At 43.1% G+C, this 288,358-nt stretch overlaps 3 protein-coding genes across 5 annotated transcripts; 2 read left to right on the top strand and 1 right to left on the bottom strand.

Moving 5' to 3' along the window:
• Positions 1-72,125: 72,125 nt before the first annotated feature.
• On the bottom strand, positions 72,126-214,748 carry XYLB (xylulokinase). Its single transcript, XM_077809500.1, has 19 exons — positions 214,632-214,748; positions 209,624-209,706; positions 204,586-204,655; positions 203,094-203,174; positions 201,489-201,575; positions 199,124-199,252; positions 197,232-197,297; positions 195,086-195,158; positions 185,640-185,758; positions 184,243-184,324; positions 180,645-180,685; positions 180,093-180,208; positions 179,164-179,279; positions 178,507-178,580; positions 156,021-156,117; positions 91,191-91,249; positions 83,955-84,042; positions 81,609-81,703; positions 72,126-72,350 (listed from the first exon to the last, which is right to left on the bottom strand). The coding sequence occupies exons 1-19, from the start codon at positions 214,683-214,685 to the stop codon at positions 72,267-72,269; spliced, it is 1,614 nt and encodes a 537-aa protein (XP_077665626.1). The 5' UTR covers positions 214,686-214,748; the 3' UTR covers positions 72,126-72,266.
• Positions 214,749-239,867: 25,119 nt separating this feature from the next.
• On the top strand, positions 239,868-247,509 carry C2H9orf152 (chromosome 2 C9orf152 homolog). The gene is given in 3 exon segments (XM_077809499.1): positions 239,868-240,093; positions 246,377-246,894; positions 246,896-247,509. Coding segments are annotated over 3 exon segments (831 nt in total). The 3' UTR covers positions 246,983-247,509.
• Positions 247,510-252,647: 5,138 nt separating this feature from the next.
• On the top strand, positions 252,648-287,972 carry NUB1 (negative regulator of ubiquitin like proteins 1). 3 transcript variants are annotated; one of them, XM_077808404.1, is made up of 16 exons: positions 252,648-252,748; positions 254,475-254,667; positions 258,769-258,886; positions 258,999-259,166; positions 262,017-262,075; positions 265,427-265,497; positions 269,677-269,871; positions 273,353-273,441; positions 274,916-275,022; positions 276,442-276,628; positions 279,914-280,021; positions 280,224-280,376; positions 281,956-282,102; positions 284,414-284,515; positions 285,169-285,361; positions 287,235-287,972. In XM_077808404.1, the coding sequence occupies exons 2-16, from the start codon at positions 254,660-254,662 to the stop codon at positions 287,396-287,398; spliced, it is 1,869 nt and encodes a 622-aa protein (XP_077664530.1). In that variant the 5' UTR covers positions 252,648-252,748; positions 254,475-254,659; the 3' UTR covers positions 287,399-287,972. The 3 variants fall into 3 exon arrangements, with proteins under 3 accessions (XP_077664530.1, XP_077664531.1, XP_077664532.1); XM_077808405.1 differs by lacking the exon at positions 254,475-254,667 and having other exon boundaries at positions 252,666-252,748; XM_077808406.1 differs by lacking the exons at positions 252,648-252,748; positions 254,475-254,667 and adding an exon at positions 256,289-256,306.
• The last annotated feature ends 386 nt before the right edge of the window (positions 287,973-288,358 follow it).

Here is a 288,358-nt window from a genome sequence, read left to right as displayed (position 1 = left end):
GCCGAAAGGCAGGGTCAGGAACTCATAGAGCCCCAGAGGGGTGATAAAGGCCGATTTCAGCCTGGCATCTGCATCCAGAGGCACTTGCCTGTAGCCCTTTGTAAGATCCGTGGTGGTAAGGTATCAGGCTCCTCCCAATTTGTCTAGGAGCTCATCAGGCCTGGGCATGGGGTAGGCATCAGATACAGTGATGGCACTGAGCTTCCGATAGTCCACACAGAACCGGATCAACCCGTCCCTTTTGGGGACCAGCACCACCGGCGAGACCCAAGGGCTGGCAGATGGCTGGATCACCCCCAAAGTCAGCATGTCCCTGACCTCTTTTTCCAGGTCCTGAGCAGTTTTCCCTGTGACTCGGAAGGGGGAGCATCTTATTGGCAGGTCTGAGCCTGTCTGCACCCGGTAGACAGTCAGATTAGTGCATCCAGGCTGGTTGGAAAACAGCTGTCGGTACAGATGCAGCACCCCCCCTGCTCTCAGCTTGCTGGGCAGGGGTTAGCTGATCTGAGAGGGGAATTGTTTCCAGGGGGGAGCCAGCCGTGGTCTCAGGGAATATATTTACCAAAGGGTCTCTCCCTGCTCCTCCCAATGTCCACACACGGCCAACACCACATTCCCCCTGGCATAATATGGCTTCATCATATTCACATGGTACACCCGGTGGTGGTGCACCCAGTTAGACAGCTCCACCACATAGTTTACCTCATTTAGCTGCTTGACAACCTTGAAAGGGCCCTCCCAGGTGACCTGTAGTTTGTTTTTTTTCAAGGGGATGAGAACCATCACCTGTTCTCCGGTGGCATAGGCGCGGGCCCACACCGTGCCGTTATACCAGACTTTCTGCTTCTTCTGGGCTCTGGCCAGATTCTCCCTGGCCAGGCCCATGAGTTCAGCAAGATCAGGACATACTCCACCACTGACTCTCCATTGGGAGTGGCCTTCCCCTCCCATTCGTTTCTCATCAGGTCCAGGGGGCCCCTTACCCTCCTTCCATATAATAGTTCGAAAGGCAAAAATCCGGTAGACTCCTGGGGTACCTCCCTGTACCCGAACAGCAGGTGAGGTAAGTACTAGTCCCAATCCTGCGGGTGCTGGTTCATAAAGGTTTTCAGCATCATCTTTAGCGTCCCATTGAACCTCTCCACCAGCCCGTTGGACTGGGGGTGATAAGCTGAGACCCAGTTGTGCTGGACCCCACATTTTTCCCACAAGCACCAGAGCAGGGCCGACATGAAGTTGGACCCTTGCTCTGTCAAGACTTCCTTGGGGAACCCCACTCGGCTGAAAATGGTCAGCAGCGCATCTGCCACGGTGTCTGCTTCAATGGAAGCTAAGGGCACTGCCTCAGGGTAGCAGGTGGCGAAATCTACCACCACCAGAATGTATTTCTTCCCTGACCGGGTTGTCTTTCTGAGAGGTCCCACTATGACCATGGCCACCTTCTGGAAAGGCTCCTTTATGATGGGCAAAGGTTTCAAAGCCGCTTTCCCCGTGTCCCAGGCCTTTCCCACCCTCTGACAGGGGTCACAGGATCGGCAATACTGCCGGACAGTGGTAAAGACCCCGGGCCAGTAAAAGTTCTGTAGCAGCCTCTGCCGGGTGCGCCGGATTCCCTGATGCCCTGAGAGGGGGATGTCATGGGCCAGGTACAGTAGCTTGCAGCGATACTTCTGGGGGACCACCAGCTGCCTCCGGATCCCACAGGACTCCACTTCCCCTTGGGGAGTCCATTCTCGGTACAGAAACCCCTTTTCCCACAGGAGCCTCTCCTTGCAACCTCTCCTCATAGTCTGTACCGCACTGAGGTCGGCCAGGTCCCTCAGCTTCCGCAAGGGGGGATCTTTCTGCAACTCGGCCTGGAACTCAGCGGCTGGGGAAGGGATGGGGACCGGTTCCCTCTCGTTGGCTGGGTCTGAGGTCACAGCCTCTCTGAGCCGTGCCCCTCGGTGCTCCCTCCCTACCAGGGTAGGGTCCTGTGCCTCCAGTGTGGTATCCTCCCCAAGGTCGGGGCACAGTGTCCCTCGCCAGCTCTGGCTACGGATCACAACCAGGGCATTCTGGGAGTTGCTTGGCCAGTCCTCTAGATCCCCCCCATCAAAGCTCAGTGGGCAAATGGTGGTGCATCCCCACATCCTTGGGGCCCTCCTTGGTGTACCCTTGCCACGGGCACCTTGAATGGGGTCCCGCCCACCCCCATCAGGGTCAGGTAGGTGTCGGGCACCACCCAATCTGGGGCCACCACCTCGGGCCGTGCCAGCGTCACCTCCGCACCCGTATCCCAGTATCCATTGACCTTCCTCCCATCCACCTCCAGGGGAACAAGGCACTCTCTCCGGAGGGACAGCCCTGCGCCCACCCCGTAAACTGAGAACCCTGAGTCCAGAGCATCCAGCCCTCCGGAGGAGCTGGCCTGGGGTACTCTTCCCTCCTGAGCAGGTGGTAAGCTGGCAGCCCCCCTTGCCTGGGCTGTCAGCCCCTCGTCCAGCTGGGTCCCTACTCAGTTAACCCTGGGTAAGTTGGGTCTGCTCAGTCTGTCCCTGAGCCTGGGGCACTGGGTCCGTAGGTGGCCTCTCTGGCCACAGTGATAGCAGCTCGTGTCATGTTGGTCCCCTCGAGCTGGTCAGATGGTCCTGACGCCAGGCGTTCCCCTTGGGAGGGGGTTCTCCATATTTCCCTGCTGGGAGGTCCCATGGTGACTCTCTCTCTGCATCGTGGGGGGTCTGTTCTTTTGGGACTCCTCCCTGCTACCCCCTGACCAACTGTTCACAAACTCATTGGCCAGTTGCCCTGCATGCTGTGGGTTCTCTAGCTTTTTGTCCACCAACCATAGCCTCAGGTCAGAAGGGCACTGTTCATACAGTTGCTCCAGTACGATTAGGTCAAGCAGGTCCTCTTTAGCTTGGGCCCCAGCTGTCCACTTGCGGGCACATCCCTGCATTCGGTTGACCAGTTGTAGGTATGTGACCTCAGGCGTTTTACGCTGACTCCGGAACCTTTTCCAGTACATCTCGGGGGTCAGCCCAAACTCATGGAGCAGGGCCTTTTTGAACAGTTCATAGTCCCCTGCCTCAGCCACTTTCATTCTGCTGTACACCTCCACGGCTTTGGGGTCCAGTAAGGGGGTGAGAACCTGGAGCCTGTCTGCAGGGTCAACCCTGTGCATCTCGCAGGTATTCTCAAAGGCCATCAGGAAGCTATCTAGGTCCTCCCCCTCCTTACGCTAGGCCAGGAAGCACTTATCAAAGCTCCTTGCAGTCTTGGGTCCCCCTCACTCACCCCAGCCGGGGCCCCACTGCTCCTCAGCCTGGCCAGCTCCAGCTCATGCTGACGTTGCTTCTTCTTCTCCTCCCACTCATGCTGACGTTGCTTTTCATGATCCTCCATCTCCCTCATTTTCATCTCCCTCTCCCATTCCAGCCGCCTCTGCTCCAGGGATGGGGAGCTCCGCCGGGAGGATCCCCTGCTGGCTGCCGGGGTCAGGGTGCCCTCGGTATTCGCTGGGCTTCCCCCAACCCCTCCCCTAGGCATAGGTAGGAAGGGTCTCAGGATGTCCTCGTCAGCAGTCTGACCCCTCCCAGCCTGGTCAGGCCCCAGGGCCCATGCTGCGTCCAGCGGGCGGCTTCCCTCAGGGACAGGGATCGGGTCATCCAAGCGATCCTTCTCCTCCAACTGGGCAATCAGCTGTGCCTTGGTGGACCTCCCAACATGCAGCCCTCTCTGCCTGCACAGCTCCACCAGGTCAATAGGAACACAGTCTAAAACAGAGCTTGTAGGTACAACCACAACCCCTCAGTCAAGTCCTTCTGGGGGGGCAAGGAGCTTAGACCCCAGCCTTGGGGTTCCCTGCGTTCCACCACCCAGCACAAAACTGAAATCAAAACCGCTCCAGCAGGCTCTCTCCTGCAGCCTTTAACCAGTTTCCCGGGCAGAGGTATTACCTCCCCCTTCCCCATCCTGGCTCAGGTTACAGGCTCTCAGGTATCCCATCCCCAAATAAACTCCCCTGCCACATTCCCAGGCCAACACTCCCCCTTCCCTGCTGTGTCATCCCCCCCCCCGCACATGTGGCTCTGCCTGGAGCCCCCCTCTCACATCCCCAAGTGGCCCTGTGACCCCCCCAGCAGCCCTATGTGGCCTGCTCTGCTCCTAACCTGGCTCCAAGAAGGCTGCTTGGACTTTTCACTTGAGGAAAGAAAACACCCGCCTGCAGGCTGTTTGCTGCCACCCGCCAGACCAGTCAGCTTCAGCCGGCTCAGGCTGTTCTGGCAACACAGCAGCCTCTGGTGGGCAAAAGGCAGAACTGCAATACATTTTCTGCAGGGAAAAAAAATTCTGCCTCCCTCAAACAAGAATTCTGCGCATGCTGCAAATGTCATCGAAGGGGAGGGGGCATGACGTAAAACAAGTGGCATGTGGCGTGTCTCCGCAGGGGACAGGGCAGATGAGAAGGCTCCCTCCCAAGAACTCCGGAGCAGGGCAGCCAGCGGCAGTAGGGTAGCAAAATAGCCCAAAATACCACAAGTCACAACTGCTAAAAAATCCCAGCAACTGACAGCTAAAAATAGCCCAGTTGGGCTAGAAAAACCATATACCTGGGAAACTTTGCACCCTTGCAAGTGCCGGTGCCCCTAGCATATGCTTACTGTGCCTAATTAGAAATCCAGCCCTGTCCCTTTCTGCTGTTTCCATTGGCTTCTTCCTAGTTTTAATGGAAACTGATGGCCATTTTTACCCTTAAAAATTGGGGAAAATTGCTCACGTTCTTTAATAAAGGGCCTGATTCTGAACTGGTTTTCCCTAGTTGTACTCTGCTATAAACTCCCTGCTAACATCAGTAGGCATGCTCCTGATTTTACACCGGTGTAACTGAAATCAGAAGTAGGCCTGAAGTTTTTGCAAAAAGTATTTGATTTGATTTTTTTTTCCCCTCTCAGTGGCTGTGGCACATTGTGAAGGACTGTCAGTCACAGGGCCCACAGTGAAGCACACTACAACTCAAAGCACTTTTTCATCATAGTGTTTGGAGCAATGCAGTAATTCTGGGAATAGTTTTCCTAGCAGAAACAAACATAAACCCCACCGGGGTACAGGCTGTCTGCATGGGCTTTGTATTTTTCTGGCCAGAAATCTGGAGCCAGGTATCCAGATTTGTTTATGCATTTGCAAATGTTTTAAGGCAGGGGGACATCCTCACTTTATGCAAATAAAAAGCAAGGGCCTGATTTTCAGGCACATCTACTGCCTTATGTAGCTGAATATGCACATTCAATCCTCAGTTTATATGCATGCATAGTTGTGGCATATGGATATATAGCCACATGAGCACTGTGTACGTGTGTGCAAAATAGATGTGCATTTACATGCATGCAAATGATCTACTGTTGTGATGGGGTATCCACCCCACATAGGATTAGAAGGGGTTAAGATGGCCAATTAACTCCCCAGGCTGCACCTGGAGGAGAAGCCAGGGAGCAGGGAACTAATTGATTGCATGCAGGATCACCTGTGCAGGAACGGCGGGGGGGCGGGGAATAAAGACAGGAAGCTGGCTCTATGATGGCATGTCATGTGCCAACAATGTACATTGGCCAAACCGGACATGCCATCATGTGCCAGCAATGCCCCTCTGCCATATACATTGGCCAAACCGGACAGTCTCTACGTAAAAGAATAAATGGACACAAATCTGACATCAGGAATCATAACATTCAAAAACCAGTAGGAGAACACTTCAACCTCTCTGGCCACTCAGTAAAAGATTTAAGGGTGGCAATTTTGCAACAGAAAAGCTTCCAAAACAGACTCCAACGAGAAACTGCTGAGCTTGAATTAATATGCAAACTAGATACCGTTAACTTGGGTTTGAATAGAGACTGGGAGTGGCTGCATCATTACACATATTGAATCTATTTCCCTAAGTTAAGTATCCTCACACCTTCTTGTCAACTGTCTAAATGGGCCATCTTGATTATCACTACAAAAGTTTTTTTTTTCTCCTGCTGGTAATAGCTCATCTTAACTAATTAGCCTCTCACAGTTTGTATGGTAACTTCCAATTTATCTGTATGTATGGATAGATAGATAGATAGATAGATAGATAGATAGATAGATAGATAGATAGATAGATAGATAGATAGATAGATGTTCCATTCTATGTATCCAATGAAGTGAGCTGTAGCCCAAGAAAGCTTATGCTCTAATAAATTTGTTAGTCTCTAAGGGGAAACCTACTGACCGCTATTCCTACCTGCATGCCTCCAGCTTTCACCCTGACCACACCACACGATCCATCGTCTACAGCCAAGCTCTGCGATACAACCGCATTTGCTCCAACCCCTCAGACAGAGACAAACACCTACAAGATCTCTGTCAAGCTTTCTTACAACTACAATACCCACCTGCGGAAGTAAAGAAACAGATTGATAGAGCCAGAAGAGTTCCCAGAAGTTACCTACTACAGGACAGGCCTAACAAAGAAAATAACAGAACTCCACTAGCCGTCACCTTCAGCCCCCAACTAAAACCCCTCCAAAGCATTATTAAGGATCTACAACCTATCCTAAAGGATGACCCAACACTCTCAGAAATCTTGGGAGACAGGCCAGTCCTTGCCTACAGACAGCCCCGCAACCTGAAGCAAATACTCACCAACAACCACATACCACACAACAGAACCACTAACCCAGGAACTTATCCTTGCAACAAAGCCCGTTGCCAATTGTGCCCACATATCTATTCAGGGGACACCATCACAGGGCCTAATAACATCAGCCACACTATCAGAGGCTCGTTCACCTGCACATCCACCAATGTGATTTATGCCATCATGTGCCAGCAATGCCCCTCTGCCATGTACATTGGTCAAACTGGACAGTCTCTACGTAAAAGAATAAATGGACACAAATCAGATGTCAAGAATTATAACATTCATAAACCAGTCGGAGAACACTTCAATCTCTCTGGTCACGCAATCACAGACATGAAGGTCGCTATCTTAAAACAAAGAAACTTCAAATCCAGACTCCAGCGAGAAACTGCTGAATTGGAATTCATTTGCAAATTGGATACTATTAATTTAGGCTTAAATAGAGACTGGGAGTGGCTAAGTCATTAGGCAAGGTAGCCTATTTCCTCTTGTTTTTTCCTACCCCTCCCCCCCCCAGATGTTCTGGTTTAACTTGGTTTTAAACTTGGAGAGTGGTCAGTTTGGATGAGCTATTACCAGCAGGAGAGTGAGTCTGTGTGTGTATGGGGGTGGGTTTTTGGAGGGGGGTGAGGGAGTGAGAGAACCTGCATTTGTGCAGGAAATGGCCTAACTTCATTATCATGCACATTGTGTAAAGAGTTGTCACTTGGGATGGGCTATCACCAGCAGGAGAGTGAATTTGTGTGGGGGGGTGGAGGGTGAGAAAACCTGGATTTGTGCTGGAAATGGCCTAACCTGATGCTCACTTTAGATAAGCTATTACCAGCAGGACAGTGGGGTGGGAGGAGGTATTGTTTCATATTCTCTGTGTATATATAAAGTCTGCTGCAGTTTCCACGGTATGCATCTGATGAAGTGAGCTGTAGCTCACGAAAGCTCATGCTCAAATAAATTGGTTAGTCTCTAAGGTGCCACAAGGACTCCTTTTCTTTTTGCGAATACAGACTAACACGGCTGTTACTCTGAAACAAGTATTCCTGTTCTTAATGAGATTGATAATCTGGTAAAAGTATTTACCATGATTATTAATGAGAATCAGAGGGCACTAGAACGAATTTGGTTTCTTGACTGAACCCACCCCAAAAAATTACCAGCAATAATAAAACCTTTTCACCTGAATGTTGAACAGACTACCATCAACAGAAGATATGACCAATATGCAATGGATTATGCTACCCTGAATAGTTCTATAAGCAAAGGACCACTTTTAATGGCAGTACAGTAAAGTTTGCATTTCCTAATTCATGTACACACACACACACACAAAATCTATATAAGGAGTCAGGTTTCAGCCCAGGACACTCCCCCAGATCCAAATTACATTAAAAAGCAGGAATGTGCCATGCAACCCCAGTTAGTTTCTTGGCCGGGCTCAGGGCTAAGGAAGCCTGCAGTTAATCAGCTTTCTTTCTCCACTAACTGTCACTGCAAACAAAGGAATTAGCAGTGAGGTCTGCAGGGAACACTGAGATAATTTGGCTCAAAAGCGAGGTGGGGGAAGAAAGCAAAACAAAATTACCAACAAATTTACTCACACTGACCGCACCATAAATATTTAGATATAATCATCATTATCTTAGAGTAAATTAAGTTATAAACAGGCTTACATGACAAATGCCTGTCAGCACAGGAAAGCACTTTATTGCAAGTTAATGTGGAAATGGAGCACTTCAATCAATCAGGAGGCAGAAGTGCTGTCTGACGATATCAGCCCATAGAAACCTATTCCTATTGGACAGCATATGCTCATACCCACCCTGTACTTATTATACTGAACAGTGATAGATAGGAACAGGTATGGGTGTGTATGAAACTGAAATAATGAATCAAGTACTTACACCCCCTTAGGAGTTATTACTGTGTATTACACTAGCACCCACAGGCCCTGAGATCAGGGGCCCATTGTGCTAGGTGCTGTACAGACACACAGTCAGAGACAGTCACTCCCGTAAAGAGCTTACACTCGAAACGGAGACCAACAAATGGTGGTAGTAAGGAATAAGTATCATTCAACCCTGTTTTATAGATGGGGAGCCCTTCCAGCATGTCCCAAAGTCACCAAATTCAGGCTATTTCACACCAGGGGAGGGTGAAATTCTATGGCTCATGCAATAAAGGAGGTCAGACTGGAGGATCTAATGATCCCTTTTGACCTTAAAATATATGAAAGCCTTTGCCTTAGAATCAGCCCTCATTTAGCTCGCCATGCTTATAGGCCCCGATTCAACAAGCTCCTTAAGCACATGCACAGTCCCACTGAAGTCATTAGAATCACGGACAAGTTTCAGGGCCTTGCTGAATCAGGCCTTCATAAAGAGTTGAAAATGCTCCTTGCCAGAGATAGTTTCTATTGTCATCGCTATTAGCCTCAGAATAAGGCAAACTCCCCTTGTCTTCAAGATGAGCCTTTGTTTCCTTTGAGTATTTTGTATGTTGTGTCAGAGTAGGTCTGCTCCACTGTTGCAGTAGCTGCTGTTACTTTCTCTGATTTGTGGGTGGGAGGGAAGGGAAGTTTATACTTTGCAACTGAAATTATTTAGCCAACTCCCAATGTCTGTCCTTACACCGGCCACAGTGCTGTGGAGTTCACGGTGTAACCCATTCTGCCTGGGCCAGCAGCAGGGTTTGAACTGGTACCGTGGAGCCGAAAGTTTGAGTCTCCTCAGTTTGGGCTAAAGGAGTAATTCTATTAGCTTGCAGCTGTAGCCGGCTCCTATTATTAGTAACTATTGCCTGCGGGACCCTGGTAGGACTGGGGCTGGGGCTGCTGTTCAGTGGCTTTGTTCTTTTCAATCAGAGATCTTAATGCGTAGTCGTGGGACTTTGCTCCTCTTCCCAAAGCGCTCCCCGGGGTGGGGTGCTGCAGGTTGCCATGGTGTCATCCCCTTTGTTCAACATCTATATGGGCCCTTATGAGGGTTAATAAGGAGCCGGGATATTCGGTGTTTCCAGCGTGCTGATGACACCCAGCTGTTTGTCTGATTTGGACGATGAGGTTCCATGCCTTACCCAGTGTAAGGTTGATACTGGGCCATGGATGAGAGTGAGGTGGCTGAAGCTTGAAGTCCCAGACAAGACTGAGGTGGTGATGATGGGTTGGGGGAAGCAGCCAGAAGAGATGGTGGAGGTAATATCAAGGAGTATGTTTGCTATTAATTATTAGTATTCACAATTTTATGGTTGTTTTAGGCTCCCAGCTGCTGTTTGAGGATCATATTACAGCAGTGACCCAGTCAGCTTTCTATCATCTGCGCCTGGCCAGGCAGTTGCAACCTTTCCTTGCAGACCTTGCCACTGTTATCCCTGCTTTTGTCCCCTCAAGACCAGATTATTGCAATGCTCTTCACATGGGGCCACACCTTAAAACCATGCGGAGACGAAAGCTGGTGCAGAATGAATGCAGCAGCTCCCTTACTGATCACATGACCCCAGTGCTCCAGGATCTGCATTGGCTGCCCATTGGTAGGTGTTGATCTTGACTTACAAAGCCCTAAGTAGCCTGGGACCAGACTCCCTGAGAGATTATTTCTCTCCCCACACCATACTGCCACAACTGTGGTCAGTGGGGCGCGTGAGCTGGATCCCTCTCATCAGAATGGAGAGAGGGGCTGGCACAGCATTCTCCGTGAGGGGTCCAAGATTCTGGACCTTGCTCTGCCTCCTTCCCTTCCCCCAGTGTGAAACAGCCCTAATTTGTTTTGTTTTCCCCCTGTTTTGAACCCACTAACTTGTGCTTGGCTAAAGAATTTCTTCCAGAAAGGCACCCAGTCTTCATCTGAAGATTCAACAGATGGAGAATCCACCACTTCCCTTGGTGGTTTGTTCCAATGCTTGATCACCCTCACTGTGAAAAATTTGTGTCTTATTTCTAATTTGAATTTGTCTGATTTTAACTTCCAGCCATTGCTTCTTGTTACGTTTTTCTCTGCTAGTTTAAAGAGCCTTTTAGTACCTGGTATTTTTTTCCCCAGAAAGGGGAGAATTTCCATCCCCCAGGGACCATTGCAGCGTTTCCTCAGTCGCCCAGGATGGTAAATCTCCTAGCTGCCCATGAACATTAGTTCTGCTGCTAGATCTTCAATCTATTCTTTCATTTGGGTGAATATCACTCTCTCCTGTGGCTCGTATCTCCTCCCATATAAAACTCACAACATCAGTTTCTACAGAATAGCTGTAAATCTCTTTGTGAATTCGTCATTGGAAAGAAAAAAAAAGAATCAACAGATGAAGTGACAGAGAAAATAATTAAGATAAATAAGATTCTTCTCAGAAGCGTATGTTTATAGAGAGAGGTGGAACCTAGACAACTCTGTGCTGTCTGCCCTTTGCCCCCCTATGAAGTGAAAACTGAATACTCCTTTTCTTCTTTCTCCCCATGAGATGTCCTGCAACTGGCCTGCTAATCACTAGCCAAAGCAATGGAACCTTCTAAAAAGAAAGAGACATCTTTGGATGTTTTTTCATCTCTGAAATATTCCATGTGCCACATGAACCAGACAGTTTCTTTTAACAAAATGCTGTTTCTCCCCCCAACCCTATCCTTAGAGCAATAATGCACCTTGCACCACAATAATCCAGCCCACTAAATTATTGCAATTAAACTCCAATTCCTGTCACACACCAAGGACAGAATCCCAACAGGGTTTGTAATGCATTCATGTGGATGGGCAAGCAGAAGGCCAAGGTACATTTTGTTAAATGGTGTCTCACTCCCACTGAGCTTCTGTGTGGCTGAGAGGGGAGGGAGGAAATAAATTCACTAAATCTTTTGACTCAAAATAAAGATTTCTATAAGATACCAAAAATCTGTTGACTGGCTCAAATAGAGAGCTTTGTAATTGAGTGAACAATGTTAACTACTGACTTCTACTAAATCCTGCAAGACCAAGAGGGTTTCAGATTTCAGGTATTTAGCTAAAATCCAGTCCTCAAAGTACGCCACCCTAAACAGCAAATATTCTAGCAGTTAGTTTGGGGTTATTAGACTGATGGGGCCAGTCAGGTGGCTTTATGGGAATCAGGCATTGCTCCTCTTTCTTTCAGGGAAATCCTAAGGGAATTATAAGTGGCTTTTTTATTTTAAAGGTGTGGAAAGGTAAAAAAAGAACAAGGTGTTTCTAGAAAATAAAAAGACCAAAGCAAAAGCGTTTGGATGGATAAAAGGTTGTAGAGATTATTACATTTTAACATATAAATTACTCAAATCGCCCCCATATGTCTGTACTCTGCTGCCGCATGAAAAAAGGAGACTGAGTGCTTAGTTCCCAATACATTAAATCCTAATAAATCCACCTCTGTTTTAAGTTATAATACATGAAACACTTTTCTCTGAAAATTCATCTGTGGTGCCATGGAAGTAGAGGCTGGAGCTGTAAAACGTGTTTGTTATGGAATCAGAAAACAAGGGATAACACTGCAAGGCAAAGGAACATATCAACAGCGAGAGATTGCTACAAAGGCAGAAACTAAGAAAGTAATAATGGTGTGATATGAAGACAGGAGGAAGCAGTTTACCTAAGGGAGCAGCCTTGCTGGGGAAAATACAGCACAGACTATGGTCACGCAGTTTATTAGACGAGTAAGTTGGCGGAGTTTTCTGGGGAGAAAAAAAGGAGTTTGAGTCTTGTAATTGTTTTGAGCCAGATCCTCAGGTGACGTAAATTGTCACAGTCAATGAGAGTTATTGAAATCAATGGAGCTGCACCGATTTTCACTTGCTGAAGATCTGACCTTTATTTTTAATGTTCACTGATGTTTTTCTATTGGGAGATGCTAAATCTTTTCTGAAATGTTGATCACATTTCTCTTATGCCAAGCTGCATCCTACTATCCAACTAGTCAATAAGCATCGGTTGAGACGCCCTTCAGAGACATTCAGCAATGTTCCAGTCAGCCTCAGGTTTCATGGGTCCAGCTCTCATTCATGTTAATGGGAACATCTTCACTGACGTTTGTGGGAGCTGGTTGGGACCTAAGATGAGCCACGAGAAACTCCCCAACAATTCATAGAAATCATAGAAATGTAGGACTGAAAGGGACCTTGATAGTCGCCTAGTCCAGTCCCCTGCACTGAGGCAGGACTAAGTATTATCCAGACCAACCCTGATAGGCATTTGTCGAAGCTGTTCTTAAAACCCACCAATGACAGAGATTCTACAACCTCCCTCGGTAATTTGTTCCACTGCTGAACTACCCTGACATTTAGGAAGTTTTTCCTAATGTCTGACCTAAACCTCCTTTGCTGCAAAAAGCCTGTTATTTCTTGACCTGTCTTCCATGGTTAAGAAGAACAATTTATCACCCTCCTCTTTATAACAATCTTTTATGTACTTGAATACTGTTATCATGTCTCTCCTCAGTCTTCTCTTCTCCAAACTAAACAAAACCAGTTTTTTCAATCTTTCCAATAGGTCAGGTTTTCTAGACATTTAATCATTTCTGTTGCTCTTCTCTGAAATTTCTCCAATTTGTCCACATCTTTCCTGAAGTGTGATGCCCAGAACTGGACACAAAACTCCAGTTGATGCCTTACAAGTGCTGAGTACAGTGGAAGAATTACATCTCATGTCTTGCTTACAACACTCCTGCTAATACATACTGGAATGATGTTTGGTTTTTTTGCAACAGTATTACACTGTTGACCCATATTTGGTTTGTGATCCACTATGCCCCCCCAGATCCTTTTCTGCAGTACTCCTTCCTAGGAAGTAATTTCTCATTTTGTATTTGTGCATTGGTTATTCCTTTCTGGGTGTAGAACTTTGCATTTGTCCTTATTTAATTTCATCCTATTTAATTCAGACCATTTTTCCAGTTTGTCAAGATCATTTTGAGTTCTAATCCTGTCTTCCAAAGTGCTTGCAACCCCTCCCAGCTTGGTATTCTCCACAGATGTCATAAGTGTACTTTCTATGCCATTATCCAAATCATTTATGAAGATATTGAACACAACTAGACTCAGAACAGATCCCTGCTGGACCCCACTTGATATACCCTTCCAGCTCAACTGTGAACCATTGATAACTACTCTCTGGGAATGAAGAAAAGGAGTACTTGTGGCACCTTAGAGACTAACCAATTTATTTGAGCATAATTGTACACTATAGGTACACTTATCTAGTACCTTTCATCCAAAGAATGCACACTTTGGTCTGAATCATGGCTGTCCATATGTGGGCGTACTAGAAGGGAGAAAAAGTGCAGAGAGTCCTTCCCCACAGTTCACCTACTCAGGGGGCAACTGTAATTTGGCTCTCAGGGATCAGGTGTGCGAAGAGGGAGTTGGCCGGTAACTCTGGTAACATGAGCAGCCCAGAGAAATTGTGTGTCTGGATGGAGGCACAATTACACACACACACACACACACACACACACACACAGATGATTGCTCTGGGAGAAACATTAGCTACACCTTTGTATAGGTTACCAAACACATATAGACAAAGAAGGAAAAATAAAGCCTCACTCACCACTGCTAGGCAGCCACCTCCAGGGTGCAACATGGCAGCTAATTAACAGCACTCACAGCAACTCTGTGTAACAGTTAAGGATGGAGGGGAAGGAGCGAGGTAGGTGGGCAGAATGTCATGACCTCCATCAGACTCTGGCCAGGCTTAACACCCCTGCTACGTGAGAGATGGCTTAGTATCGCTAATTACTTCCAACATTCAGTGCATCCATAGGACGACACATTACAGCAGCACAGCACCCCCTAATGGCACACAGGGGAATTGATTTGGTACAGTCCTCAAGGATGCGCTCCACCAACTGATCAACTAATACAGTAATACAAGTGCAACACAAAGGTGGAGTAGAGCCCTGGTAAGAAAATCAGCTTTATTTCCTGGCACTGGTACAAAAGCTAATACCCCTATCCCTAGGGGATCAATATTCACTAACTCCAGTGGACACTCTTACAAACACCATTGTGATAAGTGCCTTAGATGTGTTTCTTGTAGCACTTGAAAAGGTCCTATCCAAGCACTAACCAGAGCCCATTTATCAACTCTCACAAACAGTGTAAAGATCATGGCCTGAGATGGCATGGCTACATGCCATGGATACACAGAGCCTGCTTTATTGGAATCCTTCCTATTAATCTGCTTGTTATTCTTGACCATAACAAGAGAAAGCATTTATTCAGGGTCACCTGAATGTGACATACCAAAAGATCCTTGCTAGGCAGTCCAGCTTAATATAGAGTTAAAAATGCAAGGGCAGCATTCCCTACACTGATTCTCAGTCTTGAATCTTACTTTACATCTTGAATGGTGTATGAGACATCTGCACAGCATGCTGGGAGAACAAATCCGCCAGTAAAATGACCACCCGGGGATAAATCCGTCCCTGTTATAACAGCAATGGAGTTACACTCGGGCATGATTTTGGCCTGTTGCTTCCCAGAGGGAGAAAGTGGATTCAAAGCAAGTAAGCCTTGATCATCTACCAAGGAGACAAGTGAATGACTAAAACAGCATAGTTGTTGTAACTGTATGGTTTCATCTCTCTCACCAATAGAAGTAGGCCCAAAAAAAAATATTACCTCACCCACCTTGTTTTTAAAATAGTGTAAGTAGAAACAGAAGTGCCTATTCAGTATGCTAAGATGCATTGGCCAGACCACGGCTGTGGTCGTCACACCGTGTTTGGATTCAAATTACCACTGATCAGTTATGCCCTATCCAAATCCTTCCCCCATAAAAAAAAAAAAAAATCTTAAAACCTATCTTGTGTTATGCCTTCTGGGCAAATTTGCTTTTATAAGCATGAATAATTCATGCATGTTCATTTATTATTAATTAATATGCCATGAACATGCATGGTTTATTCACCCAAACAAAAGCAGCACACCCTTCACACTCTCTGGCAGCATTAGATTAACCATTAGTAGCCAGTCTGACCAAAGCACGTGGATCTATTTCATTTTTCACCCCTTTTTCTCTGTGTGTAAGTGAAATTGTTCTCTGTCCTTCTCCCTTGTCAATGGCTTTCTCCATTCCATAGTGATTCCTGGAGTGGGGCCATTCAACTTATCAGAGCTTAAGCCTTTAGGATCATTTGAAAATAATACATTGTTGTTGCTACAAGGAGGAAAGAATGGTAATTATTAATTTGCAATATACTGTACACTTAAATACCATGTTATGTACAATTTCACACACAAGAATGATGAAGACAACTCTGGAAACAGCTGACTTGGCTACCTCATAAGTAGGCTTACTGTTCAGCAGCATTGCGGAGGGGGATTTATGCCTGAAACTGTATAAAAGCTACTATCACTTATGGCAGCATTTTCCAGATGGAAATATCTCCCGGCACTGTTGAAATGCCCCCAAAAGCTTCTGCAAATCACAGCCTCACACTTATTATAATTACTGTAATAATTTGTACCATGGTAACCAATTGATATCAGGACCCATTGTGCTAGGCACTGTACAAACACGCAGTAAGAGACAGTCCCTGCCCTGAGGAGCTTACAATCAAAACAGACAAGGAAGTATTCTTTCCTTCTTTTAGGTAGATAAAGAATAGAGGCAAGGAGAGATGCTGAGTTACACTAAACCCCTTAACACTGCAGTAAAATGACCCTAGTCTTCAAGCCGAAGTGACTTGCCTAAGATCACACAGGAAGTCTGTGGCCAAGCCAAGATTTGAACCCAGACCTCCTGAGTCCCTGAGCCTTACCTGCAAGATCATCCTTCTTCCATTGCCAGATACCAGTGTCAGTCCATACCATGGACAAGATGTAGTAGTCTTCTCTTATCAGTATTGCCCAAGAAGTACAAACTTGGTTAATTTGTTTTCCCTCTATGTCTGTGGCTCTAGTACTACAAAATGGCATCTCAGTTTAGGAAATTATAAACTAATTCCAATTCAATAAAGCCACCTGGTTTGAGACCTGCGATCCCGAACTTACAGTACTAACTATCCTAGTTTAAGGGATAGCTCAGCAGCAAAGCTCCGTTCATTATATGCTTAACTTGAATCCCTATAAGAAAGGCAAAGTCTGCCAATCAGCTACTCTATACCAGCGGTTCTCAAGCTGTGGGCTGCATGCAGCCCAATGAGCACACAGTTGCAGTCCAGCTGTGTGCTAAAGGCTTTGCGGCAGGGTCCAGGTTCCCAGCTGCCCAGCCCAGCACAGCAGGGTCAGGGTCGCCGGTCTGGGGCTGCTGGCCAGCCCCACAGGGTCAGGGTCTGGGCTGCTGCCTGGCTGCCCTGCCACTTGGCCCCATGTGACCAGGTCCAGGGTCATGCTGCTGCCCAGCCCACCCCCACTCAGGGCTCCATTCCTGACCCCACTCTGTGGAGGGGTCTCTGGGCAGGAGGCACTAGGCATAGGGCTCTGTGGGGGGGAGGGCACTGTGGTTCTCAACCTGCAGCCCAGATAACACATTGTGGGCCGCATATGCTGCCCACAATGATAAATAGGTTGAGAACCACTGCTCTATGCTGTAATAAACACACACACAGGGTAACTGTCTTTGGTCATTCCCATTGCCAAGGACCAAGCAGACACAGACCCATGCTGAATCCCTGAATGAACCAACTCTGCTAGACTTCGGGGAAGTCTGGATCCAGACTGGTGCCCTGATATGACATGCACCAGCCTCACTTGGCACTAGTGTCCATGCAAAACCCCATGCAAAACTGTGGTCAGGGTGGGTTGGTGGCCATAGAGACTAAATCTGCAGCCTGGCCCATCTCCAGCTCCGAGGAAATAAGCAACTGGTGAAGTACAAAGTGGTGAAACAAACTCATTTGGTTCAATATTTTCAATGTCCCCAACAATTCTGACTGTCATTTTAAATACTCCTTGCATTGTATAAATGGCCCATTGTTTTAGACAGAGCTTTGATCTTCACTTTTTAGGGGTGACCTGTTGCAAGACACTCAGGTCTGTGCCACTCACATACAGCATTATGATTTCCCTAACTCGCAGAGACAATCCCATGTAAGACACAGTGCAGAGATGTGGAGAGACCTATATATTTTAAGGTCATACTCCCTTATACAATCCCTTATTTCAAGCATGAGGACAACAAAAAGGGATCATACAAAAATTCCAGTGACAAATACACTACAGCTGCAAATCAGGCTTCAGTAAAAGCAATCGGAGGAGGCGCAGAGCTGGTCACTGACCGAGGCCATGTCTATACAGAGTTAGGTCACAGCAAGCTGGAGTGTAAGTCTACAGTGCTCCAGCCTGCCATGCACTAGCTGGCCACATGGACCCTGCTTTTGCACATTAAAAGTTCCATTGTGTGCTTTGACCTACTGCTAGTTCACAAACGTTTCAATAGCACTATGTCAAAACACATTACAGAGCATTTAATGTACAACAGCACAGTCCACATGGCCAGCTAGTGCATGGCAGGCTAAAGCACTGTAGATTTACACTCCAGCTTGCCATGTTCTAATTCTCCATGTATACAATCCCTGAGAATGGACAAAAAAGGCTTTTGGAGAGAGAGAGTGTGCAAGCAAGGACTGTCATTTAGGATATTTGTACAGCACCCAACACCACGTGGCCCCAGAAACCCCTGGACTTGGTTGAGGCTCTAGATGTTACCTACGGCAACATTAATGGAGACGAGTGAATGGAGAGGAAGAGGGAGACAAAAAAATAACACAAGAACTAAACTGTTCAGTCCTCTTAAATAGTGATGTATCCAAAGCACAACTCAATATCCAAACCTCCCTCCTCTGTTGAAGAGGGAGGGCAGGGGGAAGGGAATGATTTGGAACCCGACTCAGATCCGGGCACAAATTGTACGGTTTCCTATGTAATGATCCAAACCAAGACCCCAAGTCCATACTCCCCAGCCATTGGTGTATTCCAAAACCATATCCAAAACAGAATGGCGTGTCTCCCACCTTAAATGCTTCAAACATCCTCCCATTAGGTCAGATTGCTTTACAAACAGAGAGATGTTCTGGAACACGAACACTTGGAGAGTTACAGCCAATTTAACACACAGGGACTGCTCTGGGAAAACTTAACACTGTCATAATTCATCCTTCCCCTCCCCCCAAGTCCAGAGATGAAAGATTAAACCTCAGAAGATTTATTAAACTGTCACTTTAATAGAATTTTTAGACTTTCTCTGTTAATAGTTTAAATTTAATTGAATTCCATCAAATGTGGGGGAGGGGGAAAGGTTGATGTTTCTCCCCAGCCGAAGAACGTTCTGAAACAGAAGCAGAGCTCCAATGCATCTTTTAGGGTTATTTGCATGGCATAGAACTGGATTGGACAAACAACTCACATCTCACTAACAGTGACAGAAATGCCTCCACAACCAAACTTCAGCACTGGCTCAGTTACCATGCCACAAACTGCCCCGAGTTCCAAACACGAGACAGACGACGCAAAGGAGAAAGAATAAAACATGTCACCCCTCGCTTCTCAAGGAGAGGGAAAGAAAGAGAAACAGAAGGACTAGGATGAATAACTCTAGCACTTGACACGGCAACAATTAACTTGCTGAGGGCAGAATAATTCTTATGGTACGTCTCCGGCCTTGGCAAGTTCCCAACTTGGGTAAGGGAGAGATGTAATGAGCACAACGGACTGCCAAAGAATTTTCATAAATCCCAGCTGACGTCAGTTTTGATTTATGAGATTTGTGTGAAAAAATGGAAAATCCAGGTTTCTCCAAATGCATATGTCATCAGCTGCCACAGCCCTGCTGGTCTCCAGAGGTAACTCATCACACAGACAGCAGTAATCTAGTGCTAAATCACACCGAGCTTCTGTACTGCATTCTTAAAGGTTAGACGTTCATTCCTAATCAATACCCGAAGTAGCAGACTCCCCCCATCCAACTACATTGTCTTACATTATTTACAACTCATCAGCTTTGTCCAGTAATTACTTTCAATCCCATCACTTGGGGACACAAAGCAGAGTCTCTTCAGACATTGAAAAGAAGCGGGCACCAGGCTGGCACAGCCAGTCACTTTGTTCTTCACCTAAGGAACAGTCACAAGCCAGGCTGCAATATTCTGAGATTCAAATGTATCTTGTTTTCCCATTCAAAAGAAAGGTGCTATCAAGGGATTTAAAACCCAAGTTCCCACCCCAGTGAGCTCTATTTGGGAGCGTGGAGGAACAGGCATTAGGAACACAGAGGCGATCTGCAAGCTGCGCTGAAGGCTGAGTTAAGAGCTTTATGTTAATGTGAATGGGTGCAGTTTAATATCACAGCAGCTGGAGGACATTCTAGCGCCGAGCTTTCACCCTCCCTCGCGTTCTGATGCACACAGGGTGATCAGATGTTCCGATTTTATAGGGACAGTCCCTACATTCAGGGCTTTTTCATATATAGGCGCCTATTACCTTCCACCCCCATCCCGACTTTTCACACTTGCTCTCTGGTCACCCTAAAGACACACCATGCTCAAAGGGGAAGCAGCAGCAGCTGGTATTACCCTGTTTATGATTTTAACACCACTGCTGCTGCAATATAGAACATGCAGGAGTTTGCCCCTGGAATACACCACTACAAACAAATGCACCCTCCACTTCCATGCACAATGGCACCATGGGTAACCCATGCCTGCTTGATATGGCACCTTCTATCCCCTTCGATGGGGCACCTAGACCAGCGTGATGAGTCTACCACAGCCTTAGTTAGGAGAGATGCATCTTTTAGCTCATGGAATAGAGGCTTACGGATTAAGCACCAGAGGTCCCAGGTTTGATCCTGGTTGATGATAATTGGGGTCTATCAGCATTATACATGCACCCTACCCCACTCCTGAGACTACCCCAGCACACGCACAGACCCAGCCTTTGTATTTTTTTTGTTTTGTTTTAAGCTTCGCAGTGTGTCTTTAAATGAGGGCATGTACCCCCCCTTACCTACCTCACAGGGGTTTTGGGAGGCTTAATTAATTAGGGCTAGGCCAGAACAGGTGCTGCAGGTGGGGAAAAGGGCACCTGTGCAGTGCTCCTGTGCAAGAGGCAGCCCTAATACCGTTGCAAAGTGTTTGGGAGCTCAAGGGGTAGGCCAGCCTGTAGTGTTCAGTGATAACTCAGTACTTAAGGTGCATGCAAGAGCTGTGCTGTACTCTGTTACAGGTTCCCCTGGGCTGTGCACAACAAGAGCTTCTCAGGGCCTCACTCAGCCTCTCCATCTGGGAAGCTTAGCCCTTAAAGGCAATCAAATTCCACCGCTTCCAAGCCAACCTTACTATAGCAGACATTTACAAACAGTGATAACCAGCCTAATAACCAGTGGTGAGCTGGAGTCAGTTCGCACGAACCAGTTGTTAAATTTGGAAGCTGGTTTAGAACCAGTTGTTAAAGGAGTGGGCTAACTCCCCATGTGGGCCGCGGGACCGTCCCGTCCGTCCCACCTGAGCTTTCAGCTGTGGAAGCTCCCCTGAGAATTTTTACACACCCGGTGGTACTTTGGCCCTTCTAAATGTTTATCAGTGTTCAGTTAGGCTCTGAGGTGCCCTGTGCTGTTGCTTGGACCTGCAGGACTCCCTGGAACATTAGCACTACTGCTAATCCTCTTCTTCTGGTTGTGCCCTATCCTGGGGCTCTGTTGTCTCAACCTGCTGTTGCCTGTCTGAGACCATCCCAGGTAAACGACAGAGTCAAGGCCCCTTATCTCCCTTCCATTTGGGATTTGGAGAAGGTGTCACTTATTCCTCTGTGGCATGTGTCCATCTGGTTGACAACCTCATATGATCATAGGGCAACTTCTTGTGATACCACAGCTGTTTGCGACCACTGTTGCCCATCATAGAGACACATGGCATCATTTTCATGGAGTGGTGGCAGCTCCCAGACCCCAAACCGTATTGATTTTTTGTTTTGCCTTCTCTCTCTCTCTTTATATACCTTCAAGAGAACTCCTCCTTAAGGCGATAATCAGGGCGGGGAAGATGCTGTTTCAGCCACTTTGGGCTAAAAGCTTTAATTACTTTCTGGAGGTGTCATCCTGAGCAGTAGCTCTGGCAATGACAGTCCACATTTCATCTGAGACTGGACAGATTTTTTTTAATCTTATTTACCTATTCAAAATCTAGCTCTAGACTTTGCTCCTCTGCACTTTTGTCAAATGCTCTAAGGAGTGTGTTTGCAATCACCACATCTCTCCCAGGTTTTCATTCAATTTACAAATCACAAAGCTGAAACTATAATCTCTGTATTCTTGTGGGGGGGTATTGCCAGGCCTCTTTTGGCAATGGCAATAAGTGTTTTATGATCAGTTTCAACTAATGCAGACCTCCCATAAATAAAGACGTGAAACTGTGTACAAGCATGGACTAAGGCCAAAGCCTTTTCCTCCTCCATTTGAGCATATTGACACTCAGTTTTTGTTAGTGCCCATGACACATAAGCCCCAGTCTCCAGTTTTGGCCATGCTGCTGTAAGAGAAATGTGCTAACACCCTCCTTGGAGGTGTCCGAGGACAACTTAGTTTTGTATTACTGTCATAGTACCTTAGGACAGGGGCCTCTTCAACTCCTTTACTTTCTCAATTTGCATCCCATGTCCATTTGGACATCTGTGCACAGTAGTGCTCTCGGGTTCCTGGTTTGAACAGCTGGCATGGGCACAAATTTCTCTACATAGGAAATCTTTGTACTCCCTTCCTCTCCTGTCTTTTGGGGAAGGCATATTGGTGATGGCCTCAGCCTCATTGTGATCTGCTTCTACACCTTGCTGTGTTAACTCCTCTCCCGGGTCTGTTATTTCCATCACACAGAATTTACATTTTTGTTTGTTCAGTTTTAGCCCAGCTGCTCTGGTTCTTTCCAGAGCCACCCATAGCCTCTGCTCATGCCCTTCTACTGGTTTTTCCCCAGATCAAAATATAATCTATGTGAATCTGAGTGGCCTGTAGACCATCAGACATGTGCTGTATTTTCTGGTGGAACACCTCAGGAGCCAAACACAACCCAAATGGCAGCCTGAGGATACTGTCTCCCCCAAAGAGGGCATTGAATGTGCATGTGACAGACTGTAGCCTGTATTAACTCCTTGCACACTATTGTAATAATCTTTGTACAAAATATACCTTGTGAGAAATAATTTGAAAACTCATAATTTTCTGGTCATTATTGTCCTGGTAAAATATGTGTAGCAGCATTGTATGTAAAGTTATACATTTCTACTCTATGGTCTTACTAAAATTTGTTCGAAGTCTGGGGATTGGACAAACCAGAGACAAAGGGCAAGCTGACACCGCAGCCAGGTGTAAACCAGGCCAATGGTCACCATGATCCCAGCTGGAGATGTTTATCAAAGCGGGGAGAGGACTATAACAGGAAAGGGGAAACACCTCAAGGGACTCCTTCTTCCTCTCTCTCTGTCCATCTATTCATGGCACCAGAAGAACAAAGGAGGCAGCCGTTATATAAAAAATGGGTCCTGGCCTAAGAAATCTGGCAGTAATAATGTTGTGAGCATGTGCTGAGAAAAACTTGACTTTGAATTTGACACAGTTTGTTAAATTAGGCATTAGTTGCATTTTTTTCTTTATTTTTCTTGTAACCACTTCTGACTTTTAGGTCTCATCACTTGCATTCACTTAAAATCCATCTCTTTGTAGTTATTACTGTTTTATCTAAACCAGTGTGTTTGAATTGAAGTGTTTAGGAAACTCCATTTGGGATAACAAGATTTGTACATATAATTTCTATTAATAAAATGACAGACTTTAAATGATCATGTATTGCCCAGGAAAGGGCTAGGCAGTATAAGACATACATTTCTGGGGGGGAAATCTGGAACTGGGAGTGGGCTGGCGTCACCCTGCATTATGCTTCGGGCTGGTTAAAGCCTGGTTGAGACTGGCAGGTTGCAAGTGCACACAGACATCGCTGGGAGTGACTTTTCCTAGGAGCTGTTTGTGAGCACTCCAGGACCAGTGGCAACCAGAGCAAAGCAGTGTAAAGGGCACCCCAGGTGCAGGGGTGATACAATTACTCAGTAGCCTAGATTGTACCCTGGGTATGTCACCATGCACAAACATGTGCTCTGTTTGTCTAAGAACTCTGCTCAAGCATCCAACATAGAAAAATATTTGGCATCAGCCATCTTCCCAAAAAATTGCCCCTGGGTAGGAAGCGGAAAATTTTCCCTTTTTACATTTTTATTTAATTCTTTCGAGTCTACACACAAGTGAAGGGCGCTGTCTTTTTCTCCTCCAGTGACTAAGGAGTGTCTCCACTCTGTAGCCTATTTCCCCTTTTTTTTTCCTACCCCCCCAAGACGTTCTGGTTAAACTTGGATTTATGCTGGAAATGGCCCACCTTGATTATCATACACATTGTAAGGAGAGTGCTCAGTTTGGATGAGCTATTACCAGCAGGAGAGTGAGTTTGTGTGTGTGTGTGGCGGGGAGGGGGGGAAGGGTGACAAAACCTGGATTTGTGCTGGAAATGGCCCACCTTGATTATCATGCACATTGTAGGGAGAGTGGTCACTTTGGATGAACTATTACCAGCAGGAGAGTGAGTTTGTGTGTGTGTGTTTTGGGGGGTGGGGGGTGAGAAAACCTGGATTTGTGCTGGAAATGGCCCACCTTGATTTTCATACACATTGTAGAGTGGTCACTTTGGATGGGCTATTACCAGCAGGAGAGTGAGTTTGTGGGGGGGGGGGGCGGGCGGAGGGTGAGAAAACCTGGATTTGTGCTGGAAATGGCCCACCTTGATTTTCATACACATTGTAAGGAGAGTGGTCACTTTGGATAAGCTATTACCAGCAGGAGAGTGAGTTTGTGTGTGTGGTTTTTGGAAATGGGGGGGGGGTGAGAAAACCTGGATTTGTGCTGGAAATGGCCCACCTTGATTATCATACACATTGTAAAGAGAGTGGTCACTTTGGATGGGCTATTACCAGCAGGAGAGTGAATTTGGGGGCGGGGGGGGGCGCGGAGGGTGAGAAAACCTGGATTTGTGCTGGAAATGGCCCAACTTGATTATCATACACATTGTAAGGAGAGTGATCACTTTAGATAAGCTATTACCAGCAGGAGAGTGGGGTAGGAGGAGGTATTGTTTCATGGTCTCTGTGTATATAATGTCTTCTGCAGTTTCCACAGTATGCATCCGATGAAGTGAGCTGTAGCTCACGAAAGCTTATGCTCAAATAAATTGGTTAGTCTCTAAGGTGCCACAAGTACTCCTTTTCTTTTTGCGAATACCGACTAACACAGCTGTTACTCTGAAACCTGAATCCACTCTGTTGGTTCTTCTACTCACTCTGTGATTCCCAGACCAATGAGACTATCTAGCTCCTCCTCTTGCCTCTGCTTTAGGGTGAGGGGAGCTTTCATAGGGGCATGAACTGTGGGGTGATTGGGCTTTTTCAGCTGTATGCTGTTGAGAGCTTCCCTGGAAGACATCCTCAAACCCTTCCTCAATTGTTTTGGTCACCTGCCCCTCCAATGAGTGCACTCTCTTCATGAGACCAAGGGTGTGACGCTTTTAACCCAATAAAGGGTTTGTTTCCCTGGTACTATTACAAATTGTGTCTTTTCCAGGTTGTTATTTGCTCCATATATTTAATTTGAATATTGTGTTAGTGGGTGGATAAGCTCACCACTGTAAGCCCTGAGTTTATTTTTCACTATCTATGGCTTTTTAAAAAAATGTTCATACTATTATTTCTGGCAACATATTAGCTTGTACACCAGTGTCCAACTTTAAATTAATAGATGTCCCATTTGCTTTCCATTGCTCCTATGACAAATTCATCTGAGCTAGTTGCGCTGTTGTAGTCCTCTTTGTTCATGCTGTGCACACGCACACTCTGCTGGTGCTTACAAACTCTTGCAAAGTGATGTGACTCATTGCATTTCTTGCAACTTTTCCCATGTGCTGGGCATTGTGCCAGTTGTCATGGCATGTGCAGCTCCATGTTCTTGCTTGATTCTGACTGTGATCTCCACATGCTTTTCTGCCTTAGGTCTTTTTTCTTGTGATATTTTGGATTCTCAATCATGTCTATAGTGTCAGAGCACTGTCCACCTTCCATAAACTTCATTACGGACTGAGTGACTTCTGTTGGTGGGCAAATTCTAATTGTTTTGACAAGGATTAATTCTGGGTCTTCCACCACTCACTCTCTCTCTCTCTCTGAGTTTTTGGTTCCAGATTCCAACCATGATCTGGTATTTTATCAGGGACTCAATTAGTCCCCTAAAACTGCAGGGCTGACCTTCAGTCTCAGATCAGTCACAAACTCTTGTATAGTTTCATCTTGCTTGTACCTGGTGATTCTTCATATGTTCCATTTTTACCTGGAGTGCAGTACTCCTCAAATTTCTGTACCAGGTTCACAATTAGCCTCCTCTGCCTGAGTTAACTGAAAACTGTTGAACACAAAGTATTCCTGAACGAGCCACTGTCGAAAATAAAGCTAGCTTCTGAATTCCTTCCTTTTTACTAGCACGCATTGCTTGCAGATAAGCAGTGAAGCACTGTATGAACTTCCTCTAGTTGTTCTCCACATTTACAGAGAGTTTCAGCTTTGATGGAGCTGAATTACTCCATTCTTCGACCCAGGGCATTTTCTTAGGCTATGTCTACACTGAGCCTCCATGAGGACTATGGAGTGTGAATTGCAAATCACACCCCAAAGTGTTCTGTGCTAACTGCCCCAGTTGGATGCTGCTAGTGTGAACTAAAAGGTTCCTAGTCTGTGTTAACACAGTCCTCTGTCAAACAGGACTATGTAAATGCCAACTAGGTACCTCTTAGGTCGCCCCAGCAGTGTCCACACCCAGGGGCAATGGCAGCATTACCAGTGCCCAACCACCTTTCACAGAGACAGTTACCTAATTACCTAGTTATCTAATTACCCTGTAAGGTATTTACCACCCTGATTTTACAGAGGTGATTCTTTTTACCTTTTGTTATATTAAAATTCTTCTTGTAAGAAACTGAATGCTTCTTTTCATTGTTCTTAAGATCCAAGGGTTTGGGTTTGTGGTCACCTATGCAAATTGGTGAGGATTTTTATCAAACCTTCCCCAGGAAGGTGGGGTGCAAGGTTTTGGTGAGGATTTTGGAGGGAAAAAAAGTTTCCAAACGGCTCTTTCCCAATAATAAACCCGGTTAGACGTTTGGTGGTGGCAGCGGAAGTCCAAGGGCAAAAGGTAAAATAGTTTGTACCTTAGGGAAGTTTTAACCTAAGCTGGTAAAAGTAAGCTTAGGAGGTTTTCATGCAGGTCACCACATCTGTACCCTAGAGTTCAGAGTGGGGAAGGAACCTTTCCCCATGTTTATTCCACACACACACCCCCCACTGTTCCTCAGACGTTCTTGTCACCTGCTGGAAATGGCCCACCTTGATTATCACTACAAAAGGTTTTCTCCCCCTCCCCCCCCCCACCCACTCTCCTGCTGGTATTAGCTCATCTTAAGTGATCACTCTCCTTACAGTGTGTATGATAACACCCATTGTTTCATGTTCTGTGTGTATATAAATCTCCCCACTGTATTTTCCACTGAATGCATTCGATGAAGTGAGCTGTAGCTCATGAAAGCTTATGCTCAAATAAATTTGTTAGTCTCTAAGGTGCCACAAGTCCTCCTTTTCTTTTTAGAGACAGTACAATTATTCAGCACAAGAGCATTACATAAAACAAAGCATCATAAAACTACAGTCTACACACACGCGAGCTTACCACCCTCTGCCTGGGAGCCTGCTACGTCCATACACAAGTTTGTCAGTTCATTTTTCAAGAGTGCGTCACTCCTGGGTCAGCTCAGGCTGGCCCTTTGTACAGCTTGAGGTCTTTGTTTGCTAGCTGTCGTGACCCTGTTCAAAACCAGTACGTGCATCCCCCTGCCTCCCTCAGAGGGTGGTACTTCTATAGCTACGAGTAAGCGCAATCAAGAAGTGCTGGGATGTAATTACCAGAAGTGCCATGAGATGCTGTTCCAGCTGCTTCAAAAAATGCCAGAACAGCATCCCAGCAGGACTCCAGTAAGGTTCTACAGACCTGTTCACCAGCTAGGGATTTACAGTAATTTCCCCCCAGTGATTCCAGATTCCACAGGAAACCCACCCAGCAAGTCAGCAATACAAAGATAGATATACCACTTATTGATATAATCATTGAAGTTTCCAAATTTCCAAGATCTCACGTCAATCAGACTGCTTATCTCATCATCACCCTCACTGGCACTCAGCAGCCATTCTGCCTTACACAGCACTTGGGGATGGACTGTATAATGAAATGCTAAACTGTATTATACATTCAGCCACTAGGTGGTGTTGTGTATAATATGCCTTATTTAAGCTAGTCTCAACCATACCTGGCAGTACACTAAAGGACCTTATAGTGAACATTTCTGGTGTATCTCTCTGGGAAGGAAGCTCTGTAGACAGTCCATATTTGGTACAGGAGCTTGACCTGCTAGTAGCAGCCCTGCAACCTACCGTGTACAAGATGCACATGACATGGTGTCAGGAGTAAACTAGTGCCAGAGGAGAGCAAAACTTAAGGAAAGCGCAACCAAGGTTGTAAACAGAAGGAACAAAGCTTGCAGGATTGATCTTATCATCATGCCATTCTTCAATGCCCCAGAGAACTTCATTTTTGATAGACCTACAGAATGGACAAACTGGAAACAACATTTTCCAAGTTTTTGCATTACAACCAAAGTCCACAAGGAAGCTGGAGACATTCAGATATGCTCTTTAATTTATGTTCTGGGGAAGCAGGCAGAGCATATCTTTAAATATTTTACCTTTACTGAAGAGAGTCACAAAGATTAAAGGGGTCTGGTGATGTTTGATGCATACTGTATACCTCAGAGAAATGTGGTTTATGAAATGTCATGTTTTCACCTGAGAATTCAAGGACAAGGGGGAAATGTTGAATTTTGTACAAGAGCTCTACATACGTTGGATAAAAACTGTGATTTTTGAGACTGCAAAACATTAAAATACCAGAGACAAGCTCGTTATTGGGATAACAGATAAAAATATTTCACAGTAGCTACAATTAAAAACAGACTTAGCCCTAAACACAGCTATCCAGATAGCAAAATAGACAGAATTAGTGAAACAGCAGAACAAAAAAAGACAGGAAGCAGTAAAGAAACTCAGCATGACTGCTAGAAGTTATTATCATAAGACCCCTGAAGCTAAGAGGGACAAATTTCAAGCAAACACCAAAGCCTTTCAGCCTAAGTGTACAAGGTGTGGAAAATTTCATTTCTGTCCAGCTAAAGGTGAAAAATGTAATAAATGCACAAAATGTAGACATATTTCAGCTGTTTGCTGCACCAAAGCAGTCAGCGAGTTGACTAATATTTCAGACAATCAAGAGCTATCGTTTCTGGGCTCTATCCCATGTGATGACACCGAGTCTCCCCGGAGAGCAAAACTGAATATTCATGAAAGGACTATTGACTTTAAAATTGACTCAGGAGCAGATGTCACAGTCATCTCAGAAAGGACTTGCAATCACCTTCAACTCCTCCCTGAGCTGAAGTCAACAGACACAGCTCTGACTAGCCCTGTAGGTACTCTGAATTGCATGGGCCAGTTCACCACAGAAAACGACATACAAAGACAAAAGCTATGCATTCAGCACGCATGTGATCAGAGGATCAAAGACTGATAACCTTCTTAGCTATAGCGGGGCAACCATGATGAGCCTACTGAGAAAGGGAGGAAAACTCAGAGGCTTTGATAATATTGGACTTTTAAAAGGAGATCCAGTACAAATAACCTTATGAGACAATGCTCAGACTTTGGAAGAGTCTAGCTGCAGATTTATGCAAATTCAAAGGGCATCATTACCGGGTCATATTCCATTTTCCAGGTATATAGAAATAATGTACTTGAAAGACATAACATAAGATGTCACAGAGTTATCGAGAAACTGAAGTGCACTTTTGCTCACTTCGGTAATCCAGAACAAATAGTGACTGACAAAGGATCACATTTCACTGCAGCAGAATTTAAGTCATTCAGAACAAAATATGATTTTGATCATATTCCTAGTAGCCCACTTTACCCACAAGTGAATGGAAAGGCTGAGAGAGCTGGACAGACAGTCAAGAAAATCCTACCACAGAAAGATCCATTCCTTGCTCTTCTGTGTTACAGATCAACACCAACAGCAACTTCTGGATATAGTCCAGCACAGTTCCTGATGGGAAGACAACTCAGAACTACTGTTCTTACTTTGGAAAAGAATCTATCTCCAAAGTGGCCAGATGTGAACAGAGTAGCCAAATCAGATAAAAGGAGGGGAAAAAAAGCTTACAACACTTGTGTAACAGAGATCATGGAGTTAGAGAACTTCCAGGTCTAGAACCTGGTGACCATGTTTGTGTCAAACTGAATGGAGAAATAAGATGGACAACTTCAGCTATCATAAAGAAAAAGAATTCAGAGCCCAGATCATATATGACCGAGACTGACAATGGAGAGTTTAAGAGAAACAGTCGACATCTACAGTTTGTTCCTCAGAAAGAAAAAATCAACAGAGCAAATTCTATAGGTGGCAGATGCAGATCAAGAAGAAGACGACCCAAAGATTGCAGACTGACCACAGCCATTTGTTGCAACTAATGGACAGCCAGATAGCCAAGCTGTTACCTATTTGGGCTGTGTAATTAAAAAAACAGTATGATTCAGACACACTTAACAGACTGATATGTACTGAACTTCAAATATAGCATAATAGCGTAAATTTTGTAAATGGTAGGAATGTAAAAAACTTAAAAGGGGAGATGCAATGCAATACGAAACCTCATTATACTGTTCAGCCACTAGGTGGCAATGTGTGTAACATACAGTACCTTATTTAAGCTATACCTGGCAACACATTAAAGACTCTTTCAGTGAATACATCCGGTGAATCTCTCTGGGAAGGATGTTCTGTAGTCAGTCCATATCTGATATGCTAGTAGCTGCGCTGCAACCTACCGTGTACAAGGTGTACATGACGGACTGTGCATCCTGCCCCAGGAATGTAGTGGGTATATGGTGTTTGACGATCCCCAGAGAGATGTATAAATGCTTATAGTATTGTTATCTTCCCAGTCTCCACTTGTGAAGGTTCTGTGCTACAGTCCTGCTTGCTCCTCACTGGATGGAACTTTGTCACCAACTCTCCATGACCGTTTGCTATAGGCCTTTCAGAGCTTTTCAGGTCATTTTCTAAAGTTCCTTTGTATTGGAATGCTTCAGTTTTGGAGTCCTCAGCTTTAGAGACACAGCATGTTCAGAGATGCTGAGGTGTGTGTTCCCCCTGACTTGGAGTTATAGGTACTCCAGACTGCTGGTAATCAGCCTTTAGCGAACCAGTTGGGTGCCCAGAAATAGAGGCCACGTGAATATTTGTCATCCAAAATCAGGTGCCACTTTTGAAAAATCTGTTTTTCTCCTCCCTGTGCAATGCAGCATACCCTGAGTTCAGCTGACTATGCTGGGTCCGCTGTGTATTGACATACCAGCTTTCATCGATCTACAAATCAGGATTCTTCAGCCCTTAGAGTAAACTCATACAGCCCAAGAATAAAATCCTCCTCACCCAGGTAACCAGTCCTTTCAGGGATCCACTTTACCAGAGGATTCTCCAAAGGCTCCTCCAGAGACGAAGTAACTTGCTTCTCCAGTCCCCACCACTGGTAAAGCAAGACTTACACGCATTTGTGGTGTCATACCAATTCATTGGCAAAGGGAAGCTGATGAATATCCACTTCTGCTGAGTTAGAGGGTCCCCTGACAGTTATAGAGCATGAATAACATTTTATGCAAATGAGTGGCTGCGTAGGGAATTGTGGAACTCAACTAAAGTTGAATATGAAAGAGGTTATTCCTAAGGCACATTTGAAACATCTGTTGATTGTCTCTAGTTTAATGCTGATGGCAGGTGGGAGGGGGGGTGAATAGCTGTGTCAAAGCCCAGTGAGCTCATCAGTCAGCATAGGGCGATGTGTCACTCTTCCGATCTCCAGTCTGATCTTGCTGTGATAAAAGGGAACGGGGGTTGGGGGGAGGAGATAGTTGTGTCTCTGCATACAATAAGGGCTGCAAGATTCACATCATAAGCTGCTCGGTTTGTCCAGCAGTTTCTTTTTGTTATGGTACCTATGCAAGTAGATCTGGCTGGGGGTGGTTTCTCATAGAGGAATGCTTTCCCCACGTATGGCCAGTCTGTTCAATAAGACTTTCTATTACTGTTTACGGTAGTGCCCAAGGTGTGGTAGGTGCTTCCCAGACATTCAGGAAGGGATGGTCCCTGTCATGAGGACCACATACTCTTAGTGAAGAGCAGACAAGTAGACACTGGTTAAAGGAAAGGCAGAAACAAATAGGAAACATTTATACAGACCAACTGATTTTCACTGTAAGCAGCATGAGAGAAGCAGGTCTTTAAGAGGACTTAAATGCAGGCCAGATATATATATGCTTTGTCTGCTGCGTGCCTTATTCTACTTGTGCATTTCTTATGGCACTGGGTGTTTCTTTACAGCTACCAATAAGGAGTGGAATGTGCTCGTGGTTAGAGCAGAAGACTGGGACCCTGGAACTCATGGCTCTGATGCTTATGGATCTTGGCCACATCTTGTGACCTCGCTGCCTTGATTTCCCCATCTGTCAAATGGGGTGGGCTAGCAATCAGTTTGCAGCCTCCCAAAAGTGGGGGTGAGGACTGGCTGACTAATGGTTTTTAAAGGGCTTTGAGAAGGAAGGTTATTGTTGTTTGAGAAGGTTATTGTTACAATGTAACATCGGCTGTCAGGATAACCGGGACCAGCATCATATGAGAAACAAGCAATACTCAGATACACACAACTCTCACCGCAGAAGTTGTCCCACCAGGCCAGGGCTGAGACACATTGTCAGGTCAGCATGTAGGAGCGTTTGCCCAACTGTAGTCCATCCCGTGTCTGTTCTTGGGATAAATAGAAGGCATCAATCTCCAGCCGGGTTGCACAGCCAGCCCTTCATTCACTTTTAACAGTTATAAAAAACCAAAGCAAAGCAAGTGCCTTGGCAACAGGTCATGTCAGATGGTACAAATGCCACATCAAGAGAGTGATGCTGGTTCTGTGCTTATCATCTCAATAGCGCTGGGGGTAGCCGTGCATGTTTCGTTACCAAGGCTTGTTACAAATGCACCAGCGACAATGTACAACCTTCTGTTTGCCCAGGCAAAAAAACCAAAAGACAAATTAGTCACTATAGATGCTGATCATTTCAGGTAAAGGAAAATAAAGAGGGGAGAAACAGGGACTCAACCTGCAGCCTTCATCGAAACTGAATCAAAATGTCAGCTGCCTCACAGCAGCCAGGAAGCCGCTCTCACATTTACAGGTGCAATCAGAAGGAAACAGAATCACCTCTCATTTCAGTTACATGGCTACATACACCACAACCAGCCTCCTTAGCAGGTGTTTTCATTTTCCTCTTAAGGATCAGGGCTTAGCTCTCTGCCAGATGTAGGGTTCCAGACTCAGTGGGCTGGGCACAAGACGGATCTAGAGTGCCTTGTATCCTATATTCTTAAATTGACATGGATGACAAAACATACCACCTACCAAAGCCTGCCATGAGTATGACAGGGGTGGGGGACAAGACTCAGGGAACTGCTGTAATAATGGAGATTGGCCCCGACAGCGGAGTTCAAAAATTCAGGGTCACGGTTTCGGAACCAATGTTCCATTTCAGATCCATCTCAATAAAGAAGAGACAAGAAGAGACGGTGAAGGGAGGGTTCCCAGTTAATCCCTGGGTAGTGTAAATGCTCTAGAGCTAAACTCAGTGCTGGCATGAGTGGGTGCAAGTCCATCAGTGTGGCCCTGTACTTTTATTCTTTCTATGTTTGTAAATTTTTGGAGAGACAAGGTGGGTGAGGTCACCCACCTCGTCTCCCCAATACAGCTACAACTCTGTAAGCTTTGGGGTTGTCCCATGGTCCTGTGTCCTGGGAATTGACTTTGGCTGACCTCTCTCAGCAGCCTTACTCTGATCAGCCAGACACTGAGCTGGGCTACTGTATGTTTATTTTCCCACAACAATTAAACATCTCTGATCAGCTCAATTAATTAACTGTACACTAGCAGTTACTCACTGACAGCACCTTCGGCACCTTTACCACCTGTTACCAGACAATCAAACAAAAACAACTGAGCAAACAATGGCTCCATGTCTAGTTGGCAGCCGGTATCAAGCGGAGTGCCCCAGGAGTCTGTCCTGGGGCCGGTTTTGTTCAATATCTTCATTAATGATCTGGAGGATGGCATGGATTGCACCCTCAGCAACTTTGACACTAAACTGGGAGGAGAGGTAGATATGCTGGAGGGTAGGGATAGGATACAGAGGGACCTAGACAAATTAGAGGATTGGGCCAAAGGAAATCTGATGAGGACAAGTGCAGAGTCCTGCACTTAGGATGGTAGAATCCCATGCACTGCTACAGACTAGGGACCAAGTGGCTAGGCAGCAGTTCTGCAGAAAAGGATGTAGGGGTTACAGTGGACGAGAAGCTGGATATGAGTCAACACTGTGCCCTTGTTGCCAAGAAGGCTAACGGCATTTTGGGCTGTATAAGTAGGAGCATTGTCTGCAGATTGAGGGACGTGATCATTCCCCTCTATTTGGCATTGGTGAGGTCTCATCTGAAGTACTGTGTCCAGTTTTGGGCCCCACACTACAAGAAGGGTGTGGAAAAATTGGAAGGAGTCCATCGGAGGGCAACAAAAATGATTAGGGGACTGGAGCACATGGCTTAAGAGGAGAGGCTGAGGGAACTGGGATTATTTAGTCAGCAGAAGAGAAGAATGAGGGGGGATTTGAGAGCTGCTTTCAACTACCTGAAAGGGGGTTCCAAAGAGGATGGAGCTAGGCTGTTCTCAGTGGTACCAGATGATAGAACAAGGAGTAATGGTCTCAAGTTGCAGTGGGGGAGGTTTAAGTTGGATTTTAGGAAACACTATTTCACTAGGAGGGTGGTGAAGCACTGGAATGGGTTACCTAGGGAGGTGGTGGAATCTCCCTCCTTAGAGGTTTTTAAGGTCAGGCTTGACAAAGCCCTGGCTGGGATGATTTGGTTGGGGACTAGGACCTGCTTTGAGCAGGGGATTGGACTAGATGACTTCCTGAGGTCTCTTCCAACCCTAATATTCTATGATTCTATGAACTTTCTGGGAAAGATACAAAGAACTAAGAAATCTCACAACAATTATACCCACCTTGAGGGCTAAAATGCACATAAAGAACTAAAAATTAGACAACCTACCTGGTTACCTTTGCCCCAGTCTATTCTACAAAAACTTAGCTAGAATCCTGCAGCCAGTGAGACATTCCCTGGTGTGCTATAGGAGAGCTTTAGCTTTTGCAGAGAGAGGAATTTAAAATACATTTAAATAACGTAGGGATGAGCCTGGAGGCAAACATCCTGGTTTAGCTAGAGAATAGTATACTTCTGACTCCAGATCCAAACATAGCTAAACATGGGATGAACTCAAGCCCTCAACCTTCCCCATCTCCTCCCACCCCCCACCTCCCACACACACACACCAACAAGTTCCAGCACACCCAGGTTTGGGGAAAGTTTGGCTCCAGATCTCAACTTTTGGGCTTAGGTCCATCTCTAGAGAGAGAGAGAGAGAGGTGCGTAAAGCCTGACAGGTGCATAATTGCAAACATGGGCACTAAGACTTTCACTGGCACCTTTTCCTGCAATCCCTGCGAAGGGGCCCAGAACTGGAGAACCCCTGGACTCCGAATTGTCTTCTCAGCCTTCCAGGCCCACGTTCACTCCTGCCAGCAAGGCAATGACGAGAAGCTCGCTCCCCGGCCTCTCATGCTGTACCATCCCTCTGGGTCAGGGAAGTGCTACATTCTCCAGGGCACTCAATCCAGGAGCATCATGGCCAGGACTTTCAGACGTGCCAGTTGGTTTGGGAGCCTCCATTCTCGAGGGCCCATACAATGTAAAGGCCTGTCTTTCAGAAAACGCTATGCACTCACTCTCTGAAAATCATTTCCTCTCATGGTGTCTCAAGTTGGGCTTCCAAAGTCAACAACCACTTTGGAAAATCTCAGCCTAAACGTACACACACAAAAAACCAAATACTGCAGAGGGTATAAATTGCAGGTCACATACAAATCAACAAGCCAAACCAAAAATGCCCCCAGATATACAGGATGGAAGAAGGGATGGTATTAATTCCTCTGAAAGCAGGCTGAACAAAGAGGAGCTCCCAGTATGTGCGGGAGAGCCCTGAAGTGCTGATGTAAAGTATCGTGCAGGTTCTTTCATTTTTGCAAGAAAAGAAAAAATCCTAAATTGTACCATAAAAACCTTGTGTTACAAAGAACTGATTAACATTTGACTCTGCTATAGAACCTGAACAATGGCCAAGGCTGTGAAGTGGCTGCCCAAAAAGGCTAAGCGAAACAATACAATAATACAAAGAGCCCTTGTGCATGGCAGGAAGCGTGATATACTATCTACCCTCCTGGTCACTGAGAGTGCTTTAGTGTTCATCTTGACTAACCAAGCCACAAGAATTCTCATGCTACATATTTTGTTAAAAAATCCCTGGGTAAAGAGGGTGCACAACAAAGTCATATTGCACATCCTAAGTGTCATAAGTGTTTCCTTAATTACAATAGACAGTTAGCACTGTGGAACCAAGCTGTTCCTATGTTCCTTCTTCCCATCTTCAAAGCACTTCACATCCATCAACTAGTTCTCACAACGTTTCATGAAGTCAGCCAATAATATTATCCCCATGTTACTGGGAAACTGAGGCAGAGAAAAGATGGACTCAGAGGGACCACAATTTGAACTCAGGAGTTTTTGGTCCTTAGTCACTTTCTATGGTTAACAAAATGTTAGACAATTAGACCCAAATACTCAACTGATCTAAATCAGCCTAGCCTCATTGACTTCAATAGAGATGTGCCAGCTTATAACGTCTGAGAATCTGGCCCTTGATCTGTCTCCTGGGGACAAACTGAAATTTTACTAATAGCTCCTTTTGTCCCCATTTATGCAGGTCTGCTTAAAATACTTCACGCCATCTATGCTAGAGTGTGATTTTTACTTTGATGTAGGCAGACCCGAGGAGGAGATGATCCTGTGAACTGGATGCAGTGAGATTTAGTTTTAACTCACATACTTTTGTAAATAAATTCAAGGCTGAAATCCATCTGAGTACAAAGTAGTTGTATGTGATTTACTCCATCATCTGTATGTCCATCAAAAGCAAATTTTATATACAGACATTTTTGGAAGGGGGGTGTCATCTTCAATCATCATCATCATCATCTTCCCTTTCATTTGCTTATTTTGAATATCAGAACTATCAGCTCCTCAATCCCGCCCTGGGTTTGCTGGAATACTTTGACAAGTTTTTAGAAGACCTCAAGAGGAATGTCACATGAAACTGTAACCTCGGATGCACATTCCCTTCCCCTCCAGCTGAGCTCTTCGGTAGAAGCAGCAGAGTTGTAGACTACCTCTGACAGCTGGGGTGGGAAAAGAAAGCTGCAGTTTAGGATGTAGCCTTGTGCACCATCACTATTCTAATCCTCCAAAAATATGGGTTAGGCCAAAGTAGAGCAAATTGCAATAATCATTCTCAAGGCAGCAAAGTTCCAACTTCAAGGAGCAGCCCTAGGCCCACATCTGACAGCAAGAAGAGTAGAGTCTTGGCCAGATGAAGGTGGAAGAAGGCATTCTCGTAGCTGTTTCTGCCTGAAAATCCATGTGAGGTGAAGAGTCTGGCAGGCCTCAAAGTTTCAGGCCACCTTGACAATCAAAGGGTAAATACTGCCGATATCTGGGGAGACCTTCTTTGCCCATTAGGGTAATTTGTTTTACCTGGATTAATTAAACGTCTGTTTTGAATAGCTGGTCCAGCACCAACCTCTGCAATCAGTCGGCTAGGCGGTAGTGAAATCAGTTTAATGCATCCAGCATTAAACTGCAGCCTGCCACATTCGGTCCCACAAATGGAGCAGCAGCAACCTGTAATCCACTGCTTTGACAGATCAAACAGCACTAGCATGGACATCCTCCATCATGGCTAGAGCAAACTGAAAGAGCTAACAAACAGGAGTGGTTAACAGAGGAGTTTTCTGAGGCAGTTTAGAGGGAGAGTGTGAATGGGAGCTAGATATATTTAACATTAAAACTTAAAGCCAAAAACACCCCCAATAAAAGCAAAACATCAATAAAGAAATGAGCTGCAGGAGTAATAAGAGAATGCAGGCAGAAGTCCAGTGGCAGAGTGGGGGCTACCCAGTTTATTGCACACAATGCAGCATGTCTGATTACCTGCCCTACGGGCAGGTGGCATATGTGTGCATTTGGTGCAAGGAGCTCCTGGCCCTCAGAGACCATGCAGGGGCTTTGGAGACCAGAGTGGCTGAACTGGAGGAGCTAAGGGAGACAGAGAGGTACATAGATGAGACTTTCTGGGTCACAGTAGGACAGTCCCACCCTTGGTCTGACAGCCCCTGTGCTGCTGAGGAGGATAAAAGTCTCAGGGAAGGAGACCATCCAACTGGAGCAGAGAGAAACAATCCCATAGTTGGGACCCTCCTTCCAGAAGATGTTGTGGTATCCTCTTGCACTGAGGAAAACTCTCTGGGGCAGGGAACTCCAGTTATTAGGAAGAGACAGGTAATAGTTATGGGGGATTGGATCATTAGAAACATAGATAGCTGGGTTTGCAATGACCGGGAGAGCCGCATGGTGACTTGCCTTCCTGGTGTGAAGGTTGTGGATTTCTCAAGACATCTAGATAGACGTATGTGTAGTGCTGGGGAGGAGCCGATGGTTGTGGTACATGTGGGTACCGATGACATAGGGAAGGATAAGAGAGGTCCTGGGGGCCAAATTTAGGCTGCTAGGTAAGAGAGCGAAATCCAGGACCTCCATGGTAGCATTCTCTGAAGGGCTTCCAGTTCCACACTCAGGGCCAGTTAGACAGCCAGAACTGCAGGGTCTCATTGTGTGGATGAGACGATGGTGTAGGGAGGAGGGGGTTAGATTTATTAGGAACTGGGGAAACGTTTGGGAAAGGGGGAGCCTATACAGGAAGGATGGGCTCCACCTAAACCAAAATGGAACCAGATTGCTGGCACTTAAAATTAAAAAGGTCATAGAGCAGCTTTTAAACTAAGGGCTGGGGGAAAGCCAGCAGGTGCGGAGGATCATGTGGTTCGGACAGAGGCATCCCTTAGGGGAGGATCTATTAATGGAAAGGAGTAAAGAGGAGAGAATGGAAGATGATCAAATACAGGTAGGATCTGATTAGAAACAGTCAAGTGACAAGTTTTTAAAGTGCTTATATACAAATGCTGTAAGTCTAAATAATAAGATGGGTGAACTAGAGTGCCTCGTATTAAATGAGGATATTGATATAATAGGCATCACAGAAACTTGGTAAAAATCTTAAATGAAGCAAACTGTACCATAGAATCTCTATGGATAGAAATTCCATGCTTGAATAATAAGAATACAGCAGTAGGGATGTATTACAGACCATCTGACCAGGATGGCGATAGTGACTGTGAAATGCTTAGGGAGATTAGAGAGGCTATAAAAATAAAAATCTCAATAATAATGGGGGATTTCAACTATCCCCATATTGACTGGGTACATGTGACCTCAGGACGGGATGCAGAGATAAAGTTTCTTGACACCTTAAATGACTGCCTTTTGGAGCAGCTAGTCCTGGACCCACAAAAGGAAAGGGAGGCAATTCTTGATTTAGTCCTAAATGGAGCACAGGATCTGGTCCAAGAGGTGAATATAGCTGAACCACTTGGTAATAGGGACCGTAATATAATTAAATGTAACATCCCTGTAGCAGGGAAAACACCACAGCAGCCCAAACTGTAGCATTTAATTTCAGAAAGGGGAACTACACAAAAATGAGTTACTTACACAGAAATTAAAAGGTACAGTACCAAAAGTGAAATCCCTGTAAGCTGCATGGAAACTTTTTAAAGACACCATAACAGAGGATCAACTTAAATGTATACCGCAAATTAAAAAACATAGTAAGAGAACCAAAAAAGTGCCACTGTGGCTAAACAAGAAAGTAAAAGAAGCAGTGAAAGACAAACAGACATCCTTTAACAGGTGGAAGTTAAATCCTAGTAAGGAAAATAGAAAGGAGCATAAACTCTGGCAAATGAAATGTAAAAATATCATTAGGAAGGCCAAAAAAGAATTTGCAGAACAGCTAGCCAAAGACTCAAAAAGTAATAGCAAAATTTGTTTTAACTACATCACAAGCAGAAGCACTGCTAAACAACCAGTGGGGCCACTGGACTGTCAAGATGCTAAAGGAGCACTCAAGGACGATAAGGCCATTGCAGAGAAATTAAATGAATTCTTTATATCGGTTTTCATGGCTGAGGATGTGAGGAAGATTTCCAAACCTGAGCCATTCTTTTTAGGTGACAAATCTGAGGAACTGTCCCAGATTGAGGTGTCATTACAGGAAGTTTTGGAATAAACTGATCAACTAAATAGTAATAAGTCACCAGGACCAGATAGAATTCACCCAAGAGTTCTGAAGGACTCAAATGTGAAATTGCAGAACTGTTAACTGTAGTTTGTAACCTATCATTTAAATCAGCTTCAGTACCAAATGACTGGAGGATAGCTAATGTAATGCCAATTTTTAAAAAGGGCTCCAGAGGTGATCCTGGCAATTACAGGCTGGTTAACCTGACTTCAGTACCAGGCAAACTGGTTGAAACTATAGTAAAGAACATAATTATCAGATACATAGATGAAAATAATTTGTTGCAGAAGAGTCAACATGTTTTTTGTAAAGGGAAATCATGCCTCACCAATCTGCTAGAATTCTTTGAGGGGGTCAACAAGTATGTGGACAAGGAGGATCAAGTGGATATGGTGTACTTAGATTTTCAGAAAGCTTTTGACAAGGTCCCTCATCAAATGCTCTTAAGCAAAGTAAACTGTCATGGGATAAGAGGGAAGGTCCTCTCATGGACTGGTAACTGGTTAAAAGATAGGAAACAAAGAGTAGGAATAAATGGTCATTTTTCAGAATGGAGAGAGGTAAATAGTGGTGTCCCCCAGGGGCCTGTACTGGGACCAGTCCTATTTAACATCTTCAGAAATGATCTCAAAAAAGGGGTAAATAGTGAGGTGGCAAAATCTGCAGATGATACAAAACTACTCAAGATTGTTAAGACCCAAGCAGACTGCAAAGATCTACAAAAGGATCTCACAAAACTGGATGACTGGGCAACAAAATGGCAGATGAAATTCAATGTTAATAAATGCAAAGTAATGTACATTGGAAAACATAATCCCAACTATACATATAAAATGATGGGGTCTAAAATAACTGTTACCACTCAAGAAAGATCTTGGAGTCATTGTTGGTAGTTCTCTGAAAACATCCACTTAATGTGCAGTGGCAGTCAAAAAAGCGAACAGAATGTTGGGAATCATTAAGAAAGGGATAGATAATAAGACATAAGATATCATATTGCCTCTATATAAATCCATGGTATGCCCATATCTTGAATACTGCATGCAGATGTGGTTGCCCCATCTCAAAAAAGATATATTGGAATTGGAAAAGGTTCAGAAAAGGTCAACAAAAATGATTAGGGGTATAGAACGGTTTCCATATGAGGAGAGATTAATGAGACTGGGACTTTTCAGCTTGGAACGGAGATGACTAAGGGATCTATAGAGGTCTATAAAATCATGACTGGTGTGAAGAAAGCAAATACAGAAGTGTACTTACTCCTTCCCATAACACAAGAACTAGGGGTCACCAAATGAAATTAATAGACAGCAGGTTTAAAACAAACAAAAGGAAGTATTTTTTCACACAAAGCAGAGTCAACCTGTGGAACTCCTTGCCAGAAGATGTGATAAAGAACAACACTATAACAGGGTTAAAAAAAGAACTAGATAAGTTAATGAAGGATAGGTCCATCAATGGCTATTAGCCAGGATGGGAAGGGATGGTGTCCCTAGCCTCTGTTTTCCAGAAGCTGGGACTGGGCGACAGGGGATGGATCACTTGATGATTATCTGCTCTGTTCATTCTCTCTGAAGCACCTGGCATTGGCCACTGTCAGAAGACAGGATACTGGGCTAGATGGATCTTTGGTCTGACCCATTGTTGCCGTTCTTATCAGAATGTTGTAGTAGGAGAGGTGCTGCCTCCTGCCAGTGATCATATTCAGGAAGGAGAACTTCACGACTAGGCAGAAGCTGGTGAGACTGTTTCCAGGAAGTGCTGGCTTTTGAGCATAGGTTGTGAGTGTTCAAGGACTGTGTGTTCAAGGGCTGCTGGGAGTGCGCCTTGTCTGAGTGACACACTGGCAATCTCTGCCAACAGCAGTCCTTGGAATTCTGTGTTGGCTTCCACTAGCCACGAGCAACATGTGTCTGTTAGGACACTGCCGGGAGCTCAGCCAGGGAAGGTGGTAACACAAGGAAGGGAATGGAACAAACAGACATTAGCATATTTATTTTTCTGCACCAAGCTGAAATGGAGTTGAGGCCACTGGCCTTTGTGACTTCCATGCACCAGATCATAGCGTGGGCTGAAAATGTAACATGCTGTTTTGTCTCTGTGTGTGATATTTGGCTTTTCACTTCCTGAGTGTGTCTCCTATGCAGTGTTTTTCTTTTGCTGATAAATATTTATGTTGTATGATTTTGATTTATATTTTGGGGGTTAAATACTGTGGAGCTGGAAACATCCAAAGTAAAACAACATAAAACAGAAAGAGAATAAAAGGGAACGACTCTTTGCCAAGGGTTCTGCTTCCTCCAATGGCGGAATTTTTCCATAGAAATGACCCCCAAAAGAGGCACAAAACTCATCCCCCCGGTCTATGCTTTATGATCATGACTCCAAAAACGTGTGCAGCAAATAGGAAAGGTGTTTGCAGAATCACCAAGGTTACTAGAGTGAAAACATCGCAAACAGCATTTGCATGATTGTCCTTCCAAATCTCAACTTGTAGCAACAGTGCATTTTAAATGAAGGTGATTTATAACTCAAACCAGCGTGCTAATCATATTCTGGATAATAGGATTTATGAGATAAAAAACAACAACCTATCTTTGGAGACAATGAGCTGTGTCTCTAGAAAGGGAGGCAGCTGAGCTTCAACCCCACCCCCACAAACATTTTGGACGGATTCAGAAATATACAGGAAGGTTATCCGTTTTCAGTATGATTCACAGTCTAGCAGGCATTAGCCCCTTCCCTGCTGAGGGACGAAGGGTATATCTTTTCTGCAGTCATGGGGCAGCTCGAGTAGACATACCTGAGCTAGCTTTAATGGAGCTAGAGCGGGGCCCAGAGTGGTGAAGCCACAGCAGCGTGCACTTAAGCGTCAGCTAGCCACTCAAGTAAATTACCCAGGGCTCCGGGCAGGCTTGTAAAGCCTTCACTGAAGCGAATGCTGCCGCACCTTCACTGCTCTGGGGCTGAGTTAGATTACAGCTAGCTATAGTACGCCTACTTGAGCTGTAACCCCACCCCATAAGTAGGGTTGCCAGGCATCCAGTTTTCGACCAGAACGCCCAGTCAAAAAGGGACCCTGGTGGCTTTGGTCAGCACCGCTGACCGGGCCGCTAAAAGTCCGATTGGCGGCGCAGCAGGGCTAAGGCAGGCTCCCTGCCCACCCTGGCTCTGCGTAGCTCTCAGAAGCAGCCAGCATGTCTAGCTCCTAGGCATAGGGGTGGCCACGGGGGCTCTGCACGTTGCCCTAGCCCCGAGCGCTGGCTCCACAGCTCCCATTGCCTGCTAACCGCAGCATGGACAGCGCACAGAGCCCCCTGGCCCCTCCGCCTAGGAGCCGGACATGCCAGCTGCTTCCAGGAGCCACCTGAAGTAAGTGCTGCCCAGCTGGAGCCTGCACCCCACACCCCCCCCTGCAACTCAATCCCCTGTCCCAGCCCTGAGCACCCTCATGCACCCTAAACCCCTCATTTCTGGCCCAGAGCCCAGACCCCGCACCCCCAGCCGGAGCCCTCACCCCCTCCCACACCCCAGCCCCCTGCCCCAGCCCAGAGGCCCTCACACACCCTGAACCTCTCATTTCTGGCCCGGAGCCCGGAGCTCGCACCCCCAGCCAGAGCCCTCACCCCCTCCCACACCCCAGCCCTCTGTACTACCCCAGTGAAAGTGAGTGAGGGTGGGGGAGAGCGAGCGACAGAGGCGGGGGGATGGAGTGAGCGGGGGCAGAGCTTAGGGAAAGGGTTTCAGTTTTGTGCAGTTAGAAAGTTGGCAACCCTACCCAGGACTGCAGTACAGACATACCTTAAATCGAACACCCCAGCCCACTGAGCGAGTTCAAACAACTGTCATTTTTTAAAAATTAACCTGTCACAAAAAAGGCCAATTGTAGATCTCTACAACCTGCCCTCTTTACAACAACTGTAGAATTCCCAGCCCCCAAATACGCTGCATGAGATGTGAGACAGACAATGTTCATTCCTGCACCAAGGATAGGGTTTAAGGTCCAATATCTTGCACCGAAGCAGAACTGGAAATGAGAGCTTTATGCCATTTGAAAGCAGATGCCCATGTTCCCAATGAGCTCAATAGTCCTGGATGCTCCTAAGATAGCTAACTTTACAGCCACGACACATTTACGTGGCGAAAAGCTCATTGAGATCACACTTTTGAAGGTGTATTGGCCCAAATCCTCAACAGGTATAACTTGAAATATGCTGATTTACATCAGCTGAAGATCTTGACCCTCAGTTTTAATTTCTCTCTATGAGCCTCATACAATTGGACTCATAATAACTAATCACCAGGCTTGACAGGTGGAAGGATACAAGAAATTGTTCTGAGAACCAAACTCTCTAAAACATTTGTAAAATAGATTTTCTGTGCAAGATGCGGTTTACAAGGAGCACACGATGGTATGGAGTGGTAGAAATGTCCTAATTGACGCTTGTATGGGACAGTCAGGCTGATTCACTCAGGGATGTGCCCGAACTCATCTCAACAAAATTATGTCACACCACCTTATGTATTATATATATATATATATATATATATATATATATATACACACACACACACATATATACACACAATAAACATTCATATAAAATATGTCACCCTGTAATCTGTCAAATAAATCTGACATAATAAATATGTCAATTTATTTAACAACTGGTGCTGAAGAGAAATAGGCAGAGTGAAAGAAATAAAGACAGGGCTTAGTAAAAACACTGAGGAAGGCAGAAATTAAAGCAATCAATCAAATCCTCATGGAATGCCTACATCACTTGAAATAATATTTTATTGTCAGCTATTGATTGGCTCCCACTGAACGAAATTGCAAACAATGAATCTGGGGTTATAAACAAGAGTCACAATAAGAATAACTTATTTCAAAATCTTGGTCGCACATCAATTTGTGCTTTGCAGAATGAGATGTGCAGAGAGAGTCACCGGTAGCCCTTGGGCATTTGGCTGCCTTGCCATTTTAACCTCGGAAGCCATCACCATTCAGTAACAATGGAAATGTTTTTATGAAGCACCAGTAAAAATAAAAACCCACTCTCCCCCCTCCCAGGTTTAAACTTTAATTTGTCAAGTGTCCAAACGTCTCTAGGATTAGCGCTAAGGCATGGGATGAAAAAGAAAAGTAGCATTTGTTTCAGCTGGTGAGATTCCCTTTCGGAGGAGGGCGGGGGGGGGGAGATCTTGACATTCAGTCTCATGGCACCACCAGTGGGATTGACATTTTGCCCAAAGCAAAATAAAATAAATCAGAGGTGCAAAGAATGCTTTAGGAGCGATTTGAGCAGCTGGTGCACATTCCAGGCCCAGATCATTAATGATCTGGAGGATGGTGTGGATTGCACCTTCAGCAAGTATGCAGATGACACTAAACTGGGAGGAGAGGTAGATACGCTGGAGGGTAGGGATAGGATACAGAGGGCCCTAGATAAATTAGAGGATTGGGCCAAAAGAAATCCGATGAGGTTCAACAAGGACAAGTGCAGAGTCCTGCACTTAGGACAGAAGAATCCCATACACTGCTACAGACTAGGGACCAAATGGCTAGGCAGCAGTTCTGCAGAAAAGGTCTAGGGGTTACAGTGGACGAGAAGCTGGATATGAATCAACAGTGTGCCCTTGTTGCCAAGAAGGCTAATGGCATTTTGGGCTGTATAAGTAGGAGCATTGTCTGCAGATTGAGGGACGTGATCGTTCCCCTCTATTCGACATTGGTGAGGCTTCATCTGGAGTATTGTGTCCAGTTTTGGGCCCCACGCTACAAGAAGGGTGTGGAAAAATTGGAAAGCATCCAGCGAAGGGCAACAAAAATGATTAGGGGACTGGAACACATGACTTATGAGGAGAGGCTGGGGAAACTTGGATTATTTAGTCAGCAGAAGAGAAGAATGAGGGGGGATTTGATAGCTGCTTTCAACTACCTGAAAGTGGTAGCAGATGACAGAACAAGGAGTAATGGTCTCAAGTTGCAGTGGGGCAGGTTTAGGTTGGATATCAGGAAAACCTTTTTCACTAGGAGGGTGGTGAAGCACTGGAATTAATTACCTAGGGAGGTGGTAGAATCTCCTTCCTTCGAGGTTTTTAAGGTCAGGCTTGACAAAGCCCTGGCTGGGATAATTTAGTTGGGCATTGATCCTGCTTGGAGCAGGGGGTTGGACTAGATGACCTCCTGAGGTCCCTTCCAACCTTGATATTCTATGATTCTATAATCTTTGTACAGAAAGGGGAAACAGTTTCCATTGCCCCTTGACTAGCCCCTTGGCCCCAACTCTCCTCTCTCTTGCATTATTCTTACCCGGGTGTAATTCCATTGACTGCTGGTTTACACCAGTGGAAGAGAGAGGAGAATCAGGCCCTGAATTTTCCCTTCCCTGCTAGAAAATGATGTGTGCGATTAGCCTTGAGTTAAACTCTTTCTGACCTGGATTCTGTTATCCTTCGTCATTCCTTCCTTCCCCAGTCGCCCCACTGAAATGAATCAGACTGCTGGAGTAGCTGGGTCTTGTGAAGGAGCAGAGAGACTGCAGCTGGGCACTGCACGGGTTAAAGAAAACCTGTGGGCTTAGCTAGCACCGCCCCATTCTACCTGCAGCCAATGCCAGGCCTGGAGGGAGTAGAAAAGAAGGGAGCCTGGCTCGGTCAGGGGCTGAGTGGTGAAGAGGCAGGAGCTCTCTGTAGGCCTGCCTGAAGAGACAGACCAGCAACCTGCCTGCCAGCGCAGCCACTGGAGGCAAGTAAGTCTCCCCTTGCCAAGGGGAACCTGCAGACAAGTCCCAAATGCGGGGAAACTGCCCCAAATGAAAAGGTCTGGCATAGAGAGCAGCCGAGGAAAACAGGTCCTGAACCCCCTCTCACGGCTGGGAGACAGGTCCACCTCCCCAGTTTAGGGGTGAGCGACAGGATCCTGGGCCCGGACCTGAGGGAGAAGGAGATGTCAGGTCCCCTTTCAGTCCCCCCTAACCACCAATCTAGCCACGAGGCTGCCCAGCCACTGAAGGCCCTATCACAGGTCTACTCAGAATGAGTGAGGGTAACCGAATCCGGCCCCATCAGATTGAACTGAAAAGAGGAGCATTAACTAATTATCACTTATTACCAGAATTGCAGTAGCGCTTACAGGCCATAACCACATAAGGACTCCACTGGGCTAGGTAGTGAATGGCTGTTTTAAGGAGATATACATTTTTGGCAGGCTTTGGGAGAAAAAATCCACTTCTTTCATTCTCCTTCGGCTTGCTGACTAGGAAGGTTTGACTCCAAGGGTGTTTATCAAGTTAAAATTAAAGGATTTAGAACCAACCACACTGGTCCCTTTTCTAGCTCTCCCTCACACTTACTCATACTCCCCACCTCCAAGGAGAGCTCCAGGCATAGGCACCCACTCCGTGGGTGCTCCAAAAATGGTGGGTGCTTAGCATCTCTCCCTCCCCCCACTGCCTCCTGCCCACTGGCTACATGATAGGTCTCAACATGTCATTGTAAATTGGGAATCATCATCGAGTGGGTGTGTTTCTAATGGGGTCCCGCAAAGATCAGTTCTTGACCCCATGCTATTGAATATTTTATTAATGACTTGGATGAAAACATAAAATCATCACCAATAAAGTTTGCAGATGACACAAAAATTGGAGGACTGGTAAATAATGAAGAGGACAGGTAGCTGATAAAGAGCAAACTGGATTCCTTGGTAAGCTGGGTGCAAGCAAATATTGTGTGTTTGAATATGGCTAAATGTAAATATATACACCTAGGAACAAAGAATGTAGGCCATTTCTACAGGATGGGAGAACTCTGCCCTGGGAACCAGTGACTCTGAAACAGATTTGGGGTCATGGTGGATAATCAGCTGAACATGAGCACATGAATGTGAACATGAGCACCCAGTACAATGCTGTGGCCAGAAGAGCTAATGTGAAACTTGGATGCATAAACAGCATAATCGCAAGTAGGAGCAGAAAGGATATTTTACCTTTGTATTTGGCACTGGTGTGACTGCTGTTGGAATACTGTGTCTAGTTCTGGGGTCCTCAATTCAAGAAGAACGTTGAAAAAATGGAGAGGGTTCAAAGAAGAGCCATGAGAATGATTAACAATTAGAAGACATGCCTTCTAGTAATAGACTGAGCTTGAGCCTATTTAGCCTAAGAAAGAGAAGGTTAAGGCCTGACTTAATTATAGTCTATAAGTACCTGCATGGGTAACAAATGTTTGACAATGGTTTCTTTAGTCTAGCAAAGAAAGGTATAACATGATCCATAGGCTGGGAGTTGAAACTAGATAAATTCAGACTGGAAATAAGGTGTACATTTTTAACAGTGAGAGTAACCACCATTGTAACAATTTACCAAGGGTCATGTTGGATTCTTCATCACTGGAATTTTTAAAATCAAGATTGGATGTTGTTCTAAAAGATCTACACTAGGAATTATTTTTGGAAAGTTCTATGGCCTGTGTTTTTCAGGAGATAAGGCCAAATGTATCCATAGTGTAAATTCATTGATTTCCAATGGAGCAGTATTAGGGGCTAATGTAGCTTTAACAGAGTTCTAATTTACATTTCTGACGGTGCTTAGCATCACTTCTAAGCTATCTATAAGTTACCTTGCCAGGGGAGAGAGCTAATGTACACACTAAGGTCTGGTGCAAGAACGACAGCAGTAACGTATTGCCCAAGACTAAAAGTAATTCCTGCACCTGTAGAATCTAGTCGATCTAGCCTGAAGCAAAGCTTCAAGCAATATTCCCCCCATCAAGGACATTTTCCCCCGCTACTGCTCTTGGAGTCAGTTAGTATTTGTTTTACCATCAGGTAGATCTCTCTCTCTTTGTCTTAGCATTTTATACTGCTACCTGTCATCTGTGCACCTTCCCCATAAAATCAAGAGCATAGTCCCCAGTGAGTTTCATGGAGTTTCTGGCACTTCTCTGTCTGTGGGGTAAAATCCCTGCTTGGGGAAGGGGGCGGTTGGTTTTGATTTTTTTAGATCTGTATTCGCTAGATAAATGATCCCCTCTCCTACATTCCCCCACCGCCAAACCCCTTCACATGTTGTAAGGTCTCCTTCCCCGCACTAGGTTAGCAGTATCAACCTTCAGGTCCTCTATTCAGCAAAACAGAAGCAATTTTTGGTGTGGTCATCGGCCCACAGAAACCAACCAATGCTGGTCTCTAACCAGGACATTTTGCACTACCTGCTGTACCTCCAGCCGTTGGGGCTTGCTTTTAGTTCACTGCAAGTGCATCTGGCAGTAATATCGACATTACAACCCCTCATTCAGGGAAGATCAGTTTTCTCCAATGCCATGGTTGCAAGATTCCTAGAAAGGCTCCTTCATCTACATCCTATGGTCCAAGAGCTGGTTTCTCTGTGGGACCTTAACGGGACCTCCGTTCAAGCCCGTGGCATCTCATCCCTTTCCGCTTTTGTGTCACAAAAAACCTGCGTTCCTTGTAGCAATAACATGCACAAGGAGAGTGTGAGAGTTGCAGGCTTTGATGGCGGAGCCTCCTTAAACACAGTTCTCCAAAGACAACATGATTTTATGACTGCATTCAACATTTTTGTTGAAAGTGATTGCTCGGTTTCATTTGAATCAGGCGGTATTTTTACCTGTGTGCTTTCCCAGGCCACATTCATCTCCGGAGAAGCAGCATCTCCATACATTAGATGTCAGGCGATGTCCAGCCTTTCAATCTGGACAGGATTAAATCATTTTGTGCTTCACCTCATTTAATTGTGTCATATGCGGATCACAGGAAAGGTTAAGAGGTCTCTTTGCAGCCGATCGCCAACTGGATAACATCCTGCATCAGGACTGCATATGAAACATCTTCTGCTATGCCTTGTGAGAGAGCATGAGCTCATTCTACGAGGGTGCAAGCTACGGCCACAGCGTTCTTTATTGACATTTCCACATTTGCAGGGCTGCTGCATAGTCGTCAATACATACGTTCACAAACCATGACACCATAACTGCCTCTTCCAGGGTGGATGCAAACTTCGGGAGACTAGTCATGCAGTCCTTGTTTGGGTAGACTGCGAGCCCCGCCTCCTGGGGTGGGTCCTGCTTGTGAGTCACCTAAGTGGAATACACAGCTGCATCTACTCGAAGAAAAAGAAACGGTGATTTACTATAACTGTGGTTCTTTGAGATGTGATGGAGACTTGTATTCCATGGCCCACCCCCCGTCCCCTCTGCACTGACGTCTCATTTCCATGCGTTTGGGCTGAAGGAACTGAGGGAGGGTTAGGGCAGTGCCACCTCATATAGCCAGGGAAGGGGCTACGACCACTAGGCCTGAATGCTGCCCCTCTATGGGTACTGCTAGTCAAATTGCTCTGGCTCCAGTGCACTAGGCACACCCCAGTGGAACACACAGCTGCATCTACTCAAAGAAGAACTAACCGATCACAGGGCTCAAAACAGTTAAAAGTGACCTATTCTCGGGACAGCAGGGTGATCAAAAGGACCAAGCTGCTTTTAAAGGGGACTCTCACTAAAGCAGGGGAAAAGAACTGGTTTGGGAGTTGAGGGAACGGACTCGGCCAACCAGACACTAGAGGTCTCATGGAGGGGTGGGGGTGATATGAAGGTTAGCGCTCCGAGGATTGCCATGGAGAAGATGTCTAGACACCTAGTAAGCCAGACATGTGTACAGACTGTTTTTTTTGTTGTTGTTGTTTTAAGACCCATTTTCATTCTAACAAATACTTTGCTTTAAAAAGGCTGTTTGGTTACTGCTCCAAGAGGGAACAGACTTGCAGGTGCTGGATTAAAGTCAGCCCTGCTGAAGTAATCACAGCTGATACACAGGGGACTTCAGCCAGGGCCCAGTCGGAGTAGGAGACTCATATGATTCCCCCACAAGCCAGGTGACAGCTAGGGGCCTGATCCCGGAGAGGGGGTGCAGTTAGCTCAGTAACTCACAGAATGCGCCAGCATTTCTTCCCCTCCCATCACACTTGCCAAGGCCCCTCACATCAACAGCCCATCTCTACTTCTGACCAGGAGGCTGCTATATTTGGAGCCCATCAATGCTTCTCTGAGTGCAAAGTCTGGGCTGGAGGGGTGCTTTCCTAAATGTATAATTTTCCTACTGATTTCTGCTTTGGCTAAGAAAACAAAGCACATCTCTGCTGCAAGGAGGAGCTCTTAGGGTGGATGTGTCATGGAGTTCTGGGCATTCACCGCCCTGCTGAAGACCAATTAGCAGTGGGTGATTAAACAGTAATGCAGCATACATAATGAACCATTCAGAGGAGAGCAGAATGAGTGATCAAGATGTACAGAGCAGATCCCTTCAAACACAGAAGTGAGCCCTGCAGAGAAAGGGGAACAGCAGCTGCTGCATGCTGAAGGGAAGAAAAGAATCCTTGGAACAAAGCAATTGGGTACCCTCTAGTGGCACAAGCTGGGAAGCAGTCTTCCCTTTGTCCTGACCCCTTCATTGTATCTCATCCGATTATATTTTACTATACAGTTACAAACTCGTAGGCTTTACATGCCCCCAGGCTCTCTCTCTTTAACCCACTTTAATCACCATCTTCTCTATCAACACATCAGATCCATTAGCGTGAGCAGTAACGAGTCACCCTGAGCTTGTCAGATGTTTTTATCATGAGATCATACCATATGCCAGGCCCAGAGCTTAGCAGACGCACACGGAGGCATGGAGGGACCATGAGAACCTTAAAAAAATCACAGTAACTTTGGGGGATCATACACAGTGAAGACTAAACAAATGCTGAACCTCCTGACACTGCTGCCTAGAAGCAGCAGATTAATCTCTGTCACATGCAGTGACATTTATATTGAGGAAAAAAGAAACCAGAGGTGGTTAGGTGCCAGTTTAGGGGTGCAGTGTGAGCGATGGCAGGGCTGACAATAGTTTCTCTATTGAGCTTTGGTGATATTGCTGTCCTTTCTTACAGAAAATAATCTGACGGTATTAGCTGAGTTAGAATGCACGATGGCCACCATCTTGGTGGGCACACTGGGGACTGAACTGGGGGACTTCCAGAGCTAAAAGCACAAGCTGCTACAGCTTGAATTAAAGAGCCAAACAACCTTTGGACTCATATCCTCCATGGAAAAGGCACAGAGGGCTCCTATAACACACTCATCAGCAGGTTACATAGGCACCCTTTATTAATATTTGAATTATAGCAGGGCCTTCATGCCCCCACAAAATTGAGGCCTTGCTATAAGAGGCTGTGTATAACAGTGAAGTCCCTGTTCTGAAGAGATGGAGAAGACCAAGAAAAGGCCGGAGAAAAGCAGCATCACCATCTCTGTTTGACAGATGGGGAGCCGGAGGAAGGAGAAAAAGAGTGAAAATTTAGTCAAAACTCTTCTACTTACTTTTTCCTCCATCTAAAAATAGAAATTTGGAAAATTTCAAGCAGCTCTAGCTTTAAAGCTGGTCTGGGTGAGATGGTGACTGGGTTCTCATTGACATTTTTAATATACAAAATCTTGTTTTCAAAGGTAAATCATTCAGAGCCCAGTACTGTGTTGGACTATTGGTCTGAGAACAGAGGGTCCCATCCTCTGCTTGGTTGTGCCCCTTCAGTATTTGTGTTCCGCTCTTTCAGGGATCTTGCTCCCCAGCAAATACACTGCATATAGCAAACAACAGGGGTCCCAGCAACAGCAGGAGGAGAGAGAACAACACAGGGCCAAAATTCTCTGCTGGTATTGCCCAAGCCCCTGTGGAAATTTACTGCCGTGCCTTTCTCAACAGAGCTGGATGAAGACTGCCCTTCAGAGAAATCAGAACACAGCTGTAAAAGAATCTCTCTCCTTTTATTACTTGGCTCTCAATCTGTTCAAAGAAAAACAACTTTTTTTCCTTCTTAATCACCTTCATCAAACTCCACTGAACTTTGGGATAATGTATGCTGTGTCATTGGTGCAGCACTGCTCAGAGAATGGTAAATAGGCTCCCATGTATTTCTTAGGATGACAGTTCACATTATCATTGAGAGCGAGGAAGCACTGTGCCGCACTGAACAAAAGGAAATCAGAATACCTGCACCCCGAGTGTGCCTTCCCCCCCGAGCCTCACAACATGGCTGTGGGCTAAGGAAGGAAGATTATGTCCCTGTTTCAATTAGGGGTAAACTGAGGCACAGACTTACTCAAGGTCAGACTGTGGTAGAGGCAGAAATAAAACCCTGGAGTACTGACTACCAGTCCCCTGCTCGAATGACTAGCCCCTTCTCCCTGCCTCTTACTTGCTGCTCTACTGCAGTTAAGGTGCTCACATGGTATGTGCCTCTGGCCTTTATAAGGAATGACAAAGGAGAACAGGCTCCAGCCCAAGAAAGCAAAGAATAAAAATTCTCATTGGAAGCAATGTTTTTACCTATACAAGGGAAATTAACAAAGCCCCAACGGGAGTTAGACACCTAAGGGAATTAGGCATCTAATTGTCATTTGTTTTTGAAAATCTCCCCTCTAATGGTTATTCCTTTGGTTCCTGAATCTTTAAAGCCCTGAGGGCTCTGCTGTTTGCGGAGAGAGGCAACCATTTTGTGTTCAGTTAAGAGCAGACTGTCACACAAAGTCATGCTGTGCTCTTTCATGATGACTTCAATTGTGTTCTTTCTTGTCACCTTAGTCTAAAATAAAGGTAACTGTGCGCAACTTCTTCAGGGAATCTACTTTCAATTTATCTCCTCGTCCCTTCTTTTGTCCCCAGTTAGCTCCCTTCTGAATGTGTTGCTGCAGCTTTCTTCATCTGACAGAAATTTTCAGTTAAAGGAAGAAGGTGTCAGTAATGTAAACCACGACTCGTGTCCCTTCTCCAGTTCTGGTTAGATCTTCATTCTCTTTATAAAACCCATCTAGCAAGGAAGTTCACCATCCTTAGATAAATACAAGAGGCCATGACACTTTCCAGGTGTGTGAAAGGACAGGAACTTAGTTACACAGATTCACTTGTTGCCTCAAGTTAGTGCTGATGACAGAGAGGAGCACAGAGGACTAGCTAGACCCTGGATGATGTAAGCAGGTGCTATGCAAGCTTCTCCCCACCCCCAGATCAGCCACTGGAACCCCTTTGTGACCTTTAAGCAGAGACTGCCTGTCATAGTAAATTGCGTGGTCATTTTGTAATGTATATACATGTCCACAAGCGACTAGGACAAGACCATCACAGTGACAGATTATAGCTCACGTCTCCTAGAGACTTGAAGTTCAATAGGACATGCAGTTTATACTTTCAAATACAGAAAATGGATAAACTGAATGTCTTGGGCTAACGTTTTTGGAAATGGCCAATCAATTTGTGCCTTGAATATTGTGTTTACAAATAAACGCCCCAACTAGGCCAATTAGGGGAAATGTCTCATGCCCTTTGGGAAGTGAATGTCTAAACTGCGGAATTGCACACACACATAGGCAGGGTTTTCTGATGCAGCTTCCAGCTTTCCTTGTGGGTACAAAATAGGCGTCTTTCTGAGCGAGCACATAATTGCAGTAATCTCTTATTTACCATCCAGCTCATCACATAAGGAGCTCTTGTCAGGATGCAGCTTAAAAAGGGGTCTGAGCACATGATTGTCACCTAAATTAAGGACCAGGACCGTACTGTTCTAGGCTCTGTACGAACTCAGAACAGAGTCCCTGAAACCCTCTCCTATTTTCCCTCTACTCCTTCTTAATTTTACTCTATAACAAATGTGCAGCTAAAATTAATCACCCCAGAGTTGAACTGTCCAGAACCCCAGAGTTGAAATTGTTCTGTTTCTCATTGTCTAAGCTTTTCAGCAGGAAAAAATAAAAAGCAACCAAACATCATCCAGGGCCAGATTTCCCATTAGGCACAGTAGGCATGTGCCTTGGGGCACCAGCCTTCTAGGGGTGCGTTACCTCTCTAAAACTGTGTGCAACATGAAGGTCAGCTGTAGGCAGGGGGAGCGCTGAAGATGCTGGGCCTAAGAGCACATAAGGTGTAAATCTGGCCCTGATATTATCATAAATGTAATAAAAAGTAAACTTTAAAATTAAATCATTTATTTTAAAATTTTATTAGTAACAGGCAAAGTTTTAAAAAATATTTTATATTTATGACGTGTTTTTACTAATTTGTTATTTAACCATCAATTAATTCAGGCTCTGAGCCAGAAAAGCACAGAAGACCATGCTTAGTTTTAAACATATGCTTAAACCCATCTCTCTTCAGCAAAGCAATTAAGCACAGGCTTAACTTTAAGCCTGTGCTTAAATCCCATTTAATGAGAACCACCATCTTAAGTGTTTTGCTGAATAGGGCCCCTCAATCATTTTGAATGTTGTAGCTCTTTTCAGTATAAGAAAACTGCAACAGCATAATTGAGCAACCATGGTAAATCAGTGGGTCTGTCTGGCACTCAGCAACCAGCAAGGAAAAAACCAACAGAAGTGCAAAAAAGCATTCTTCCCCCAACTGTGCCCCCTTCCTTTAAAAACAGCCAACAGGAAAAAGATGTATAATTTAGTGGAATGGTTTTATTTGTGCACTGGATTATTTTAAACATCATCTGAAGTTATGTTCTCGTCTTCAGAGCTACTGGGTGTTGCTTCAAAGTCATTCTGAGTCACTGCTCTCAGTCTTCATCTGCTGATGGGCCCGCAGGTAGTGATGGAAATATAACTTCCCTTGACACAGATAACCTCCAACAAATGAGCAAGTTCCCTTTTGACAGGGTGATTATAATAAATGGGGTGGGGGTGGGGGTGGGGGAAAGAGATCACACAGCTCTTTAAAAGGTAAGAAAATGGGCCATATTCTGCTCTCAGCTTCCACCGGGTCATATGGGTTTAACTCAAAGCAGGATTTACTCCAACATGTTTGCAAAGCAGCAGAAATCTCATTAGTCTGTTTCTAAGACCACTGATGGAAAAGCAGTTTTTTACCTGCAATTGCTTATTCTACAGCAAATGGATAACACATTGGTACATGCCAGTAAACCGTAGGCCTTGGAGACCTGTGTATCTAGGAGTCTGACTAACTGAGGTACCTGGCCTTTCTCAGAGCCCAGTCAAAAGCCAACGCTTCTGATAATCCGGAGATTAAATACTGGCCCCAATTCTGATCTCAAAGGTTTTACATTAGTGTGACTCCACTGACTTTAGTGGAGATACTACAGGTTTGCAGAGGTGAGAGATCAGAATCAGCCCCTAAGTTCACAAGATATCCTTCAACCTGCTTTGCACAAAAAAGGCTTTGTACACCCAAAAGTTGAAGTGAGTATAAAGGGCCTGATCCAAAGCCTGCTGAAGTGAATGGAAAGATTTAGTTACTTCAGTGAGTCAGAATGCAGCCTGGACTTCCAGGAAGTATTGTCTTTGTTTTCCAAAGGGTTCTTAATGCCAGCCAACCCCTACACTCTGAGCACTGCCCTCTTATACCATTCTGGGGTGACTTGATTTACCGCAGTTCACCCTGCCCTGCTACACTGATGGTGCCTCTCCTTAGGGCATGTGGCCCTGGTCTTTCCTTTCCCACGAGAGAGCATTGATTAACCCTCTCTCTGCTAGCCCCTGTATGAAGTCTGTGCTCATCACATGTATTTTTCAGATAGCACCAAACATGATCATTAACACACACAAAAAGCTGAATTCAGCACTCTTTCCGTAAAACGGATGGTGAATCCTTAACAATGCTAGTCTCTCCTGGGAATAATAAATTATGAGGACAAATGGCAGAATCATTATCAGTTTCAATAGCCAGTCATAAATAGTCTTATAAGAACACTGAAATGATGGGGTTTTATTGAACTAGGTATCACTTGCCATTAATTACAGCAAGAAACTTTTGTACTTTGATGAAAGGCATTTTAGCCAGCTGAGTTATAAACTGAAATAATCTTAAAACAAAAGTCACCTCAAGTATTTCCCCCTCCCCCAGACCTGAATGCAAAATGGCTTTTTAAGCCCATAATGACATAAAGTTTTCTAAAAGCTTTCTTATTGCACTCTGCTTCGGTGCTTACAAGAGACATTGAGTACAGATGGCTATTTTATTTTTCCTATTTACAATGTTTTGTAGTTCTGCTTCAAATATTTTATCTTTTGGCTTGGTCATTTATGCTACAGCAGCCCATAGCATCTAGAACAGAAAAACCCACCGCACTAATTTAAAGTCAATGGGAGCTGTTGGAGCTCAGGACCCGTGAAAGGTAAGGACACTAATTGAGCCGCACTCCAGCAACTTCGTACACATGTGCACTTAACCTGAGTCCAGCTGCCTTCAGTGGGAATGGACCATATGAGCATGTGTGTGTCTGTAAGCAAACAAGTATTTGCAGGATCAGGGCTTTGGATGCCAAAGGCTCTGATCCTTCACACACTTCTGCACCTGAGTGGCTTTATGCCTGGGAAGCACTATTGAGTCCAATGGAATTACTCTGATATGTATTGGCAGGACAGGGGCTGAATAGTTAACTTCTGGCACCCAGGTTTGAAGATGTTGACCTTTGTCTTTATATTTGACTGCAAAGCACACCTATTATTCTCATCATCATTGTTATTTATTATGTGTATTATAGAGCCTAGGAACCGCACTCATGCACTAGAGGCTCAGTCCTGCAAGATGCAGCATGCTCTCGGCTCCTGTTGAGGTCAGTGGGAGCTGAGAGCAAGTGACATCATAGGACTGCTCAGCACCTTGCAGGATCAAGCCCTAGATAAACAATAGGAGAATGGTCCTGTGGTATTACCATTTGCTTCTTGTTGCCTTAAATGACCTGTTTATATTTTTCCTTGTGCAGGCATCATGGTTTTTTCCTACTGCCTATCCAGTTAAGACCTTATTTGGCAATCTGAGAGTTTAGCTCCCCAGTGCACTTGCTTAAAATTTAACAGATGGCCTCTAATAAGTAAATTGAAAAGAGCAAATAAGGTTAAAACAATTTTTCTTTATTGAATATCATTAACTTCACGGCTGCTCACTCCAAAATGCTAATTAAACTTCAATTCCTTTTGTAGGGTCCTAGTGAAGAAAAATTGCTGTGGGGTAAATTAATCTTGGTTGCAGAGGCCTGGACCAGAAGGTCTGATGCACAGATGTTTGTATTGCATAACCTTGCAGAGACTATTTGAAACTTTCCACTGATCATACTTTGTCAGACTAGATCCTTTCCCAAAATAATATAATCAAGAGGGGAGTTCTGGAGGGTCTGATAAGAAACTTTGGTCCTTTCCACAGTATAGTAAGGAACTGGACAAAACGACAGGGTCTATAAACAATGGTGCTGCTAGGTCGCCTCTAACAGATTGTTTGACTAGTGTGGATGAGGATTTCTAAGAACCATGTTATAACCTTGTAAAAATCGTGCTTCAAACCAAAGGTACTTGGCTGCTGTCTCTAGAACCACATACAGCTCTTGACTAGAAGAATGCCTTAACCCACAACAGCAGTGGACTCATGAGCTGTGGGTTCAGTTCTCTCTCTTTCAGTACTTACATAATTCTCCTAACTGGAGTATCTGAGAACCTCACAATCATTAAAGGACTTTATCCTCACAACACCCCTAATATGTCAGTAGGTCTTACTCCATTTTACAGACAGGGACGTGAGACACAAGGGGTTAAGAGACTTGCCTAAGGTCACAGGAAATCTGTGGCAGAGCAGGGAACGGAGCCGCAGTCTCCTGACCCTCACTCCAGTCCCTGTTCACTTAGGCCAAACTTCCTATGCTCCTTGTCACAGATTGGTCCCCTGAGAATCCTTTCAGGTCTTAATCACAGACCACAACCACTCCAGGTCTCCTTCACCACCATCACCACGTTTTATTGTATTCTTCCAGCAGGCCGCAGCCCGTAGTGTTGTTTACATGTATTTACAGCCCCTCGCCAGCTTCCCCACTTGTGCCTGGAGAAGGGAACAGTACTAGGCAGCATCTAGTCCTGCCTACTTCAGCCTTCCTTCAGGCTCCCAACTCTTCCAACACTTCCTTCCTATCAATGTATATACCCCCAACAGGCTGGGGTTGCTTCTCCCTCAACCTGTAGCTCTTCTCAGTTAATTAAAACCCTCCCTCAACTACCTATTTTCCAGTTAGGTCCCAATTACTATATACTGGTGGGTGCTAAAGTGAGACGGTGCTGAATTAGCTCCGATGCAGCACACCCTGTTACACTCCCTGGGCAAGTCACTTAATCTCGGTGTGCTTCAGTTTCCCAACTGTAAAATGGGAATAGCATGACATTCTCAGACTGTCCTATCTATTTAAAGCTGTTTAGGGCAGGGATTTCTCTTATTATATTTGTGTAATGCCTAGTACAAATGGGGCTCTGATCCCGAATGAGACCCGCAGTTGCAGCTGTAATGCAATAATGCTAATAGTGATATATATGGACCTGAATCAAGTTCCACACACTCTGCTTAGTTTCTAACAGGGTGAGCCGAGTGCTGCCCCCAGGCACACTGCCAGATTGACACAATGAGGCCAGAGCTAGAGCAACGAACACGAGTCACCAAGGTCCTATCCCATTCCTGGGTGCAAAGGGTAGAGAAGAGAGAATCTCTTGCTCTCAGCAGCCAGGAAAGGTGGGATTGTGATGAGGGAGAGAGAAAACATACAGAATGCCAACAGGAATCATGGCAGGGCATTCTCAGGAGTATTAAGGCTTTTAGAATGGCACCTCAATACCACAGAGAATGGTGCCTATAGTTAAAATTGTTAGAAGCAATTGCAGCCAGAGTTAGTTGGAGACTAAACCAAAGAATGAAGTGGACTGACTGCAATTTATAACAAGGACCTGTTTCATTGTTGCTGTCATTTTCATCCACTCAGCATCATTGTGGTTCGAAGGCAGGAGTGGTTTATTTGGTTCTGAAGCCGTAACAGTATAGTGTCAACTACAACAGGGACAGAGCCTCAGACTTTCCATACTGCAAAGATATTGCAGAGGAGCTCTCTTCTCCTTTAAATACACGATTCCACTAATCTGAAAAGTTGGATTTGCTTCTACACTTAAAGATTCGGAGTATAAATTGTAAACTTTAAAAAATGGGGAATTTGACGTCAATTATCTGGCCAGTCTCACCATAGTCATTTCTAGTCTAGACAACCAGACTGAATATCAACATCTTGGCATCTGCCTCTCAGCCCAGAATATTCATTGCAGGGAGCACCCACTGTCCAACACACCAATTGCAAAATCATTCTAACTCCAAGACCAGCCATTGCATCCATGATGGTTAGAGAGAGTGGAAGTTGTGTTGTGACTTTCATTCCAGTCTTTAGATGAAGTAATCAGAACAGTAGCAGATTTTTCTTTTAACTATGGAAGCTACTGAATCAAATTCCTAGGCCAGCTTGTAGCCATCCCTATCCCCACCCCTGTTGGGTTCAAGCTGGCTGAGGAAGTTGTTAGCAATAGTTGTTTTAAGAATAACTGGTCCACTTATAAGTGGATCTAAAATGCCCACAAAACAAATCAAAGTGAGACTCTATTCACTGGGCAAATGGCAAAATGGATCTAGTCAGAAAGCAATTCTGCTTGTGACTCAAGTGTGCTGTTAAGGCAGTGAGATGGAATCAAGAGAAACAGTGTACCATGTTTCCTGAGTCAGCCATTCCCAGAAGAAATTGGTTAAACATCAAAGAGGGGTCTTGAAGTGCAGCATATTTGCTAATTCATTTGGCTGAACTGTCTGACTAAATTGCATATTGGATTAAGTACCACTGATGGCAGGAATCATAATAATTAGGTCAAGAAAGGGAAAACATATTGTCATCTTTCAAGGATATCTTTCTTGATCAAAGGGGCATTTCTGCTATAAGCTACTATCCTCAGACTGAGTCAGTTAGGACGGGAATCTAATGAAAGGAATGAAACCGTGAGTGACATGGAGAATGTCCCACTCTGACCTAACAAGCTACAGCAGCAGTATCAAGAGATGCTCTCAGGAGACATAAGCAGTGACATCAAGGTTTTGCGAGAACTCTTTGCTTATTTGTTTTCTGTAACTTGTATTTCATTCTAAGATGAAAGCCTAAGGTAGGAAGTCATCTTGCGGTGACTGTATAAGCCCTTTCATAGCATGGTTTATATTTTTAAGAGTATTCCATCTGCAAATAAAGCAACATTTACCAGCTATAGAATGTCTGGAGTTCCAGACTGCCTCTCACTCCCTGTCCATATGAGGAAGTGTTAGGAGAGTCCCCAACAGCTGGTAAAGCGGTGCACATTATATTATGCAACACCTGTCAAAATCTCAAGGGAGTCTTGTTTTACCTAACCCCAGGAACTGGGCTTGCAGGCACAATATGAATGTCTGGAAGAGTACAGCTGAGCTGCAGTGGTAAGCACAGACAAGGGCACACAGCAGAGAGAGAGAGAGAGGGCAAGATGATGTAATAACAAAGTAACCTGTCTGTATCTGCAGGATATCCCTGTACAAATGGATTAAGAGGATTTTCTGATGGGAGTTTGTGACATGCCAGGTGAGCCTAAGGAAGGTAGGAAGCAAATCCCACCTAGTTAGGAGGAAAAATAAAGGAGTATTGGACCAAACAGGAATTAAATGAAGTCTTCTGGAGCTTCTGTACAGCTAGCTACAGAAGAATATCCAAGTACCTCATGGGTGGCTTCCTTCAGCCCAAGGCCCTCCTCTTCCTGAAACACATGGATCAAACATAAACCAGGCAGGAGGTTTCTGCTAGCCAGGGCATTGGTATTCTCCAGTTATTATTAACAACATTACAGAAGTACCTAGAAGCCCCAACCAAGATCAGAGCCCTTTGAACAGCACCTAGCACCAAAACACAGTAAAACAGACCCTGCCCTGAGGAGCTTGCAATCTAAACAAATAAGACAGACAAGGGAATCATCATCATCTCCATTTCACATGGGGAAGCAAAGCACAGAGAGATTAAATAACTTGCCCAAGGTCACTCAGGGAGTCCTGGGAAGTAAACCCATAGTTCCTGAATCCTAGTCCAACATTTAATCCACAAGACTTTCCTTTCTCTCTAAAGAGATGCTCTGACTTCTAGGACAACCTCACATGCTTGGGGTCTAACGGACTAGCATATTTGGGGTCAGGAAGGAATTTCCCTCCAGGTCAGACTGGCAATAACCAAGGGGGGGAGGGGCTTCTATCTTCATGTGGGTGTGGGTCACTTGCCACATGAAGATAGGTGTATCTCATATCATCATCTCCCTACCATTGCAGGGGCCTCAAGCATTGGTGCACCTGGGTCTTCCTATTCTCTTGCCCAGTGCCCTGGTCTCCTGTGGGCTGTAAATCTTTGGTCTAAGTTTGTTTGTTGGGCTTAGTGTGCGGGTGCTGGGTGGTGTTGGTGGCCTTTGGTAGATGGCAGGTCAGACGAGATGATCTAATGGTCCCTTCTGGCCTCAAGCTCTGACTCTCAAGTTATAGCCAATTCCCCAGATCATACAGCTCCTGTGGTTTTCTGGAGAATTTTTTAATTCACCCCCAGTTGGGCCCAGCTAAACTTTCCTCATGACCCAGAAGCTGGTGTTAACCTATACACCCTGTAATAGAGCTGTATGCAAGAATAAGGTGGTCAAGCCAGTTATAACATTTTTACCCAGAGTTAAAGTGAATTCAGTCAGAATTTTTCACTTGCCCCCAACAAACAGAGCATGTGCTGCAAGGGAAAGGCAACAACGATAAAGCTTTGAGATACTCAAGCAAGAAATAGTTGATAATAATGACTGAATAATAAGGATAATGTACTTCAAATAATACCAGTCAACCAAGGATCTAAAAGCGATATGCAAACATTAAACAAGCTTCATAATTGGTATGTAGTTGGCATTATCTCCATTGTACTAACGTGTAACTGAGGCACACAGAGGGTAAGGCACTTGGTCAAAGGTCACAACAAACCAATAGCAGAAAAACAAACAATCTAGACAGAATGACACTTTATCCCCTGTCCTAACCTCTGAGCCACAGGCTTCACAGGCCCTGAACAAAATGAACTAGCATGCACAGTGGTCAAGAAAGAGCCAGCATTTCTTAAAGAACAATTGCAAAAGTTTCATTATATTTGTCAAGGACTTGTTTAAGATACTACAGAACGGCAGAAAGACAAGGCAAGTAAAAGCAATATCAAGAATGGGTCTTAACCAGAGGAAGGTTCACGCAATGAAACGTCAAACAGAAAGAGGCGTCTTTGTGCCTATGAAGAAGTGGGAGCAGCAGCCCATTTCCAGCAAACTCCAAAGGTGAAAACAGCAGCAGAACATGCTTAAGTCCCGGGCAGACTGCGAAAAGCTACAAGCGTCTCTCAAAAGTGGGTGACTGGGCAACAAAATGGCCGATGAAATTCAATGTGGATAAATGCAAAGTAACGCACATTGCAAAGCATCATCCCAACTCTACATATAAAATGATGGGGTCTAAAGTAGCTGTTACCACTCAAGAAAGAGATCTTTGAGTCATTGTGGCTAGTTCTCTGAAAACATCCATTCAATGTGCAGCGTCAGTCAAAAAAACAAATGGGATGTTGGGAATCATTAAAAATGGGATAAATAAGAAGACAGAAAATGTCATATTGCCTCTATATAAATCCATGGTATGCCCACATCTTGAATACTGCGTGCAGATGTGGTCGCCCCACCTCAAAGAAGATATATTGGAATTGGAAAAGATTCAGAAAAGGGTAACAAAAAATATTACAGGTATGGAACGTCTTCCATATGAGGAGAGATTAAGACTGGGACTTTTCAGCTTGGAAAAGAGACTACTAAAGGGGATATGACTGAGGTCTATAAAGTCAGGACTGGTGTGGAGAAAGTAAATATGGAAGTATTATTTATTCCTTCTCATAACACAAGAACTAGGGGCCACCAAATGAAATTAATAGGCAGCAGGTTTAAAACAAATAAAAGGAAGTATTTTTTCACACAACGCACAGTCAACCTGTGGAACTCCTTGTCAGAGGATGTTATGAAGGCCAAGACTATAACAGTGTTCAAAAAAGAACTAGATAAATTCTTGGAGGATAGGTCCATTAATGGCTATTAGCTAGGTTGGACAGGGATGGTGTCCCTAGCCTTTGTTTGCCAGAAGCTGGGATTGAACAAGAGGGAATGGATCACTTGATTACCTGTTCTGTTCATTCCCTATGGGGCACCTGGCATTGGCCACTGTCAGAAGACAGGATACTGGCCTAGATGGACTGGTCTGACCCAGTATGGACATCCTTATGTAACATATTTACTCTCAGAGGCAGAAGTTGTGGAACTCTTGATAGACAAAAGAGATCAAGTCTCTGGAAAGAAATCTTAAATTCTGATAGGATCACTCAAAGCGAAACCACTGTGGAATACATGGGTCAAAAAGCCCTGACTTAAGGAGTGCTGAAAGCATGCAGAGTGGATACAGGCTGTAATTATTACTATCCTAAGCCAAGAGAGGTACATTACATAGATGCATCGGAAAAGATGTGTTTAGCTATAAGCTTATTACAGAAATACTTGGCCTGATTCTCCACTGCCTGGCACATTGTGTTGTCATTTATGCTTATGCAATACAAAGCAATAGGGACTACCATTCGGATTTGATAGCATTTTATGCCCACTTTACACAGGTGTAAATCACTATGCTAGGGGCCTGGCTGTGCAAAAATCAGGCCCACTGTCTATGGGTATCTTTCTTTAAATGGATTTTGGCCCTTCATAATGTGGATGTAAAATCTTAACCACAGTTTCTGTTAAGAACTTTTCATATAGGCCCAGAGTCCACAGCTTGGCCTGGGGCATGAGGGCTAGCTAACAAAGAACAATACATGGCTAAAAGAAAGCTGGGGTAGACAGACAACCTTGTGTGTTTCAAGTCGATGAGCGGAGTCAGCATAACTCCGGATGGTGAGCCATAATTGGGTGTCCTTATCGCGTGTTACAGACACACGAAGCGCTGAGAAGGTCCTCCAGGTGAACTCCCTGGTGAAGGAAGAAGATAGTGGTACAATACCCCTCAGATGCCAGACAAAGGCACAGCATGATTGACATGAGTTATGACATCCTCCCCTCACAGATGTATGCCAGTCCTAGTTCACAGAAATGCAAGGGTAAAACTATAAACAATTGTTATTGTTAAATACTAATTACTGCTTCTTTGCTTTAAATCTCCAGGAATGTACCCGTTGGTCAACCAGGAGAGCTGCCACCTCATTCCCCGGGACCCCAAAATTAGGATTTAACCTATACACTTTAATAGGAATAGTTTGAGAGTAATTCCCTGTGTATTAGCAATATGTTAACCTGAGTCACGGGTTGAGCCATTATGTAATCTTTTAGACTATTGGCTTCTTGTGCTTATCTTGTCTTGCTGCTAGAACCTATCCAGAGGCTCGGGAACTCCCACCCTGTCGCTTCTCTCCGCCCAAGGAGCACCCTATATAATCTATTGTAATTAATTGTTCTGCAGTGTCTCTGAGCCTAATAAGCAAAGTGACACTCCAGCAGCGCTGTGCATAATAAACCCTTGTGCTTGACTCTACACCAGGGATTGGCAACCTTTGGCATGCAGCATGCCAGTGTAAGCCGCCTGGCAGGCCAGGCCGGTTTGTTTACCTGCCGCATCCGCAGGTTCGGCTGATTGCAACTCCCACTGGCCGCGGTTCGCTGCTCCAGGCCAGTGGGGGCTGCGGGAAGGGCAGCCAGCACATCCCTCAGCCTGTGCCGCTTCCCGCAGCCCCCATTGGCCTGGAATGGTGAACTGCGGCCAGTGGCAGCCACGGTCGGCTGAACCTGCGGACATGGTAGGTAAACAAACCTGCCAGACCAGGGGGCTTACCCTGGCGGGCCGAACGTTGCCGATCCCTGCTCTACATGGTGTCCATTTCTATTCCTTCAGTTTTTATATCATATCATTATTGTGAGACTTTACTGACTGGTTTCTTTATTTGTATTTTGAATCTTTCAAATGTTATACATTGCTTCCATTCCCCAGCCAACTGGGGCGCAAATGGAAATAAAGGCAAAGCATGTGCGTGAAGTGCACTTTTGGCTTTTCTGCTGCTTTAGACACGTATCCTGCACTGTGTTACTGTTTAATTTGGTGAATTTGCCGCAATTAAAAATGAAAAGTAAAAAGGATTCCACAGGGGTCAAAAAAGGCGGTATTTGGGTCAACTACTACTTAAACCATGGACAGAAAGTAGATGTTTTCAGTGTATTATTTATTCAGTCAGAGCTCTACCTCTTTGAAACTGAACCTTTCAGCAAACCCAAACATCTTTTCTTGTTCTTTTCCACTTGCACCATAAAGTGCTTTTTCATTGGATCACTTTATTGGAGAGTCATACCTTTCTCAGATGGATTGAGACTACAGTTAGGGGGCCATTCTATTAAAGGGCATGGCTGAAGCCTCGGTCTTTCCTTGTACTCCATGACCCATAAGGCTCCAACCTAGAGGGTCTTTGGCATGGGAGTGAGAAGTAATGCAAGTCAAACAGCAGCAAACCCGTTCCCCACAGCTAGCAAACTTCACTGCTGTTCCAATGGCTGGGATCAGTCTTCTGTGCAGTCTCACTGGGTTTGTCTAGATTAATAAAAAGGTTGTGGATTGGTCGGGGTTATTTAATACAATAGCTAACCCTGACCTTTCCTTAGTTTAGCTGCAGGTTAACATTTTGCCTGTATTTAGCTAGTCAAGGTCACTGTAGCGAAGGAACCTAGGGTCAACCTCAACCAAATAAATCCAGGTAGAAGGTGTCAACCTGCAGCTAAACTAGGGGAAAGATTGTGGGTCGGCTGGGATTAGCTAGTGTGTTAACTAACTCTGACCTCTTTCCTAATCTGGACAAATCCACTGTGATAAACAAGGAGCCTGAACAATGTGAAATAGGAAATCTGGTTGGAAATTCAAATGCAAGACACATTAAATTTGAAGAAAAGGGCCCCACATTCCTGCATCAGTGGGTTTTTGGGAAGGGATGTGTACGTATGAGACCTGCGAGTCCTTGCCAGACTAGCCTGTATGCCTGGAAAAGAGAAAACAAAAGGGAGGACTGAGTCTTACAACAGCATTTCTTTACAGGACTTTCTTGATTTACTGAGTCTTATTCCATCTGACACTAGTCAGTGAATAGTTGTGACTTTGGTGAGTTGGAAAAAAAAGAGCTTGTCTATAAATTCTTATACACCAGACACCAATCCCTAGAGGTCACCCCTAATAAACCCATCACCACAGCAATACTGTAACTCAGTGGTGCTCAATCTGCAGGCCCTCACAGCCTTACATGCTTCTCTCATCTCAAGGTTGCGTAAGGCTTCCTGCAGCAACCTGACAACGCAACAGTCGCCTTGAGGAAAATGACAATTTGAAACAAACACCAAACGGCAGACATACACACACATGTTGGAGCCAGGATTGGTACAACCAGACTTTTTATCCCAGGTGACATACATCAAATGCCAGGTCTCTCACTCACCCAAAGGGATATTGCACAAAATGTTCCCTTTCATTACCGACTTTGAGTTATTAATGTACAAGAAATTTTCTCCATACACTTCTGAATTCCAAACATACGAATGCTTTGCAGTTCCACAGCACTTTCCATCACAGAATCTCAAAGCACCATCTCATAAATGAACTGAACTTCACAGCACCAGTGTGAGATAAAGCAAGTATTACCCATACACACAGAAAAGGAGGCACAGGGTGGTTAAGTGACTTGCCCCATGTGACACAGCATGTCTAAGGACAGGTTTCAGAGTAACAGCCGTGTTAGTCTGTATTCTCAAAAAGAAAAGGAGTACTTGTGGCACCTTAGAGACTAACCAATTTATCTGAGCATAAGCTTTCATGAGCTACTGATGCATCCGACGAAGTGAGCTGTAGCTCACGAAAGCTTATGCTCAAATAAATTGGTTAGTTTCTAAGGTGCCACAAGTACTCCTTTTCTTTTTGAGAATGTCTAAGGTAGAGCTGGGAACAAAACTAAGAATTCCTGATTCCAAGTTCTGTGTTTTAACTACAAGACATTGCTTCCCCTCATGTATAATTAATATTTTTAATTCTTCTGCAGCTCTGTTGGACAACAAGATGGCTGTTAAAGGTGGAGGGCTATTGCTATAATAAGTGGTTCATGTTATAGCATTGTACTTGGGGACACAGACTAATGAGCACATAAAAAGAGAGGAAGGAATGCACAGAGATAAACGTGTACTTATGCCACTTTTGAAAGCAATTGCTCAAAACCCCCCTTTTAAAAACATGAACATGTAATCCCGAGCTTGTTAATATCAAGAACAGTTCTAATGGTTCAATCATGAACAAAAATGGCATTGTTCATATTCACAGATGAAGTATTTAAAACACAAAATGAATAAAACAAACATTCCTTTATAATGCACAATGGACAATATTTTGTTGAAGCTGCTCTTTACACAAAGTCAGATGCTTGCGTCATCTTCTAGTAACGTTCTTGTATTGAAATTTACTAATATGGGGCCCAAGTCAGGAAAACATCCTGAATTCACTTAGGCATGTGCTGAACAAAATGGGATGTAAATACATACCCAAAGATAAATACATGCTAAAGAAATGTCATAATATGGACGGTGTCATGGGATTGCTGGCCCCGCTAAGGGGAGTCCAAGCCAATGCCACCTGTGAAGAGCTATCTTAATCATAGAATCATAGAATATCTGGGTTGGAAGGGACCTCAGCAGGTCATCTAGTCCAATCCCCTGCTCAAAGCAGAACCAATCCCCAACTAAATCAACCCAGCCAAGGCTTTGTCAAGCCTGATCTTAAAAATATCTAAGGAAGGAGATTCCACCACCTCCCTAGGTAACGCATTCCAGTGTTTCACCATCCTCCTAGTGAAAAAGTTTTTCCTAATATTCAACCTAAACCTCCCGCACTGCAACTTGAGACCATTACTCCTTGTTCTGTCAACAGCTACCACTGAGAACAGTCTAGATCCATCCTCTTTGGAACCCCCTTTCAGGTAGTTGAAAGCAGCTACCAAATCCCCCCTCATTCTTCTCTTCCACAGACTAAACTATCCCAGTTCCCTCAGCCTCTCCTCATAAGTCATGTGTTCCAGCCCCTAATCATCTTTGTTGCCCTCCGCTGGACTCTTTCCAATTTTTCCACATCCTTCTTGTAGTGTGGGGCCCAAAACTGGACACAGTACTCCAGATGAGGCCTCACCAATGTCGAATAGAGGGGAACGATCACGTCCCTCGATCTGCTGGCAATGCCCTTACGTATACATCCCAAAATGCCATTGGCCTTTTTGGCAACAAGGGCACACTGTTGACGCATATCCAGCTTCTTGTCCACTGTAACCCCTACGTCCTTTTCCGCAGAACTGCTGCCGAGCCATTCGGTCCCTAGTCTGTAGCGGTGCATGGGGTTCTTCCGTCCTAAGTGCAGGACTCTAAGGAGCCACCTAGGCAGTTAAATTGTATAACAAGCACCAGGGCCTGATGAAAGGCTTCCAGGGCTCACTTACTTGGGGTGCTCATCTTGAAAGAAACTCTCCCAAGGGAGAGGAGCTCCCAGGATTGAGACCCATAGGCCCCAAGGATGAGGGCTGTGCAACCTCTGAGCCAAAGGAAGAGTTAATTCAAGTGTATTTTGAATTTAATAGAGTAGAATCCCAGCAAGGATATTATGTCTTGCATCAGTTTGGAGTGTGAAGTTCTTAAAGGGTCCTGAGAAAAGGGAAACAGAGGCAGGGGGTGCCTGCGGCACCGCACCAGCTCAGCAGGGGACGCTACCGGCAGGCATGTCCTATGCTAGATGGATTTAACCATGTGCGTGAGTGCTTTCCTGACTCACACATGGCCTTAGATACTAGGAATGGCTTTGAAGCACAATGTTTGGAAAGGTTCCAGTTCTGGGTCTGAAGTACAATGTGTTCAGTTTAACTGGTCCACGGCAAGGATCTGGATCGCTATTATTTAGTTATAGGCGCGATTGGTAGCACTATCTTTTATTAAACTTGCCTGACACTTCCCTTTTTAAGTTAGGCCCTATATAAATCTCAGGGTGTTTTTAAAAAAACAAAACAAAAAACCTCACCACGTCACAGCCAGAGCCCAGGCATTGGACTTTCACAGGATAGCCACAGCCACCAAGACCCCACTCCCACCCCTCACTACTGCAACCTTTTCCAGTAGCTGGGAGGTGAAACCAGGCATATCAGCTCGCGCCTCCCTGCTGAGGCCATGGCTGCTTGTGGGGGGTTAGTGGGCTGCTCCAATCTCAGAGGGGACCAGGTAGGTAGCAGGCCAGTCCTGTCCCAGGGAGAGGGCGGGGCAAGTGGGGTGCATCTCACCGTCAGCCAGGCTGCTGCGGCTTCCTGGTCCGACCAGCCAGTGGGGAAAGGGGGTTGGTGCTGACAACACGCAGCCATTAGGAGCCCAGGCCTGGACCACCGCACAGTGGCCCCCGAGGGCCCTGCAGGAAAATCGGGGTTTTCCAGGTTCCAGCCCCCAACCCTAATCCCCCCACCCTAATTCCCACACCAGGGCAGGGCCCCTCTCACCCATGCTCATGCTCCAAGCCACAGATCCTCATCTCAGCTCCTGCAATGTCTCCCCTGGGCCTCCTGTGGGGTGGGCTGGGCTGGGCCTCCGAATTGCAGCACATTGTCAGCACTGCCCCCCTCTCCCTGCCAGTTGGCTGGACAGCAGTGGCAGCAGCCTGGGCTGGATGGTTGGTGCCATGTGGTGAGACATCCTCACCCCCCGGAGCAGCAGAATTAGCCCAATACTGTGATTTTTCCAACAGCGGGGAGGCAGAAACAGACATTCCTACTTCCACCTCCCCACTATTGCAAACATCACAGTATTGGACCAATTTCACAACTCCTGCGCAGTCTGTGAAATCATTATTTACACAGGGCCTTATTTATAAGATCCTGTTTCCAGTTGCTGCTAACTTTGCCAAACTTTAACCACTTGGGCTGAAATTTTCCATGCTGGCGTCTGCCTAAGTGTAACAGGGTTCACTGACCATTCTGGCACCTCCTGCTGGCTGTCTTGGGGATTAGCTCTGCATGTTAATACGCCCTCTTCATGTGGTGCCTCGCTGCTGTCAGTCCTGCTCTAGGACCCACATCTCTCCAAGGACCGTGGTGTCCTCTTCAGTGACACAGTCTTCTGGCCGGGCCACACACTGTGCTCCCCCACTGTCAGGGACCTGTAGTCTGCTATTCAGCCACTTCGCCTAGTGCCAACTACAGCAAATTGTCTGGCCACTTCCTTGTGGCCCCAGCATCCTCTTTACCCTTGCCTCAGGCCCTCAGCCTGAAAACCCCAGCAGCCAGCCAGGATGGTCTCTTGCTCCCCGGGTCACAGCACTGCTCTGTCCAGGGTGCGGGCAGAACATCACTGGGACTGAAGAAGGGAAAATTAAGAAGTACTCTCTTTAATATTAATAACTGCTTTCAGAGGAACATAATTCCCTGGATATTCATACACCACCTTCTGTTTTAGAATAATCTAGCAGCTTCATAAAATACCTGTATGTTAAGGAAAGAGAATCCAAAATCAATGGTGCTTAGATTTTTGTGGACTTTACGTAATTTCTGTAAGGCAGCACCATAATAAACATGGTATAACATGGTATAAAAAACAGACAGATTAGAGACTTATAGAAAGATAGTTATGACAGATAAATGGATATAACAGACAGATATAATAGATACGATACAGACAGACAGACAGACATGGTAGACATATAGATAGAGACAGACACGTAGACAGAGAAAGACATGGGTAAATGGATAGATAGAATTAACCTGACTATTGTTACCCAGCTATTACAAAATACCAATTACAATGCTGAAAAGGATCTGAGAAAAAAAATGATGCTGTGGACACAAAAAAACACTTGAGTGGTTTAAGTAAGATTTCAATCTTTCAACAACTTTTCCAGAAACACCTTTTTAAAAAAACATTTTAATATGTATTAGACCTTGTTTTGGGCACAAAATACGAAGAATGCCTTAAACAACTGCAGTAAATTCTGTCAACTTTCTTCTGATCTTCACCCTGGCAGTCAATTCCTTGGGCTAGTGTTAGATTTTTCTTTTTCTTGCTATTTAGCCAGATGAGAGGAGACTGGACTGTAGAGAACCTTTTGTTCAAGCTCTGCATATCTTTTCAGAAGGGGCTGGTAGAGCTAAAAGAAAGGGAAAGTTACATGTGTATGTTTAAAACATGGATTTTAAAATTTTGCATTTCAAACCACCCCCAGAACCAACCAGAGTGTTAGGAGTCTTTTAGAAATGTCCTCAAGAACATGCACTGCTATTCTTCATTCTGTTTTTAATAGCCCTTGCTAACAGTTCTTTTACAGCTTTAATTTTGACACTCTCAGACAGTGTACGTTAGTTCAGTGTTCTTGTGATGAGCATAATTCATTACGTCAAGGGGAAGTAAGCAGTCATCTCTATTAAAATCACTGTTTTCTCGCAATTTGACACATCCTTCTCTGTAACATTTCTAAAACCCAGCCTGGTCTTCCTAGCCACACAGCCAAAACTCTTGTCCCGGCCTTCCTCATCTCCCCCAGTATTAATAATAACTGCATCATCCTCAACCTCTCCGGCCTACATGCTCCCTGCACTGATGCTATTCACCAGCAGGGCGGTGTTATGCCTGCCTGCTGGCACTAAGGGAGAATACCATAAAGCCATAATAAATCAGGCCCAATAACTGGAAACCCTTATCCGTAGTAACCAGTAAGTAAGACCCAGTATTTAAGTGAATGTCAGTGTTTCCCAAATAAGGACTCCAGTCTGCAATCCTTACTCAGACAAAATTCTAAATGGCTTCACCCTGAGTTTTTCATGAGTAGAAGTATAGGCTTTGTGAGAGTACAGAAAAGCAGAACTGCCCTTTATTCAGTTAAAAGTACAGTACCTCATGGCATAGGTGTTTAATACACACTCAACTGGAATAAAATACAATCTCCCAATATAATCACATCTTCTCACAAGAGAACACATTTATAGTTTTTGTAGGATGTTATCACCTAACATCCTACAAAAAAAAGTGATGGTGTTCTGACCTTGTGTTTCCATTCATTTCAAAATCTTCAGTTTCTGAATCCCCTTCTCCCTGAATAATTGTTTCAAATTGAAATTCTCTTTTTGTTCCTGGAATTTAGTCAAGAATTGTTGACTAAAGAATGGAATTATTGGACAAATTCAGCAACAGAGGAGTATGCTTTGATTAATTCTACCCATCACTAATAAGCTGTTAACAGCAGTTAAAACAAATTTCTATACTAAATTAAAAATATCAGGTGAAAGTCTAAGGAATATACAAGGTAAGTATACAATATATCTATGGTATGTGAGAATATACATTGTACACTTCACTGAAGCCCTGTCAAGTACATGAAAATAGGTGTTTTAATACATGGTAGCTAATAAATTTTAACGTTTTTAAACACTCTCTTCCAGTGATAGAGCTCAGACTAGGAGACAGGAGACCTAAGTTATACTCCTACCTCTACTCTGACTGACTGTATGACCTTGGACAACTTGTTTAATCTTTGTGCCTCAATTTCTTCTGTCTGTAAAATGGAGATAGAGATCTACTGACAAAAAGGACATGAAACTGCAGAGTACTGTTATGATGAGAGTCATTCAGAAAGCATCTAGCCTGACCTATTTAATTATACAGTAGGGCCCAATATATTTCACAGACCAAAGTACTGATATTTTGTGTTTCTTTGTTAGCAGACATTTTTCCCCATGCAGAACTTGTACAAGGATGTGTTGAAGTGAGTAAGCACCGAAGATTTGAAAAATGGAGAAGAATGAAGTCACAGAGGTGATCAAGTACCTCTATAAGGCTTGAGTCCAAAGAAAATCCCTGAGGACATGATTGCAACACTGGGGAATGATGCTCATATGCCACAGTAAAAAAGCTAGGCTGATGAATTGTTGAATTTAAGCAAGAGGGAATCAGCACTGAGGATGAGCCAAGGTCAGGATGCCCTAGAGAGGCCAGAATACCAGAAAAAGTTGATGCAGTCCACAGGATGATGATGAATGACATAAGATGAACAGTCAGGCACATAGCTGAGACACTGGGCATCTGTAGTGGGTCAGTGCATGCCAGCCACCGTGAAGACTTGGGCCTGAGAAAGGTTTCAGTAAAATGGGTGCCCAGAATATTCAGCACTGATCAGAAAAGAGTGTGATACATTTCCAGGAAACTTTTTGCTTCTCCAGGACAGTGCATCACCGCACACATCCCAGACCGTAATGACCACAGCAGCCAAATGTGGCTTTCAGCTGCTTCCCCGTCCAGCCTATTCAACATATTTGGCTCCTTCAGATTTCTGCCTGTTCCCCAAGTTGAAGGAAGACCTTTGGAGAAAGAGTTGCAGTGATAATAATGAGGTGATCATAGAAACTGAGGAGTTTCTGGGCATGCAAGACAAGGACTTCTATTAGACAAGCATAGCCAAACTGCAGCTGTCTATTCTACAGCTGCACTGGACCAAGTGCATTGATGTCATGGGGGACTATACTGAAAAATAAACAAATGCAAATTATGACTCTCTTTGCCAGGCTAGAAACTTTCTGAACACTCCCCATAGCACATCACAGAGCATATGATTTTAACTAACTACATGAATGCCTTAGGTGTGTTGTGTGCCAAAGTGCTGTCAGTACCTGTGAAATACCGGAATTGCCATTACACATCCTGAAGAATGCTATTGCTCCTATTTTTCTTAAATATATATATAGAAGAGTAAACAAAATACTGAGCAAACACTCATGGGCTGTATTAGGAGCATCAATATGTCAGACAAAAATAGATCCTTCATTTACTGAAACATCTATAGTTATGCCTCACTAATTCTTGCCTTGCTAACCTGTAAACTTGATAAACCCTGGCTGCTTTACCAGACTCCTCAGCAAAGATTTAATAGCAGAGCGCTATATTGCTAAGACTGCTGTATTTCTAAGATAACGTTCTCATATTACTACATGACATTTTTACAATATATACTACTGCACGTTTACTAGCACAATATGAAGTAGTATTGTGAATACATCACTCTAAATTAAAAAGCGTCAAAATCAATGAACAGCCACGTCAACTGATAAGTGTCCTTGACTATTTTATTAGCCTTGAACACTTAACTTGCCAATTTGCAAAATCCAGGCACCTGCAGTGGGTCTCCCAGCCATCAGTGTGAATGAGTGCTGTAATATATACTGCATGCACATGGGAAAAATCAAGACCATCCCTCCTACTTTATTTCCGTACAACTTGGGTGAAATTCACCCCCCTGTGCAGAGGCCCAGCACAAAGTCTGTGAACTATATATGTTCTTCTTACCCCCTTTTTTGACTTCATTGGGGAGTTCTGTTTAAATACTAGTGGCACAGCATGGCCCCCTATTACTGCAGGCTGTAGTGATTGGTATTTTATATGCAAACACACACACGGTGAATCAGAACTTCAAATGGTGTAAGAAACAGTTACTTATTGTAACTGTGGTTCTTCAAGATGTGATGCAGATGTGTATTCCACTTGGGTGTGTGTGTGTGCCCAGCACACCAGAGCCAGAGAATTTTGCTTAGCAGTATCCGTAGGAGGCGGAAATGGCACTTTGTTCTCATGGCCCCTCTCCAGCAATACGAGGCAGCACTACCCAACACCCCTCAGCTCCTTCACCCAGAACACCTGGAAACGAGACTCCAATGCAGAGGGGACAGAGGGTGGGTTGTGGAATACACAGCTGCAACTCAAAGAACCACAGTGACAATAAGTAACCATTTCTTCTACTTCAAGTAGACGCAGCCATGTATTCCACTTAGGTAACTCACAAGCAGTACCCACCCCAGGAGGCGGGGCTTGGAGTCTATCTAAACAAAGATTGCAGGACTGCACTACCTACATTTGCATCCGCTCTGGAAAATGCAGTAATGGCATCATGGTTCGTAAACATATGTATCAACAACCAGGTGGCAGGCCTGCAAATGTCCAATATTGAGATGACACTGAGGAACCCTACTGACATAGCTTGCACTCTTGTAGAATGAGTTTGCACCCACTGAGGAGGCATGGTTGAAGCTCTTTCATATGCAGTCTTGATACAAGATGTTATCCACCCAGGGAACAGACTGCTTGTCCGTTCATACATCTGCATATAACACACACAGACAAGTCGATGCATGAAAAGGTTCAGTTCTATCCAGGTAGAAGTTTAGACAATGTCTCACATCTAAAATATGGAGATGCTGCTCCTCCAGAGATGAATGTGATTTAGGAAAGAACACAGCTAAATATATTGCCTGGTTCAAATGAAAACTGAGAAACCACTACAGACAAAAAATCATAGTAGCTGGTTTCCATTGACATTACCTTGGATAACTCCTCCTTAGAGATTTCAGGAGTATTTTTCCAGAGGCAATTATATGGATTTATTTTTATAATTGATGTCCACATGGAATAAAGAACACTCAATGATGCACAAAAGCTCAGGAACATAAATTTCCTCTTTGTAATACCCTCAAAAAGTAACGTATCAAAGAGTGATATTTTAAAAAAGTAATTATGTGTGTTATAATATGAAGCTTGTAATTGCCTATAACGTAACTGTCATCAATATATTACTGACCAATCTCACACATTACCAGGGCTCAGCACGTAAATAAGAAAACAAAAGATAACAAATTGTTAAAACAAAATACAATCTAACCTAGACTGAGACTACTACCTTCCATGCAAGAAGTGCTCACATCAGTATTACCTTGTCCTTCGTTTCCATCCGTCTGTTGTATCCTGTTACAAACCTAGATTGTGAACTCTCTAGGGCAGGGACTATCGTCTTATCAATTGTTTGTACAGTGGAGCCCTGACCCAGTCCCTGGGTACTACTTAGGGTGACCAGTTGTCCCGATTTTATAGGGACAGTCCTGATATTTGGGGCTTTTTCTTATATGGGCACCTATTACTCCCCACACTCTGCCCCAATTTTTCATACTTGCTGTCTGAATACTACTAACTAGACTACTACTAACATTAATAAAGTCAACAATACAAACAGCCCCCTTGTCACACACCTCTCATGTATTATATAAGCCAATGCTGACTATATCAATGCAAAATTTATGAATTAAATAGATGTAATTAAAACCTATGCACTTAAGGATGCATAGGCACTTCCCTGCACCTTCCCTACACAAAATCCTATATAACAGCACTAAACCAAATCTTATACCATTGCATAGGTACATGCCTTGTAACACGAGAGATGGGATTATCTCCAGATAATCATATTCTTTCTCATGCCTTTTTGCTTAATTAGCCAATAAGCCAAGCATCTCTGTTTTTAATAGACTTCTAAAACTGAGCTGCATTTTAATGCTGTAATAATGGTTTCTTACTGTCAGTTAGCATATACATATTGTTATAAGGTCTCCCAGTTATTTCTGTCATGCCTAGTGGTTCTGTCAGGCTGCAGTCTAGGAAACTTCAGTGTCTGGAGCTCTATTGTGCCTTTCCTGCACAATCCCAGTTCCTTGCCCCAACAGGAACTATGGAAGGCATCATGTTCCCCAATGTGAAGGGGGGCACAGCTATTGCTCTCAGTATGGCTGCAAGTCATTGCTGAGGGATAGGCAAGTTGAGGGCCCATGCTCGTCCCTGCCCCTCCCCCTCTTTGGGACGGCTGGCAAGTGAGTGCAAGGACTGGTGATGGTCCTAAGCCCCTGCACGGAAGCACAAAAGGAAAGTGGTTCCATGCACCCTCCCCACATCCTTCACATCCACATGGGGCACTAGGCCAAATCTGACCCTACAATAATAAAGAACATATTAGGAAAAAAGTTGTACTTTTGATTCTTGAAATTCTATTGTACTTATAGACCTTCATATTCAGGATTCAAATATAGCAAGCTGTAATGTTTTATTGCAGTCAGAAACAGGCTTTCCCCCCTCTAGTGATCTGGTCCTTGTTGCTTCCAACCTATACTGGCAAAAGAAGGAAACCAGAGTAGATTCCCTAGCTATGACCCGCTTTCCCTACACTGCGAAGATCTGGCTCTTGCAGTCCAAAAGTGATATGGGCAACTTCACATTGGTTAGCAAAGCTGCTCTACAAGAGCTCCTCAGCAAGACAGAGCTTAACCTCAGGATGACTTTGAAGTTTATAAAAAGAACCATCATTTAAGCGAAAGCCACTAAACACAACAGAATGAAACTGGATCAACAGGGAGATGCAGCCCTGTAAAAAACAGAACCAAACTGACTCATCACATTATGAATTTTCAATGCACTGTTCATGCTAACCCACTGTATTACTGACAGGCCCTCTGGCTTTCTGCAGTTTCACAGCCATGAAACTAGCCAAGGAATCCACTATCAACTGTAGAATTATAGAACAGGAGATAAAAAATTGAGTGGAATTTATAATGGAAAGAAACTGCTTTTAATGGGATGCAGCTGGCATGCTAAATGGGGGTGCAGAAATGGTCATTCCTCAGCTTGTTGTTTAGCTGCTATGGTCTCTTTAATGACTCCGTTTCAACAGGAGCAATAATTCACTGCCTCGATATCATTTAAGACCAATAAAAAGATGTGCAATGATAGCCAGGTCTAACCAAGTGAGAAAGGAGGAGAAAAGTATGGAGACAGAGACAATTATTCTTTTAGTTGTCAGACATTGTATGCCAGTAAAACGTAAAAGACAAAAGAATTCACTGTTGATACTTTGAGCCAGGCAGTGTCTACCCCTGCACGGAAACAAGGATCTCACCCTCCCTTGCACACCTTTGCAAGCGGAAACTAGAAGAGCACTAGACAGCCCAAAAGAAGTGAACCAGTGGTTCACCATTCCACAGAAGCCAGCAGAGACAAACTCCACAGGGAGCACATATTACACACTTTCAAAGGGTGTCGCAACTCCGACTGGTACCATGTCCCTCACTCCTTCCAGAGACATTGTGGCTGAGTCAGATGTCACTGTGGACTGCTACTGGGGCAGAGTGTTTCTCCACCCTTCCCATATCTCCTGGCAGCTCGGATTATAAAAACCAGAACACAGATCTTTTAAAACAAGGGGAAACAGGTATCACAAAGTTGAGCAAATGAGATCAGATCATCTGATTTTAAATTGACTGGCTTAATATTTCTGATCAGGACTTGTTTGATCACTAAGATTTTCCAGTTCTGTAATAATTAAATAATATGCTGGTATGTAGTGTGCCACTATGTAGCATAATCATTTCCATTATTACTGTTGCTGATGTCTGGTCCTCCAATACCCTTTTAGCTGGAAGCTAGTAATTTTGGCAGTTTCCAAGAGTTTACATAAAAGCTTAAAAGCCTTTATGTCTGCAGTTATGGTGTGTGATGTTCTATGACTGAAGTATGACCATTCATAAACTTGATATTGCCACTGCAACAAATCTTGTACACAGTATGTCATGTAAGGTGTCAATGGAAAAGTTATGATTTGCTAAGTCTGATTATCCAATTATATGCATGTATCTTTTTTTCTGAAGTTATAAATATTGACTATGTACTGGCATACATATATGCTGTATTCCTGGGTAAAACCCACCAGGTAAAATCTACAATGAAGCCAGACAGCTTTGCATTGATGACCCATTAAAGACACTTAACTGTTGCAATGGGCCACAGAAAAAACTCATTCCACCAAGATATCTCTTCCTACAGATGCCTCAGCCTCAGCTACCATCTGTAAATCAGCAAGCCATGAAAGGACATGAGATCTGCTCATGTGAACCTTGACTCCATCTTGTGCCAGTAACTTTCCACAAACTGGGCTATGAACTTTGATTGAAATAGAAAATTTTCAGGCCCATGGTCAAGGGTATAAAACATCCATTTTGTCTCTTTCCTGCTCTGATTCTCTGGACTGTGCATTTACAACTAAAAGGAGCATACTGAACTATGGACTGAGGACCTTCCAATACTTTGGAAGTTACCAGGGAGACTTTACAAGCCAGCAATCTGTAATATCACTGCTACAAACCAGATATAAAAACATTGCCACTATTGTATGTATATGATCTATTCACCATTATAACGCTCTTTTTTAATTAATAAAGCTTTATATTTTAGTTACTAGAAGACTGGCAGCAGCATGATGATTATTGGATAAAATCTGAGTTATGTATTGACCTCACTAAGTGGCTGATCTCTTGAGATTAGAAGGACCTTATATGTGATGAAATTGGTTTTCAATAACCACTCCTCAGAGTCCAGTGTCTGGGAGGTGAGATAAGGGCTGGGATGCCGAAGGAGACTGCATTTCTTACTTCCTGTTAACCAGTGTGGTGAGACAGAAGTTTACTTTTGTTACTGGCTTGGTATAATCTAATGATAGAATAACCATCAATTTGGAGTGAGTCTGCCCTATTTCTCAACAGCTTGTCCTGAATATGGCATTCTCAGCTGTGACCCACTGAGGCAGTGACATGCTGCATCCAACGTATTATGCAACATGCCAACAGACTAAATTAATGTAGAAGAAATCTGTACATAATTAAAGTTAGTGGAAGTAGAAGGTATTTAGATCCTAGACAGCTACAACTAAGTTACTATTGCACAGTATTCTTGCTGCATTATACTGTTCATTTATTGCATGATATTAAGTTATATGTAAAAAGCTGTAATAGAGCTACAGTCTTATGGAACTCCAAATGGTAACAAATTGCCTTTAATGGGAAATTGGAAGTCCCAAGACAAGTTCTTTCCTTGGTTTACATGAACTATGTGGCTCTGTCGCCTAATTGGTTGTTTAGCCACGTGGTCCCACAAAACACAAGTTTCTTGTTTTGGGAGAATTGTAGAACTTTAGAGGATGTGTATGTATGTAGTGAAAACTGGTTCTAGTAAGCATTATTTCTAATTAGCGACCATTTGGCTGTTCAGACTGGAAGTTATCAGTGAAGATGTGTGTGCCTTTCATAAATGATTGCTGATCAATATTAAGAATCAGGCAGGCAGGGATATTTCTGATGTTTTCTAAACAGAGAAAATAACTTCATTAACATTTTTCCAACTAGCACTTTGCTGGAAGTAAAGACTACTTTGTCAATATTACCAGTCAGAACCCAAATGACCAGCACAGGCATTAAACCCAAGTTATAACACTTTCTATCCTTGAAAGATGACAGTTTTTCATCTCTGCATGTATCTGATTGGGGAAATTTACTCTTTTATGGGTCTGAATATTGTGATCACTCAGATATTGTATCATTACAAGAACAGAGATTTCCTCAAATCAATCCTAGTGCCTCCCAAGTTACAAATACATCCATTTTATTTGCAAAAAACAAACAAACAAACAAACAAACCAACAAACAAACCATTTTTAAAACATACAGAAAATAAAATGAAATAAAATTGAAAATGCTGAAATTCCAAAGCTACTCACCTGGTCTGCCCCAGTGGTTGGTGTAACAACTAATCTAGGTTCTGGTGCTAATTTCACTACATCTACCAAGGACACACTTGTTTCTGCCACAAGCCCTGCAGAGAGAATCACAATACTGATCAAAGCTCAAAAACAAGATGAGGGATGTGCCTCGACTCACTGGCAAATTAATACATTATATTGATCCTCCATCACCAGGTCAGCATTCAAAAGTGAAGGATAAATGGCAAAGGTCTTAGATTCCAATGCACTAATCTGGAAAGTGGGGACTCTGAGATTGAGTTTTTGTCAATCATTCAATTTGTACCTTATGGTGGAATAGCAGCAGAAATGCAGTTTCAAAAAATATCAGTAATCATTTATAGACACCAATAATACAGTAAGCCGCAGTGAAAATTTGCAGAAGCAAGAAATCCAAGGACAAAGTGTAACCAAAATAAAAAGCACAGCAAGAAAGATAAGGATGAGATGTGAAAACCGTATTAAGAAAATATGTACTACAAATACTCATTAAACTATGATGATATATAAGGCAGCTGAACAGTCAGAGGGAATCCCATTACTACAGCATTCTCCCTTGCACAATAAGCTACAGCGTTTCAGGTATTCTTTGTTATTCCTGCCAAACAACCTAGACTAACCATGGAATACTGTATTTGTAGATTATAAATTGTAATGTTGTTAAGGGGCCCTTATCATCAATATTTCATTTATATTAGCAAGTCTTCATTTTTACACAATTCCTCTGCTCAGCCAGAGGAGTGAGCCAGCTGAACAGCATCAATCAAAAATGCCACTGAAAAAAAACACACAGCATGCCCGGGGGGGGGTTGGGCAGCAGCATACCTGAGCAAAGATTTCATATACCATACTGACAGAGGGAATCCCCATCTTCTGGCCATATGAAATATCTGCATAAATCTTAATGGAAGTTGTCACCTCAAGCTATATTCAAGGGCAGAGAATCCAGCATGTACGGGAAAAGTTCAGGATGATTTTGAAGTATAAGGCACATTCTGAGTAAAACAGAGGAAGGATTTGGTCCCTAAAAAGTGTAAAAATGTTCTCAGCATACTTCACTCCTACTGATAGTCTGGTGCTGCTATTTCCACTCTCCTAAATGCTTTGCTGATGGCAACATTGCATCTTCTTTGGAAACAAAGTAGTGGAAGCATATTTTGTGTGTTAAAATTACTGACTCCGGTTCTCTGCTGCACAGAGTTTCTGCTTTGTCTTCAGACCTGTGAGTGCAGTCAATGTGGGTGTACCATGTAGCTGAACGCAGAATTTTCTTCTGAAAATGAAACCTGGATGCTTTTGTGATGATCAGCACTGTCTTCACCATGCTTCTGTCTCAATGTTATGACCCTGCATGAACCTGGACAGAGGCTGTCCATTGCTAAAATGTCTAATTGAGGCCTATGGGAATTTTGCCTGAGTAAGGACTTGGCCCACAGCTTTGAACTTGTTTAACAGTAAAATAGCCAGGAAATGATGCTATTAAAGCATTCCAAAATACGTGAAGACCACCTTCCTGGGATTCAACATCATTTAACCTCTGAGAACCTGTCATTAACATACAAGTTTTTGCATCAATACGCAAATTAATTAACACCTTTACTTCTGGGACTTTGGCTGTTGCATTACAACTGGTGATGTACTGCAATAAATGAAATGACTGAGCAAGAGATTTATGCATTCACAACATGAAGCATACACAGCTTGAACGTGGAGCACAGCACAGCTTGCATATGCTGATAGATGGTTTGTCATTTAAAAATGCCAAGATTTACACAGAAGATTTATTTTAATGTCACCCGTTTGGGCAGTATTTATTACTAGGCTGGTTTTCTCTAACTCCTTCTCTCTTCCTCTGTGGGTTCAGTCAGGAGAGGGGAGCTTTAATTAACAAATGGGTATCTGTTGGTGGAGGATCAGCGCATCAAAGCTGCACACCCTTCCCAGCAAACCTCATCCACTTCTAGAGATGTACCTGCCATCTGTCCAGGTCCCACTCCTGTCTGAGAGGAGTTTGCTGTAGATTGTGCTGCTGTACCCTACGTTACCCTCTAGGCAGACAATCTGCCACTGGGAGCCCAAGCCTAAATTCTGCTGCAAGAAGTGAGAGTGAGTGAAACCCTAAAAATTCACTTTTATTCTTATTGGGCATGATCCAAAACCCACTGATGTCAGTGGAAATACTCCCTTTAACTTCAGTGGGCTATGGATCTGGTCCACTATGCTTTATATACCCTGCACTTTTTTTCAGAAACTTTAATCATGGGTATTGGGTGCATGAAAATTAAATGTTCAGGTAGACCAAAGGACTTTTCTTTACAGCCTTACCATGAATTGCTCTGTAAGCACATCCTAAACAAGCAGAGTTGGCAGTGTCAATAGTATACACTGGTGCGCTAAACACATCAGACAGGACCTGGGAAGTATAAAAGCATCTGTTACATATGACTGTGAAACACAGGGCAAATAAGTAATTCCTTATAATTGCTGAGGCAAGCAAATGGTTCCTGCACATGATAGCAAAATGTTTGTGCAGGCTTTGTACCAGTTACCTCAGGGGTCAGTGTGTACTGACCCTTTTCATGTGACACAGTACTAACCTTTGGCAAACTTGACTCAAGTCAGGTGACCGGGGCCAGGAAATAAAGATACATTTCTTACAGTGTTGTCACTCCTTTATTACAAAGGTTCTGTATGCGGTTATTATCTCTCCAGCAAGTTCTCAGAGTCATCCCCCAAGACTTGTAAGGGGCAGATCTGTTCACTCCTGAACCAAGAAATGGGGGCCAGATTCTCTGCTTCACCGAGTTTATGCTCAGCAAAGTAGAAGGAAGGAGGGGAGAAGTGAGGGAGTCAGCTGCAACTCCCCAATTCTCTGCTCAGACATGACCACGGTTAGAGCAGCCTGGAGGCCCAGAGCATTCCAGCTACTTCTCCTCTCTCTCCCCAACATAGTCCTTGTTCTGGGGTCTACAGGGAGGGTGGTATAGGAGTCATGTGATCCTAACAGTATCCCAATGCAAGAGGACAGAGGGCTAAGTGGTATCTTGTAGTGAGTTTCAGCTGGCCAGATCAGTTCAGTGTACATCAATTCACTTTAAAAAGGTATAATGTAAGACATCAATAGTAAGCTAATAACATACTGATCATTAATAGTATTGTGTGGTGTATGCACAGATGACAAATTCAAAATTACAAACATATTGTGAATTATGTTTTTAAAGTGTGTCTGCTGGGCAGGGCTGAAGTTACCCCACTCTAGACAAAGGAATGTGGTTCTGCCACCTTGAAGGTACTTCCAAGGTGCATTAAGAGACAATGGAAATGCAATTTACAAAAAAGAAACAGAACTATCAAGGCAACAAGGGGAGGAGATAATCACTCAGCATCACGGCACGGGGAGGAGACTGCAGAAAAACAGATTAATTGGCATTTTAGCAAACACCAGCAGAGGAAACCAGCATGAAGCTTCCTTCACCGCAAGACTATGTCCCTTCCTCACAGCTTGACTGAGCTTTGCTTTAGGATAACCTTCAGAAGAATCGATTGCAAAGGTTCACTGCACTATAAAAGAGAGGGGGAAAAAGCCCCAAGTTATCTTCCACCTAACAAGATAAAGGAACCAAGCACTTTGGACTTTGTGGAAGATCCTGACCTGAATGGTGGTCAGCCATCTTGCTGGAAGGTAGATTGGTAAGGAAACTACCTTGAATAAAGGCTGTAGCTTGTTGGTGTTAAGCCTCAGCCACTTGAAAGTGTTTTTCACTTTTATTTGCTTGTACCCATATTTAACTCTATCCCTTACTTGAACTCACCTAAAATCCTATCTTCTGTTGTTAATAAACTTGTTTTACATTTAATCTAAACCAAACCAGTGCCGTGCTCCCTTCAGGTAGCATTGTGAAGTAAGCATCTCTAAGTATCCATCTATATCAAGCATCACGTGAAACTCTATTTTAGGGGACAAATGGAAAATTGATCAAGACATCCTTTGCTTGGTAATCAAATTTAAGCTTATTCATAAATTCATATATATAACAAATCATTTAGAATATGTGATTTCTTCCTCATGAGTGACTTCAAAAGTAACCGATAGAACTTTTCAATGTCAAAAATAAAGAACAAATATATCACCACATGTTTCATGCAGTCATTCATCAAGAGCCAAAGATGTAAAAGGAAAAACTCCCTAGTTTAGACATTAAGGATTATATTTTGAAACAAGAAAATAGAAAGGGGCATAAATTCTAGCAAATCAAGTGTCAAAGTATAATTAGGCAGGCCTAAGCCACCAGATGGTATTCACCCAAGAGTTCTGATGGAACTCAAATATGAAATTTCAGACCTGTGGTTTGTAACCTATCACTTAAATCAGCTTCTGTACCAGATGACTGGAGGACAGCTAATGTGACATCAATTTTTAAAAAAGGTTCCAGAGGTGATCTTGGCAACTACAGGCTGATCTAAGTCTAACTTCAGTACCAGGCAAATTGGTTGAAACTATAGTAATGACCAGAATTATTAGACACATAGATGAACATGATTTATCAGGGAAGAGTCAACACAGCTTCTATAAAGGGAAATCATGTCCCACCAATCTATTAGAATTCTTTGAGGGGGTCAAAACATGTAGACAAGAGTGATCCAGTGGATATAGTGTACTTATCATAGAATCATAGAATATCAGGGTTAGAAGGGACCTCAGGAGGTCATCTAGTCGAACTCCCTGCTCAAAGCAGGACCAATCCCCAATTTTTGCCCCAGATCCCAAACGGCCCCCTCAAGGATTGAACTCACAACCCTGGGGTTAGCAGGCCAATGCTCAAACCACTGAGCTATCCCTCCCCCTTTAAAAAAATTTTAATGGCTGGGGGAGGTTTGGAGCTGTGTGTTCTGCGGTGAGCCCTCTCCATGCTCCCGGGTTGCCGGGCTTTCTTTGGACTTTAAGAAAGCCTTTGACAAGGTCTCTCACCAATGGCTCTTATGCAAAGTAAGCAGTCATAGAATAAGACAGAAGGGCCCCTCATGGATCAGTAACTGGTTAAAAGGCAGGAAACAATGGGTAGGAATAAATGGTCCATTTTCAGAATGGAGAAAGATAAATAGCAGTGTCCCCCAGGGATCTGTATTGGGACCACTGCTGTTCAGCATATTCATAAATGATCTACAAAATGGGATAGACAGTGAGAATGCAAATTTTGCAGATGATATTAAATTACTACAGATAGTTTAAGTCCAAAGCAGACTGTGAAGAGCTAGCAAATCTAAGGGGAAAAACAACTGAAGACAGTTGGCAGTTTTTCAAAGAGACATTATTAAGGGCAGAAGAGTGAACTATCCCATTGTGTAGAAAAGATAGGAAGTATGGAAAGAGACCATCCTGGCTTAACCAGGAGATCTTCAATGATCTAAAAATCAAAAAAGAGTCCTACTAAAAGTGGAAACTAGGTCAAATTACAAAGGATGAATATAAACAAATAACACAAGTATGTAGGGACAAAATTAGAAAGGCCAAGGCACAAAACAAGATCAAACTAGCTAGAGATATAAAGGGTAACAAGAAAACATTCAAATACATTAGAAGCAACAAGACTACCAAGGACAAGGTAGGCCTGTTACTCAATGAGGAGGGAAAAATAATAACAGAAAATGTGGAAATGGCAGAGGTGCTTAGTGACTTCTTTATTTCAGTTTTCACCAAGAAGGTTGGTGGTGATTGGACGTCTAACATAGTGAATGCCAGTGAAAATGAGATAGGATCAGAGGCTAAAATAGGAAAAGAACAAGTTAAAAACTACTTAGACAAGTTAGATGTCTTTAAGTCACCAGGGCCTGATGAAATGCATCCTAGAATACTCAAGGAGCTGATTGAGAAGATTTCAAAGATAATCATGAATGGCTCAGATAAGTCATGGAAGACAGGAAAGAGTCCAGAAGACTGGAAAAGGGCAAATATAGTGCCAATCTATACAAAGGGAAATAAGGACAACCCAGGAAATTACAGACCAGTCAGCTTAACTTCTGTACCCAGAAAGATAATGGAACAAATTAAGCAATCAATTTGCAAACATCTAGAAGACAAAGTGGTAAGTAACAGTCAGCATGGATTTGTCAAGAACAAATCGTGTCAAACCAACCTGAAAGCTTTCTTTGACAGGGTAACAAGCAGTGTGGATTGGAGAGGGGGAGGGGGCGGCAGACATGGTGAATCTTGACTTTAATAAGGATTTTGATACTGTCTCACATGACCTTCTCATAACAAACTAGGGAAATGCAACCTAGATGAAGCTACTATAAGGTAGGTGCATAACTGGGTGGAAAACCATTCCCAGAGAGTAGTTATCTGTGGTTCACAGTCATGCTGGAAGGGCATAATGAATGGGGTCCCTCAATAAGGGCAAATGCAAAGTACCCCACTTAAGAAGGAACAATCAGTTGCACACATACATAATGAAAAATGACTGTCTAGGAAGGAGTACTACGGAAAGTGATTTGGGGTCATAATGGATCACAAGCTGAATGTGAGTCAGAGTAACACTGTTGCAAAAAAAAAAAAAAAAGTTACAGAAAAAGGGCAACAGAAATTATTAGGGGTATGGAACAGCTTCCATATGAAGAGAGATTAAAAAACTAAGACTATTCAGTTTGTAAAAGAGATAACAAAGGGGGGATATGATAGAGGTTATTATACCATGAATGGTGTGCAGAAAGTGAATAAGGAAATGTTAATTTATTCCTTCACATAACACAAGAACCAGGGGGTCACCCAATGAAATTAATAGGCAGCAGGCTTAAAACAAAACGAACAGTCAATCCGTGGAAGGTGACCAGATTTTCCTATTTTACAGGGACAGTCCCGATATTTGGGGCTTTTTCTTATATAGGTGCCTATTACCCCCACCCCCGTCCCGATTTTTCACACTTGCTGTCTGGTCACCCTACATGGAACTCATTGCCAGGGGATGTTGTGAAGCCCAAAATTGTTTCTGAATTCAAAAAAGAATTAGGTAAATTCATGGAGGATAGGTCCATCAATGGCTATTAGCCAAGATGGTCAGGGATGCAATCCCATGCTCTGTCCCTAGACCTCTAACTTCCAGATGGTGGGACTGGACGACAAGGGATGGATCACTTGAGGATTGCCTGGTTCTGTTCATTCTCTTTGAAGCATCTGGCATTGGCCACTGCCAGAAGACAGGATACTGGGATAGATAAATCCCTGGTGTGACCCAGTATGGCCATTCTGATGTTCTTCACAGATATTCCTGAGTGTTTAAAATAACCTTTGGTATGTACAAAATGAGGGATTGTGAATACAGTTTATTAAGTGGCAGCTTTCTATAGCCCCAGAATGAATTATCCAAAAGCGATGACAATAACTTGAAAACACTTTGTTTCCTGAGGTTTTGATTAAATTTTAAAGAATCCAATTAACCAGTGATTAAATTAAAGTAATGGCACTATATTGATCATATTATTTTAAAACACTTCTAAAAAGTTTTAACAGCAGCTTTATTATACTTAAACAGCAAGTTCTGTAACTTTATTTCCCCCTCTCTAAGTTTGTTTCACTGTGTATAAATGTATTGTGAAAAACATCCAGCTCCTTGCCTAGATATAACAGTGAGGAGGTTCTACAAATGGCTCTAGGGTATATATATAGCTTTAGAAATTAAGGTTTCACTCCCACTAAATGTACTGGCCCAAGTTCAACCCTGGTGTTGCCTTAGTGGAATTACACAAGCACGGATCAATCTGGCCTAGTTTTTAATCTTCCTTATGTCAAGTTATCGACTAGAATAACCAGAGCAGATACAACAGACAAAGAGAAATAACAGCAACAAGCAACATGTGTCAATTTTTTCTCTTGTCCCAATCCACTTTAAACACTATTGTCATACAAAACTGAGAAAAGGGATTCTGGATGACTTGGGAAATATAGAGCCTTTCACTTCTAAGTCATGAGCTCAAATCTGGATCAATTCTGTAATGACCAAGTCTGTGATGGGGTGTACAAACACCACACCAGGCAAAACTGCCTATACAACAACTTTGGGATCAGGCAGCCTTGCCTAACCACCCCTGAGAAGCATGCTCGTCTTGCAGGAGCCCAGTTCAGAAGGTCCCAGCCCTGGGAGGTAGAGAGACCTCTCTTCACTGGCTCCCAGGAAGGGAGGATGAAGCTGGCAGAGGCTTCCTGCAAACACTGTGCAATAGCTCTGAGGACACTGAAAAGAGGGAGGCCAGGGACACGTTTGGACTGTTGCTGTATTGTGCTTTTCCTTTGTTACCTTTCCTCTGAGGCCTGGAAGGGGTTGGGGAAGAAGGCCTAGAGGCAGACTGCAGTAGGTAGAAGCCCAGGGAAGAAGCAGGAGGTCTGAAGAAGCAGATCTCAATAGCCTGGTACAGGGGCCCTAGGCTGAAACCCAGGATAGAAGGATGGACTTGGTTGTCCTATAGGCCACCAGCGAAAGGACTGGTGAAAGGCCTATAGGCCACCAGCGAAAGGACTGGTGACCAGACAAGGGTCAAAAGGTCTAGTGGGCCTAGAGTCAGGCTGGAGCCTTGGCACAAGGTTGCCAGACTATATCTGGACAGGACTCTCACTTACCTCGAAAGTGGTGAGACTAAACCATGGCCTGGCCAGAGAGTTGAGTCACAAGACAAAAGTGGCACCCAGCAAACCCCAATGGTGTGTCACCGAGACGACAGTGAGGAAAACCCTAACACTGTCGCACCAAACCACAAGGTGGCACATTGGCTGGTAAGTCATTTTGTCAAAGACCTTTGTACTCTCAAAGCTGTTCTGGTGTTAGTGTGAAATAAATTAGCAAGATCAGTCCACTTCCTACTGGACAACTGTCCTTGTCACAAATACTACCACCACAACTAGCACTAATGATCAATCTCAGGAGAGAGGTTGATGACTAAATGGGCCAGGGAGACTAAACTACTTTATCACCTAGAGGTTGTCCCTTCACAATGCGACTGAGGTATATTGGTGGGGCAGTATGCTGTAGATTGCACTGATACTGCCTATGCTGTATGTGTCCTGTGCGTGAATAGAGGACTTCCGCCTCCAGCACTTCCATAGGCATTACAGCTGAGATTTTCAAAAGTGTTCAGCATTGGCCTAACTTTGCTCTCATTGACATAAATGGTCCAACGTTGAACATTTTTTAAAATCTCACTTTAAATGCACTCTTACCAACAACTCTTTGGTTTGGTTGCTGAAATGATGCGACTTAAGTTATGAGACTTGGAGATCATCACCATTTCAGATACTTTCACAAAACTAGTAAGTTGTAAATACTCTTCAGAGAACTCAACTTGAAATTAGCATTGGATTAACCTGTAAAACGTGGAGAAATTATTATAATTTTGTTAATATACTCCACACAATATCTCAAAATTTGAACAATTCTTAAAATCTCAAATACTCTCAATCTTATGTGCAGCTATAGAGGCGGCAGATTCGGCACACGAATATAAAACTCTACTGCCAAAGCTGTTAATATCCAGTGCAATGTAATTTTCTTAACAAACTCAGCAGTCTGCACTTACCTGTAAGATCTCTTTATTATATGATGCTCCACCAGTGGCCAAAATCCTTGTTCTTGGCACTACAACACAATAGAAAGGTCAGTTAAATAAGTATCATCAAGATATATGCTATTTAATTGGGCAATTAGAGCACGCAAGTGGGAATAAGATTACATGGTTTCTATCACTGACTTTACCACTGGCTTACTGTGTGACTCTGGGCAAATCCATAACCTACCTCTCCCTCAATTTTGCCAGCAGTAAAACGGAGGATAGCGCTGCTTAGCCACTGTTATAAAGCATGTTACAATCCATGGATAAAAAAGGCAATATAAGTAATGTAACTCTAATATTGTGGTACCAAAATCAGTAAGCTCTACTGAAGAGTGATACAGTAACAACGGCAAGATGATATTATGCTATAGTTCCGATTTGAGGTCAGCCTCAGTTTGGATCTCAGTTATGTACGTGCAAACTGACGGACAGCTTACAAAATCAGCAAAATTCTCAAAACACATCTCTTTGTGATGTTCACAGTCACTAATCAGAGAAATTAGTGGCAAACTCCCTCTGCCTGAATGATAAGAATGTGTTTCAAAGAATAATAATAAGGGAGTTACTAATAGATTCTGATAAAATAGTCTTTCTGAACCTTCACCCAAAAAAGGAAAGAACGGTTACTTACCTTGCAATAACTGTGACTCTCCATACATATTTCGCTTTGGTGCACATGTGCCCCATGCATTCAACACAGCAGTGTCTGTGGAGGCCGTGCCTGCCCTGGAGTTCCCTCTCACTTCCCATAGATGAGAGCATAAAGGGCAGGGCAGCCAGAACCTGCACTCAGGTCCTTTGCTAATAAGAATCCCCCACGAGCAGGACACCTATCAGTGGGGATGAAAGGCAAGATTCAGAATCTCTGTGGAAAACCCATCTGGAAGAATCATAGTTACTGCAAGGTAAATAATTCTTTCTTCTTTGAGAGGATTGTCCACACAGTTTCTACTCTTGGTGACTAACAAGCTGTTAAACCAGTGCTAGGAGGCTGGTAAGCAGAGGCCCATTTCAAGAGTGACTGTAGGATACCTAACTGAACTAGCAACTGCTCTGAGAATAATGAGTAGTACTAGAGAATAATGAGTAGTAAAGGCCTGGATAAAACTTCACATTGCTGATCTACATATCTCTGCTGTGGGGATGCTACCCAAGCAGGCTGTGGAGGCCAGTCACCTGAACTCTGGTGGAATGAATTCTAATCTGTCCAGGTGGCTCTTTCCTAGCCATAACAGAGCAACTCCTGACACAGTCCAAGACCCACTTCATCTCTATGAAGACACAGACTGCCCCTTATCCCTTCCAGCAAATATAATGAAGTGTCCAGGTGTACACCTGAATGGATTGGTCCTATTCAAGTAAAAGGATAATGCTCTCACAGCATCCAACATGTGAAGTCTCATTTCACTTGCTGTGGAATGTGGTTAAGGGCTTCAGGGCTCCACCTTGCAGCCATGGGAGGTAAGAAGGAACTGAGTGAAGATTATGGCTGCCCTGTTCTTTATGCGCACTGTTATGTGGAGCAAGACGACACTGAGAGCACAGGCATAGCCCCCAACAGACACTGCTGTTGAAAATAATCCAATCTTATGCTCATGTGCACCAAGAGCAGAATCTGTGTGGACAATATCTTGAAGAACTGAGCCCATACCTTTTGGGATATTAAAAATGGCACCCTATTCATCTTTGAATCAACATTTCAAGAAATACCTCCTTCTCTTCATTAATAATTCCCTCACTGTCCTGTGTCTTGTCATTTGTTTTAATGCTTGTCAAAGCACACAATCTGTCTTTATGTCCATAACCCCAATTCAGCAAAGTACTTAAGTATATTAGTAGTAGAGCTGGTTGCAAATTTCACAATGAGATAGTGTTTCATAGAAAAATGCAAATTTCTCTAAACCAAAACTTTTTTTGGAACGTTTCAACAAAAGTATTGTTGGGAAGCTCTCTCAGGTTTAGGATGATATTTCTGGGCAAAATGAGAGCAAGAGACTAGCCCACCTCAGACAGCCTGATGGTCAGGGCACTCACCTGGAATGTGGGTGACCCAGGTTTAAGTCCCTTGTCCTCAACAGGCAGAGCAAGGACTCAAATCCAGGTCTCCCACTTCCAGGTGAGTGCCCTGCCCATGGGGCTATTCTGGGCATGCTCTATGGTTTTTCACATAAAATTTCATAAGGTCTTAGTTTCACCCCAATGCGGAATGGGAACATTTTTGAAACCTTGAAAATTTTCAATGGATAGGAAAACCATTTCCTGCCCAGATGTTGTGGGTAGTCCCATTGACTTCAAAAAGACTATTCATATGCTTAAAACAGGCAAATATTTAAATACCATTGCTGAAGTGGGGTTCACGTTTGTAATGTGCAGCATGAATTTATAGAATTAGATGTTTTGTAATAATCAATAGTAACTACTATAGTGTTTGGTACTGTTAAATGCTATAATGCTGAAGATCCCTCCCAAAGAGATATTTCACTGATTACATCTATATATCAGCCTCAATTTGGCCTGAGCTGAAGACAAAACACAATGGAAAAGGTGGTCAAACAGCTCTGGAGGCTACAAACCACTCTTTATATTCTACCTTTTAGAGAATCTGTAGTCAAAGCCCTGAACATAAAAAACAACAACAAAATGAAGATGTAGATTGCATAGGGTTCTCATACAATTCCTGAGCCTACAGTGACTTGCTCAGGTAGAGACTTTATGACACAGCCAAAGCACTGCAAAGAGAACCTCACTTTACCAATACATTAATCTTATTTTCCTTTTGGTGCATATTCAGTGATGCACAAATTGAGTTTTAAAAGCCATTAAGATCTCTGTCAATGTCAGTAAACAAATCAACCAAATGGCAGAGTGATTCCTCAGGGGAAACAAGTTTCAATTATACCTACATAGAGTGACAGATCCCTGCCAAGATTATCAAAACAATATAATGCTGAAACAAATGAAAAATAACCAATAAATCACTGTGCCTGGAAACAAATCTGAACTCTTTATGGTTTGCCTATTAGTTAAATTTCTCTTTTGCTACACCTTCAGCATGATATTCTCAAAAAAACATCACATCCAAGATAAAAACACCACATTTGAAAGTCATCCTGCAAAACAGACAGAAGTGAAAAACAGAAATAAGTTTACCTCACTTTGCCGCATGACAGTGACCAATTCAAAGAATGAGACTGGCTTCTGCCTCCAGCCACATGGGGAATGCATCATACAATGCCACTATACCAAGATCATGGAAGAACAAGTAGAAAATAAAGGTGATAAGGGCAAATAGGAGTCCAAATGAAAATTACAACCACTTCTTGGGTAAATTGCTTCTTTCAGCTACTTCTACCCATGCACACTCCAGCCCTTTGTCCTTTTCTATGCTTTTGTTATGCAAGCATCCAGCTTTGGATCACTGTAATAATATAAGAATATGTTGCTGTATATTTTAATTGACCAAGGTAAACATTGGACTACAAATTGCTTGTTTTGTGCATTATCCAGATTTGTATTAAGTGACGTCAGTATCTATACAGAAGACAATTCTTCTGTGTTGGCTCAGGGTCTCATGGCCATCATGACTCATCGCTGAGTTACCTCTGAGCCTGAGCCTTCTCAATGAGTCATCAATTACCTGCAGGGTTCAGCCAATCCACAGGTGAGGTTCCATCCTTGTGATCCCAAGGCAGGTATACACGCTCCTGAGGGACACAGTCTCTCCAGTATGCTCGTCACTAACTGGCCAGGAACACTCCCCCTGCCAGTAGTTTCAACAGACTACCTTTGCTCCTGCCCATGTCTGTTCCCACTCCAGCCAGACCCTATTCCAGCTTTCATCTGCTTCTGCCTCACCTGGCCACTCTGACCATTTCACCAAACTGCCCTTTTCATGCTTGCTGAGATGGAAGCCTCTGTCACACCTGCTACTGAAATGTTGGAGTTAATTCAGTGCCTCCAGAGTCAACACCCTCTCTGCTCACAGATCCCGACAACCTCAGTACCCCCAGTGCAGCCAGATGCAGTACCTTTAGAACAAGGCCTGAAGGTCCTGCCACCAGGGAAGTTGGATGGGAACCACCAGAAGTTCTGCAGGTTCCTCAACCAATGCCATCTGTTTTTCCTGATGTGCACTGAGATGTAACCCACTGATCAGGGCAAAGTGGGGCTTGTTATCAGTTTATTGACTGGTGAAGGGGAGGGGGCAAGGGTAGCTCAGTGGTTTGAGCATTGGCCTGCTAAAACCAGGGTTGTGAGTTCAATCCTTGAGGGGGCCATTTAGGGATCTGGGGCAAAAATTGGGGATTGGTCCTGCTTTGAGCAGGGGGTTGGACTAGATGACCTCCTGAGGTCCATTCCAACCCTGATATTCTATGATTCTATGAAGCTCTAGACTGCACCTTGCCTCTCCTAGAACAGTCAAGCCAGGTCCTTGGCAATTTTGACAAGTTCCTCCATGCCTTCTCACTTATATTTGACGGCCCTAATCATGCTCATACCGCCAAAGCTGCCTTGCAGTTTCTTAAACAAGGTGTTGATCCATCTTGGCATATGCCACCCATATTCAACGTTTGCTCACTGACATGCAATAAACAAGGAGGCACAGATCTATCATTCCTGTCAGGGTCTAATAGATGACATAAAAATGAGTTGGGCTGAGTAGACCGCCCCCCCTCCCCCCCAGACCCCTATGGTGCTGAACTCAGATACTGAACTATGCATACAGATTGAGAACCAACTGTTCAAATAGTGCCAAAGGAAAAAAATAGTGCCATGTTCTACCCCAGTGTAGTCTGGTCCCATTCCAGCCACTACCACAGCCAGTCCCAGTGTGACAGCCTGTGAAGATCAAAGTGATGCAAAGACACCTCATGGACTGGGAAAAGGAGTATCAGCAACATAACAGCCTTTACCTATACTGTGGTGGGCAAGGCTATTTTGCCACCAAATGCTCCCTCAAATCCAGACCTGCGGCAGATCAGAGTAACAACCACAAATCTCTACTGCAGAGGTGACAGCCCAACTATTTTTAATCACATCTTCAAGCTCCATGGTTTACCACTGGACATTACATCTAACCAAGAATCGCAGTTCATTTCCCATTGTTGGCAGGAACTGTTCAAGCTCTTGGATGTTAATTTATAAGACTCCTCAGCCTATGGGAAGACAGAACAAGTAAACCAAATTCTGGAGCATCATCTCTGCTGTTTTATCAGTTACCATCAGAATGATTGGGTGCCACTTCTTCACTTTGCCAAGTTTACATATAATAATTCTGACCACAAATCAATCCACCAAAGTCCTTTTTACACCAACTATGGTTTCCAGCCTTGGTTTCACCTGTCCATACTACCAGTTTCTCACATTCTGACAGCCTCTAAGCACCCACACCACAACCATGAAGAATTAAAAACCCACTCAGACTCCACCATGACTCCACCAATGTACAAACAATACACGGACCTCAGTTGTCAGAATACCCCTCACATTGTGGTCTGGGATAAGGCATGGCTCTCAAAACAAAAACACCTTGTACCCAGCCCTCAAGGAAGTTAGGACACCAATATCTCAGCCCATTCCAGGTCATCCAATAGATTAAGCAGGTGGCTTTCAAATTCCAGCTACCCAAGATGACAAAGGCTCATATAAGTTCCATATTCCCGTGCTGAAAAAGTGCAACTCCTTTTCTGGATGGATGAACCCACCTCCTCCCCCTGTCATGATCCAGTGGCAGGAAGAATGCCTGGTGAATCAGATCCTGAACTCCAATATTCTCCAAGGGAAGCTCCTATTCCTCACTGATTGGGAGGTCTATGATTCAGTTGATTGCTCCAGAAAGCCAGCCAACAACATACATGCTCAACCTGCTTTTGGAATTCCATTGGTCACACCCCAACAAACTGGGCCCCACAATGCCTGGTATGTATCTTTTGAGGGTGTGTGATGGGATGACTCATCCCTAAATTATCTCTGAGCCTGCTTAAGTGCAATGAGACATCATTTACCTGCGGGCTTCAATTAATACACAGGGAAGGTCCCACTCAGGTGTTCCCAAGTCACCTATATAGGCTCCTAAGTGAAGCAGCCTCTCCAGATGACTCAGGATCACCAACTGGCCAGGAACAATCCCCATGACAGTAGTTTCAACAGACTACCCTTGCTTCTGTTCCAGCCTGCTCCAGCCTTTGACTGTTTCTATTCCAGCCAGCCCCTGTTGCAGCCTGCATCTGCTCCTGCCTTAGCCAGCCACCCAGTGACTCTGACACTCTGTATAGAGAGCTGGTGACTCAGAGTGAAGATTACACCTTTGCATTACCTCTTGCAGTATGAAGTTAACGGAAACTTCTACTCCTTTTGGATCAGAGGACGTATTTCATTTGTAGAGACTATTAGATCTGACTGGGATTCAGCCATTAAAGGAAAATACACTTCCAATGGTAATCCATTCGATCAGTGACTTGGTAGAACATAAGGACCTTTGGTTCTTGAATAATTCAGTAGTTCAGAAGTACAAGCAGGTTGACATATTTCCAATTAAATGTTTTTAAAATAACAAATGGTCTTTCAAAAATATTTTTAAGTGGATGTTAATTATTTTTCTTTTTCACTTAATATTTCATACCTTCTATGCCTTTTCATATTTTTGTGATTCCCCCCCCCCACACACACACACACACAATTGATATTTTTGGCTTATCTAAAACCTTCTGTGAAAACGGTTGATATCTAAATAGTTTTCAACAATTTTTGATAAGCCAAAATGTAATTGTTTTTGAAGAAAATGTCAATAAAATATTGTGAAATTTTGAAAACGTAAGAAAGAAAGAAAAATGGCTGTTTTGAATACTTCAAAATAAAAACCGAACCAACATTTTGAAATTTTTGCAGAAACTATTTTTGGATTTTTCGACCTCTCTATTTCAAAGAGTTCTCTCAGGTCTCCTTGCTCTATAGTTGATTTATAGACTAAACCAATGAGTATGGAGTGAAGTTCAGAGACCATGTGGCACTTATCAGAATGTTTCTAGTAGTTGACAGCCTGGTAAATTCTAGGTGTCTCCAACAAAGTCTGATCTACTTGTCTATCTATATTGCAGCAAGATGGATCAAAGTAAAATCTGCTTGGCTGCTTTTGTGGAGGCAGATCTGTATATGGAGGCAAAGACTACCCTTCTTGGGTTTCAGCAAGTTATGCTCATTGAGGAGGTAAAGGTTTCAAGAGAATGGGTCTGAAAAAGCCTGAGTTTTGATGACTTTTAGGTTATGACAGGTTTCAGAGTAACAGCCATGTTAGTCTGTATTCGCAAAAAGAAAAGGAGTATTTGTGGCACCTTAGAGACTAACCAATTTAACCAACCATCTGGACCCCATGGAAAAGAAGCCCTTGAGGAATTCCACCATGATTTCAACAATTTCCATCCCACCATCAACCTCAGCCTGATCCAGTCCACACAAGAGATCCACTTCCTGGACACTACAGTGCTAATAAACGATGGTCACATAAACACGACCCTATACCGGAAACCTACTGACCGCTACTCCTACCTACATGCCTCCAGCTTTCACCCTGACCACACCACATGATCCATTGTCTGCAGCCAAGCTCTGCGATACAACCGCATTTGCTCCAACCCCTCAGACAGAGACAAACACCTACAAGATCTCTATCAAGCATTCTTACAACTACAATACCCACCTGCGGAAGTGAAGAAACAGATTGATAGAGCCAGAAGAGTATCCAGAAGTCACCTACTACAGGACAGGCCTAACAAAGAAAATAACAGAACGCCACTAGCCGTCACCTTCAGCCCCCAACTAAAACCCCTCCAACGCATTATCAAAGATCCACAACCTATCCTGAAGGATGACCCAACACTCTCACAAATCTTGGGAGACAGGCCAGTCCTTGCCTACAGACAGCCCCCCAACCTGAAACGAATACTCACTTGCAACCACATACCACACAACAGAACCACTAACCCAAGAACCTATCCTTGCAACAAAGCCCGTTGCCAACTGTGCCCACATATCTATTCAGGGGACACCATCACAGGGCCTACTAACATCAGCCACACTATCAAAGGCTCGTTCACCTGCACATCCACCAATCTGATATATGCCATCATGTGCCAGCAATGCCCCTCTGCCATGTACATTGGTCAAACTGGACAGTCTCCACGTAAAAGAATAAATGGACACAAATCAGATGTCAAGAATTATAACATTCAAAAACCAGTCGGAGAACACTTCAGTCTCTCTGGTCACTTGATTTCACTTGATAAAAAGTAACCTATTTCCCCTTGTTTATTCCTCCCCCACTGTTCCTCAGACGTTCTTGTTAAACCCTGGATTTGTGCTGGAAATGGCCCACCTTGATTATCATACACATTGTAAGGAGAGTGATCACTTTAGATAAGCTATTACCAGCAGGAGAGTAGGGTGGTGGGAGAGAAAACCTTTTGTAGTGATAAACACCCATTTTTTCATGGTTTGTGTGTATAAAAACATCTTCTGTATTTTCCACAGTATGCATCCGATGAAGTGAGCTGTAGCTCACAAAAGCTTATGCTCAAATAAATTGGTTAGTCTCTAAGTTGCCACAAGTCCTCCTTTTCTTTTTAGGTTATGGTCCATCTCTTCTCTCAGTCTCTCTTCTGAAGGTGAGGTGGCTGGGTTGTTATTTATTTTAAAGATTGTCCTTTTTTTATTTGTACAAACTGTGTATTTTAGTGAATGATATGCATGTAATTGGGTACATGTTATAAACAACCACCCAATCATTTATGTACAAAGAGACACAACGACATCATTCATCCATCATTATCAACTGTTTTCAGCTGACTATGGTTGAACTTGTCAGGGGCTGCCATCCGTCCCTTATGGCAGTGCACAAAAGGTACTTAAATGAGTGCTGCTGAAATAACCTAACAACTGTAACAAACATAATTCATGGATTAAATCTTTTGACAGTTCATGGAATTGTTTTAAACATCGTTTTAATTAAAGCCCCACCTACAGTACACACACACTGATGTGAAGAGCTGTAGCTTTGTAGAGGGTTGACACACAATATTTTCCCCTACTGTGTGCGTCCTAGCACTGCTAGGTGTAATGTAAGATCTATGAAAAGAAGGACTCCTGCAGGGTACACATCTGCTACACATATCTTATCTGCTGTAAGAAACATATCGGCTTTGTTTTAATATTGGTTAAAACAGTAATGCCTGTAGAAAAAAGAAAGAAGCAAAAATAGCATCAGTTTACTGGTGCAATAGGTAGGAGTGACAAACATTTTCCTATACAAGTTCTGTCTGCATCTATCTACTTTGAATGGAATCCTACTCTGCCTAAGGAATGCCCTCTCGGACCTCAGACCTCTAGCCGTCATCTCTGAGCGCAGGGACCTATGTCTCTTCTCTTTGCAGACTGTGGTTTTAGGCCGCAGTCCCCTTACAGTCACTGTGATGCTCTCCAAGCAGGTCTGACTAAGCACCTAGCCTCTACACTTTGCTTTGTGTCCAAGGGCTACGACCAGGGAATGCCAGTGACTACAAGTAACCCAAACAGGTTTTTCAAAGCAGAGTACATTTAAGGACAAAAACATGCAGCGAAAAAAACACAGAACAAAATAAATGTCAAAACACATACTAAATGTGCCAGAAGTCACTCATTTTCCACAGAGGGGAATCTGGCAGGCTGAAGTCCTTCCAGCCCTCCAACAGATTTGGGGTCCTTTTATTGAATCAAATAGAAGGCTTCTCTGTCAGGATAAACTCAGCCTTTTAAAATAGAACTCTTGCTTTGTAACCCAGCTTCCTGAAAACAGGTAAACCCAGTCACAGCCCCTTCTTCCCCAGAGGTCAAGCCTCAAAAGGCTGGGTATCTGCATAACCAGCTTTGGGATTTTGCATTGATTTTGCATTAATTATCTTCTAGTGATTCCAGATTCCACAGGAAATCCTCCAGTGAGCCAGAAACATATAAATACATACAACATGTATTGATACAAAAGGCCGTGAATATTCTAAAGGCTCACATTTTTCAGGCCCATTTGAATACAATGGTCTTTGAAGTGCTCATGCTTTCAAAGCTGGCTCAAACATTTAGATAACATTCCTAATATTAAATACAATAAATAGTCTCAAGATAGGCCTGTGTTCATTATATCTGTCACAGTGAGCAGATCATTGAATTAACTATTACGAATATGTACTATGGGCCTAATCCAAAGACCACTGAAGTCTATGGAAAGACTCCTGTTGACTTCAGTAGTCTTTGGATATCAGGTCCTATTTCAATCATGGCACAATAATGTGTCCAAATCTGTCCTAATTATGCTCATAAGATCTCAATGAAGTCAGAGGGCAGAATTTGATCCAACATTTTTAAGTTTAAAACCAATTTCAATCCCTGAATATAAATATCACAGTTAGGCTTAGATTTAGTTTGCGCCCCAAATTCCACACCCACGGTGTCATTTGAAACTCTGGAGAAGACAGTTTCCTTTCCTTAGTCCAAGTAGCTCAGCAGTATCTACACGTTCTAAAAAGTTTTATGGAGTTGGAACTTTCTTCTCCTTCATGGCTCGGCCCCTAAATAAAATAGCATGATGAAACAAGCATTCAAGATGCAACATCACCTCATTCCAGCAATAAATGTGATTGCAAATAACTGCAATTTATGATTTACAAGTAAAGGCAAAAATCAATCCCTTCTTTATTTTCCTGATTAAACCCCAAACTCTGCAATTTAATGAAAAACAAAAACCGTGAGTTTATATTTGTGTTATTTTGTCTGATTTACAAAACAAACCCTTGAGAATTGTTCCTACCTATAAATCCACATACACCACCTCCAAAAATCATGTTAGTCTTCCTTATTATTACAAAGTTGGCAAAATTAATCTCATGCTCTTTAGTGAACAGTTCAAGGATTCCCCTTGCCATGTACCTTAAAGCCTGATCACACACATAAAATACCAATTGCCCCTTTGTGCCCCTCCAAAAGGTACTCAGCAACTTGCAGCGCCAGACCCTTAGTCACAAGCATGTCTGCCAGACTGTGGTATAGCACAGCTTCACACATTCCATTCAGTTGTGAATACTTTAACTCACAATAAAGACAAAATACTGCTGCAAAACAGGTTTCACTGCAGTTTAGATCAAGCTGAAGAGGGCATAGATGGCACTAACTGGAATAGCCAAGTTCTGGATCTGGTAAACCAGTACAAACAATCTGCCTAAAATGATTCTGAACCCTGGTTTAAAGACAAATGGATAGAATTCCGTCATCCCTGCTATACTAAAAAGCGAAAATTGAAAAGCTAGGTCAAGTGTTATTTATTTTTATTTCAAAACGATAGCCACACTGGAGAAAACATGGGAGGAACGAACAAGTGCATCTACTTCAAAAATTTGCAAACCGGTCACTTGGTCTACAGTTAACCTCTTCATTAAGCACTACAAGGTTGATCTTTTATCTTCTCCTTTGGCAGGAAGCTGCTGCAGGAGGTGGCCCAGAAATAATAGACGTTTGAGCAAGCTCACAAAAAGGGGTTACTTCTTTCCTACAAAACTTTTATTTCTGACGTAAGTAATTTGAAATGATATAAAAAAAAAAGATAACCTCCAGGGCCTAATCCTGATGACAGACCTAGTGACAGAGGATGTGGAAAAAGCTAATGTACTCAATGCTTTTTTTGCCTCTGTTTTCACTAACAAGGTCAGCTCCCAGACTGCTGCGCTGGGCATCACAAAATGGGGAAGAGATGGCCAGCCCTCTGTGGAGATAGAGGTGGTTAGGGACTATTTAGAAAAGCTGGACGTGCACAAGTCCATGGGGCCGGACGAGTTGCATCCGAGAGTGCTGAAGGAATTGGCGGCTGTGATTGCAGAGCCATTGGCCATTATCTTTGAAAACTCGTGGAGAACCGGGGAAGTCCCGGATGACTGGAAAAAGGCTAATGTAGTGCCAATCTTTAAAAAAGGGAAGAAGGAGGATCCTGGGAACTACAGGCCAGTCAGCCTCACCTCAGTCCCTGGAAAAATCATGGAGCAGGTCCTCAAAGAATCAATCCTGATGCACTTGCATGAGAGGAAAGTGATCAGGAACAGCCAGCATGGATTCACCAAGGGAAGGTCATGCCTGACTAATCTAATCGCCTTTTATGATGAGATTACTGGTTCTGTGGATGAAGGGAAAGCAGTGGATGTATTGTTTCTTGACTTTAGCAAAGCTTTTGACACGGTCTCCCACAGTATTCTTGTCAGCAAGTTAAGGAAGTATGGGCTGGATGAATGCACTATAAGGTGGGTAGAAAGCTGGCTAGATTGTCGGGCTCAACAGGTAGTGATCAATGGCTCCATGTCTAGTTGGCAGCCGGTATCAAGTGGAGTGCCCCAAGGGTCGGTCCTGGGGCCGGTTTTGTTCAATATCTTCATAAATGATCTGGAGGATGGTGTGGATTGCACTCTCAGCAAATTTGCGGATGATACTAAACTGGGAGGAGTGGTAAATACGCTGGAGGGGAGGGATAGGATACAGAAGGACCTAGACAAATTGGAGGATTGGGCCAAAAGAAATCTGATGAGGTTCAATAAGGATAAGTGCAGGGTCCTGCACTTAGGATGGAAGAATCCAATGCACCGCTACAGACTAGGGACCGAATGGCTAGGCAGCAGTTCTGCGGAAAAGGACCTAGGGGTGACAGTGGACAGGAAGCTGGATATGAGTCAGCAGTGTGCCCTTGTTGCCAAGAAGGCCAATGGCATTTTGGGATGTATAAGTAGGGGCATAGCGAGCAGATCGAGGGACGTGATCGTTTCCCTCTATTTGACATTGGTGAGGCCTCATCTGGAGTACTGTGTCCAGTTTTGGGCCCCACACTACAAGAAGGATGTGGATAAATTGGAGAGAGTCCAGCAAAGGGCAACAAAAATGATTAGGGGTCTAGAACACATGACTTATGAGGAGAGGCTGAGGGAGCTGGGATTGTTTAGCCTGCAGAAGAGAAGAATGAGGGGGGATTTGATAGCTGCTTTCAACTACCTGAAAGGGGGTTCCAAAGAGGATGGCTCTAGACTGTTCTCAATGATAGCAGATGACAGAACGAGGAGTAATGGTCTCAAGTTGCAGTGGGGGAGGTTTAGATTGGATATTAGGAAAAACTTTTTCACTAAGAGGGTGGTGAAACACTGGAATGCGTTACCTAGGGAGGTGGTAGAATCTCCTTCCTTAGAGGTTTTTAAGGTCAGGCTTGACAAAGTCCTGGATGGGATGATTTAACTGGGAATAGGTCCTGCTTCGAGCAGGGGGTTGGACTAGATGACCTTCAGGGGTCCCTTCCAACCATGATATTCTATGATTCTATGATGAGCTCACCAAGACAAACTGCCACTGACTGAAAGAGAAACATTTGCTTGCTGAAAGCAAGGCTACGAAAACAAGGGAATCTATTCAAGTGTTTTCCCATTTAAACAAAAAAGTTCCATGTGAAGCACGAAAGATGGAGGCAGCACTACTGGGCAAGCAAACATATCAAGCTTGAAACATTCATTCTCTGCTTCTGGACAATGTAGGGAATATATTGATCGTATAGAACAGTGTTCAGCTCTTCACTAACCTGCTATGTGAGCATGGGCAAGTCACTCCACTTCTCTGTGCCTCTTACTATGTGTACATACAGCACCTAGTATAGTGGCGTCTCGATCTCAGTTGGGCCCATGAGACACTGTTACACACACACACACACACACACACCCTCTCTTTGAAAGTGAATTTTTAACAAGGGTCTCTTGTGGGCCCCAGGAACTCCCTCCATCCCATTACTGGTAAAATTAAGACCTGTTGATACGTATGATGTTTTTAATTTAACTGAAAAATAATCACAGACAAACTAATACGCAGAACGATATTTTTTTTTTTTTAAGAATTGCCCTAAATCAGGATTAAACTGTTCTGACTCTCAGTGTATCTTAACAGGCAAGTTCTAGGTAGCTAGCCATTCACTGGGCTGGGGTCTTATAAATTGGATGCTGTTGCCAAGCAACAGTAGGTGCTAAGGAATGAAATACAGTCTGTAGAGACCTAATAGCCTGAAGAAAAACAGAATCACAATCCAAGATTTATGGTGTATTTAAAAAGGAGACAGAGAATGTCACAAACACACATACACACTATTAATTTATTGTAAATATAATTAGTATGTTTTCATAACGCATAATTAACTAGCAAAACAAAAGAAAACTGTTAGGTGAACTGCTTTATATTTTTCTTTATTAAGCTTAAGTAGACAGTCAAAAGATTCTTAAGAAATTAATCCATTAAGACCGAGCCCTGACATCTACCATGAAGAGATTTCAGAAAAAGAATTCTGTGTTGATAAAGAACACTACAATTGCCAGTGGTTTATCTAGGATATCTACATATCTGTGTTTTTCTGCCATGCTCATTGACATGGCATCTGCTCATCAGAAAATTCTGTGTAAACCTATTAAGATTTAAAAATATTTTTAGCAAGTAAATTAGAATACATTAACACAACTCATCTGTGTTCACCCATCATGCATATTTTATACTACTCAGGCAAACTGCCTTTAAAAGATATACCAGAGCTATGCAGGATACACTGTAGCATAGTGAACAATGTAATCCTGTGATAAAGGTAACTGTTTCCATAGATGTAATAGTTTATTTGATGGACTGTGTATTTTAATCTGCAAATACACGAGGAAGATTGGGCCAAAAGTTTTGGTTGTAACCAAGAGAAGGGGCTAACTGAAAGCCTAACAAGATCAAGTTGACCCAACAGAAACAAAAGAAGCTGCAGCAGCAGCAGCAGGATTGCAACTTTGTTGTGACCTCCTTCCAAGTCTCAATTCCATGGGCCAAATTCTTCCCTGAGTTAAGGCCACTCTGGTCCCTTTCACTTTTGCAGAGTGGCCTTAAATGCTGCATAGTTGTCCACAGAAAAAATATAGGGGGATCTCTGGTAGCACAGAACTGTCTTAGTGGCTGTTATATCACCATCTGTTTCTGCAGCTATATTGGGGGTGAAGGAAAGTGGGCATGACTGGATCTTCCCTGCACCTCAGTAACCTCTGAAATACCATAATTGCCCCTTTGAGTCACTGGCAGTCAGAGCATTCTAATGAGCTGCCATAAATTATACTAAGTTAAGACAGGGGACCAAATTGGTACACAGCCAGACATGAATAACTTTGAAGACACCCTCCTCTGCACCTCTGGTACAGCTTTTCAATTTTAATGACTCTGGATCTAACATGTCTTATATTGACATAGTCTCTAATAAAATCTTTCCATGTCATGAAACCACTCCAAGTAGCAATCTCTTTTCAACAGAAGCTCAGGATTGACATAACAAGGGTTTATTTCAGGTCTGGATTCAGGTACATTAGACAGAACTAAGTGTGAAAGCATACAAGGAACAAGCCTGAAATAACCTTGGCTTTAACTAGGGTTATAAATTGCTTGTTCTAATGTGCAATAAATGTCCAAATTCAATCACACAGAATTAAACAAGGGTTTATGGGGGAAAGGGAGACAGTGAAGCTGACTTTGTATATCTTGGATCTATATTGTACCATTTATAGAACAGTCACAAAAGGGCTCACCTCTAGTAAGACTAAGTCCATCATGGGGCACTGGTAATTGATGGCAATAAACAAAAGGGAACCCAGGGCTCTTCGGAACCCTGTCATTCATTCACTGAGTCCAATCAAATCCTGTATGTTGTATTTAAAACTGTTTCAGTCCCCTTTTGAGCCCACCCAATTTTCCTATCAAAGGAATATTGGAGATTCACACTAAGTTTATCAATAGACCTTCATGTTAAGCAATGTTAGTTTTAAAGAGTTCCATAAATTAAAAAAAAAAAAAAAGAAGAAGACAAGAAATCTGCCACTCTTCCTGGTTGAATCAAATTTTGCAATCTATAATAAGCTGCCCCTACCTCATTCCACTCTAATTAACATCTTACAGGTTTCAGAGCTGATGTATTTGAGTCACACCGTAAAAAAACACAAAACAAAACAAAACTAAAAACTTTAAAAATCAGGTTCTATTCTTAAAAACCCACAATTTAGATTTTATGGCACAAAGCGCATCAAAACATAGGTGCTCTACATTTCGGTCATCTGTCATACATTTTGATGGTGTGTGTCATATGCATTAGTGCGTTTGAAGGCTGAGAGGTATGGTCCTTGTTATAAATCCTTCTACAATGCTAAATAATTCCTTTCAATCCTTGGTAGTTACACCTTTCCAATATTAAGCACTATTAACCCATGTTCTAGATATTTGCTCTTGTAATCGCTTCATCCCCTTAATCATTTTTGCTACTCTGCTATGAATTTCTTCTATTTTTGCTACATCATTCTCAAGTAGAGGTGCCCAGAACTGAATGTATTTAGCTTCAGTGTACACAGCACAGTAAAAAATTAACACAGATGGACAATTCACAGGCTATTCCAAATGCCAAAATAAAAGAGAACTGCTGAAACAGCTGAAAAATGCATGCAAACAGATAGAACTCCAAACCTTCTCTGAGTAAAATCCACATAAATTGCAACAAAAGTATAAACACCAATCTGAGCTTTAACCCAAAGCTTGACTGTTCCTACTGTTTCCCTGCACGGACCTCTTTGTTTCTGCCCAAAGAGAGGATTCCATCTCCTTATATCCAGGATCGAGTTAACAAGCTACCTCTGCCACATAGTGCTAGCCAGCATCTTCCTACAGTGTTCCAACACATGCTAACAGGATAAGTCAGCTAAGGAGACCTGACACCCTGTTATATGCTATTAAAGAAGAGAAGATGTATTCGTTTATTTTGTTACATTTAGACAGAAATGTGACTTCTTATGAAAGAAACCTATCGAGCTAACTCTGTAGAGTTTAGTAATATCTATTAGGCAACTAACAGAGCTTAGATGAGCAGTAAAAGAGAAAATTAACATTTCTTAGAGACGTGGTGTAGTGACCAGAAACCCTACACTACATCTCTCAACTAAGAATGTCTACCACCAAAGGAGGGAGAAGGAGGGTATCAATCAAGACAGCAATAATGAAACAAAAGGATATTTAACAAAAAGCTTATTTTGTTACAGTATTAAACCACCACAGTGAATCCAGATTATTCCTCAAATGGAAATGGTGACTGGATTATCCATTCCAGTTACTACCCATTACCAGGTATCAAGCATCAGTATTCAACATGAGACTCCCAGAGTGTTACAGCTACAGCTGTAAAACTCGCCTTGCTTGGAATTTCAATGAGAACCTGAAACTCTCTGAAGTTCAAACCAGCTTCAGGCCATCTTGGAATCCTTTTACCTCTCAACAATTCCTCTCCTCTCAAAATGTCTCTGAATTCTGTTTCCCCAAACAGACTCCACTTGTCCTTAATGAAAAGCTACATGCTTCATACATAGTTGTTGGAGATTTTTCTTTCAGCAGTACCCGTCAGGGAAGCGCAAGCATGCTCTGGTGCCTCGTGTCATTGCACACGGGCATGAAGAGCCATGTTGTCCCGATCTCCTTCAGATCCTTCCTACCTCAAAGACTCTGACAGAGGCGAAGGAAGGTAGTTGTGGAATGGACTCATGCAACACATCTTCAAGAACAACAGTTACAGAAGGTAGGTAACCATTTTTTCTTCGAGTGACGACACACGTCCATTCCTCTATAGGTGACTCACAAGCTGTTCGAGCTGGACATGGTTTCAGAGTCTATTTGAACAGGGATTGTAGGACCACCCACCCAAATCTGGCATTGTCTCTAGACTGAGAGGTAAACATGTGGATTGAACGACTGCTGCCCTACAATCCACATGTTGTGCAGGATGAGCGCGTGAGCCAGAAAGTCCATGGAAGCTACCTGTGATTTAGCTGAATGAGCCACCACTTCAGTTGGAGCTTCCATATTTGCTGGACAGTAGCATAAACAAATACAGCTGGAAATCTAGGAGGACATTCTCTGAGTGCACACTGGGTGGACCTTTACACTGTCTGAAATTGTGACAAATAGCTGCAGAGATTACCTGAAAGGCCTAGTCCAATCCAGATAAAAAGCCAACACCCTTCTAATATCTAGACAATGGAGATTCTCTTCCCACCTACCTGAATGAGGCTTTGGAAAGAAGAAGGTTGGTAAGTAAATGTCTTAATTAATGTGAAAATCAGGAACCACCTTAGTCAGAAGCTTTGGATGAGGTTACAGGAAAACCTGGTCCTTGAAAAATATTGTAAAGGAAGGTTCTGACACTTAAGCTCATATTTCTCCTGCTCTCCTAGTCGAGGTAACAGCAACCAAGAAAGCCACTTTCATAGATAGGTGTAGTAGGTAACAAGTCGCTAGTAGATCAAAGGGGGAAACCATCAACATTGCTAGAACTAAATATGATGGGATAACGTGATTTTGGTAATTAATTGATCTTTAAATATTCATGGTAAATAGGCCCAATGGCCTGTGATGGGATGTTATATGGGGTGGGATCTGAGTTACTACAGAAAATTGTTTCCTGGGTATCTGACTGGTGAATCTTGCCCATATGCTCAGGGATTAGCTGATTGCCATATTTGGGGTCGGGAAGGAATTTTCCTCCAGGGCAGATTGGAAGAGGCCCTGGAGGTTTTTCACCTTCCTCTGTAGCATGGGGCACGGGTCACTTGCTGGAGGATTCTCTGCTCCTTGAAGTCTTTAAACCACGATTTGAGGACTTCAATAGCTCAGACATAGGTGAGAGGTTTTTCGCAGGAGTGAGTGGGTGAGACTCTGTGGCCTGCGTTGTGCAGGAGGTTGGACTAGATGATCATAATGGTACCTTCTGACCTTAGTATCTATAAATTCAAGCTCCACTTTGGAATCAGGCTGTGCATATAACCTGTCCAAACCCTTTAGAAATCTGATGGGCATTGATTGACCTTTTCATACCCTGTTGTCCACTGGCGGGTGGAAAGCTGAGACAGCCACCAGGTGAACTTTGATGGAACTATGGGCTAGTCCTTATTGTTTCAGGAACAGAAGATAGACCAAGATATGGGGAATTGAAGCTTGCAAAGAGGCATCCACCCAGCCCATAGATCAAATCGAAAATCTCTTCCATCTAGCAAGGTAAGTAAACCTACTTGAAGGCTTCCTACTGTTAGGAGAATTTCTTGTATTCCTTTAGAGCAATCTCATTCCAAGTATGTCAGCCAAGAAGCATCCACACTGTCAGGTGGTTTGAGCATTGGCCTGCTAAACCCAGGGTGGTGAATTCAATCCTTGAGGAGGGTCATTTAGGGATCTGGGGCAAAAATTGGGGATTGGTCCTGCTTTGAGCAGGGGGTTGGACTAGATGACCTCCTGAGGTCCCTTCCAACCCTGATATTCTATGACTGGAGCTCTCCTCCCCATAAGACTGTTACTTGCAGTCTGCCAGTAGTGAGGGACCACTACACCCTCTTTCTCAACAGGTCCTGATTACAAGGCATGAAAGGGTGGAACCACTGGGATTGCTGTGGGTGGAATGGTTTTCTCTTTGTCACCAGTATATAAATTTCCAATGAATTAAGGGTTGCCTTGAATCCTTAACGCTATAAATCCTCTTGTCCATCTTTTAAGAGAAGAGTGAGGGGAGGAGGAATAGGAGGTCTTCTACAGTTTGTTGCACCTCCAGGGGAAGACTCAATGACTGCAGCCAAGATGAATGCCGCATGGTAACTGTGGAAGCCATAGCTCGAGCCTCAGAGTCTGCCACATCTAGGCTTACTTGTAAAGCTGATCTGGCAATTAATTTGCCCTGTCATAAATATAAAGAGAAGGGTAAACCCCTTTGAAATCCCTCCTGGCCAGGGGAAAGCTCCTCTCACCTGTAAAGGGTTAAGAAGCTAAAGGTAACCTCGCTGGCACCTGACCAAAATGACCAATGAGGAGACAAGATACTTTCAAAAGCTGGGAGGAGGGAGAGAAACAAAGGGTCTGTGGGTCTGTCTTATACTGGTTTCTGCCGGGGATAGACCAGGAATGGAGTCTTAGAACTTTTAGTAAGTAATCTAGCTAGGTATGTGTTAGATTATGATTTCTTTAAATGGCTGAGAAAAGAATTGTGCTGAATAGAATAACTATTTCTGTCTGTGTATCTTTTTTGTAACTTAAGGTTTTGCCTAGAGGGGTTCTCTATGTTTTTTTAATCTAATTACCCTGTAAGATATCTACCATCCTGATTTTACAGGGGGGATTTCTTTATTTCTATTTACTTCTATTTTTATTAAAAGTCTTCTTGTAAGAAAACTGAATGCTTTTTCATTGTTCTCAGATCCAAGGGTTTGGGTCTCTGGTCACCTATGCAAATTGGTGAGGCTTTTTATCCAACATTTCCCAGGAAAGGGGGGGTGCAAGTGTTGGGAGGATTGTTCATTGTTCTTAAGATCCAAGGGTCTGGGTCTGTAGTCACCTAGGCAAATTGGTGAGGCTTTTTACCAAACCTTGTCCAGGAAGTGGGGTGCAAGGGTTTGGGAAGTATTTTGGGGGGAAAGACGCATCCAAACAGCTCTTCCCCAGTAACCAGTATTAGTTTGGTGGTGGTAGCGGCCAATCCAAGGACAACGGGTGGAATATTTTGTACCTTGCGGAAGTTTTGACCTAAGCTGGTAAAGATAAGCTTAGGAGGTTTTTCATGCAGGTCCCCGCATCTGTACCCTAGAGTTCAGAGTGGGGGAGGAACCTTGACATGCCCTCATCCATCAGAGCAGTGAACTCCTGCTTAGCTTCATCCAGAAGCCCGTCCTTAAATTTTAGGACATTATCCTACAGGCTAAAATTGTACCAACCCAACAGAGCCTGCTGGTTTACAATTCTCAGTTGTAAACTTCCTGTGGAATACATCTTCCAGCTGAAGAGGTCCAGATTCCTTATTTCTTTCCCTTTTGAGGCTGATGCCTGATGTCCCTATCTCTCCTTTTCATTTGCAGCAAACGCTATCAGGGAACCCAGAGGCAGGTGGTTGTAAAAATGTTCATACCCCTTGGAAGGGATGTATTATCTCCTTTCCACCCTTTTAGAAGTCAGAGGAAGGGAGAATGGAGTTTGCCATAAACTCTTAATGGGATCTAGGATAGCGTTGTTAACAGGGAGAGCTATCCTAGAAAGGCCCATAGTGATCAAAATGTCCACCAATCTGTGAGACTTTTCTTGCACCTCCTCTGGCTGGATATCCAGAGCTGTAGCCACCCTTTTTAGTAAGTCTTGATAGGCCCTGAAGTCATCTTGCAAGGGTGAGGTAGACTGCATGACTACCGCCTCATCTAATCATGAAGAGGCTAGTGGCTGTTGAGGAGGTCCCTTGTCCAACTCTTGCACAGGAGAGTCCTGAGTAAATAACTCCTCTTGTGAAGTCCCAGTCCCAGGAGAGGTGGAGTGGTGACCCTGGTGCACATGTTCCCAATACCTTCTCAATATGGGAGGGCTGGAAGGGAGTGGGGATGTCTGAGAGCATGGGGGGAAGGTAAGAAACACTGATACAGAGGTGGGACCCAGCTATATGCCAGCCATTGGTCCTTGGGTTGAGATCTAAACCATAGTGGGTAAGAACCCCACTGGGGCTGCTCAAGTCTGGAAGCATAGGATCCAACCTCAGAGTCTAACGAGGAAGATGAGTCTGTTTTCTTTGACGGTTGGGAAATGACCCCATTGGTACTGGGGAGAACAATTGTGAGTCTAGTGATGGAGGCACTGGTGAGACCATCACAGGCTTCCCCCTTGATGGAAGCCACCAAGATGCAGCAATGTATCCACCAGCAGTACTGAACAGTGCACTGGTGATTGAGCTGGCAGGAAGGATCTAACACATCCGATCCTGGTACAGGACAGGAGTCTTGCACTGCAGGTGAAACCGGTACCAAGAAGATCAATAGCTCGCAAGCCGTCTTGAATGCTTCGGGTGTAGATGGCGCCATCAAAGGCCCCGACCCTGAGGTACAATGAGCTGCACCAGTCCTGGGATCAGTCTCAACAGGTCCTTCCTGAGCTCCAAAGTCATTAATCCCTCTTTGCATGCAGGCTGTATCTGGGAATCTCTCTTCTTCGACTTCCCCTCAGTGTCCTTGCCTCCACTCAGTACCTTACCTGAAGATTTTGAGGGCATCAAGGACTTATGAAGTCTTTTCTTCAGTATGGTAAGGAGGGTCTGCCTATAGAGTCAGCTAGAATGGGCAGAGCACTCCTGATAAACTCGGTACCCGTTCCAAGTGTGAAGGTTCTGATGGAGGGTGACAAGCAAACTCCACGAGTAAGTATTTGAGCCTGCCAGCCCTCTCCTTTTTGGAACAAGGATTGAACCCTCTACAACTGTGACATATGTCACCCATGCATGCTTTCCCCAGACATTTAAGGCAGCTGGGGCAAGGATCACTCACTGGCATCGGTTTGCCACAAGAGTGACAGGCCTTGAAGCAGAGAGGATGTGGCACCAGTCCAGTACTGGACCTGGTGCCCAAACAGGCATTGGAGACCAAGATTCACTAAGAATAAAACTAAACTTACACTAGTCAGTAACTATGTACAAAATACACTACTCTACACTAAACTAACACGACAGGCACTATACACACATGAAGGGAGGAAAGACTTGCAAATACAAAGATCACAGTTCCAACAACCTGTCCAACAACGACACGGGGGAACTGAGTGGGGCAGGGATAGCATAGCCCTTTATACCTGCATGCAGTGGCACAAGGCACCAAAGGGCACTTATGCTGCCCTGGCAAGTATTCCTGAGGGGAAAAACCAACAACTGTGTACAACGCGTGCACACTTACATGTGCAATCACTCGAAGAATTGTGTGTTTTTCTGGAGAGTCCAACATCTTCAATCAACTGGCCTGCTCCCCCATCTGGTGTCTTTGGAAGGTTGCTGATAAGCCACTGACTCCACCAATCCATGGTTAACATCTTTACAAAGAAGGAAACTGCTTACCTGCAGGACATTCAGCAGCAGGACGACCAGGAAATGCTTTCCCTGTCTTATTTCTGCCCCTTTAAAAAGCCTTCCCCTTTTTCTTGGGTCTGGTGCACTCCAGAGTACACAGTATGTTACATTCCAGGTTTTCTGCTTTGCAGTATATCTAATTGTGTATAAGTGAACAAAAATGCACATCTTTTGTAATTCCTCACACTTAACACATTTAGCAGTAATAAAGGACACAGTGACTTTCCAAGGGCATGTACCTGCTTAATTATTCAAAAGAAAATGACTCAGGCACTGTGGTATGAAACACTAAAATATGCAAACAAGGTAAATTATGGGGGAAAGTGACAAAAGGAAAAAATACAGTTCATGGTGGAAACACCACACAGGACCATATCCTGATCACCTTACCCACTCATGCAGCTCCATTCACTTCAATATAAGGTGAAACAAATGTGCCACTTCAGGTGAATTATTCTGTATAGCACTCAGCAACTAGCCAGTGTCCTAAAATAATCTGACCAACAACTGGCCACCTCTAGAGCATCTGCAGTATTTTGACTTAATGAAGAAGGATGTTTAAGAAAGGACAACAGGGAACTGTACTTCATTTAACGGGGTCAAATCCCAATGCAGGCAAAACACCCTTGACTTCAATGGAAGCTTTCCATGAGTAAGGACTCAGTGAGATAGGAATTCAGGATTTCACCCTTGTGTGACTCTGGGCTATCCCAAATGAAGGATCTGAACTGATGGAAAAAAAGAGATTAGTACAGAGACATTGCAACATTGAATTTTATCTACTTCTCATAACACACACAAAGTCCACTCAAACAATGAGCATCTGATTTTAGCTTGGACCAAAAGAAATGTCTTTCCAATCAAGACATCTATTAAACTGAATGTCTCTTGTAAGCAGGTACTGTGTTATATATATTTTCATCAAAACTGCTGAGAAGAAGCAAGAGGAAAATGACTAAGTGAACTGAACAAGAAAGTGTCTGATCTTGATGAATAATTCAAGGATGAAATGCAACAAATGCTGATTTGTTTTTAAAGGCAGAAGGCAGGATATAACTGTCCTTGGGTTTGAAAAATGACCTTTTCTATGTAATGATGCTCGTCTTTAGGCATTGAACCACAAGCTCAGCATTTGTAATTCCAGTTCACAGCTCTGTTGTTTATCTCAAAGCTTATCACTCCTTGTAATATAATTTAACCTTTACTTAACAGTGTAACCCAATTATTGCAGGTGACTAGACTAGATGATCTATCAAAGTCCATCCAGTCCTACATTTCTATAATTCTATGCTTACCTGCTTCACAGTACTGTTGTGATGCTCAGATACAATTTTTAGATGTAAGCACAAACTTTTTATTATTACCACAGTATACCTATAAGTCAATAAATAACTGCAAAAAAAATCTTGTGGTTATCTATATCAGTGGTTCTCAACCTTTCCAGACTACTGTAGCCCTTTCAGGAGTTGGATTTGTCTTGCATACCTCCAAGTTTCACCTCACTTAAAAACTACTTGCATACAAAATCAGACATAAAAGTACAAAAGTGTCAGCACAATATTACTGAAAAATTGCTTACTTTTTCATTTTGTCTGTATAAAATTTTAGTTTGTACTGACTTCGCTAGTGCTCTTTATGGAGCCTGTTGTAAAACTAGATATATCTAGGTGAGTAGATGAACCCTCTGGAAGACCTCTGCATATCCCAGAGGTACATGTACCCCTCGTTGAGAACCACTGATCTATATGCTTCAGTTCCGTACGTAAACTCCACCACTGTGGTCAGATGCACTTCTAGGTTATGCTAGCTACTGTAGTGGTGGGGAGGTGGCAGCGGTACAAGGCAGCATGTAACTTCTTCTCTGTTGGGGTTGCAATAGGAGCTTAGTACAGCTCTGTAAATGGCTAGTCATGGCCTTGGTAGCCAAAGGATCTGCCCTATTCAGTGCATCCTTGCTGGATCCTCTCACTAGCACCCCCTCCAATTCATGTCTTCTTTGTGGTTCTCTGTGTCCTTTATGTTCACCTGACCATAGCCTGTTATGAAACAGCTGATAGGACAGGACATCTTTGTCAGTGCCCTTCCGACCAAAACCTCCAATTGAGTGTAAAGTTCCACAAACCCTTCACCACCTCTTATCAGAGATTAGTGGATTTTTGGTCTCTGGGGCAGACTGCAAGAAATTACAGTACCTCCTCACTTAACGTTGTAATTATGTTCCTGAAAAATGTGACTTTAAGCGAAACGATGTTAAGCAAATCCAATTTCCCCACAAGAATTAATGTAAATGGGGGGGGGGGTTAGGTTTCAGAGAAATTTTTTTCACCAGACAAAAGACTATATACACATACATACATACACACACTGTTTTAAACAATTTAATACTGTACACAGCAATGATGATTGTGAAGCTTGGTTGAGGTGACGGAATCAGAGGGTGGGATATTTCCCAGGGAATGCCTTACTGCTAAATGATGAACTAGCAATTGGCTGAGCCCTCCAGGGTTAACTCATTGTTGTTTATGTAGCCTCACACTCTACAAGGCAGCACGAATGGAGGACGGGGAGACAGCATGGCAGACAGAGACACACACCGTGTGAGTGAGTGAGTGTGAGAGAGAGAGAGATGCACATTGTCCCTTTAAGTATACTGACCCCACTCTAAGTACACTGCCTTGTTAAGTGGATCAGCAAGCTGAGACCGCAGCTGCTGCCAGAAAGCTCCCTCCGTCCTAAGCCCTGTCCCTGTCGCGTGTCCCCCCTGCTCTATGGAAGATGGGGTAAAGCGGGGTGCAGGAGCAGGAGGGAGGGGGACACCCTGACATTAGGCCCCCCCTTCCCCCTTGCACAGCAAGCAGGAGGCTCAGGGAGCATCTCCAAGACAGAGGGCAGGAGCAGCACATGGCAGTGAGGGGAGGGACAGCTGAACTGCTGGCAACTGATAGCCTGATATGCTGAGCGAATATATCAGCATTTCCACAAAGTATTGTTTGGGGGAATACAATCTCCATTTTCCATACAATGATTATTGTCCCTTCTCTCTGCTAACATCCCCTCAGCTAGGTCTGGATGAGTAGGCAATTTTCCTGATTCCAAATTCATTAGTTTGTATTTCAAAAGCCACTTTGATCTTCAAAACTCAAGGTGACTGAATTCTGATTTGCACGCCCATGTCCGTCTGTATTATTCTGTACGTTAGTCCCTCAACAATGCAGAATGTATTTTCCTCATTATAAATACATTTAAATTATAAATTTTGCTTGCTATGGAACATCATGAAAGATACCAAATTCTGTCACATCTTTGCTTGTGGGTTTCCTGTGGAGCCCCAAGAGGCAATTCAGCTGCCATCTCCCAGGGCAATATTTAAGAAAGGGTAGTAGATGTGATTCCATTTATCATTGCAAGAGGCCAGGCTGGAGTAAGGAGGTGCAGTTTCAAGCTCCCTGGAACAACTGACAACCAGGGTTAATCTGGCTCGATATTCCTTAAATTTTTAGCATAATAATTCACACACAGTATCCAGGACTCTGTGTGACTCATGCCTGAGATACCAATATTGGTGGAGGGGAAAATAAGTGCTTATTTTACTAGAAAGTCATGATTTTAAAATTGCTCAGTTTTCCCAGTCTCAGCTTCTCCATAAATTGTGTTCTAAGCCCTTTTCCTGGACTGATAACTTGATTAAACCAAAATTGTGCTGGAATGAATCCACTTGAGAGCAGATGATCACTCAAGACAGATAAAAAAAATGGGAAGAAAAACAACCTACCCAACTCTGATGCTAGGCAAACAAACAGTAAGACTGGCTTAAGCACAGACAGAGGCCAAGCACTAAGATGCATACTTTCTGTCTCCTGAAAATCCACCAGCACCCCTTGCTCATGAATACTCAGATTGTATTTGGCTAGTTGGCAGCACCATTTAGCAGTCTAAAAAAAAAAAAGTGCTTTTTCTCTGTGGTAGACAAATCTTCTCACCTTCATGCCCACCTTGTCATCTATAAAACTTACAATTTATTCAACTATTTTATTTATAGCATAATTAACCTTTTCAATGTCTGAAACCTTCTGTGCCTTTTAAAGTATTAATGAACAAAGAATACTTTTCTGAGCCAATGTTTAATACTATTTCTGGGAATACAGAGTATGATACTAAAAGAGAAATATATATACTATACTTAATACAGGATGTGGCTAGAAAGAGAGACTTCTCTACTGAAGGTTTTTAATTTCATAGCATGATGATTGGTTTGCATGGAATTGCATTTTGGGCACATTCTGATCTCTGTATACCAGGGAAAATACACTCAAGTTAATGGTTACTTTAGATTTACACTGATAAACAACAGATCAGAATCTGGCCCAGACAATCATGAGAAAAAAAGTCCCACTTGCCTTGGTCCCTTGGAGACCCCAGGATGGCTCACAAGAGTAAGGGAAACAGGATGTGGTCTCATGAGTTTCAGATAAAAATGCAAAAAAACTTCAAGCTTATATGTAAAAGCAAGTTGTGGGAATGATTCTGATCTCACCCTCACTGGTGCAACTCCATGGATGTCAATGGAGTTACTTTCTGGCTTACACTGGTGTGAGATCAGAATCAGACCCTCTAGGCTTGATTTACCATTGCCAGGCACTTTCTGTCATCATTTACAGCAATACAAAGTGAATACAAAATGCTACCAAATCAGAACAGTAGCATTTTACATTCACTTTGCCCTGCACCTTGTGTAGCGATTTATACCACTGCAAAAGGCAGAATGGACCCTATATGTTTAGGTCCAGTTAAGTGAAAGAATACATCCAATTCCTCAATAATATGGCTATTGATTAGTCTCCTGAAAGGTAACTGAAGTCTTCCACGTGTCAGATATTTAGCTTTAGTTACACCAAAAACTATCTTCAGGGAGTACAAACATTTCCCCTCTGGCAACCTGTCTGCCACAGCAAATCTGTAAATAAACTGTCAAACTATTGCAATCATTCTTGAATCTGCAAGGGAAAAAGTAGTAAAAATGGTGCAGCTGGCTCTAGTCCCTGTAGAACTGGACTGATTTCACAGCTTTAACATGGTTCACTTCTTCACAGTAAATCCAATCTGATATACTGTGTGCAGAAATGAGTGACACCTTTGCTAATCATTTTCTTTAACTTATCATATTCGAAGGTAATAAAGGATGCAATGACTTTTCAAGGGCATGGACTGGTTAATTTTTCATAAGTAAATTGACTGCAGCTCTGCAAAAATCTACTAAGACATACTGTAAAGCCATCTAAAGTATGAAGACTCACATGTAAAAGGGAAAACGAAGGCACTGGTACTGGGAGAGATGATGTCAGAATGCTTCCTTATATTGACAAATGGAAAGTAAGAGTAACAAAGCTGCAAACAACCCAAGGAGCTAGCCAGGGGCGCTGACTGTAAGACTAATTAGATATAATTGCAAACTGGACAAACTGTTAAACAGAGAGAACTAACATATTTGTTTTTATAATTTAATGGTGCAGATTAAGGCTTGGGATTCACCTCCCTCCCTTACCTTATGTACTTAACAGAAAGCCAGCTAATCAGGCGAGCAGGGTCTGAGGATGCAACCTTATTGGATAGGCACTAACCAAACATCTGGACCCGTGAATATGGGGATGTGAGAAAGGCCTATCTGAAAAAGACAGTGAGTTTCATAACAGTTTTGGCAATCTGTAAAAAAAAATCTTTAACTGAGAGCTCTGCGCAGTGCAACTGGTCACTCCAGGAGGCTGTGCTGAGGAAGTAGTGTCCAGGAGATAAGTCTTGGTGGTTTTAGCTGGAAAAGTGACAAAGAGACCTGGAAGAAGAGCAGCAACTGGAGATGAGGGCTGCCCCCAAAATGCTGTCTGTAGAGAGTAAAGCCTCCATCCTGGTGGCCCTGAAGAGGAAGAACAGAACAGGGGAAGGAGGATCACCTGGACCGCTCTTGCTCCTCTGGAGTGGGCAGAGCATAGGAGATAAAAGGACGTACTAACAGCTTATGCACTGAGCTTCATCAAGATAGCCTTGGAGGGCTACAATGAAGTGGGACTTCCACACTGTTCCCTGGTCAGGTCCTCCCCAGTGGCAACCTGGTTTCCTGGAGATCCATGCTTCCATGGTCTCCCTGCTGGCAGCTCTACAAACCCACCTGAGAATGGTTGAATATACATCAAGGAAGCAATTTAAATAAAGCTGAGGTCAGCATGATCACACTCTTGAGTATCCCAATAGACTTGAAGGGGGGAAAATTATACCATCCCCCTGACACTTCCCCTTCCCAGCCTATAGAGCTCAAACCCCAACTACAGAAAGGGTTTTGCAGGAGAGATGATTGCAAGTCTTTCCACTGACTTCAACGGGTTTTGGTCAGGCCCCTGTGGAGGAGGGATATAGGGGCCTTAGCTAGGAGACCCCGCATCAGAATATTAACCACATAATAAATTGAGTTATTTGTTCAGCCATTTTGAGTTACTAGCATGTGTGTGGGGGAACCCCCATATGGACCTGAATCTGATCTCTCTTACATTGGTGGTGTGTGTTTATAGGTCTCTTTATGGCCGAAACAATTAATTTATTCTCAACACTCTTATGAGATACAGAAATATTATTGTCCCTATTTCACAGATGAGGAATTGAGGCACAATAGAGAGATAAATGTTCATCCAGGAAGCCTGTATTAGAACGAGGAACAGAAACCAAATCTCTGGAATCCCAAGGCAATGTATTATCATAAGACCATCATACCTCACCGGTGTGATTCAGGAGTTACTGCATTTATACTGGAATAAAAACATTGTGAAATCAAAATAAAGCCTGTGCATTTCTTTTCATCTGAAAAAATGACTTTTTCCCCCCAATCTCCCCATAACAAAGAAATAGCTAATGGGATTTTCCTCCCACTATAAAGAAAACAATATCACCTCTGGGTTAAAAGGTGTCAGCCCCACAAGTCATTATTTTTTTTAAAGTTGTGGGCATGTGAAGGCAAGAGATTCTAACAGAAGTCTGAAAATGAAATCAGCCTCCTCTGGCATGCAATACAACAGAGCAACAAACATTAGGACAGGATATGAAGACTAGGACTGTGTCCAATTGAAAGTACTGGGGTATTTTAGGTAGAGAAAGTAATTACCCCAACTAGAGTTGCTCCAGGTCAGCAGTGTTAACTCCCTGACTCTTGCCAAAAGCGCTGTGAGTCAGGTCAACAGGCTAAAGCCTGCAAAGTAAAGTGTTTTTCCGGAAAGTGTTTAGCGTGTAAGATAAGGAGAGATACAAGAACAATTAACAACTGAAGAAAAATGTGTACTACTACCTTTGTTTTCATCCAGGCTGAATTTCCCCTGAAACTGAATCACTGGGTGGGTAGGAGGGGTGGAGGGAAGGATTTGCTAACATCCTGAACCACAGGAAGAGCCTGCCTGGGAAACCTAAACAAAAAAACTCACAACTGTGTTTTTTCAGTGAAAAAACACACACGCACAATAAAGCTTGTTACATATACCATGAAAGAGCATATTCCTAAAATAATTACAACCTAACCCGGCTCAGAAAAGGCAAGTATGTTTAAACAATGACAAAAAATCCTAAAAGATCACATCCCTGTTTGCTGAACCAGCCTATACAGTATAAAGATTTCCCGCACCCCTTTCTCCCATCTCCAGGCACCCGGGTTCTGTACAGTCAAATAAATAATTGAATCAGAACACAATATAAAAAACTCCAATAAAATATCCAAACCAAACAGTTATGAAGTGGACAGTCACACATAGAGGGTCACAAATACTGTATTCAAGCGGCCACCACAGTGGAGGCTTGATCATATGCTGATTGTAGGTTTAATAGTGGAACCCCTAACAACAAGCAGCTACCCACTGAATTAGGCTCAGTACTTTGTGGAAATGCTGAAATCGCCTGACCCGGATAGAATAATGAACTCTTAACGTTTGAGATTAGTCTAATCCCTGACTAGGTTCTTGGGTCAAAAAAGGAGAGGAGATCATTGGGGATACAAAGGAAAGTGTGTCTCATGCTATTTGACCAAGAGGGTCATGGGGAAAAGTTAGATAACATTTTTCCTTTATCATATGAATACAGCCAAGTGTTTGTTCACGGAGACTAATTCGACTCCCATTGACTTCAGTGGGCATTAGGCTGGGCCCTAAGGGTGAAACTGCAATTTTACATCCAGCCTTGAGTAAGGGGTTGCATGTAGCAGTGCTGCCCCAGGAGTGGAGCAGAGACCTAACTGTGATTCAGTCCCTCCCCTGCTCTCGTCTCACAGTGGCGGAGTAATTTACTTTACCGCTTCCCCTGGGGCAGCTTATTTCCCAGAGCCAGCAAGCAGGAAAGGGTGTAGCTATGGCTCCTTCCACACTCAGCCCTTCTATAACCACTTCCTTGCAAGAAGAGTATCTGGTAAGTAACTCCTGCTCTCCCAACCCTGGCAAGAGTAACAATCTGCACAGAAAAGTAAATGGGTATTATTCTCTCTCACTCCCTCTATAGGCAAGTAAGGGACATGAAAAGTAAGGGACATGCCAATCTAGCACTAAGGCCTTTAGCTCAACCAACAGGACCTAAAGGTAATTTATTTACACCAAACTGGTTGAGATCAACTCTCTATCTATCCCCCACTATAACCACAAGAGGCTTTTCAACCTTTTATAATTTCTCCCAAAACATCAACACAGCTAAATTGCACATCTTACATGTATTATGATATAGATTAATATTATAAACAACTATATGTTCAACAAGGAAAAAGAAGAATAAAATACATATTTGCAATATGGTCAAGTTAATTTTTGGAATCTCCTGACTTTTGAGTGTCTGACACTGAATGTTGCACTAATACTAGGGGATGGTATGGGCATCATATTTAATTGCACTTATTATTTCACAGGGGAACAAGAGGAGGAAACACTCAAATGCTAGAGAGAGAGAAATCCAGAGTTATTTGACATGCACACCTTACAAGCTCTGCAGGTTTCATCAATGATGCTTGTAAGTTCTTTGAAGTGTAGCTATTGCACAGCTTGTAAGTTTCCTTGCTCTGGAGCTAATGGGCTTGTGGAACTATAAGCTCCTTAAGCTCCTTAGTCTAGATCTAAGCGAACAGCTTGCTACAGTTACAAAGCTTCACTACCCCTTGCTCTGAAGTTGTTAAGCTTCTTAGTTTACACTCTTCTCCTGCGTCATCTTGTAAATTCCTGTAAAATCTGTACCTGTACTGAACTGTACTATACAACTAAACTACCATCCCATGCACATGCATTGCATCTACCTTTAGCACCTCGCAAGATGTGCTTAGCACCTCACAAAAATCAGGCCCAAGTCAGTAGCTACAAGTTAAATGGAAATTGCTTTGGTTCATGATCCACCTACATTTTCCAGTGCCATAATTTTATTGTAAACCCAAGTTTTTTCTATCCTAACAAATCTTGACTTCTCAATAAAAACCTATTTCATACCAGTTTTGAAGTTTCAGGGTGAGATTTTCAAAAATGTTCAGCATCAGCCTAACACTGATACCACTAAAGTCAAAGGGAGTTTTACTATTGACTTTAGTGGGAGCAATGTTCAGCCAATACTAAACACTCTTGAAAATCTCACCCTGAAAGTTCTGAATTACACCCATAAAAATAATGTTGGTCAGAATTTCCCCTCGCCTTTCCTATTCCAAAAAAAGTAAAGAAAAAATTCATTCACAAAGTGAACAGGAACCAATTCTGGACCTCGGGCAACGTGTAAAGCCAGTGACTTTGTACCCACTTACACCAAATTTGGCTTCAAGTATGGACATTTTCATCCCTGAGTACAACTATTCTGAGAAGTTATGATTTGACAGTGGAAACTGTCTTGGTAACTTTAATTATAATTATCATGACTAATGTTACAAAAACATTGTACCTTTTTCATGTGCAAATGCTATCTCAAATTAATCTACTAATTGCATCATTGTTGCTTTTTGGCATGCAAGCTACCAGTTTGATTGCTGAAAAAACAACTCTTTCAAGGAGAGCACCTAAGCATGTCCTTAAGTCCCATTGACTTCAGTAAGACCTAAGCACATGCTTAAGGGCTTTCCTGAATAAGGGCCTTAATCCTGCCTTCACTTACCATTAATGTGAGTTGCATCCCTGCATTTGAGAGCTGTACCTGAAACCCAAGATCTTGTAACACAGCAGCCTAATCAAAGGGCTGCTGGCCAGGCCACTACTCTACACTTCTGCTATCATGAACGACATAATGCAATACAGCTAAAAGACTTAAGCATTCTTCATTTGTCAAAAGTAATTAAACATATTACTGACTTTCTGCACAACTCCAAAGCCAGCTGGGAAAAGAGAAGTATGTCTCTAGATCCATTTGAGTGACAAGGTCACATCATCCCTCTCTCCCTTAGTTACATCTCCATCACTGAGGGTGTGCATCATGCCGTAAGTTAATCTGTAAAACTCTGGACAGTCTATCTAATGTAATTAGGTCTAGCTGTCCAAACAAGACAAAATAATATGGGATGGCATCTGAGGGTTCAGATTGGCTTGTAACCACCAACTGACAGAAATAGGTTAATATACAAATGTAATTCAAGAGGAGAACATAATAATAGGCTTCTGTATAGTTACATTTTAAGAGAGAAAAGATTGGAGAAAAGGTTTCAAGACCTTCAAATTGCAGGTTAAAGAAATGCTACGTGCACTCATTAAGAGCCTGATGTGGAAACGACATATCTGCTTAAGGCTGGGTTGTTGTTTTTTCTCCTGTGACATAAAAAGCTCATAAAATGTAATTTTCCCAATGTAGTTTACAAGAAATTGCTACTCAGTTCTTCAACACAAACTACTCATCACAAGGGGACACTCAGATGATTGTGAAAAGAATTAAGCATGTAAAAATGAGGACTAATTGGCTGAAACAGAATTTAGTAATGGGATACAGAGCCTATCACCGATAGATATTCCCCCCACACACACACACACCGCCTTTGTCTGTCATAGCTATTTATATTGGAAGCTCTTCAGGGCAGAGACATTCTCTGACCACACACACACACACCCACCCACCCACCCACCCTGCATCTAGGCACAATTTTGGGTGGGACTCCTAGGCAATACACTAATAGATCACTGGTATGAAGAACTTGGCTCAGGACAGTAGTGGCCAAAATTTGTTAATATCCAATAATAGCTGTCCAGTGAGGTGTCAAAGAAATTGGTGGACAGTGTCTATGTCACCTTGCTGACTCTCAGCAGAAAGGCCAACAACTAAGATTGCAAATTCAGCACAGCTAATAACTTGGAAGTATATGAATAATCCCACTGACATTAGAGAGTCAATGGGACTACTCATGTCCTTAAAGTTAAGCATGTTCTTAAAAGCTTTGCTGAAATTGGGTCTAAACTGGCAGAGAGAATGAACCAAGCTCATTTCTACAGGAGGTTCCTCAAGGTCAGGACTGAGCCATAATGGTAAAGCAGCTTTCACTGCTGTTGCCTATGCAATACCTCTTCTCCAGATAAGCAGAGGATTTCAGTTTCTGTCGCCATTGATCCTGCAATAAATGTGCTTTGTCTTGCTTTTGTTTTTTTTCTAACCTCCTGTGAGCTCTTGAAGAAGCACAGAAACCATTCCCACCACTGGTTGAATCAAATGACAATGCTATATGAAGCAACAAAGCAAGCCCTGTTTTAAAATTAAAAAAACCCAAAAGAATGACAGTGTGAGAGGGGGAAAGAGACAGATCTGGTGTGAAAGGATATGAGAGACATTCATAAATTTATTTTTTATTAAACTGGATATATAAGTTAAATATCTCCCAAGATAAAATAAGTTTTACCCCTAAGACCAGTTCTCCAAGGCACCAATGGCCTCACAAGCTTTAAGGGGAACGTTTTTATTCCAACAAACTGTTTGAAACAACTTCTTCAATGTACTACATTAGGCACACATACTCCACATCAGACATACGTTTCTCCTCCCACCCTCGGCCTTTTTAAAAAAAATTTATTATAGATATGCCAAGGGTAACCCCATTTTTAAAGTTATGTTTGAATTCCACTTGTTCTTGGAAGATCCCAAACTATTTATTGAGTAGTTAAAGATATTCTTCCATAAACATGCATTTCTTTTTATTCGCTTTCAAGGCCACAGAACAACTGAACTGAGACCTCGAAATGCCCATGGGTTTTTCAGGCATAGGATGCACTACAAGAGATAAGCAAGGGGCTAAGGAACATAGATATTGTACTCTGACGGATAAGGTACAGTAACTCCCCACTTAACGTCCTCTCGCTTAACATTGTTTCGATCTTACGTCCCTGCTCAATTACAGAACGTGCTCCATTGAAAGTTGTGCAATGCTTCGCTATAACGTCGTTTGGCTGCCTGCTTTGTCCACAGCTGGCAGCCCCCCCGCCCTACCATCAACTCTCCTAAGCCCCCCCCACAGCGCTTCCCGTCCACTGGCAGACCCCAGGGATCAGCGCCTTATCCCTCCTCCCGCGGCAATCAGCTGGCTTGAGGCATTCTGGAGGGAGTAGGGAGAAGCAAGGACTCGGCGTGCAGGCTCCCCCTCTTGAACTATGCAAACCAGCTGATTGCCACAGGCAGGGGGGAGGCTGCGCTCCGAGACCTCACTCCTCCCCTCTGAAAGTCGCAAGCTAGCTGATTGCCGCGGCAGGAGGGAGGAGCGAAGACGTGGCGGTGCAGAGTAAAGGGGAAGGATGGGGGGGTGAAGAAGAGGTGAATTAAGGGTGGACTTGGAGGAAGAGGCAGAGTGGGTGGGCTGAGGGTTGAGCCCCCCGCCCCTGGTGCTTGCAGAGTAGGGGAAGCTGCCGCTGCTGCACAGCATGGTTCTCCTAGCCTACAGCACCTTCAGCCTCCTTGCCTGCCTCATTGTCTCCTCATTGCTGTGCCTGTGTGGGGTAAGGCAGGGGCACAGTACAGTACTATAGTTGGGAGGTATGTACAGTATGTTTGTGAACACACAACACGTGCACACTCCCCCCCCCCGGCAGCAATTCACTGTTGCTTTATGGCCCAGTGGTCCTGCTTGGGAATAGGGCTCTACACCAAGTGCTTGCGAGGCCACCAGCTGCCTGCAAAGCAGCTGTGGGTGGTGCACAGCAGAGGCCCTGCCTTGCTGTCTTGCTACAATGATGATTGTAGTATTAAATTGCTTGTTTAAAATGTATATAATGCCTTTTGTTTTGCAAAAAAAAAATTTCCCTGGAACCTAATTGCCCCTCCCCCCCTTTACATTAAGTCTTATGGGGAAATTGGATTTGCTTAACATCGTTTCACTTAAAGCTGCATTTTTCAGGAACATAACTACAACGTTAAGTGAGGAGTTACTGTATTCTGGACCGTGATGGTGGCCAAAAGACTCACTACCTTCTACATGTGGCAAGGAAAGTAGCTTACTGCATGTTCCCTAGCTTAGCAAATTGACTTAATTTTATGATCTTCAAATGTGAGGAACCCTAAGAGGGAGCAATTCTCAGTGTGTGTGGGTTTGTGGAGGATGAGTGTCTTCAAAAGATCTGAAAAAGCCCTTCTTATGCTTCACGAAATGCAGCAAAACAATTTCAAACATGGTGGTAAGGGAATATTTATGCCAAGCCTGCCCTGAAGCTTATTCCTATGTTAATCAAGATCCGAAATGTAAATTTACCTCTCAAGCATCTTTCACTTCAGTCCCAAATTTACCTCCCTTGCACATAATGTTGATGTCATCTCACTGTTTATTACTGAAAATTATTGACACTTGAAGTGCTGAATCATGAAATTGGGGTTGTACACTAGTTTGTTCACTTTAAAGCAATTGATCCCACATCATTTCAAGATTCCTCTTCTGCTGTTTTTCATTGTGCTCTTCATCCTGTCCCTTTGTCACACTGTGGCAGGGATGTGCTCCGCTCCTGCCTCTTTCCAGACAAATTTGGAGACCCTTCTTCAGGGAAAATACCCAGTGATTTATTTACATTTTTCATTCCTACCACCTTGACAGATTGTGCAGCAGCTTTAGCAGTATTCTGGGACTCTAAAGCTCCTGAGCCAGGCAGCGGGGAGACCTCCTGTGGCCTTGACTTAGAGTGACCATATTTCCCAAAGAGAAAATGCAACACCGCACGGGACTTGCCCAACCCTGCCTCTCCCTCCCTCCACATAGGATCCGTCCCAACTACCTGGCATCACCGCTCACCCGAGCCCCTCCCACCCCACACGGGGCTGGCCCAAACCCTCTGCCCCCCAGTACAGTGCCGGACCAATTCACCTGGCATCACCACTCGTCCAACTCCTGCTGCCTGGGGGCTGACTGCCTGAGCCCCGCACCTGGCACCACTTCTTCCACCCCCTCAAATGTTCCCCTGTGCCCACCTAGGAGGGCATGCCCCAATTTTTTGGCAAAACTGGGCATTTCGCATTTGCTCTTGCCAGCTGATGATCAGTTGGCAAGAGCAAATGGGACAAATACCCAGATTTGCCCAAAAAATTGAGACATCCAGGACAAGGCTTAAAAAGGGGACTGTCCTGGCCAAAACAGGATGTATGGTCACCCTACCTTGACTCTACCGGTCTAAAGCTTTTCACCTTTTTGCTTCCCCGTTTGCACTTCCTTCCTGTGCCCTTGTATCTAATGAGCTTTTAACTCTCTCCAGCATATCCTCAATCTGGCACAGTTCTCATATTCAGGTGTACATGAGGCAACTAATTGAAGTTGCAGTGATCAGAGTGCTGGATCAGCTGCTGTTGCCCATCATTCTGTCAAACACACACTTATATAGGTTGAACGCTATCAATGAATCCTAACAATGTAAGGCCAGATCCTGCACACCTCTCAAAATATTCTCAGGCAACTGGATCTGATTTCAATGGAAATTTTATCTGAGTACAGTATATAGGATTTGCCCCAAAGTGATATTATGAAAAGTGGTTACAAATACTAACAGACTGAGTCACATGTGGGTTATCTGTAAGATTCTGAAATCTGGACACCTACTCTGTTCCTATTTACACAGACTATGAGCCACATTCTTCTCTTAGTTACACTGTTCCTCTCCATTAAAACAAACAAAATATTACTTGTGTAACTAATAGCAGTTGGGCCTAGCTGTTTTCTATCACCATTCTGGTACTGTTTTAAGAAAACTATATTAGCTTCCAAAAGAAACAGGGGCTTCTGAACTAATGAGTCCCCTAACCATTTTGTTCAAGGTACAAAATGGTATCACCCGTGATTGACACATTTATTATGTTCTTCTTAAGGCTCAGATCCTCTGAGATGTTGTGCCTTCAACCCCTATGTATTTCAGGCAGAGTTTAGAACACCTGGCAACCTGCAGGAGGTGCTCAACACCTCACAGGACTGCATCTTAAAAATGTAAACTAAGGCATTACTATCAATTTGGTATAAAATCCATTTCTGATACTAGAGTGCAGGCTTTATTTTTAGGTGTTTTGATCAACTATAGATTTATATCACTTCAAATTGGCATTTCTTTTTTACTACCTACTAGTATTTAAAGTTGGCATAGCAGACCACGTTGGACATCTAGTCAGGTAAACCGATATACATAATGGAGTTGCTCTGGCAATTCTCCTTACCTCACAAAGTCTCCTATGATTGCTCCCCCTACAGTTCAAATTTATCTTCCTCTGATGATCCCAGCTAGGTAAATCTCCAAACCTAAAGTCTCAAAGCCTGCATAATTACATAGTGCTAATAATCCAAACTTCTATTGTGACTAAAAAACAGAAGAGGCAAGAGGCTTCTAGTAGTGGTACTTTCTCCAATTCTCTCACAGAGCGAAGCATTTAAGCTAATGTATTACATTTAATGAGGAGTCAGGAACTTGTACTGCAAATAACAGATCAGATATAATTGGAACTTGTTCCACCCCACTAACCTACAGTATATCAATAAAAACAATATTCACATTGGATTTTGGGTTCACTTCATTTGCATTTCTTAATTTAGTGTTTAAATAATTTAACAATAGTAACGACTTAATTCAAATTAAAATCTAGGGCAAAAATAAAACAATTTTAAAAAGCCATTAAAAGATTTTTTTACATTCATCTAAATTAATATTAGCCTTAATATTTTCAGTAAATGCTTTTTTATCCTCTTCCCACTGAAACAAACATGAAGTTTTCTCTGTGCAGCCAAGCTTTAGACAAACCTTGTTAAAGCTATTGGCATTATTTCAGGCAATTAATTAATATACATTTTTTTAGGAAAAAGTGCAAAGAGTGGCAGTAAAATGGATGAAGCTGTTTTTTAAAACACTGCATTCAATTGAGATAATTGCTCTTATTCAAACACATTCAAGAATGTGAGCTGGCTAGGGATATCCTATCCATTAGTTACACATTTCCTAGCCATTCTTGGCACTGCTCTTAAGTGTCAGAAACTCAAATCGCACAAACTGCAACAATAAAGCAAGACATAACTTCCTATATCTCAAACGGTAGTGGTAGATTGATAATTAACATATGTTCCCATAAAAATAACTTAATTAAATTAAGGTTATAAATATGTATGTATTAATTTAGAACAGTATTATCAAAACACTATTAAAATGTTTGAAAGCCACAACATTTGGAGTTAAGGTTCTGCAAACTACCTCAGCTCTGACCTTGTTTTCACTCCCGTTATTGACAACCCAGTGAGGGCCAAATTTCAGACCTAGTATAAGTAGGCACAACTCTATTGCCTCAGTGGAGTTATACCAACTTACTCCACATCTCAGTTTAGTGCATCATTTTTTAGTCCATTGATAGAAAGTGAATAAAGTTCCCTGAGGAGGAGCTGTCTAGTAAATTTTTCAAGACTGCTCAAGGGTTTGGAAATTAAGACACAATCCTACTGTGACACATGACCAGAAAGGGTTAAGCATCCTGCAGGATAAATCACTCAAATTCAACCCTTAAAAACATATGGAGAGATAATATTGGTGTTTTTGTGTTTACACATATACACTGGTAGAGGTCAACAATGTAATCAAACGGTCCCTGTCTATGCTACATTCTGTTAATTCACAGATCAAAACAACATCTTAACATTTAAATGAACTGTAAACATAGGATACTGCTGCATTCACCTCTCTTTGAAATGTATAGCAAATCGACAAATGGTGGAAAAAAAACAGGCAATTGCCTTATGTTAATTCGTGTAGCTCAGTACCGGTGATGCTTAGGAAATAGGCGAAACAATATGCAATCAGAGTGACTTTGAAGTAGGTCTAAGGACTCTGACCTGTCAAAGAAGGCCTGGACCTGTATAAGACCCTTGGGTCCTGATCCTGTTATCTCAGATCTGCTTGAGGTTTCATGCAAGGGAAGCCTAAGCCATAAGGACTGAGATCCCAGTTCTGACTGGACCGCCCTGAATATAAACATGGGACTATAACCTATAGACTATTTCTGAATGAACTCTTTGCATTTACAACACTCTCCATTTCTGCTATGAAACTGAATCTCAAGGTTGACTCATGCCTGTATGTATACTGCTCTTTTAACCAATTCTCGCTCTCTTTTCTTTAATAAATATTAGTTTAGTTAATAAGAATTGGCTGTAAGTGTGTATTTGGGAAGGGTCTGGAATATTCATTAACCTGGGAGGTAATGTGTCCAGTCCTTTGGGTTGGTAGAACCCTTTTTTATATGAGGAGTAAGATTTTCAGAAATGCTCATCATACCTGACTTTGGTGTCCAGGTGGAGGCCTGAGGCTGGGTTACTTTAAGGGAACTGTGTTGACGACTTCTGAGTAACCAGTGAGGTATAATAGAAGCTGCTTTGTGCTGGCTTAATAAGTATTGGAATATCCACCAGCTTTGGGGGTTGCCTGCCCCATTCTCTGCAGTTCACCCTAATTGAGTGACCTCAGCTGGCTCCTCTGGGATTCCAGTCACACCTACACGCTGGTATTCAGATGAGAAAGTGGTCAAATCAGTGGGAAAACTCTTGTAATAATTACTCGTGAGTAACAGTTTGGCAGAAGTTTGTAATTTATAGTGTGTTTGAGTTTGCATCAGAACTTGTAGCTGAAAGAACTTCAAAATACTTAATTATGAATCAAAGGGGTCTAAAAGAGAAAAACAAAGACAAAAACCCACCATGTACTGAGAAAAGAAGATTACTTACATGTAACTGGAGTTCTTTGAGAGGAGCCTCTGCATAGTCCCACCTGTGGGATCAAGGCAAATGCACCACGAGCTTCCAGAATCTTCTGGAAAGTAATGTCCATCAGATCCACTCAACCTTCCCTTCCCCAGATCCCAGAGGATTCAGAAGGTATAAAGGAGGGGGTGGCCCCAACAGCCCCTTAGTTCTTTCCACTAATTTGGACATTCCTAACCTGATAGTTTAAGGAAGCGGGGAAGGTGGGCAGGGAGCGTGAATATGCAGAGGCTTATGTCAAAGAACTCATGTTACAGAAAAGTAACCTTCATTTCTTCTTCAAGCAGGTTCTGCACATTTCCACTTGTGCAAGTTTAGTGAGTAGTACAATACCCAGGAAGATGGGCTGAAGGGTTCTCAGTAAACATGGACAGCAGAACTGCCGAAAGAAACATCAACTCTGGAAGCCACACCAGAGTGAATAGAGGTGACTCAACTTCTTGCACTCCAAAAATAAAAAAAAGTATTAATGATGGTAATTTGTTTGGGAATGCTTGCATACAGCTTCAGTATCAGTCATGCAACATGCTGTGGTGAAGAAAGCATGAGGGTATGCCATGGATAAGGACCAACAATTCCAGGAGGTTGAAGTCCTGTCAGGTGGTAATAATTGTGAAACAGTGCATTTTACATGATGGACTGACTCCTCCATTGTCAGCTCCATCTCTCCAAGGGTTTTGGGAACTTGTAGATAAGTTTGGGGGCCATATAAAAAAATGAAATATGCAAAGTATGATATGACTCTGCATATGCAAAGTATGATACCTGCCTCCCTGAATGTAAGTGAGACTCAGAGACAGATAGACATTTCATCTCTTTCCGACTACTACTAGAAAGCCCAAGCATCTTAGACAGTTAGGATGGAGCTGTAGGAAGGACCACCTAATCATTAGGCTTGTATCTCAGTAACCATAAGCTAACAAGAATGGTATCTTCATAGTGATATAGTACAGAGACTAATATGACCAATGCTTAAATGGGAGCCTATGAGCTTTATGAAGATACACACTACAGAATACTAGACACTGTGTATGTCATGTACACGGTAGGTTGCAGGGCTGCTGCTAGCAGGTCAGGCTTCTATACCAGATATGGACTGGTTACAGAGCTTCCTTCTCAAAGAGATACACCAGCTGTATCTTTCATTATATCCTTCAATGACTACCAGGTATATCTGTTGTATGCTCAGATAAGGTATGTTACACACATTAGCAACTCGTGGCTGAACAGTATAATAGTTTAGCATTATTTTACAGTGTACTCCATGGTGCAGGTGGAAGTGGATGTAAAACGTCTCCTTCCTGGCTTAGAACCAAAAGCTAGTTATAATTGGATGTAGGTAGCCAGGAGCCCAGTAATGTTATAATAAAATTTCCTCCCAGGAGAGGAATCCATCAGCATATTTAGGGAATATCAGAGTAGTTATCACAGCCCCTCATACAGCTCTAAATCTAAATAGGACCTACAGTACTCTGTATCTTCTCTGCAGAACCTTCACAACGTGTCTTTTAATTTCCTGAAGATGAAGAAAAAGGATTCCATCCATCTCTTTTTTTGCCTTTGTATTTGCAGGTTACAAAGAGGGTCGGAAGCCAATAGGCAGTCCTTTCTGAAGCATCAGATGTATCCTGTAACACCTTAATCTGTTTCTCTTACAAAGGTTGCATAGGAGAGAAATCTTCAGATCAATGAGATCTCAGAATCAATAGGACTGAGGTGGGTACAGTAGCACATTGTAAGGGAGCTTCTAATCCAAACATCAGTTCTTGGTCTGTCAAATCTTCATATATATTCTCATAAATTTGGTCCTGGGCAGCTGAATTTCTGTTAGAGCAGTGCTTCCCAGCCTGTGAACCATGGCTCCCTGGGGGAGCCACAAAGTGTTCATGAGAGAGCCTCAAGTATCTGGCAAAAATATTTAATCAATATGCCCACTTTTTCTAATTAAGAGACTATTAAACAAGGCTTAAAAATCATCTGTGTCTTATATTATGCTGTTGCTGCTGCCAGGGATGGGTGCCTCTCTGTGCCCTCCGCTCCAGCAAGGGCCTCCAGCAGAGGGACTTCCTTCTGGAGGAAGCATTCAGCAGGAAGCTTCCTGGAGTACAGGGCAGAAAGAAGTTCCCAATACTGGTAGCAGCAGCAGTACCAGTAGACAGGAGCAGAGGACTAAGGGAGAGACAGAAGCATGTTATCTTTATAATGGAATGATTTTTATGAAGTGCTAAGCCTACATGTAGAAAACATTAGGCTAAAAATGATTATTTTAATAAAGTCAAACAGAAAAGAAAGAAAAGTAGACAATATGGTAATTACATTTTGACTGGATTTTCCTGTTTTGGTATTACTAGGGAAAGTCCACAGCCCACATTGTGTCTCCTGTTTTCAAGTGTTAGTAAATTAAAGTACGAGGCCAGGAAAACTACGGAGACACTTAGAAACCTAACAAATTGAATGTACTGAACCTAACACTTCTAGGTAGGAATACTAATATACTAGATATGAAAGAAAAAAAATCAGGAAATTCATGAAATGTCTTGTCTTTGCAGATGCCACATTGAAAGGGGAAAGGAGGACTTGTGACACCTTAGAGACTAACAAATTTATTTGAGCATAAGCTTTCGTGAGCTACAGCTCACTTCATCGGATGCATATAGTGGAAAATACAGTGGGGAGATTTTATATACACAGAGAACATGAAACAATGGGTGTTACCATACACACTGTAGTTACTAAGATATTTCCAGTGTTATCAGACTTCTTAAAACAAGAGAATGAAAAAGATCAAACTGCTATTAAAGACCTACTACTAAATTCATGTATCTGTATTGTATTCCCATTTTGATGAACTTTTTCCTGGAGTTGAACGTGAGTTTCCATGAACATCAATCTCTGTCTGGTTTCAAAACCTGTTCTCAGGAACAGCTGACTCCATTCCAACTTTGAGTATCTCACCTCAAGAAAATCTCTAGAATCATCAAGTACTTATACGCTAAGGATCAAGTTTTCAAATCTAACAAACAAAGAATTCCAGTGTCCAACTTGAATCTAGTGTCCTGAATCAGTATTTAAAAAAAAAAAAAAAAAAAAAAAAAAGGTACTTGGTTGTGGGGAGCCACCAAGTTTTAAAATATTTGTAAGGGAGCCGTAGCACTAAAATTTGGGAACCACAGTCTTAGACAACTTAGTCCTTACAGAAACCTCAACAGTCCCTACCCAGAACCAAGGGAAATGACAGTTCCAGAACCAAGTAAACTGGATTCTAAGAATTCTGACAGTAGAAGAGTCTAAGAATGGATGGTCCTTCTGTCCCCACATAAAGGGCAAGGGTCTCATAGATGGAGCAATAGAAGGGGGGAAACACTCTCAGACTAGTAGGGCATTGAGTGTGTGAAAATGCCAAACAGGAAGCACAATGTAAAAATACTATCCACTGTCCAGATCTGATCTGATCAAAAACTTGTAATGCATTTCCCATTTCAACTGTTGTAAGGACCTCCACACTGGCCCTCCTTGCTCACACTACTATATTGAGCACAGAATCAATAAGGCGAGCAGTTCTGCAAAGATTATGGTGTTGGAACTGCAGTACCATATTCCACTGACCTGACAGAACCACTAGAAAAGTGACAGAACAATCGAAGGCGTCAGATCCTCACGTTTGCTAGATCCGAGGCAACCTGATCCCTTCTTGACAATGAAGCTTGACTCTGCATCCAGGTTCTCACCCTGGATCCATGGTTGGCTAGCTAGCTAGATCCAGACTGGTTAGAGGATCTGGATCTATACTTGTCAACAAGAGATCCATGCTAAGCTTTTAAAAAAAAACAAAAAAAGCTCTTGATCCTTGCTCTGTTATGGATCCAGGTTCTGCAGCTCCTGGATCCATGCTTGGCTGCCAGACCCAGATCTTGCAACTCTGGAACCATGTGTGGCTGCTGGATCCAGATCTGGGTATTGCAGCCACAAATCCATGCTTGTCTGAAGGTTCTAGGATCTGCGGATCCAGATCCTTTGGAAACTGGATCCAATAGCTAGAGAGCCATGTTAGGCACATAGCTAGGTCTCCTACGTCAACCTGGAGAGGAACATTGATGATGAACAGCATGAGGAGCTTTCCCTGTCAGTAGGGGTGTATGAGGCAGCCTTCCCATTCCTGTGGGTCCAGACAAAGCCTGTGACAGACAGGCATCTCCTCTTTTCTTTTAAAAAACAAACTGGACAGACTAAATGACAAACTATAAGCAAAATTTGATCTGAAAGGACAGAGAATAGGAATAAACCAGGAGGAAAGCATTGAGGTCATTGTGTGAGATCCCAGCTCACTGCACTCTTGACGGTTAGAAGGAATTAAGACCACTTCCCCTTTTATACCCTCAGAACCTCCAAGATGAGTGAGGAGGGAAGGGTGAGTGATCCCAATGGACACTGCTTTTCAGAAGGTTTCATAAGCTTGTTGTGCAGGCACCTTGATCACACAAATGGGAATATGTAGAGGCCACTTGAAGAAGAACGTACAGTTTGTCTAAAATACAATTCATTCTCTTCAATAAACATTCCAGAAGTACTTCATTCTAGCGTTCCACTTTAAGGGCCAAATTCTGGACTTCTGTGGGTACCCAATATCCACATCCAAGGGCAAAATTCAACATTTAGTAATTAGCTTTGATGTCACACTGTCTGGAGCACAAGTGTTCAGTCCTTGGTAAATGTAAGTTATTTAACTAGAAACACTTAATTGGACAAGCTCCTCTGGCCTTCCCCCAGCCCTGCTCCACCTTAGGTACTCAGGTATGCTCCCCAGCAGCCAGGCCCTTCTCCCTCTAAAGGCAGAGAGAGACTCTATGCTCCTGGCCCACTGCCCTCTTATAAGGGCCAGCTGAGCCCTGATTGGGGCATGGCCACAGCTGATGCTGCTTCCCCAATCAGCCTAGGAGCTGCTTGCCCCCAGCCACAGCCCTCTCCTGGGCTGTTTTAAGCCCCTCAGGGCAGGCGTGGGGTGACCACCCTGCTACAGTGATTATCATCTTCTCTCACATACTGTTCACAGAGTTCCCATTACGTAGGTTGATTCTGGGTGTTAAACTACAGTACTATTTTGTATGTTCCAAGATGACCACTGAATAGACCACAATAAGTTACCTTATTTTCAGAATTTCTGTGCATCCAGCAGCTCCAACTGGAGATCACTTATTTAGGTGCCTAAATAAGGGTTCCTACATAAGGTATAAAGACTCACCTCTACTTCAGCCCCTATACATTGGATAAAGGGGCTGGAGTAGCAAAAAAGAGCTCTAGCAGCCCTGGTTCTGACTGGGGGAGAATCTCCACCTTATAGCCCCCAAAGCCTGCATGAGCTACAGGGATTCTCATTTGTTGCAAATATACTGAGCAGCCCATTAGCTGCCCACAGGGGAATGCTGTAAATTAGACCAGCTCTCAGAACTGGTGGTGTCTTTCCTTTTACAAATTAATATTGAACATAATTAGAGATTCTAAATAATAAGCATTCATTATAACTATAAACAGAAAACACTATTATATGCCGGTAACAGATTAATTTATTTGAACATAACTCAGGTATCTCTAGAATCTAAAATTATGGTCAATTGATTTATCATTTAGTAAAGCTCCAGGATATTTATATATGTGCCTTATCACCGGTAGAAGCTTTCTGCAGCGTTATTGTTCCAATATGTTGTGTTCAGTAAGTTCATATAGGCTTAGGGAAAGATTTCTAATCATTTTATAGTTGATAGTTTGTCAGGGATAAATCAAATTTTTAGGACCACCACTCTGCCACTGACATAAGATGACAGAACACAATAATTGGCATGGCAAAAAACATCCTACTGTGTTAACCTACTGAACACAACATATCAAAACAATAACACTGCAGAAAGCTTCTATCAGTGATAAGGCACATATTTAAATATCCTGGGGCTTTACTAAATGATAAATCAATTGACCATAATTTTAGATTCTAGAGATACCCAAGTCATGTTCAAATCAGTTAATCTGTTACCCAACAAATGCTGCTATTTGCTATTTATGTTTATAATGAATGTTTATTTTTTAGAATCTTTAATTATGTTTAATATCAATTTGTAAAAAGAAAGACACCACCAAGTATCCATGTGTAAGACAACACAGATTTTCTGATAGACTATTCAGTACACTATGATCCCCATACAACTGTTCCTCTTTTAGTTTATCTCAAATGCAATAAAGTAAATAAGTAAAACTATATATATAGACCCAAGCCAGCTGGGTACAGCAAAGTAGCCCTATTGGGATCCAGGAAGTGCTAAAGGATCACCCACAAGCCTAAGAAGGGGGTCCACAGGACCTGGAAACCAAATAATTACAGGGGACAACTAATGAAATAACAGCAACAGGAGTGCGGTCAAAGGGTCAAACGAAGGGAACCAGACGGGGACACCGAGCAGAGAACCCCAGACAGCACCCACTGCTCCTCAAAGGCGTCAAGGGAGTCAGTGGACGCCGCCCAGAGGAACTCTGCCCAGATAAGTGAATGGACGGAGGATCTGAAATAGGCCCCACAGTCACAGGAGACTCCATCGGCCAACCTCCTCACCCTGGTTTTACAGATGGCCACTTTAGCCAGGGCTAGGAGGAGGTTGACCAGGAGGTCCCGTGACTTTGTGGGGCCACGAACAGGGAGTGCACAGATAAGGAGGTGAGAGGACAAGTGCAACAAAAAACGTAACAAAATATTCGTGAGGAGCCGGAACAGGGGCTGCAACCTGGCACACTCCAGGTAAACATGCGCCAGGGTCTCCCTCAGGCCACAAAAGGGGCAGGTGTCTGGGATAGGGGTGAACCGTGCCAAGTACAAGCCCATGCTCACGGCCCCGTGAAGGAGCTGCCAACTGATATCCCTAGCGGACCTTGGGACCAGAGTGGAGTATAGGCTGGACCACTGGGGCTCCTTACCCTCCAGAGGTGGGAGGAGGTCCCGCCACTTTGTATCGGGGCAGGACACGAGGGTGAGGACGTGAAGGGTGTGGAGCACAAGCATGTATAGATGTTTCCTCGACGTGGTCTGGAAGCGGACCGGCTGCAGATCTTGCAGCCGGCTCACGATGAAGGGGCGGGGGGGCCTTCAGGTCCATGGGGAAGGGGACTGATGAAAAGGTCCGGAGGGCCTGGGGTGGAGGGTGGGTGGGGCGTGCCCTCTCTTAGGACCTGGTCGAAGTAAACCCGAGCAGCAGGCGGCAAAGCAGCCCTCACCTCCTGAAGTACACGCCGGGGAGTATGAGGCCTGGAGAGCCCCGTGCGTGAGCGAGCATCGGGGATCCAGCCAGTCTCCCCAGTCGTAGTCCAGGAGGTCTCCGACTCTCGTGACTTCTGCCAGGACCAACCTCTGGTGCACCGAGGGGGACTCCGCCACCTGCACACGAAGCTGGGGGTTGTGTAGAAGGGGCTCTGTGAGGAGATCTGCCCCCATGGTGGCCGCCACGGACCTGGTCACTGAGAACAGTTTCCAGGTCTGGAGGAGATCCTGGTAGAAGACCAGCAGCCCAGAGATGTCTCGCAGAAGACCTCTCGGATGGAGATAAAGGAGCTGCCAGTCATATTGGAGCCCTCAGAAGCGGCGCAGGAAGGCGTGCACCAATACGCTCCACGCCGGACTACCTGCACCAAAAAGGAGCTTCTGCAGGGCCTGGAGGTGGAAGACATGGACCTGAGTGTGTAGATACTTCAGGCCCTGTCCTCTCTCCTCCAGGGTAGATGGAGAACCCCTGCAGAGACCCAGTGCAGTCCTGACCAGAAGAACTCCAGAATCAATGTCCGGAGGTGGGTCAGGAAACCCGGGGCTTGGACCAGGGTGTTGAGCCGGTACCAGAGCATGGACAGGACTAGTTGATTAAGCACCAGTCCTCTCCCTCAAAGGGAGAGGCACCAGAGTAGTCCTGTCCATTTCCGGAGCTGCTCTATCACCCTGCCCTCTAAACCATGCCAGTTCTCTGGCGGAGACGGATGTGTGGCAGAAAGGTAAACCCTGAGATAGAGCAGCGGACCCGCGCTCCACTGGATGGCCTGAAGCGTGGGTGTGAGGGAGCTCGCCTGCCACCCATCCTCTACCACCAGGCCAGAGCTCTTGACCCAGTTGACCCGGGCAGAGGAGGCTGCCGAATAGATGGTCTGGCAAGCCTCCACCCATGCCAAGTCACCCGGGTCCTGGACCACAAGGAGCACATCGTCAGCATACGTCGACAAGACCAGCCACAGCTCCAGCTCTCGCAGCACCAACCCCATAAACCTCCTACAGAGGAGAGAGAGGAAGGGCTCGATCGCCAGAGCGTACAGCTGGCCCGAGAGGGGGCACCCCGCCGTATTCCTCGCCTGAAGCTGACCAGTTTGGTCAGGGTCCAGTTGAGCCTGACCAGACACTCTGCAGAGGTGTACAGCACCTGTAGAAAACCCACAAACTGGGGTCCGAAGCCAAACACTCGCAGAGTGCTCAGGAGATACCCATGGTCCACCCTGTCAAATGCCTTCTCCTGATCCAAGGACAGGAGGGCAAACGACAGACCATCCCTACATCCGAGCTCCAAGAGGTCCCAGACCAGATACAGGTTATCAAAGATGGTGCGGCCTGCGACAGCGTAGGTCTGGTCCGGGTGGACCACATCCACCAGCACGGACCCTAGCTGCAGTGAGATGGCTTTCACTACAACTTCGTAGTCCGTGCTGAGGAGCGAGACGGGATGCCAATTTAGTAAATCGCGGAGGTCCCCCTTCTTTGGTAATAAGGCGAGCACGGCTCGCCTGCACAAAAGAGGGAGGACCCCGCCCTGCAAAGACTTGGCCCAGACGGTGACTAGGTCTGGGCCGAGTTCATCCCAGAACACGTGGTAGAACTCCATGGTCAGCCTGTCCATGCCCTGAGATTTATTGGTGGGCATGCGGTGCAGGGCTGCCGAGAACTCAGCCAGAGTGAGAGGCAGTTCTAGCTGGTCTCGGTCGCCCACGCTGACCGTAGGGAGGTCGTCCCAGAGCACTCTGCAAGCGTTAGAATTCGTCAGATCCAGGGAAAAAGGGCCTGCGTAGGAGGCCCTGGCCCTCCCACACATCTCCGCCGGATCCATGAGGGGGGTGCCATCCTTTGCTAGGAGGCAGGTGACATGCTTCTTGGGCCCCCTCTTTTTCTCCAGGGCATAGAAGAAGCGGGAGCCGCGATCCATCTCCCGAAGGAGGCAGATGCAGATGTGGGATCGAACAAAGGCACCCCGGGCCCGATTGTCCTCGAGGTCCTGGAGCTCCTCCTGCTTCTCTCGGCATGCCCCACAGAGGGATAGATCCTCGGGGCTGGCAGCCAGATACCTCTCCAGCTCTAAGACCTCCCATTCCAACTGCTCTATCGCCGCATCCCTTCGTCGGCTGGCGCCCCGGGTGTACTCACGGCAGAAGAGCCGGGCGCGCACCTTCCCCAGGTCCCAACACTGCTGCACCAAGGGAAAGGCACACTGCTGCCCTCACCAGGCCAGCCAGAACTCCCAGAAGGACTCCACAAAGCCCACATCCTCCAACAAGCTGTTGTTGAAATGCCAATAGGCCGGCCCTGGCCTCTCTGCGCAGAGAGAGGTCATCACGGTGGTGATGATCAGAGAATGGGGACAGCCGGATGCTGGAGGAGTGGGCCCATGAAAGGTGGAACCTTGATATATAGATGCGGTCCAACTGGGAGTGGTGCGACCAATGGGCCTCCACCCGGACAAAGGTGAACATCGAGATGTCGTCCAGATGGCGGTCGCACCAGACGTCCATGCGGGAGTGATGTTCGACTATCTCCCGGAGGATGTCTGCAGCGGCCAGGCACTGCTTGGTCTCCGAGCAATCCCGCTCCTGGAGCGTGTTATTAAAGTCCCTGCCCAGGACCAGGCACTCGTGAGGATCCAAGGTGCCGAGGAAGCCTGCTGATAGAAACGCAGCTGTTCTGGGCCCAATGTCGGGGCATAGACATTGATGAGATTGATCACGAGCCTCTCCATGAGGACCCGGAGGTGCAGCAGGTGACCCGGCACAACCTCAGCGACCCCCAGCACCTCGGGCCGTAGGTCGGGGGAGAACAGGGTTGGCACTCCAACCATACGAACTGTGAGATGGCTAAAGCAGACCCTGTCCCCCCATTCCAGCCGCCAGCTGTCTTCAGCAGCGGGATCCGTATGGGTCTCCTGCAGGAAAACCACAGAGTACCCCCCCTCCCAAAGGGAGAAGAGCACCTGGCACCTGCGGAGACCCATCCTACAGCCCCGGGTGTTCAATGTTGCGATGATGATAGGTGCCATGAGGACGGCTGGGGTGGATCCTCGCCAGCAGGGTCACTCGCGGTCCCCGTCGGGCCACGCAACAAACCGTGACCTACCCCGTAGGTGAGTAAGGAGTCACAGAAGAGGTGGACCTGCTGGTAGGCCGTGGCGGCCTGCTTCTCGGTCCTTTTACCCTCCCCAGTGAGGGCCCTCGTGGCCCGGAGGATTTGATGGAAGTCCCCCCATCGCTGGAGAGCGAGCTTCACCTTATTATGGGAGCCACAAACATCTTCAAGGAACTCCCGCAGCTCTTCTTGCAGCATATGGGGGGCCAGGGTCACTGGCCCCGGCTATTCTCAGGAGGGGCCTCTGACACAGCCCCGTGGCCTACCAAGACAGGCAGGCAAGGGGCAGATCCCCGACGTGGCGCCCGATGGGCCAGCGCCACGCGGCCCGCCTCAAACCACAGCTCAATTGCAGGTGGCGGAGGGAAGATAGCAGCCCCTGGTGGGTCAGGACAGGGAAATACAGAGGCCGCTCCCTGGGGGCTATCCTCTGGGAACGAGGAGGTGACAGCCCCAGGGGCAGCAATGGCATCACGAGAGGTGGAAGGGATAAGGACGGGGTTGGCATTAGGGGCAGGACAAGGATCAAGAGCAGGGGCCGGGAAGGGATCAGGAATAGGGGCAGGGGTCAGGAGCAAAGTCGGGGAGAGGGACAGAGGCAGGATCCTGGGCCCCAGTAGCTGGGCCATTGGGAGGTGGCCCCTCTCGGTTGGGCTCAGGGATCTTAGGAGTGGGAAGGGGACCCCCAATGAGGCCAGGCTCTGGCTCCATGGCTGGCGTGGAAGCAATGGCATCAGGAGGTAGACAGTCTGAAGTGGGGTCCCCGCCCAGGAAGGAGGTCGGTTGCCCCACACCTACGAGGGATACCCCATGGGACTCGGGTCCCGGCCACAAGGCACCAGCCGTTGCCTCAGGAGGCTCGGCGGCTGTCAGCAGGGTGCCACCTGCAGCCGGGCTGATGGAGGAGCCCAGGGGACCCTCGGGGGCTGGAGCAGAAGCAGTGGTTAGAGGGAGGGATGGGGAAAGGGGGGCGGGGGTGAGGTCGTCCTCCCCCTGGGTGACTGGGGTCAGACCCAGGGCCTCGATCTCCTCATAAATGGAGGGGAGATCACCTTCCACCACCCCGGGGTTTTCCCCGCCGGCACACGAAGCGACAGTCACCTCGGGGCTCACACGGGCTTCAGGTGGTAACGGGGCATGAGGGGCTGCAGCTGCACTAGAGGAGGAGGGAATACAACAGCATGGGGGGTGTAGTTAAAAGGGGTTCAAACTAAAATGGGGAGGGGCACAAGCCCATGGGAGGGGGCATGGGCACACTGAGCAAGGCACTAATCAGGGCAGGGGAACCGCATGGGAAGCGGGGAGAACCAGGCTGGAAGTAGGACAGGGAACCAAGGGGCTAGCTTCAGAGGCTGGGGCGGGGCAAACAAACAAAAACTGCAGAGGGAAAAGGGCGGGGCAGGCAAACAAACTGAAGCTAGTATGGGAGGCTGGAGAAAAGGGGAGGGGCAAAAGGCTGCAAGGGGCAAATGGGGCAGGTAGCAAGGCGCAAAGCTGTGGGGGGGCACGTGCGCCTGCACAAAAAGTCAGTGTGGGCTGGCTGCTGCTTCTGGCCCAAATGGTGGTGAAAGGGTGTGGCAAGCCAGGTGAGCAGCTGAATCCCAGAGGCAGGAGCTGAAGGCAGATGGTAAGTGTCCAGCGATGGTGGTAGGGGCAAAGGGGAACACACAGATGGACTAGGGGGCAGGCTCCACACCACACCCCGTGTCCCCACAAACTCAGTCAAAACTCCCACCACAAGAGCACAGTTCAAAAGTTAATCAGTCTAGAGAGAGAAGGGCTACGAGGGTTGCAGTGAGCCTCTGAGAGTAGCATAAACCACCTGGCAGCACGGGACCCAAAGGGACAAGGTTGAAGCTCTGCCACAATAGTTTTATCTTGTGGGAAAGCTAGTTAATTTGTGCAAATAGGCTCTATTTAGAAGCTGATCCAACATAATAAGGCATCTTCCAAATACAGTTTGCATTTTACAGGAACCAACACAGTTGATAAGCATATATCAAGATGGAACAGGAAGAAGAGCTAAAGCATGATTTAGTGACATACTCAGCATGACAAAGTTCCTCCTCTACCTTGGTGGGTCTTGTGTTTATTGGCGGATTTGCTCATCTTGGAGCTTCACGACAGCCCTTAGTTTGGCCGTTTTTGTGAACCCACAGTGCAGGTAAACTCCTCCTGTGTCTGACCAGGAGTTGGGAGGATTTGGGGGGAACCCGGGCCCGCCCTCTACTCCGGGTTCCAGCCCAGGGCCCTGTGGAATGCAGCTGTCTAGAGTGCCTCCTGGAACAGCTGTGAGACAGCTACAACTCCCTGGGCTACTTCCCCATGGCCTCCTTCCAACACCTTCTTTATCCTCACCGTAGGACCTTCCTCCTGGTGTCTGATAATGCTTGTATGCCTCAGTCCTCCAACAGTATACTTTCTCACTCTTAGCTCCTAGAACCTCTTGCTCCCAGCTCTTTACACGTGCACCACAAACTGAAGTGAGCTCCTTTTTAAACCCAGGTGCCCTGATTAGCCTGCCTCAATTGATTCTAGCAGCTTCTTGATTGCCTGCAGGTGTTCTCATCAGCCTGTCTGTCTTAATTGTCTCCAGAAGGTTCCAGATTGTTCCCCTGTTACCTTACCCAGGGAAAAGGGACCTACTTAACCTGGGGCTAATATATCTGCCTTCTATTACTCTCCTGTAGCCATCTGGCCCGACCCAGTCACATCAGCTAAAGATTGACAAATACATTTATCAGTTTATTTGCACCATATGTATCCTCTAAAAACTGATTTATCCCTGACACACTATCAACTATAAAAAAAATAGAAATCTTTTGTGTGTGTGTGTATGTGCATGCACGCACACACACACACTTCTCTTCTTCAATTTAACTGCAGCCTTCAAAATTTCTTGAAATGATTTTATTAAGCACAATGTTTTTTACATGGATGCCAAATTTTTTATATGGATGCACTAACTGCTTGGACAGTACCAGATGTATGAAGTTCAGTAGGGGCTCCTAAGTTTCCTAGAATGATCTATTCTTTTCCACTTCCTTTTGGGTCCCTGGGCTGGAACCCAGAGTAGTCAGTGGACCCAGGTACCCCTACCAGCCATTGGGGAGGTGGCACAGACCAGTCAATGGAGCAGAAGACTGCCTAGGACAGTCATCCAATGGGACTTTAGTACCCCTGTAAGGGAAGGACTGTGGTGACCTGGCTGAAGGGCCAAGACACGAGGATGGAGTGTACTGAGTCCCAGAGAGCAAGAGGACAGAAGAGGGCACGAGACCTGGTGACAGCTGATCCCCACAGGAGCCACAAGGAGATGCCACCTCCCATGAGTGGACCCCATTACATAAATGCAACATACTTACACTTAGAAAATAAAAATTAAATGCACAACTAGGAAATGAGGAATAACTGGCTAGGCAGGGGTACTGCTGAAAAGGATTTGGGGGTTTTAGTGGATCACAAGTTAAATATGAATCAACAGTGTGATGCAGTTGTGGAAATGGCTAATATAACTCTGTGACGTTACTGTCAGGAACTGTGACCATATAGATCAGGGGTTCTATATGGAGGTCGGGACCCCTAAGGGGGTTGCAAGGTTATTACATAGGGGGTCGCAAGCAGTCAGCCTCCACTCCAAACCCCGCTTTGCCTCCAGCATTTATAATGGTGTTAAATATATAAACAAGTGTTTTTAATTTATAAGGGGGGTTGCACTCAGAGGCTTGCTGTGTGAAAATGGTCACCACTACAATAGTTTGAGAACCACTGTATAGATCATTGTTGCAACCAGGGTCCTATGGCTGAACCAGATCTTGTACAGAAGAGGCCAAGTGGGGTGTCTATGGAAAGGTTGAAGTTTGCTGGTTATGATTATGCTGTCTGTATGTGTATCATTTTGGTATTTGAAGTTATGAATATTGGCTATGTACCTCTTTGATTCCAAGTAGCCTCAGTGAAGCATTTTGTCAGCTTCTTGAGAAAGGACTATTCTAAGTGAGTGCCCAATCAAGAAACACTTCACTGACAATGGACTTTGGGAGATGCCAATCCACATCTGAGCTTTCCTGGGAATGTTTAAACTAACATGTAAACAATGGCATCGGCCTGCAAAAAGCTGAATCATCCATAGACATGTGACTTGCCCATGTGGCTACAGACTCCATCTTGCTGTGATTTTGCACAGGAGAACACACGGGTTTCTGCCCACAAGAGAGAGAATATAAAAGGCCCAGGAAACCCTTCCATTTTGTCTTCAGCTGGCTCAAAATATAGCCTCTCCACCCCAAAGAGATGCCTGAAAGAAACTGGAACAACGGACAGTAACTATGGGGGTGTGAGTGATTGCTGGACCCAGACTAGGAAGGAGTCTAGTCTGTGAAAGAAGCTTATTGGAACATGTGAGGGTGAGATTTACCTGCATTTAGTTTCCTACTGTATTAGGCTTAGACTTGTGTGTTTTTGTTTTATTTTGCTTGGTAATTTACTTTGTCTGTCATTACCTGGAACCACTTAAATCCTACTTTTTATACTTGATAAAAGCACTTTTTGCTTATTAATTGACCCAGAGTAAGTAAGTAATTCCTGGGGGAGCAAACAGCTGTGCATCTCTCTCTCTCTCAGTGTTATTGACGGCAGAAAATGTATGAGTTTACCCTGTATAAGCTTTATACAGAGTAAAACGGATTTATTTGGGGTTTGGATCCCATTGGGAACTGGCTGTCTGGGTACTAGAGACAGGAGCACTTCTTAAGCTGTTTTCAGTAAAGTCTGCGGCTTGTGGGGGACGTGGTTCAGGCCTGAGTCTGCGTTTGTAGCAGGCTAGTGTGTCTGGCTCAACAAGACAGGGTACTGAAGTCCCAAGCTGCCAGGGGAAACAGGCTCAGAGGTAGTCTCAGTACATCAGGTGGCAGTCCCAAGGGGGGTCTCTGTGACCGAACCCATCACGCATTCTGTGGTGTATTTACATGAGTATCGAATGTAAGATATGGGAGGTAATTGTTCTATTATACATGGCATTGGTGAGGCCTCAGCTGCAGTACTGTGTCCAGTTCTGGACAACACACTTTAAGACAGATATGGACAAATTGGATGGAGTCCACAGGAAAGCGACAAAAACAATAAAAGGCTTAGAAAACTTGATCTACAAAGAAAGGTTTTAAAAAAACTGGGCAAAGTTAGCCTTGAGAAAAAAGACTGGGGCAGGGGGATACGTGATAATAGTCTTCATATATGTTAAGGGCTGTTACAAAGAGGACGGTGATCAGTTGTTCTCCATGTCCACTGAAAGTAGGACAAGTAGTAATGAGCTTAATCTACAGCAAGGGAGATTTAGGTTAGATATTAGGAAAAGCTTTCTAAGTGTAACAGTTAAGTATTAGAACAGGTTCTCAGGAAAGGCTGTGTAATCCCCATCATTAGAGGTTTTTAAGAACAGGCTAAACTAAGGCCTCTCAAGGATGGTCTAGGTTTACTTGGTTCTACATCAGCACAGGGGGCTGGACTAGATGACCTCTCAAGGTCCCTTCTAGCCCCACATTTCTATGATTCCATAAACCACATCCCAATCTCAGGGAACAAAACCACAAATTCATCTAAATTCCAGTGTATACATAAGGAAATTCAGCATATGGAGGGAGGGGTATGATTCCCTGTCATTCTAGAAAGACATTCTATTGGGCCAAACCTGGGCTGATGCAGTTGTAAAGCACTTTGAGATCTATAAATGAAAACTGACATATAATGACAAGTGAATAAGAAAAGCCAGGACACCTAAGACAAGTAAATGGAGAATTAACTCCGACCTGTTTGTGACAATTGGAACAACAGGAGAATCTCTGGGGGAGCTGACTGGAGTCCAATATCTTCGTTCACATGTGAACAACCAAAATAGAAAAATGGAGGGACATAGGAGGAAAGTTTAAAGTAGTAAATACGTACAGCTTAGCCAAGTAACAACAATAATAACTGTAGTATTTTGATAATGCTACAAGCACTAAAAAAGGGGAGGAATTTACAGTGATATGGAGAGGTTTAACTAGAAATAATGGATTTAAACCAAAGACAAGAAAATACAGGGATATCGGGAAAGCTTCCTAAGAGTGAAATATTTTATGCTGTGGAATAGCTTCACAAAACAAGGAATAGGAGCCACATCACCAGAGTCAGTTAAAACTTGACTGGAAAAAGCACTAGAAACTATACTAGAGGAAATAGTCCCTCACTGGATGACCTAATACATTTTTAACATTTTTAATTTCTATGATTCTATGCAGCTTCCTAGTAGACCTAGTACAGAGATAGCCTGATCATTTTTTAGGCGGCTATGTGAATAGTATCTCCACCGAAAAAGAATAAAAAATCATCTGGGCACAAGAATCACATTTAAATACTTGCGGACTAAACATTAAAGCCATTGTTCGGACAATGACAGCATCTTATCAATTTTCAAAAGAAAGGCAGATAATGCAATTTCCAATCTCTTTAAGTGTTCAGATTTTCTGTCTTAGCTGTGTTTCCTTTATGATGATAACGAGAGAACAACAACAAAATTCCAAGAAGGACAATGCATGTAAAAAATTCTAGTGCACGTAGGCTGCTTCCTTATAACACATTAGGTCACTTCCTTTGGAGGCATTTTATCTGTAAGTGCCTAAAAAATATTAAACTGATTCTGTTACTTCCCTCTGCCAGATGAAAAAGCAGCTCTTTGTGTGGACTAGATGGCTCAGCTAACAAACCTTTAACCTCCAGGTCACTGGTTCAAATCCAAGCTCTGGTCAATCATGACTGGAAGTCATTGCTATCTGATAGATGTTTGCTGGTTTGTGTGATATAAGATGAGGTATGCTGAAAAGCTGGTCCCCAAATCACAACTGGGACCCTTTTAAACAGTTTCATCTATAAGGATTTGGGACCCTCTGGAGTTCTGACATTGACTTTGATCATGGCTTTAATTAATATGAAGGTAAAACTAACCTCTCTCACCTCTAGAGCTAACAATCCTCTCCCCACAGAGAAAGGTTGAGGTGTATTGGTAAGGGGCATTGTAGGAAGCTTGCCCTGCCCATGTGGTGGTTAAATAGAGGCCTTGGTTGCTGTCAAGAGCACTACATTATTTTAAGCTGTTTTCATATGCTTCATGAAGCAATGGGCTTCAAACAGAGGAGCCGCCCGCACTCATGCTGCTGAAACAACATCAGAACTCTGAGCAACAGCTAGAAACCAGCAAGCAGCCAACACAACATTTTAGTATTGATTTTTCTTTGAGAAATTTAAATCCTTCAGGGCAAAAATGTCAATTTAATCTGTATGCAGCTACACCATGGCTCCTTCAAAGGTTCCTTTTTTCAACTAGGAAGGAAGGTGTAACGTAATTACAGCTCAAGTAGCCAGATTCTTGAGCAATGAATGTAAAGAAGTTGATAGAATAAGCTTTCAATACAGTACCTTTAGGAATTAAGGTTTCCCAAAAGCTTGTAATAATTTATCAAATAGGAAGTTAGATACTGGTTACTATAAGCAAGACAAGTGATGGTGACTATAGGCAAACACAGAAGCCATTGAAAGTTTTACCAATAATTCACACTGAACCATTAGCAAGATATTCTGTTTTATGGGCTGAGGGGGAAATTGTGAGATGAATGCCCCTAGGACTAGTGGTCTCTAGCTTTGCAGAGCCAGGGAGTTACCCCATCATCAAATGGACTGACATTGCATCATAATGTCTGCACCATAATGTCACACTGTTGGGACTTAATGACATAGCATCGTAACACAAACAATGATATGCCTAAATGTCAAATCTCCACCAGGAATATTTTGTGAACCTCTCTGACTCCAATATAATATCTTTTCCCTCCATTTCCCAGCTAGCTGCTGGGAGGGAAGATGGATCCATTTGGTTTGCTTAGCATTTTTTCAGCAATTTTACACCAAGGAAAACCAAGGAGAGAGTAAAATAGTATCTGAAGGAAGGAGGGAAATTCCACTAAATACACTGGAGTTTGCTCTCACACTGATCTATGCTTTGGTTTCTTTTTAAATATAGGATCTCAATCTCATTGCTGCGACAACAATGACAAGGTTAAACCCTAGAAAGGGCCTAGACTGGCACTCTCTCATTTTTTATAACTAGTATCTTGGGATTGCAGTTTTTAAAAAGATGTGGCTAACCTCTTAACTCAATCAGAAGAGATGCACTTTCACACACTTGAAATACTATTAACACATGGCACTTTAGAAAACAAAATCTACCGTATTCTTAGCAAGAGAGCAAAAAGGTGGGCATGCCTGGTACTACAGCCATTAATATTTAAGCATGCATGTGTACTGTCCACACAGTTAGTAGGGTAACATAAGCAATGGATTTCCACATGTAGGGGACAATGTAATATGTAATAAATACAGACAAAGGGTTTTAACGTAAATGTTTTAGCCTATAAAGCTCAGAACATTATATCCATCTCCATTACCCTTTGGATGACAGTTAGATGGTGAGAATCAGACTCCTAAAAACCTAAACTAATAATCACACTAGCACAATGTCAGAAAGCTACAGCATTATGTAGTCACTGATGGGTACTTTTAAATACACAGAAGTTATTATACTGATTGGGTCTGTCAACATCACAGTAACTCCCCCACCCTCCCTGTCACATGTACAATTTTCCTTCAATGTCCAAAATATACTTGACTCAGCTGAAGGCAAGCATACGGTTCACTCCCTCGATTACTTATTTTGGGGCTAGTGACACTGTCATTAACACTGGATTCCCCCAAACCAGGATAAAAACCCTGATTGGGGTTCCCTAACATGTAAGATCCCCAGCCAAAGTAAAGGTCTTATCCTGCTTCTATTGACATTAATGTAAGTTTTATAATTTACTTCCATGGGAACAGGATGAGCTTCTAAGCAGCTGGGATTATGTGTGTCAGGAGGCTACTTACACCATAATTTTCACTATAAAGGTGTCATGGTTTTGGTTTCAGAGGACATATAAGAGGTGCAGGGCTTTATCACAACAGGTCCCCAATCTATACATTAGACAGGTCTAGGATCTGATCTCTGAATTCTTAATTGTTGAGCAGAAATTAAATTTCAGAGAGGATGGCCATAAAAATAGAGAAGTGACAAAACAGAAGACGTTTATAGTACACTCAAAACCCAGAGAAAAAGGGAACACAAAGCCTTCACCTTATCTATGCAGATCACTGAATCAGACAATATAAAGAACAGGAGCAGAGCAAGCTTCATTTGTTTGTTCCGGGTTGGCAACACTCTACCTACCCATCAAGTAAATAATCATAACAGGATATAGGGTGTTGCTCAATCATTTCCCTTGAAATCTGATTGAGAAAGATTGGAACAACTGCAACACAATGACAAACACATTAAAGCCTTTAAATCATGATTTATACAAGGTCTAACTTTTCTCACAAGTACCATCTGGTGACTTTGCCAGTTTTAAAAACAGGGTTGAGACACAAAAAATATATATCTTGGTTTCAGTAAAAAAAAAAAAAAAAAAAAAAATCATGAGATGGAATCTACCGCCCTCTCCTGGTAAATAAGCAAATTGTTTTCAGGAATGTGTATATGTGCACACATGAACATATACACATGGCAAGTACAGGGTTGTTTTAAGATTTTTGCAATTAGACTTTTGCCAAAGATTTTTTTTAAGTATGAAATGCACCTAGAGTTTTCGATAGCTGCAACTGGAAACACAACTAAATAAACAAACTATGATTTCTCAGTGTCACTATGTTTTTTCTACTACAGAACCAGTTTCTATAAATAAAAGCGATTTTTAGTTTTTCTACAAAGTTGATAAATTAATTCATAAAATGACATTAAGTTACAGTAGATTATCCAATGTTTATATTGTTTGTTACTCATCCAGGCACTCTAGCAGACAGGAAATATCCTTAAACAAGTTCCCTTCAAACTCTGAGGCTTTCTGGCTTATCCATCTTCCATTGCATTTAAGATTACAACCCAGATTCTTGGGTCCAACCAAGCTGCACTTGGCACAGGATCTGAGGGGCAGGGAAGATCGGGGTACAAAAATGGTTTTACATACCATTTGTGACTCCCATATTCTGGGGCTGGATGGAGAAATTATCAGGTAGCCAGCTAAACCAGTTTTCTGGTTCATTTGTACCACCAAGAATTGGTTCCTATAAATTTCAAAACACCATATAGAGGTGTAAATTGTACTAGATCATGTCTACCCCATCTCCTACTAAGGCCTTGTTCAAATTGAGGAATTTTTCCCAATTACAGGAATTGGCAGGAATTACCATTGTAGCTGCACCTGTGCAAAAGTGTCGATTAAGGAAAGCTGCAGTTTGCACTGATACAACTACAGCAGTAGATGTAAATCAACTCAATTCCTGGAATCTGGGCAAATCCGCCATGTATACAAGGCCTAAATGTGCTATATTTAATGAACACAAGTGACTATAGTTATATACTTCTTCCAAAAGATAAACAGACTTTTAAACATCTCATCAAGAATCACTAAAAATAAAAACTGACAGCTACCAAAACAAACAAGAGAAGGAGTATCTTGTGTGCAGGGGAACTAAACATATTTATAGTACTATGATCATATCAGTACCCTAAAACACACTGTATTTTTTCCCATTTCAGAACTGTTTTACCAAAAAAAAAAAAAAAAAGTTGAGACAGTGCCATCTCTACCGAAATAGAGCATCACATTTAAATAAATAATAGCATTGAGGAAAAAAGCAGGAAATGCATAAAATTAGCAATAAGGGCCAGCAGTTCTTTTTAAACTCATCTTTTAGTAATTACATAGCTGAAAGTTTATCTTGATGCAACAAAACAAGAATCACAATGTTCCATAGCATCTGTTGGGAAGATACAATTTAAGGGACAGTGTCACACTCAGATATTATAAATAGTCATCTCAAGAATGAGGTATAAATGGACATTTAAAATACAATGTATTTTAATGTTGCCACAAATAAGCAGGTGTGTTGTCTCCACGACACAGCATCTTTTTTTTGTGTTTACAAAGCAATATTGTCAAATCTTGTGATTTTTTTCATGAGTCTCGTGATATTTGATGTTTTTCTTGAAGCCCCAGTTCCTATTGTCACATGCTAACATAAAAATCTCAGCTTTCATTTTTAGAAAAAGGTATGAGTCCTCATGGCTGTAGAGAACAGCTTGAAAACATGACTCAAGTGGACCCTAAAGGTAAACCAGAAGGCAAAGAAAAAGATCCCAAAATATATTCTTTTAAAAAAAAAATCTTATTATTTCTAAGCCAATCTGATGACTTTTGGGGACCTGACTTATAATTTTGGAATGTTTGGGTTGACAACACTGACACGGTGCCAAGTACAATGGAGTCCTGATCCCTGACTGAGGCATATAGGTTCTGCCACAACACAATTGATAACAATAGAGTATAACATGTATGTTGGGGTATATTCAGCTGGAGGGAGCGGGGGAGTTATGTTGTAATAAGCTAAAGTATTGCTTTAAAACAGAAGTCATGGGATGTTAAATCATCAAAAAAAGGCCAGACTAATGGACGAGCAGTACTGCAGTGCAGGAGACCCAGGTTTTATTTCCAGATCCAGCCTTTCAATTCAGTGTTGCCAAAGGGCACCCTGGAAGACGGGGATGCTTTCTGTAGCTCAGCAGCTACCCCTCTAGTTAATTGAAGAGTAGCATTTGTAGGGTCTGACCAGGTCCAATCCAGTCTGCCTCAGTAGGAGGACTGTGATTGCAATCCAAGGTTCAATGGCAAGGGTGATACAGATCTAAATTCATAACAGCTGATATCAGCTGAGACAAGGTGAGTGAGGTAATATATTTTATTGGACCAACTTCTGTTGATGAGAGACAGACAAGACGACCAACAGAAGTTGGTCCAATAAAAGATATTATCTCACCCACCTTGTCTATGTAATATCCTGGGATCAACAGGGCTACAACTACACCGAATACAACAATGGAAGATATCAGCTGAGATGTTCTTGTGAAAAGTTCTTAGATATGAATGTCAGATCTGGTGGGGAGGGCTTGGAGGCAGGTGTTCTTGGTACATCATATTTCCCCCACATACGTAAGATAGCCCATAGTCTATTGACGGTTAGAGAATGGTAAAGGCCCATTTTTGCCTGACAGGGGTGATGGTGACTTATGTTTACACTTTAATTTATGGAGACAGTCTATTATGTTAATATTGAAGCTGGTGGCATCAGACATGCCTCCCCATCACCCACTGAAATATCCCCCATTTAAAAGTGGATCTACCACTAGCTTTTTCACCTGTCTCCTATGTGGCCTTTGTTTTTATATAAATCTTTAACTGTACCCTGCTAAGCAAAAATACAGGCCATCCTGAGCCAGTCTGTTCTCAATTGTACTGATACAAAGGGATAACTGTGAGGGATGGATTTTAATTATTTAGTTTTAAATTAATAGAGTACTCTTGAAAGAGGCATGTGTCTCCAAGATAAACATGACAGAGAACAACAGGCAAAAACTTAAGCCCATGATTTTTTAATGTGGTTACCTTTTCCTAAAATTTACCATTTATTATTTACATTACAATACTTACCAAGATTGGTGCTTCATTGTGCTAAATGCTGTACAAACATAAAGTAAGAGAATGTTCCTGCCCCAAAGAGTTTACAGTTGAAATAGACAAGACAGACAAAGGGTGAAAGAAAGGAACTATCATTATCTCCACTTTGCAGATGGGGAACTGAGGCACAGACAGATTAAGTAACTTGCTCAAAGTCACACAGAAATTCCTATGACAAAGCCAGGAACTGAACACATATGTATTAATCTCAAGTCTAGTGTCTTAACCACAAGACCATCCTTCCTCTCATTTAACAAAAATTCTAGTTTAAAAGTTATTAGTGAAGCCTAATACATTGAATTAGCCAGGATACCTCAAGAAATAATCTACAGCCTGATTCTGAGAGACTTTCATCATCCCCAATTAAATCAGCATCTGCTAGAATCAGGCTCCTTTTTGCATAGTCAAGAATGGCATTTAACAAGAGCCTAAGTCAAAACTCACAACAGTTTCAGTACCTGTCAGGCAAGATAACAACCTTACCATCTGCGTTACAGTCAGAACCACTCTTGTTAGTGCTTGATCTTAGGTTCCATTGCCTCTGCTGTTTTTGTTTTTTTTTTCAGATCACACTTACTGATTTTATATCCCAGCTTTTCAGCATGAATCCTCTTGGCCATGAACTGTCCTTCGATCAGTGCTCGTATCTCCACCTCCTTTGGAAAGTCTGGAACCTGTATCACAGGAATAAATTAAATTAACACACACTTATGTAGTATATAACACAAGATTGGAGTCTGTTTTTAAAAAAAAAAAAATAGATTTATAGTTCATTATCCTTGTCTTCACCCTGATGCTTGCATTCACAACTATTCTTCAATCACATACACATCACTTCTAGAAGCTCATGACAGACAGAATATAGCCCATAACCTTGGCACTCTTGGCAAATCCTTTAATCCTGAAATCAGTGCATGATGGGTAGTGTTTCTAATGCCAGTTGTAAATTCTTCTACATTTATCCCACAACACCAACAAACAGCTTATGAAATTGGCCTCAAGTACATTACCTCCTCTGGGGTACATTAGAGAAAATTCACTAAGTACTAAGTAATGTCATACACAGAAGAGTTTAAATTTGTCCTTTTGTCTACAAAAATAGGAAACAAAAACTAATCCTTTTCACCGATTTTCATTCACTGTGGTAAAGAGAGATTACTCCCTTGTAAAAACCGGTTATTTACCTTACAGTAACCATTGTTCTTTGAGATGTACTGTTTATGTGGATCTCACTCATGGTGCATATGTACCCTCTGCACAGGAGTTTGGCAGTTTTATCAGTTCTGTCCACTATGGATCACATATGCGTCTTTCACACCCTTGGACTCCCTCCCCATGGTATAAAGCAGAGGTGGGCAAACTACGGCCCGCAGCCACATCCGGCCAGTGGAACCATCCTGCTTGGCCTGTGAACTCCCGGCCAGGGAGGCTAGCCCCTGGCCCCTCCCCTGCAGCCTCAACTTGCCTGTCAGGGGGTCGGATAGGGGTCAGGGTAGTCAGGGGACAGGGAACGGGGGGTTGGATAGAGGGTGAGGTCCTGGGGGGGCAGTTAGGGTCAGGGGGTCCTGGGAGGGGGAGGTCAGGGGACAAAGAGCAGTGGGGGTTGGATGGGTTGGGAGTTCTGAGGGAGACAGTCAGGGGGTGGAAAGTGGGAGGGGGCGAATAGGAGGTGAGGGGCAGGCTGTCCGGGGAGACACAGCCTTCCCTACCCGGCCTTCCATACAGTTTCGAAACCCCGATGTGACCCTCAGGCCAAAAAGTTTGCCCACCCCTGGTATAAAGGATAGACCCTACCACTCAGCTCCTTCACCCCCCAGAATACAGATTAAGATTCTCTGAGGGGCAGGGATGGAGGGAGTTGCGGGGAGAATGGGGAGTCATGGGATCCACATGCAGAGAACATCTCAAAGAATGAGTTACTATAAGGTAAGTAATTGTGGTTTTTGCCTTCGAGTCTGTGTCTGTGAGGATCTCGGTCATTGTGTTTAGCTAACAATTTGGTTCCAAGTGGTGGGAGCTGGGAACTCATCTGAATAAAAATTCCAGAACTGCTTTCCCGACTTGTGCATCAGCTGCTGATGCTGACACCAGAGAATGATGACTGGTAAATATATTCATTGAGAACCATGTGACTGCTCTAGAGAGCTCCACAATTAGTTTTCTACTGAAACATGCCACCAATGTAGCCTAGGCTCTCATGGGATGAACAATAACATGAACTAGAAACAGTATTTTTTTAATATCATGCAATATTCTAATACTGTCCACAATCCATTTGAAAGTCTTTGAGCAGAGATCAGGTTGGTCTACCTCTAGATGTACTGCCACATGTGATGAATAGTCTAAGAGATCTTCTGAATGGTGCTATAATACAACACCCTCCTCTTAACATCCAATGTATGAAGTTTAGATTCACTGGAAGATTATCTGTAATTTTCCAAGACATCACTAAACTGAATATATCAATTAGCATGAAAGTCTGAAACCACTGTTGGAATAAATGTAGGGTGAGGGCTCAGTCACTATGTCTGCATGTAAAACCATGGGGGATGGAGGATGATATATGTGCATGAAATTCACTTACTCTTTATGCAGAAGAATAGCCACCAAAAATATAGCTTTAATAGATAAATGATGAAGGGAACAAGAGGACAGAGGCTCAAATGGAGGTTTCATTAGAGAGGTAAGGATTAGGTTCAAATCCCATGAAGCTAGTATCTTTCTTACTGGTGGAAACATCTGCAATAGATTCTTATGGAAGAGACGTGAACAGGCAAATGACAGGCCAAAATCACTGCAAGTAAATTATAATGAAGCTGAAAGATAAACCAGAGAGTCCAGAATTACTGGAATGGATGATTGAAGAGTGTCACGTTGTCTTGCCCTCACTCCTAAGGAAAAACACTTCCACCATATATGATTTTCTAGTTGAGGGTTTTTTATTTTCCAAAAGGATTCTCTGGGTCTCTGCTGAATGCTCCCTACCTGCTGACATTAACCAGAGACTCTCCATGCCATCAGATGGAGAGATGTTTAGTCTGGATAAAGCATGAGTGATGGTCTATACTATTACGTTCACCACTTTTACAAGACTATGATAAATTTTGTACAAAGTATGCTTTGTGAAGTATCATTTGAAAACGTATAATCTGCAGAACATTACTGTCCTGGTAAAATATGTGTTATCAGCACCGTATGTGAAGTTAGAAGATTCTATTATGTATCCTTGCTGTAACATGCTCAGTTTAAAAAAAGCAGGCCCAAACCAGTTTTTCAGAACAAAGAACAGACTAACACCCAGCCAGGTGTTAAAGAGCTATCACTTACTTAAGCAGTCATTCTCCAGTAATGGGAAGGTGTAGACAAGAAATCTACATTTCCTCTCAATGACAGTTCAACCTTTACCTCCACCCAGCCGGGGATAATCCTCAAAGTGGGGGGAGTGGTATAAGAATGAGAGACAGTGGCCTCCACTTCATCTCTCTCCTCCTTCATCCCTGCTCATGTCATGAATGACCCAAAGAACTGAACTGCGGGGAGGGGTCCCCGGCTGAAAGGAGACCCACCCTGTGAAATTTACCACAGCGTATGGTGAGACAAAAACTGCTTTTAAGTTCACTTGGCTTGTTAAGTTAGGTACTAGCTTGTGTTTTATGTTTTTATTTTCTTTTGTAACCAATCCTGACTTTTATGCATCATCACTTGTAATCATTTAAATTCTATCTTTCTGTAGCTAGTAAACTTATTTTTTGCTTTATCTTAATCAATGTGTTTTGATTACTGTATGTTGGAAAAACCATTTTGGATAACAACGCTGGTTCATTATCATTTTCCTTTGATGAAATGATGGATTTTCTGCGAGCTTGCATTATTCAACAGATTGCTGGACAGTACAAGACTCAAATTTCTGGGAGACAAGGCTGGGACTAAGAATGTGCAGGCATTGCCCTGTATGTAATTAAAGAATGACTGGTCAGGGCGCTCATGTATTTAGCTGGGAATGAATTTGCATGCTGAAGGCTGTCTGAGTAGGCCAGGAAGAGAAGGTTACTCACTTTGTGCAGTAACTGAGGTTCTTCGAGATATGTGTCCATGTGGGTGCTCCACTTCAGGTGCTGGTGCGTCCTGGCAATGGTCGCAATGTCCATGTGGGTCATGCGTGCACAGTAGGCGTCTTGCGGTGCCATTGGTGCCGCATCTAGTGCGAGTATAATCCAAGCCCTCCAGTTCATTCTCTACCATAGAGTCCTAGCAGCAAACTTCAAAGTAGAGAGGAGGAGGATGGGTAGTGGAGCACCCACAGGGACACACATCTCAAAGAACCTCAGTTACTGCACAAGGTGAGTAACCTCTTTTTCTTCGAGTGCTGTCCCTGTGCATGCTCTACTTCAGGTGACAGCAGAGCAGTGCTCCTCAGAAGGCAGGAGGGTCTTTGGGTTCATGTGAGTCACAGAGGTAAGTACGGTTAGGCCAACTATGGTGTCAGCTCTGGAGTCTTGAATGATTGCATAGTGCTCAGGGAATGTGTGGACAGAGGCCCAAGTGGCTACCCTACAAATCTCTAATATCGGAAAAATGTTGAGGAACGCTATTGAGGTAGAAACAGATCGCGTGAAATGCGCTCTGAGGTGCGTAGGAGGATCCATGTTCTGAATACAATAGCACTGTTAAATGCATATGGAGATCCATTTAGACAATCACTGAGTGGATACTGAGCAGTCTTTCAAATGCTTGACAGGAGAAACAAAAAGTCTAGAAGATTTTCAGAACAGTTTGATCCTTTCCAGGTAAAACGCTAATGCCTGCCTAATGTCCAATGTATGTAAAACAGCCTCTGCTGGAGTGCCGTGAGACTTGGGATAGAAAGTGGGAAGATGGATTGGTTGATTCATATGGAAGGCTGATGTTACTTTCAGTAGGTATTTTGGGTGCGGACGTAGCGTGACCGGTAGCATGAAGAATACTGTGTAAGGAGGATCGGCCATGAGTGCCCCAATCTCATTCACCCCCTCTGGCAGAAGTAATGGCAATGATGTGATTGGAATAACAGAGACTTGGTGGGTAACTCACATGACTGGAGTACTGTCATGGATGGATATAAACTGTTCAGAAAGGACAGGCCGAGCAGAAAAGGTGGGGGAGTTGCATTGTATGTAAAGAGCAGTATGACTGCTCAGAGCTCCCGTATGAAACTGCAGAAAAACCTGAGAATCTCTGGATTAAGTTTAGAAGTGTGAGCAACGAGGGCGATGTCGTGGTGGGAGTCTGCTATAGACCACCGGACCAGGGGGATGAGGTGGACGAGGCTTTCTTCCAGCAACTCACGGAAGTTACTAGATCGCAGGTCCTGGTTCTCATGGGAAACTTCAATCACCCTGATATCTGCTGGGAGAGCAATACAGCGGTGCACAGACAATCCAGGAAGTTTTTGGAAAGGGTAGGGGACAATTTCCTGGTGCAAGTGCTGGAGGAACCAACTAGGGACAGAGCTCTTCTTGACCTGCTGCTCACAAACCGGGAAGAATTAGTAGGGGAAGCTAAAGTGGATGGGAACCTGGGAGGCAGTGACCATGAGATGGTCAAGTTCAGGATCCTGACACAGGGAAGAAAGGAGAGCAGCAGAATACGGACCCTGGACTTCAGAAAAGCAGACTTTGACTCCCTCAGTGAACTGATGGGCAGGATCCCCTGGGAGAATAATATGAGAGGGAAAGGAGTCCAGGAGAGCTGGCTGTATTTTAAAGAATCCTTATTGAGGTTACCGGGACAAACCATCCCAATGTGTAGAAAGAATAGTAAATATGGCAGGCGACCAGCTTGGCTTCACAGTGAAATCCTTGCTGATCTTAAACACAAAAAAGAAGCTTACAAGAAGTGGAAGATTGGACAAATGACCAGGGAAGAATATAAAAATATTGCTCGGGCATGCAGGAGTGAAATCAGGAAGGCCAAATCACACCTGGAGTTGCAGCTAGCAAGAAATGTTAAGAGTAACAAGAAGGGTTTCTTCAGGTATGTTAGCAACAAGAAAAAAGTCAAGGAAAGTGTGGGCCCCTTACTGAATGAGGGAGGCAACCTAGTGACAGAGGATGTGGAAAAAGCTAATGTACTCAATGCTTTTTTTGCCTCTGTCTTCACGAACAAGGTCAGCTCCCAGACTACTGCACTGAGCAGCACAGCATGGGGAGGAGGTGACCAGCCCTCTGTGGAGAAAGAAGTGGTTCGGGACTATTTAGAAAAGCTAGACGAGCACAAGTCCATGGGGCCAGATGCGCTGCATCCGAGAGTGCTAAAGGAGTTGGCGGATGTGATTGCAGAGCCATTGGCCATTATCTTTGAAAACTCATGGCGATCGGGGGAAGTCCCGGACGACTAGAAAAAGGCTAATGTAGTGCCCATCTTTAAAAAAAGGAAGAAGGAGGATCCTGGGAACTACAGGCCAGTCATCCTCACCTCAGTCCCTGGAAAAATCATGGAGCAGGTCCTCAAGGAATCAATTCTGAAGCACTTAGAGAAGGGGAAAGTGATCAGGAACAGTCAGCATGGATTCACCAAGGGCAAGTCATGCCTGACTAATCTAATTGCCTTCTATGACGAGATAACTGGCTGTGTGGATGAGAGGAAAGCAGTGGACGTATTGTTCCTTGACTTTAGCAAAGCTTTTGACACAGTCTCCCACAGTATTCTTGCCAGCAAGTTAAAGAAGTATGTGCTGGATGAATGGACTATAAGGTGGATAGAAAGTTGGCTAGAGTGTCGGGCTCAACGGGTAGTGATCAATGGCTCCATGTCTAGTTGGCAGCTAGTATCAAGTGGAGTGCCCCAAGGCTCAGTCCTCCGGCCGGTTTTGTTCAATATCTTCATTAATGATCTGGAGGATGGTGTGGATTGCACCCTCAGCAAGTTTGCAGATGACACTAAACTGGGAGGAGAGGTAGATACGCTGGAGGGTAGGGATAGAATACAGAGGGCCCTAGATAAATTAGAGGATTGGGCCAAAAGAAATCTGATGAGGTTCAACAAGGACGAGTTCAGAGTCCTGCACTTAGGACGGAAGAATCCCATGCACCACTACAGACTAGGGATCGAATGGCTCGGCAGCAGTTCTGCAGAAAAGGACCTAGGGGTTACAGTGAACGAGAAGCTGGATATGAGTCAACAGTGTGCCCTTGTTGTCAAGAAGGCCAATGGCATTTTGGGATGTATAAGTAGGGACATTGCCAGCAGATCAAGGGACGTGATCGTTCCCCTCTATTCGACATTGGTGAGTCCTCATCTGGAGTACTGTGTCCACTTTTGGGCCTCACACTACAAGAAGGATGTGGAAAAATTGGAAAGAGTCCAGCGGAGGGCAACAAAAATTATTAGGGGTCTGGAACACATGACTTATGAGAAGAGGCTGAGGGAACTGGGATTGTTTAGTCTATGGAAGAGAAGAATGAGGCTTTGATAGCTGCTTTCAACTACCTGAAAGGGGGTTCCAAAGAGGATGGATCTAGGCTGTTCTCAGTGGTAGCAGATGACAGAACGAGGAGTAATGGTCTCAAGTTGCAGTGCGGGAGGTTTAGGTTGGATATTAGGAAAAGCTTTTTCACTAGGAGGGTGGTGAAACACTGGAATGCATTACCTAGGGAGATGGTGGAATCTCCTTCCTTAGAAGTTTTTAAGGTCAGGCTTGACAAAGCCCTGGCTGGGATGATTTAATTGGGAAATGGTCCTGCTTTGAGCAAGGGGTTGGACTAGATGACCTCCTGAGGTCCCTTCCAACCCTTATATTCTACGAAAGGACACTTTCATGGATAAAAGCAGCAGGGAACAGGTGGCTAAGGGTTCAAATAGCAATTTGGTGAGGCATTTCAACACGAGATTGAGGTCCCAGGTTGGCAAACTTCTGAGTAAATGTTCTGGAGACCCGTGAGGAAGCGTTTAGTAATTGGGTGGCCAAAGATCAAGTTCCCGTCAATCTCATGATGGAACGCAGTAATGGCCACAAGATGGACTTTGATCGAGCTCATTGCTAAACCTGATCGATTCTGCTCCAGTAGGTATTCCAACACTAATGTTAATGGTGCTGTTGAAGCTGTCATGTGTTTTTCTTAACACCAGGAGGAGAATCACTTCCATTTTTGAAGGTAAGTATTATGCATGATCACTTTTCTGCTGTTTTGTAACATGTTTAACTTGTTCCAAGCAGGCTAGTTTGCCATGATGGAACCACGTAGGAGCCACGCTTGCAGGTGGAGTTTCTCTGGGTTCGGGTGAAGAGTGTGACTGTTGTTCTGAGACAGCAGGTCCAGATGACGAGGGAGAGTTAGAGGGGCACATATCACCATGCACATCAAGTAAGGGTACCATGCTTGTCTGGGCCATGTCAGGACTATGAAGATAACCTTGGCCTTGTCTGTTCGTATCTTGTGTATCACCACCGGCAGAAAATGGAGAGCAAGACTCTCCCATTCATTTCCCATGTGTGGTCTTGAGAGAAGTACCCATTTAGCGTGTCCGCCATCACTTTCTGATAGCCAGCAAGGTAGAAGGCCAAAATGTTTATGTTGTGGTGTATGCACCAGTTCCATGGTTTCATGACTTCAGTGCACAGTAAGTGAGATCGAGCGCCCCCTTGTTGATTGATGTAAAACACGCAGGCAATGTTGTCGGTCATAATGCGAATGGATTCATTCATTATGTGCGGTAGGAATGTCTGCAGGCATTGTGGATAGCACATAGTTCTAGTAGATTGATGTGTAACTGAGTCTCCGAAAGAGACCATTTGCCTTGAACTGTGTGCAGGTGCATAAGGGCGCCCCAGCCTATCAGCGAAGCATCTGTCATGATTATTATTGATGGGGGTTCCTGTTGGAATGGTATGCCCCTGCATACATTGTCTGGTCTTGTCCACCAATGTAAAGAGCTCAGAACATGGGGTGGTACTGTAAGTTGTTTGTGCAAGCTGTGCTTGCTGGGTATGTATACCGAGCTCAGCCAGCCCTGTAGGCAGCACATATGTAGTCTTGTGTGTCATACCATGATTGTTGTGGCTGTCATGTGTCCTAGCAGTTACAGGACAGGACAAGCCAGTATTTGGGGGCTGACTCTTAATAAGGTTGGTCAGAATTGTGAATCTGTTCAGGGGCAGGGATGCCTTGGTTTCTATGGCATTGAGATGTGCCCCAATGAAGTCTAGTTGTTGAACAGGGATTAGAGTGGATTTTCATTCATTTATCTGTAGCCCTAGATCCCTGAATTGTGTGATTGTTGTCTGGACTGAGTCCAGTGCTTCTTGTTGAGTTGGGCCTTTGAGAAGGCAATCATTCAGGTAAGGGAAAATCATTATTCCTGTTTGTGTAGATGTGCCACTACTATCACCAGGGTTTTGAAGAAAACTCTTGGTGCAGTGGATAGGCCAAAAGGTAGTACTATGTACTGGAAGTGATCGTGTCCTACTGTGAAATGCAGGAATTTCCTGTGAATGGGGTATATAGTAATATGAAAATAAGCATCTTGAAGGTTGAGTCCTGAAAACCAGTCCCCCTTTTGCAGCGCTGGAAGTATCGTGCCCAGTATCACCATTTTGAACTTCTGACTGTGTATGAACTTGACTTTCCTGAGATCCAAAACAGGTCTCCATCCCCACTTCTTGTTCTGGGTCAAGAAGTAGTGGGAGTAGAACCCCTTCCCTGTGTACTCTGAAGGTACTTATTTCACGGCACCTAGTTGTAGAAGATGATCGACTACTTGTCGTAACAGGTGCGTGTGAGAAGGGTCCCTGAAGAGGGACAGGGAGGGGGAGAGGGTAGGTGGTCGGGAGGTAAAGGGAATGGTATATCCCGATCTTACAATCTCTAACACCCATTGGTCCGTTGTTGTTGACATCCAGATGTGGTAGAATGGGCAAAAGCAGTGTCCAAAGCATGAGGATGGATTAGGTGAAAGAGCTGCCTGGTGAGGGAGATCGACCACACCCTCGACCAAAACTTCAAAACTGTGGCTTGGGCAGAGCCAATTGAGAAGTCAATGGTTGAGTTTGAGGTGTTCTCCGTCGCTGCAACCATTGGTGATACGTTTCGTTCTCGTATTGTCACTGTTGTTGTCAGTTGGAAGAGGAATCCCCGTTCCCCTGATAAGGCTGGTATCATCTTCTCTTCACAGGTGGAGTGTACATCCGCAAAGTGCGAAGGGTGGCTCAGCAATCCTTCACTGAGTGGAACCCCTCATCTGTCTTGTTCAAAAAGAGCTTCTCTTGGTCAAGAGGTAGGTCCTCGACCTTGTTTTGGAGTTCTTTAGCTACGCCAGAGGATTGCAACCAGGATGGCCAGGGCCTGACTACGGCCATGGCCGTGGTTCTGGCTGCCATGTCTGCAACGTCCAAAGACGCTTGGAGGGCTGTTTTGGCAAGTAAGAGTTGACCCTCATTTACAATGGCACGGAATTGTGATTGTTTCTCCTTGGGAAGCTCCACTGTCAATGAGCTGAGTTTCCCATAATCATCATAACTGTATTTGGCCAGCAAGGCCAAATAGTTGGCGATTCAGAATTGTAACGTCGCCGAGGAGTAAATTTTTCATCCAAAGAGGTCGAGCCTCCGGCGTTCTTTGTCTTGTGTAGTTGATCGAAACTGTAGTTGTTTGCCAAGTTGGTTAGCGGCATCGACCACCAAGGAGTTGGGAGGCAGATGTGAGAAAAGGAAGTCCACCCCTTTGGTGGGGATGTAATACTTTCTATCTGCCCTTTTGCATGTTGGCAGAATTGAGGCCGGTGTCTGCCCGACTGTCTCTGCTGGTTCTAAGATCACATCATTGATTGGCAGAGCAATTTTGGAAGTGAATGCAGGTTGTAAGATTTGTACCAGCTTGTGTTGGTTTGTCTGCACTTCCTCCAATGGGATGTCCTGGCTTTGGGCTACCCACTTAAACAGTTCCTGGAACTGTATGAAGTCATCTGCCGAGATAGGCGGCAGTGGCATAATTGCCTCAGCCGGGGAGAAGGAAGAATAGTGAGCAGGAGATGTCGCTTCCTGATCAGCGGCTGTTACTGTGTTGTCCCCAACATCCTGAGCCTCTGTTGGTTGCGGGGTGGGAGACATGGGATTAGACCTCAGCTCGCCTCTGAGCCGTGGGTGGCCTGGATTGGGGGCCCCGGTAAGTTGCCCAGGGTTCCCAATGTGCCCATTACATTGGTAAGGCCATCTGTGTATACATCCATAGTGGTCCGTTACCACGGTTGGGCCAGCTGGTTATAAAGGTATTTAGGACCCATCTGGCTCCAGGTTGGGTTGTCGGTCTTTTAGTGATGAGTGGTGAGGCAAGACAGTGCATGGTTCCTGCACATCATCATCATCATCACTGGACAAGTGTACCGCGCCATGAGAAGTATGGGGATCTCTTCTATAACTTAAGGGAGAGCCCCCTGTACCAAGTAGTGAAGACTGCTGTGTTGATGACACAGCCAAGACTCTCTGTTGCACTAATTTTTGTGGCAGTTCTGATGTCAGTGCTGTCAGCGCCGATGGGGGTGCTCTAATCGGTACCTTCAGATGGGATGTTGAGTTAGTCGACGCTGACTTGGTTTTCTCAGCTACTGCCAACGGCAATGTCAGTGCCGGGGGGCGGAGACATGGTGCCTGAGGAGATGCTCAGCACCAGTCCCTTACGGGTGAATTTGGTGCTGTGGAAGAGGCATGTTGCCATCTGTGCCTCGACTCCATCTCCTTCGCTCGGGACTCGGCAGTGCCAGAGGTGCCCAGAGCGTCGTAGGTGCTCATCCAAGCATGTGTCGGCATCAGGGGTAGTGACCTGGCAGGAGACCACCTATGTTTCTGCGGTGTTCTCTGCGGAGACGTCTGCGCCCTCTTCTTTGCTATTTTAGAGGAAGGCATGTCTCCTGTCCCTGCAGCGGGGGTGCCTGGAGAGGAGGTCCATTGGCCTGGCTGTTTGGAGAGATTTCTCCATCAATATCATTTTCAAGTGGAGATCATACCAGGCTCTCACTTTCAGATTCCTGCAGTGGGTGCACATAAAGAGTGTCCATCCAAAACGGGCATTGCTTCACAGCAAGAGCTGCATCGCTTAAAGCCTGGGGAGCCAGGCATCTCTGACAGGTAACTGACCCCGGTGCGGGGAGGGTAAATAAACTGGAAAAGTAAACTTTTTAATTCTTAAAACTATCACTAACACTAACTATAACTTTTAAAAGACTAAATAACTATTTAAACTGCTATCTTTTTTAAAGGTTTGGCAAGAGTAATAAACACCGCCCCTAAACTCCATCTTCAGCCGAGGATGGCTGAGAAGGAACTGGAGGGCTAGGGTCGTGCAGACACTAGACGCACCAATGGCACTGCGAGATGCCTACTGCACGCGCGCGACCTGTGCAGACATTGCTACCATTAATCTCCGATCGACGGTGCCAGGACGCACCGACAAATGAAGTGGAGCACCCACAGGGACAGCAGTTGAAGAAGAATGGATGTTCTGACAGCAAAGCTGTGTAAAAGGTACCCCAGGCTAGAGAGTTAAGGGGGACACAGCTGTTAAACAGTCCAGATAGTACCCTGGGAAACATCATAGTATGCAACTGGAATTCTGAGAAATTATATCCATCGGAAATAGAAGAGCTATGAGCTGATGACTGAAGAGATGCAGCAGGTCTGAACACCAAAACTGACAAGGTCATGCTGAAGCCACCAGGATCATCTGAGCTTTGTCTTGTCTCACTTTCCTTAACAGTCTGGAAACGTAAGGAACAAGAAGAGCAGTTGATCTGACCATGGAATCAGAAAAGCAGCCACTATTGACACCTAGCTGTGACCTCAGGGCTGGATTACCCAATAGGCAGACTAAGCACATGCTTAGGGCACCAGCAAAGCAGAGGGCACCAAAAAATATATATATTTTTTTTAAAAAAATTAATATTTGATATTTCCAAAAAAGCATCCAAGTAGTCATCATGGGAAAAATCAGAACTTTGTTAGACTTCCTTACACTCCACTACACACACTTCCCCCGTTTTTCTGGTTTTTTTTATTACTTATCCCCACCTAAACCAGGGGGGCGTCCCACTAACGTAGATCAAAAAATGCGAGGAAATCAGATCCTGTCATGTATTGCAATACATTTGTTTTATTATTGATATATTCTTCTGAGTTATATGTACTTGATTTCATATATATATATATATATATATATACATACACACACACACATACACGCACACATAAAAATAGTGTACATTGTATAATTTGGGTTTTTTTAGTTCAGATAACTGAGATAGGGGGCAGGATGAAACATAACCAACTGAGTGGAGCACAGAAACGTAAACTGGTGGAAGAAAAGAAACAAAAAACTAGTGAAATTTTCCAAAATCTTCCAAAGTTCCAAAATCTTCCAAAGTTGACATCATTTAAGTGAATCCATCAGAAGCAACATCTTCTCTCAGTAGCACAGACATCGTTCCAAACCCTGTAGGTGTTTCAGAGACTGACCCTTCTTCTGTTGGTGAAACAAACACCATTCCAGAACATGTGGATGTGTCAGAAACTGTAACTGATCATCCTACTCCTGGTGGTAAAACAGACATTGTTCTAGAAGGTGTGGATGTGTCAGAGACTGAACCTGCTTGTGCTGTAAATAATGGGAGAAAAGATCCTGGTATGTGGGTTGATTTCAGTACCTATGATTTAGCTTACTGGATAGATCATGTACCAAATGACTGTCAACACCACACTGGGTCATTTGAGAAACCACGTTGGACTTTTACCAATGGCAAACAAGCAAGATACTGTCCACAAAAAATATTTTTCAGCATGAAAGCGAATGGTGAGAAATACACTCGAGAATGGCTACTGTATTCACCATCAACAGGATCTGTGTACTGTTTTGTTTGCAAACCTTTTGCATATAAACCTTCAACATTCCGGTTTGCTGCCGATGGATTTAGTGACTGGCAGAATACTGTTTTAATTGAACAACATGAAAATAGCACTATTCACATAGATTCAATGTTGACATGTTTAAATCGAAGACAGGGCTTTGGATTGACACAAAAATTGGAAGAACAAATTAAAGGGGAGCGTGAATACTGGCAACATGTCTTGCAGCGTGTTATAGGTGTTATTCAAAAATCAGCTGAACGTGGTCTGCCTTTCCGGGGATCAGATGACACATTTGGATCATTGCAGAATGGAAATTTCTTGGGATTGTTGGAGCTTATGGCTCAGTTTGACCCATTTTTAGCAGGCCATATCTCAAAATATGGGAATGCTGGCAAAGGTAACCCATCATACTTATCCAAGACAATATGTGATGAACTCATTGGTCTAATGAGTGACAAAGTTCATTCAGCTATTGTGGATGAAATAAGTACTACTGGGTATTTCAGTTTATCTGTCGACTCTACATCTGATCTTTCACATATTGATCAACTGAGCATTGTACTAAGATATGTGTATCCCACAGATGGAAAACCAGCTGAAAGATTTACGACATTCCTCAATTTGAAAAGCTACACTGGTGAAGAAATGGCAAATCAAGTACTGCATTATCTGTGCCAAGTTTGCAAAACAGATTTCTCAAAGTGCAGAGGTCAATCTTATGACAATGCTGACAACGCCAGGGCATTATCAAAGAATGCAGAAGCTTTTAGAACAGAACAAATATGCCATATTCATACCATGTGCTGCACACTCTCTCAATCTTGTTGGCCGCAGTGCTGTTGATTGTTGTCCGGTGGCAGTAAGTTTTTTCTCAACAGTCCAATTACTTTATACATTTTTCTCTGCCTCAACACACCTATGGGCAGTTCTTAAAACACATTTGGGCAATGATCATGTGTTGAAATCTCTTTCTAATACTCGCTGGGAGGCACATGCAGTGGCAACAAGTGCAATTCTGGAGTCCTACTCAAAGATTGTGGATGCATTAGAAAGTATAGCTGAAGACCAATCACAAAAGGGAGAAACTATACAAGAGGCAGAAAACATTGCAAACAAGATGCAAAAACTAGAGTCTGTATTCATGTTGATCATGTGGAATGAAATTTTACAACACTTTTACCACACAAGTCAAGCTTTCCAAGAAAAAGAATTGATTTGAAAACATGTGCAGACCTCTGTCAATCATTAGCAGACCACTTACACACTTTGAGGAATTATTTTGAAAGATTTGAAGACACATCAAAAGATATCTTGCCTGATACTAACTACAAAGAAGCCCAGTCCCGCAAACGAATCAGGAAAAAACATGCAGACGATAGCAGTGCAACAGAAACAGCACTGAATCCTAGAGACAAATTTCGCGTATCTACTTACTACACTATAATTGATACACTTGAAGCTCATATGAAGAGGACAGGTGAAGTGTACAAAGAAGTATCAAGTAGATTTTCTTTTCTAAACGATATGTACTTATCTGATGAACAACATTCACAAGGTTTCCAAAAGCTAGCTGACTCATACCCTGTTGACTTGAACATGAACCTCTGTGGGTTTCTTAAGTGCTGAGGCCAAGGGCACCAGTAGGGCCAAAGTTGAAAACTGCATGGACAGGGCATATTACACCAAAGTGGTGGACCCCAAGGACCAAAAGATAGTTCCTGAGATGGAGTCCTAAAAGCAGTGGTCCAAGAGGAACTTCCTCTGTCATGTTTTCTATCCATTGATGGAACCACTGAGAGTGATCAAGGCTCCAAGGACTCTTCTCTACAGGATGCCTACAAAGATGAAAAATCTTCCAAAATTGGTACTGAAGGAGCCTACCACTCACCACTCATTAAAGAGTAGAAGGCATTTCCTTTTCCTTAACCTGAGGTCACAATGATATCTTCATGACAGATACTCTGGGTTGCACTGGTGGAGATTCTGACCTGCCCAATAAAGGAGAAAAGTACAATAATGGAAACTCTAGTTCAGGAGTTATCCTTGTATTAGTCATTTCTATAGATGAGACAGCAGTAAATGTCCCTGGGAAATGTATTATTCGGCTAAAAAATTTCACCCAGCTCTAGTCCTAATTAAACAGCAACTGAAGTACTGCCCTACCAAATTGTGCATTGGACCTGGAAGCTAAATCAAGAGCATAATTTTCAGAATGGTAGCCATGTTAGTCTGTATCAGCAAAAAGAACGAGGCATACTTGTGGCACCTTAGAGACTAACAAATTTATTTGAACATAAGCTTTTGTGTGCTAAAACCCACTTCATTGGATGCATACAATGGAAAATACAGTAGGAAGAAATATATATACACACAGAGAACATGAAAAAATGGGTGTTGCCATACCCACTATAACGAGAGTGATCAGTTAAGGTGAGCTATTATCAGCAGGAGAAAAAAACCCTTTTGTAGTGATAATCAGGATGGCCCATTTCCAACAGTAGACAAGAAGGTGTGAGTAACAGTAGGGGGAGAAAATAAGCATGAAGAAATAGTTTTACTTTGTGTAATGACCCATCCACACAAGAGCATAATGTTTCATGAATGTATGTATAGAGTTCCAAGTTGGTGCTTTGCACACTTCAATAATAGGGCCATGTTTATGGCACTCAGGAGGGACTGCCTTAGCCCTAGTGAAGTGTGCCTTAATCTTAGCAGGAAGAAGGACTGAGGCTAACTTGTAACTCTCCTGAATACATAGCCTAATCCACGTGGATAAGTGTGGGAACCAAACACCCTGATCCTCATAATCATCCAGTCTGACCTCCTGCACAGTGCAGGCCACAGAGCCTCAGCCACCCCACTCCTGTAATAGATCAATAGCCTCTGGTTGGGTTAATGAAGTCCTCAAATCATGATTTAAAGACTTCAAGTTACAGAGAATCCACGATCTACACTACTTTAAACCTGCAAGCGTCCTGCGCCTATGCTGCAGAGGAAGGTGAAAACCTCTCCCAATCTGACCCACCGGGGAAAATTCCTTCCTGACCCCAAATATGGCAAGCAGTTAGACCCTAAGCATTCGGCCAAGACCCACTGGCCAGATGCCTTGGAAAGAATTCTCTGTAGTAACCCAGAGCCCTCCTCATCTAGTATCCCATCACTGGGCATTGGAGATATTTGCTGCTAGGAGTCGCAGCATGGCTACATACCATTATAGGCATCTCATCATGCCATCCCCTCCATAATCTTATCAAGCTTAGTATTGAAGCTAGATAGTTTTTTTTGCACCCACTGCTCCCCTTGGAAGCCTGTTCCAGAACTTCACTCCTCTGATGGTTAGAAACCTTCATTTAATTTCAAGACTAAACTTGTTGACGGCCAGTTTATATCCATTTCTTCTTGTGCCCACACTGGTGGTTAACTTAAATAACTTCTTTCTCTCCCTCTCTGGTATTTATCCCTCTGATGTACTTGTAGAGAGCAACCATATCTCCCCTCAGCCTTCTTTTGGTTAGGCAAAACAAGCCAAGCTCTGAGTCTCTTCTCATAAAGTAGGTTTTCCATTCCTCAGATCATCCTAGTAGCCCTCCTCTGCTCCTGTTCCAGTTTGAATTCATCTTAAACATAGGAGACCAGAGCTGCACACAGTATTCCAGATGAGGTCTTGCCAGTGCCTTGTATAATGTACACTTCCCTATCTCGACTGGAAATACCTCGCCTAATGAATCCTAAGACTGTATTAGCCTTTTTCACAGATGTATCACATTGGCGGCTCAGTAGTAATAAACTAATGAACTTTGGTCTTTCTCCTCCTCTGTCACTTCCAACTGATAAATCCTGAGTTTATAGCAAAAATTCTTGTTGTTAGTCCCTACATTCATGACCTTGCACTTTGCACTATTAAATTTCATCCCATTTCTATTATTCCCATTTTCAAGGTCTTGCCCACATGCTCAGGGTTTAGCTGATTACCATATTTGGGATTGGGAAGGAATTTTCCTCCAGGACAGATTGGCAGAGGCTCTGGGGGTTTTCGCCTTCCTCTGCAGCATAGGACACAGGTCACTTGATGGAGGATTCTCAGCACCTTGAAGTCTTTAAACCACAAGTTGAGGACTTCAGTAGCTCATTCATAGGTCAGGGGTTTGTTACAGGAGTGGGTGGGTGAGATTCTGTGGCCTGCGTTGTGCAGGAGGTCGGACTAGACGATCATAATGGTCCCTTCTGACCTTAAAGTCTATGAGAGACTGTTACTGGCTTTCAGGAGCTGTGTCACAATGCCCCACACTGTACTGCTATGACTGAGCAGTGGGAGAAAGACCAAATGGAAGAACCTTGTCCTGATAGCAATCTTCCCCAAACATGAAATGGAAGTATTTGAGATGCGAAGGTCTGAGATACATATGTATGGAAGTATGCATCTTTGAGACAGAGTTCTGAACCAATCTTGGGTGGGTAAAGAGTGAATTGTGAAAGCATAGGTCATCATAGGAATCTGAACTTCCTGATGGAAGAATTAAATGTTCTGAGGTCAAAGATGGGCCTCAGTCTACCATCATTTTTTGGGATCAGGAAGTATCTTAAATAAAACCCCTGCTCCTCTAAAGTCTCTCAGCACCTCCCTGATGGCCCCTGCTTCTAGAAGGGAGAGAACCTCTGTTCTTACTAGATTCTCGTGAGAGGAGTCACTGAATAGGGAGGGAAGGAGTCAAACTCTGTCCAACAGCATTCTGGCACTATCTCTGGGGTTCACTTTTCATGGAGATGGCACTCTATGGATGGAAATAGTTGGAATATCTATCTCCAAAGGAAAGGAGTACTTGTGGCACCTTAGAGACTAACCAATTTATTTGAGCATAAGCTTGAGCTGTAGCTCACGAAAGCTTATGCTCAAATAAATTGGTTAGTCTCTAAGGTGCCACAAGTACTCCTTTTCTTTTTGCGAATACAGACTAACACGGCTGTTACTCTGAAACCTATCTCCAAAGGAAGAGTCAGAGGTTGATTGGAAATTGGATTGTAGTTCTCGCTCTCCCTGTGAAATCTGAGATCTAAGGCATGGTGCAGAAGAGGATGAGGCTGTCTGCCTTCTCTGGGGACAAAGTTTGTGGTTCCTTTCTCCTTTGTTGTTGCTGAGGAACAGGCTGCTGTTGTTGATAAGGACACCTATGAGTAACATATAAGGAGGAAAGTGAAGAAGGATATTTCTGTCTGTGGTACAGATTCTAAGGCCAGAAGGGATCACTATGATCATCTAGTCTGACCTCCTGCATAACAGAAGCCATATCTGAAGATGATCTTCCTCCCTAAAGTGTCTAATTTTCCACCTTCCCTATCAAACAGAGCAGAATGCACCTCACTATCTTTTTGCTTGTTGAACAGCTGCAGCCACCACCAGTGAGCTTGGGAGCAAGGTGAGTGTGAAACAGCAAGAACTCTTTATAGGGCAGCTGCTTTTTTCAACATGACCAGACTCATAACTGGATTAAATCAAATTATTTTAGGTGGCTTCAAAAGTACTTCCAATACTGTTAGAGTGATCTTTGAATTAGAAGGAGCCCCCAAGTTATAAAAAATTAGATGAGAGATCTCTTTTATAGAGACTGATGGTATATTCAAAGTGGAAGCCCTTCTAGAGACCAAGCCATGGAACTATACTGTGACTTCAGACAGTGAAGATGCTATGCAATTCCTACATCATCACCTGGAAAGATTTGGTCTCCAGTCTCTAAATCAGTGCCCTAGAACTCTACATTGGTTCTTCTTCTGAAAGAGTATCTGGGACCACCACTGGAGATTGCTGTCTATACCTGCTGATGTAGACAGATTTGGGGGCACCCAGAGGTCTCAGAGGGGACAACTCCCCGTATGACTACCTATGTTCAGCTTCCTCATAATACCTAGGAGACAGCCAATAGGACCATCCAGCTCAAGAAGGACACTGCCAGTCTTGGCAGTACTCAGAATCAGCTTCTGTATCATGGAACCCACCTGGATGTAGGTGTGTTCTGTGTGAGTATGGGTCATTGAGAGTATATGTTTTGTAAGCAAAACAGAACCAAGGTAGAAAGTAACCTGTCTGTCTGATGCCACACTGGAGTGTGGATCCAACCTTAGATCTCAGGTAGTTGGAGACAGTGACACTAGAGGTCTAGGCAAACTTAAAAACTAAAAAAGGGGAAGATAATTTTCCCAGAGAGCCTGTACGAGATGTAGGAGAGGGAAGAGACAGTTCAGGGAAGATTTGGCTATGCTCCATAACCTTTTGTCTTTTCCCCACAGGGGAAAGCAGAGAAGGTGCCTCTATTGCTTCGCTTTTATCTTGTAATTGTTAGTGTCTTCTGGATCTGAGGCTATTTGAGGATCTGAGCGATGTATTGGGCTATAATTGTTAACTTTGGCACAGGTGGCTCCTCAGCACTGGAGATGATTTTTGGATTGGTAACACTCATATCACCTGCCTTCATTTTAGGATTTGAGGCTGACAATGGAATTAATCCCAAATAATATGAAAGGGATTCCAGACAGTGCTTGGACATAAAAATGGAGGCAGCATCACGCAATACCAGTCTGCTCCGAACCAGGAGAGTCCGGGCTCTTCTGAGAGGGCTGGCTCTGCTAACAGAGGCCTACGCATGTACCATTCTGCTACTCTTGGAACTAGGATCTGACAACTTAAAATCTCTCAATATCAAGAGTTCTACTCTTTTCCATGGATTGAAGGACAATTCATTTTGTAGAACCTTAGGCTGCTGGTTCTTAGTTCTCAAAGGATCCAGACCTAACTTTACTCACAGAACCAAACTGATTAGCACCGGAGGGTCTGGCCACTAGGTCCTCCTGTAACAGAAGAATTGGTAGCCAGTTTTGCTGCTCCTTTTGGGCTCTTGAAGTAAAGGTGCTATAAACTTTGCACTAAGAAAGAATGTGTCCTTCTCCTAAGAATGATAGACATCTCGGAGGGGTGCTGGAGGCAAGGAAGACAGCAGGAAAAAAAGGATTACTCTTAAAACCTGGCTGCTTTCCCTTTGGATCCACCACAGAATCCATAAGACTGCACTGAGGCGCAGAACCTAAAGGGAGTCTCAACATATAAATAAATAAAATACTTTTATAAAATAAAATACTGTACTCTTAACTAACTATGGCACTATTTGATTAAAGAAGTGGATCCAAGTCAGATCTGGAAGGTTCCAATCCATCTGCAACTGCACATGGAAGGAATTGAGGTGGCCAGTGTGCTACATCCCCTGTCATAGCCTCACCTTCAGAATATTCAGAACAGTGGGGTGGGGGGAAGGTCAGAAGAGGACATGAGAGCACTCCAACAGGACCTGCTGTGAAGCATTCTATTATCAGAGCTGCAACGGCAACATATACCAAGAACGGGAATATGTAAAGGCCACTCAAAAGAAAATTTTTTTTTCTTCCTTTAGTTATGTTCAATATGAGAAAGGCAACTAAAATAAGAAACCAGCCAGATACAAACCTGAAGCAAGCTACATTTCACAAATAATTATTTATTATCTGTAGCATTTTCCCATGCAATGTAATAACTGCCTATGATTTGGATAACAGTAAGAGAAAACTTTGCAAACACTTAATCAGTAAGAGTTTAAGAGATTGGTGAGGTTATAAAGATAAACTGTACCAATTTCTGTTCACTCAACAACGATTAATCACAATTTCTAGTCATATTGTTTGAGTCTCATTAGCATCTTTACTGATAGACCTGAGAAGCCAGTTAACATCCATTGCCCAAAAGAGAAAGAGAAAAGGAATACATAAATCCAGGGGTGAAAGTAAGCCGGTGCAGGCTGGTACGGCATACCGGTAAAAAGTGGCCGCCAGTACCAGCCCGTACCCAGCTGACTTTAAATCACTGCTGTGGCAGCGCTTTAATGTCATTGCCCCTTTTGCCCCCCCACAGCTGCCGCCGACAGGGAGAGGCAAAAGGAGCAGCTGCCTCGGGGACATAAAAGGACCCAGGGCTCCAGCCGCCGCTGCTGCTACCATGACAACGGCCGGAGCCCCAAGCCCTTTAAATCGCAGCTGGAGCCCCGGGCGGTGTGGGCTAGGCAGTGTGGAAGGGCTGGCTGGGGGACTCTGACCCCCCCCAGCCACGCCCCTTCTGCCCAAGGCTCTGCCCCTTCCGGGGGCCAGAGCTGGCCCCCATACCAGTAAGTCTTCGTCTTTACTGTCATCCCTGCATAAAACTTTTCTTTCCATAAAATGTATTCTATTTTCATTCCAGTTTGATTTGGTCCAGTGTTTCATTACAGCCCACCACATGGCTCTCAGATCATTTGGTTAGAGACACAGAGAGGCAGGAAAAGTTCTTTACTTTATATATTTAGGAGGAGCTAGACAAAAAAAGTAACTTTAAGGCCAAAATTTCAGTTCATCCTTAAACAAGCAATTATTTGTGCCCATAATTTGTGCCACTAAGATACGTGCACCTCTGCCTGTGTATGCAAATCAGGGACTTTGGCCTGGTCTACACTTAAAATTTAGGTCAACATAGCTATGGCACTTAGGGTTGTGAAAATCCATACCCTGAGTGCCGTAGCTATACTTACCTAACCCCCAATGTAGATGTAGCTAGCTTAACAGCAGATAGCTTCTGTCACCCTAGCTAACTTTGTTCAGGGACGTGGTGTTCTTACAGTGACAGAAAAACATGTTCCATTGCTGTAGGCTGTGTCTGCACTACAAGGTTATGCTGGCATAGTTACAGCACCATAGGTGTTCCGCAACAGTCCCCGTAGTGTAGACACTGCCTTAGACAAGTGATTTATTTGTGCCCACAGAAAATGGATGCCAGTGTACAAAAATCAAACCTTTAGTCTCAGCTTGGCAACAGCTTATGTTAACCTAGCACTATTTGGTTTGCACTGCACTCTTCAGAGCACATCAAGTCCCCTAACCCAGGAGCACAATAAATAGACATTGGCCAGTTTATAATGAGCTAGCTGGGGTCAGAGTCAGTACTGTGGATATCTCCAAGCCTGGGACACAGACCAGAAAATGCCTTCAGAAAATCACTCAAAGGATCACATCAGTATATGAAATCCAGAAGGAATAACCGCAGATGCAGAAGAGAGCAAAGTTCTCAGGCCTTGATGGGATGAGCCTCCTTTAAGTCATGAACACAACATGATTTACTACAATGTGTTAAATAGGTTATTACTACCTTGTTGTTATCTCCGTTGAATCTGTGAATCCCAACAGCTTCAGGAGTAATCTCTATCACATCAAAATAGAAACCTTAAATCAAAGCAAATTAAAGATAGTCATGTTTTCTTCTGGCACAAAAAAGTATTAGTTTCAGCAAATGGCTAGAAAAACAACACGTGTATATAATGCCCATAAGAGTACAGAATGGTAACAGAGTGGAGCAAGACAAAGTAATTTGATTTATTAGACAATAAATTTAAATTTTGTATAGCATCTTACATGCACAAAATAAAATCACGGAATGTTTCTTGACCAATTCCAGTCCACACGTTTATTGAATTTATTCTATTTCCACTGATTTATAAGAATGTGTTTTTTAAAAGCATCTCTGACTCCAGGCACCTTTAATACTTCAATAGAAACACAAACCGTATAATAAAAAAAGATAAATCCAGCAACTCAGTCTCACTATATAACAGAAATTACCAACCAAATACATGCGTATACAAATAGTGTATGTAGGTTACAATAAATCTTAGCGGTAGCATGAGTAGATACAGGGCAAGTGGGAAAGGGAGAGAAGAAAGAAACAAGTGATAGGAAGCTACTACCTATGAAATAATGATTGTATCCAAGTAAACCCTGGAGTTCCCAACTTTGTCAAGGTTCATACCTAGGTTTCCATTGTTTCCAACAACAGTACATTTTAGGGCTTTGGAGAATTCGTCCCAGGAGCCTGAAGCACAGTCATCTCTGATCCTCTCTCTTATTAGAGAGCCATTCTTAAAACTAAAAACAAACAACAATACTAACTATATATTCAAAAGCGGCATTTTCCAAATCATTTGGACCCCCCAGATTATTAAAGAGGATTTTGAAACACTAGAGGATTTAGACACACAACGGTCACTAACATTAATGGAACATATATCTAAATTCCTTAGACTGCTTCGAAAGTCTCAATCCAAAGTACTATAACTCAGTGCAACTGAGGTGGGAGAGACAAAGGTGGCTCCAAACCTTTTCTCCTACTTTGACCCTGGTGATGCTTAGGGGACAAGCTATCTCCCTGGGCAAATTAGAGCAGCCACATGGCTATCCTAGAGACCGCTCCAGGAGCTGAATATCATAGGATGACGTGTTCCAGCTACACACCCAGCATGTCCCAGAACAGCAGCAGTTCTTCCCCTCTATGAAAGAGGAATCTCCAGATGCCTCTTTAAAGGTACCTTTAAATCCCTTTTGTACTACTAATGCAAAGGTTATATATTTTAGGTCAAGGATCTAGCCCACAAACCATCACCATTCACGTGATTTCTATTCCTCTAAATTTAATACACTGCCTTAGATTCATGCTCACCAGCCTTAAATTATACAAAAATGAACCCCATCCCTTCCATTGGCACCAGAGCTTATTCCTCATAATTTTGCAGCTCCTGCTCCCCAAATTAAATAATGGGGATGTCATAATGTTGATTGCAAATATTGCCATATACTTTACATAATACTGAATTTTTTATTCATTATCATTTTGCAAAGGAAACAAGAAAAATATCTTGTTGACTCCAAACGTAAGAGAAAAATCATGTAAAAGGATGTTACCATAAAAGTGCCATATAGGCTCGAGAGTCAACAGGATTGCAGAAAATATGACCTTCTAATGCAGGCGCTGGTTCTTTAATCCAAAGAAACAATGTGTCGCTTGTGCCAAGGCTAATCTGGAGAAGAAAATAATTGTTATAATAATAATTGTATCACATGAAGGCAATACAGAAATTAAATTAAACCCATTTATTATTACTGCTAATTGTTTTTAAATCACACATTTAGTGAACTGGATTCTTATTATAGCAAGCAGTGATTCAGGTTGTCACCCCAATTAAATAAGTTCCAGAGATAGAGATCCAGCAACTTATAAATTTGGGGCATTATCTTAAAAATAGTCCATGAGTTTGATTAAAATCCTACATCCAGCTCCAGGAGGAACTGAAATGAGAATCAGTCTGACTCCAGTACACAGAAAATCAACAAATTCTCTATTTTGGTTTAGTTGAGGACCAAAGGTTATTGTCCAGGGTCCTATTTTACATTCTGTAGTAGCTCTAATTTTATCACAGTGATGTGAACATTTTTCATGAATGTGTATTGACTTACCGCAATGTCCCCTTCTTCAAGTTTCATTCCTGCAAGTGAAGCTGAAAACATACATCAGATAGTTCAATTAATAACTAGGCATTCAAGGTAATTATGCTGCACTGGAGAGGACATTCTATTCTGTGCAGAAAGCCAGCACAAGGCCCAAACATAACCTCAAAGTGGATTTAAGTGGTGAGTAGGCCTTGTTTACTTTGGAGAAGTTCACCCTAAATACTGAAGTTAGTCATTATAGGGCATCATAGAATCAAAGGAGTTGGAGATTAAAAATTTTATCATGTCACCTGTTTCAGAGTAGCAGCCGTATTAGTCTGTATCCGCAAAAAGAACAGAAGTACTTGTGGCACCTTAGAGACTAACAAATTTATTTGAGCATAAGCTTTTGTGGGTTACAGCCCACTTCATCCCATGCATAGAATGGAACATATAGAAGATACATATATATACATACAGAGAACATGAAAAGGCGAAAGTTGCCATACAAACTCTAAGAGGCTAATTAATTAAGATGAGCTATTATCAGCAGGAGAAAAAAAAACTTTTGTAGTGACAATCAAGATGGCCCATTTTAGACAGTTGACAAGAAGGTGTGAGGATACTTAACATGGGGAAATAGATTCAATTTGTGTAATGACCCAGCCACTCCCAGTCTCTATTCAAGCCCAAGTTAATGGTATCTAGTTTGAAAATTAATTCCAGTTCAGCAGTTTCTCGTTGGAGTCTGTTTTTGAAGCTTTTCTGTTGCAAAATTAAAAGGAGTACTAGTGGCACCTTAGAGACTAACCAATAAATTGGTTAGTCTCTAAGGTGCCACTAGTACTCCTTTTCTTTTTGCGAATACAGACTAACACGGCTGCTACTCTGAAACCTGTTGCAAAATTGCCACCTTTAAGTCTGTTACTGAGTGACCAGGGAGGTTGAAGTGTTCTCCTACTGGTTTTTCAATGTTATGATTCCTGATGTCAGATTGTGTCCATTTATCCTTTTACATAGAGACTGTCCAGTTTGGCCAATGTACATGGCAGAGGGGCCTTGCTGGCACATGATGGCATATACCACATTGGTAGATGTGCAGGTGAACGAGTCCCTGATGGCGTGGCTGATGTGATTAGGTCCTATGATGGTGTCACTTGAATAGATGTGTGGACAGAGTTGGCATCAGGCTTTGTTGCAAGGATAGGTTCCTGGGTTAGTGTTTTTGGTGTGTGGTTGCTGGTGAGTATTTGCTTCAGGTTGGGGGGCTGTCTGTAAGTGAGAACTGGTCTGTCTCCCAAGATCTGTGAGAGTGAGGGATCATCTTTCAGGATAGGGTGTAGATCTTTGATGATGCGCTGGAGAGGTTTGGGGCTGAAGGTGACGGCTAGTGGCATTCTGTAATTTTCTTTGTTGGGCCTGTCCTGTAGTAGGTGACTCTGGGTACTCTTCTGTCTCTGTCAATCTGTTTTTTCTCTTCAGCAGGTGGGTATTGTAGTTTTAAGAATGCTTGATAGAGATCTTGTCGGTGTTTGTCTCTGTCTGAGGGATTGGAGCAAATGCGGTTGTATCTTAAAGCTTGGCTGTAGACAACGGATTGTGTGGTGTCCCCTGGATGGAAGCTGAAGGCATATATGTAAGTATAGCGGTCAGTAGGTTTCCTGTACAGGGTGGTATTTATGTGACCATCGCTTATAAACACTGTAGTGTCTAGGAAATGGACCGCTTGTGTGGACTGGTCCAGGCTGAGGTTGACGGTGGGATAGAAATTGTTGAAATCATGGTGCAATTCCTCAAGGGCTTCTTTTCCATGGGTCCAGATGATGAAGAAGTCATCAATGTAGCGCAAGTAGAGCAGGGACATTAGAGGACGAGATCTGAGGAAGCGTTGTTCTAAGTCAGCCATAAAAATGCTGGCATACTGTGGGGCCATGCGGGTACCCATAGCAGTGCCGCTGACTTGTAGGTATACACTGTCCCCAAATGTAAAATAGTTGTGGGTGAGGACAAAGTCACAAAGTTCAGCCACCAGGTTTGCCGTGACATTATCGGGGATACTGTTCCTGATAGCTTGTAGTCCATCTTTGTGTGGAATGTTGGTGTAGAGGGCTTCTACATCCATAGTGGCCAGGATGGTGTTTTCTGGAAGATCACCGATGCCACCTGTTAGCCCACGCACTCCTACTTTCCACCAGTACAGGATTGTTCTCTATGATATATGTTCAAGTGTTTTGTTCTCTCAAGTTTTAAATATCTCAGACCCTGTTTTGGTAAAGTACTTAAACAGACAAGGTGTCCTACTGACATCAGTGGGACTATTCACATGCCTAAGTCCTTTGCTGAATTTGAACCTTATAGAAGGATAGTCTTGTAGTTGAAGTACCCATCTGGGATCTAGAATGTCTTGGTTCAATTCCTGGCTCTGCAACAGACTTCCTGTGTTCCTCTGGGCAAATCACTTAATCTCCCTCAGTTCCCCATATATAAAGGGGGGCCAATGACAGTCCCTTTTGCCGGTCTGGTCCATTTTGACCATAACTCTGTCTTTTACTATACATATGTTCAGTGCCTAGCATAATGAAGCCCCTATCTTGGTTCAGACATGTAAGCACTACTGTATACAGATAAATAATTTAAAAATCTCAAGAAATGGTGCTTCTGCACTCTTGTCCATAGGAGTTTTCAGAACTTCCACAAACATCCCTAAATTTAGCACATCTTGGATATCTGGGAATTTTGAAGCCCCTTCAATTATCTCTTAATAGAATTTTAGTAAAGGGCATCATTAAAATTTCGGCACCCACAAGATTAATGAGGGTGGGAGATTAAAAGAATAAAAACAAACTTTCAAGCACTTTGATGCCTGACTTCCCACTGTCTCTTTCAAGTAAGGCTTACACTGTATCTCGTAGTGATGAAGTTTGTCTTCTGTCACTGTGTTATTCCTTTTTAAAAAACTATGGTATTTATTCTACACAAGTAACTGTCTAAAGCACTGCAGTATCATTAAAGCAAGTGCTAGTGTTTTGGATTATTAATGTGAAATTGTGCACTACTTTTTTAAGGGTTTCCTGTTTATAGAATTTTTCTTTTAAACCTTTTTTCAGGTTTTAACGGGTGATTTCTTTTTAAAGGTTTGGGAATAGGTTTATATTAATTTAAATATATATTTGTTTGAACTAGGTTTTATCTTCTTCATACCCAGGACTAACAGCCTGATTGAAGAAAAGTTCTAGTAGTTAGAGTGAACCTCTGATCTCAGTTTCCACCTTCAGGCTTGGAGGAGAAAATGCAAGTTCTTTAAACAATAGATTTTTCTCAAGCTAAAATGGAAGTGTTCATTGGCAAAGGAAGTTTCTCAGGTGTGGACAAACCAAAACCTAAATTATCAAGGTGCAATTTAGGTGCACTATGATTATGAGATGCATTTGGAGTCCATATGCAGTATATATCCCATACAAAGTATGTATCTCAGAAGAATCAGTGACAAAGGCTGCTGGAAAAAGGTGCCTGTGTGATATTCTTTCACCATATATAGATCATCTAAGAATTAATGAGATTTATTCAGTGAATATGATAATACACAAACACAGAACTATGGAAGCATATTTGTTTATTATCTCACCTGGATTGTCCCCGGTAAATGTCACTACTTTACAGTCTGGACTAAACCCATAGCGCTGAATATAATATGGAGAAACAGAGCCCTAAGGAGTAAACACATGAAGAAAGCTGAAAAGTGCAAATTAATCCCAGAGTGTCAAAATACGTCTATAACACTGATATCCAGCTGATTCTACAGTACTTCCACCGTAGCTGCAATAATTATTTACATTTGTTTTACATTTACATTGCAGCGCTTGAGCTAACGTTTTTGTAAGATACAAACAAGAAAACCTCCTGAAAACATCCCTCAGATCAGATTCTGAAACAGTAAAGACAGCAGCAGCATTCTGACTTCAGATCTGCCTCCAGTTATTCACAAAATATACATACACTTGTGTTCCACACCCACATACATATATATTACTATTCAAAATTAGATAGGAATACAGATTGATATGCAACCAAAAAAACACATACAGCTAGTATGCATCACTATGTCAAATGTGATATGAATGTTTATCATCGATTATCTTTTATTTCAGGGGTCGAGGATTCCATTCTTTTGTGTCTCACCAACAACAAATGGTAGCAAGAAGAGATTACTCTTTAAAATAAGAGGACACTTAAAATGACTTCTAAAACGCTGCTCCTGTTTTCACTGCCAATACCAGAAGACCAGCACTTGGCACTGGAATCACAGCACACTCCCAGATGGGTCAACCATGTTCACTAGTGCTTATACAGTGGCTGGGTGCCTGCTATCCCCATTCCCACGCATGCACATCTCTCGTTTTGTGGTGCTGCTCAGACCACAATCTATTTCAAAAGGTATTCAACCTGATTTGTTTTGACAATATAACAAAGATACGCTAGGCGAATTGAAGGGCTTTTAATAAACCTGATAACTGATCAACTTTATAACTACCACACAGTACTGCACTTGAGAAGCTTAAATGTCAGGCTCTATTTCTTCAATGTTACTGACTGATGATAAAAGGAATACAGTAAACATTGTTCTCTCGTCTAAAGTCAAACAAGTGTTTGTGGGTGTGCAAGGAGAGAAAAGAGACTTCTATCATTTGAAGACTGCCAACAGGGTCACCACAATCTTAGTCTTTGTATCCCCAGCATGCAAAAACCAGAGGAATCTAGTGATGAAGGTAGTGACAGCCACCAGCCACCAAAGTAGGGCTTGTGCATCCTTTCAAAGATGTCAGCACTCCTGCTCTGGAATGCACTTACACAGCACTCCGGGACATATTAGTCAGCCAGAACAGCTCTCTGGAGACTACCCCTAGAGCACAGCATCTCTGTGCAAACATACACCAAGAGGGACCCTATCTGTTACACACAGAGCATAGCCCCAAAATCTTCCAATTACATGTTCATCAGCAGTTATCCTCCACTGGCACATACCAATACTGAGCTGGATGGCACAACAGGTCCCAGCTTTTCTTCTAATCCAGGCGCACAAGCACTGAGGCAGGCGGTGGACCATATTTTATCATGAATCTGCAGTAAATTCATTCCAGAACCTATGAGACAACAGTATTCAAACACAAAATGTAGATCTTGGAACATAAGAATAGATTAATGAAAAGAAAAGAAAAGAATACTGCATTAGAGGATTTCACCTACCTAAAGGCAGAAAAGAAACTATAAATAAAAGTGGACATTTAATACTGAAATGGAATGGTCTCAGCTCAGCAGAGCACAGGGATGCTGTACAGTTACTGACTCACAGCTTTGTGGTAGCTTTCATTTTGGAAAGGGGATGGGGGCAAGGAATCTTCCCCACTGCATAGGAACTGAATATAGTCAAAGTCCTTGCACTCCAACCAGTGATGCTAGACTCCCAAAATAAATGGGGAGGTACAGATAGATCCTGCAACCCCTCAACACTGGCGAACAGAAAATGAAACCTATGCTGCACCCAATCAAACTGCAGTCCCTTTGCATTCGAGGGAATTGTGCTTTAGGCACAATAGTGCAGGAATTCCTACTAAGGTGGTATGCACCTTTGCACTGCACCCTAGTTGGGCTGTGGTTTTAGGCCATCATTTGTCTGTAACTAATCCTCCTAAGATGCCTGTGAGGTTATGTTTGTATTATCATCCTCCTTTACAAATGGGGAAATTGACCAAGAAAGGTCATGGCCCAAATTTTAAAAAGTAACCTCTAATTTTGGGTGATACAAGTTTTGGGTGTCCAGTTTTATACAATTAAGACATGATTTTCAGACTGGTTGAATACCTTCAAGTCCAGCTGAAGTCAATGAGAGTTGTGGATGCTCAACACCTCTAAAAATAAGGTTCAATGTGTGTATTACTGGACACATTTTAAAATTTGGTCTTAATGATTGGCTAAGGCCACATAGGTGAGTCAGTGTCAGAGCCAGGATTAGAGCTGAGGGGACTCTAAATCTGAACCCTGCAGTTAGCACACTAGATTAATCAGGCCTTCTGAATGAACAGGGCTGCCTCAACAGCTCATTGCATTCCCCTCTATGTTTACACTGCTCCAGCTTCTCCTCTAGTTAAAAAGAACAAACGTTTTTAAAACCCATGATTGACTGAGCACTAACTGTGGAGATGTTGAATACCATCAACTCTCATTCCCTGCACTGGTCTAAGATATATTTAATTAGACATTTCACTTTACTTTTAATAACCCAAGGTGAATTCTCTTAACTTAGTAATAATATTATCCTGGGCTAAAAACACTTTTGATTTTATATCTAATTAGCCCAGGACCTGTTTATCTCACTGACAGAAACTCAGTCATTGTCCAAACTGACTGGGAAGTCTGAAACCAATGGAATTTTGTTCAGTGCTACTGACCTTTAGACACTTCAACATATGTAGGGAGAGCGAAACTCACCCTTGGCACAGGGACTGTGAGATCAGGCTGTCCATGGAGTTTTGTGGGGCATGGAGGGAGGAAATGTAGTCCACCCCTCAACCTACTGGCAGACCACAAAGCTGCAACATGGCCCCTAATCTAAACAATGGGGTAGCCCTTCTGCACCCCTATACAAGTATTTGAAACCATTGGATATGCAAGCACTGAGCTACATGCCACACCCTGGGTTAATTCCTAACAGCCTCCTCTGCTCCAAGCTATTTCAGGCTACTGAAGAGCCCCCATCCTGAGTGCACATAGGGTACAGAAACAACACCCATTCCCACTGCAGCCTCTCTTTCAAAAGCACTCTCTCACACACACTCACAGAGGGATTAAGTGGCACGGTGGGACTTGTGCTAGACCTCTGCACTTTGGTAGCTTAACGTTTTATAGAGAGGTCCAACAATGAGTATGTATGGGATATTTACACCAAAAAACACACAGTCCAGTGTTAAGACATAACAGAGCCAGGGCTCCAAGAGTGAATGCAGCTTTACAGAATATATTATACACCTCTGAGACACTAACTCAGGCCACATAGTAGGAAATTTAGATTACACCTTACCTGAGTTAATGATGTATAAATGAAATTAAATGTATTAAATTCAATCAATCTCATTTCATGCAAATTAAATTCACTTAATACATTATATGCTGGTTAATTTGCCCTATGATTCAGCAGTAGGAATTCGACATAGCACAGCACACTTCCCATGGACAAGAGATGTATTGCTCTTTCCCGCTGTCAATCACACCCACCACCACCAAAAGCAATAAATACAACAGGATTTAATCAGATACAGGGACATTCCAGCTTTTCCACGTTCTTGAAGGGACCATTTTTAAAAAAATCAGCCACCACACTCTTCAGGACAAACTACATGCAACACCAGTAGAAGTTCACAAGAGAGACAGAGGGTGCAAGGAACCCCTTCCTACCACTTAACGCCCCTGTACATGGTCTAGGCATAATGGGAGTCCTTGCACAAGGACTCTGCAGCGATGGCACAGTGTCTGGACAAACCTATACAAAAGGGCCAAAGAGGAATGTTTTGTGGAAAAGCTCTATCACACATCTAGCTTCCTAGAGTAAAATGCCAAGTGTCTAAAGGTTTAATTATTCAGTGAGCAATAAAAGTTTTAAAGAAACATATGGTGATTTTGTGGGTAGATTCCTTATCTAAACCTAGAGACACATTGAATCAGACTTCTCTTATACCATTTTGAAAAATGTCATGACAGTTCCAGTCTTTAAACTCTATCATCATTTGTTTGTATGCAATTTTCTAGTCCCTTCTATGCAAAATGCAACTGGCAGAGCATTAAAACCTCCCACTTTAATCCTGTTCTATGGACACAGGGTGCACAAAACTGATTTTTTTTTAAATAAAATTTAATTTAAAAAAAATTAATCATATATTGGTTTCTTTTTAAAAGTAAACCTTTTTAAAATTAAATTTGAAAATTGACAACCCAGGTTAAGGCCTAAAATTACTATAATCTATTAAAATAATTTAAACTAAATATAAAAAGTAATATTAATCAGCACAGGTCTGCTGTCAAGTTTCAAAGAAAGTCAAACCACAAAACTGGTGGAACCAGAGTTTGTTGAAGTGCTAACCAGGCTTTTGACAGCTGAAGCCTCTTCTGCAGGTGCAGAGAGAATATTTTCTTCATATCAATTTATTCAACTAGTTCAGTTCAATGACTAGCTTGTTCAAAGTTAAGAAACCAATTGCAAGTTGACAAAAGCAGGAAAGTTTATTTTCCCCTTCCAGTCTACAAATAAAAGCTAGGTGTGAAAGGATGAAATCTACTGATTCTAAAATCTTGAAGGACATGGTAACTAAAAACAATCAGTTCAGTTAATTCATTACAGATAATACTTCCTTTGTATAATAAATTGGATACTTTTAAATATAAAACATATTCTGATAAACTTTTTGATCATTTTTTACTTTGTATCCAGCACATTTAAGGTAGTTTTATTTAATAATAAATTAAAATGCTGCTTTTGAGCATTTTAATTTAATTGCATTTCCATCCAACTAAAAGCTTGATACAAATCACAAATAAACAAATTAATTGACTAGTAAATAAGAAATGCATCATTCATCATATTCTACCATAAACAAAAGAAACAATTAAGAATCTGAATAAATGTGTTAACTTATATAGTTTAAATAAATTTGTATAGATATAGTGTATCCTCCTTGTTAGCAAAAAGAAGCAACAAATTTAGTATCAAGGCTATATATAGTTGCAAATCAACACACTAAAAATCAACATGCTTTCATAAAAATCACACTTTCTTTAGGCAAATAACTAAAGTAAAAATGCAAAACGCAACTAAAATTGAGTATAACAAGGTTTTCTGCTTGCTGATTAAAATCATGATTAAAATGGGTTATTTAAAGTGCTTTGATTTTAATCAATCCACTCTGTACGGACATAATATTATTTATTGAATGTCAAATAGCTTTCATATATATATTATATGCTCTGACAGTGTTCACAACACCACAAAGCCAGTTAGATGGGCAAAAAAACAACCTTTGCAATTCAGTCTGAGCTCCTACAATGAAAAGATGATGGTTCAATTCCCCCAGGCCATCAATTGCTAATAAATGTTCAGATATGTCTATACTACTCAAGGATGAAAGGATCATTTCATTTACCTTCCCATTCAGAACTCAGTTGAGAAATGGAAAAAATATTTTAAATGAACTATTAACCTATTGGAGCCTATAGGGAGAAATTAATATTTTACTTATATCTATCTTTACATATAAAAGACAGGTAGAGTACACATACCTTCCTACATATTCATCTAGATGGCAGTCTAAAGATTGCCAGTACTCCAAGGGTTAAAATCTAAGTGAGTCAAGCCATACAAAGCAAAGGCAGATCTTTGAACTATCACTTCATATGGACGCTCACTCAACAATAAATGAATTCAATATCGGAGGTCATGGTCCAATGGTGATTGAGAAGAGGATCCATATGTGGATGGAAGGGATTCAGTATCTCATTCCAAGTACCATTGATTGATAGTTCAAGATCACAATCAAGTGCAGTAAGGATCACCAAATGTTAATTACTGATGCAAAAAAGCCTAAATGATTCAACACTGGGGGAAAAAAACAAAATTCTATTACAAAGGACCAAAAGACATTGCCTAATTGGATTTATTAATGGACTAAAAGTGAAAAAAATATCCAGAGATCAATACTGTAAAACATATATATAACATCTAGCGCAGGGGTGGGCAAACTTTTTGGCTAGAGGGCCACATCGGGGATGCGAAATGTATGGAGGGCCGGGTAGGGAAATCTGTGCCTCCCCAAACAGCCTGGCCCCCGCCCCCATCCACCCCCTCCCACTTCCTACCCCCGACTGCGCCCCTCAGAACTCCCGGCCGATCCAAACCCCACTGCTCCTTGTCCCCTGACCGGCCCCTCCCAGGACCCCCTGACCCTAACCCCCCCCAGGACCCCACCCCCTATCCAACCCCCCCTGCTCCCTGTCCCCTGACTGCCCCAACCCCTATCCATACCCCCACCCCTGAAAGCCCCCTTGGGATTCCCACACCTATCCAACCCCCCCTGTTCCCAGTCCCCTGACTGCCCCCCACCCCAGAACCTCCACCCCATCCAATCACCCCCTGCTCCCTGTCCCCCAACTGCCCCCCAAGACTCCTTGCCCCTAACCGCCCCCCCCAGTACCCCACCCCCTATCCAACCCCCCCGCTCCCCTTACCATGCCCCTTAGAGCAGCAGGAGCTCGCAGCCCCGCCGCCCAGCCAGAGCCAGCCACGCCAACGCACTGCCTGGCAGGAGCAGTGGGCCAGAGTCCTGGCGACATGGCGAGCTGAGTCTGCTGGGGAGAGGGCTAGCCTCCCCTGCCAGGAGCTCAGGGGCCAGGCAGGACGGTACCGCGGGCTGGATGTGGTCTGTGGGCCGCAGTTTGCTCACCTCTGACCTAGTGTATTTGTGTCAAAACTCTCTTCTCGGTTTCTTGGTGAGTCAAATTCATAGCTAATATATCGCCATTGGCACCAACAGAGCTGCATCAGGATGAATTTAGGCCAATATGCTTTCTCTTGACAAAGGCCTTAATTTAGTATGTTCTTCTTTGATAGAACATAAAGAAGTATGCTAAGCTATGGTGTGCCTAAGGTACTTACAAAACATTTCAAAACATAAAAGTCTCTCCATGTCAAGAGCTGAGTAGCTGTTCTTTAAGGTGTTTTATAAAAAAAAAAAAAAAAAAAAAGTAACAATGCCTCAAGGTGACACACTCAAGTATTTTAGGTCCCAAATGTACAGGAACTCCTCACTTAAAGTCGTCCCAGTTAATGTTGTTTTGTTATGTTGCTGATCAATTAGGGAACATGCTCGTTTAAAGTTGTGCAATGCTCCCTTCTAATGTCGTTTGGCAGCCGCCTGCTTTGTCCACTGCTTGCAGGAAGAGCAGCCCGGTGGAGCTAGCTGGTGGGGGCTGGAACTAGGGTGGACCCAGCCCCTAGCAGCTCCCCGCTTCCCCTAAGTTCCCTGTGCAGCAGCTGCCCAGCAGGCTATCAATTGTGGCAGTTCAGCTGTCCCTCACCCAGTGTCATGCGCTATTCCTGCCGTCTGCCTAGGAGCTGCTCCCTGAGCCTCCTGCGAGGAGGGGAAGAGGGGGGCTAATGTCAGGGTGTCTCCTCCCCCCCTGCTCCTGCACCCCGCTTACCCCATCTTCCATAGAGCGGGGGGGGGACACAACAGTCCCGGAGGCAACAGCTGAGGTGGGTGATCTCTTGCTGATCTAATTAACAAGGCAGTGTACTTAAGACAGAGATCAGCATACTTAAAGGGGAAATGCACATCTCTCTCTCTCACACACACACACACACACACACAGTGTGTGTCTCTGTCTGCTATGCTGTCTCCCCTCCCTTCATTCCTTCTGCCTGTGTGAGGCAGAGTGTGAGGCTACATTAACAACGAGTTAACCCTTGAGGGCTAGTTCATCATTTATCAGTAAGGCATTCCCTGGGAAATATCCCACCCTCTGACTTCACCGCCTCAACCAAGCTTCACAATCATCATTGCTGTGTACCAAAGTCTTTTGTCTGGTGAAAAAAATTTCCCTGGAACCAAACACTCCCAATTTACATGAATTCTTACTGGGAAACTGGATTCGCTTAACATCGTTTCGCTTGAAGTCGCATTTTTCAAGAACATAACTACAACGTTAAGTGAGGCATTCCTGTATCTTACTTTTAACATCTGCACAATATACATGGAAATCGTTCCTCTTTCCCCACATTGTAGTTAATTTTTTTTAATCAATCAAACAAGGGTGTTCTGCTGCTTATGGATAGCGAGTCATGCCTTATGAGACTGGGCCTTAAAAAGGAAACATTTTAATTGGAGTAAGTAACATTTCCTTGTGTAATCTACAACTTTAAAGACATAAGTTGTTTAGTCCTCTAGTGTAACTTGACAGGGTCTTTTAAAGCCTATGTGCCCTGAAGTTAAACCTACAGAAATGAAGAATAGAAGTCTATTATATGAACATTATTTTGAGAGATGTATTTCCAAATGCGATATACAGGATTCATGGAAAGAGATCAGGTGAACTGCAGGAAATTGTAGAAGATGAGAAAATAACAGGCTTTTGTAATCAGCAGCAAAATAACTATTGCATAATAATTATTTTTTATTACTGGAATTAGAATGATCTCCCATTATGTTAATGGAAGACAAGGGAATGGAAGATAGAATGTAACTTAAATAATACATGATCTTCAGTCTAGTAAAGACTGACACTGTAATGTCTTACTTCATTCTCTCATCTTTTTCACATAAATATTTAATAATTGTATATCCTCAGGACTGAATATTTACTCTACATATTTAAATGTCCAGAGGAGCAACAGAATTAGAAGGACACTGTATGTGTAAGTTAGAGCTGGTTAGAATGCTATATGTTATCTGTGAAAAATTTCAAATGAAACAAAAAGTTTCCCATTTTGTTCAAAGTTTTTCACAAAATGTTTTGGTTTTTTTGACTAAACCAAAAAACATTTCCATTTCAAAAACTGAAAAAGTTGTTTTTCCTTGAAGCGGGGTGGTCACCCCACTCTGGCCCTGAAGGGGTTGAAAGCAGCCCTGGAGAGGGCTGCAGCAGGGAAAGGGATTAAGAACAGCCAGGGGAAGCTGACTGCAGCTGACCACAGGTGTGGCTGGCTTAATCAGGGCCCAGCTGGCCCTTATAAGAGGGCTGCGGGCCAGAAGCAGAGGAGTCTCACTCTAGCCCTGGAGTGGAAAGGGCTAGCTGTCTGGGAGCAAGGTACCCAGAGCAGAGCAGAGCAGAGCAGAGCAGAGCAGGGCAAGGGCAAGGGCAAGGGCAAGGGCAAGGGCAAGGGCAAGGGCAAAGGCAAGGGCAAAGGCAAGGGCAAAGGCAAAGGCAAAGGGAGCTGGGGAGCTCCAGCCTGATAAACCTGCAGGCCTTGGTAAAGGCCCAGAAAGGTACTGGGGCTGCAGAGGGGTAGCCTGGGAATAAGCAGAGGCAGCTGGTCCTAACCCCTTGCCAGTGATGAGTGGCCATTACATTGCAGTCTGCCCCAGTGAGCAGGGGTTAGATGATGACTGGCAGTATGGGCCACACTGCCCAGATACTTGGGGCAAGTTACATGGACTCTGGCAGATAGGCTGCACTACCTCGCCAGCCAGGGGTGATTGTGTGGAAGGAGGCCATTAGGCTGCAACCGGCTGCCCACAGAGAGACAGGCACAGGAACTTGGGAGTGGTGAGGTTCCGACTTCCTATCCCACCCTTGCCACAAAGGGGCGGTGCAGTGCCAGACCCGCTACATTCCTCCCTATCTTCTCTCTCTGAAATCAGTTTTCAAAAACCAAACCGTTTTAGTTTTTCATTGAAAAACAAATGGAAAATTTCAACCAAAATGAAATTTTTCTTTTCATTTGAAAAGTCATTTTTTCCACACACACAAAAAATCCAAAAGAGTTTTGACCAGCTTTAGTTTAGTATATTGGGGTTAATCCTCCAAAGTGCTGAGGCACCCTGTGAGGGACTAAGCACCCTCAACTCCCAATAAAGTCAATGGGTTGCACTTGCTGACTATCCATAACCTGCACTAATGATCATTGGAGCGATGGGTGCTCAGCATCTTTCAGGATATGGCCCACTGGGAAATATGGTGCAGACCCGCAAAAATTATTACTGAAGCTTACTGAAACTTAAAGGTAACCTGCAAAGAAAAAAGTAATTGGGCTAGTCACCTTTTTGCCTGTGTTATGATGCAAAAGAAAGCCTGTTTTGGGTTGGGGTTTTTTGGGTTTTTTTTGGGTGGGGGGGGCTGGTTTTTCTCTTTAAATTAGCAATTAAGACCCTGTCTTGGATCACTTTGATGACTGAAAAAATACCAAGACAATGTCATCACAAGAAAGTGATGACATCAAGCAATTGAAAAGGGAATGGATTTTTTACTTAGATCGTTTAAAACCCTTTCATTTTTTGCTTTAGTTAACATCTATTTAACAACATCAGCTAACAAACATTTTGGAGAAAGGATGTTTTTGTTATAAATTTGTCCACCAATTAAGGTGAGAAAGCTCATTTACATGCTGTGAGACCCAACCCAAACAACGGAAGAATAGAAATATCAGGAATGTCAAGTCTAAGGCAACAGAAAGCAAAATTATAACTGACAGACATTTCAGATGTGCACATGTGGACAAAGGGCTGACAGAATTAAGATGAACACTAAAATGGGAATAATTAATTCAGTGCAGAGCCACAAGTGCAAATACACTCATCATCAGAGCAATAAGACTTAAACATGTAGGAAACATCATGCCCCTCTCCTACTCATGATGGGGAGACAAGGGGAACTGCCATGCTAGACTGTCACCCCCCCCCCCCCCGAAAAAGAAGAGACACAACACTTACCATCACAGTAATCGATGGGTGCATAAGCACTTAGAAAAAGAGATGCTGCAAAGTTACTAACCAGAGAGATTCTCTGAAACAAAAAGATAACTTGAGATAGTAACTCCCCTCAACATTCATGCCCAAGCAAATGCAGTTTGAGTAAACAAAAGCAACAAAATATTAATAAAATCTCAGCAAGGGGTACTGCCTACCAGAAAAAGAAGTACTACAAGGATTATCCAGTAAAATTTTCCTGCCTGGGCTTTTAGAAGACATCCATATAAAAAGGAACCTCATAATAAAAGCTTTTAATAGCTTTTAGCTCTGAAACATACAAAATACACACACTATATTAGTGTACTCTGCCTTAGCATGAATTACTGCACAGCCATGATGTACCCAAGGGCCACAATTTAATAAAAAGAAGTCTGCATACAAAAAAACAGGGAGACGGAAAAATCAAAGCATGGATGACAGCACAGAAACCATACCAACACCATCCATCAGTGAATCCAAAAGGAAACCAAAGCTAAACAAGGAATAGATCTTATAAATTTCTCCTGCCTCTTCCGAGAGACTCTTCCATCACCCCTACATGGGCTCTTGTCTTCCTGAGTCCATTAACTTCTTCCTAAGTCAGGCAACATAGACCATCCTTACAACCCTGCCCTCTGACACCAATCAGCTATGCATTGCAATGCTACCTGCTACTATGCCGCAAACTAACTGCTCAGAGATAGACTGTAGATGGAATCATGAGGACAGTAGGGTTTAATGACCCTCTATCTCTTTTTGAGACTCTACCCAGGAACACATCTCAACATGGCTGAGGAACACAGGCTATGCCCTTCCTCGTGCTCCAATGGACACTAGCTGCCTGAAAGAGAATGAGGAGTGTTGGGCTAAAGGTTGGTTCTGGCTCAACTCTAAATCAGCAAGCAAAACAGGCTGGCACAGTGGAAGGAACGCACTGAATCCTCTATAAAGTAGTGAGCTGCCAAGCTAGTGTGTGCTGCCTGAGGGTCCTCAAGCGGAATTCTTACCAAGACAGAATTCCTCCTGGGGGCTCTGGTTGTAATATGGCACTGCCACATCCCTTTCAGCACAACTGGGGATCCCAGTTTAATTCACTTCTGTATTTGGCCTTAATTTGGGACCAGAATATACAGTCTGTCTTCCATCCATTCCACTCCATCCCACACTAGAATAAGAGGTGTCACAATGACATTCATGCAAATACAGACAGAACAATATTAAAGAAAACATTTCTTTACAAAGGGTATATTGAACCTGTGAGACTTATTGCTGCAGGAAATCAACTGGTCCATATTGATAATGGATTTTAAAAGCCCTGGAAATTTTATCAAGTGCAGTAATAAATGCGAAAACAGGAGTCTCAGACAGATCTCATGCTTCAGGATGTAGGTCCTTCCCTCAAGTACAGCACTGCCAACATGCATTAGAGGGGTTTATCACCTTGCTCTGAAGCATGAAGTATCAATCACTGCTTTAGGCAGAACATCAGTTTTTCAGCTTTGAGCAGTTAAAATAATAATTGTTATTGTTGATTCCTGAAATGTCAATAAAAAAGGAAACTTTTGTTTCAAATGTGTAATTCATTTTATAATTATAGAGATCAAAATAACCTTCAAGGGCCAATCTGTTAAAAAGGGCTCAACTCAACCTCCAGTTTTTCCTGGGTAACACTGCCTGGCACCTGTTTTGCATCAGCAAACATTGCACTGATGCATGCAAATAGCTGTTCTGTGTGTGTATCAACTGTGTATAATCACTGCTTTCTGTGACCAAATGTGGCAATACCTGCACAAACTGGTGCAAATGCAATTTTGTGCAGGTAAAATTAAGGCCTACTTTTTTAAAACTTCGATTCAAAATGTTGTGACCCACAAGCATTCACAATGTTAAATGCATCATTCTAAAAGGATCTGATATTTGATTTTCATCTGCCAAATAACTGACCATTTAAAAAAACCAGACCCACTTTATAAAATCATCACCTCTATATTACCTATTTTGCATTATGAAAACTAATTCAATAAACAAAATGTACTTCTGTTTAGCAAAAACGTTTTTATATTTTCTTTAAAAAATTTAAAAGATTTTCAACTGTGATTTCCAGTAAGTGGACTGAAGTTGAGCCAACCTCAGTTTGTACGTAGACCTCAGGATTCTGGCTGTAAATCTTTGCGATCTGGTTTCCTGTAAAACGCTGAGAAAGAAATGCAAATGCTTAGGAATACAAACACTAAATGGAGTCAATAATCATTAACTCTGTGTAATGAGTTCAGTACATTGCACTCTGGATATTTAATTTGCCAGATGCATGATGAACGTCAGTGCACAGCAGGCAATCTGCACTAAACAGGCTATAATGCATAGTCTCATTATGAGAATTTTGCTCACCTTTTGGGAAAAAGCTGTGAAAAAGCATTCCTATCCATAATTTATGTTTCAGAAATGACAGTTCAATGGAATTAATCATACTGATTACATACAGAGGAACCCAATACAATGCAAACATTGGCCTCCAGAGCCTTAAAAGGTTCCCAACTTATACAACTTTGTATGGGTGGGGTAAATGGGGGACAGGGTATTTCAAGCCAGAAATAACTAATGGCTAAGGAATAATTATTTCTCATATATGTATTAAATCATATAAAAGAAAAATGCTTAAGATTCACTGAATTTTTTAAGTTAATTCATTGCCTGTTATAAGTTAAAAGAAACATTTTTGCACTGTTTAAAGTTTCATTTCAACTCAAATGAGCACACACTCTGCACAATGAATCAAAAAGACCTATGCATATGGATAGGACTATATTTTGATGAACTCACCATCACTAACAAACTGACAACCAGGTGCTATTTACATATGCTACTTGTCTAAAACAGTGGTACACAAACTGGAGGGGTGCAAGAGGTTCTCTGGGGGGGCGCAAAGAAGCTGGGATCCTGCAGGCTCCAAAGGACCCACGGCCATAATAGCATGAGTGGGATAAAAATAGAGTGGGTATTGGGGGCGGGACAGGACTAGGAATAAAAAAATTATCCTCCCGCACCACAAAAAACATCAATGCCCCAGCTGCCCAGCTCTGAAGGCAGCACTGCCGCCAGCAGCAGTGCAGAAGTAAGGGATTCCTTCAGATTACAAGTGATGAGTGGGGGAGACATAACAAATTCCGTGAATGGTAATGGGGGGGCAGGACTGGAAAAGTTTGCTCACCACTCGTCTAAAAGACTCCTCTCACTTCATGACATATTGTCACAATTTTGGTAGGAGGAGGTGCCTGATCTGAAGTCCCACTGCAATAAAAAGGGTGGGGTGATGGGGCATTCTCTGTTATGGCCTCTGGAACTTACTTATCCCCCAGGTCCACAACCGTCTGAGTTTGTTTGCCTCCACAGAGCACTTGAAAGGCCCATTTTTTCTCCCTTACCTATGAAGAGATAGGTGTTGGGTAGGGCTGGATAGTGGTGTTGCGGGGCTCCGGATGTCTTGTTTAGAGACATTTATTAATTTAACTAAAATTAAATTTAGAAACACTCTGTAATATATTTTATTGCTATGGGCATCTGCATGAAAGCAAAAATTGAAATTAATGTGCTCCTGCATCTTTTTCCTCACTTGAACTCAGAGACAGGTCCTCAACTTGTGCAAATTAGCATAGCTCCACCAGCTGAGGATCTGACCCACAGAATTACAGAAGTAACTTACAGTAATAATTCATCCAGTCACTCTTTCTGCCAATGCAGGTTTGCTTCATACAATGCATTTTCTAGTGCTTTGACTAGTCTAATTTTACAACTCCCAAGCAACAGGACATCACCCCTTCCTTTGTGACGCTATTCCAAAGCCCAGTACATTTCACTGCCAGACAGTTTTTGTCAATATTCAGACTAAACTTACCTTTTCACGAGTTTCAGCCTCATACAGATATCACACTTAGTGGCTGTGGACAGAATTATTTTCTAAGTTTGCCATGAGGCACCAGTGCCTCTATAAGAATTTTCATTCTTTCCTCCTCCAGTTCTCACCTCGCATGCTCGTGAACCAGTTATATTAGCTAGGTTTTGTGCCCCTCCAACAGCTTTCTCAAGCGATAAGCACTGGGTAGTAGTACTGGAATCCATCCAAACAGGGCTGTCACTGACCGAAAAACAAGCCTGGGGAAAAAAATAAATCATCAAAAAGATTATCACTCTAGGAGGGACTTTCATACTAATGACCAAATCCTGAGAAGGTATCTGTGCCTGTATTAGGCCCAAATACAACAGAAAATAAGAACGGCCATAGTGGGTTACACCAAGGGTAATTCTAGCCCAGTATCCCTGTCTTCTGACAAAAACTACTGTAATTTTCACTCCAGACATCTGAAAAAGAGGGTCATAGCCCACGAAAGCTTATGCTCTAATAAATTTGTTAGTCTTTAAGGTGCCACAAGACTCCTCGTTGTTTTTGCTGAAACAGACTAACAAGGCTACCCCTCTGAAACTTGTCTTCTCACAGTGGCCAATGCCAGATGGTTCAAAGGGAATGAACCGAACAGGGCAATTATCAAATGATCCATCCCCTGAGGCTGTCATCCAGTACTAGCATCTGGCAGTTAGAGGCTTAGAGCACGTTAGAGGACACCAAGAACATGTGCATGGAAATGTCACATTGTTGCACTGAAGATCCCCCACTGTCAGACGCTACACCCATCTACAATCCATATAAGCCAGCATGTTGGAGACATAGCCAGTGGATTTGCAAACAGTGTGAAAACCCCAGGCCAAACCTCACATTGGAGAGGAGAAACAAGCTGTGTCTGCCACTCTTTTACGTATTTTGCAGTAGCTAGCCATGGGCCAGCTATGCAGTTTACCAGGCCCTGAAGCAGATGCTGGGGCTAAGGATTCCGTTCCTGAGCTCTGCTTTATTTCAGCATAGTTCTCTCACAGCATAGTCCTTTTGTTCCAGTTTTCAGGATTTATCCCTATGGATAACTACTGTTGTTCTTATTGGGGTTGTACTGACATTGTTGTCTCCAATGACTAGTTATGGTCTTTTGAGAATTCTTCATTTGACATTCAGAACACCACTTTGCAGTATTTTAACCCAGTCCCCAGATGGTTCACATGTTCATTGCAGACAATATTTTCATTTGGGAATCAGGATATACACATTTAAGATTTGAATAGACCAGTTGTACAGATGTCTTCGTCAAATGTTTAAAAGTTCTTTCTGATCTCAAGGTGGGAAAGGCTGGTTTCAAGATGAAAAGGAGGACTTGTGGCACTTTAGAGACTAACAAATTTATTTGAGCATAAGCTTTCGTGAGCTACAGCTCACTTCATCGGATGCATGCAGTGGAAAATACAGTAGGGGGATTTATATACACAGAGAACATGAAACAATGGGTGTTACCATACAGACTGTAACAAGAGTGATCAGGTAAGGTGAGCTATTACCAGCAGGAGAGGGGGGGAAAAAAAAAAAAGCCTTTTGTAGTGATAATCGAGGTGGGCCATTTCCAGCAGTTGACAAGAACATGTGAGGAACAGTAGGGCGGAAAATAAACATGGGGAAATAGTTTTATTTTGTGTAATGACACATCCACTCCCAGTCTTTATTCAAGTCTAATTTAATGGTGTCCAGTTTGCAAATTAATTCCAATTCAGCAGTCTCTCGTTGGAGTCCGGTTTTGAAGTTTTTTTGTTGAAGAATTGCCATTTTTAGGTCTGTAATCGAGTGACCAGAGAGATTGAAGTGTTCTCCAACTGGTTTTTGAATGTTCTAACTCTTGACGTCTGATTTGTGTCCATTTATTCTTTTGCGTAGAGACTGTCCAGATTGGCCAATGTACATGGCAGAGGGGCATTGCTGGCACATATCACATTGGTACATGTGCAGGTGAACGAGCCTCCTTTGCTTATACCTTTAAAGGAGAAGGCTTTTCAAATCTATGTCCACAAGCCACAAAACAACCCCAAGCAGCCACCCTGTGCACAGGAACTCCTTGGACCATAGTTTGAACCTTCAGAGATAAGTCTATCATGTTTCACGTAAGTATTCTTGCTAATAAAATCTTGTGAGTTGAATGGGAAATCAGATCTAAACATATTATCCATAATGGCAAAGATGTTAAAATAATATTAAGCTTTATAAAACAATAAATAGATCATACATTGTGGTGCTCACGGGGCGTTGCATGTTTTAACAAAATTGTATGCTGTCATGCCAGGGGAAGATGAAATACTGAAACCCCTGGGATATAGGAGAAAAAAAAAGTATACTGCAGTGGCTTCTAACACAAACAAGCAAAGGGAATATTTTGGAAGGAACAAGCAACTGTTAAGTGTCAGAAAGAGGAGTGTGTGTGCTCACTCTCCCTTCAAAGCTCTTCATTGCACGTATTACCTTTAGTAGCTGATGTAAAGGAAGATCAGGTGATAAATTCTTTAAAATTTGGCTGGCTCCTTCTTTCCAATACACGCTCCCATGTTGCTGTAAAGGATATACATTTTTAAATTAAAGATGGCACCCAGGATGTCAAATACAGATTCCAATCTGGATTTCGAACATTAAATGGAGGAGAACCATGTTCAAAGTGAGACACAAATTTATTGATTAATTAATTCATTAAACAGTTCACCTTTTTTGGAGACATCCAGGCCAATTAGATCATTTAATTACATTTCAAGAATGAGCAATGTATGTGCCAAATCATCAAATACAGGAGTTTGTCTGGCAAAAATGCAGACCATTAATTAAAGCAGCATCTAGTGGGCGCTTCTATAATATTGCTAGTTGCAGCTATTACCTTACCCAATGATTCTACCACAGAAGGGCAGCTATAAAGTGCAGCCAGAGCTCCACAGAATGACTTTCTGTCATTTTGGACCCGGCACACAGGGTTAGACTCTTTGTCTACTGATTAAAGCAGAGAAGTGGGAATCAAAATGCCTGGGTTCTTTAATCATATTCAAGGTACTTTGTCTGTCACTAATTCACTGTGTAACCCAGAGCAAGTCCCTTAGGCACCACTAATTTGGGGTATTCAACTTGAAACATATAGCCCCTGATTCTCTGAGCATCCAAACCTTTAGCTGAAGTCCATGGAAACTGCAAGAGTTCAGCACCTCTGATTAACCAGTCCTAGGAGTTTGAAGCTGAGCAACTGACAACTGATACACCAAAAATTAGTGGGCACTTTTGATAATGCCTGCCTTAATCTCTCTGCACTTCACTTTACACAACTGCAAAATGGGTCTAAGACTTGCTTACCTTACAGGCATGGTGTGAGGCTTAATTGATGAATGAATGTCTGAGCACTTTGACATCTTCAGAAGAAAGGCACTATGCAATATAGGCTAAATTAGAGAAGCCCTACACAAGTGCCTAAGCAAGAGGCACAGGGGGAGACATCCCCAGCACATTTACACACAAGGCAGCCATCGTTTGGTTTCCATTATTCCTGAATATGGTTTCCATTATGCCTGAGGTTGCACCACCCAGCAAATGAAGAGCTCTGATTAGAGGGATGCTTGCTACACCTCGAATACATTTTACATGTTCAGCTCTTCACTACATTCCCCTCTCCTCGAGCGCCTGTGGAACAATCTTGCAGACACAGCTGCTCAAACTCCTCCATCATCTCCAAGGACGGCTCAAATTTGCAAAACCATAATAGAACCCCGTAAGTGTGAAGAATTTAAATGACTTGAAACCATCTAGTTGTACACACAGCTAGTCTATGTAACTATACTGTTATCCTTGTCCTCTCTGTCCTATCTCTTCATGCAGTTGTATACAAGTTGCATCTTGTATTAAATTAGCTTTTAAGATCTTCAGGCAGAGTCTGTCTCTTATTATGTATTTGTACGGTGTCTGGTACAATGAAACTTTGATCCTAATTGAGTCCTTTAGATGCTATTGTAATACTCCTAAATAATAAGTATCATTATTCCTTAATACTCTGTTGAGGACATACAATATAACTAATTTTTCCCTTTAAAAACTAACCTGTCCAGCCCCAGAAAAAGCTCTCACATGAGAGAACTTAAAACCAGAAGACTTCATCTTTTCCAAGATCATATCCAGAGCCTACAAGAACAAACAGAATCAAGAGTGATTGTAATGAGCTACCAAATTATGCACACTCACAATCCTCAGAATTAAATTGTAAGTATCTGTCATCACTGATAAGGGTTCAGTAACAGATAATGAAAAATTAGCTAATGACTAGGGATTTTTTGAGAAATTGAATGCATTAGTTTATTAAGCAGGAGCCCATTTTAAAAAAGGGAACTACAGAAAAAAATTCTTCAAACAGGTTGAATCACAAAGGACAAATCATTACATCTTGGCTCTTGTTTGGTCTTCAGTGGGTTCCAATATATGAAAGAGACATTGTTGAGGTTGATAGATGAAAAATGGGACAATTTATTTGTTCTTACAGTTGGAAAACCTATGCAATTCTTTGTGGGGCAAAGTCCAATCTTGGAAGATGCTGAGCATCCTCAACTCCCACTGATTTCAGTGGGAGCTATGGACGTTCAGCACCTCTGAAATTCAGATGATTTATTCAGATACCTAAATATGGATTTAAATGCTTAACCTTTAGACACTCAAGTCTGAAAATTTTGCCCTTGCCATGAGATTTTCAAAGGACACTCTGAAGTAATTTAGGACCAAAAATTAATCTACCTTTACACTTTCATTGCTGTGACCTAGATTTTGCCACCCTTACTCATGACGTCACTAGACAAGTTGCCTTAGTAGGACCACTTACATAGTAAGATTCTACTCAATGTGAGTACAGGTTACAGAATCTGGACCTACATGAGTAATTTTTTTCTGGATCATGAATATATGTTTTTAGAATACAAAAAGAAATCATCAGTATTTTAAGCTAAATATTTTCTACCATTATCATAAAGGGCCTGCACTACAAAGTTTTATGATCAGCTGCTGCAGAACCAGCCAGCCAACCAGCAGAAGGAAACAAAAACTGGCTAATAAATCTTATTCTCAGAGGATGAAATTAACTCTGATGTTGCACAAACGAAGAAGTAAACAAAGCAAAGCCAAACTGGCTCCTCTTCCATATGAAACAAAGACAGCAAACAAAGAATGTTTTCCTAATTAAAAAAGAAGGAAAATTAGCCAAATTCTATCCAGCAGATGCAATATTTATTTATGGCTGGGCTGAAATGCGTTCAAAATCAGTGATGAAAGAACTTCTATTTTTCATGTATCTAGTATTAAAAACAATGGAGAGTGAAGAAACAAAAGCATAACAATTTAAGAACTCCAGCTTCGCTTATTCATGATGTGAAAATTTGCATTTCAAAGAGATAGATCTGCATGCAAAAGAAATAGAAAACAAGCAAACGAAACACCTTAGCTTGAATGACAATCTTAATGGCTGCTCATAATTATAATCCTGAGTTAAGAAGATGAATCATAAGAACACAAATATACTCAGGCAACCAAAATTAAAACATGTTCTTACCTTGACCCACATTAACACAGGAGAAGTCACTGTCAGCTTATCACTGTGGACGTGGACACCGCAATGAGTCCTGCAGAAAGACAGTATTTTCTCTTGAGATGGGAGGGGAACCTGTCTTTTTTCACATTTGGTTCATTTTTCACCCTCCAAGCAGTTTTTTCAAATGATCATTTATGATCAAAGAACACACACTACTATTTAGTACACAGCAAGGATAAAAATAAAGTTAGAAAATTCAGCCTGCTCTCTGGAACTAACATTTTGATATTTTGACTAGTCACAGAGAAAAAAAAATAAAGAAGTCCCTGATCCTGCAGTGAGATCTAAGAGGGTAGACTCCTATATTTGCTCAGTACTTTGAAGTCACTGAGGCTCTGCATAGTTGGAAGGGTCCGCCTGCACAGATCTCATGCAGCAGTAAACTCTTGGTCTTTTATATTCATGCTGGTGTCCTACAAGGCAATTTGACACTAAAAGCCAAATATCACACAAAGACGATCCAAAGTGAGCCCTTGTCTACACTATAAATTACTTCGGTACATCTTACATCACTCAGGGGTGTGAATAATCCACACCCCGAGCGACATAATTTATACCGACCTAAGAGCTGGTGTAGACAGTGCTGTGTTGGGGGGGGGCACGGGGAGCTGCCACCAATTTTTCCCAGTTGGTGCTCCAGCCCCGGAGCACCCATGGAGTCGGTGCCTATGATGGCTGGCGCCGGAATGCTGCCCCTAGAAATGTGCCGTCCCAAGCAAGTGCTTGCTTTGCTGGTGCCTAGAGCCGGCCCTGATAGCTGGATCAGTGCAGCTGCACCACCGTAAATGATGTAGTGCAGACAAAGCCTTAGTGTGCAAAATGTGTGTGCGCATGATACTTTATGTCACAGTTCAGGGCAACTGCACCTGTATCTCCCCTCAGTGGTTCAGCAAAGGCACCAACTCTCAGGCTTCCAGCTCCCCACTTGTTGCCTCTCTTGGATGCAGACATCTGTCTCTCTCCCTTCTGACCTACAGTTCCCTGCCTTCACTGCATAATTCCCAGCCTAAACATTCTTCCCAAACAAATCTGCTTGCTTTCTCTTTAGAGAATGATAAGAGTGATTGCTACAGATATAAGTGCCACACAGAGTTTTCTAAGCAGGCCTACTTTATTCTTAATGTACAAAGCAATAGAGAGAAAACATACAAAAAACAATAAAAGAATCTACATGCATGCTAATTAGCCTACCAGAGTACATCCCAATTCTAACATGGGTTCTGGCAGGATAAGTCTTTCAACACCCCCACCCACTGTAAGGGAGTCCTTTTGGTTACAAGTTTCAGAGTAGCAGCCGTGTTAGTCTGTATCCTTAAAAAGAAAAGGAGTATTTGTGGCACCTTAGAGACTAACAAATTTATTAGAGCATAAGCTTTTGTGAGCTACAGTTCACTTCTTCGGATGCATACAGTGGAAAATATAGTGGGGAGATTTTATATACACAGAGAATATGAAACAATGGGTGTTACCATACAGACTGTAACAAGAGTGATCAGGAAAGGTGAGCTATTACCAGCAGGACAGCGGGGGCGAGCGGGGAGGGGGGATTGTAGTTGTAAGTATGCTTGATAGAGATCTTGTAGGTGTTTGTCTCTGTCTGAGGGGTTGGAGCAAATGTGGTTGTATCGTAGATCTTGGGTGTAGAAAACGGATCATGTGGTGTGGTCTGGATGAAAGCTGGAGGCATGTAGGTAAGTATAGTGGTCAGTAGGTTTCTGGTATAGGGTGGTGGTTATGTGACCATCGCTTATTAGCACCATAGTGTCCAGGAAGTGGATCTCATATGTGGACTGGTCCAGGCTGAGGTTGATGGTGGGATGGAAATTGCTGAAATCATGGTGGAATTCCTCAAGGGCTTCTTTTCCATGGGTCCAGATGATGAAGATGTCATCAATGTAGCGCAAGTAGAGCAGGGACATTAGAGGACGAGAGCTGAGGAAGCGTTGTTCTAAGTCACCCATGAGAATGTTGGCATACTGTGGAGCCATGCGGGTACCCATAGCAGTGCCACTGGTTTGAAGGTATACATTGTCCCCAAATGTGAAATAGTTATGAGTGAGGACAAAGTCACAAAGTTCAGCCACCAGGTTTGCCGTGACATTATCAGGGATACTGTTCCTGACAGCTTGTAGTCCATCTTTGTGTGGAATGTTGGTGTAGAGGGCTTCTACATCCATAGTGGCTAGGGTTGTGTTTTCAGGAAGATCACCGATGGATTGTAGTTTCCTCAGGAAGTCAGTGGTGTCTCGAAGGTAGCTGGGAGTGCTGGTAGCATAGGGCCTGAAGAGGGAGTCTACATAGCCAGACAATCTTGCTGTCAGGATGCCAATGCCTGAGATGATGGGGCGTCCAGGATTTCCAGGTTTATGGATCTTGGGCAGCAGATAGAATACCCCTGGTCGGGGTTTTAGGGGTGTATCTGTGCGGATTTGTTCTTGTGCTTTTTCAGGGAGTTTCTTGAGCAGATGGTATAGTTTCTTTTCGTAACCCTCAGTGGGATCAGAGGGTAATGGCTCAGACAGAGACAAACACCTACAAGATCTCTATCAAGCGTTCTTACAACTACAATACTCACCTGCTGAAGTGAAGAAACAGATTGACAGAGCCAGAAGAGTACCCAGAAGTCACCTACTACAGGTCAGGCCTAACAAAGAAAATAACAGAAAACCATTAGCCATCACCTTCAGCCCCCAACTAAAACCTCTCCAATGCATCATCAAGGATCTACAACCTATCCTGAAGGACGACCCATCACTCTCACAGATCTTGGGAGACAGGCCAGTCCATGCTTACAGACAGCCCCCCAACCTGAAGCAAATATTCACCAGCAACCACACACCAAAAACACTAACCCAGGAACCTATCCTTGCAACAAAGCCCGTTGCCAACTGTGTCCACATATCTATTCAGGGGACACCATCATAGAGCCTAATCACATCAGCCACAATATCAGAGGCTCGTTCACCTTTACAACCACCAATGTGATAAATGCCATCATGTGCCAGCAATGCCCCTCTGCCATGTACATTGGTCAAACTGGACAGTCTCTAAGCAAAAAAAATAAATGGACACAAATCAGACGTCAAGAATTATAACATTAAAAACCAGTCGGAGAACACTTCAATCTCTTTGGTCACTCGATAACAGGCCTAATAGTGGAAATTCTTCAACAAAAAACTTCAAAAACAGACTCCAACGAGAGACTGCTGAATTGGAATTCATTTGAAAACTGGATACAATTAACTTAGGCTTGAATAAAGACTGGGAGTGGATGTGTCCCAAATAAATTGGTTAGCCTCTAAGGTGCCACAAGTACTCCTTTTCTCATTACACAAAGTAAAACTATTTCCCTTTGTTTATTTCCCCTCCTACTGTTCTTGTAAACTGCTGCAAATGGCCCACCTTGATTATCACTACAAAAAGGTGTCCTCCCGGTCCCCTCCCCACCCCCCCCCCAGTGCTCTCCTGCCGGTAATAGCTCACGTTTCCTGATCACTCTTGTTACAGTCTGTATGGTAACACCCATTATTTCATGTTCTCTGTGTATATAAAATCTCCCTACTATATTTTCCACTGTATGCATCTGATGAAGTCAGCTGTAGCTCACGAAAGCTTATGTTCTAATAAATTTGTTTAGTCTCTAAGGTGCCACAAGTACTCCTTTTCTTTTGGTTACAAGCTCATCACAGCTACAGCTGAGAACAAGCACACTCATACAATGTTCAGTTCCCTTTTAGTTCAGGGGTCTCTGAACTGGAGTTTCCAGAAGCAGGTAATTAGTACACAATGGGTCTCTCCCTCCAGGGCATATCTTCAAAAGGTTGGCTTCAGAGTATGAATTTGCATTCCCATCACCCCAAGCGATTTCCTAGGGAATCCACATTTTGTTCCAAAAAGACTTTCTGAAGTTCCTAATATCTTCCAGATATTGCATTAATCTTGTCTTCCTGATAAAGAAGTCCCATACAATCTCACAATAGTACATAAACATTTGCATTCTAATACAATGTACCCCAAAGTTATTAACATTAATTCAATAAGGTTTAACTTAATTCAATAAAGTTCACTCAAGATATTATAGGAAACTGTCAGTCTGCCACACTGTACACCTACTGCAGCTATTTGTGATTATTAAGTTTACTCATATAAACTGAGTAAGTGCATATGCAAACAGCTAATCCGGCACCTAAATCCTGTTCTTAAATAAAGGACATGGAGTTTTTGATGCACCAATTAAACTTGGTCTGTCAGTCATAACACCTTTTTAACTTCCTAATGTTTACTATCAAAGGTTTCATATCACAGCATGGGTGAAATCCACTTCTTGTCATATAAAATTTGAGCAAACAGGTTTTGTGCGAAAAGTCTGTGAGCTTGCAAGATGGAATGTATACACTCCAGACTACAGATTGGAGTAGCAGGCACTACCCTCCTACATCCCGAGAGCATTTTTGGTCAATGGATCTACTCCAGCATATTCCGAAAGGTCCTTTCCAAACCTTATTTGGTGTTGGCATGGCATCCCCTTCCCAAACACAAAGGCAGTATTGTCAACCCTCAATTTTCAAAATTCATGAGCCATCCCCAAAAAACTCATGAGATTGGCTTAAAAATCAGGAGCTTTTAAAAAAATGATAAATTAGGGGGTACTTGGTATTTGCTTTTCAGTTTATGGTCTTTTAGAATGCACTCATTTCATGTTTTCAAGTTTTTTGCCACAATCATGAAAGCTAACATCTTTCTTTCTTAAATGAAAGCTGAGATTCTCCTGCAATCAGAGGATTTCAGGAGCTGAGGCTTTAAGAACAGCACTAAACGTCACAAGCGTTTACATCACCTTTACAGTGTGGCCAAATACCACACACAGAGACAAGCTGGAAACTCTGTTCATGCCTCCACACTCAGTAGATCCATGGGGTGTAACTGGGGTGAAGGCCCTTCAAAGGTACACCACATTGGACTGAACATCACACTAACTGAATAAAATTCAAAAACATACCCAAATTCCGGAAGGTCTTTGTCGAAATGAATGTTATCCTCATAGATGACTCTCAGCTGCTCATCAATGGCAATAACTTTAAGCTGAAAGAAATCAAAAGTGAACAAAAATGTAGGCCTACATTTTCAAAAGGAGGATCGTTTGTAGAGTGGGTTCTCAGCAATTTCTGAAAACCAGGCTCCTTCAAGGTGTCTCAAACTGGGTACCCAAAATTACTATAAGCACTAGCGAAGCACTGCAGCTGGCTAGCTTCAGAATCAGGAAGGCAATGCTACGTCAGTAATATCTGGTTCACATTTAGAAGTTCATCTTAGCAACTGTAAAAATGAGAAACTTTTTTAAAACGACAGCTTAAATTATGCAGACGTGAACAGCTTAGGCCCCACATACATAAGGAAGAGCTTTCCAGTCACTGATGGGAAGAATTTTTTTTTCTGGACAATTGTCATTTGTATAATACCAGCAAGGTTCAGAAACAGCCAGTGTGTGTCCATGCACCATATCAGCACTTCTCTGAAGTGCTACCCTGCCCTCCAGAATCTCAGATTTCACTTAAAAACAAAAATGTAAGGCCTTGTCTGCACAACAAAGTCAATGTAAGGCAGCTTACATGGACCTAACTATGGAGGTGTACACACTACAATGCTCCTCCCACCGCTGCAACTCACCCGCTACGCCGACCTTATAAAACCACCTCAGCAAGAGGCGTAGCGCTTAGGTTAACATAGTTAAGGTGATGCATTGTCAATGTAGACACTGCGTTGCTTACGCTGACCCAAGTGGCCTCCAGGAGGTGTCCCACAATGCCCACCATGACCACTCAGGTCATTGTTTTGAACGCCGCTGCCCTGCAGCCAGGTAAACAGGTATACACCTCTCCTCTTTTAAAGCCTTGGGAATTTTTGAAATTGCTCTTCCTGTTTGCTCGGGGTGGAGAGCTAACATAGCTACTGCCCAGTGGACTGTGCTGGCTCCATGCAGAAAACATGGTTCTGCCTGGTGTATGCTGGAGGTGGTGGATCTCCAAGGTCTGTGGGGAGAGGAGGCTGTGCAGTTACAGCTGTGCTCCAACTGCAGGAACTTTGACATCTACTGCCAGATCATGGAGCAGGTCCTCAAAGAATCAATCTTGAAGTACTTGCATGAGAGGAAAGTGATCAGGAACAGCCAGCATGGATTCACCAAGGGAAGGTCATGCCTGACTAATCTAATCGCCTTTTATCATGAGATTACTGGTTCTGTGGATGAAGGGAAAGCAGTGGATGTATTGTTTCTTGACTTTAGCAAAGCTTTTGACACGGTCTCCCACAGTATTCTTGTCAGCAAGTTAAGGAAGTATGGGCTGGATGAATGCACTATAGGGTGGGTAGAAAGCTGGCTAGATTGTCGGGCTCAACAGGTAGTGATCAATGGCTCCATGTCTAGTTGGCAGCCGGTGTCAAGTGGAGTGCCCCAGGGGTCGGTCCTGGGGCCGGTTTTGTTCAATATCTTCATAAATGATCTGGAGGATGGTGTGGATTGCACTCTCAGCAAATTTGCGGACGATACTAAACTGGGAGGAGTGGTAGATACGCTGAAGGACAGGGATAGGATACAGAAGGACCTAGACAAATTGGAGGATTGGGCCAAAAGAAATCTGATGAGGTTCAATAAGGATAAGTGCAGGGTCCTGCACTTAGGACGGAAGAATCCAATGCACCGCTACAGACTAGGGACCGAATGGCTAGGCAGCAGTTCTGCGGAAAAGGACCTAGGGGTGACAGTGGACGAGAAGCTGGATATGAGTCAGCAGTGTGCCCTTGTTGCCAAGAAGGCCAATGGCATTTTGGGATGTATAAGTAGGGGCATAGCGAGCAGATCGAGGGACGTGATCGTCCCCCTCTATTCGACATTGGTGAGGCCTCATCTGGAGTACTGTGTCCAGTTTTGGGCCCCACACTACAAGAAGGATGTGGATAAATTGGAGAGAGTCCAGCGAAGGGCAACAAAAATGATTAGGGGTCTAGAACACATGACTTATGAGGAGAGGCTGAGGGAGCTGGGATTGTTTAGCCTGCAGAAGAGAAGAATGAGGGGGGATTTGATAGCTGCTTTCAACTACCTGAAAGGGGGTTCCAAAGAGGATGGCTCTAGACTGTTCTCAATGGTAGCAGATGACAGAACGAGGAGTAATGGTCTCAAGTTGCAGTGGGGGAGGTTTAGATTGGATATTAGGAAAAACTTTTTCACTAAGAGGGTGGTGAAACACTGGAATGCGTTGCCTAGGGAGGTGGTGGAATCTCCTTCCTTGGAAGTTTTTAAGGTCAGGCTTGACAAAGCCCTGGCTGGGATGATTTAACTGGGAATTGGTCCTGCTTCGAGCAGGGGGTTGGATTAGATGACCTTCAGGGGTCCCTTCCAACCCTGATATTCTATGATTCTATGATTCTATGATCACTCGGGACACTCGGGACAGCTCATTTCATCGGATGCTCAAATAAATTTGTTAGTCTCTAAGGTGCCACAAGTACTCCTTTTTCTTTTTGCAACATTAACTATTTTCTCATAAGAGAGTGAGAGGGAGGATCACAGATCCAGAGTTTACAGTGTGATGTCTCAAGTTTCTGACTTTTTTTCTCCAATCCCAGAGCCTAGATCATACTGAAGCCCAACCAACAGGCAGTCAAACTTAAATAGCCTAGTGGAGCACACATGATCATACTTTTAACATACTTTGTACAATGTACAGAGAGTGGCATATTATTCTGGCAATTCACATGGACTGAGCTTATTTTGAGGGTGGAGAGATGAAGCATGTCACCATCGATGTCACTCCACTGCTGCTGCACTAACGCGAATCATTATTGTGTTGCATCCGATGAAGTGAGCTGTAGCTCACGAAAGCTTATGCTCAAATAAATTGGTTAGTCTCTAAGGTGCCACAAGTACTCCTTTTCTTTCTGCGAATACAGACTAACACGGATGTTACTCTGAAACCTGTGTAGATACACTGCATCAGTGGAAAAAGTGACTTGCACTGGTATAGCTTACCCTGATTTGGTAAACTATGCTGGTACAAATCACTTTTTACACTGCTGCAGCACATCCACAGTGATAGTTTGCACCAGTGCAGCAACATCTGTGCTTAAATCTCCAGTGCAGACAAATGTTAAATATCTTCATTAAATTAGTTCCCCAGATTTCTCAACTAGGCATGACCCAAATAAGTAAACTCTGCATACTTCCAAGCAAAGAGAGACCCTACATTCTGTGGCATTTCTCTGTTAGTTAGTAACACAATAATGTTGGAATGTCATATCCAATCAATTCCAAAAATTCAGAGAATATTCTATGCATCCATGGGCACAACCCCATTGATTTTGGTGCAAATCAGAACACCAAAAAAGCCTGATTCAGAGGAAAATTAGGGTCCCCAGACTGCTTGGTGCTAAGGAAGAGAAAGTTCTCTGCCATCACCTACTGCTGCTTACACATATCAAAGGTAGAAGCTTAATTTTCTGCATGGGGAAACTGTAGCCTGGATTCTAACAGAAATAAGAGAAGCGGGCAATGGGGGGAACACAAGGAGCCACTGCCATGGCAGAGGGGGATATGAGGGGGACACAACCTCTGGCATAAGGGAGGAAGTGGCGGGAGTAATAGAAGGGCATAGAAAGATGACACACAGGGAGTTTGGGGGAGAGAGAGAATGGAGGAATACAAGAAGCCCCTAGCGCGTGCAATGAGTTCAGCCTACAGAAGCTAGGAAGTGCACAACCTTCAAGTGTGTATGCATGTTGCTGCACACATTAAAGCACAGGAGACATAAAACACCTGTGACCAGACAGAAATTTAACTAGTAGTTTCTACCCCTTCTTCCCTTTATTTCCCTCTCTTCAGTTTGAAGGGGGGCAGGATAATGTAAAATCAGTGGGCCAAATTTGGACATTAGTACTATTGACCTTTGATTTGTAATTCCAGGAACCCAGTGAACCGAGAATCCAGTCAGAATTTCTACTGGCTTGCAGTTTTCTGGAGATCAGCAGTTTCTATTTAGATACTGTTACTGCATATCAGTGAAAATATTTTGCTTATTATCAAAAATATATTGCTAAAAACAAAGCAAGGAAAATACAGATGAGAAAAGCAGACGTTACTCTAACCATTGAAGCCCCGAGTTTCACAGGCGCCCGGTCTGGAAGCATTGGATACAACAGCCAAAGTCATCTGCCAACAGCACTATGGGATGAAATGCAAGAAACGTGGACGAACTTTGTGCCTGCCCCCACTAGGGTGACCAGACAGCAACTGTGAAAAATCGGGACATGGGGTGGAGGGTAATAGGCACCTATATAAGACAACGCCCCAAATATCGGGACTGTCCCTATAAAATCGGGACAGCTGGTCACCCTAGCCCCCACCCTCCATGAACCAAATCAAAATCCTGGCTCCAATCTAACCCCAAATCTTGCACAGGTCCAGCTATGAACTCTGCACTTCGCCCAGGCACGCAGTCGGAGTCTCCGCCTCACCTGCCCCCACCCACGCCTCTGACCCTACTCCTCCAGCAGCGGGGGCTTTTTTCCACCCGCCAGCAGGGCCCACCTCCTAGCCCAGGGGGCGACTACGGTAGTCAGACTGTTGCGGCGGGATCCCCATCCGGCTGCCAGACGGACCCCACCCCCTTACGGCTCACAGACGGGCCCCTTCTACAGAACGGCCCCTGCTCCCGGACGAACCCCCTTCCCCACACGCAGAGGGCCGGGGGGGGGCTAATGACACTGACTGGGGAGTAGCCCAGGCTCTGCCTCCCCCGGGCCGGGCGCCCTCCCGAGCGGCTGCTCCGTCAGGTCACTGCGAAGGGGGCGGAAACCGGGGGCTGGGCTCGGGCTCTTCCTCTCACAGCCGAAGCGGGTTGTGCACAGCCGCCAGCGCCTCCTTACCCAGCCGCCGGGGGCTCGGGCCTGGCCGCTCCGCCCGGGGAACGGCGAGAGCCTCGGGGAGGCGGAGCCGCCCGCCGCCCCCGTACCTGCTGGGTGCTGAAGTCCCATCCCAAGTACCAGGGAGCTTCGGAGGCGGCCATGCTGGGCTGGATTTCCAAGAAGGCCAGGCGAAGAGGCTGCAGTAACCGGCAGCCAGCCTCCCCCTGCCCGGCCCCTCCGCGCGCGCGTGGGTGTGGTGGGGGGAAACTGCCCGAACAGCCCACGCGGAGCCCGGCCCCTCCGCTCGTCACACTCAACAGGCGGGGGGGCGGAACTGTCCTAACGGCCGGTCAGCGTGTGACACAGATGGGGGCGGGGAGGGACCTGCCCTAACGACCCCTCAGCATTTGGCACTGACGGGGGGTGGGAGGGGAACTGCCCTAGCAGCCCCTCAGCATGTAACATTGACAGGGGGGACCTGCCTTAATGACCTCTCAGCATGTGTGACACTGATGGGGGGAACTGCCCTAATGGACCCTCAGCATGTGACCCCTCAGGAGGGAGACCTGCCTTAATGACCCCTCAGCATGTGTGACACTGATGAGGGGAACTGTCCTAATGGACCCTCAGCAAGTGACATTGACTTGCCTTAATGACCCCTCAGCATGTGACACTGTGAGGGACTGCCCTAATGCACCCTCAGCATGTGACACTGATGGGGGGGAGAGAACAGCTGAGATAGAGGGAAAGAAATTTTACACTAAAAAATCTTTTTAAAAATTTTAAAAAAATCTTTTTTAAAAATCTAAAGTTGTGATCCTGCAATCAAAACTGCATCTAAGCAGAGTTACCGTGTAGTGATTGGGTCTCTGCACAGATGCAGAGGTCTCATATACAACACAGGTAGGGATTTTTAAAAAAAAAAGCATTAATTTTAACAATAATTATACAGTGTTGCCAATACTTTTGATTTTGTCATTACTTGGAATAAACGGTATTTTCTTAAAGCCCCATCTCAGTAAGTAAAATGATCTTAGTTAGCATAAGAATCTGAAAAAAGAAAAGGAAGACTTGTGGCACCTTAGAGACTAACAAATTAATTTGAGCATAAGCTTTTGTGAGCTACAGCTCACTTCATCGGATGCATGCAGTGGAAAATACAGTAAGGGGATTTATATACACAGAGAACATGAAACAATGGTGTTACCATACAGACTGTAAGGAGAGTGATCAGGTAAGGTGAGCTATTACCAGCAAAGGGGGGGGGAACCTTTTGTAGTGATAATCAAGGTGGACCATTTCCAACAGTTGACAAGAACGTCTGAGGAACAGCAGGTGGGGGAGAAACATGGGGAAATAGTTTTACTTTGTGTAATGACACATCCACTCCCAGTCTTTATTCAAGCCTAAGTTAATGGTGTCCAGTTTGCAAATTAATTCCAATTCAGCAGTCTCTCGTTGGAGTCTGGTTTTGAAGTTTTTTTGTTGAAGAATTTCCACTTTTAGGTCTGTAATCAAGTGACCAAAGAGACTGAAGTGTTCTCCGACTGGTTTTTGAATGTTATAATTCTTGATATCTGATTTGTGTCCATTTATTCTTTTACATAGAGACTGTCCAGTTTGGCCAATGTACATGGCAGAGGGGCATTGCTGGCACATGATGGCACATATCACAGTGGTAGATGTGCAGGTGAACGAGCCTCTGATAGTGTGGCTGATGTGATTAGGCCCTATGATGGTGTCCCCTGAATAGATATGTGGACACTGTTGGCAATGGGCTTTGTTGCAAGGATAGGTTTCCTGGGTAAGTGGTTCTGTTGTGTGGTTGCTGGTGAGTATTCGCTTCAGAATCTGAGTTATCATTTTTAAGTAACTTTGAAGCCCTCATGATTTCAGAAAAGAGCTTGAAAACCTGAACCCTAAATACTCAATGCCCAGAAGATTAAAAAAAACGCAAATTTAATTTTAAAAAATCTCATGACTTTTATCCAATCTACTGATTTTTGGAGACCTGATGCATGTTTTTTTTAATGCCTTGGGTTGACAGTACAATTATTAAAATCTCAACTAAATGCACCCAAAAAATCTTTAAACAAAAAAGAGTAACATTTAAAAGCTACCTGAAATTGTACCTAAAATGAGGGATCCTCTCTCCAAATGAATGAGAGAATTGGCAACCTGTGCCTTAGGACCTGATTCTGCAAACTTTTATTTGCATAGTCCTGGGAAGTTAGGAGTTAAATTCCTTTGAGGATCTGGGTCATAGTGTTTACTACCTGCAGAAGTCCCACTGAAGTGAATGGGACTATCACAGTTTAAAGAGACAACAAGCATGATCATAAGTAAGGCTGTGCGTCTGTCACAGAGGTCATGGATTCCTTGATTTTCCATGACTTCTACAGAGGCCGGTGCTGGCTCAGGGGCCCCAACTCTGCCTCCCCTCCCCACACACACACCAGCAGGGGTCCCAGGCTGCACGCTGCCACACCCCCAGCACAGGTCCCGGGCCATCCCGCAGTGGACCCGCGGTCCCCCGTCCCAAGTTTTAGTTAGGGGTATATAGTAAAAGTCTTGGAGAGGTCACGGGCTGTGAATTTTTGTCTCACTACTGCCCGTGACCTGTCCATGACTTTTACTAAAAATATCCGTGACTAAAATGTAGCTTTATTCATAAGCATAAGATCATGAGCAAAGCACCCTCCTCAGAGTGCGCTGGGTGGGCTTTTGTCTCACGTTCTCCCCTTGTGCAGGGGCTACTTAGGCACCTGAAAACTAAGTGGTTTTTTTTTTTTTCAGATAATAATTTAGCAATTAGCTGATAGGAATACTGTATCTAATTCCTATATAAAAAAAGAATTAAATAAATATTAGACCCACTCAGCTCTAATACTAATATATTCACATCTTGTGTCAAGTCACTTAAGGTACATTGCTTAGGTTTAAAATTTTAATGTATATTCTTAGTTTGTTACTAACTCTTGAATACAGCAATTGAAACAATTGTAGAAAAATCTAGATTATTTTCTATCACTTTTTTTGCAGTTCACCAAGCGTCGAATAGATCATTTAACTTTAGAAACATCCTACTAGGGCAAGGCCCCGTGAGTTTATACTGCACCTGCCTGGGGCTCTAGGGATGTTACCTCACTACAAACAATAGACTAGAAACTGACCTTAAACAGGAGTGAAACTGACACTTTCAAGTCACTTTCATAGTATTGGGAATCCCAAATGTTCAAAAATCATGAATCAGGCTCACCAAAATCAAGAGATTTAAAGCCAATCATGAGATTAAGTAAAAATAATAGATTTGGTGTTCTTTTTATTTGCCATCTGCTTGTTGAGCCTCTAGGGTGCACTGGGGTCACATTTCAAAGCTTCTTCTACAGCTACGAGGGCTAGAAACTTCATTTTTCTTTATGAATGAAAGCTGAAATCATCACATATCCACTTGACTCCAGGAGCTGGGGCTTTAAGGAAAACAATAATTATCATGAGACTCATGACAAAATAATGAGAGTTGGCAACACTACTTTTGCTTCTATATAAAGGCTGGTTACTTTCCTGAAGGCTCTTAAGCACAACACCACAGTGATTAAGTTGCAGTTCTCACACGCGAATATTTAAAACCAAACACCAAGAAAATTCCACATTTTAAAATTGAGGAAAAAATTGAGACTGTGAGGTATATCGGGGCACTGCAGGTAGGAAAGGAAAATAAACAGGCACAGGAGCTCTGGGCAGCTCTTCCTCTTGAAAAAAAAGTTGGAGGGTCAAATCTTCCAGTCCTTAATCCAGTAAAATTTCTATTACCATCAGCATCTCCACTCACAGATATTAACATGTGTTCAATAACTACATACTTCATACTTAAATATCTGAGCCATCTTAACTAGGGCTACACATTTTATACACATTGGCTTAGGGACTACATTTTCTGGCATATTCTGAACAGTGCTGTGCACATAGATGGTGCCCAGTGAATAATACAAATAATGACAATAATTGATGACTTTATGGACTCTGAGTAACAGCTGTGTTAGTCTGTATTCGCAAAAAGAAAAGGAGTACTTGTGGCACCTTAGAGACTAACCAATTTATTTGAGCGTAAGCTTTCGTGAGCTACAGCTCACTTCATCGGATGCATACTGTGGAAAATACAGAAGATGTTTTTATACACACAGACCATGAAAAAATGGGTGTTTATCACTACAAAAGGTTTTCTCTCCCACCACCCCACTCTCCTGCTGGTAATAGCTTATCTAAAGTGATCACTCTCCTTACAATAAAAAGGAGTACTTGTGGCACCTTAGAGACTAACCAATTTATTTGAGCATGAGCTTTCGTGAGCTACAGCTCACTTCATCGGATGCATACCGTGGAAACTGCAGCAGACTTTATATATACACAGAGAATATGAAACAATACCTCCTCCCACCCCACTGTCCTGCTGGTAATAGCTTATCTAAAGTGATCATCAGGTTAGGCCATTTGTGCTGGAAATGGCCTAACCTGATGATCACTTTAGATAAGCTATTACCAGCAGGACAGTGGGGTGGGAGGAGGTATTGTTTCATATTCTCTGTGTATATATAAAGTCTGCTGCAGTTTCCACGGTATGCATCCGATGAAGTGAGCTGTAGCTCACGAAAGCTCATGCTCAAATAAATTGGTTAGTCTCTAAGGTGCCACAAGTACTCCTTTTCTTTTTGCGAATACAGACTAACACGGCTGTTACTCTGAAACCTCTCCTTACAATGTGTATGATAATCAAGGTGGGCCATTTCCAGCACAAATCCAGGTTTTCTCCCCCCGCCCCCCAAAACCACTCTCCTGTTGGTAATAGCTTATCTAAAGTAATCACTCTTCTTACAATGTGTATGATAATCAAGGTGGGCCATTTCCAGCCCAAAGTGACTATCCTTCAACAAAAAAACTTCGAAAACAGACTCCAACGAGAGACTGCTGAATTGGAATTAATTTGCAAATTGGATACAATTAATTTAGGCTTGAATAGAGACTGGGAATGGTTGAGTCATTATAAAAAGTAACCTATTTCCCCTTGTTTATTCCTCCCCCCCCCCCCCCCCACTGTTCCTCAGACGTTCTTGTTAAACCCTGGATTTGTGCTGGAAATGGCCCACCTTGATTATCATACACATTGTAAGGAGAGTGATCACTTTAGATAAGCTATTACCAGCAGGAGAGTGGGGTGGGGGGAGAGAAAAACTTTTGTAGTGATAAACACCCATTTTTTCATGGTCTGTGTGTATAAAAACATCTTCTGTATTTTCCACAGTATGCATCCGATGAAGTGAGCTGTAGCTCACGAAAGCTTATGCTCAAATAAATTGGTTAGTCTTTAAGGTGCCACAAGTACTCCTTTTCTTTTTATGGACTCTGTGGACGCAGTTTCTGTTCTTTGTTCTGGACTTGGCCTAGATACAGCTGAAACCCTAAGAATTTGAGACATAGACACATCCGGATACTTATATGACACTTTCTGATTCTTTCCTTCTCTGGAACTCAGAACAAAAAAATGACAAAATGAAATGGTTTTCCATTAAAATGTAAAATTTCACAGCAGCCATTGCTCTACAAACAGCATGGGGCAGAACCTGCCACCCATTGGGAGTTAAGTGATCTCTTCTTATCTGACTCTCATTTTCCATCCTTACTGACCTCTGTGCTACTTTTCATGCTGTCAACCATGACATTCATCCCAACCTCCTGGGACTGTTTGGAGTCTCAAAGAACTAGCCGCCTAGGTTTTGTTCCCATGTATCAGAGTCCTCCTTTTTTGCAGCATGCAGCAGAGAGATAGGCTGTTCTGCTAGATAGAGAGTGAGCTCTGAAAGGTCTGGGTTTTACTCCACCCTCACATGGACTTCTTGTATAGCCTCAGGCCAGTGCCTTAAGGACAGGGTTTCAAACCCTTTTAGGCACCCAAAGATGCAGCTAGGTATCTAGTGGGGTTTACAAAGCACCTAACCTTCTAGGCACTTTTGAAAATCCCACTAGGTGCCTAAATACCTTTGAAAATCTGGCCTTTACTCTGTGTGCCTCAGTGCCCCATCTGTACACTGGGGATAACAGCACTGCTTTACTTCAGAGGGGCTGTGAAGAAAAAAAAGGTTAGACCTTGTGAGGCGCTCAGATACTACGGTGATGGGGCCTTGTGAGTACCACAGGTAGAGTGGGAACTTTCCTATACCACTGCTACCCCTTCCTTTGGTTTTGACCTCTTCTTTTCACCTACACTCCCAAATCTCCCCCTTTTCTGAATAAGAAAAGGAGTCCTTGTGGCACCTTAGAGACTAACCAATTTATTTGAGCATGAGCTTTCGTGAGCTACAGCTCACTTCATCAGATGCATACCGTGGAAACTGCAGCAGACTTTATATATACACAGAGAATATGAAACAATACCTCCTCCCACCCCACTGTCCTGCTGGTAATAGCTTATCTAAAGTGAGCAACAGGTTAGGCCATTTCCAGCACAAATCCAGGTTTTCTCACCCTCCACCCCCCCACACAAATTCACTCTCCTGCTGGTGATAGCCCATCCAAAGTGACAACTCTTTACACAATGTGCATGATAATGAAGTTAGGCCATTTCCTGCACAAATCCAGGTTCTCTCACTCCCTCACCCCCCTCCAAAAACCCACCCCCATACACACACAGACTCACTCTCCTGCTGGTAATAGCTCATCCAAACTGACCACTCTCCAAGTTTAAAACCAAGTTAAACCAGAACATCTGGGGGGGTGGGTAGGAAAAAACAAGAGGAAATAGGCTACCTTGCATAATGACTTAGCCACTCCCAGTCTCTCTTTAAGCCTAAATTAATAGTATCCAATTTGCAAATGAATTCCAATTCAGCAGTTTCTCGTTGGAGTCTGGATTTGAAGTTTCTTTGTTTTAAGATAGCGACCTTCATGTCTGTGACTGCGTGACCAGAGAGATTGAAGTGTTCTCCGACTGGTTTATGAATGTTATAATTCTTGACATCTGATTTGTGTCCATTTATTCTTTTACGTAGAGACTGTCCAGTTTGACCAATGTACATGGCAGAGGGGCATTGCTGGCACATGATGGCATAAATCACATTGGTGGATGTGCAGGTGAACGAGCCTCTGATAGTGTGGCTGATGTTATTAGGCCCTGTGATGGTGTCCCCTGAATAGATATGTGGGCACAATTGGCAACGGGCTTTGTTGCAAGGATAAGTTCCTGGGTTAGTGGTTCTGTTGTGTGGTATGTGGTTGTTGGTGAGTATTTGCTTCAGGTTGCGGGGCTGTCTGTAGGCAAGGACTGGCCTGTCTCCCAAGATTTGTGAGAGTGTTGGGTCATCCTTTAGGATAGGTTGTAGATCCTTAATAATGCGTTGGAGGGGTTTTCGTTGGGGGCTGAAGGTGACGGCTAGTGGAGTTCTGTTATTTTCTTTGTTAGGCCTGTCCTGTAGTAGGTAACTTCTGGGAACTCTTCTGGCTCTATCAATCTGTTTCTTTACTTCCGCAGGTGGGTATTGTAGTTGTAAGAAAGCTTGACAGAGATCTTGTAGGTGTTTGTCTCTGTCTGAGGGGTTGGAGCAAATGCGGTTGTATCGCAGAGCTTGGCTGTAGACGATGGATCGTGTGGTGTGGTCAGGGTGAAAGCTGGAGGCATGCAGGTAGGAATAGCGGTCAGTAGGTTTCCGGTATAGGGTGGTGTTTATGTGACCATTGTTTATTAGCACTGTAGTAATCAAAAAGGCTGACAAAGGAGGTGCTGTTGTCATCATGAATAGGTCGGAATATGAACAAGAGGCTGCTCGACAGCTCTCCAACACGAGTTTCTACAAGCCATTACCCTATGATCCCACTGAGAGTTACCAAAAGCAGCTACAGCATTTGCTCAAGAAACTTCCTGAAAAAGCACAAGATCAAATCCGCACAGACACACCCCTGGAACCCCGACCTGGGATATTCTATCTACTACCCAAGATCCATAAACCTGGAAATCCTGGGCGCCCCATCATCTCAGGCATTGGCACCCTGACAGCAGGATTGTCTGGCTATGTAGACTCCCTCCTCAGGCCCTATGCTACCAGCACTCCCAGCTACCTTCGAGACACCACTGACTTCCTGAGGAAACTTCAATCCATCGGTGATCTTCCTGATAACACCATCCTGGCCACTATGGATGTAGAAGTCCTCTACACCAACATTCCACACAAAGATGGACTACAAGCCGTCAGGAACACTATCCCCGATAATGTCACGGCTAACCTGGTGGCTGAACTTTGTGACTTTGTCCTTACCCATAACTATTTCACATTTGGGGACAATGTATACCTTCAGATCAGCGGCACTGCTATGGGTACCTGCATGGCCCCACAGTATGCCAACATTTTTATGGCTGATTTAGAACAACGCTTCCTCAGCTCTCGTCCCCTAAAGCCCCTACTCTACTTGCGCTACATTGATGACATCTTCATCATCTGGACCCATGGAAAAGAAGCCCTTGAAGAATTCCACCATGATTTCAACAATTTCCATCCCACCACCAACCTCAGCCTGGTCCAGTCCACACAAGAGATCCACTTCCTGGACACTACAGTGCTAATAAACAATGGTCACATAAACACCACCCTATACCGGAAACCTACTGACCGCTATTCCTTATGCAAGGTAGCCTATTTCCTCTTGTTTTTTCCTACCCCCCCCCCCCAGATGTTCTGGTTTAACTTGGTTTTAAACTTGGAGAGTGGTCAGTTTGGATGAGCTATTACCAGCAGGAGAGTGAGTCTGTGTGTGTATGGGGGTGGGTTTTTGGAGGGGGATGAGGGAGTGAGAGAACCTGGATTTGTCCAGGAAATGGCCTATTTTCATTATCATGCACATTGTGTAAAGAGTTGTCACTTTGGATGGGCTATCACCAGCAGGAGAGTGAATTTGTGTGGGGGGGTGGAGGGTGAGAAAACCTGGATTTGTGCTGGAAATGGCCTAACCTGTTGCTCACTTTAGATAAGCTATTACCAGCAGGACAGTGGGGTGGGAGGAGGTATTGTTTCATATTCTCTGTGTATGTATAAAGTCTGCTGCAGTTTCCACGGTATGCATCTGATGAAGTGAGCTGTAGCTCACGAAAGCTCATGCTCAAATAAATTGGTTAGTCTCTAAGGTGCCACAAGGACTCCTTTTCTTTTTGCGAATACAGACTAACACGGCTGTTACTCTGAAACCTTTTCTGAATGTAACCTTGGCTCTGAGGGCTTGGCTGTATTTTTTCCTGAGTCCCATGTGTTATCTCTAAAACAATCCCTCGTCCTTACCCCTGCCCAGGAATTCCGGTTTTAGAGGCTAGACTTTCAGATCCTTAACTTAATCACCAGCCCTTTCTTATCTTAATCACCCTGCCTCTGTTTGTAAACAAAATACTGACTCCCGGCCCCAGGGGGACACATCCTCTGGAGAACTTACATTTCACATTAATGCCTTGCTGTACTTAAGAGCTCCGCATGGGAGCTTGCACACCTCCTGTATGAAATTCGGGGGGGGGACGGGGACTCCAGCCCCCCCCAAATGGCATCCCTGTCCTGTTGGTGAGAACGTTCAAACAAAAGTTCCTTTAACATGCCCGTCCATCCCTCTCTCCCTGCTCCTCACCCCACTCACAACTGTTGTCTTTGGTCAGTGAAGACCTAGAGTTCAGAGGTACAGTCATGTGAGTTCACCTCCCACCAGGAGTGGGGTGCAGGATGTAAGGCACCTTGGTCTCTCCACTATCCGGCTGCTTGCTTCACCAGCCATTTGGCAGCTTGCTTTGTTTGCTCCATTTACTGCTCTGCCTGTTACCCCTAAAATCAGAATCAAGGCTCCCCCACAACAGCCTGCCTATATCAGTAATTTATCTGTTTTTTGGTAGATGAAAGGGGGTGGCCCACCCTAGAGGAACTGACAGGATTTTACCAGGGAGTTTCCCTCCAACCTATGGAGAACTCCCCAGAACAGATTAATTATGTTAACCCCTGGGAGGACATGGATACGGCCCTCCGCTCAAAGGATTGACACTTAGGAAGCAATTCTTTGAAATCAAAAATAACTTTTATTTAACGCAACATGTCCTAATACAGTAAATCTAAAGTATATATTTGGAACAAAAAATAAGTTCTTACAGTTTATAAGACACATAAGATAACAAACTAATCGCAGATACATGTTAAAGTATTTAACATGATATTATATGACTAGACAGGCTTTTCAGTGGTTACATTCTATATGCAATGGCCACTCACATATAGAATGCTGGCAACAAGTTACTTATTTGAAACATTTAAAAACATATTAACAAACATACACAGACATCCAACTTTATTATCTCAAACACACCCATTCATTCAATTAATTATCAAAATCACTGTGCTTACTTTTCCCATAGTCTTCTTTTCCTCTGAAAAGGTCCTTCTGTTTTATTTAATATTCTGCTGTCCATTGTTCTGTTCCTTTCTTCTTTAGTGATTTTGCTCTTTTAGATGTTTTCTTCCCTCCTGCATCTGCTCCCTCTCACTCACACCAGGACTGACTAAAGCAGTGGTGGGCAACCTGCGGCCGCTAATCCACTGGCAGGCTGCAAGACAGTTTTTACATTGACTGTCCACAGGCACGGCCGCCTGCAGCTCCCAGTGGCCGTGGTTTGCCATTCCCGGCCAATAGGAGCTACAGAAAACGGCAGACAGCACGTCTCTGCGGCCCACGCCGCTTCTCGCAGCTGCCATGGGCCAGGAATGGCGAACCATGGCCACTGGGAGCTGCAGGCGGCCATGCCTGTGGACAGTCAATGAGACCTGTGGCACCTGGGCTGCAGGTTGCCCACCACTGGACTAAAGCCTGTCAGCTCTCTGCCTTATATACAGATTTCGGCATATTCTGATTGATTATTTTTACAATCCTGAGCATTCCCACCAATCAGATTTAAGCCCTCTGTCAATCAAAGCTGGATCTGACTGAAGACCTGTGCCTTAGGAGCCAGACCTGATTGAAGACCTGTGTTATGCTTCACTGACCCCTCCCTTCAGGGTTTTGGAGTGACCTCTATTTCACCTCAGCTTGCTTACTTACTATTGGCCAAATCTCCCCCAGACCTCAATTTTGGATTTCTCTGACTCTGACTGCTTGCCACCGCCATCTTGTTATCAGCCATAACCATCTAAAAGCATCTAAAATATATTAATTATTAAACCTCTATAATTATAAACAACTATCCATATCTAAGTATACCCTAACACTATGATTCACTATCACCACTCTATTTTTTAATTATTTTAAACAAGTTTAATTTCAATCTCTCCCTGCTTCAGCTAGTGATGGCAGTGCAGCATTCTTATTCCTTGCACAGAACAGAGCAGCTGAAAAATCTCTTGTACCATGCCATCCACTCACCGCTCCACTGCTGTCTGCTCAGGGATGTCTTGAGGTCCCACCACTTAACACAGCTTTCAGCTCTCAGTGACTGCAGCTGTTAGTGGGGGAAGCCTCACTGCTAGCACAGGCTGGGCAGTCTCTTTCATCAGAGATACTGTCCCATAGTAGGTCTAATACTAAGACCTACTTATCAGTGATTTCAGCTCTATTGATCTGCACCAAACGACTGTCAACTGAGTCTTAATCAGCTCTTCCATTACACACTGGAGAGGGGGAGGATCAAATGATGTCTAGGACCCTTAGGCAGAGCCCACACCACCAGGTAAAAACACCTATCCCAACCCTCTCATCTCCCCGGCCTTTGGCACTCCTGCCCTCAGTCTAGTGAGTGCAGTTCAGTTGAGGGTGAGTCCCTCAAACATGGCATGACAAACACCATTCTGCTGCCCATTATTCACACAACAAAGGTAACAACACTTTATTACCCCTGCCCCCCAGTAACAAAGTGACTTGCAATCCAACACCAGTCAAAAGTGATCATTTGGGCAAAGCAGGTCCATCATGTTGTGCAACTAGGCATGTCTTATGCAAATGGTGTCAGTTCCTGAAGTCTTCTCCTGCAGCTCATCCCTAGATGTCAGGGAAGAGCTCATTCAGACCCTGCTTACATTCTTTTGGCAACAAGGTCTGGATAAAAGGTAATGGAATGAAGCTGCTGTAGGGCGTATTAAAGAAAGTTATATGGGCCAGATTCACCAGTAGTGAAACAGGAGATTCATGCAGCCTTGTTCTACCAAGCCCTGTTGAGTGAGAGGGGAATTTGCCCTAAAGGACAGTACAAAATGTTACTGCTGCTGCTCTGGGGCCTATCTCCATGTCAAGAATTATAACATTCAAAAACCAGTTGGAGAACACGTCAATCTCTTTGGTCACTCGATTACAGACCTAAAAGTGTCAATTCTTCAACAAAAAAAACTTCAAAAACAGACTCCAACGAGAGACTGCTGAATTGGAATTAATTTGCAAACTGGATACAATTAACTTAGGCTTGAATAAAGACTGGGAGTGGATGTGTCATTACACAAAGTAAAACTATTTCCCCATATTTATTCCCCTGTCCCACCCCGCACTGTTCCTCAAACATTCTTGTCAACTTCTGGAAATGGCCCACCTTGATTATCACTACAAAAGGTTTTTTCCCCCCACCCCGCTCGCCTGCTGGTAATAGCTCACCTTAAGTGATCACTCTCTTGTTACAGTGTGTATGGTAACACCCATTGTTTCGTGTTCTCTATGCATATAAATCTCCCCACTGTATTTTCCACTGAATGCATCCGATGAAGTGAGCTGTAGCTCACGAAAGCTTATGCTCAAATCAATTTGTTAGTCTCTAAGGTGCCAGTAAAAAAAGTACTCCTTTTTTTATTTCAGTATATGTGAACCTTTCATCCATCATCATTATCATCATCATGGCAAATCCCAAAGAGACATATCGTCCTTACAGATTGAGCACTGCCATGTTCAATGTCTAGCTAGGTCATTAAGGTGGTCTGGCTGGATATTCAGTGTATGTTCATCATTGATGATATTATCACACCACCAAAGCTTTTTGTGACACTTTAATTGCTGGCCTTGTAATAGCAGTCCATGGCAAATATGCTTCATAGTCCATTGGTTTTCCATCCTCATAATATGTCCATATCAAAAAGCTGCCAAAACCAAACTAGTGCTGATGACCACACTGTTGTTGAGTAACCCAACTGAAGTCAATGGAACAGAGAGTGTAAAATTAGCATATGCGAACACAGAAAAAATCCCAGCGGTCTCATCCAGCTCCCACTTAAGTCAATGGGAAATTTTCTGTTGACTTCAGTGGAAGTTAAATTGGGACCCTAGTGTGTTATAGTCAATGTCTTTTTTTATTTAGAAAAATAGGGTTTCAACTGATTAACACATTGAAATACACACAGATGGCTATATAATTAAGAGCATGCAATGAAGAAGCCATTTAGCTTTTTGTCAAAACAACACTTTTTTCTCATTTTAATCATGTTAGTTTAATCCATAGGCAAAAGGGTCAATGGTATCAGAAATGATACAAGAATTTCTATTGATGTTTTTTATTATTTTATTTTTATTATTATGTGTATTACTGTGGTACTTAAGAGGCCTAGTCATAGATCAGGACTCCATCAACTTCTTTTTTTAACCTTCAATTTTATAAATCCCAACACTTTTATATGAAGTCCTGTGCAAATTCCTCATGAGGTTTCTGTGCAAAAGGGAAAGGAAGGATGGGTATTTGAGACTGGTGAATTTTTCGAACCCTTTAAGAGTTTTTTTGGAACACCTCCACAGGCACTTTCTCTGCCCATATTGACTTTACCCATTATCACCACCTTGGCACTTAACAAGATCTTGGGAGAAGAGTGCCCTAACTGGTTTCAGACAGCAAGTTTTTTTAAGGCTGCTTTCTACATCTGACACATTTGTCCTTGTAGTGAAAACTGACCTAATTTGCGTCCTTATGCTCAGAGGACAATAGCTCAGCAAAATAAAGCTGTGATCTAGATAAAAATAGAACTAAGATTAACTATTGTTAACAACAGATTAACCAGATCTCTCACTCTACACTTTATTTTTATCAAACTCCACTTGAAGATAAATGTATTTGTATTGATTAAAAGCTATCAAAGACAAACTCATTCCTATTCAAACAACCATCTGATGTGAATAATAGCAAAGCTTTGCACTTCCATATCACATTTCATGCAACGATCTCAAAGCATTTTACAAACAATACATTAAACTCAACATCTCTGAGCAGTATGTGTTATCCTCACTATTTTGCAGATGGGGAAACTGAGGCAGATAAGTGCATCTGGCCCCAGTCCCGCCCCTTCCGCCTGAGGGCCCACTCCTTCCAGGGGCCCAGAGCCATCCCCCACACCTTGCCCAGGAGCCCGGCCACCCTGAGTACTGGTAAGTCCATTTAAGTTACTTTCACCCCTGGTATGAAGTCATCAGATTTTGTCACTAAAATATGTTGTAAGTTTGATAGTCTCTACTGTTAGTTCACCAGTGACAACAAAGGAGGTAATCCACTCCCAGGACCCAGGAAGGTATTAAGCAACCATTAATCAGCAGGGGAGTTGTAAACAAAGGATTTACAATGCTGTAAGAAGGATGGACAAGCAAAACACAGTGGGGGATTGCTCAGCTATGTGACACAGCAAAGCCCACCAGGACATGTCTGGGTTAGTGTTTTCCAGGCAGATGGACTGAGGATATAAAATAGGGGACAGTGGTATCATTCTTTTACCTTTACCCACCATCTACTCTGGAAGCAACAATAACCATGGGAAGACAAAGACTTGAACTGAGGAAACTGGTCCCAGGCTTAAAGGGAAAGCCAGTGTATTAAGAGCAATAACATACCTGCAACATCCAGTGGGGTGAAAAAAACTGCTAAATCCAAATACTGCCTAGTCTAATAAGGTTTACGATTTAGACTCTGTGCTTACCTTTTATTTTCTTTAACAACTGCCTCTGACCTTTTCTGCCTACCACTTATAATCACTTAAAATCTATCTTTCTATAGTTAATAAATCTGTTTTATTTACAGTAACTCCTCGCTTAACATTGTAGTTATGTTCCTGAAAAATGCTACTTTAAGTGAAACGATGTTAAGCTAATCCAATTTCCCCATAAGAATTAATGTAAATAGGGGGCGGGGAGGGGTTAGGTTCAGACAAAAGCCTTTTTAAAAATTATTTATATATACATTTCAGTATAAGTTTTAAACAAACAATTTAATACTGTACACAGCAATGATGATTGTGAAGCTTGGTTGAGGTGATGGAGTAAAAGCATGGGATATTTCCCAGGGAATGCCTACTGCTAAATGATGAACTAGCACTTGGCTGAGCCCTGAAGGGTTAACACAGTGTTGTTAATGTAGGAAACACTCTACAAAGCAGCACGAAAGGAGGGAGGAGACACAGCATGGCAGAGAGTGAGAGACAGACACACACGGTGGGTGGGTGTGAGACAGACAGAGACACATTGCCCCTTTAAGTACGCTGACCTCACTCTAAGTACATTGCCTTTTTAAGTAGATCAGCAAGTTGAGACAGCAGCTGCTGCCAGCAAGCTCCCTCTGTCCTGAGCCCTGTCCTGTCCCCCCTGCTGCTCTGTGGAGATAAGGTACAGAAGCGGGGGGAGGGGGACACCCTGACATCAGCACCCCTCTTCCCTCTGCATAGTAAGCAGGAGACTCCCAGCAGCAGCTCCAAGGCAGAGGACAGGAACAGCACACGGCAGTGGGGGGAGGAACAGCTGAACTGCCCTGCAATTGATAGCCTGCTTGGCAGCTGCCACACAAGGAATTTGGGGGAGCGGGGAGTTGAATGGTGGTTGCCGGTCTGCCCTAGTTCCAATCCCCCACCAGCTAGCTCCAACGGGCTGTTCTTCCTGCAAGCAGTGGACAAAGCAGGGGGCTGACAAACAACATTATAAGGGAGCATTGCACAACTTTAAACAAGCATGTTCTCTAATTGATCAGCAAGGTAACAACATTAACCGAGACGATGTTAAGGGAGGAGTTACTGCACCTAAAACGGTGTAGTTTTAGTTGAAGTGCTTGTGGGATCTCAGCTCAGATTACAAAGGCTGGTGTGTGTTCACTTTCCTTTGAAGAAGTGGCAAACTAATTAATGAGCTTCCACTGTCCAAGGGTGTCTTGAGCAGTGTAAGACGGGGTGAAAGGCTGGGAGCTAGAATGACTGGCTGGTGCCTCTCTCTCTGTGATACATGAGAGGCTCAGGGAGCATTCATGCAATTTAGCTGGGTGTGGGGCTCCACATGCGAATGGCTGAGTGATCACAACTCCTGGTGGGGTTTCGCTGTTTGTCACTGGCACGGTATTGTGCGAGACAACCCAGGCTGAAGAGTTAAGGGAGCACAGTGGTCCTACAGTTCCAGGTTGTACCCCGGGGACCCCATCACACTTTCACACTTAGAAGGAACTGAAGGATGGTTGAGGTCACTTCCCCTTACATATCCTCAAATTCTTTATGAGAGGAGGTGGGGGAAGGTATGAGTGGCCCCATTGGAAGATTCTGGAAACTCGCAGCACAGGTGCTGTGATCCCCAAGTGGGGCCAGCTGAAGTAGAATCAGGAGTCCTGAAGGCCAGCCTTGTGTTCTGACCATTGCTAAATCCCTAGTAACTATCATGCCTTAACTAGGTCTCAGAGTTAAAGATGTATTTGAAATCTGCATACTCTTATCAAATATCTCATGAGAAAGGAAGTAAGCAATTACTATTGACTGCCAATATTTTCTGGAACCCAAAATGTGTACAATTAATCAGACTATAGTAGACATCCTGTTTCTTTCTTCTCTTTGTGTGTTTTACCTTTATTTGAGTCCTCTAGCATGTGTTTATCTTTTGATGTAATAGTCTGCTTTTAACCTTTCAAGGTTGTATAAAAAGGAAAATTATAGGAAGGCAGAGGATTATGATAATACCCTTGATTTTGCTTCCTAATGCTAATTAAAAAATTGCAAGATATTTGGAGCCTATCTCTGTACCCCAATCGAACTATGTGGAGTATACGTCCAACACTACCCATATAAACAATGCAAATAACCATGTACGCCACTGTACAATCATGCGTATCATTGAGTCTAAACATCATTTTGTGCCAGATCTGCAGACAAATATAATGATACAGGTGACAAACACAGATGTAATTAACCATTAGAAACATTGTTTTTTTCTTCTGTTAAATCAACAATAATTATTGCCTAGAGATTCCCAGAAAAATTCAATTAATCAATGAATGGACTTTTAGATAGCAAATTATTTTTACTAGATAAAATTACGTAGATTCTCCTGATGAGAGGCTCTGCAAACAAGGTCAAGGAAAGTAAATGTCTACCTCTGGCAAAAGCCAGTGCCTTTTTACCTCTAGGAAATGAAAAATTGCTTCTGCCGTGTGATGTAAAACAGACTTTAAAGAGAATATTGCACTTCAGATTTCAATCCATAATCAAATTGTCACTCAGATCAGACATTTTGACAGTTTGTTAATTGAGACAAGCTTGCACAGATACTCTACTAAGTAATAATGTCTCAAAGCCTACATATGTGCAAAAATATGTGTACCAGTGCAAAGAAATGGTTTTTGTGCTTGTTATTAATATTATTTATTACTATTTATTATTTGTATTACCACAGGACCTTGGACCAGGATTCCATTATGCTAGGTCAGGGGTGGGCAAACTACGGCCCAGGGGCCGCATCCAGCCCTCCAGGCGTTTTAATCCGGCCCTCAAGCTCCTGCCAGGGAGTGGAGTCGAGGACTTGCCCCACGCTGCACAGCTCCCAGAAGCAAAGGCATGTCCCCCCTCCAGCTCCTACGCATAGGGGCAGCCAGGGAGCTCCGCATGCTGCCCCCGCCCCAAGCACCACTCCTGCAGCTCCCATTGGCTGGGAACCACGGTTGTGCCTGTGGACATGGCAACACGCAGAGCCGCCTGGCCATGCCGCCGTGTAGGAGCCACTGCTTGTGGGAGCTGCTTGACCCAGAGCTTGCACCACTGACCCCCCTCCCATACTCCAACCCCCTGCCCCAGCCCTGATCCCCTTCCTGCCCTCCGAACCCCTCAGTCCCAGCCCAGAGCACCCTCCTGCACCCCCAACCCTTCATCCCCACCCCTATCCCAGAGCCCGCAATCCCAGCCGGAGCCCTCACCCTCCCTGCATCCCAACCCCCAATTTCATGAGCATTCATGGCCTGCCATAAAATTTCCATACCCAGATGTGACCCTCGGGCCAAAAGGTTTGCCCCTGTGCTAGGTGCTGTACAAACACAGAACAAAAAGATGGTCCTTGCAATATATGGGCCAAATCCTGGGCCTGTAAGTTTCTAACATTAAGACAAAAAAAACCCAGACCAGCCACACCAGTCCCATAGTGCCACCTCCTGCATTCTTCAGGGAGAACACAATGATGGGAATTCAGAGTGGATCTAAAGAAATTATCAGAATTAGACCTACAAGGAGGGTATTAGCTGCTCTTCTCTCAGAAGTGTCACCTGCTAGCTGATTTACAAAGCACAAATGGTGACAATGCCAGAAAGGAGCATGTATCCTGCCTTTCTGACCAAAGATAAGCAATTCCAGTAGTGTCTGTATGTCAGTGAGAAAACAGATTTTTCTTTTTACCATTAATACATAAGTGAGGCATGAGTACAAAGCAAATCCTTCTATTGTTACTCGCTCATATTGAACTTTGGTGGGAACAGAAGCTGCAGGTGTTCCATTTCAAAGGATTAATTGTATCAGTTTACTGAACATCAGAAGCACAATTAAATCCATTTGCTGTATTAACTTCTCTAGGTTAGACCTGTAGCTTGTTTCATGGATCACACTCTAGTTGCATATTAGTGTTTCCAAAAATAATCTATATTCCTACCTCTGGAATTTTAATCAGACCCCCTAGTCATTAGTTTACTTTAGAGCAGCATGTTCCAGTGGATAGCACACAAGACTGAAAGTCAGGAAAGTTGGTTTCTGTTCCCAGTTCGGCTACTGACCTACTGTGTGACTTTGAGCACTAAGTCACTGTGCCTCTATTTCTCTTCCTTATTTGTGTTTTTCTATTTAGACTGTAAAGTTACTGCTACCAGACATTATTGCCTCATATAGACTTTAATATACTTTAAATGCCTTTTTATTTAATAGGTAGATGCACATCTGTTAGAGTAGAACCTAAATTTAACTTTCAAGGGATGCTGTCAAGGCTATTGTTTATGCAGCATATAGTCAAGTTGTGCAATATATGTTCACAGGTGGTCAATGAGTCAAATACTGGTGTTTGGATTTTAGAAAGGGCTGGGTAACTTTATGAACATTAATAATGTTTGTATCTAATGCCAGCTAAAACTATTAGGTCAATCAAATCTCATGCTTCATTGTATAAACGGATAGCCTGAGGGTGTGGAGAAGGATACCGGTTTCCCCCACAACTCAGAGCAGCATTGCAAAATTGGCCAAGTGCATTATGGGAGGAGGAGCTCACTTTCCTCCAAAGCATCAAGAACCAGTCATTCTTGGAGACAGATTATCAAATTAGCGTACCAAAGGTGTGATCCATGTGACAACTCTTATGAGTCATATGCTCTCTTCCAGTGTCAGTAGCAGGGAGCTTACCTACAGGAAGGATCCACATCTCCTGATCAGCAGCTGTTTTGTCTTATCATCCTCTTGGTAATGTAAGATAGACAGTATGGCAGATTAGGCAGGGAACAGGCCTGCGTGTCACAAGTGTGCTGAGGATCCCTAGAGAATGATGAGGCTTGGCAGAATTCGATTTTTTTAAAATATAATTTTGACAGATAATATTGATATTTATTTTTAATTTTTATTTATTTTAATTTTCCCAGTTGAGCAAAATTATGAGTTTTAAACATTTTTTATATTTAATCAATTTAAATTTTCACAACTGTGGGAAATTATGGGGGAAACTGACTATAGGGGGTCAGACAATAATTTTTTAATCACAGTAGACATAGAGATTCAAAAAATTAAAGCTTTATAACAGTTGGAACACAAACTGTCAACGTCACGTGTGTGATGCAGTGTACAAACCCCACACTGGTGAAGAAAGGGTTAAGAAGCAACTCTGTGCCCAGAAAGGCCCACCCAGACACCTGTGCTGGGCATGCTCACAGTACAGACTGAGATCAAACGGGAGCAGTTCAGCTTAGTCCGGTTGGACGGAGCAGGGGAGCAGTTTTGTGTTGTAGGCTCCTGCCGAGAAGCTGCTGAAGCACCAAGCTGCCCCAGGCCTTTTTGTCACAGAGGTCAACAAGACGTGACAAGACTCTGACAAGACGTTCCCATCCCTGAAGCACTAGACTACACCCAGGTAAAAAAGCCATACTCGACTACCTAGATATCAACCCCAAGACGTTCCGCCAGAGGTTTTGCAAAGACAGTAACTGCCTGGAACCCTGCCCCAGGTGGTGGGCCAACAATTGAAGAACCAGTGTTGGCGCTGGTTAGATCCATAAAAACAGACGTGACACAGATGGTGGAAATGATCATGCTAGAACAATTCACCCAGATTCTCCCAACCAAGGTGAAGGAGTGGGTAAAGCACCATTGGCTGTCAACACTGGCAGAGACCATGATCCTAATGGAAAATTATGTGTCCACAGAGGGTCCAGCCTCACTAATGCCAAGGGCAGGGACTCCTGGAAACAAGACTCTGACCCCTAATGAGGGCCGGGCAAGGAGGGAAGACCAAGGACAGCTAAACTGGCTGTTACCCTTTGGGGTGCCCCCGGATGCAGGGAGCAACCTCACCACAAAGGTGGAATGGGGGCGGGATCGGGGCCCTTGAAGAGGGGGATACGCCCCACAAGGAGGACCCACTGCCCCAGAGGTGGACCAAATAATACTGACCCCAAAGGGCAATTTCTTTGAGTGTGGACAGGAGGGGCATTTCAGGCAGAAGCACCCCTTTATGAACTGCAATTATGGGCAAGCATGGACGGCAGATACCCAAGGCCAGAAATGGGGCACAACTAATATGCTGCTGCCAGTACATGTCAATGGCATCACAGTGACGGGCCTGGTGGACTCTGGATGTAGTTAGACCATCGTCCAGACAAGCCTGGTGGAGTTCCCTGACAAGCCAGGGGCCCCTATCTAACTCTAACACATCCACAGGGATATGCAGTCCTACCTCATATGACAAAAGTGCAACTTAAAGTAGAGGGCCACACAGATTTGCTGAGTCAGCTTAGTGACCACCCTGTCCTACCCAGTAATATTGGGACGAGATTGGAGATAGTTTGGAGAACTCCTACAGCAGTGGAACAAAGAACCCCGGCAGAGGTCGACCCAAACCCAAGAACGAGGGGACTTATGGAACTGGACAAGGTGAAAGGTCCTGGCAGGGGTCGCTCAGGCCAGCCAGGAACACTGGCCCAACAGCCCACTAGTCCGAGGACATCCAAGGAAGCAAGCCATGATTGGCTACCTTTAGAGGAAGACTTCATGCAGGAACAAAGGGAGGAAAAGACTCTGAGCTGCACTTGGGAGCAGGTAGCTGTCCTGGAGGGGATAGAGGATAAAACCCAATAGGCAAAGCAGTGGCCACACTTCAAGCTCTGCAATGAATGGCTATACTGAGTGATGAGAGACACCCAATCCCAGGAAAAATGGCACCAACTACAGGTACCAAAAAAGTTCTGCCAGAGGCTACTACACCTAGCCCACTCGGTGCTGTGTGCCAGGCACTTGGGGAGAGAAAAGCTGCTGGAGAGGGTGGCATGTAGGTTCTTCTGGCTGGACATCCACCAAGAAGTGCACAATTTCTATGCCTCGTGTCCTGAATGCCAGTTGGCAGGACCCAAAGGGAGGTCTAAGGCCTCCCTGATTCCACTCCCGGTGGTGGGTGTACCCTTCAAATGGGTAGGGGTGTATTTATTGGGACCTTTGAGAAGAATGCATTGGGATTCTGTTATATACTGGTGATAGTAGAGTAAGCCACATGGTATCCCGAAGCCATCCCACTGTGCACCTACGGTAGTAAACGAGCTCATGAAGGTCTTTGCGAGGGCTGGGATACCAAAGGAAATAACTTTTTATAAGACTCACAATAACAGAAAACATAGAATCATAGAAATGTAGTGCTGGAAGGGACCTCGAGAAGTGATCGAGTCCAGACCCCTGTGCTCAGGTAGGACCAAGTAAACTTAACCATCCCTGACAGGTGTTTCTCCAACCCATTCTTAAAAACCTCCAGTGATGGTGTCATAAATATAAAGGGAAGGGTAACCACCTTTCTGTATACAGAACTATAATATCCCTCCTGGCCAGAGGCAAAACCCTTTCACCTGTAAAGGGTTAAGAAGCTAGGATAACCTCACTGGCACCTGACCAAAATGACCAATGAGGAGACAAGTTACTTTCAAAGCTGGAGCGGGGGGAACAAAGGGTCTGTCTGTCTGTGTGATGCTTTTGCTGGGAGCAGATCAGGAATGCTCTTCAGAACTCCTGTAAAAAGTTAGTAAGCAATCTAGCTAGAAATGTGTTAGATTTTCTTTTGTTTAAATGGCTGGTATATAAGCTGTGCTGAATGGAATGTATATTCCTGTTTTTGTGTCTTTTTGTAACTTAAGGTTTTGCCTAGAGGGATTCTCTATGTTTTGAATCTGATTACCCTGTAAGGTATTTACCATCCTGATTTTATAGAGGTGATTCTTTTACTTTTTCTTTAATTAAAATTCTTCTTTTAAGACCCTGATTGCTTTTTCATTATTCTTAAGATCCAAGGGTTTGGGTCTGTGTTCACCTATGCAAATTGGTGAGGATTTTTATCGAGCCTTCCTCAGGAAACGGCGTGTAGGGCTTGGGGGGGGATATTTTTTGGGGGGAAGACATCTCCAAGTGGGCTCTTTTCCTGTTCTTTGTTTAATATGCTTGGTGGTGACAGCATAGGGTTCAAGGACAAGGGAAAGTCTGTACCTTGAGGAAGTTTTTAACCTAAGCTGGTAAGAATAAGCTTAGGGGGTCTTTCATGAAGGTCCCCACATCTGTACCTTAGAGTTCAGAGTGGGGAAGGAACCTTGACAGATGGGTATTCCACAGCTTCCCTTGGAATCCTTTCCCAAAACTTAAGTACCCTAACAGAAAGTTTTTCTTAATATCTAACTTAAATCTACATTCCTGCAGATTAAGCCCATTGCTTCTTGACCTCTCTTCAGTGGACATGGAGAACAATTGTTCACTGTCCTCTTTATAACAGCTCTTAACATATTTGAAGACTGTTATCATGTCTCCAATCAGTCTTCTTTTCTTAAGACTAGATATGCCCAGTTTTTTTAACCTTTCCTCATAGGTCAGGTTTTCTAAACCTTTTATTATTTTTGTTGCTCTTCCCTTGACTCTCTGCAATTTGTCCACATCTTTCCTAAAGTGTGTTGCCCAGAACTCAACACATTACTCCAGCAGAGGCCTCACCAGTGCTGTGGAGAGTGGGACAGTTACCTCCCGTGTCTTACATACAACACTCCTGTTAAGACACACTAAAATATTAGGATTTCTGCAACTGCATCACATTGCTGGCTCATGTTCAATTTGCGATCCACTATAAATCCTACACCCTTTTCAGCAGTACTACCACTTAGCCAATTATTCCCCATTTTGTATTTGTGCTTCCTGAGTGAAGTACTTTGCACTTATCTTTACTGAACTTCATTTGTTGAATTCAGACCAAATCTCTAATGTTTCATAGTCATTTTGAATTTTAATCCTGTCCTATAAAGTGATTGCAAACCCTCCCAACTTGGTATCATCCACAGATTTTAGAAGGATACTCTCCATTCCATAATCCAAGTCATTAATGAAAATAGTACCAGCCCTAGAAAGGACCCTAGGTATAGTATCAGCCCTTGGAAGGACCCATGTGGGACCCCACAAGATATGTCCTCCCTGTTTGACAGTGAAACTTTAATAACTACTCTTTCAGTATAGTCTTTCAACCAATTGTGCACCCACTTTATAGTAATTTCATCTAGACCACATTTTCCTAGTTTGCTTATAAGAATGTCATATGGGAACTGTGCAAAAGCCTTACTAATACTTCACACTTCTAACACATTTCATCAATAGACTCATAAACTTTAAGGTCAGAAGGGACCATCATGATCATCTAGTCTGACCTCCTGCACATTGCAGGCCACAGAAGCTCACCCACCCACTCCTGTAATAGACTCCTAACCTCTGGCTGAGTTACTGAAGTCCTCAAATCACGATTTAAAGACTTCAAGTTACAGAGAATCCACCATTTACACTAGTTTAAACCTGCAAGTGAGCCAGGCCCCATGCTGCAGAGGAAGGTGAAAAAAACCCAGTCTCTCCCAATCTGACCCAAGGGAAAATTCCTTCCTAACCCCAACTATGGCAATCAGTTAGATCCTGAGAATGTGGGCAAGACCCACCAGCCAGATACCTGGGAAAAAATTCTCTGTAGTAACTCAGAGCCCGCCCCATCTAGTGTCCCATCTCCGGATATTTGCTGCTAGCAGCTGCACATCAGCTACATGCCCTTGTAGGCAGTCTCATCATACCATCCCCTCCATAAACTTATCAAGCTCAGTCTTGAAGCCAGTTAGGTGTTTTGCCCCCACTGCTCCCCTGGAAAGGCTGTTTCATAGGTCTCAGAATGTTTTACAAAGGAGAGCAGGTAAAATTTCTCCCCATTTTACACACAGAATAACTGAAAGGCAGGAAAATTAAATGAGGTAGAGCCAAGACCAGATTCCAGAATTTCCAACTCTTGACTCCCAAGCCTATACCTTATCTACTGGAGCATGCAGCCCCTATGGTTCACAGTTTACAGTCCCAGGTGCACACACACTGAAAGGAGATTGATGTGCACAAGTTTCTTCGTTGTGAATCTTACCTACTTTTTAAAGATATTTGGCAAAGATGCAACAATTAGATTGGGAGGGCTGAGTGGAAAATGCATAGAATAATCCTGAATGTAAAGTCTGGATGGAATTATTTTCATGACCGATCAACATGATGGCGTTCCTTTAAAATTTAAGATTACTACATAAACCAATATCATCCAATCCTTTGTTCACCTGACTGTTTTGTTCAATGGTGTTTTGTACTTCACTGTGTTTTTTGGCAAAGATTCAATTGCTCAACCTTAAGTAAACATTACCTTCAATTGAACAGTTCTTGTCATTAAATGTTTTCTGAAGTTCAGTACACACCGAATGTATCTTAAAACAAGTTGATCGAAATCTACAACTCTGAATGCACCAGTGAAAGGGGCTGCAAAAAGTTATTACTTCACTTAGGAACATTTTAAATGTTGCGAACTTGATTTTCTTCTTTGCAAACATAATGAAGGACGTCTCTTGCTTCTGCCTATTGTCTTCCTTGTGGAAACAGATGGTGCAAACTTACAAATATATCTGTGGTATTTTCTCAGTGACTCATACAGCAGAGCAACAGGATTCAGACTGTGACAAGCAGCCAACCAAGATGGACGTAAGCTTACTTGAGGAGCAGTATGACTGTATAAAACAGAAGCAAAAGCTGCAAACACACATTATTGTGTTTAAAACAGGTATGCTTCAGATTCATAGGCCAAACCTGACAAATGTAGAGGGGTAAAGGGAACTCCTTTAAGTCTTCATTAACTTAAGATACTTTTGAATGCTTATGCACAGCTTGCAAGGAAAGCACAAAGTGGACTGTTTTCATGTTGCGGATGTCTTTGTTTCTTTGTTAATTCCACTGAAAAGTAGTCTAATGGTTAACAAATATATTAGAAGAGGAAGCAGTGAAACACTTTTTAATGTTTGTTTGAGGTGATTTTATGTATTTTAAGATAGTGTTATGTAAGTTGCATGCAATTCTTGATATCACAAATGTTAATTTTCACAGGTACTAATTAATTAGTGTTAATTGACGATAATATTTGCAGCATATAGCTCTTGTCAGATTTCTGCTTTCCTTAATGCTTCCATATGGTTAACCTAACAATACCGTCTTGCACCTTTTGTTCTTCCTGTTTTAACCTGTTCCATGAAGCCTGTCCTAAAAGACTAACCAAGGCAGCAGCAAAAATCAAATGCCTAGCAGAAGTTAGGCTTTAGTTTAAAATGAGCTAAATTATACTTGGAATCACCGGCATAACTTTAATGTGCTAGCTTCAGACAGAGATGTGCCTGGTGGAAGTGGTTTCACTGTATATTATTTTGAATATGAGCCCACAGGAAAACAAATGACATGTGACACTTAGCTGCCACATCAGACGGGTTTTGGTATAACCAGTATTAGCAACATTTTTAAAGTTTATATTAGAATACTGTTTACAAATATTATATTGCTTTGCTTCTCTTTTCTTTCTAAGCTGATTGGAAGAGCCATGAAACTAAACAAAGTAATTTAAGTTTCTTTAGTTAAATAGTTGCAACATGAATAGAATTAATGTGATTTAACAGAGTTTGGTGTTTATTTCAGAGGTGAGTAAAATAAACCTGATGAACTCATAAGCCCCAAACCTGTGTCCAAACCAAATTTGGTGTGCGTCAAAATAATTTAGCCTATTTCTTACTTTACATTTTCCTGTGCATTTTTCTGCAGTTCTGGATTCTGGCTGGATGTAGAAGTGCTGAAAAAATTATAAATTAAATAATAATATGTAATAGATGCAGTTCTATATCTCCTTTCATCCAAGGGCATTGAAACATAAATATTAATTAACCCCATGAAGAGGAAAAGTATATACATACAGAAGAACCAGTTTATCCAACAATACAAAACAGTCTAGGAGGGGAAGTGAAATGCACCGTATCCAAATGAAATTCCAGAAAGACTGCAAATAAATTGACTGTAATTATATGAGTTAAAATTTGGCCAGCACACCAAAACACAATCATTCAGACACAGGAAACTGTTGATGGAATAACTTTTGAGAGGGCAGCAAATTTATATTACAGAGGATGGCTACACAGGTGGCTCTGTTCCTTTTTCTCTGAGAGATCCCAGGTGGTAACATTGGGTAACTTCTTCTGTCTAAGAGCACTCTCCAGCAGGGTACTAAGCTTTTAATATTTATGTTACAGTAGTTCCTAGATGCACCAATCAGGTACTAGACACTATACAGAGGCACACACCCTTACTAAGCTTTCTTGTTTGACATATATATAGGGCTATTAGGAGGGTTAGTGTTACTGCTTGAGGCACCTTTAAAGTTCCTTTGCTGCATGGATTTTGGCAGGGCTGAGGTTCTGGTTCCATGTTTTGAAGGTTAACAAACTGGGGAGCTTATTGAATACCCAACTGCTTATGAGTATTCAGGTAGCAGTAATTTCCATCCGTGCATGGAAAGATTGCTGCATTCTTTTTCAAATGTGGACCTTGCCACAATTATCCACACCTTTGCTACCTTGAGGATGGGTTCTGCTACTCTCCATAAGGTTACATATTCCAGCCACCAAAACACAGCTGCTAGAGCAAAAGGAGGCAACCTACTTAGCAAGCAGTGTTTTGCACCGACAGCAAAGTACACCGACAGGCGATCTCCATGGTAATCAGATGATTTCCAGGAGAAGTTTAAGTGTGGGATTTTCAAAGGAGCATACAAGAGTTAGGCTCCCAAATCCCACTGTAGTTCAGTGGAAGTTGGGCACTTAACTCCCTTATGACACTTTGAAAATCCCAAAATAAACAACATTTATTATGTTGCCCAATAAATCCCTAAATTATATGGATCCTGCCTATTTGTTCCATGACACACTCATAAGAAAATTAGGGAAATGTCTAGCTGAGATTACTATCATGTAGGTACACAACTGGTTGAAAAACCGCACTCAGAGAATAGTTATCAATGGTATTCTGTCAAAGCAGGAGGGCATATCTAGAGGGTTTCCAGAGCGGTCTGTCTGTCAATAAGTACTATTCAATATTTTCATTGATGACTTTGATAATGGAGCAGAGTATGCTTATAAAATTTGCAGATGACACCAAGCTGTGAGAAATTACTAGCCCTTTGGAGGGCAGGATTAAAATTCAAAAGGACTTTGAATAATTGGAAAATTGATCTGAAATCAACAAGATAAAATTCAATACAGATAAGTGTGAAGTACTTCACTTAAAAAGGAAGGACAAATCAAATGCAGAACCACAAAATGGAGAATAACTGGCTTGGCAGTAGGATTGCTCCAAAGGATCTGGGGGCTATAGTGGATCACAAATAGAATATAAACCAATGATGTATTGCTGTTGCAAAAAGGTTAATATCCTTCTGGAGTGTATTAACAAGAGTGTTGTATGTAAGACATGAGAGGTAATTGTCTCATAGACTTTAAGGCCAGAAGGGACCATTGTGATCATCTATCCTAATCTCTGCACATCACAGGCCACAGAACCTCACCTACCCACTCCTATAACAGACCCAACTGTCCCGCTCTACTCAGCACTGGAGAGGTCTCAACTGGACTACTATGTCCAGTTTTGGGCAACACATTTTAGGAAAGATGTGGACAAATGGGAGAGAGTCCAGAGAAGAGCAACAAAAATAATAAAAGGTTTGTAAAACCTGACCTATGAGGAAAGGTTAAAAAAACTGGGCATATCTAGTCTTAACAAAGAAGACTTATTGGGGACTTGATAACAGTTTTCAAATATGTTAAGGGCTGTTATAAAGAGGACAGTGATCAGTTGTTCTCCATGTCCACTGAAAAGAGGTCAAGAAGAAATGGGCTTAATCTGCAAGAAGGTAGATTTAAGTTAGATATTAGGAAAAACTTTCTAGCTATAAGGGCAATTAAGTACTGGAATAGGTTACCAAGGGAGGTTGTGCAATCCCCATCATTTGAGGTTTTTAAGAACAAGTTGGACAAACACCTGTCAGGGATGATCTCGGTTTATTTGGTCCTGCCTCAGCATGGGGTATGGACTAGATGACCTCTCAAGGTCTCTTCCAGCCTTTTATTTCAATGATTATATTTGAGACTGCCTCTCTTCCCATGATAACAAAGTAATTGTGATCATCCAAAACTTCCTCCTGGTTTAGTCAGGATGGGACTGGCAGAAAGACATTCTGTGATGAGTCTTGGCTCTAGATGGTCACTTCCCACCTCTGTTGGCCCAAGCCCTGATCTGGTGACTTTTAGAACACTTCTAGATTTACTGGTTCTCCCAGGTTTTCAACTGGTGAGTAAGTGGGGGAGTCATCTGATAATGTAACTTTCTTCTGTTCCTTCCCGTGACACACACAGTGACACTTCAGTCTCCTTCTGATATTCAGGAACAAGAGGTGGCAGGCTTTGAAAATCCTCACTCGGGGAAGAATAGGCCAATAAATTCATTATTTATCGTAGACTGCGAAATGAAAGTGTTGCTTACTCTGGGAATTAGACTGAGAGTGGCACCCAAAGTATACAGTAGGAGACAGTCACATACAATAAGCATATGCCTATAGAAAGCTTCTTCAGAGAGTTTCTAAAGCTCCTGTGAAACGTGATTAACCTATGTCACTCAGAAACCTTGAAAAATGTAAAGACCCTGCAATCATAGTTCCTTTATTATGAAAGTGCAAGTGAAAAGGCCTAAACAATAAATACACTTGCAATAAAACCATTATATGCACTTGTTAAATAGAAAAAAAGTTCTATTCAGTGCAAGAAGATTTAAATAAAGAACTTACCTTGGAACTTTGGAGAGTATGTAATAAACTGCTAATATAACTTACTGCATAACCTCCACAGTTCTGATCACTACTGAGTTCTATGGACTACTGCAGATCCTGAATGTGGGAAAGTGGCATGGCATGTGTATCTTCAAAGCAAAAACTTTACACCCTCTCTCTGTTTATGTTCAGAGAGAAGAACTTTTAAAAGAAGTATCTTGAAAAAAATAGAGTGTTTTGTTGTTTTGAGTACTACCAGTGAAACAGGTGGATCTGACATACCTTCAAGTATTTCATTGTAAAGACCATTACACCAAAGGAAAACCAATTACAATATTTGTAAAAACACAATCCTGTTCTCTTTCAACAACACTACTTTGATTTCAAATCCAAGGCTGAAAGGTCTCATTGCACTATCTAGTGCTGTGATCTATTTTAAATGACTGTTTGGATGCTTTTTTGACAAAATATAATCTACACTCTTCTGTCCCCAAATTTTCCATTTGAATAACCTTCAGACTCTTTACTTCAGCAGACACACCTACTGCTAATCATTACAGTAATATAAGACAAGCACACTGCACAACTCCTACGTTAAACATTTACACCAACTGAAAATACGTTTAATGAGAACTTGTAGAGATGTCAGTAGGAGCCATATGTTTTTAAGGGCTCAACTCCTAGGTCATTTTAAATGTATAGCAGACCATGGGTTTTCAGTAGTTTGATTGCTGTATGCTAATAATGCCTTTGCTTTTGCAGTAATTCTGTTCCTTATATCTTGTATGTTACTAACAGTAGTACTTACATAATGCTTTACAAATATTTATTAATGGATCCTCACAACACCTCTCCATGAGATTAGCTAATAAATATTATTCTCTATTTTATAAATGAGAAAACGGAGGCACTGATGTTCAATGACTGGCCCATGGCCTCAGTCAGTGGCAGACACGTTAGGAGAACTCATTCCCAGTCCCTGGTTCAGAAGCTACACCCCGTCATTTTGCTTTAAATAAACACTGTCAAGTTCTTCCGTGACTTTGTCCCCTGTGCAATCTCATTAAATTTGGTGGTGTGCAGGAGTAAAGTCAGGGCAGAAAATGGCTCTAGCTGTCTCATTAACTTGAGGCCACAATATGTGTAATGCTGCTTTCTTGCCACCTACCTGATTTAAAACAAACAATGTTTCTGTATTAGGTGACTGTGGAAGGCACTTATTTTCAGCTCCCCTTCTTTGGGTCCGGGAACAGCAAAAAAGGAAATCCATAGATGAGAGAAAAAAACAAGATGGCAGATTCTTTCCATTTCAGCCATTTTGTGCCACTCAGATGACACAAAGTGGCCAGAATTTGGCCCTAAATGGACAGGTGGGAATTTCCTTGGCAGAGGTAAACTGTTTATCTTGACCAGCTAACACATGTTAAAACTACAACTGCCTTGTCTACACTAGAAGTTTACCATGTAATAGTTATGACCTGTCAGCTAACATATTGAGCATTGGCCTGCTAAACCCAGGGTTGTGAGTTCAATCCTTGAGGAGGCCATTTAGGGATCTGGGGCCAAAATTGGGGATTGGTCCTGCTTTGAGCAGGGGGTTGGACTAGATGACCTCCTGAGGTCCCTTCCAACCCTGAGATTCTATGAATGTGGTCAAAATATATTTTTTTCTAATGTAGATGAATGCACGGTTGGTAATATAAAGCCTATGACACAGTTGTGCAGTTCCAATTCAATCCGGAAGGGGGCAGCAAAGCACACACACACACTAGTCCGTTTGTTATGGTATTTTTAATTCGTATGAATAGTTGCATCAAAATCATCAAACAAATAGAACGTTTGTATCTTTGTGACTACAGATCTATCTTCAGCTGAAGAGATTCCATGTTCATCATAGGAATTCTTGCTCATTGATGATTAAAAATTGAAGATAATCTAGTTTATTATTGGGTTTTATGCTAATATCAGTATTTCCTTTATAAGTCTCAATTATTATTTGATTGACTGATGGAGCACCACTTGGGTACTCAGGACTTTGAAACATTTCCCCTCTGCACCCACATACTAAAGGAACTTGCACTCTAATTAGCCACAGAGAAAAAGTGCAGACACATTGACCCCTTAGAGCTCCTAAGGTTGAGTTTGTGGCATGGAAGTTGGATCTTTAATTTTTGCCAATGTAATAATGTAGAAATATGCATTTTCTTCACAGGTGAGAATCAGCCTGTTCCTGGGGAATCAATGGTCAATGGCATTTTAATAAATAAGAAAATAAGGAAACCAAAAGAATTTAAAGAACACATTCCTGTCAGAAAGGTCACACTGGACTTAACTTCCAATGGCAATGTACAAGACAGTTCACCATGGCGTACACACCTGGGAATCCACCGTCTACTACAAGCTGAGTGTCAGAAGGTTCCAAGTGATCTTGCCCATTGGAAGAATGAACAGATTAGTTTTGACAATGAGAGACTGACTGTGAAGGAAAATGTCATGCTGCCATATGAAAAAACACTAACTGCAAGTGAACATTCCACAGTATCACTCGATGAACTGGGAAATTCAAGTATGTTAAACAGTCCCACTGAAGAGAATAGCAACTCCATTTCAGGCATCTGCCAGAAGCCTCCTTTGAAGTCAGTCTCTTCAGCAATTTGGACACACCAACAGATTTCATCCACAAAATGTACACCCATATCCAGCAAACTAAGCTATTACCCTTTCCCTCGGAAAAAAACACCCAGGATCTCAGAAGCTGCAAAAAGACTTGGATTATATGTCTCACCATAAAGAAATTTCAGTAATGTGTAAAGTTTAGTTAAAATTTAAAATAAAATTTCAGTAAACTAATTTTTCAATTCAACTTTTGACTTACTAACTAAGGGGTTAGTACTTTATATAGTAAGAATTTGCATGGGCCAATCAACATGTTTTAGAAGTTCACAGAGTGAAAAGTCTGTTAAATGAGTTGCAATGTCATAAAGAGTATTGGACAATAAAGAATTTTTATACCTAGAGCAACATCAGGATTATCCATACCCATTTTTGTACCTTCAAATATAGGAACACCTAATGTTAACTCATTTTGCATTGATTCCTTTTTTTTTCTTCTAAATCCAAACTACTGATTTTTGAGGGACAAGAATTCTATCATAGTGAGATCACAAATCATTTGAAAAAGCTGTAGCAAAGAGTAGGATTTACAAAAACTGCTGATGAAGCAACTGGACTGGATTTCAGTACTGCATAATTCGATTAGCTGTCTGAACAAGCAACAAATGAAGCAGGTTTTAGAACAACAGTAGCAAGGGTGCTTAACACGTTCTAGTCAACATGAGGTTTTATTATTCATTTACTTCCACAAATTATTTGATTGATTTTCCTGTGTGTATCCTAAAACAGTGAATAAAAACATCATAGCATATTTCTGTTGCTGTCCTTAATGGCATTAAATACAGTAAATATCCAAATGCTTTTCCTATTCATAAATCCCACATGCTGTTAATTGTTTCTTCCAGCTGTGAATTAGAAACACACCTGTGCCTTGTGTTGTTGCTGCCATAGTAAGATGAATTATTAAAGTTGTGATATGGTTTTCAATGAAAGAATTGGTGCTAGCTAACATAAACATACAAGATAAATCAGATGTACAGTATGTACTTCCAAGGGACATGGTGAAGAAACAATTTTTGGGGTCATTCTGAGATGGAATGAGCAAAGCCCTAGAAAATACTGAACACTATGGGGAATTATTTTACAGTGGCCAGGGGATGGACTAGAAAACTTAGAACATCTTTCCATTTCTCACTTCTCATTCTTTGGTACTCTGTGCTAGTAAAAACGTTCTTCACCTTCCAAAATAAGCTATTATGTGCTTCAGTATTAGATTTGGTACTGAGATGTAAACTTTCCATTTGACTTGTTACACAGCCAAAGCTACTAAAGGACTTATCTGTACAGGGAAATTGATCGGCACTTATTTATTAGACTATTAATTTCATATATCTTAGAGCTTTTATAGCTATGCCAGTATAAATCCCACATGTGGGCACCCTATTCTGGAAAAAAAGTAACTTATTCCATAATTATTCTAGAATAAAGTCACACTGATTCTGGAATGGAGAGTCCACACACAGACTGACATAGCTATAGGGGAATACCAGTTGCCTGTCAACTTCCCCTCTAGACAAGTCTTAAAATAAGTTCTGAGTAAGTGGGGCCCCTGCTTTATGAGACAAACTTCAAGGAAATATAGTTTCCTAATAACCAAAATAATATGATAGCACTTTTATATTAAAACTGGTCTATAAATATTAATATACTACACAGAATTAGTTGCTCCAAACTTTTAACAGGATCATCTTAACTGCGCAATATGCTTTGGGATTGGGGGGTGGGAGGGAGAGCTCAGTGGTTTGAGCATTGGCCTGCTAAACCCAGGGTTGTGAGCTCAATCCTTGCGGGGGCCATTTAGGGATCTGGGGCAGAAATTGGGGATTGCTCCTGCTTTAAGCAGGGGGTTGGACTAGATGACTTCCTGAGGTCCCTTCCAACCCTGATATTCTATGATTCTATGATTTTTGGCCTAGTTCTCCAATCAGTTTACAGTTAGGGATGGTAAAGACAGACGTTAAAGCCGAGGGCAAAAACCTCACACAGTTATCAGTGTTTAAGAGCCTGATCCAGCTAAATTAAATTCAAAGGTGGGATAACCAATGACTTCAATGGTAGTTGGACTGGGCAATAAATTAGCCAGCCTCACACAATAGAAGCCAAGAAATCTCCAGTAATTTATTATTTATTAATGTTTTGATTTTTTAAACAATGATCAATTGAAGACAATCTATTTTTATTAGGTAATAATTAAAAGGCACAGAAAATATAGACGCAGCAAACTCTGAGAGGAGGACATAGCTATGCCAGCATACATTTTAAATGTAGAGCAAGACTTACTCTTTTTAAATTTAAATCTTTGTAGACTTCCCTTAGGAAAGGGCAAATTACAACTAGAGACTTTAATATTGTACTTAATATCCTTTTGAGCTGAATGGACAGTTCATTTGTCTTGGAGCTTTTATATTAAGTTGTATTCATCACAATAAGGTATTCTCTTTGAGTTGCAAACACTCCATTGAGATAAACTGGTGGCTCATACCTTAGAGCTATTGAATCAGGCTGTTGGCAGAGATCACGGATTAATTTCTAAGGCCTGGTCTACACTTAATCTTAGGTTGACACAGCTACTGCTCTCAAAGGGTTGAAAAATCCACACATCTGTCTGATATAGTTTTGCCAACCGACCTACAGCGATCCTGGAGTTTGTACAGCGATGGAAAAAATCTGTTCCATTGCTCTAGCCTGTATCTACACTACTATGGCACCATATGCACAGAACCGCATAGCTATGCTGGCATAACCACAGAGCATAGATAGCACAGAGCAGCCTACACCAACGGAAGATGCGCCCAAGGTGCCTTCATCCTCTACCCCGGGTTGACTATGCAGAGGACCTGGAACAAGACTTTACATTGTGGGAAGTAATGACCAGACTTACAAAAGACCAAAAACACAGACCCAGAAAAAGATGGCATTTGCTATAGCTTCCTGAAAAAACAAGACCCCAGTTGCCTGGTATTAACTGCCATTTTCAACAAATGCAAACACTTCTACCGTCCTTCCAGCTTCTGAAAGAAGTCCATGACGGTATTCATCTACAAGAAAGGTGAGTGAGACAACTCCAGTAACTGGAGACCCATCTCTCTCTATTCCACCATGTACAAACTGTATGCCAGCTGCCTTGGGGCTAGGATCACAGACTGGTCAGTGAATGGAGGAGCCATCAGCTCCATCCAGAAGGGCTTCAAGTCTTGCGAAGGCTGCTATAAACACAACTTTGTCCTTCAGACTGCCAAACACCTGTCAGGGATGGCTCAAGTATAGTTGGTCCTGCCTCAGCACAGGGGGCTGGGATTTGATCACCTCACAATGTCTCTTCCAACCCTGCATTTCTATGATACAGTATACCTCTATTATATCTTTATACTGATATAACTGTGTCCACACTCAGGTTTCACCAGCATAGCTAAAGTCATACAATTGCATGTGTAGACAAGGCCTAAGGTTTTCCTACAGTGCACATATGCAGCTGCAATTCTGCTGAGGTCTTTCTGAAAGGGGAAGGTATTCTGATGCCTGGTCTACACTTGAAAACCTAGCTACATCACTCAGGACTGTGAAAAATGTCATGCCCTGGGCACAGTAGGTAGCTTTACCTATCTCCTGGTGTAGACATGGCTAGGCAACAGAAGGATTCTTCGGTTGACTTAGCTAACTCCTCTTGAAGAGATGAATTAACACCACCAGAAAAAACCCTTCTGAGGATGTAGGAAGCATCTACACTACGGTGCTACAACAGAAGAGCACAGCTGCTGTAGCACAGACATACCCTGAGGCTATGTCTACACTACAGAGCCTATACTGCCATAGCTATAATGACATAGCCCCCTAGTGAAGATGCAGCATACGCTGACGGGAGTTTTTCAGTATGGGCTGGTCTACACTATGGGGGTGTGTGGGGATTGATCTAAGTTACGCAAATTCAGCTACATAAATAACGTAGCTGAATTCAATGTACTTAGATCTACTTACCACGGTGTCTTCACTGCGGTGTGTCGCACTTCTCGTTGAGGTGGAGTACCGGAGTTGACACTAGAGCAATCGATGGTCGATTTATCGCGTCTATGCTAGACATGATAAATCAACCCACGCTGGATCGATCGCTGCACGTAGATCCAGCTGGTAGTGTAGACAAGCCCTATAGGAACACCACCTCCCTAAAGGAAATTAGTTATGTCAACAGAAGCACTCTTCTGTTAGCATAGTTGTGCCTATGCTGGAGGAGGGGGGTTGTCAGCATAGCTATGTCACCAGGGGTTGGGGGGTGTTTTTTCTTGTCCCTGAATGACATAGCTATGCCAGTCTATGTTTTAAGTGTAGACTAGGCCTACCTTCCATTTTCTCTGTGCCCACCACAACTTCAAATCACTACTCATTCATAAACTTCCACTGAGCCTTTCTATGCTCGATGAAGCAGTGTTGAGCCTGGGAACGTTTGCAGCTGGTTGTCAGAGCTCATGCTGCCACCTCAGGAGACTCATAGCTGCAGCTGTGCACCACAGGCTGCTCACATGCCCATGAAGATAACAAAAACAGCTGGGAACATCATAGTATTTTACCCCATCCTAACAACTCCAGCCATTTTCTCTGTGTCTCTCCACAATCCCACATCTGCACTCATAATTACACACTACCATGGCCATCACTCTTCTCTTTACTATACCATTGACCTGGGCAGGACTTGTATAGGGCTGGCAGACACTGCTCTCTCAGCAAGGGGTAATGCAATCTCCCTGAGAAACACCTTAGGAGAACAATGAGTTTTAAAACTGCTAAACTTCTTAACAGTTGCCCCAGCACTGCACTTCTCCCTCCCTGCTGAACTCCATTTCTATCTGTAAAATGGGGATAATGATGTTTGCCTCCTTTGTAAGCACTTCTGAGATCTATTGATGGAAAGCACTATAGAAAAACTAGGCATGGGTATAGGACTACACTGCAATTTCTGAGGTATTCATTAGATCTGCAACCCAAAAGAACGGTGTGAAGTCTGTGTAGCTTTGCCAGCATAGCTGTGTCCACACTAGGAATTCTTTGCTAGTATGCCAGTATTCCTGTAACAGTGAAGCACTCCTAGTGTATTCATAGCCTTCGCTCTTGCATAGAGCCCTAGACCTATTTCTTAAAAAACAGGTAAATATCCTACAGCTCAGGAGACTGAGGCAATTTGCCCAAGATCACAAGGCAGGTCAGTGGCACAGCCAGAGCTCCTGAATCCCAGTTCAGTGTCCTCTTCACTGCACTGTGCTGTGCTACCTGTGGGACTCACATTTAAAAGGTTGCAGGGTGCAGCATCAGCTATCCTGGTTACATTCACAATGTTGCCTAAACAGGGTTTGTCTACACAGGGAAATTGACCAGCCTCGCTATTCTGGAGTAGCTCAATTACACCATAATAAGGATGTTGGAATAGCTAATGCTGGTGCCACCTTCCCCCATGCAGACAAGGCCAGAGAGAATTTTCATGGGGAGAGGATCCCCCAGGGCTCCTACGCGCGCAGATGGGGCCTATGAGAAGAAGCTGTAATGGCCTCCCCTCCTCGCAAGAGAGGAGACACGAGCAGCGGGAGGAAACCTCGGCAAAGCAGGGCACGTCAGAAGAAGGGAAATGGCTCTTTCCTGGAGTCTGTCCCGTTCCGGCCGCCGCCCCACCTCTTTTTTTACCACGGCGAGGGCTGGGCCTCACCAGACCCCCACCCTCGGCCCTAGCCAGATGGCGCCCCCTAGGGGAGCGCAGAGATATAAGGCTAAGAGAGTTCACGTTCCCTGCACACGTGAGATACGTTCCCCGCACCCTTCGCCGCTTCCGGGCTTCCGTAGGGAGCCGGCTGCCCCGCCCCCCCGCTGACCGTGCGAACGCAGCGTAAACAAACGGCCGGGAGCCCGCCGCGTAGCGACAGGTGCACAGGTGAGCGATCCCCGGCGGGTGGGGGCGGGGCCTTCCCGCCCCTGGGAGAGACTCAGCCACGCGCTGGCGCAGCCGGGCCCCGCCCCCGCCCCCTCCTCAACTGTCCCCGCCCCCTACTGCCTCTGCCGCCGCGGGGGGACGCAGGCGCCGTGTTGCCCGGTGCCCCCTCCACACACACACACACGCGGCTCCTCCCCCTCCCCCTCCGGGAGGACCCCGCCCCGTGACCCACGGACCCTGCAAGGGGATCGCGGCACCGGCCACTGAGAAGCAGCCGCCGCTGGGGCCCAAGAGGGCAGCTGGGCTGGGGGCTCGTCTGCACTAGTAGAGGACGGGCCCATCGCTCGCTCCCCGCGAGTGGCTTTCCCGCTGTGACACCCGGTGTTAGGCAGGCAGGCGTGGTTAGGTTAGAAGTGGGGAGAGGCTTAGATGGGTGGGTAACCCTCCCCCCGCTCGGGGAGTGAGCTGCAGACCTGAGGTCTAGATGATGCTTAAAAATTAGATCAACACTTATGTGGCTCAGGGCTGCGACAGATTTCTTGCTCTGAGCGCCGCCCTTAGGTCGACCTAGGGCCCAGTGAATTCTTTCATCGATGTAGGTACTGCCTCTTGGCCCAGCTCTACGCTGCCTATAACTACGTGGCTCGGGGTGTGGAACATTCACACCCATAAGCGACACAGTTACACCGACCTAATTCCCCGTGTGAGCAGCGCCGGGTCGATGGGAGAGCTGCTCCCATCTACGTAGCTACCGCCTCTCCGGGAGCTGGAGGGCCTATGCTGACGGGAGAAGCCCTCCTGTTGGCCTAGGTAGCATCTTCACTGAACGCTGACAGCGCTGCTGGGGCAGTGTAAGTGTAGGCGAGCCCTTGGAAAGATGGATTAACCACATCAACGCAAATGCGCTTCGCATCACTCTTGGAAACGTCTGCACTGTGGCACTGTAGTGGTGCCCGTATGGTGGCTGTAGTGTAGACATAGTCTGAGCATTTTACTAGTGTATACAGGTCCTTACAGAGCATAGCATACTACCCTACTCTTACTATATTTGGATACTTTTTATTTAAAAATACACCCAACTTCTGGAACTGGTAGTACTTTTTAGCACGATAGCTGCATATCCTAAAGACAATGACAGTGCCATTCTCCCCCCCACCCAACCCCCCTAATAACTAATCTCTCATTTCCATTAGGCTTGACTCCGTGGCATGGTTAAGTAGATCAGTGCCACAAAGATCAAGCTGCATTTGATTATCTGCAAATGGTTACGGGCAGGATTAGCCACTGCCACAGAAAGGGAGAATGTAGAGCTATAATTATTTTAGTACTTACATACCTGTCTGCACTTATGAAATACCCATCACTGCTGTATCATTCTTTCACTGAGGCGGGGATGCTAGATTTGAAGGAGCAGTGGCTGTACAGGCCAGGCTTCTCTGGGAAAGTCCAGGTCTGCATGCCTAGTAGAGAATCTGCAGTGTATGAGTCCAAGTCCTTCCATGGAACTTCTAACATTAACCACCATGACACTACTGTGGTCTCTAGGTCCCAGGAGACCATGCCACATCAGCTTCCCCCTTGAGCTGGCCATGCCGCCTCACTTTGAGCAAAGCCCAAGTTATTGTGTTTTGCTCAGCCAGCTTTCACCACATAGCCCCTGCTGCCCTCCCTCTATGTGGCTGCCAAATCTCATTTCTTTACCCATTTGCTCTTGTGTGTCATCTAGAAGAGGGGAGCAACTGATTCTGTGACTGCTTTTTATTCATAAACATCTGATGTTACATTCAAAACATCCATTGGGAAATACCCCCACAGTTTTATTGAACACAGCTTTGGGAAATACCCCATAGCTTTTAGTGACGCATCACGAAAGTGAAAGTTGAATCATTCTAGGAACATTAATGTCGGACGATGGAGAGGTATGTCTAAATGTTTTATGAAGGATTCTGTTTTGAATACTGCAGTTTACTAGTCATGAATGAATATTAATAGTAAGATCAGAAAATGGCTCTCAACTTTCTGTTTAATAAACATGGATGATTTTTATAGGTTAAAAAGTTTGCTTGAACCTTTGCATTTACAAAAATGAAACTACTTTGTTTTTTATAGAGATATTCTTAAGATAATTTGTTAGAACAGGAGTAAAATACATTTAACTTAGGATTTTTCAGTCCCTTTTTTCTGTTTTAATAGTTTAATAAAAATCACAGCTAAGCTTGATTTACAAAACTATACCAAAAATTGTTGATAGTATAGCCACTGTATGTATGATCAGTTTTCAGATTCAGTTTGTATTTAAAATTCTGCACATTGATGTTAGTATATGCTCCAATGTGACAAGTATATTTTGAAGACTTAGGGAAATGGAAACTGTTACAAAAAGAACAGATCTGGAGTTTTAGTAAAACATCTAAAGGAGGTTTGCATGTAGATACAGTGTAACAATTTGAGATTTTTAATCTGGTCTCAACAAACGTCATAGTCTCTGTTACTTGGATAATTTATTATTTAGGGCAATATATGTTAAGTAAAATATCTGCTATAAAATGATTTCCAGAATTCAAAAAAGATAAAAATAGTAAATAATAATGGGGTAAATGAATTAAAAGCTGCCTAAAAAAGAATTGCTTGTGTGCAGATGAAAACATAGGGAGAAGAAAAGGAGTACTTGTGGCACCTTAGAGACTAACCAATTTATTTGAGCATAAGCTTTCGTGAGCTACAGCTCACTTCATCGGCCGATGAAGTGAGCTGTAGCTCACGAAAGCTTATGCTCAAATAAATTGGTTAGTCTCTAAGGTGCCACAAGTACTCCTTTTCTTTTTGCGAATACAGACTAACACGGCTGCTACTCTGAAACCTGTCATAGGGAGAAGACTGTATTAGTAATACCCCCAGTGCTTTATTCTTATGTGACTGTGTTAGGCCCTTTACTCTTAAGCCTGGAGAAGGGCTACTACAAAATAATAGAAACAAAACGGACAGGGCAGCTTACGTCAATTTCTGCACAATTTACTTTTCTATTTAAAAACAAAACAGTTTCTTGTCTTTGTGGTTGCAAATAAGCTTCCAAATGTCATCCAAGTGTAAATTGATTTAGTGTCGATCAGATTACAGGGAGACTGTCTCCTGGCAAGGGTAGCCTTTGCCTACAAGTTAGGTTTTTGTTTTTAGAAAGGGAGGACCTTTTCAAAATCAAATATTAATAGAAACGTTTCTAATTTTTTCCCCATTTCCCATGAACTGTTTCTAGCACTGCCCTAATATACAAGATCGGAAAGTGAAGCTATCTACAAGCAAAAGAGAAACTGATCAATCTATTTTTACCATCCGGTTTTAGAGAAATGAATGTGTAAATGCCAACATTTAAAAAAACTTTCCATGTAAGCTGAGGAATACTTTTTCTAAATAAGCTTGGGTGTCTAGGGTCCAAAAGTCACCCACCAGAAGCCTTCATGTGCATTCAGGTTTTTCCCTTGTATCTCCTCCATTTCTACCTCCTCCCTCTCTCCACTACCTTGGTTTCCTATTTTACCAGGATGTGACTCCTCTAACTTGGTAGGTCAATATTAGCTGTTCAAGAGTTTTACTCCCCCACCCCACCCCCGGGCCTGCTTTCACTCTGCCTGTTCTGGCTGAGGCAGAGATAGAGTGTTAGAGTCACAAAGCAATTTATTAACACAAAGTAAAGGTTGCCTGGCAGTATCTCATGCCTTTTTATAACATCAAATTCAGCAAAACATAACTCTTTATTTGCTGGTATTCAGAGGCTAAGTTACACACTAGTGCAACCTTAACTCTGCCCCTCCTGAGGTTGACAATAGCCACTGCGGAATTATCTGCATGCGCTTCAGCTGTCTTTGTTTTTTTAACATGTAGCTGTGTTGAATGATGGAGGGATTAGTGGGATAAATTTGTCAGAGCTGTGATTGTGATATGAGGTAATCTGCGGGGCCCTGCCCTTTGGGAGCAGAGTCTCTGAGTGCCTCTGCCTGCCCCTCACCTTGAGTGTGTACACTGAGGGATGCAGTTTGCCTCATTTCAGGGCTGAGTTGTGTAGAGTGTCAGTAGCTGTGCCCAGGATTGTCACCAGTGAAGTAGGATGCATGAGTGGTATGTGAGTGTTATAGTGGGTAAATGAAAGCATAGTAGTGGTAGATGAAATCCTGTTTGTTAGGGTGAAGCGGGAGGTGGAAAATGGATTAGGCATTTGAGTAGCAACATGCCCAGCAGTCATTCTCACGTATCAGCATAGAGCATGTGTAATTCATTATCTTTCAGAAAATACTTGGAGCCCTTTCTAAATTATCTGTACAAATTAGCAGGACACATTTCCCAAAAGTAGAAAAATCCCTCAACAAAGTCAGTTGCAGCATGACTAAAGGTCATTCTCAGGCTTCTGCCAAGGGTAGGGTTTGAATTTATAGTGTACGTGTGAAGCTCAGCTTCAGTGATATCTGCACTATGTCCCCTGGAGCCACCAAATTACTGTGACAATGGATTGCCTACACACCCTCATGCATAGACTTGCTGCACATGTGCGTTTCAATCTCTGGCTTGTGAGTTTTATCACATACTGTTCTAGGCAGCTGAACTCTTCCATATTATCTTTGTCAGTATTGCTTTGCCAAAGGGACAGTGGGTGCCAGGCACCAGCTGAGATAAAATGTCAAGTGAATGAGATCAGTGGGGGGACAAGTAGAGCCATGGTTTGAATTCCGGGTATGTGGAAAAAAGAAACAAAAAGAACCTGTTGATTTTGTAAAATGCTGGCTTTTTTGGAGGGCTGTATCTCAGGAACCCCATGCTGAAGTGACCCCAAATTTGGACCACTAACGCTAACCAGCACCCTCATGAGGCACAGAAATTTTCAAGACAAGCTGAGTAAGCGTGCCGATTTTAGAGTTGATCTTTACACAGAAAGTGCTGCTCGACCTTCAGTATAGCAGAGTTGGCACTTCAATATAATGAGTGTTCTGATTTGGTTCAGTGGGGGCGGGAGCTTAGCTGGTGTAATAGCCTCCTGCTTATCCAACCAGTGAGAGAGTGAACTCCAGCAGAGAGCAGGAATTGAAACTATTCCTTAGCTTCCTGCTGTTGCTACAAGCTGCCAACATTCCAGAATAGTAGCTAGATAGGTTAGTAAAGACAGAGCAGTCATGGCCAAAACCAGGACTGTTGGCAGTTAAGAAAATGGAGAAAAAATAGAACATGTATGGTTAAAAAAGTGATTTAAAAATTCTTTTAGTTTTTATAATCTAAGATGTCACTGGTAACCTAGAAAACATTGGGCCCTGGTCCTCCAGCTAGCTCTGTGGAGACCCAGGGGTTAACCTGCATGGAGCCAGCGGCAGGAGCAGGGTCTTTGGTTTTTTTAATATATTATTTTTAACCTATGAATTTTCCTTATAAACAGTGAAATTACAATAAAGAGAAGTATATAAAAGCAAACTAAAGAAAATACTGTACAATTGTTAGCAAATTTCCATCTCCAAGTTTAAATGAAATTTGCAGAGTTAGTTCATTTATTGGTTTGTTATTGTACTTCACTTGTTTGGTTATTTATATTTAAAAACTGCATTACTGATGTTTTGCTGGCAGCCGTTATCTTGCTGAAATCAACACTTGCCAACAAAGTTCCAGCCTCCTGTGCAACTGGCGTAATGAAAAGAAAAAATGTTAATGTTTAAATAGAAAAGTTTTCCCAATTATTCCATAATTATCAGAGCACAGTAAAAATTGAATTAGAATCTTTGTAAATTTGCTTTTAGTGTATTTTTAAAATACTATATTAAATGCAGTCTTCCTACGGAACTTTAAATAATACAGTGCATGTTCCCTGAGGCCCAAATCCTCAAAGATATTTAGGTGATTTAAGTAAAAATAGTGGGAGGTAGATGTCAAAATATCTTTGAGGATCTGGGCATGAGTTAAACAAGGTCTTTTGATTCATCAGAGAAACAACCATACAAACAGATTAATTAGTTTTTTCATTTTTCCTATTGTGTTTTGTATTAAAGAATGGCGCAAAAGAAATACCTTGCAGCAAAACTTAAAAACTGTTTAAGAGAAGACAAAATTCAGCTTTGGAAACCTCCATACACAAATGAAAATAAAGAAGCTGGTCTGGAGTTGAAGGTACGTATTCTGCCTCACTGTTCTGTGGTCATTTTTTTCACTTTTATTTCATACATGGCACATTTTACTATTTTATGTTTTACTAATGTATGTTCTTTTATTTTTCTGTTAGGAGCTTGCACAGAAATATTCAGCCAAGGTGAATCTCAGTGAAAATGAAACGGAGTGCATTCTTGAAGAAATAAGATGTGAAGCAATTGAGCGTGGAACAGGAAATGAAGCTTATAAGACAACAGGGGTTGCAAAACTTGAAGTGGTTTTGCCTCCTAAGATGAAAAAAGTAAGTCTGTATACATTAAAGTTATGAAAAGAAGCATAACTAAAATCTATAGTAAAGTCCATACAACTTTAATTCTGTATCTGATGCAAAACATTTCATTGGTGCAAAAAAGCTAAATCGGTTGGAGGAGGAGGGAATTCAGTTCAGTCATAAAACTATCTAGAAAAAAAATAAAGAAAACACATTGCAGCTTCTCCCTCTTTATGGTCATTCAGAAACAAATTCTGAATGGAGAAAAATGAACCAAATTTAACTTGATCTTTTCTGATCTCACCATCCAAGTTAAAAGTGAATGTATGGTGCTCATTCAGTTTTACAACTTATATAAAACATCTAAAATTGTCAGTATATGGGTATTGTTCTTTGTTTAATCACAGTTTTAATTATAAACAAAATCCTTATTTAGGCACAGTAAGTAACCCCAAAACAACACCATCTTTTGTCATGTAAAGGACACTTGTGACAACTGTCTTCACTAGGGCTGTCAATTAATCGCAGTTAACTCAAGCGATTAACGCAAAACAAATTAACTAGATTAAAAAAAGTCACGATTAAACAATAATAGAATGCCAATTTAAATATAAATATTTTGGATGTTTTCTGCATTTTCAAATATATTTATTTCAATTACAATACAGAATACAAGGTGTACAATGCTCGTTCTATATTTTTGTTTAAAATATTTGCGCTGTAAAAAAGATAAACCAAAGAAATAGTATTTTTCAATTCCTCATACAAGTACCATAGTGCAATCTCTTTATCGTGAAAGTGCAACTTACAAATGTTTACGTCGTCACCTGAAAGTGAGAACAGGCGTTCACATGGCATTGTTGTAGCTGGTGTTGCAAGGTATTTATGTGCCGGATATGCTGAACGTTCATATGTCCCTTCATGCTTCGACCACCATTCCAGAGGACATGCTTCCATGCTAAATTTAAATTTTGTATTCTCTTATTGTTTAACATTGTGATGATCACAACTATTTTTTTTAATCTTGTGATTAATTGAAATTTTTTTTAATTTAACTATGATATACCTGGGTAATACTGTAAACTATAAACTTAGCTACTTTAAATGGTAGGTGTCCGGCTTTTAATGATGCAACCTGCAGATGTGCTTGCATTGGTTAAACTATGGGTCAGCTAACTACTTTCCCAAACTAGCCATCTAAGGCAACTTAGGTTGAACTGGCTAAGTCCATTGCTTGAACTTGACACAGAGTGGAAAAAATAATTTGTGTAGTGTGTCTTGTACACTTGGCCATGTTACAAAACCACCAGATAGGTGACTCAGCATATTTGAGAACTTTTCTTCAAGAAATATCAGGTCAGAACTCTATTACTGTAAATGACTATATAGCTGGGTAGATGAGGACATCCATGGACACCATGCTCATGTGCCTGCCTGAAGTCAGCACTGTTAGTCCCTGGTTTTCACGGTTCCAGACAAAAATGACTAAATTTTCCTCAACATTTAAAAAAAAAACATCTTATTTTATAGACACACCAGTTGCAGCTCCATAGTTAAGGCTGAGTTCCACACTTTAAAGCAGGGATTTAAGCTCTTGTTTTATGTACAAAGAACAATTGCAATCTCTGTTTAAAAGAAAATTTACTCTGTTTTCTGAATGAATTTACTTTTGCAAGTAAATCTGTTGATATTTACTAAAAAAAGGATTATTTTTAAAAAACATTTAGCACCCTCTGTCAGACCTTTTCTTGTTCCAAATGATCTCAGCTCAGAAATTGTTTCTTGACTAGATCTGGTACAATGGATAGCTTTTTTTATTAAAGAACTTAGAATTAGTCTTCATGACTGAAAGTTTATCATTCAGCAGAGGCTGCACAATAATCTTCATAAAAATTAACAACAAACTCTTTCAAAGTGGCTGCAGTTTCCTATTTTTAATGTGATTGAGGCCACGGGTTGCTCTTAGTGGGGCTTGCCTGCATGGGGAAATTTACTGATCTATTTATGCAGCTAATAAAATTGTACCACTGTCATTATATTGGTATAATTCCTTTTGTTAGTCCCTAGACATTTTTATTCTGTAACATATAGTGATATAATTTCCCAGATAGACAGACCCTTAGCAAAGATGACCACCACCTCCATTCAGCAACTTTCTGTTTCCTGACTGCATCGTGGAGTGGATCAAGATCACTTCACTCCCACTGATAACAATAGAAGGCAGTTTCCATCACTGCTGAGGGCAGTCTGTGCTCTTATTCGTATTGACAACAATGGCGTCCATTTTGAAAGATGCAGTACTTAGTGTTTCTGAAGGAGATTTTATGTGCCAGCCTCTGCTGAAAGATAAACTTTTATGAAAAATATTGGGGGGGGGGAGGGGAATCTTAATGGTAAAACTTTATTTGAAAAAACTGTACTGGAATAGCTCTACTCAATGGCGAGTGCAGTCTGGGTGCAGGGTATGCACCCTAAACAACCTTAACTCTGCTCTGTAGCATCACTGTGAGGAAAAACAATCTAATATGTCTCTATCTAATCTGGGTCCACGAATGTTAATAGGCTTTAATTATAATCTGACTATTCTGTGGCATGACAAAAAAAGCAGAGTTAAGGTTGAGTGCCTTAATTGTGAATTTCAATAACTTGTTTGGATTTGAGTTAACCATAACTCTGAATTTCCTGGCTTTATAATGATTATTTGGGGATAATTACAGCATCCCTGTAAATCATTACTATGTGTACTCTCAACGTTACTGCTATTTTAACATAGTTTTTGTCTGGAAATAAAGAGAGAAATTGTGGCTGCTTTAAATTAGTTAATTAAGAAAATGCCCAAAGTACCTGTATACCATAACTTTTAAAAAATATTTACATTAGACCAGAAAAAACATGCTGGAGACTAAATTGATCATCACTGGCGAGGAACTGAGATCCCAGTAAGTATTATAACCTTTGTCTTTTTTCCCTTTTAAATGGTTAGTGTCCTCTTTTGGTTTTAGCTCATCGTGCTTTATTACAGTGTGTCCTAGATTGGGGATCTCAAACTTTCATAGGGTGGAGCACATCTTGATAGTGTGTGTCTCATGAACACATCTTCTTTATGACTATATAACATTGGTGTAGTTACTATGGCAATTGCTTACGTGGAAAAGTCTTGATTTAACATGAAGAAACAAGGTGAAAGGTTAGCACCACATGACAAGCTAGTTTGCCATGGACCACTATAGGCCATTAGTGGTCCATGGACATAGTTTGAGAATTGCCATTCTAAATCAGGTTTCAGAGTAACAGCCGTGTTAGTCTGTATTCGCAAAAAGAAAAGGAGTCCTTGTGGCACCTTAGAGACTAACCAATTTATTTGAGCATGAGGACTGGCCTGTCTCCCAAGATTTGTGAGAGTGTTGGGTCATCCTTTAGGATAGGTTGTAGATCCTTAATAATGCGTTGGAGGGGTTTTCGTTGGGGGCTGAAGGTGACGGCTAGTGGAGTTCTGTTATTTTCTTTGTTAGGCCTGTCCTGTAGTAGGTAACTTCTGGGAACTCTTCTGGCTCTATCAATCTGTTTCTTTACTTCCGCAGGTGGGTATTGTAGTTGTAAGAAAGCTTGACAGAGATCTTGTAGGTGTTTGTCTCTGTCTGAGGGGTTGGAGCAAATGCGGTTGTATCGCAGAGCCGTGACAGCTAACCTGGTGGCTGAACTTTGTGACTTTGTCCTTACCCATAACTATTTCACATTTGGGGACAATGTATACCTTCAGATCAGCGGCACTGCTATGGGTACCCGCATGGCCCCACAGTATGCCAACATTTTTATGGCTGATTTAGAACAACGCTTCCTCAGCTCTCGTCCCCTACTCTACTTGCGCTATATTGATGACATCTTCATCATCTGGACCCATGGAAAAGAAGCCCTTGAAGAATTCCACCATGATTTCAACAATTTCCATCCCACCACCAACCTCAGCCTGGTCCAGTCCACACAAGAGATCCACTTCCTGGACACTACAGTGCTAATAAACAATGGTCACATAAACACCACCCTATACCGGAAACCTACTGACCGCTATTCCTACCTGCATGCCTCCAGCTTTCACCCTGACCACACCACACGATCCATCGTCTACAGCCAAGCTCTGCGATACAACCGCATTTGCTCCAACCCCTCAGACAGAGACAAACACCTACAAGATCTCTGTCAAGCTTTCTTACAACTACAATACCCACCTGCGGAAGTAAAGAAACAGATTGATAGAGCCAGAAGAGTTCCCAGAAGTTACCTACTACAGGACAGGCCTAACAAAGAAAATAACAGAACTCCACTAGCCGTCACCTTCAGCCCCCAACGAAAACCCCTCCAACGCATTATTAAGGATCTACAACCTATCCTAAAGGATGACCCAACACTCTCACAAATCTTGGGAGACAGGCCAGTCCTTGCCTACAGACAGCCCCGCAACCTGAAGCAAATACTCACCAACAACCACATACCACACAACAGAACCACTAACCCAGGAACTTATCCTTGCAACAAAGCCCGTTGCCAATTGTGCCCACATATCTATTCAGGGGACACCATCACAGGGCCTAATAACATCAGCCACACTATCAGAGGCTCGTTCACCTGCACATCCACCAATGTGATTTATGCCATCATGTGCCAGCAATGCCCCTCTGCCATGTACATTGGTCAAACTGGACAGTCTCTACGTAAAAGAATAAATGGACACAAATCAGATGTCAAGAATTATAACATTCATAAACCAGTCGGAGAACACTTCAATCTCTCTGGTCACGCAATCACAGACATGAAGGTCGCTATCTTAAAACAAAGAAACTTCAAATCCAGACTCCAGCGAGAAACTGCTGAATTGGAATTCATTTGCAAATTGGATACTATTAATTTAGGCTTAAATAGAGACTGGGAGTGGCTAAGTCATTATGCAAGGTAGCCTATTTCCTCTTGTTTTTTCCTACCCCCCCCCCCAGATGTTCTGGTTTAACTTGGTTTTAAACTTGGAGAGTGGTCAGTTTGGATGAGCTATTACCAGCAGGAGAGTGAGTCTGTGTGTGTATGGGGGTGGGTTTTTGGAGGGGGGTGAGGGAGTGAGAGAACCTGGATTTGTGCAGGAAATGGCCTAACTTCATTATCATGCACATTGTGTAAAGAGTTGTCACTTTGGATGGGCTATCACCAGCAGGAGAGTGAATTTGTGTGGGGGGGTGGAGGGTGAGAAAACCTGGATTTGTGCTGGAAATGGCCTAACCTGATGCTCACTTTAGATAAGCTATTACCAGCAGGACAGTGGGGTGGGAAGAGGTATTGTTTCATATTCTCTGTGTATATATAAAGTCTGCTGCAGTTTCCACGGTATGCATCTGATGAAGTGAGCTGTAGCTCACGAAAGCTCATGCTCAAATAAATTGGTTAGTCTCTAAGGTGCCACAAGGACTCCTTTTCATTCTAAATCAATAACTACTAGAGCTTCTGAGATTATAAAGTGTTTTCCCTTACAATATATGCCATGTACGGATGCCTTCCAACTACTTGGTCTATCCTGTCCACTTTCCTGGCTGCTCTGCTCTCCCCTTCTCAATACTTTGGGCTTCTGTTTTTCTGGGTTCATTGATTTCATTTTTCAGGGTTTATTTTTAGCAATTTTTGAGTTTCATGTGAATGCCCCAAAATCAGGTTTTTTGGGGGAATTTCTCTTTATATATACTGCAATGAGTAATGTATATTATTTACATTACTCATTACATAAGATATACTGTAGTAAATACTCTTTGCATTGTTCCCTATTGCAGTTTAACACAGTACTGTTTAAAGCACACTGTGGGACCTTTAGTGCACACCAGCGGGGTCTATGTGGACCAATTAATGAGCCACACATTAGTGCCCTTTAGAAATCACATCCCTGTAGTTTGCATTACTGTTTAATGTAGACAAGCCCTTAGATACAAGGAATGATTTCTACTGTTTTTCCATTGTTTATTGGATAAACATGTTTTTTTTTCTTTTTATTGGGGGTGTTCTATTGCTGTTTATTGATTCAAATCTAAAATCAGAAACCATATCAATAACCTCTCTTCTCCTCACTTGCTATGGTGAGTTTGTGTCCAGTTACTAATAATGTAATTTTATCTTCAAGCAGACTTATAGTAAAAGTTTGAAGCCAGTTACAAATATATAACATTTTAATTTTTATTGCAATATGTTGCCAAAATATTTCATATCAAAATGAGACAAGAAGTTATTTATACTTTGGAATTAACTACTTTATTTCACAGGATTGCACAGATGAATGGATTTCAAGAAAAATGTATCAAAATAATTATAAATAAGAAGCAGCTTGACCTTGGTATGTATCACCAATTGAACATATGTTTTATTTATTTTGTAATTATGTCTTTCTTAGAAATCATCTTTCTTGTAATTTTGTCAGTCGCAGAAACAATATTAATAGCAGGGAAATAAGAGCTAGAGCGGTTCGCAAACTGTGGGTCGGGACCCCAAAGTGGGTCTCGACCGTGTTTTAATGGGGTCACCAGGTCTGGCGTAGACTTGTTGGGGCCCACCGCCTGGAGCTGAGTGAGGCTCAGGCTTTGGCCTCAGCCCTAGGTGGTGGGTCCAGGTTACAGGCCCCCACCCAGGACTGAAGCCCTTGGGCTTCAACTTTGGCCTCCCCCACGCCAGGACAGTGGGGCTCAGGCTTTGACCCACCTCCACCCAAGGCAGCGAGGCTTCGGTCCCTTCCCCCCCACCCCCCCCAGTCATGTAGTAATTTTTGTTGTCAGAAGGGGTTTGCAGTGCAATGAAGTTTGAGAACCTCTGAGCTAGGCAATAACAGCAGTCATGCTTGTTAAGTTCTACTCTAAAGGAAGGCTGAGATATTGTGATGGTCAAAATCAAAGGAGAGAATTATGGAAGAGGACAGCTTTGTGTGTTTTAAAAGCTCAATGTGCCACATTCTCAGATTTAAATCACATAATTTACCAAAACCTCATGCTGTAAAGTGACATGTTCTAAACTTTTCTCTGTTATCTTTGCCATCTTTCTTGATTTGCAAGACATTTGTGTGAACAGAAGCTTTGTCTTTACAAATTAACGTTCTTCTGTTCATTCATTCATTGATGTCCTAAATTCAGTGTCTAAGACACATTTAGCTACCTTGGAAGAAATCATGGTGTAAATGGAGAGAAAGGGTGGACCAATGGTTAGGGCAGTAGCTTGGGCCATCAGGAACCTGGGTTCAGTTTCCTGCCCCCTTTTATCACAGACTTCCTGTGTGACCCTGGGTCTTAGTCTCTCTGTGCCTCAGTTCCCCCATCTGTGAAACAGGGATAAAAGCTCTTTCCTACCTCACAGGAGTGTTGTGAGCATAAATACATTTAAAAAGATTGTCAGATGTCTGACGTGTTTTCCCCCGATGTGCCACTTGGAACTGGGGTACTACTGAGTATGCTTGACCCACGATCCTGGGCTCTCTTTACACTACTGATGAGGCAAGCCAGCCAAGCCCTCCCTCAGGCTTCAGACTGCACTTAACCAGCACACATACAGGTAGGGACACACCCAACTGCAGCTTTACACACAAATGCTGAGATCAGCTCTGCCTGGGAAGGCTCAGCTAAAGAACTGCCCAGTACTCCAGTGACCCCTCTGGAGTGAAAACCCAAAATTAGAGAACTGTACAGCATAAGCATGTGAAATTTGCCTCCTCCCCCAAGGTGGAGAGATATGCAACAGCGTTTTTGCCCCCCAGTTATGAATTCCACACTCTGGGTTTTACACAAAACAAAAACAAGTTTATTAACTACAAAAGATAGATTTTTAAGTGATTATAAGGGATAGCAAACAGATCAAAACAGATTACCTAGCAAATAACACCAACACACAATCTAAGCTTAATATACTATAGAAACTGGTTATAAACAGCAAATTCTTACCCTAAATATTGTTCTAGGCAGATTGCAGAGATTCTTGAAGACCCTTGCTTGCAGCTTAAAACTCCAGATATTCCTTTCACAGGTCAGAAACCCTCTAGTCTGGACTCAGCCCTCCCCCCTCACCCCCCAGCTCAGTCTCTGTTTCTCAGTTGTTTTCAGCTGCCATCTTTCTTGGGCAGGGAGTTAGTGAAGAACAAGCCACAATGATAAGGAGGACTTGTGGCACCTTAGAAACTAACCAATTTATTTGAGCATAAGCTTTCGTGAGCTTCAGCTCACTTCATCAGATGCATACTGTGGAAAGTGTAGAAGATCTTTTTATACACACAAAGCATGAAAAAATACCTCCTCCCACCCCACTCTCCTGGTGGTAATAACTTATCTAAAGTGACCACTCTCCTTACAATGTGTATGATAATCAAGGTGGGCCATTTCCAGCACAAATCCAGGGTTTAACAAGAACGTCTGGGGGGGGGGGGGGTAGGAAAAAACAAGGGGAAATAGGTTATCTTGCATAATGACTTAGCCACTCCCAGTCTCTATTCAAGCCTAAGTTAATTGTATCCAATTTGCAAATGAATTCCAATTCAACAGTTTCTCGCTGGAGTCTGGATTTGAAGTTTTTTTGTTGTAATATAGCAACTTTCATGTCTGTAATCGCGTGACCAGAGAGATTGAAGTGTTCTCCGACTGGTTTATGAATGTTATAATTCTTGACATCTGATTTGTGTCCATTTATTCTTTTACGTAGAGACTGTCCAGTTTGACCAATATACAGGGCAGAGGGGCATTGCTGGCACATGATGGCATATAGGAGGAGAGTGGGTTTGTTGGGAGGGGGGGAAGCTGAGAAAACCTGGATTTTTGCTGGAAATGGCCCAACTTGATTATCATATACATTGTAAGGAGAGTGATCACTTTAGATAAGCTATTACCAGCAGGAGAGTGGGGTGGGAGGAGGTATTTTTTCATGCTTTGTGTGTATAAAAAAGATCTTCTACACTTTTCACAGTATGCATCCGATGAAGTGAGCTGTAGCTCACGAAAGCTCATGCTCAAATAAATTGGTTAGTCTAGGTGCCACAAGTACTCCTTTTCTTTTTGAGAATACAGACTAACACGGCTGTTACTCTGAAACCACAATGATGTCACTCCCCTGCCTTAAATAGTTTTTGCATATGACTGGAATCCTTTGTCTCCCAGTGTGGTTCCCACTCCCAGTTAGTGGAAAAATACTAGTATTATCATGGAGTCCAGTACCAGGTGACTTGGTCACATGACCCTCCAGCCATAACTCAGAGGCTGTTTGTAGCATCCGCAGAAAGACTTTTCAGTGGGTGATTAGCATCTTCAAAGACCTATTGTTTTCCCTAATGGCCCTTCCCAATGGGCCATTCAGACTGATTACATTCTGTCCAGTGGGCGTTCCCCAGGTGTAAACACATTTGTAATAGATGCATAGACAATATTCTTAACTTCAGATACAAAAATGATACATACATACAAATAGGATAATCATGTTCAGTAAATCATAACCTTTTCAATGATACCTCACATGACCTATCTGTTATAAAATATCAAAGTTATGCCATAATCATATCATATATAATAATATCTCTATGAAGAATATGGGGGTGTAGTGTGACAAGATGCTCAGATGCTACAGTAATGGGAGCCATATGAGTATGTTAGATACATAGATAGACAAACACAGAACTGTCTCATCACTTTGGTTCCAATTTTTTTCCCTTGTTGAAATTGTTAACTGTTAACTTCATTGGGAGCAGGAATTAGCCCTGCATGTTTTGAGTAAAAGGACTAGGGTGTTTTAAAATATGGAAGCTTTGGGGGATACAGACCTGATCCTGAAAGATTCTGAATGCCTTTAATTCCCACTGAAGATTGTGGTAACTGAGGTTACTTAGTTGCACGTTGCATTAGTCAGTACTTGAGCCTTTCAGTTTAATATTTGAACAGTAGAGCATGAAATGTAAGACATTTCTGTGAATAATAAACATATCCACACTTAGGCTAGCTAGAATAAATGTATAAGGGGTATCACCCATCACGTTAGAGGACATAAGCCAACCACCAAATGTTGGCTTAGGAAGAAGTACCAGATCATGCAAGTGTTAATATGGAAGAGCTGTATTTAGAGGGATGAGTTACCCCTATGCTTGTGAGGGGGAAAAAAACCACTTCAAAGTGCTAGTACATTGGCAAATAGTTCTACAGTAATGGAGGGTGTTTTGGAAAATGCATTGTCTTAGGGCTTGTCTACACTGGCAATTAACAGCGCTGCAACTTTCTCACTCAGGGGTGTGAAAAAACACCCCCGTGAGCGCAGCGCTGGGTGCTACGCCTCTCGTGGAGGCGACCACACAAGGCACGTTACACAAGGCGACCACACAAGGCACGGCAGCGCTTTAGCATTGCCAGTGTAGACTAGCCCTTAGGTGGTTGCTCCTTTTTGAAGTCTTCCTAGCAGGAATAGCTGTTTTTAAAATGTAGTTATCTGGCAGTACAACATGAAATGTACCGTCTTCATAAATGTAATTTGTTTTGCCTATTAATCATGCTCTGTTTTTCAGAAAAAACACTTGAAGAGCAAGGTATAATGCACAATGTAAAGGTCATGGTGCTTGAGCTAAGACAGAGTGAAGAGGATACCAAAAAAAAAGTTCAGGAAGAAGAAATGCAACGTGAAGAAGAGACCATGAAGGAGAAAGAAAGAAAGGAAAGGATGAAAAGAACTAAGAAAGGTTTAGAAATACTGGCAACGAGAGGTATGGGATTTTTACTCTTACGTGCAGTAGAAAACAGCAGAATGAGTTTAAAAAAAAACCCACTTCTATTTAAAAAAAACAAGGCAAAGTGGAAAGATTAGTATAACTTTGGGTTGTGATCTAATCACATCTAAACAAGGTCAAGCCTTGTCAGTACTTGGATGGGAAACCTCCAAGCAAAACCCAAGCGCTGCAGGAAGTGGACTTGGTGATTCATTCATTCCTAAATTGATGCGGAACAAATCCATTGTCATGATCCTAGGAGGCACCATGCTACTTGAAGGTGCCATCTTGCAGATGAAATGTGTAAAACCAGTTTGACCTCTTCTATTTGATCTTGTGAATCTAAGGGTGTTAAAGCCAATGAACTGGCCAGATTATTACATTCTGCCCACTTGAAAATTGGTTTCTCCAGTTGGTTATAGTACTCTTCTTCACTTATTAAAAGACCTTATTTGTATAATGCTTGTGTTTCCATAAGAGAGACAAGGTGGGTAAGGTAATATCTTTTATTGGATTAACTTCTGTTGGTGAGAGAGACGAGCTTCCATGCTTACAGCAAAATTTTCTTCAGTCTGGGAAATGTACTAAGTGAGTCACAGCTGAATATAAGGTGGAACAGATTGGTTAGCCTAAGTTGTTAACACATATTTCAAGGGACCATTCAAGATGAAGTGATTCCTTAGAACATTTTGAGTTTTGAGAAAGGTACTGTATGAATCTGTTGTTAAATGGGGCACTTGAGAGTTAAGATACTGACAGCTCTGAAAACGTGCTTTGTATTTATTGCAGAAATAGCTAGGCCAGAATGATAAATTGTGAGTTGTTATGCCCTTCTCTGTCAGTTACCTCTGTTATGACCATAGATGCCCATGATTTCATTATGCAAGGTAGTTCACGTGTCATTCTGGTCCACAGTGAGGCCATTCTCTTCTCCATGAATTTTGATGGAGGCTGCTGGCAACTGTGGACCAAGTTAAAGAACCAGTCAATTTGAAAATAGTCATTTTCAAAATGTGAGTTAAGAGTAGTTTCAGGCACTACACCTGCCCAGGATGCCCTTTTGTTAGTTTGAAGTTTTAAATCATTACTATTTTAAAAATGCTTTTATTTCCTTAGTTTCTGCTTGAAAGACCCACAAATAGAAAACTTAACTGGACTATTCACTAAAGTCCTGTCAAACATAAAAGTATACAGACGAGTTTTCTCTAATCTTCTCTTACAATGGGTTGCTTACAACAGTATTAGGTTGTAACAAAAAATGTAAGTAGGTGGAAATGCCCCTCTGTATTGGGCCTGTTAGGCAACTTAGATTTCAGTTCTTCGGTAAGCTCTTTGCAGGTAGATCTCTGCACCTGCATAGACGCCCATAAGCTTAGTTCCAGAAATACTGAGCAAGTATTGGAGAACGATAACAAACTGTCATTGTACAGTTACTCCTGGGGGAATTCTGTGCCACTGCGCAATGCAGAATTTTCCAGAAATTAATGTTGTGCACGCAGAATTTCCTTTCCCCCACAGAAATGGGATGCAGTGCTGCTAGTGGCCACTGGACTCAGCAGTGCCTAGTTTGCACATAGAAGACACTGCTGGACGAGGTGGGAGAGGGAGCTAGAGGGTTCCTGGCAGCTGCAGTTCCCAGCATGCCCTGAGGGAAACGGAGGGTGGCATACAGCACTGGTTCTCAACCAGGGGTCCGAGGCCCCTTGGAGGGCTGCAAGCAGGTTTCAGGGGGTCCACCAAGCATGGCTGGCATCAGACTTTCTAGGGCCTAGGGCAGAAAGCCAAATCCCCGCCACATGAGACTGCAGCTGGAGCCCCCGAGCTCCACCACCAGGGGCTGAAGCTGAAGGCTGAGCAGCTTAGCTTTGTGGTGCCCTCAGTGTCATGGTGCCCTAGGCAATTGCCCTCCTTGCTACCCTCTGACAGCAGCCCTGGCTTTTATATGCAGAAGACAGTTGTTGTGGCACAGGTGGGCCATGGAGTTTTTATGCATGTTGGGGGGAACCTCAGAAAGAAAAAGGTTGAGAACCCCTGGAATGCAGAAAACTGTGCAAGCCTGGGACCAAGCATCAGGCTGTTTCTCCCTCTAGATCTCTGGGCTCTGCGGGGGAAGGGTACGGGTGTCTGGGTAAGGGAGTCCCCGCAGCTGGAGTGTGGGAGGGAACAGGGACAGGTATCTGTGCTGGGGAGACCCGGCAGCTGGACTCTGTGGGGGACAGGGTGCGGGTATCTGGGATGGGGGGGGCGCTGTTGGGCTCTGGGGAGGAGGGGGTTTGGGTGTATTGGCTGGGGGGGCCTGCAGATGGGCTCTGGGAAGAGGAGTTGTGGGTGTCTGGCCCCTTGGCTGGGATGGGGGTGTTGGGATGGGGCCAGAGAAATAGGAACTGGGTTGTCATAGGGGTTTCTTTAACTCTATTCCCAGGGGAGTTTTTGTGCGTCTGTATTGTTACAGACGTACTTGCTGACAGGTATTTTAAAATAAATTAGCAAAATAATTGAAACTAGCATGATTATGTAGTGTTATTTTGACAAATAAAATTTGCAGAATTTTGCAGAATTTTAAAACACTGTGCACAGAATTAATTTTTTGGTGCAGAATGCCCCCAGGAGTATACAGTGCAGCACTAGAGTATCGAGGATCCGTGGGAAGACTTCACTGGGTCCATTGGCAGGCTCAAGGATCAACCCACACAGCTCATTGCTGGATTGGGGCAAGTCAGTGAATATGAGAGAATAGGAGGGAGTTGAGAACTCGGTTGCCCGGGTTGAAGAAAGTTACAAGACAGAAACTTTGCATATCCGGAGATTGCAGGGCTTTCCCTGAATGGCACTGGTATATTGGCAAAACATCTTTTCATGTTAAGTCAAACCAAGCAAATAAGAAACAGACCACTGCGTTGCAAGCACCAAAGGGAAACTGAGGAAAATGAATATATTTAGTTTTAGTTGATAAAACCTAAACTTAGCCTAAGTTGTTAACACATATTTCAAGGGACCATTCAAGATGAAGTGATTCCTTAGAACATTTTGAGTTTTGAGAAAGGTACTGTATGAATCTGTTGTTAAATGGGGCACTTGAGAGAATAAAGCTCATTATTTTGTATTTCACTGTTACCAGTCTATTAAGTGAACTGCATTATGCACCATTGGATATGCAGATGCTTTCCTCTCCTGAATAAGTTCTTTACAGCACACACAATTTAGAATTTCGTTCGGAAATTCAGGCTTGAGCTAGGGAGAGGCCCAGATCCTGCAAACAGCTCCATAAAGGCTGTTAATGGATCAGATTTCTCATTACACAATTGGTGCCATAATAGAGAACTCTCTCTGGAAGCCACATACATTATTCTACTTCATTTTATTTACAGTTTTTCTTAACAAGATGCGTATTGATATGGTCTTAAGACCACAATCTTACTTTGTTCTTACTATTGAAGGCATTGATAATGAATTAGTGGACACTCTTTTTTTGTTGCAGATGATTATTTAGATCCAGATACCACTCCATATCTAGATATAGCTAACCAAACTGGAAGATCTATCAAGATTCCTCAGCAAGCCAAAAAAGTAAGTATAACATTTAAGGAAGATATTTAGTGACCTTTTAAATAATCTTCACATGTGGTAATTTAAGTATTATATTGAAATGGTCAAAACTGTTTCTTAAACAACCTCTGTAGATGCCAGCAAAAATTGATTGCTTAATAGAAGTGATCTTCTGATAAAGGTGAAGCAGAACTGTGCTCCCGTACATTTGGGAATACTCTGATGGTCTCAGGACAGGCAGTTGTCTAACGTCTGTGATTTCTTGTAGAATCTTTTGTAAAAGGTGTTTGCATTTTGTCTTTGTGCCTAGAGCTATACATTAATTTATGTATTTTACGCAGCGCCTATTGTTGTAGCTTCTGGGTGTCTTAGTTAGAACAATATAAAACAATTTCTTCATTAGATCTCAGTCAGTTTAAATCACAAGCTACAGGAAATGTGTTAATAGTTAACTCGAAGTATTATTAAACAAATATGACTTCTTTTGTGCCCGGAAAGTCATCAAGCCTAGGTTCTGGTAGACTATTAGAATGAGAGAATTCCACATCTGGGAGCCTTCAAGTGAGAATGCCTTGCTAGTGGTCCTGGACGATGAAATTCCAGTAACCAACAGCAAGAGCAACTCGCTAGATCTTGACCACTAAGACAGAACAATAGAGGAAGAGACAATCTCTTAGATTACTAGATCATTCAGAGTTTTAAGAATCATAGCAAACACTTAGAATCACACCCAGAAGCAAAGAAGTAGTTAGCATGGAGCACTAATTCAATGTGTTAATTGTGACCTGATTTCCTCACATGGTGCACAATGTTATTCTGCCCCAGCTGATATTCCTGTATGCTTTACAAAGGCAACCCCAAATAGCATATGTACTGCATGTTCTGATGCAACAGTGCAAGAAATGGAAAATCACTGTAAGGATTTTATTCAGTGCTGAGCACAAGACATTAAAGGTACATGGAGAAATCTTGTAGAATGTTTAGATAAAATAATGTTATTTATGATGCCGTTCATTGTCATAGTGCAAGAACCAGAACGTTTTCAGCAACCTTCACTACTTCTGTCATTTAGTTTAGTAGAATTGAAAAAATGAGATTAGATTTTTGGCAAGTGATTCATGGGATTTTATCATCTATTTGGAAATAGTAGGGTTAGTTGGTTATTTATGAACACTGGCTGGATGCTGTTCTGTACAGTTATGCTCAGTAAGAGACTTATCCTGTTTATGAGTAAATTCTTGAAAACATATTTAGGGTTGCACTTTAAAAGTAAGGCAGGTGAAATATGTCATGTATCAGTAGCAATCATTGTTTTCAATAAATTGGACAACACAAATGACAAATACATGGGAAGAAGCGTTAAATGATGGGAGATAATATGGCTTGATGAAGTGTTTTTCCATGGACAACAAATAATGTAAGTTATTTTCTATGACATTTCTTTTTAATTGTGAACATAATAAGGGTTTAATATATTCTTAATCCATTTTCATAGTCCCTTCTATTAGCTATGGGCTATCATGAAAAAGGCAGAGCATTCATGAAGAAAAAAGAATATGCCGTAGCACTGCCATTCTTGCTGGATGCTGATAAACACTTCCGGTAAGAACCTTTCTGAATTGTCATGTGGCTTTTCAGAGTACCAGCCAGTTGTGGGAACAGCATAAGTCATACCACACAGCATACATTTTACATCAGTGGTTTTCAACCTTTTTTCATTTGTGGACCTCTAAAAAAATACCAAATGGAGGTGCGGACCCCTTTGGAAATCTTAGACAGTCTGCAGAGCCCAGGTTGAAAATCACTGTTCTATAGTAACAACAACCACTATTTTATATGGTATTCTTCCACAAGCATGCCACTAGTGGGCAGCGTTTGATAAAATTGCTTTAGTCTAGTCTAATGCAGCCCCCTTTGGTGTCCAAAAAAGTGGTGGTCTCCCCATATGTTTCTGATATGCCAGCACATTCTGAGGGACTTCCCAAGGAGCACAATTTGGATCTTTACATGCCTCCAATGAAGATAACTGGTTTCTATGCCCTCCCAAAAGGTTGGAGTGTTGTAACTCCACTATACTTTTAAAACTGCAGTATCATATGTAGAAACAAGATAAAGTAAAGATAGTAAAAAGAAATGGAGTACTTGTGGCACCTTAGAGACTAACCAATTTATTTGAGCATGAGCTTTCGTGAGCTATAGCTCACTTCATCAGATGCATACTGTGGAAACTGCAGCAGACTTTATATATACACAGAGAATATGAAACAATACCTCCTCCCACCCCACTGTCCTGCTGGTAATAGCTTATCTAAAGTAATCGTCAGGTTAGGCCATTTCCAGCACAAATCCAGGTTTTCTCACCCTCCACCCCCCCACACAAATTCACTCTCCTGCTGGTGATAGCCCATCCAAAGTGACAACTCATCACCAGCAGGAGAGTGAATTTGTGTGGGGGGGTGGAGGGTGAGAAAACCTGGATTTGTGCTGGAAATGGCCTAACCTGACGATTACTTTAGATAAGCTATTACCAGCAGGACAGTGGGGTGGGAGGAGGTATTGTTTCATATTCTCTGTGTATATATAAAGTCTGCTGCAGTTTCCACAGTATGCATCCGATGAAGTGAGCTGTAGCTCACGAAAGCTCATGCTCAAATAAATTGGTTAGTCTCTAAGGTGCCACAAGTACTCCATTTCTTTTTGCAAATACAGACTAACACGGCTGTTACTCTGAAACCAGTAAAGATAGTGTAGATTTAAGTCAAATGTAATATACCATAATATGATATACCTGGGACTCTCATGACATGAGAGCAGAGCATATTAGTTTGATAAATTAAAAAGTAATTTTGTATGTTACATTTATATCAGTGTGATGGTCAGACTGTAGAAATTTTCGGAATGCACATGATATATATGTACACATACACACACGTTTTCCTTTTCATGTTTTCCTGTCCCAATTCTTCAATGCAGTAGGGAATGAAGAAGGAACTTAGTTAATATTTTATTGCTGTTTTGCAGTGATTGTGGTAATGAACTTCTGAATACAGTTGATAATTATGCAGTGTTGCAGTTGGATATAGTATGGTGCTACTTCCGTCTGGGACAGCTGGAATGCCTTGATGATGCAGAGAAAAAGCTCGCCACAGCCCACAAATGCTTCAAGAGGTGTTATGGGGAAAACCACGAAAGACTTCTCACAATAAAAGTATGCTGGCATGATTTTACTGAAGGTGGTTTTGTTTTAGCAAATATTAATTCTTTGTTCCAGTATTTCAAAACTTTTTTAGGAATATAAAGTTCTCATATGTCCCCTTTAACCTTTACTTTTCACTCTTTCCAGATGTATAATTGTCAATACTGTAAAAGCATTGGACATGCATTGTGAGAATTCAGCATAACTGCTTTTCCCACCTCTCTGTATTATTAATGACATTTTCTTCAAACTGCATCACATTTCTGTCTGATGGGGAACTAATGTTAACTGGCTAATTCAGTATATATATATCACCTATGATGGAATTCCTTCTTAAGTATTACATATTTAGGGTGACCAGGTGTCCCAATATTATCAAGATCATTCCGATATTAGGGGCTTTGTCTTATATAGGCAACTATTCCCCACCCCCACCCCCATCCCAATATTTCACAGTTGTTATATATCTTTTCACTGAGTTACATTTTGAACATACACACTGACAGTTGTCTAGGGGATAGGTCATTGGACTGGAACTCAGGAGAACTAGGTTTTGGTTCTGCCACTGGCCTGCTAGGTGACTTTGGACCAGCCATTTCGTCTCTTTGTACCGCGGTTTCCCTGTCTGAAAAATGGGGGAAATTATACTTCCCTCCTTTGTAATGAGCCTTGAGATCTATTGATAAAAAAGAAAGGTGGTGGTGGTGGTAACATGTTGCCCTAGTTCTTGATCAGAATTTGAAGACTGTTCATATAAATTGGTTAGAGGCTTCCGAAATACTGCTTGAAGTAGTGTTAAACAAAGGAAAGTATTTAAAAAATGTAATTGTTACCCTAAAATTGGTCTCACATTTTGTAGCTTTCTTCTTCTACTCCAGTCTTGAATTATTTGAGGCCTGGCATCATAAAATCATAGAATATCAGGGTTGGAAGGGACCTCAGGAGGTCATCTAGTCCAACCCCCTGCTCAAAGTAGGACCAATCCCCAATTAAATCATCCCAGCCAGGGCTTTGTCAAGCCTGACCTTAAAAACTTCTAAGGAAGGAGATTCCACCACCTCCCTAGGTAATGCATTCCAGTGTTTCACCACCCTCCTAGTGAAAAAGTTTTTCCTAATATCCAATCTAAACCTCTCCCACTGCAACTTGAGACCATTACTCCTCGTTCTGTCCTCTTCTACCACTGAGAACAGTCTAGAGCCATCCTCTTTGGAACCCCCTTTCAGGTAGTTGAAAGCAGCTATCAAATCCCCCCTCATTCTTCTCTTCCGCAGACTAAACTATCCCAGTTCCCTCAGCCTCTCCTCATAAGTCATGTGTTCCAGTCCCCTAATCCTTTTTTGTTGCCCTCCATTGGACGTTTTCCAATTTTTCCACATCCTTCTTGTAGCGTGGGGCCCAAAACTAGACATAGTACTCCAGATGAGGCCTCACCAATGTCGAATAGAGGGGAACGATCACGTCCCTTGATCTGCTGGCAATGCCCCTACTTATACATCCCAAAATGCCATTGGCCTTCTTGGCAACAAGGGCACACTGTTGACTCATATCCAGCTTCTCATCCACTGTAACCCCTACGTCCTTTTCTGCAGAACTGCTGCCTAGCCATTCAGTCCCTAGTCTGTAGCGGTGCATGGGATTCTTCCATCCTAAGTGCAGGACTCTGCACTTGTCCTTGTTGAACCTCATCAGATTTCTTTTGGCCCAATCCTCTAATTTGTCTAGGGCCCTCTGTATCCTATCCGTACCCTCCAGTGTATCTACCTCTCCTCCCAGTTTAGTGTCATCTGCAAACTTGCTGAGGGTGCAATCCACACCATCCTCCAGATCATTAATGAAGATATTGAACAAAACCGGCCCGAGGACCGACCCTTGGGGCACTCCACTTGATACTGGCTGCCAACTACCAGTTGAGCCCAACAATCTAGCCAGCTTTCTATCCACCTTATAGTCCATTCATCCAGCCCATACTTCTTTAACTTGCTGGCAAGAATACTGTGGGAGACTGTGTCAAAAGTTTTGCTAAAGTCAAACACGCCCACTGCTTTCCCCTCATCCACAGAGCCAGTTATCTTGTCATAGAAGGCAATTAGATTAGTCAGGCATGACTTGCCCTTGGTGAATCCATGCTGACTGTTCCTGATCACTTTCTTCTCCTCTAAGTGCTTCAGAATTGATTCCTTGAGGACCTGCTCCATGATTTTTCCAGGGACTGAGGTGAGGCTGACTGGCCTGTAGTTCCCAGGATCCTCCTTCTTCCCTTTTTTTTAAAGATGGGCACTACATTAGCCTTTTTCCAGTCGTCTGGGACCTCCCCCGATCGCCATGAGTTTTCAAAGATAATGGCCAATGGCTCTGCAATCACATCCGCCAGCTCCTTTAGCACTCGGATACAGCGCATCTGGCCCCATGGACTTGTGCTCGTCCAGTTTTTCTAAATAGACCCGAACCACTTCTTTCTCCACAGAGGGCTGGTCAGCTCCTCCCCATGCTGTGCTGCCCAGTGCCCATGAGTTTAAGAATAAAGGAGTAGTCTTTCACTGAAGCACCACAGTTAGCCACACAGTTCTCATTAACAAAGGAAACAAGGCTGAATCTTCTCTTAAAAACACAAACCCCAATACACAGGCATTTAGCAACAGGAGAATGATTCTGCAGGCTTCAAGGGGGTTCATGCAGGCATGAGGCAGGGACGACCAGATGAACCAATAGACATTAAAGATCTGTTAAAGTGAACTCTTCCAGCAGGAGGATAGACCAGGGGAATCTTTCACATCACATTATGATGTGAGAAGGTATTCATGTTTATAAATAAATATATATTTAAAAAACCAAGAGTTGTGTGTGTGTGTGTGTGTGTGTGTGTGTGTGTGTGTGTATGTAATGGATCCAAAAGAGACTCAAATTTGAAACTTTTTAAAAAGTTTCTTCAGTTTTGATTTTAATTTTATATAAAATGTTTTTCTGAATGCCTGATTAAGAGGTTTTCTTTGCTTCTCAGTTTGTTTTCCATAGCATAGTGCAATACATAACAGGATTTAAATAGCTTTTCAGACTTTGATCCCATTATTGGATCCCTGCACCTGTGTGGAACCCCGCTGACTTCAGTGGGGCACCACCCATGTGGATCTGACTGCAAGAACGGGGCTAGCGTCTGTAAATTTCACATGCACAAATCTGTAATCCTTTTAGAAAGTAAGATTTTTCACCTGCTTGTTGAGTGCCATGACAATTAGCATGTAATGGACTGATGCTCTGTTTTACACTAACTTTTTTCTTTATTGAAAATTTCTTTAGGGAAGTTCTGGGAGTGAAAAGGTTTTATTTCTAAGGCTTTACCTCCTTCAGGGAATAGGAGACTATCATAACGGCAAAGAAAAAGAGGCTGTTGAACATCTTCAGAAGGTAAGGCATTGCACTAAGCAGCACATCACATTATAGGAACTCATTTGGAAACAGAGCTCACATGTTTTGCCTGATCTTGCATTCTCTACCCCCTCTTCTTGCCACCTCCCTCCCCCCAATGCACAGGGAATTTGGGAAGGGACTTTTAATATATATGCCAGTGGTGGCATTGATTTGATTGTTCTGTTCTTTCTACATCTAGGCAAATGCTTTGTATCAAGAGCTCTCCATAGATCCTGAAAAAATCAATAATTTGTTACTCCTGGGATTCTCTGCTCAGGAAGCTCGTCTTGGTCTACGAGCTTGTTATGGGAACCTGGAGGAGGCTGCCAGTCTTATTACCAGCAGAAGAGAGGTACGGTGCTGGGAAAGTATTAAACAGGTCTGAGTACTTATGTTCCAGAATGTACATCTTACGTATGTATTGAGACATGAGACAAAGCCAAGAGCTTTCATCAACTCTACATTGGTATTCACGGTGAAACTGAACAGTTTGCAATATGTTGTTGCAAGTATGAAATAGAAATTTAAAATTCTAAGGGGCAAATTCTCTCCCACCTGGCACAAGTGTGCAAGGCCTGAAAAAGTAGAACTGCCATGATATTGAAGAGTTACATGAGGATACTTTGCATCAGTTTTTACCACTTAACTGTGCTCTTTGGGAGCACAGATGGGGAATCCAAACTACATAGATTTACCAGCCAAAACTCCCATTTCAGGGTTGGCTGGTATGACACCTCAGAGGCTGCAGTTGTGGCCACAGAGTAGCTACTCACAGTGCTGCACATTCTGGCTTTGGATTGGGAATGCGGGGGAGAAGAATATTTGCTTTGTAAGGGAAGGGGGAGGATGGGAATTTGGCACAATATGTTTCTAATTTTAGACCGTTATTTAAACTATGATACAGGAGTAGTCAAGTGGAAAGGGACTGAGCTGAACTCCTTGGTTAATTTGCTGGCTCTGATACAGATTGTCCAACCTTGGGCAAGTCATTTTACTTACCTATGTACCCATCTGTAAAACTAATAAAATATCTACCTCACAGGGATCTTAATATGCTTAATAAACTCAGGCCTGATCCTGAGACAATCCAAAGCATAAAAAAATGTAACATCATTCTGGGATGTATTAGCAGGAGTGTTGTTAGCAAGACACGAGAAGTAATTCTTCAGCTCTACTCAGCGCTGATTAGACCTCAACTGGTGTATTGTTTCCAGTTCTTGGCATCATATTTCCTTAAAGATGTGAACAAATTGGAGAAAGTCCAGAGAAGAGCAACAAAAATGATTAAAGGTCAAGAGCACATGACCTATGAGGGAAGATTGAAAAAATTGGGTTTGTTTAGTCTGGATAAGAGAAGAGTGAGAGGGGACATAACAGTTTTGAAGTACATAAAAGGTTGTTAAAGGAGGAGGGAGATAAATTGTCCTCTTTATTTTCTGAGGATAGGATAAAAAGCAAAGGGCTTAAATTGCAGCAAAGGCAGTTTAGGTTGGCCATTAAGAAAAACTTATTGTCTGGGTTGTTAAGGACTGGAATAAAATGCCTAGGGAGGTTCTGGAATCTCTGTTGTTGGAGATTTTTAAGAGCAGGTTAGACAAACACTAATCAGTGATGGTCTAGATAATATTTAGTCCTGCCAGGGGACTGGACTAGTACAGTATGGCTACAAAATGGTGAATTAGGATTACAAAGTTTGCTAGTATATATACAACCTTATATTGGAGGAGGGAATGTCTCTTAAAGATCATTGAGCAGCACAAATTTGTTTAAAAAAAAGTTTTCTTCCTTCCTGGAAGATTTGTAAAGATTAAAAGAGTATACAGAAGAAACCACATACACGTCTATCAAAGAAGTAATGGATCCATCTTCTAGTAGAAAGCTGACAGTATTCTTCTACAATACTTAGCTTTGTAATGACCCTACTTTTATAGGAAAAGGCACAAATAAGGAGAGAGGAGAGAGCTAAGAGGAGGAGGAGATTGGACGATATAAATACCTTGAAAACTATGGGCTACTCAGAGCGAGCCGCTAAAAAAGCACTTCACCAGGCACAAGGAAACTTGGACGACGCCTTTAAGGTAAATCGCTTTCAAGAATGGTACTCTCATACAGTAGACCTTTTCCACTGGAAGCCATAGAAATACAGCTACCAAAAATGCATGTTTTCTAGACATTTTCTTTTTCTCTTTTTCTGTTACTGACTCACTATGTGATTAAACTTTCACTCTCTAAACTGGTGAATCAGGCTGCCATACTGTCTGGAGTGGCCCATGAGCAAGAATGCCACCCTTCGAGCAGTTTGATAAAAAGCAGGGCACAAACCCCAAACTGGTTTTGAGTTCTGTATTTAGATTTCACCAGGCACTCTACAGCCTTAACATGGAGTCACAGACAGTCCCCTTGGGCATGCTGATCCATTTTGCCATCCAGGCAAGCTTGACTTTGTGATAGATGGTCACTTTACACAAAAGATCACAAAATATTCAGGTTACTTCTCATCCCAAAGGACCAGTCACTTACCCCAAATCAATTTGCACCTTAGATCTCACACCAAAGACAACACCTGTAACCAGCCCTGTAACAAACTAACTAAAGGTTTATTAACTGGGGAAAAGAAATATTTACAGGATTAAAGCAGGTAAGCATACACACACCAAAAAGATGCAATCTTAAGTTCAAAAGGTAATAGAAGCTTCTATAATAAACAAGCTTTTATTCCTTTAGGGCTAATCCAAGCCAAGCAGCTTGGGGAATCTCTTGTTTATGTTTAGGAGTCTTTGCCCCTCAGAGTCCATAAAGAGACCCTAATTCCTTAGGGTCACGAATTTTTATCCTCACCTCCCTAGCGTCCAAGCTGATGGGACAAGCGCTTCTGCATATAACCTCTTCATGAGTAGGTGTGGGGAACAATTGACAGAATCGTTGTTCTACAATGGCCTATTTGGATTCAGTAGTCCTTCCTGATGAGCAGGAGATAACACCTTTTGTAGAAATCCAGCATTTTGCATTAGGTCAAGTTTTTTTTTCCTGTTTGGTGAGTTACATAGTTTCAGAACAGATATTTTACAGTTACAGAGGAAATACTTAAGTAGCACCTTATAGAGGTGAATACAGATAGTATAAGTAGGATTAATACATGCAGCATCCTACAGGCATTCCATAAAGTCTAGATACATCCTATAACAATGATATTTGTTTGACTGTAGTAATCCACAGATAAGCCAGACTGGTTTCCAGCTGTGCATTGGTCAGGGTTCAGTGGTGCCTGGGGCCCTGGCATCAGCTAGCACCTGGTCTGCCAGCATCACATAGGCTCATCCGTTTTTTAAACACAAGTATTTTTTTGTATATTTACGAAGATAAACGCCTGTCCCAACTTCTAGACACTCGACAAAACTTCTAGAACACAAAGGAATACAAAAGTAAATTCAGCAGGCTAGTCTCACTCACATATCAAAAATTAACCTGCTAAACGACTAAAACTTACAAACGCACTCCTGCCCCCAACATACCAGCCCCCATCCATTTCCCCTTCCAAGAAAGCCAATAAATTATGGCTACTCTGGACCAAGGGGAAAATGAAAAACAAAGTCAAAGGCCCTTTAGATGGGGTTCCATTTGAGTATTGCTGTAGTAGTATTGTACTAGGAGAGGAAGGCCCAGCTAGGTAAGTCACAGCCAACATCTTAAACAACCTGAAAACTAATAGGCAGCCCATGCAGAGTCATAGAGCTTAAGACCAGAAGAGGCCAGTTTGATCGTCTAATCTGATCACACTGGTGTGATTTTCTCTCTCTAAAGAAAGGATGACGAGTAGCATTTTTATTTAGACAAAGGCTAATACCTATGGGGACCCTGTTTCCTACATATAAATTACTATAGGACACTAACTTTCAGTTTATGGACATTCCCATGTCAGAAAGAGTAGACATACTAGGACAGAGGTCAGACAGAATCAACAAAACAAGATTTTGGGGCAGGGCAGATTCATTTATGTGGAAAGAACACAATAAAATACTGAAACTTAGCATCTACTGCTCTTAATTTGTTTAACCAATTGTCTTTTAGTATGGGAAGGATATAAACTAGATTCCACTCTCATAGTACAAGTGGGCAGGTACTAGGAATTCAGGCTGATGATCTGCCTAAATTTTCAACAGTGAGATCTGTTAAACACTGAAACAATCTTACAAGGCAAGGAGTGAAAGAAGCAAGATACAACATGAGGTATCACAAGATAGGTAAGATAAATTTACTCTAAGGAACAATATGGTGAGGTATTAACTACATGAGCTAATGAGTCTTTTCCAGGTTCTGTAATTGTACATCTCTTTTGAGGAATACTACAACCTTTTAACTTATACTAATCGCTGTCTCTTTCTGCTTTAGATTCTTCTTGATGAACCTCAGTTATTCTTACTAAATGATGATGATAACGCTGATCCTATGGCCCCACACCAGTTTCAAGTTCCGAAGGAAAGTGTTGACCAAGTAAGTTACATGTTTTTCTTAAAGATGGAGTGTAGGGTAGTTTTTTTTAAAAAATCAAACCAGTGTAATTCTGAGGGCTCATTTCATCCCCTTAGCTGTTTAAATATACCATGTTAGATCTTCCTTTGCAAAGCCACAGTCGTGTTCTACCCCCGCCCCGCCTCTGGCACTCGTCGAATCCCCACTGATCTTCACCTACCACTTGGTGCAAAGTCATGCATGCTACTGAGTAATCCTGGGATGTGAATGCAGATTCTAGAGGACTTGGGTTCTTCTCTGATATGGCATGTTTTAAAGTGGAGATAAAATTCTCTTTTAATGTTCTGGCTCAGGGATAGGAAATAAGACTTAAAAAAAAAAAAAAAAAAAACCCTAAACATCTTGCAGTATTTGGAGGGGTCAGGGAGAAAACCCTGATCTTTCTTGTGTAGGCAGCTGCCCTGCTCTGGAGCTGTTCAGTATTCAGTGTGATGTCACCAACTGAGAGCATGCTGGGGCATCTCCGTCAGTACACGCCAAAGAGGAGGACAGCACTTCAAAGAATCCCTAATAAGAGGAAATAAACAGGCACATTCAGATTGCTGATGTGGAATACTCTAGACTGTACAAACAAGTCAGTCTCTCAGACTTAGGGGTTTTTTGTTTTTGTCTAGTTGATGTACATGGGTTTTAATCGTGAGTCAGTGGAGGAAGCTCTGAAAGTCTTTCAGGGCAACATTCAGTTAGCTGCACAAACACTTGCTCATTATGGAGGAGTTCTTCCTGCTGAGTTGCAGCTGTCAACCGAACAGACCACTCCATCAGAAGAATCCATTTCATCAAAAGATTCTCCTACAGAGTCTGCAGGTAAGAGTTGCGGCATATGACAGATATGGAGGGGGAAATGATTGCTGAATATTGAATAGATTGGATGATTACCTCAAATATCTCAAGAATCGCTCAAGCTTTTAGTAGCATAGTATCTATTGGATAGATGTTATTAGGAGCAGGCTTTGGGCTGTGACAGTGTGCTATCTGCTCAGCAAAAATAAGGAAAATCAGAGGAAAACAGAACACTTACTAACCAGCTGAGTGAGAGAGAGAGCAAGAAATGCAATCCATAGCTGCTAGGAATGAAATGACTGCTTTAAAACAAACGAGGAGGACTTGTGGCACCTTAGAGACTAACAAATTTATTTGAGCCTAAGCTTTCGTGGGCTAAAACCCACTTCATTGGATGCATGCAGTGGAAAATACAGTAGGTAGATAGATAGATACACAGAGAACATTAAAAAATGGGTATTGCCATACCCACTACTATGAGAGTGATCAGTTAAGGTGAGCTATTATCAGCAGGAGAAAAAAAAACTTTTGTAGTGGTAATCAGGATGTCCCGTTTCCAACAGTTGACAAGAAGGTGTGAGTAACAGCAGGGGGAGAAAATAAGCATGGGGAAATAGTTTTACTTTGTTTAATGACCCATCCACTCCCAGTCTCTATTCAAGCCTAATTTAATTAAACTGTTTCCCCGTGCTTATTTTGAATCCCAATGCTAAAGAATCTCTTGCCCCCTACACTCCACCAATAATATCAGCTTCCACCATCCATTTGTACCATCAAAGGGGAGATGTGGAAGACCACCCTTCCCAAACTAGTCCATAAAACAATTATCCTTTCCTCCTTCAAATCCTTCCTTGAGACCTTTCTTCTGTGGAGCCTACAGGAAACTGCCAACTGTTAATGGCTACATGGGTGGCCCATGGGACTTGCCAATGTCTAGTTACCAAACTTTTATTTTTTGTAAAAAGTCTCAGAACCATCAGTCTGGCCATATAGCTGGCCATTTTAAACCCCTGGTTCAACTGTAGGCTTTGTCCTCCTTCCCCCCTTCCATAGTAGTGTTTGTTACACCCGCCTGATGTGTCTTGTCCTAAATTAGATCGTAAGTTCTTCAGGGCAGAAACCATGGCATCGTATGTGTTTGTACAGCACCTACCACTATGGGAACCCCAATCCTGAATGGGGCCTTTGGGTACTACCATCATAGAAGCAATAGTATGCTATGGACTTCATGTGAGTTATGGTCAGAACAGTGATGAAAATGGCACATCCTAATTAAGAGTATGTCTATGCTTAAAACACTACAGCGGCACAGCCGCAATGCGTCAATGTAGACACTCGCTACAGTGACGGTAAAGCTTCTTCAGTTGCTGTAGGTAATCCATCTCCCCAAAAAGCGGGAGTTAGGTCAGTGGAAGAATTCTTCCATGCCCTGTCTACAGTGGGGGTTAAAAATCTAGGGGTGTTAAAAATCCACACCCCTCAGAGAAGTAGCTATGCAGATGTAAGTTTTTCAGTGTAGACCAGCCCTAAGAGCTGCTCCTTGCTGAGACCTATCTCAGGGAGTACAAGGACTAGAAATGTTATTAGGCCCTGTGCAAAGGAGGGGAGAGAGCTTACATCATCTCTTCTTTTTCTCCCCTCCACCATCTCCCTAAGTAGTCACAGTTTAACCCCAACTTATTACAATGCTACCTAATGTACAATTAAGGCTTTTCTTACTGCTTAGAAGAATTAGTGCATCTCTCCCCAGACATCCTTTGGTGCAAGATAATTTTAAACTAGTTCTCCAGTGAAAGGTTTATAAAATTAGTGGTGTTGGCAAAAGAGAGTTTCATGGGAAGTTGACTTTTTCAAAGAAAAGATTATTTTTATCTTTTTGTTTTGTTTGTTTGTTTAGGTACTTCTAGTTCATCAACGGATGAAGACATGGAAACAGATGTAGTCAATGAAATCTTAGAGGATATTCCAGAACACGAGGAAGATTATCTGGATTTAACTCTGGAAGAGGAAGAACAGGTTATTAAAGAATACTTAACCTATATGCATGAGGAACAACCCTGAAAATTCATTACCCACCATTCAGTTACATGAAATTACTTTGGCTACATATTACATTTTGGACTCTTGAGTTTGGATTTAGATACCTATATCCTCAAGCTTATCTTTTGCCAAAAGCCTTACATTCAGTTAAATTATAGATTAATTATTTAATTATCAATTAATTATAACAGTGCTCAAAATCTGCTTTTTTTTGGTTTATTATAATTTGTCATAATCAGCATAATGATGAAGCAGAAACAAATATTTTTCTGAAAAACACTGTTTAGTAGAGAGTTGAATATATATTTATATGGGTGTGAAATTAGCCCATTTAATTAATATAGCAAATAAAAGCATTTTACAGCATTTTGCACCATCTGTTTTAAAACAAAATCTACGTTTGTAAATCAGAAACCTAGTTAATACATTTATAGAGCTGTCAGTTTACAAAACCAATTTCCTTCTCTTTGAAGTACTGTTCTCCAAAAATCACTTACAGATCTGTTGTGTATGAACTGATGATATCTTTTCTTGTCTCTGTTCATGTCAGATGTTGCAACAGCAACTAATAAAAATAAACATATGGCACACCTTGCTTTTATTGAGATGTTTTCCATACTTTAAACATAAAAATATTTTAAAAAGGGGGGTGGAGTTGGAAGCAGCTGGGGAGGTCCTGCTCCCATCCTTGCCTCGTGCTGATGGGGCTGATTTAAACACTTTTGTGTAAAAAAAATTGGTGGGCATGATGTAGGGACACATTTTGCAATTCATAATTGCACACATTCTCAACAAAATCACCCGTGAGAGCCAGACATGACCCATGGACCATAGATTTGACATTCCTGTCTCTATCTCAATTTTTAGATAATTTAAACATAAGGAGGAGGAAACAAAACACTGGCCAGCTAATAAAGACAGAAATTGGGCCAGGCTCATTTCACCTGTCACTTTGTTGCCTTCGGAAATTTAGCTGAATGT

Source organism: Eretmochelys imbricata, chromosome 2, assembly GCF_965152235.1.
Source record: "Eretmochelys imbricata isolate rEreImb1 chromosome 2, rEreImb1.hap1, whole genome shotgun sequence".
Taxonomy (NCBI): Eukaryota; Metazoa; Chordata; order Testudines; family Cheloniidae; genus Eretmochelys; species Eretmochelys imbricata.
Note: the sequence above shows the minus strand (reverse complement) of the source record. Positions and strands in the feature narration are given on the sequence as shown.

What these genes read in the sequence shown, in the direction of transcription:
- XYLB (XM_077809500.1), bottom strand. Translation starts at nt 214,685, where the DNA reads ATGGCCGCCTCCGAAGCTCCCTGGTACTTGGGATGGGACTTCAGCACC. An exon ending in AAAGACCTTCCGGAATTTGG is followed by an intron (nt 204,656 to 209,623) that starts GTATGTTTTTGA and finishes GTCTTTCTGCAG; the next exon opens with GACTCATTGCGGTGTCCACG. An exon ending in AAAGCTGGGATATAAAATCA is followed by an intron (nt 91,250 to 156,020) that starts GTAAGTGTGATC and finishes ATTGTGTTGTAG; the next exon opens with TGCCAAGAACAAGGATTTTG.
- NUB1 (XM_077808404.1), top strand. An exon ending in AGAAATACTGGCAACGAGAG is followed by an intron (nt 269,872 to 273,352) that starts GTATGGGATTTT and finishes TTTTTGTTGCAG; the next exon opens with ATGATTATTTAGATCCAGAT. An exon ending in CTGTTGAACATCTTCAGAAG is followed by an intron (nt 280,022 to 280,223) that starts GTAAGGCATTGC and finishes TTCTACATCTAG; the next exon opens with GCAAATGCTTTGTATCAAGA.